This window comes from Amblyomma mixtum, chromosome 2 (genome assembly GCF_055824585.1).
Source record: "Amblyomma mixtum isolate Tamu chromosome 2, ASM5582458v1, whole genome shotgun sequence".
Taxonomy (NCBI): Eukaryota; Metazoa; Arthropoda; class Arachnida; order Ixodida; family Ixodidae; genus Amblyomma; species Amblyomma mixtum.
This window is the reverse complement of record NC_143013.1, coordinates 182,581,038-182,824,830: the sequence shown is the minus strand read 5'-3', so window position 1 is coordinate 182,824,830 and position 243,793 is coordinate 182,581,038. Positions and strand designations below refer to the sequence as shown.

General features: G+C 46.0%; 3 protein-coding genes across 4 annotated transcripts; 2 read left to right on the top strand and 1 right to left on the bottom strand.

Annotated features, from left to right (window-relative positions):
* Window positions 1-23,390: 23,390 nt before the first annotated feature.
* Window positions 23,391-124,020, top strand: LOC149361769 (monocarboxylate transporter 12-like). Of its 2 annotated transcripts, none has more exons than XM_089572808.1 (5): window positions 23,391-23,518; window positions 56,543-56,784; window positions 59,770-59,913; window positions 71,596-72,435; window positions 72,514-74,865. In XM_089572808.1, exons 2-5 carry the CDS (start codon window positions 56,556-56,558, stop codon window positions 72,705-72,707), a joined length of 1,407 nt encoding a protein of 468 aa, XP_089428934.1. In that variant the 5' UTR covers window positions 23,391-23,518; window positions 56,543-56,555; the 3' UTR covers window positions 72,708-74,865. The 2 variants fall into 2 exon arrangements, with proteins under 2 accessions (XP_089428934.1, XP_089428933.1); XM_089572807.1 differs by lacking the exons at window positions 23,391-23,518; window positions 56,543-56,784; window positions 71,596-72,435; window positions 72,514-74,865 and adding exons at window positions 101,728-101,969; window positions 112,626-112,769; window positions 122,418-123,290; window positions 123,392-124,020 and having other exon boundaries at window positions 59,779-59,913.
* Window positions 124,021-163,113: 39,093 nt separating this feature from the next.
* On the bottom strand, window positions 163,114-165,010 carry LOC149361768 (uncharacterized). Its single transcript, XM_089572809.1, has one exon. The coding sequence runs from the start codon at window positions 164,985-164,987 to the stop codon at window positions 163,683-163,685; it is 1,305 nt and encodes a 434-aa protein (XP_089428935.1). The 5' UTR covers window positions 164,988-165,010; the 3' UTR covers window positions 163,114-163,682.
* A 48,827-nt stretch (window positions 165,011-213,837) lies between these two features.
* LOC149361767 (monocarboxylate transporter 12-like) lies at window positions 213,838-222,916 on the top strand. Its single transcript, XM_089568149.1, has 4 exons — window positions 213,838-214,045; window positions 220,873-221,016; window positions 221,727-222,599; window positions 222,696-222,916. The coding sequence occupies exons 1-4, from the start codon at window positions 213,847-213,849 to the stop codon at window positions 222,914-222,916; spliced, it is 1,437 nt and encodes a 478-aa protein (XP_089424275.1). The 5' UTR covers window positions 213,838-213,846.
* Window positions 222,917-243,793: the final 20,877 nt, after the last annotated feature.

Sequence of the window (243,793 nt, the reverse complement as noted above, 5' to 3'; positions counted from 1 at the left end):
GAAATACCTTTCCTATTTTCAGCCAACACTCTTTCAATGAACCGTCCTCTCTTTGCTCTTTTTCTAACTCCTCCTTAGTAAACTGCATGGGACCGATGCTCAAAGCAGTATCTTCTCTACTTTCTTTTCCAGCCAATACCACTTTTCGGCCCTCGCCCTCGCCATTTTCGCAGGCAACCTTGTCTTTCACTATACCAGGGCGCAATTTAGCTGCGGGCCTTGATTTCTTTCAATTAATATCTGGATTTGACGGCTCACGGGCCTCTGGTATATTTCCAATTATGACATCGTACAACGAGGTCTCCATGCACTTCGCCAGGGCCGTCCCAGTGAAATAAGGGGAAGCGCTATAGACTTCTGCCTCGGGAACTTCCAAACTACTACCATCAATGAGGAACACCGTAGATCTCGAGCCGGTGAGAGCTGAGTCAGGAACTAGGGCCCTCCGCACAACCACCGTATTGCTCCCCGTGTCCCGTAAAACACGTACGGGTAGGCCACGGAGCTCTCCCTCTAAGAGGCATGTGTTGTGCGTCTGAAAGATTTTCCCGGACAAGCCCGACCACCACCTTATCCTCAGCTGGTTCAAGCATACCTGTCGTTGTGGACATCGCTTGAAGCGCAACACTCTCTGGCTGGATACACCATGACGGCTGGTTTTGATTTTCTTGCTTTCTTGAGCACAAATTTACTTCATGCCCTGTTTCCCGGCAATAAACGCAATAAAGCTGTTTTGGCTTTGAGCGACAGTCGGCAGCCTTATGTCCTAAACGATTACAAAGGAGGCACCTTACTGACTGTATATTTGATGGAGCATCCTGCTCTTTCGGAATGCCCATCTGGAACGGATCTTTGAACAAAGACAAGTTTCTTTGCCGCTGGGCCTCTAGAAAGTTGTCTGCTGCCGCAGCCATTTTGTCCAGCGTCTTGCATTCTCTTTCTCGCACGAAAATTTCTAGACGAGTATGGCAGTTCCTCACGAACTGTTCGACCACCACCAAGTCACGTAGATCATTGTACGTCGTGGCCGTTCCCGACATCTCGACCCATCGATCGAAAAGACTGAGCAAGCGCGCTGCGTATTGCTTGCCTGTTTCTTTATCTAGCGGCTTACTCTCACGAAACCTTTCGCGATAACCCTCTGCTGTGAACTGAAAATGTTGAAGCAGGGCTAGCTTTGCCTCATCGTAGTCCATTGAATCTGCTAGAGACAATCGACTGAACACACAGAGAGCCTCCTCAGTCAAAGACATACTGAGTGCTGTTGCCCATTTTTCTTTAGGCCAGCTGTACCCTTCTGCGATACGCTCAAAACGTTTAAGGTATGCGTCTAAGTCATCCCTGCGGTTGTCGAACGGCGGGATCAACTTGTGTGGGCTAACCGTTGCTGAGGGCCCCGGTGCAGGTTCTCGATTACCCCCACCAGCTTCTGCAAGCCTTAATTGGAGCTGCAATCTCCGCTATTCAGCCTCTGCTAGCGACTTTGCATGCTCGCGTTCGGCTTCACGTGCAGCGCGTTGGGCTTCTGCTTGGGCATTTTCGTGCTCGCGTTCTGCTGCAAGTGCAGCGCGTTCCTTCTCCTGCTCAGCGGAAACCCACGAACGCTGCTCGGAATCTCTCAACCCCATCTTTTCGCCTAATTTAACCAACTCCTTTAGCGTTGCCATCGTTTCTTTTTACAGACTAAAGAAAGGAAAGAGAAAAAAGAAACACGGCTTCGCCCTGTCGCGGACGCCAAATTGTCGCGAATCGGGTTGACGCGTCCCCGACTGGTGAAGGGGAGCGCTTTCACATGCAGGTTCGAAGAAAAGAACAATGAAATTAAACAAAACAAAACGAAGCGGTGTTTATATTTTAAAGGAAAGGAGCCAATAAAAGAAGCGAAAACACTAAGGAAAAGCACGCATAAAACACAACAGAAAAAAAGGAGAGAGTTCACCGAGTACAAGGCGTCCCAGGTGGTGCGGGAATGCCTTGCAGGTAGAGACGCGGGTTGGCGAGTTGCGATGTGTCGCTGGCGTTGCGTTCAGGGAGGCGGCGGTAGAGAGCCAGGAGATGAGGAACGGAGATGATACGGGAGACGCTGACGAACTCCTCTCAGCCGCCACCAAGAAATCGGCAGCTGCAGCAGGAAAACTGATGCCAGGTCCTGTCGACGGCGTTCCGCAAACATCGTAGGCTTGTGCAGCCTATCCAAGGAAGTCTTGGCTGCTGCCTCTTCCGACCTCGGAATGGACGCAGTAGGCCGGCGTCGTTGATTCAGGGAGGTCCACGGCAGCACAGACCCGAAGTGTGACGGCTGCCACCTCCACGCTTCAATGAGGCTTAATGGTCTTGCGTCGATGATCCAAGGACAGCCACTAGCATCTCGAACCCAACGTCCGACCGCTGCCACTTCCACGCTTGAACGACCAGACTTGCGCTAGGGTGTCTTCCTCAACACCTTGGTTTGTTGACACGTAGCTCTACGCTCCTCGTGCCTGCCTCGCGCACACCACTCGCACGCGCACAAGCGCAACGCGGGGCTGGCACGTACTGCGCTCCGCTGTCCTACGCACCACTGCCGACACGCCGCGTTCCAAAAAAAACCCCTTGACAGACAAGTGTGCACATCACATCCAGGCTCTCAGCGACCAATGCCATGAGTTTCACAGGCAAGCTTTCCTCAGCCATGCTAGCTGCCTGCTTTTGTACACCTGTATTCGAGCTGTTTCCGAGCGGTTTTAAAATATAATTCACTACAATGTTCAAGCATCAAGCACTAGATTCTTTTATTAATCTACAATCTATTCGGTACGTCGTCGCGGCCGCTAGGCCTTTTTGATGCAGGAATAAAATGCGCGTGATATAATCACCAAATAATTTCTGCTCTTTTCGTGCATCTTTTCAAGTGTACTAGTTTGCAGTGGCTCGCGGAAAGTGTTCCAAAGCTTTGATGCGTGGTGACGGAGTTTAAGTAATAAATAAAATGTCTCTCAATCAATAAACCCTCAATTGCTGCAAGTTTAATTCGTTTGTCTGGTCATTAATAGTATAGGAAAGAAATTAATAAGCATACCGTTGTATCAAACCATTTAGCAGGCAGCGCTTGCATATTTTCTTGCCTTTTACATGCTTCAATATAGCGCACGAGACTGCACTAACATTCCGCAGTCTGACATTTCCGCAGGGCATTGAAAGGCCTTTCGGCGCTCTATTTAAGCTTTTAGGATGAGGGCGAAATTTTACTTTTAATTTATGGCAAAGTGCGCCAAAATGCCCGTTATTTTCAGCCAACATACCCTGATGTGTAGTGCTGTACAGAGTACACATAATGCGCCCAATGAAGTTTCCTAGCCTGCGAGCCGTCATTTCAGGATGGACAGAAGGAATGTGTTACTGACCATCATGGTGGCACACAGCGTCGGGCTTTTCACTGGCTTGCAACGATCGTGGTATTCTATGCGATTTGACTGTGCTTGGCGATACTTTAACGTGTTAAATGCGTCTGGGTTGTCAGGTCAAAGATTTCCATGCAGGAACTCTGCCCATAGATGCAGTTGACTAGGTGAAGACATACGCACTTCTCACGATCACGCGCACTGTAGTGATCTCGTTTCACAAGATGCCGTCATTTCTCCAGAGCTGTCCGCGATGCGAGCAAGAAACATTAAGATCTCAATTAAGATTGGGGCTTTGCTTCCATCTCATTTTGCTGAATTCCAGACAATGTCGTCCTGCGCGTGATTAACCACTACTTTTTAGCGCGCTCCTTATTCTGTCACATATAATCAATTCAGGCCTCTTGAAGTGAGACCTTCACGTCCTGAATAGTGGTGCGGCTTCAAACGCATATATATCTGAGGTCTGGATCATGGCTATGGAATTTACAGAGTGAAAGTGATCATACAATTCCAAGAACTTCACGGCTAAATTGTATTGAAAGGCAGGGGATATCCTCTGACTGCCATACCGGGCAACAGCCCAACGCTGCTTTTTGTCATAACCATTCGTGGTTGCTTTCAAGACTTTCAACACCCAGAAATTTTCATAAGTTGCAGGGTGATGTAGAAAGGCGACAAGATGTTCTTGCCATATCATGCGCGATCCTTCTTTAATTCTAGTTGGAGTGTGGAAGCGTTAGGCTCACAGCTGACTAACGCGTCATTCAATATACAATGAAGGCTGTCAAAACGGCGCCCTCGCGGCTCAACACACGCTAGGATCTTGTATCACGTAGCAAAGTGTCTAGACATTTTTACTAGGAAATCAAATGGTAAAAATGAAGTAAAAGACGCTGACAATGCGAAAGCAGTGCTCAGACAGTGTTACCAGTGCCTGTGAGTGCGAAAAGTACCAACGAAGTCGAAACTATTTTATAGGGAAGTTACCGTTTCGATCTTGTGGGGCCACATATGAATCTGTCAATGATACCAGGCGATAAACATACAAGAAATGATAAGCTGAAGTAATTCCGTGCCTCACGGATTGTTACACAGGCCAGAGCAGGCATTCAGGCAATGCGGTGGGCAGTGCAATGAAAATATTGGGCCTCATTATCATTTTTTCAAGGGCCGTTTTCTTTCGTGGCTAAGGCCAACACCAGTTTCACACTTTATGTTGAGCTAGGATTACTCCCTACGCGGAATCTCGCTATTTTAAAAAGTCGATTTGAAACCCGAGTTTGAAACGTGGAAAGTTCCGCTCCATAGCGCTATTAGAGCCAGTTCTGCTGAAGGCTTTCCCGAACAACAATGGGCCATAGTTTTTTTAAGGGCGAATGGAGTCCGGCTAATTTTAGTCACTTTAAAAGGGCAATAAAATAAAGGGCTGCGTAGATAGATTACGCTGCGTTGTCATATCGCTAAAAGATAACCAGGTGGGATGTTTTCAACACATATACGCAGGAAGCGAGTTCATACCATCATGAAAGCTGAAAACGTTTTACGGATATGAAACACCTGAACGTGACTGAAATAAATGTTCTTGTTCTGCTTTGCTGCCGCAGGTTACAGCTGCCGCTGTCCTCTATGGCGCGAGAAATGCTGCAGCAGCCCTATTTTAAAGCAGGCTGATGCCCCTTACACTGCATGTGTCTACTGACAGGAAACCAAGCCAAAGACAGGTTGCAATGAATATGCGCTCTGTGCGGTCTGAAAAAATAAACGCTCGGTTAGAAACGAATGGATTCAGCAGACAACACGTGTAGAGGTGTGCAGGTAAGTCATCCTTCTCTAAAACAGTTCTATCCCCTATGGGTCTAAGCTCTATTGCTGTAGGTAAAAATCTTTCAACTGGTTCATTTTCAGTGATATTGTTTAGATTCCGTAATTCATATGCTCTCTGCTAAAAGACTGAGAGCAAAATGTTTAATGTGTAGAATGTTTTGGTGGGCCCTCATTCCAGCAACACGTTGCCTTTTGCCGCTGCTTTTGCTCGGCTCGCCAGCGGAAGCTGGTCTTCCGATTGTGAGCTGGACAGCGCCTTCTCCAATTCCTCAATTGTTCGATTATTGACTGTTGGTATAGCATGCCCATGTCGTATGGTATAAGTCAGCCACTTCAACGTAGAATGCGCACTGCGGATCGTACAAATTTGGAAACATATAGCTGAATTTGACGATATTTATATAAGTATTCGACTACAATTTCGTGAAAATAGCCGCATGCTCCCTGTTTAAATTTTTATGCGTTTCGGCGTATACTTTCTTCTTTAATCTCAAAGTTTAGAGTAAAGCACTATAGCCTAATAGCGGTTCTGAATAATTATGTTTCTTCGAATGTTTGGGGGCGCGGGGTAATAGCAAGCGGGCAGCGGCATGAGCCACTTCTTTTCCAACATACGCAGACTGTCCTGAAGTCGATATAATGTGGATTTGAAGTTTCTATCTTCTTTAGTTCTGAGTAATCAGTATGCGTGTTTACCAATCCTTCCTATGGTATAGTTGCGACATAGAGTCAGCGAGTCCATAATTATACACGAGAATTTCCTGGAAACCATCACCAAAGCAATCGCCGCTTCCTCAGCCTGGATGATTCCTTGGCATCGACTTGATGCGCCATTAACTAATTTCCCTCGCGCACTCATGCATGCTATCGTTCACATCCGGTTAACCGGTCCTGCCGCTTCTACGTAAATTGCCTCTTCCATGGCACCCCAAGTTCTCCTGATGACGCTCGCAATATCCTTTCTTCTTTGCTTATGCTATTCTGTGTGCATAATTATCAAAATACGCTGCGCCTCTATCTTATTTCTAAGCTGGTCTCCCAAGTCCTCTGTCTCCTCCGTAGATCAAACGAATGGAAGCCCTAGTCTAGTCTATCGAATGCGTCCCTCCCTGTCCTGCCTCCTAATAGCAGTCTTCTCTGCGATATCAAGAGGCCTTCAATACTTTCGTGTACAGTATTGTCAATGCCCATGTGAAGTAATCTTTCTGTTCCTGCGTTGACCGGGATTCGAAGTGCTCTTTAGATACTTTGCGTATTATGACGTCCAAATTGTTGCTACTTTTCTTGTATTTATGATCTGGCGCTGTATAAGCGATCCTGCTCAGAATAAATGCCTTTATCAACTTTATGGTTTCTTTTTCTTTTAGTCCACGCTTTCGGTTTGATACCCTACTAATCATTCTCGACAATTGATTAGTTGTTGCCTGCAATCGCCTGATCACTTTCACGTTGTTACCCTTGTCGTCTATTTACAGACCTTAAGATTTTTGCAAGTGGAACCTCTTGGATTTGCGCTCCCCCCCCCCCCCCCACCCCTCCCCAAATCTATAAGAAGGTAAGAGTCTCCTTTTTTTCTAATTATTAGTACCTCCGCTTTGTTGGGTACGCATTGGAGTCCACAGTTCATAGCGTATTGTTGCACGGTTTCCGCCGCATATTGTAGTCTTTCCTGCATGCTCTCAATCGACCCTCCGGAGGACCACATCTCAATGACGTGAGCATAGAGGCCGTGCTTGATACAGTCTATATTGTCCAGCCTACGTGGTAGTACTAACAGGGCAATGCTGAAGAGCAAAGCCCTTACCTCTTACCAAAGGCCTTACCAAAGGCATTACCTCTTGCAGCGTGCCCCTACTTCCCAGGCCCGTGAACTCCGGCTAATTTATTATAACTATACGTATATGCAATACCATTGCCGTCCAGAAAATTTTTGAGCGTGATATCATGTTTGACACTATCAAAGGCACTTTTGAGGTCTAATGTAAGACTTTACTTGGTCTGAGGCCCTCTAGGCTCGTCTATGATTTCTTCTTTAAGTGGTAAAATAACATCTTCAGTCGAGAGGTTTGGTCTGAACCAAAATATCGTTTTTGCGGTGAAGCCTTTTTACCCAATTTTCCGCAAATTCTGTGGTAATTTTTTTCTATCAACCTGCCGGTTCACGATATTAGCTATATTGCCGCGAAATCGTCGACACTAGTCTCCTTACCGGACATCGGAAAAAGCAGGACCTCTGGCGTCTTCCATTCCTCAGAAATTTTTTCTACCGACCAGCATTTCTTAAAAAACTCTGTGATAGCTTCTAAGAGCTGTTTTGTCCAATTCAGCCAGCATTTTGGTTTGCACCCGGTGGTCCTCCCCTTTCTCTCCTGCACTCCCTTACGCTCCTGCACTACCTGGTACGGCTCCGTAATGTTGAGCAACGTGCTCTTTTACCTCGCGAGCACTTCCAGTGTTCGGTTCCGCAATCAAGAAGCTGACTTCTCAATGTGGTCCGCCTTCAAATCACGCTTCGCGGACGTCTTCAGCTGCGCCACCCTGCGGAAGTTCCGGGTCGAACAACGTCTGCGTAGCCGCGCTCAAGAAAAGGGCGAATCTATCACAAGCCATACCGAAAAGATTGTTGACTTGTTCAAGCGTGTCAAGCCGTCCATGCCAGAGACGGGCAAGGTCAATAACATCCTGAATAGAATCGTCGATGATGCTTTTCGAATGCTCTTGGCCAAGAATATCCCCTCCGTTGCTGATGTCATCAGGTTATGCCAAAGATATATAATAAATTGCGGCAGCAACGTAATTCTACGGGCTGCTTCGACATCCCTGGTGAGACACTGACTGGGTTTGCACTTGACGCTCCTTGTGACCAGTCACAATTCCTGCTGCAGGTCAAACTCCCCATCCGAGAAGAATTCGCTCGCCAGCTGTCTCTTATGCCTCACGCCGTTTGTTCTGCTCCCAGCCCTGTACTGTCTCGCATGCCGACCATGCGCCAACTAATACACGATTAGGTCGCTGAAATCTCACCAACGAGAGATCAGCTTTCTTCTGCTACTGCACCACTGACCTATGCTGACCCCGTGACGCAGTAGCGTCGAATGTTCGCTCCGGTCACGTATCCCATCAGGCTTTTTTTCTCTCTAAGGATTCTCGATTGCACTACATTTTGTGTTAAAAAATTATTAGCAATTGCAAGGGCGATAAGGCACTTTGCGTGACTCGCTCGTCCCATGTCGTTCTAAAGGTGAATTGTCTATGAAGGAGGAGCACAAAATCACGGAATGTAAGCTCCACGGGAGGCCGCAGATCGAGGCCAGCGCTGTATTCCCGCCTTCTTTCCTCGGCGTGATTTTTCAGGTTTGCATTGAAGAATGAGGCTGTCCAGAAAATCATGCTGCGATAGTGGTGAAGCACACATCTTAAATTTGTGGTGTAATTTTCACTTGGAGCGCAGCACAAATGCTAATATATCGGGCCGGGAGATAAAGCGTTCAACCGACCGCCAACTTGCGCTGCAATGTAAGTAAAAGAAGTTGGTTGGTTCCTGCCTTATGCCTGTAAAACCTTGCGCCCTCGCTTACATTGTTATCAGTCCTGCCGACAGAAGAATAGTTTCAATGCAGATGGACGCACGCATGTGTTGCTGTGGATGCCGATGTTCTGAAGATATTTTTCTTTTTTTCCCGCGGCGACAAAGTACGCTCAAATCTGTTTTCCTCTTTTTAAGAGTAGCTTGCACGGAGCCATTCTGTCATCCCACACACGCAGAAATGGGACTGGTCATAGTCTAAATTATTCATTCTAAGTAATGCTTTGAACGGAACCGCCTCATTCTCGTGCTGTCCTATAGGAGACAATCAACAGTAATAGACAGCGCAAAAACCTTCTAGTCACTCCAGTGTTTGCAGAAAACAATTTATCTTGAGAATAAAACGCTAGCGTCTGCCAGGTGACACAGAAACGTGAATTGTAAGAGCAAGGTTATGTTTCTTTGCTGGGCGCAGTAAATGTACAGCTGAAAAGATCTTACCATTCAGACTGGGTCTCTCGCGCTTATTGGTTTATATCCAACTGCTAGTTGCCGGTTATGGCTTGCAACCAGATCAGTTGGTTATTTGTTGTGCTCAACTGACGCGATTCCTAATTTTGGTAAAATCTCGAGAAAAACCGTCATGTACCCGCTATTACGACTTTTCACGCTTGTACTGCTATTTTCTTTCAGTAGCTTTATGTACTGTTCTTATCAAGGCTTTCGATATGCTCGGTGTTTCGGAATGGTTTTAGCTACTGTTATGGTAAATGCTTTTATAGTTTTCTTTTCAGGCATATCGATTGAGCAATCAATATCTTTTTGGTGCGCCCGCCTTATGCACTTAGGTCTATTTCGAATGTGAATGCAATCATTTTTTGTCATTCTGGATGTACTAAGCCTAACTTTGCAGTACGTTAAAGCCATCCCTGACAAAGAAAGTTTATGGTAAGTGCAAAACCAGCGGAAAGGATGCGTTCACAAGCAGAAGTACACAGCACAACACTGCAAAAACAACTTAAATATTCTTTAATTGGTGAATATGCCAGGCACGACTGTCATGCAATAAGAATAACAAGACTTACATCTTCGTTGAATCTGCCTGCAGGAGAAGTATTCTCGGTTTTATTCATCACGGCGATGACCCAAGTTAACCCTTCTGTACCAGAAACTCACTTTTATAAAATAGGTTGTGCGCTCGGCGTCTCTCGCCGCTTTGGTGTTTGACGCGCACTGCGCTCATCCGGTATTATTCGAGCTTGATACACGCCTGCATGAAGTTGGTTTTGGCGAGATTAGCAGTGTTTTCTGTCTCTCTACTCATACAGGTCAAAACAGCTGCACAGAGTGGCATGTACACCCTCCCACTTTTTTAACCTGAACGCGCGAGCGTCGACTGCCCAGTGCAGCGGTGCCGAGGCGAAGCAGAGCGGAAATAGGGAGAGGGAACGAGCATGCGCGCTGATCATGCCGCTGTAGCTAGCGTCGTCTGCTTGGCTGTTCTGCTTCGTGCGAAGCAACCCCTGCGGAGCAAGTTTTGTGGCAGAGTTCTGCGATTTTGTTTCGTGTTCTGTCTGCTGTGGGTTTGTGGCTCCGGGCTGGTGGAAACGCGTAGCGTTCCAAGCACGACTCCAGGCCCTGGTCGCATTTGCCGGTAGCGCCTCGAGAGCGTTTGCTTTAGCGAAATTAACGCGGCTGTAGCGAGGATACCCTTCAGTAAGTTTTTCGTATGTAACGATTGCAACTGGTTTCTTGGGCATGCTAGGCTGTCTCCAAACGTATTGTCATTTCAGAATCACCCACGTTATAGGCAGCGGTTAAGAACAATTGCTCTCCGCTTCTTGGGGCGCCGATGCTTAACAGCCGATGATGGTCAGGGGTTGCTTCGCGCTAATCAGAATAGCCTAGCAGACGACCTTTAGTCCAGCAGCACGAATTGTGGGCGTGCCGTTGCCCTCGCTCGCTTTCTCCTCTCGTTCTTCTTCCGGCGCCGCAGCGCCGGGCAGTCGACGCTCGCGCGAACAGGTTAAAAAAGTGGGATGGTGTACACTTCCGTAGAGCTTTGAAAATTCCCGTATGAATGGATAAAAAATGACGTACACGGTGCTTCAGCCGCAAAAAGTCTCTGTTGGCATGTAGCGCAAGAGGCCTCGATGACGCCGAGAAGTATAGGATATTTTGAAACGATTTTCCTTTTTTAAAATTTATTTGCAGAATACCGCAAGCCAAAAAAGACCCAAGCAGGAGTGGGGAATCTGGAACTGCACCAATATTACACAATGCCAAATGCAGGGATCAGACATGTGATGAAAAAATAACGAAAAGGAGGAAATACAGAAAACAAATTGTGAATAATGAGCAAGAAATGTTAACAGTCAAAAGCTCGTTCAATTGCAGAGTGCACATTTTCAGATGAAAACGCATGAGTTGGCAGATTATTTTAATAGCATATAGTCCTAGGAAAGGGCCAATAACGCCGTCAGTTTATAAGCATGGTAATGCCCTGTGACTCAAGATTATAAAGGTGTAAATATGGTGAAGGGTTAAGACGGAACAGACCGTAACAGAATTTGAATAGGAATTTCAACCATGCTGGTTTTCTCAAGGCCTCTAAGGACTTGGTACTATTTGTTCTCATTGAGCCAGATTCTCATGGACATGTTTGCACCAGCGCTGGCTCTATTTTCGCAAGGGCCGAGAGTACATTTCTCTGATTACTTCAGAGAGGGGTTTAAAAATATATCACGGCACTCTATGAAAACAAGACGAATTTTGCTTCAGGTTTCTACATATGAATTTTAGACCCATTCCTTTCTTCACCTCTCCAGGTCCTCGATGACGCTTTAGAGCCAGTCCCCTGAGTTGCTTATGAAGACAATGTCGTCAACGAATCGTAGATTACTAAGGTGTTCTTCATTAACTGCTATTCCGAATTAGTGCTGATTGAAATCTGGGAATGCTGCAGGTAAACGCGTGGTAATAGTACTGGCGACATGGCCTTTCCCTACTGGTTTCTCTTCCTTACTAGGATTTGATTACTTTCTCTACACAGAACAATGATGTCTGCGCTGCAGTTAAACAGGGTCTTTCAGCTAATATCTGCAAGTTCTTAAAGATAGCCTTCTTTATTGTGAAGTCCGCTTTTTTCGGCACAGCTCTATCAGCTGTGCTGTGAGATGAATACTGCTGAAACAGGTTAGTCTTTATCTCTTTCTTCATTAGTTAGTTTCTTCATTTATTCGGAGCTTTTTATCAATATAGCAACTTATCGATATCAGCTCTTTCAAGCTCCACTTTATCACCATTCAAGTGCATGAAATGGCTGGAGAGAGCACGGACCACGTCTGCGAGTTCGCGTCACACAATGGCGCGCCTGCCACGTGCTTCTGCCCGCTTGCGGCTCCCACCGACCGCGGCGTAAAGACCACGTGACACCCCAATGCATGTCTCACTCTAGGTGTGCGTATATGTTCCGTGCGAAATTTCGATAGTCATCATCACTATCATCAGCCTCACTACACCCACTGCAGGGCAAAGGCCTCTCCCACGTTTCTCCAATTAACCCTGTCTTTTGCCAGTCGCGGCCACCGTATACCCGCAAACTTAATATCATACGCCCACCTAACTTTCTGCTGTCCCCTGCAACGTTTGCCTTCTCTTGGAATCCACTCCGTTACCCTTAAAGACCAGCGGTTATCTTGCCTTCGCGTTACATGCCGCTCCCAAGCCCACTTCTTCCTCTTGATTTCAACTAGGATGTCTTCAACCCGCGTTTGTTCCCTCACCCACTCCGCCCTCTTCCGTTCTCTCAACGTTACGCCTATCATTTTTCTTTCCATAGCTCACTGCGTTGTCCTTAACTTAAGGGTTTCCATTGTACTGCAGTACAAACAAGCCTAACACCTCGCTCTTGCGACTCTACTGCTTTCTAGTAATGTATGAAAGTATACAGGGAGCTTGAGGGAAGACTAAGTAATTCTCCAAAAAAGGTTTTTCGAGACAAAAATATGGCTTTTTCCGCATAGCGTCACCAAAGTTGGCGGGCACCAGACAACCTGTGAACGGTCCTAAGTAGTCAGCTCTTTAATTAAATATTAGTAATCATCTTCTTAAATGCTAGAGTTAGGCGTCAAGTTGAATTAGAGATTTGTAGCCGCTTATTAGTAATAGCCACATCAGTTTTGAGAATTTCGAAAACGTGATTTGCCTTGCCGCTCTTATAGGACAAAGTTTATCTTTTTTGACTTGTTGTCCCCAATAGAAAGTTTGCTTCGCCTGCATACTTTTGGAAGCGCATATATTTGGGCACAATGTAGCCAGCTTCCGTGTACGTCCTCGTCTTTTCGCGCTGCTCCCTCCAGCCCTTAAAAAGACAAATCTTTGGACCTCTATGTGAGTTAGTCTGGTCGCAAGTATGTAGTAAATAAACGGCGCTGTTTCAAGCTCCTAGTGCTGCATGAGAAGCGTGATAGTATCTCATGTCCAGAAGGCCTATATCTTACTACGAATGTTCCGAACGATTAGTACATACCTGTTTTCAGCAGGCTTACAACTGTCTTATTCGACATTCAACGTAGCGTAAGCTGCACAGAGAGTTCAGTTCACACCATTTCGTGCTCTACGGCAGGCAGCAAAGCGCGCAAAATGGAACCATGCGAAACATGAAAGCAAAAAAAAATGGTTATAACTTAGGCATTTCCCCTTTTGCAAAGCCTTCTATTTGTGTACACCGTTCGCAATACCGCACAGAAAAATCGGGTTGCGGCTCTAGAGATTCTGTTCTATATAACGGCACAAAATACTAGATTCCCAAGGAACTTTGCGCATATGGAGCTTGTCCACTGTACATGGAGCGAGTTTCCATGTTAACAACGACTAAATAGGTTAAAAAACGTTGGTCTTGAGAAAAACTGTCAATACTTTGAGACGTCCATATTAATGTGGCAGGCCTACATATGCTTGCTAAATCATCTTAACATCACTACAACCAATGAGATCCAATTTACTATCAGCTAATTCTACATACAGCACTGCAAGGATAGCTAAACAGCCTCCTCTGCGTCACAGGTTTCAGAGCCACCTTGGTCAGCTGATCAGCAGCCGCTGGGGACAGATGGCCCTGTCTTTACATGATGCGCTTATATAAGACGTGGTGAAGCACTACTACACCTGGATGGCCAGCTGTTGTTCTGATGCGAGGGTGCCTTGTTGTACTCTGCTCAGCGGTGCCACAACAGACCCCAGATCCTGTTATTCTGTTCCGAAAGTCGAATTATTAATGTTACAGCATTAAATGCTCCACTTACAGCAAACGTTGATGACCGTGGGTGTCCCGTGGAAGCAGGTGGCCCACTTGCCACGGTAAAAAGGGGGCAACCTCAACCCCGGGTTGTGGGTAGCCTGTTCATGATTCGACTTGGGAATGACATTCATGCATATAGTTCAATGCAACGCGTCATGTCCACAGACAGTCTCCCCAAGAGCTATCTGTGCAAATTTGAGGCTTAGAAGAGCTCGGGAAGAGCAGCCAGGTTCATTCAGGCCCCTTCGGGGGCTATGTTAGAAACAGCCACCTGAGAGAGGCAGTGGCGCTCCGCTTGACTGCAACAACACTGCGCCAGTACTGGCATCAGGACTCCCAGCGATCTATGAACCTGCAAAACAAAGGGAGTACTTGCTTTGGAGGGATCTTTATTGTAGTCTCTTTGTACTCTTACTACTAGCTTAAGCGTCATCCAAATTTTTCTATCCGATGGTGAATTGCGAACACTGGAATTCTAATCGTGATCCTGGCGGCCGCGACTTCTATACCTCTACACCATTGCTGCTATTGCTTGTACTCAACCACTAGCGCAATACGACCCCCCCCCCCTCCCTCATGGTTTGGCGGTCAGCTAGAAGCTTTCTGGTGAAGGGAGCCGCATGTGAAGGTTCTCGCGCTATTTACCCTTGCTCGAGCGTCTCCAGATAGGTAACAGAGAAGTCTGCGTGCTCCTCAGCGTCATTGATCGTCAAGAAATGTAGTATATATCATAAGGTGCGTAAGAAGAGAAATGACCACCAAAATGTTTGCACCTCATCTTGTGGCGTTCCAATGATAGTACTAAGGTCATTCGTATAATAGTACATAAATTACAAAACTTCCTCTGAGGATCTTTGTATTTTCTCCACATGAGAAATAGGACAGTGCCTTTTTCTTTTTTTACACATTTCCATTTGGCTAATTCATCACTTCAGCTTGTCGAAGTTCGACCAGCCTTGACGCACATACTAAATGCAAGTGCCATTGTTCGAATTATGTTCTGAGGTGACTCTCTAGTAGCGTGCGAGTTTGGCATATAGGAATGTACACTGCCTTCTCCGATCCTTGCCTCAGCTGAAGTGAAGGGCAAATACTCTGAATACAACATAGAACACATCCTCCTGATAAGCTTTACTAATACCCTTGTTCTGCACTAGTTTTAATAAAAGATAATCGGGCAGCGGCTATTTTTTTAAAACGCTGCCCATATTTAGGCGAGAAGAGCTGAAGGTTCTGGCTGTCCGCTGTATCACTAAAGGTCCTGATCTTCTAATGTTTATTAATACAGTCAAGAAACTTCTTGTTTTGTAATGCCAGCCAGTAAAATTGATTGAAGATTTGTTATTCTTTTCTTTTTCTTCTCATTCAAACTTTTTTCTTTTCTATATTTTATATTTTCTGCATTTTTCTGTATTTCTATATTCGTCCTATATTTATATTCATGTATAACTGCTGAACACCCCTGTACCACCTCCCCCCCCCCCTTATGTAATGTCCCTAACGAGACCTTTAGGGTTACTAATTGATGATGATGATGAAGAATATACAGCGCAGCGTCGATTACTGATTCCTCTAATTGCAAGCATTCTAACTGGAGACACTGGGCCTGTAAGAGTTAATCCTATAAGACGGGGACGAAATTTTTCTTGTAGTTTGTGGCTGAGTGCGCGAAATACCTTTTTTCTGGGAGCATGTCATGACGAATCGTACTGCACAAAATATGTATAATTCATGCACTGAAGCTTCGCAGCTTTCGAGTGAACATTAAGCGCTTAGCATTATTTCTTTCTCAAATGTATGAATGCCAACAAGCTGTGCTTAACAATGCCAAACATAGGTGTCGCAAACATTCCAGATCAGTGGAAATTTGGATCGGCAGGATTCGGCAAGCAAGTGCATTACAATGCGAGAACAAACTATGCACTTAAAACCACAAATCAATTCATCACTTTCTAATCAGCTTAGCTGCTGATATTTCGCTACGTAACGCACTCCTTGAAATCCCCCTACTGCCATCGATACTTGCGAGTGTTCTGAGTTTGCTGTTAGCAAAAGCCTTCATTACCGATCAAGTATGGCATGCAGCGACATGGCTCTTGTGTGGCTTGTAGTAATCAGCATATCCTCTGCGTTTTGGCTTTGGTTAGCGATACTTTAACGTGATAAATCCGCCGCTGTTCCCAGGTGAAATTATACCACGCAGACGCGTTCACCAATGATACAGTTGACTACATGGTGATATACGGGCTTGTTAGGATAACCCGGTCTGCAGCGCATTTTACTCTCGCGTTCTTTTCCGTACCGTGTTTCTGCGCCGTTTAACCCGCTTAGAAGTCACCTCAATTGGTCCAAATTGCGTGGTTTTTTGAGACCTGCCAAGCTTCGGGCTTTGCTGACAAATCAATTTGCGGGCTTTCGGACATTAATATTCCGCTCATCGGGATTGAATAGCTTTTAGCGCATCCATTACGGTGGGATGGACCATCAGTTCACGCCGCTTGCAGTAATTAGCCATAACATCGTGAGCACTTATGCGACCTTATATCCATATTTCCTCAATCTCTGGCTAAGAGCCAGGGCATTTAGAGCGTGAAAGTGATCAAAAAGTTACTAGAACCTTCACTGATGAAGTGTACTGAAATGGAGCTAAAATCTTGCGATTACCATATCGAAGAAAAGCGCAGCTATCCTGCCTCTGATATTCATTTTGGGTGGCCTTGAAGACTTTCAAAGCCAAAATTTTCACAGTTTCCAGGTTCGCTTGGAGTGGTAAGGTGACAACTTGCTCTTGGGATGCCATTGGTGCGTGGAGGTCGCCAAAGACGCGACAGCGGCCAGGTTTATGAAGGCGAGAACCCTGAATGGCTCATGCTCGTGGTGTGCGTCCGTGCGCTCTAACCGTGCAAACTGTGGCCTCTGCTCCGCGCAGCGGCCCAACCTCCTCCCCTCGTTAGTAACTGGTGCGCCGGTTGGGGGCGCAGCTGTGCATAGAAAACGTGACGTTACACAGTAGCGGTAGAATGAGCGCGCACGCGTAGGCGGTGGCAGCTGCGCCACCGCTCCTATGCCAGACGTCTCGTTGCAGTCGAGTGAGTGAGCCGCATGGCTCCAAGGCGGCCCAGTCATTCCGCGCCAAGCGGTTCGGGGAAGCGGCAGTAGGTTGAACACAAATCTTTAGCCAAGCAGACTTTAGAATTTGCAAAGTGTCCTCAGTAATTTTTCAGAGTGCTGCCTGTGAGGACATGGGGGCTGAGCGTCGGCGGAAGCGTCCGGCCGGGGCCGAGGTCCTGAGCATTCACTTTTGATGATGATGATGATGTGCTCAGGCTTAATTGCACATACCCACGGCGGGAGATTGGCCAGGGTACATAGCGGATACAAACGCACGCACCCTGGCCACTTTTTGCGCGTGCCTTCCGCTTCGTCTTCCTTGCGCGTGCTGAAACGGTGGCACTAGCCCCTTCACCTTTTTTTTATATCAACGAATTTCTTAACAAAACTGCTTATTTTTTTATTCCTGATTTCGATTATTAATGCAATTCCATCTTTAGAAAATATTTGGAGCAAGCACAAAATCAAATTAGCATATTGAAGTTTATTATTCCTCACAATACAGAAAAGCAACTTCCGGCTGGTAATGAGCGATAAAAATTAAAGAATGACCACCATCAGGCTAGCTTATAGTGAACGTCTTACCAGGAACTGCCAGAAAAGCAAACCGAGGGGCTTGCGTTGGGATGCTACTGACTCGATCTTCATCTACAGACGCGCGCTCGCAAAGCTCGCTTCTGAGCTGTCCTCTTCTGCATCGCAACAACTGATCAGCATAACGTCATCAATGTCGTCCTCGCTCCCTGAAACTATGTACACTTCGGTGTCTGAGTCACCATCGTATGAAAAAGATAACGACGAAAAAAAGCGTCTTTTCCGAGAAGACGGGCCAGGAATACACGCATCGCCTCTGCCGGATGCTATTTTTAAAACCCAGGTTGCCATACAAAAAAAAAAAACGTTTATGCGGTAGAAGAAAATGAAATGAACAGGTCAGTGCTGACATCTGTCGAGCAAAATGCCATCTAAGCCACACACGAGCGCTGATCGTCCGAAACGCTGAAGGGAAGAACCTATTCAGCGAGGACGAGCTACAGTCGTCCAAAACAGTTTGGGAACGGCTTGGCAAGGACGAGCGCAGCTCGTCCAAAACCGTTAAAGCAGAGGCGGCAGAGGTTGTTGACAGCGAGCAACGACGCCTATATACTCGCGCTTGTGAACAGGGGCTAGAGGTGATCTTGCTTTAATTGTGGTAGGGTTATATAAGCATTAGCCTTATGGCTGTCAATTGCCTCCCTCCAAATACAATAAATGGGCAAGAATGGCTGTGTCATTCACGCCACAACATAGAATGCTGGGGTACAGCTATGTTGCCTGCACATATTTTACTATAAAAGGAGATTCTGAGGTGGAATGAGGCCAAAGACGCCGAAAACGCGAGGGAACTGCGCAGTGTTACTGGTTAAAAAAACAGTGTTACTAGTTAAAAATGTTTAAAGAACTCGAAACGCCGGAGTTAACTGGTATTTAAGTTAATGGTTACGAATTAGTAGGGCCTCTTATGAATACTTTAAATCAGTCTAGGTAATCAATACAATATATATGAGATTCTACCCTGAGGTTATTGCGGGCCATATGGATCATGGTAAAGAACACGGCAGGCGTTCAAGCAATGTGGTTATGAAGGCGCAATCAAAACAATCGGCCTGGTTATCACTTTTCATGGCTTTATTGTCGTGCGGTATCACATCACCACCTTCACTCTTCACGAAGAGCCAGTTTTTCTCTCCACGCGGAATCACGCTATTTGCGAAGGTCCATATGAAATGCCAATTAGGTACGTCAACAAAGCCACAGGTTCTGATAACAGCAATAATAGCAATTACAGAGCGGCAAACAACGATAATGGCCTCTCCCGACAGATTTACCGGAAACGAAACACCTGGACGTGAATGAAATCCCGGTTCCTGCTCTCCTGTTGCCTGCTGCAAGTGTTTTTAACCTCATCGTTGCTGTCCTCTATGTACCAGAAATGCTGCAGCAGCCCCGTTCTGTAACGAGAGTGATTCCCTCTACATTGTCCATGCATATTGACATATAGCGGGTCATACACAGTTCGAAATGAATTGACATCCTTTGCGACGTTATACCAAGAGCTGTTGTCTCGAAACGGATAGAGTTACGAGGCAACACGCGTAGTGGTGCACACTTACAGGTGAATCATTCTTCTGTGAACACAATTCTGTCTTCGATGGGTACAAATTGCGTTTTTATAGGCAGAGAACTTTCAACTGTCGGTTTAGTGTTCACTCATTCATTTTTAGATTTTGCATCTCATATGCCCACCGCTAAGGGCGCAAAACATTTCTGCAGTGTTGTCTTTTTTGATTCACCATTATTTATAAAGATTACCTTTAATACAGCGTGGAACCTGTGTCCAATGTCGACGACAGCTTTCCCGAGGACACATAAAAGCAAACCCACCATGAGCCAATCAGTCTAAACACATGCTTTCGCACGTTTGCACCGTTTACTTACATTAAGTCTCTACCAAGTTTTTATTGCTTAGAAGTAATGACAGACGCTTTTAATCCACCCTAGTCGCTGTCATCATATGTGCCAATACCTTGAACATAGACTAGCGTGGAATAAAGCGTTGTTATGAGGCACTGATAAAATAGACGATAAAGACGATACTTTGACCGTTTATTAAAAGGTACGTTACAAGCGGAACCACTGATGCACTAAAATATAGCCCGGCTGGAAAGAATTAATGCTTTCATTGATGTCGGACGTATCACACTAACTGTCTGACGTGGCCAAAGTTGGTTTGCTACCAGGCTATCTTTTCATCCCTCAAGTGTTCCGCTTGAGAGATACTTACTACTGCAGTATCGAAAGTGGGCACTTTAAAATCTTTTGTCATAGCCTCAGTACCGTGTTTTATCTCGGTGAAGCGGGTGAGCAAGATACTGGAATTTTACGCAGAGGCTCAAAAGTGGCTGACCACATGTTGACGATCAATCCAGGATGAAAATTAAATATAAACTACTTTGTGTCGAAAAGGTAATAGCTTTAAAACAAAAATGAAGTGACGCATACTTCAACTAAGACTACTCAGCGGATAACATCAGCATTGTAATGTGGGAAGAGGGAACGTCGTTTTGGCCCGCGAGGTACTGACGTCAAATATTTTTTGCTTGTTAGCAGGCACGAGGCCATAGAATATTTGGTATACAGGGTGGCTGCTAGTTTTCCTAGCACAGCCTACCCGCCGCCGTCCTTCAACATATCTGCTGTTAACTGAGCTTCATCAGCTGCTCTTCCCCTTTGCAATGCTCCTAAGGCTTTCTTTGCTCCCTGTTTCGATACTGGTTGGCTGTCCCACTACTGCTCGCAAATGCGTCTCTCAATAACTATCTGATTACATTGACCACTGTATAGACAAGTGTAGAACGCTTCAGCTGCTTTAACTATCCTATCGATATTTCTAATTACAGTGCACTGTTTTTATCTTAACGCATTCGCCTGGTTTCTACTCATGCCTAGTTTCCTCTTCAATACTCTTATGCTCCCTCCCTTCATTAGATAATGCTTGATTCTGTCCATATGAAACTTTCTTATGTGGGTTGGGTTAGACGCTGCCATGTTTTGGCATTTGTTAATTACATTTCTCGTATCCTGACATAGCTTGCGAGTGTCCTGTCGAAGAATCCTACCACCAACTTCTGCTGCGTACTCAGTAACGATAGCTGTGAGATTATTGTTCCTTGTTTGAACATTACGGTCTTCTTTCCGAAGTTAAAATCGAATGTCAGTTCTGCAGCGATATTCTGAATTTGTTTACTTTCTCTTCTACCGCTAACTCGTTTCCTAGTTTCTTCGGTTCCATCTTCAAGGCTAAGCTAACTAGGGACCTTAGCATTCTGTGGTCGCTACAACGCACCTTTCCGTGGACCTCCACACACTGCATGCGCAATGCATTGCGGCCTCGAGCCTACCAGAAGCATAAAAGCGCACTAATTTTATCTTAATTGATAACAAACGGCTCGTCAAGGACTTCAAAAATTTTCGGACTGATCAGCTTGCTGTCGGTTGCCAAGAAGATATTTAGTGATGTAATCGCTAAAAGAGATAGGGAAAATCTAACACGTCAAACAACGAAATAATCAGGCAGGCTTTCGCAAGTAAAGGACACTAGACAATAGAGCATAATCACACTACCAATCAGGTGACAGAGAAATGCGCATAATATAACCGATCCCTATATACAGGATGTTTCACCTAAGACTTTACACAATTTTTAAGACTAGGTTTTTTGAGCTTGAAGGGCGCTTCTTTCGCCACAACATGGTAAGCAGTGTAGCACGTCAGAAACAGATACAACGGGCTAACTACCATGCTTATTACTAATAAAATATAGTTAACTTTTCAAAATATTACTGTTGGGCTCCTTAATTATTGAGAGGCGTGTAGCTTACCGTGAGTAACATCCATATCAGTATTTGAAATTTCGATAACGCTGTTACCTTCAGCCCTGGAGCCCAAAACTTTTGGCAATTTCGACGAGTTGCGTGCACTGAAGGGCTTGCTTTGCCTACAACCTTCTCGAAAGCGCATGCGTTTTGGCGCGATGCAGCGATAATTTGCTGGGCCACAGCGCCGAAGGTAACCGCATTTTCGAAATTATAAAAACTGATAAAGATATAACTTACGGGAGGTTACCCGCCTCTCAATATTTAAGGGGTCTAACACTAATGGTTGAAAAATTAACTATAAATTATTAGTTAACCAGCCAGCGAGTTAACCCGTCTTAGCTGTACTCTGATGTACTCCACCGCTAACAACGCTATGCCGAAAACAAGCGCCCTTGTAACGCAAAAACCCATTTTTAAAATTGCATTAAATCTTAGTTCAAACACCCTGTATTGCCTTAATTTATTACGAGAAAGCGTTTGACTGAGTCGAAAGAGTACACTCCCCCGCCTTTGTCACAATTATCCGAACTGCCCACAACAGCGTCCTTCGTAGCCGAGTCGCTCGGGGACCTCAAACTTTCTGAACCTAAACACTAAGCCAGCTGCAATACAGTTTCCGCTACCAAATTAGCTTTCTCGCTCAGCTTTCTCCCAATCAAGGCGACTCAGTTCATTAAGTTGTAGGTACTACTTATGTTAGAAAAACACGCAACATCCTTCGCGCTCTGTGCATAAATTTCCTTCGGCATTAATCGAACTTGAGCAAACACGATGTCGTCCGCAGCGCTTCATGGCATATACAATATATTCCTAACTGTGCCCAGTGAAAACACATACAGAAAATGGGCAGGTGGTGTATGCACAGAGGTCTCAGTGATAAATAATAAAATAATACCATTTCTCCAAGGTTTTGTTGATGTAGCACAGGAGCCTGCAAGCCTTTTCTGGTTATCTAGACTTCCAAATTAGAACGTCAAGTGCGGCCACAACATGACAGCCGCTGTTTGATTAAGACCTAGCGATACAACCGTCCCTTGGGGAAGCAACCAGTGCGCTGACGAGGAGCTTGTGCCATTCTTGAGCATCTTGAGGGACGTGTCGGTAGTCGATATGAAAAGTATAATGTACTGCGTAAAGCTTTTCCTGTTTTCTGTTTCGAGATGTTCGATTGCACTAGATCTTGTTATAAAAATCCTTCACGGATAAGCAGGGCGATCAGGCTTTTTGCGGGGCTGCTTATAATTAACCATTCATAATTACCCTAAATTTTTCTTCTGCTTATCAAGCGGAACGCGCGCTATGCACTGTAGATTAAATTGTAGGGAGCAGGATCACTGTAGGACGTAGATTAGAGCGTGCCCAGCACGAGCGCCTTTGCTTCTCTAGGTAACTTTCCAGCCACGCATAGAAGAATGAGAATTTTCACGAAAGCATGCTGCGAAATTGGTGAAGCTTCGATTTTATATGAGTGGGGCAATGTTAATGAGAGCTCAGCAGCAAGTCAATACATCTGTACTGATGATGGGCTGTGGAAACGACCGTCAATATCGCTGCATCGATGACTTCCTGCCCCTCGCCTCATGAGCTTTGCAACGTCACTTACGTTGACGTCAGTCCCGCTCACACCAGAATAGACTCACGCCATATAGTCGAAGGGCGCATGTGTTGTTGCGGATGTTGAATTGGGGAAGTTTTTTTTTATTTACTTTCCTGTGGCCATAAAGTGCGCGCAAATGCGTTTTTCTTTTTTAATACTTCGCTAGCAGTCATCCGCTTCATGCATCCCACGCAGAAATACTATACTTAATTCGCGAAAGGTCGACATTCTTTCTTGTTCTATAACAGACATACAGCCCTGTCAGGCAGCGCAAAAGTTTGCTAGTTACTTATAAGGCTGTCGAAAACAGTTCGGCGTGAGGAAGATCGTGAGAAGAAAAAGGCTAGCACAAGTAAGGTGAGTGCTAAACGTACTGGGTAAGAGCAATCTCATTTTCCTTTAGGCCACTGTAAAAGTAAAGCTGAAAAAGTGCTTGCCTTCCGGCCGCACTCAATTGCGCCCATTGGTTCATATCCAGCTCCTGTCCACTGCTTCTGGCTTTGAAAAGAAACAACTCGTTAATTCGTGTGCTAAACTGAAGTTGTACTAGTTTCGTTAATGCCTTAAAGTAATACGCCCTTAGGTACCTGCTACCAGAACTGTTAACGTTTCTACTGCTATTTCCTTTCAGTACCTTGCTGCACAACTGTTATTTGAAGTCTTTGCATGACCAATAGTGTTTTGGAAAGGTATTAAGTACTGGCATGATATATGCTGTATATACTTTTTTTCTGCAGGCGTATCCATAAGGTAGTCGATGTATTTATGAATGCGCCTTCCGAATGCATTTAGATTCCTTCTAAACGTGAATGCGATCTCTTTGTAATTTTCTGCATTTACAAAACCCAAGTTCGCTGAAACGTTAAAGTCGTGCCTCATGACGAAATTTTCTGGAATAGGCCCGATACTACTGACGATCTTGAAGGATAACGAGGCATAGTTATCGAATTTTTGCCGGCCTTCAAGAGATCTGCTGTTGGTTTTATTGATCATGGCGATGGCCGCAGTTTAATCACAGCACTAGAAATTCACTACTTATGAGAAACGGGTAGTGCGCTCCAAGTCTCTCGCCGATTTCTTGGTGGACATCCACCATTCTCGCCCAATTTTCTTCGACGATAGCCACGTTCTGCCGGTCTAGCCGCCATCTTTGCTTCATTTCTACGTTACCGAAGGTGCTGTTGTCATTATAGAAAAGGTTTTCAATCTCTCTACTCATACGGTTCCATGAAGCAGCAGATAGACTGCCGTTAAACATTTCGAAACTCGATTGGAACGAACGAAAAATAATGTAGACGGTGAATAAGCCGGAAGGAATTTCAAAGAACACAAAGCGCAAGACGCCCTGGTGATAATTAAGGAGTTAACGGCATTGCGAAATGATACTGTTTTTTGTTTGCACCAAGGCTGGTTCGACTTTCGCTCGGGGCGAGTTTGTGGCGAAGGTGTGTGTGTTTGTGTTTTTTTTTATAACCATTCATCGGAAATTTTCCGAACCTTTTGAAAAGTTTTGGCAGCTCCTTAATTTCCAGTCTCAGGTTCATCCCGCTATTTAGGGAAAGTGTTTGTTGTCGTGAGTGCAAAGAATCGGGGGTAAACTCACTTTGTGATCACACGCGTGCTATGCTTTAATGAACACGCTGAATCAGTGAACGATGGACGTGGCAAGATCCATCACTTCTTACAAGGCAAGTACCCGGGTTATTTCAATGGTCAGGGGTTTGAGAAAAGCTTGCAAAGGTATTGTGTTATTTTTTCGTGTCCGTGGTGCACCAAGAAGAAATAAATAAAACTAAACAAATAAAAAATGAAGTAAATAAGTTACTAAGGAATGGAGTCGTGAAGTCCGTTAGAGGAAAAATTATCACTAAAATGCTTGATCTAATCCTGCGACGTTGAAAAATATTATTAATGTCAGGGGTGCAGTATTAATTAAACCGGAAAACGCCCTCTCAGCCCATGTGTATTGGCACCGTATTATCTATACGACAGTAGCGATTTGTTGTGTATTTTTGGCAAACGGAAAGCACCGATTTCTAGTCACGTATTTTAAGCAATAGGAAGGCAGCGATTTCTTGCTATGTATTTTTATTTCGCTGACCAGCACTTAAGCATTTGGAAGTTCTGTCAGTTTTCCTCAGTTGCGAGAACATACACACTAATAGAGCATTGTAATTCTCAAAATATGCTTTGATGAGAATCACTAGTAACCCGCGAATTTTCCTTACCGGAAAGTTAATTTTTTTTACTCCTCCGATCCTTCATAACCTGCAATTCAGAACAAGCTTCCTTAATTCATGGTGGAAAACCTCCTCCCAAAAGCTTATTTAATATGGTCGTTCTCGAGGGATTTTTTGAAACGATAATTGGGCTGTAAGGAGCCTGTTAGATATCTTTAAGACGAATAGACTGCGTCCATTAGTGATCAAGAGTTCTGCACAGTACATACGTTTATCGAAAACTTGCCGTTCTCGCGCTCTTGCGCAGCCGTGGCGGCGGCTGAAATGCTAAGCGAGGAAAAGCAAAACTGTTCTTGGAATACGCTCGGCCGAAATAGAACGGCGAAAATAAAAAAAATACAACTGTTGCAGATAAAAGAATAAATTCATGCGACGACAAGCTATAACAGTAGCTGCTCGGGTTAAATCGCAATAAACTCACAAATAAATAAAATTGTGTATATATCGAACGATTTTAGCCTATAAAGGCCTACCCAACATTTTGCACAAGCCTGGCCTGAGTGGTAGGTTACATATTGCAAAACCAAGCTGACACATTCAGAGCAATTTTGAGTCGATATCCAGCAAGGATTTTTATTTACGCAACAACCCAGGTCAAAAGAACTTACAGAAAGCAATGTCAATGTGGAACCAGAAATGTTCTACGCAAATAAAAGCTTGTGGTTTGACTATACGTATATTGCAAATACTCGCATGCAGTAGAAACCGTGGAGTACTTGAGGCAGCTTAAATTACTTACTAAACTTTGATTTTGTGCAATGAAACACATTACAGTATATAGAACCTCCGAGTAATGTTTTTACCCCGTAGCTCTCTTGGCCTCGAAAAGAAGCTCTGGAGATTCCAATGACGCCTCTGGTAGCTCAGGCGGCCAAGGGCGAGATACGCTGCAGAATAACCCCATAAAGGCAAACTCGAGGTAGCAGCTGTGTTCCATCACAGTGTCTCGCTCATCTCCGCCATAGCAAAGACGTTATCGTTAAGGATGAAGGCAGTGGTGTCGTTGAAAGAATCGTCCAAACTATTCGCCAGGAAAAAAATATGGGTCTAATCTTCACTAAAAATACGTAGCTCTTGCCTCAGATACTGCGATGCCTAGTTTTCGTGCGCGTGGAGAGACGAGGATGCTGCGCAGAAACAGAGTGGGGCTGCAGGCATGGAGAGTGGCGGCAATCATTTGTGTGGCGATGGAAGGAACCAACCCTCCTCGGGGTACTAAGAACATGGCAAGCGCTTTTAACCAGCTACATGTATGATTGCGGCAGGTCTGCAGGTGGCAATACTGGCAATAGCCGGCCACTTTAACAACAGCACCACCGGGGCAAAAATAAGAAGGTTGTCGAGGGAGCGCGTAGAGTAAACACAAAATGGGGGTAACCGGTTTGGCGAAAAGGTCGCCGTATGCTTCAAGGGGCGAGACGGGACAACCACTTCTGCCCGTGTTATCCTAATGGCGTCGTCTTTAAAATGCAATGAAATCGATGCCGTTGAGGACGTCCCTGACTCGTTTCCCTTCAAACGAAGACTATTCCTTGTACACCCTTGAACACTGCTGAGGCCTTCACCTTGTAGCTGGGCGCCGCGCAAAGCCGTTTGTCGGCACTCAGCTTTCGCACGGCATGACGGATTAAGATGTCAGAAAAGGCGTGTTTAGAGGAAAGCCGATTGTTGAAACATGCTTTGTGGATTTTGTACCACAAGGTGGCCACATATTTTCGGTAAACAGTTGAGGGGGCATTTAACTACACCACATGTTCAGAATCCGCAGTCCCCCCGGCCTGCTCCTGATCTTCCGTCATTGCTTCTGGCCTCATACACTGAGCCTGTGTAGCCGACGGTTCACCATCATCACGTACATACTTCTATGGTCACCTTATCTAATTACGGAAATTTTGAATTACGCTAGGCACACATGGCGTTGTTTCTGGCAACATTCCAATCTGAGTCGTGGAGCTGTTCTACACGTCTCAATTCACAGAAGCGCACCTGCTCGTTTTCATCGTGCCCACCACCCCCATCGGCCATTTGACGTGGACAGTGTGTCTGTTACTTGCCATTGTCCAGCGTACCTGCCGCCTAGGCTATGCCACACTACCTACCAATCAGCTTTAGGCAGTGTCACGTGATCTCATGACATCACGCGCAGCGTCGAGCGATCAGTAAATTTCATGATAGCCGAAGCCGGATGCAGAAGAAAAAGCTCCCCCTGCGGCCATGAACGCTGGCGCAAGGAACCAAAGATCGGCATAGAAAAACACAAAAGAAAGAAGAAAATATAGCTGGTGCAGATAGCGATTGACGTGGCAGAGTATGCATATGCATTTGTGTTTCTCCTGCACGGAGCTCCCGCTTCATCGGGCTCATTCACGCCGTGCGGGTGGGTGGTATGATCCAATCTCTCAATCACTGTGTGCCACTGCATTCCATAATAAATTAAGTAGTCACAATGTGACATGCCGTGGACCCTCTCCACTGCCCCGAGACGCCACCTTTTGCCTTCCACCCTCTCTTCATCCTCACTTCGCTTACTCTGTAGTGTCCTCTGAAAGTAGATAGAGGATTTTCTTCTCGTACTTTGACACCTGCCAACCATTGCTTCGACAGAGTGTCAGATTTTTTCTCGCTCAAATGGTAGTCCATTGAAAGCGCATTACTCAGCTTCATGCGCCTGCATCACCGGTTGAGGGTGACCAGCCGCTCACCCACGGCCGCTCACTTTTTGTCAACGGGCCTGCTTTAGATGGCTGTCATTGGAGCAGGCCAGAAAAAACTACAAGCGTAGGCAAAGAGGTGGTTCACTAGATTCTGTTGGTGGTAAAGGTCAAACAACGGTTGCGCTGCGAAAATCTTGGGTGTTGGCTGAACAATTTTGGCATTGCAGCTCCAGAAAATTGGAACGCGATTTGTTTACATCGAAAAGTGTGCGGAAAAAAATTTGCAAAATCTCAATCCGAGCTTCGAGTTTTGCATGGGCCTCGCAATGCGCGCTAGCTATGCCCGCTGCCGAAAACAAAGCGGAAATGAGGTAAATCGTTGCAATTTCGAAAATTTCGAGATGGTTCCTATAGCCGCCTTTGCTTATAGGCTCTGAACATGATTGTGACAAAGAACTTCACTCAAAACCAACCAGAAAGCTGGGTCTTTTGCTTGAGTGCAACCGAAACACACTTGTATATCCGAGTAGACAGCGAAGGCCAGACGTGTAACGGACGCGGGTCAACGGCAGCATAGCGCCTCGGTACACTGAGGGTGTCCGGCAGCTGGGGCTTTTGTGCTGGCGGAGCGGAGCCACCTTATGCTGCTTGACGTTTGAGCTCACGCGCTGGAGTACAGCTCCTTCATTGACTCCATTGGACCGATCAAAAGCGCCGCAAGAGATTTGTACGTCAGTATCTGGATGTTCAATGATTCCTATATATGAGAACGTTTCTCTGCTAGAGAATCGCTTGTGCGTGCATACTAGCATATTAACTCGATAGCGGTAAAGGGCCTGTTAACGAGAAAATTAGGCGTGCGCGTTGCGAGGGAAAAATAGAGTGGCGTAAGGTGGTGTAGGTCACTTGACCTTGTGCCATCCCCACAACCTTTCCACCGAATAGCGAGCAAACTCACTGCCGTGGCATTGTCTGTTAAATTAGCGACTGATCGCCAGAGGTGTCTCGGTAAGAGCAACATGGGTCACACAAACTCCACCGATGGCAGCGCTAGGGTTCCCTGGGCAGTGGCGCATCCGTTAACCGCTGCACCATTGTGGAAGGAGCGGTATGAGGACTCCAAGCACCTATGAATGGAAAGTTAAGAATAACCAATTCCGCATATATGGACATTACCTCTTTAACGCTCTCACGTCACGTGCTCAAGGCAGAGCTCAGTGTCCCCTCATATTTTATTCTTGCGTTTATCTTTAAGAACAGGGCTACGCCTAGCATCTTTGCTCCTCCACAATAGCGTCCCTTATAGTCCACGTGTCGCGTAAGGGTATTTAATCTCATATTTCAGTGGTTAATGCGCTGGCATTATAACCCTTATGGCAAAAAATCGTCCCCCCTTCTCTCCGCCTCATGCCTAGGCGGCAGGAGGCAAAGTGTACGGAGGGAAATAGGTCTCATCACTATCAGCGGTCAGTGGGCCGGGAGAGAAAGTGGGATAGGAAAGGAAAAAAGAGAGTGGGATGCTGCGGGTAATAAAGTGTATAAGTAGAAATGGTGAAGGAAACTACGAAAGGAGATTGACGAACATGATCAAGCCACCCGATCGCACGGTCTGAACTAGTCTGCGGCTACTTCCTTCTGAGGAACAGCAATGCAATTTGTACTGTATCGCAAATAGTCCTTTGATCGGATAAATATGTTCTGGTATTTGCCCTTGTGAGAGCCACAGAATTTAAGAGGCGTTCTCGTATTTTGTTTCCCATGCTATATAATTGCCGTGCATATAATATATGTATTTTAATCACGCGAAAGGCAACGTATTGTTGTACAAGATGACGAAAAAGCTTCCTCGATCTATTTTTCGCTTCGCGATCAGTTTTTAACGATTCAAATGCGATATTTTAAATGACCCTCTGGGAAGTCATCAGTCTACCGTCATCTAGTCCGATAATTCCTGCAATGCCGCAGCGCTATAAACTTCACCATGTGGACTGGTATTATTAGAACAAGTGCCACTCTGGAAAATGAATTTTGCGACGATCTCAGAACAGGTCAAATTAGTGAAAAGTTTAGCGAATGCATAATAGCGGCTGGAACATTTGCTATGCCCCAAACAACAGGACTCCTAAAGAAGAAACACTAACTATGGTGGACACAAGAAAACATAATAGCGGCTGGAACATTTGCTACGCCACAAACAACAGGACTCCTACAGAAGAAACACTAACTATGGCGGACACAAGAAAACACAATAGCAAAAAAAGAAGCCGAAAAACAAACCTATGGCGCTCCCTTTCGGTATCCCGCTGCAGAGAACTCCCTTACCTTTTTTGAACGCTAAGGCCAGAGCGTGGTACGTTCGAAGCAATGCAGAGAAAACATTTTGGCAGAAATATGTGCCCTCAATAAACTGTTCAAAACATCAAAGAAAATGCGTGAAGACGTTTCCAAATTCACTGATGACCATACTCATTTCACATTGGCGCTGTTGACAACACCCGGTACACAAACATCGCTAGAAGAAGAGGCCAATATATTGGGAGAGCATTCTGCTGAAGTCTCAAGCTCGTTCAACTAAACAAACACTCTCCAGAAACACAAAGCAGTAAATGAAAAACAAAAACTTCCATCTGGAGCAGGTATGCATGAGGACTACAACCAGACTCTCACACTGAAGCAATTTAATAAGGTATTATCTTCTTGTAAAGGACAGCACCAGACCCAGACAATGTGCATTAGACTACGCTTGCCACTTTGTCTGAGGGTGTCGTAGAGGGACTGTTGAATTTCTTTAATAAAATATGGATGGCTGAAAATATACCCGATGAGAGGAAAAAAGGAGTCATAGTACCTTTTCTGAAACATGGAAAAACCTCAAACAAGCACTTGCAGTTACAGGCCAATAGCCCTCACCAGCTTCATTGCTAACTCTTTCGAAAGTGTAATAAGCATTACACTGACCTTCTTACTTGAATCCCGGAAACTATTAGACATACATCAATGTGGATTTAAAAAGCATGCTCGACCACTGACCAACTTGTCCGCCCAGAAAAAGCCACCCGGGAGGCATTTCTTCACAAGAAACACTGTGTCGGGGTCTTCTTCGACCTGCAGAAGGCCTATGATACCATATGGAAGTTCGGTACCCTCCGTGATCTAGCAGAGCTAGGTATCCGCCGCAGAAAGCTGAACCGTTTGAACGACTTTCTAGCTAACCGCACCTTCCGAATCTGCCTAGGAGCAACTCTGTCCTTGACTTTCACCCAAGAGAACGGTGTACCCCGAGGTTGTATTCTAACCACGACACTATTCTCAGTAAAAAAGAATTCCTTAACTAAAGTAATACCTAAGTTCATAATGTATTTGGTTTATGTGGAGCACCTACAGATAGCAATCACTTCCTCCAGCATATCTGCCTGTGAGAGTTAACTACAAATCACAGTAAATGAACAGTCTGCTTGGGCAGAGAGAAACGGATTAAGATTTTCTCCTAAAAAAACAGTAGCTGTTCTGTTCTCACTGTGACGACGCCTACAGGTCGACCTCAATCTATGCCTGAACCAAAGCGCACTACCGATAAAGAAGAACACATATTTTTAGGCGTCACTTGTGACAGCAGACTAACATTTTTACCATAAACTAACTACCATGAAAAACGAGCTTCTCAAGCTCTTAATGCTTTAAAAATGTTCTCAAGAAAACGGTGGTGGTCCGATAGAGCATGCCTTTTTAGAAATCTATCGCTGTTTGGTGCGCTACAAGTAGCATGGGTGCATTGTACATGGTTCAGCAGGAGCATCCTACTAGGAAGAATTTGACCCTGTTCACAACCTTGGTTTGCGCCTATCATCTGAAGCATATAGAACATCGTGTAGTAGCAGCCTTTACGATGAAAGTAATGAGCCCGCTTTAGAAGATCGATAAATCGCACTTGCATGCACATACGTCTTAAAAACCATCTCTCTTCGAAAGCATCTACGCCACCCATTGACACCAAGTGTCCATCTATAAGATTAATCAACAACAAATTGCATTTTATCAGGTTAATAATACTGTCCTTTGAAGCCAAATGCGAAGCGTTAACTGCACTAGAATCCACCATTTGCCATTTGCCACCATGGTGCTGTCTCCCCGCAGTACATGACTTCACAAAGGCACAATTGGACAAAAAGCACAATCCAAATGAAAGCATATTACACACATTCTTCCCAGTGCAAGAAAAATATGACACTTACGCAGAATTTTACACTGATGGCTCCAGAAAGAAACGCTCTTTGGATGCGCAGTAATTGAAGTGAAAAGAGAAAAAATGATACGACTGCCACTGTGCGCATCGATTTTTACTTCGAGTGTTACGCCATCTTCGCAGCTGTCGAAAAAAATAGTAAAATAGAACATCAAAAACAGCATCATCTACACCGATTGCCTCACTATGCTCAAAGGACTGCACTCCAGAAATGCTGCCGAACCTATAATAGCAAACATCCTATATAACATATTTGAAATCAGAAAACAAAAATGTAACATTATATTCTGTTGTGTGCCTAGCGATGCTGGAATTTTTGGTAATGAAAAACCAGATGCATGCGCTGCACAAGCTCGAAATGACGAAATAAATCAATTCAACGTACCGCACAGGGATTTTTACAAGTTAATGTGCATTAAACTGACAAGTAAGTGGCAGTATACATGGGAGGAACACACAAACAACAACCTGCACTATATAAACCCCATTTTAGAAGAGTGGAAATCATGCAGACATCAGAGATGTTTTACAGAAGTTATCTTATGTTGGCTACGCATCGGACACACAAACATTGCACACAACTTCCCACTGAGAAAATAAGGCGATTGTCTCTGCGAATTGTGTGGCGATGAACTCTGAGTAAACCACATTTTAATTTCAAAAAAGTATTTTAGAAAATTCTACATTAAATGCATCTACTTGCACCACACGTTGATTTTAGGTGATCAAGCGCTGATTGATTTTTCAAGCATTTTCAACTTTCTCAAAGAAGCTAGTATTTTAAACAAAATATAGATATCTCCTTTAACACAAACATTCTAGCCCTGTGTTTGGCGCTTTAATGTCTTTCTTGCTTTTGCGCCGTAAAACTCAGCATTACTAACTAGCTGGCTCTTCCGGCACAAATTAAGATTGCTAAGTATAAAAAACTGACATCAAGGGACTATCATGTCTGGCAGGCGAATAATTCTAAAATTCAAAAAGTCAAACTTCCGTCTGTTTATTATAAGACATTTTGCACCACTCCAGGCGGAATCACTGCGACTTAGCGGAAAAGAAAAGCCATTTGGTGTTTTCTTTGAACATTTAAATAAATATCAACTGCTTCAAAACTATGCTTGTCTCTGCTGGAGTTGAGGGCGCCAGTATTTTTACCAACATTACGCAACAATGGCATGACACCGCTTATAGCTTTGCTGTTATTTTTCCATTTTGCTCAGACCTGAGTCCGGGGCTATGCAAGCGAATTTCTTGAGTTGGTTTTAGACAAGCACAGGTTTCTTTAAGGCATGCAGGGTATGAGGGAGGTGACCACGCGGGCATTATTCAGATTTCCTTACTCGAAAAAGCTAGAAAGATGCGCCTTAAGAATTCCGACCTTGGCAGCACTTCAGAATCTCCTGTGTTTGTTAATGAACACCTGGGCCCTACTCTCAAGCTTCTTTTGGGAATGGCTGCTGCCAAAAAGCGTTCTTCTGGCTGGAAGTCTGTCTGGTGCCGCAACGGAAAAATTTTCGCTAGAAAGTCAGATGACTCTGACGCATTGGTCATCAAGCAGGAAAGCGATCTTGCAAAGATGCAGTGAAAGTGTCCCTGTATCAGCTAGGACTTGCAAAAAGGGGAAAAAAAGAAACAAACAATGAAGCAGAACATGGAAACTAACGTTCGTTGGAGCGGCGCTGTTAGGTCTAAAAACGTTTCCTGTCAGGACGTTGAACGCGTGATGGTACCACTAATTCACAAAAAATGGAACGGCATACGGTGGAAGTTTTCAGACTTCCACACAACAGATTGCAACAAAGCTAACGTGGCACCAACGATTACGCTTAGAGCGGAAACCAGAAACCCGCCTTCATCGCCCTTTTGTTACATGTACACTAGGTTTGCAGTTGATTTTGACAATGCACGTCTCTTTCTTTTGTGCCCGCGGGAGTTTGAAGTCCCTTTTTCTATACGCAGACCTTCAAAAGTTAAAGCACTGCCGATATTGCTTGCACAAAGCATTTTCAATGAGTCGTCATATGTTAACGCAGGTTTCTGCGTACATTTGTTATCGACCAGTCTGAATGTAAGCCTAATGCACCGCCTCCAGTATGAATGGTGCGCAACAACGCGAAGTTGTCTGTCCGCATATTTCAAGCGCTGGTCGTTTGATAACGTGTGGCTGACGTATAAATCTGTCTTAATTCTCTCACGACGGCTTCATGTATGAGCGGCTTAGTTCACGCGACGGAGCTGGACGGCTGTGCATTCGGTGATTCTCGACAGTGTTTGAACTGCATTCATTTTAATCTGCGATCTCGCAGGAACAAGGATGGCGCTCTTGAGGGTTTCTTTATCCAAGCCAATATTATATTTCATGTAGTGATGTTTTCAGACACCTAGTTTGACTGTGAAGAGGACGTGATTAAGCTATCTGGCTACAAATCTTACTTTGTTAATCGTGTAGGTAAACGTGGTGGCGGTGTATCGATGCTAATTTCTAACGAAATTGAGTGTGAAGTTCTTGATTAGTTCTGTTGTGCTTCTACTGACTTCGAAGTGCTTGTACTAAAATCGCGCAAATACTTATTGTGTAGTTGTCGTCCACCATGCGGTGACGTCTCCTCATTTTCCACTTTCATAGATTCTTTGCTAGAGTTTGTCAATGCTCAAAACCTCTACATTATATTGAGTGGAGATTTCAATATTAATATTTTGGCTGAGAATACGCCCAAAGATGAAATTTGAATCCCTTTTGAATAATCACTCATGCCAAAATGTGATAACGTCACCTACACGGCTAGCAGCTGGCTCCCAAACACTTCTTGATCTTTTTATAGTTAAAGGGAAACTGCATAGGTTTTAGAAATCAGCGAGCTTAAGAGGGTCGAATGTGTGAAACTTGGAGGTAAAGCATGCGAAGTCTTTTTGGGCTAGCACTTGAAATAGAGAAGTAATCACCTATTAAAATCCGGACACCCTTCAAGCTTCTCCGCAGCGCACAACGCCAAGTGGGAGGCGCATAATGATGTCATCGAAGGTATCGGTACATTTCCAACGCACAAATGCCTGCTTTGAAAGAAAAAAACCAACGCCACCGAAGGCGAACCCTGCCGAGAGTTGTTTGGCAGCGTCTAAAGCGTGAGCGCAGGATATGGCTGACGACAGCGGTAATTTGAAATCATACCTTCCGTGACGTCACGCTGAGGTTTTCTGCACTCCTCCAGTGCATTGAGGAGAAGCGCAAAATTCAATCGTCGATTACGTCACTATTTTAAGCGCTAGTGCAAAAACACTTGGCATGCTTTACGTACAGCTTACATAGATTTGAGTCCTTGAATATCGCGAAATTTTCAAAAAAGTGCTGCAGCTGCCCTTTAACTTCGAAACTTGTCCTATTAAATCTGGTATCATTAATTACTCTTTGAGTCATCACCTTCCGATATTTCTGTCAGTGTATCTCGGTTTTAAAATCAGTGCGAAATATGAGCTGCCTTCGCTCCGCTGGCAAATCAATTCGCGCACGTTATCTAGCTTTCGTGAATGCATTGCAGAAGTAAACTGGAATGACGTCCTCTCTGAATATAACCCAGACGTAGCTTATGACAGGTTCTTAAAAAAAAAATTATCTTTGTATAATTCCTGCTTTCCGCAAAAAAAGTTTTCATAGGTTAAAGAAAATCCGGAAACCGTGGGTAACGTAAGAACTGCTAAACCGCATTAAAAAGCGTGACCGGCTTTTCCAGAAATTTATCAAAAGCAAGTGCCCGGACGAGGCTGGAAGCCTTTAAGAGGTATAGAAATCAATCACCAAAGAAGTTCGTACTGCTAAGAATCGTTACCACTATAATCTTTTAGCTTCCTCGAATCAGCAATCAGGTCAGGTTTGGCGTAGGTTTCACCAAATTTTCGGCAAATCTCCGGAGACAATCACAAAGCTAGGTAATAATGGCGTAGAAATATCAGGGGAGAGATTAGCAAATATTTTCAATGACCACTTCCTTTCTGTGGTCTCAGTGTCGTCCGGCGGAGACTACTCAACTTTCATGAAACCTTCTTGCCCACAAGCTGTGTTTTTGGAGCCGGTCTCGGAAACTGAAATAATAACTACGTTTGCGAGCCTAAAAAACAGCACCTCCACTGACATAATGGGCCTTCAAGTGAAGCCTGTAAAACATGTAATTGAATTAGTTGCCCATACATTGGTGCATATATTGAACATCTGCCTCTCATCACGGGTGTTCCCGCGGAGTATGCAGTGTTCCAAGGTAACCGTAATATATAAAAAGGGCGACCGAAACAACCTTTCTAATTACCGTCCGATTTCAATACTTCCAGTTTTTTCGAAAGGACTTGAGAAAGTTATTCTCAAACGACTAACTTCTTTCACCGATCACTGTAACATCTTAGCTCCTGCGCAATATGGCTTCAGAAAAAATAGGTCCACGGAATTAGCGCTACTTATGCAAAAAGAAAGTATCCTGAAAAGTTTTGAAAACAAACACATGGTCCTTGGTGTCTTTCTTGACTTTACAAAAGCCTTTGACTATATTAGTCAGCGTATACTGATTGAAAAGTTGCAGTGTTATGGTATTCGCGGTGTAGCCCTTAAGTTAATTTCATCCTATCTTGAATACCGATCACAGTGTGTTGTGATAACAGGGCATTCTTCCACCGTAAAACCGGTTAAACCAGGCGTTCCGCAAGGAAGCATTCTAGGTCCTTTTCTATTTGTTTTATATATAAATGACATAGTAAACACTGACCCAACGGCCAAGTACATAATTTATGCAGACGATACAAGTTTATTCTTTTCCGGCTCTTCCGGTGCAGATTTTTCCCATCGTGCTAATCGTGCAGTTCATATAGTTAGCACCTGGGCAGCAAAAATGAGTTGAAGTTAAATATTGGAAAAACCAAGGCTGTTATGTTTCATCCAAAAAATAAACAGTATGTAATACCGCCAATTCTAATTGAGGGTACAGAGATAGAGGTTGTGCAAAGTTTCAAGTCGCTCGGTGTTATTTTTTCTGCAAATTTGTCCTGGGATCAGCACATAAATGACCTCATCAAAAAACATTCGAAAACTGTTGGTCTCATGCGGCGTCATTGTTTTACTTTTCCAAGAGCAGTTAATATTCTGATTTACAACTCTTTATTCTCATCCACGCTCAACTACTGCGCACTTGTGTGGGGAACCAGAAGCAAAAATAATATTAATGATCTTCAGTTGCTACAGAAACGTGCCATACGCATAATTTGTAAAGCACCCTATTTAAGCCATACGAAGGACATGCACAGGCAGCTGAACATTGTTAGTGTAGAATCTATGTACACCTATAGACTGTCTAAACAATATAGATTAGAAGAATCTAAAAATATAAATGCATTACAATTGCTGGCCGGACTGGAAAAGCACACTCCTACCTACCCAACGCGCAAGCCCGAACAATGGAATGTGAGTAAATGCCGTACGGGTTATGGAAATCAAATGTTGAAATTCCAACTACCGACAATGTTAAATGATTTCTCGAAGGACGAGAACACAGATATACAATCTATTTCATTGGAAAACCTACGAAAGAAATTTGTATGGAATTAGAATGTTAACATGCTGTTTTTATTCTTTGGAACCATTTGTTTTTTGCATTTTTTGTATCTCTATTTTTTACCAGATATATTTCAACTATCTTATACTGGAGTCTAGGTTCGTGCGAGCTTCTATATGTTATGTAATAATTTCATTACCTTATGTCTTATTGATGTATGCACAACTTGGACTGGCCTATGTTTCACTGTCACTTATTAGTCTGCTTTATGCACTTATATATATATATATATTTTTATGACTGCAGCAGTAGCTGCAGATTGCGTTCCCAAAGTCCAAATGCTGTGTTTTCTTTTTTTTCTCTTTTATTTTTACCATGCGCTGTCTCTGTTTGCCATGTATTGGGGTGCGGGCCTAGTCAAGCCTATGTCAGGCTTTTTGTCTGTACTCCAAACATCCCTGAGATGTTGAATAAAGATTGTATTGTATTTCCAGACTCGAGCTTAAGCGCCTACTTACTGCATGTACTATAATTTGTAATGGAAAATTGTAGAAGATTGAGTCGACGCAGAAGCATTTGAAGTACTCGTACGATGAAAGTGCTTCTTGCAGCGGGGGTTCGTATTCTTGATTTTTGCCTTGTCCAGCAGTATCAATAGCTGGATAAACAACACGGGCCTTTCTGTGATGACTGTTTTCGTCGAGAACAAGAACTTTTGGTCAAGTTGGTCTGCTTTTTGGGTGTTGAAAGCTCGATTGCATTCAAACCTCAGCGTGGCTGCGCAACAAATCGGTCCTGCATCCTCCTGCACTTTTCAATTTGCTGTCATGGGCGATAATTAACAGAGGTTTGCGTGGGGGTTAAGCTTTGTCTTTGGGTTGCTATTGTTTACTCTACGTGTGATGAACGCTGTTCTTCACCGGAAGCATCCACTCTCCAACGCGTGTTGTGGGACGCCCTTGAATCTTCTTCCTCTCTTGATGAAGGTGCTTGTGCTTAATGTAGACATCTTCGGAGGCAAAATTGGTCATTGTTCCATGCAATCATCAACAGCTTCACTATGCCTACTGGACCACAAACGCCGCTCCCATATCTCGACCACTGAATCCCCGCAACCTTCTTAATCTCATACGCCCACCCAACTTTTTCCGCCCCTGCTACGCTACCCTTCCCTTAGAATCCATTCGGTTACCCTTAAAGAAAATCGGTTATAAGTAAAAGGGAGTCTTAGGAGAGCTCAATCAATTTTTTTTTGTTAGAAAAATCTGATAGTTCGGCATTTCATAGGTGTGGTCCCGCTTTTCCGGCAGCGAAATATGAATTTATTTTTAAGTGATTTGGATTATAAGTTGAAAACGTTTTTCCTGCCGGTCTGATTCAAACTCGGGACTCTCTGATAACAATATAGGATAAAGTGACGTGAAAGATGAAGTAAACGCTGACTCCCTGATTTCTGGCAGCGGGCGGTACGGTATAGCAGCAGCCAAAATAAAAGCTACCGCCAGCCGCACGTTGAAGGCATGTACCGAGCGCCGCTATCATAGCTTTGTTTACGTTTACACCGGCGTCTTGGCAGCGTTATGATGTATCCTGTTCCCTAACCAGACAAGGAAGTTGTCGCACAGGACTCCGACCTGCGTTTCAGCGACTTCAGCCCCGCAGAGCGTGAGATGCTCTTGAGGGCTGAAGCGGCTGGAGTCGCCGGATCGGATATCAAGAATGTCCAAGCGCCGAGAAGCGCGCATTTTGGGCATCAAGTCAACAGCAGTCATCGCCGAGCCACCGTCACGACTGATCGGTACAGACTAGAATGTGCGGACTTTGTGAATTCTGTAATAGTTCACGTACATCATAATGCTGTCCAGCGTCTCCGTACGTCTACTAAAGCGAACACGCTGAGCGGTGCGTTAGGTAATATAAAGGCTCGTGCACCATTAACTAGCCATAGGCGTTTTCCTCTTGCAGTGAAATTTGTATTGCTGCTGCAGATCAGCGTACCTTCTCAGCTTTTTTTTTCTTTTTTGCATCGTGACTTCGCAGTTGTTTCAGGTGCTGTTGTGGACAGTGCTAAGTACTGTTGAACTCAAAGGAGCTCGAGTCTGTGTGCTGCCGTCAGATAGACTAGATCCTCGCGGGTCAGCTGGAGGGCGGCGTCACGGAGCACCCAGAATTCAGCCTTCTATGCTTCAACATCTCCGTATTGCGCGTTACTTACTTCGAGCTACACGCAAAGCGGGAAACTATGAGCGACAATATCTACAACAGAGGTTCTGTTCACGTTTGATGCTGCGCTAGGCAGAAACAAATGGTAGAACTCATCATTCCATGCCGTTCATTCCAGGATGTCGTTATTTTACTCTAGATCAGAGTGCAATTATATTTTATGCGCAAGCGTTTCAAGCTACATGCACTGCAAAAAAAAAGTTTTTTTTTTCCGGTGCATTGCACTCCGTATGAATAAGTCTTCAGCATATTGAGTTTTAACTACTATATCGCTTTATTCATCATAGGGTGTCATCTAACATGCATGCACGTGTGTATTATCATCACAGTACATGATTCACTAAGTGCCTTTGCTATTGATTCCGAGAAGTCATCGGTGCACACTATACCGACAGTTTCTTGGGTGGCTTTGGCGTTGCCTGGGAAGCAAAAATTTCTTCGTCTTTCTAGCCTGTGCTGTGGTGAAGATAAGACCGCCATTCCCGGCATACACACCGACAGTGTTCCGATACACTGTATATTAGGAGGCAAGTACAGCCGATTTCTCACGTTCTTGTTGCATGGGCTAAATTTCGTACCCCTAAAGGCAACATCAGAGATACGTAGTTCTCCTTGCATCTCAAGAGAGCTTTTTATTTGGTGGGTGGGTAGCCGTTAATTGTACCTATTTAGAGGCACCAAAGCAACTACACATCCCACAATATAGGTCAGCGGAACAGAGCGCCACTCACAGCTTCTTTATTTCACAGAAAATACGTGCATCTCCACAGTGACTGAGGTAGTCAATGAGATTAGCGAACATCGGGTGCTAGGGTTTTTCTCATTAACACCCAACCCAACTTTTAGAAATCCAGGCCTCTAAATATCTTCTGTAAACAGGCGGAGAAACATTGCTGGGATCGCGTCTCCTTGATTCACAAACGTGTATAATTATAATTATTATTATTATTATTAAAACGTTTATTATTAGCATAGGAGCACTATAGTAGCTGCGCCGCCGTTGTAAAAATCTTTCTAGACCATGATTACAAAATGCACATAAGTCTGCTTGAGTTACGACTGAGTCAAATGCTTTTAAGCGCTAAAAAGCCGACATTTACAAGATACAAGTAGTAACAGGTAGCTCAAATGCGACCGCGCTGTTTATTCTACAATGGGGCCGGCAGGTTACAGTGATTCAACTTGGAATCATTATTATTTGCGAAATATTTTAGCGCATCTAAATATGTGTAGCCGAAAGAATTTAGTCTAAAGTAGCAACATGAGGCTTGCTTGTACCTTTCCACGTGATTAGCGAAAAAAAATATACGTTTTTTTTTTCTCTTACACGGAGCAAGAGAGGACGTGGCGCCAGGTGCTGGTGACAGCAAAGCGTAAGCAGTTGCTGTATCCCTCTCCTACATACAAGCATACGTCGATTAGGTGATAGACCTCTAACCTATTGTTTCGTGGTGCCCAGCCGAAGAGTTAGACGCGTTGAAGGACAGGAGATATGAATCAATGACCCATGGTGTAACGCGACCGCTACTTTCCGCGCCGCTGCTAACTTCGTCTGGTTCATCGCAATACATTTATGAATATAAAGATGTCGGAATTACTACACATAAAACACGAGCTTCTCGCTCAATTTAGCGCTAGCGGGCTCTAAATCACGTGATTCCAATTAGAATCACTCAGCCCGAAAGGATTTACAGGATGAGGGCGAAATTTTACTTTTAATTTGTTGCTCACTATGCGAAATACCCTGATTTGTTGTGAAAGTACCTTTTCTGCATTTATCTGTTTATCTGTTTATTACAATACATTCAAGGGCCCATGGGGCGCTATAGAAGGGAGTTGAATAAAAAGTGAAATCATAATGCGTCAAAACGCGTGCAAAATGTGAAGTAACAAGATCAGATTAGGTAGCAAAAGAGATTAGTTAAACAAGCGTTTTTACGAGTTTTCTTAGGGCTTGTGAAAAGAATGCGATAATACGCCGGAGTTAAAAACCCAAAAATAAAAGCTTTTCTAAAATACCGTGATGTATCACAGTTGACAAGGATGTCCAGTGGCCTTACTTCAGGCAGAGCACAAAAGGCTGGAACACACAAACGCACAGCACCCTGCACAAAAACGCCGGAACACATACAAGCCTTCCTTGGTATACTATGTGCGATAGTGCTTTAATTGTGGTTTGAATAACTAAGCCCTAGGCTTATAGCTGTCAACCCATTCCTCAACCTAATATAAAAGGATCAAAAATAATGTGGTCATTGAACACCATAAGAGGGGATTTTGTGCCACCCAGCTAAGTTGCCTGGACATAATTTACTAGGAAATGAAACATGACACCACTGGTAAACTGAAGGAAAAGGCGCTCAAAAAGCTAGTGCACGGCTCGGACTGCGTTACCGGTGTCTACTAGTTGGCAGAAGTATCGGAAACGGCGGTACTAAGTGATAGCGAAGGTTGTAGTTACGAACTTTCGGCGCCTACAAAGAAGGCTCTAAATCAGACCACACGATAAATGTATAGGAAAATCTACACCATAATCATTCCGCGGCTTACGGACTCTTATACAGGATACAGCAGGCTTTCGCCCAATGCGGTACATTGAGGAGCAGGAATAACCGCAAACTTGACAGGACTGAAGATCGAGAAGAGGACAGGACGAGCGGTACCGCTCGTCCTGTCCTCTTCTCGATCTTCAGTCCTGTCAAGTTTGCGGTTATTCCTCCTCCCCAACATGTCTGACCAACTGGCCCAAAGCTTCCCCTTGCGGTACATTGAGACGCGACCCCAAGAATGGGCCTGACCATCACTTTTCACGCAGGCCGTTTCTTTCCAGCAGTATGGCATGACCAGCTTCGCACTTCACGTAGAGCTAGGAGTGCTTCTACTTGGAGTCACGCTGTTTTAGAAGGCACATTTTAAACGTGAAAGATCTCACTCCATAGAACCATAAAAGCCACATTTCGTGATCGTGTCACTGAACAGCACCAAAAACAATTTCTTATTGAGCGGCGAAAAGCGGTCACAACCTTCGCGAACAGCTTTAACGGAAAGGAAGCACCTGAACGTGAATGCAATCCGAAATCCTGCTCTGCTGCTGCGGCCGCATGTTTTTTTTTTAAATATTGTCGCTGCTCTCCTCTATGGTACTATAAATGCTGCAGCAGCCCATTTCTATAAGCACAATGATTTCCTTTTCACTGGATGTGCCTGCTGACAGGAAAGGACGTCGCTCGCCGTTGGCGATGAAATTGCGCCGCGTGGGTCGTGGCACGAAGAGCGCCGGGCTAGAAACGGTTCGAGTTAGACGACAACACGTGTAGGGGTGTAGAGGTAGAGGTACGGCATTCTTCTGTGAATATAAACCTGTCCTCTAGGGATCCAATTTGCTTTTTTCATGAGTTGAAATCTTTCAACTTACCTCTCTTCAGTGATTTTATTTTTTATGTTCTGCATGCGAAATATCCGCTGCTCAAGCAGAAAAAAAAGGAAAATCTATTGCTTTTCTTTTTGATGCAGTGATATTTATGAAACAGTGGCCTTCATACAGCCAGTAAAAAAGAAGACACTGCACCTCACTGTTTGCCACCTAAGCCGTTTGAGAAAATATCCTGTTTTGGGTATTAGATAAGCCTCCGGCTAATGTTTCAGTGTTTTCGAAGCATTATGTCACACAAAGAATGGGAAGAAATCAGGTGGCTTTTAAATTATTTTTCAGAACTTGATGGGCGAAGTTTTTTTTTTTTGCGAGGAATATAATCTTTTTTGTTATATGGCACCTGAGGGCCGCCATTTAGCCGCCGCAGTCTCTGTGGAACATGCCGGTGCCTTGCACATTGTGAAGCGTGGGATAAGGCATGGTAATTACGCACTTTTTATCCCTGAAAGCTCCCGCTTGAGAGATACTGCTCCACTGTGGATTTTAAAATTTTTGCCTCACAGCTTCAGAACTGTGCTTTATCCCGGTTACTTGTGAGTTTAAGATACTAGCATAACAAAAGCAGCTAAAAAGCGACATCCCATATGCGGAGCATCAACACAGAATAAAAATGATATATCAAAAACTTTGTTTAGTAATGCTAAATATAGCCATAAAAATGAACTGTCATGCACTTCCACTAATGGTATTCAACCCCTAACATCGGCATTCTAATCTGGGACGAAGAGGAACATCTGTTTGTGCCACGAGGCAATCCCGGCATAAATTTATTTATACATTTAGCAGGTACGATGCCTCCCACTCCCAAGGTTCTGCAGAATTATAGCCTTCGTGTTCTTTTACGTTTTCATAAAAATTGCGATAATATTCGCAGATGCAGCCTACGTGGCATCAGCTGCAGAACTCGCAAGGACACCTGCAAGCCTCGTGCGAAACGCGTAGCGCGGCATATAGTCACGCGCGAGCGCTATTGGAAACCTCAACCTCAGTATAGATCACGATACTCCAGCAAACCTTTTGAGATAGTCTGCACAGAAAATCAAGATCACTAGATTTCTGAATAAGCAGAATTAGTCTCTGCTTTCTATATGTTTTTTTTTTCGGAAAGTGCTTTGGCTAAACGTCATAGACAGCGCTAATCTAGAAACGAGGATAAGCATACGTAATTCACGGAGAAACTCTCTGATATGTGAAGAGAATTGCAGAGATTTTAAGAAAATGTGCAGAAGGAGATCGAAAAGCAAGGCATAATCGCTGGACGCAGTAAAAACTGAGAAACTTAGCCGCCGCGGTGGATATGTGGTTATGTTGCTCGGATGCCGGCCCGAAAGGCGAGGGTTGGATCGCAGCCGCAGCATTCACATTTCCATTGAGGCGAAGTACTGGAGGTCTGTGTACTGTGTGATGTCGGTACACGTTAAAGAGCCCTAATTTGTCGAAATTATACGGAGCACTCCACAAAGGCTTCTTCTATACTCTGAGTCACTTTGGCACTTCAAATTTCTTAAATCTGAACACTATGAAAAGTGCTATAAAGTTTCCTCGGCCGAATTGGATATCTCTCTAGGCTTCCTGCATATCGATGCGACTGAGTTCATTAAGGCATAGCTGCTTCTTATGGCACAAAAATACGCATCCTTTGCCCGATGCGGACAAATTTTCTTCGACATTAATCGAGCGAAGAAAACACAATGTCGCCCACAGCGCTGGAAAGCTTATACAATAAAACCTATATAAACACGAATAAAAAACACGCAGCGAATTGGCACGCTGTGGATGGATATAAGCGTCAGAAACCAATAATATAACAGTAACATTTTGCTATGATTTTGTTGATGTGGAACATTAGCAAAATGATCACCTCATAATCATCATCATCATCGGCTGCCCCGTTATGAATATCGGGGTTCACGCTATGCATTTTCGGAAAATCATGGCATGAAATTAGTGAAGCATAGGTTTTCAAACGGTGGTGCAATTTTTACGCAGAGCGCAGCAGGCGTGCGGTTATATGTAGTCGGATGATTAGGCGTACATTCCACCGTCAGCCTGCGCTGGAATGTAGACAAAAAAAAAAGCATCGGCGGATTCCTGCCTTATGCCTCTAAAACCTTGACACCGCCTACTCAGAGCAGAATACTTTCACGCCAGATGGAAGGACGGATGTGTTGCTGCGGATGTTGAAGTTTTGTTGTTTTATTTTTTGAGGTTTACTCAGTCGCCAAAGAGTACGGGCAAATACGTTTCCTGTTTTTTAAAAGTACTTCACAAAGAGGGATCATTCGGAAAGAGCACACAGATAGAAATAGCACCGTTCATTAGAGGAATCGCTTCATTTTCAGGCTCTTCTGTAAGAGACATAAAACGCTAGTAAATAGCGCAGAATCCTTGTAGTTACTTTGGTGGTTCTCGAAACCAATTTATCGTGAGAAGAAAAAGGTTAGCAACAACAAGGGAAGGAAGAAACGAGAAAAGTAAGAGCAGTGCAGTCTTCCTTTATCGAACTACTTGAGATGTAGAACTGAGAAAAATCGCCTTCCTAGCTGTCTCCTTTGCGCCGATTAGTTTCCATCTGTCTGCTAGGTACTGGTTCTGGCTTTCGAAGAGACCACTGGTAATTTATTCCGGTAAGCTATAGTATTGCCTTTTTTTGTTCACGACGTGGGCTAATGCCTCGTTAGAAGCCCGCTAACACAACATTTCACGTTGGCTCTCATATTTGCGTCCATTAGCTGGCTGCGATATTCTTATTTTAGTAGTTTTCGAGACCCTTCGTGTTTTGAAGAGGTATAAGTGCTGGCATGATAACTCTTAAATATAATTTTCATTCAGGAAGCACATCCATAAGGTATTGAATATACTTTTAGGTGCACCTGCCAATTGCATTTAGATTTATTTTGAATGCGAATGCGGTCTTTTTCTACTATTGTGGATGTACTTAACACAGTTTTGATGAAACGTTAAAGTCCTTCCTCATAACTAAATTTTCTGGAATATGCCGGGCCCGACTCATGTGAAGTTAGGATAACAAGACATATATATCAAAGTTGTGACTGCGTGGAAGAGGTTTGGCTTCGAAATTATTGTTCACAGCGATGGTCTTAGTTCACTCAATGGTACTAAAAACTCGTTACTTTAAACTAAACAGGCTGCTGTAACCAGCCGGAGGGACGACGCTTACAGCAGCATGGTCAGTCCAAGAATGAACCACTGTTTATTGAAGGCACAGCTTTTATAGGCACGACGCTTGCCGGCGTTCCGGGCCAGCCGAGTGGGACGCGCGCCGGCGTTCTGGGCAAGCCGAGCGGGACGCGCGCCGGCGTTCTGGGCGAGCCGAGCGGGACGCGTGCCGGCGTTCTGGGCGAGCCGAGCGGGACGCTGTAACCTACTGCGCATTACTGTTGCGCATCGGCACGATGCAATAACTGATGCGCGGCACTGATACGAACACGACACGTGTCCGTTACAGCTGCTAAACAGGCTGCGCGGTCGGTTGCCTGTCGCCGCGCTGCTGCTTGACACTCATAGCTGTTCGATTTTCTTCGGCCTTGGCCATCGATTCAGTCGCCTTGCCGGCCTTGTCTGCTTCATGCGCGTGTAAGTGAGGCTGTTGTTGGCGACATAGAGAAGGCTTTTATATGTCTACTCATACTGCGCTACAGAGGCGCAGCTGTACTGCCGTCGAGCATTTAAAATGAAACAAAATGAAATGAAATCTTTATTTGCCATCATATACAGATGGTGGGATTGTAGAAAAAAAGCTGTCCTTGGACAACTTGACGGGTCCACAAAGAACAGAAAACAACAGCGGTACTCACTGCCACAAATCCAAAAGAAAACAGCAAGGCTAGATAACATTTCATAGGAACCAAATACATCTGCCGGAGGTCCTTGCAGGTTGGCGTGAAGAGGTCAACACGGACCGAATTATAATATTTCAAAAGCGTTGGTATTGTGTACCTAAGGCACTGTTTCCCGTAACTTGAAGGTGACATCGGTACTGACCAATCATCGAAGTGTCTTGTAAGGTAATTTGGAGTTCTGTCCTGTAATTGGGATAGGTTACGTATATCGATGATATTCCTGTGTATTTGTTGTTTATATACATGGCTTAAGCGATATCTATAGAGACTGTGAGCTGGAATTAGAGCAGAGTTGCTAAACAAAGTTGAGGTGGAAGCAGTAGAAGAAGCATTATATGGGTGTCGGAGATACTTTTTCTGTAAAAGGTGGATGTGTTCTATATTAGTGGATGTTGTTTTTCCCCATACTAGTTCACAATAGCTCAAGTGTGACTGAAATAGTGAATGATAAAGCAAACGTTTGATGCGTGCGGGAAGGATATACCTTAAACGACCTATTACACCAGTTATTTGACTTATTTTGCTTAGAACATGCTTCACGTGATTATCCCAGGACATATTTGAGAAAAAGGTGACACCCAGACATTTGGAATTCTCGACTAAATCGATGCATCGTGAGTTTATCATAATATCTTGAAGCGGAGGTATGTGCTTGTTTTTCGGCCTGAATATAATCGCTTTTGTTTTAGAAGGGTATATGCTTGGGCTTGTTGGTTCATAACTGCAAGGTGAAAAACGTAGCGCAAAGAGACGACGACACAGAAAGACGAACAACACACGGCGCTAACTTCCAACAATGGTTTATTTCAGAAAGAAAGGTGGTTTTATAACGACATCACGACCAACACGCCGTCAAACCATGAGCTAGCAAAGCGTATCAGCCAGATATGCGAGCTCTTTCGCCATCAATGATACAGAGGGGGTACTAACACAATCATCTTTCAAAAGTGATATCCATTCCGCTTCTATGATTTCTCGTGTCAATCGGTTATTGTGCACTTTTAAGACCATGCATTGTTCAAGAAGCGGTATGCAGTGACACGACCGGCAATGGGCTGACAACCCTTTTCCACGCATATCATCTACGTCACGCCCATGCTCTCGAAGCCTATCATTCAGGCATCTGCCAGTTTGCCCTACATACTGCTTGCCACAGGAAAGAGGAATTTGATAAATGACATTTTCAATACAATTGACAAACTTTTTCCTATGTTTTTTCGTACAACCAACACCCTTTTTAGATTTTTTGAAATGTTTCGTACACAGATGACTCAACTTCTTAGGCGCCGAAAAAACCACTCTAGCTCCCGAACGTTGCACTATTTTTTTGAGATCATGGGAAAACTTATGAAAATAAGGAATGACGGCAACTTTTTCTTTCTTACTCATGGCTTCCTGGTTATCCTGGCCTTTTTTATTGCAGACTTTTTTCAAAACACCTTCCGCCACAGACACTAGGACATGGGAAGGGTATCCAGCATTCTCAAGCCTCTTGCACTGCTGAGAAAAACTTTCATGCATGAGGTGCGGGCAAGACTTCTTCAGAGAACTAAAAAATGAAAGGCTGGCAATAGATCTTTTTACGAGCTTAGAATGGGCTGAATGAAAAGGTAACAATGGTTTTTCGCCGCGAGGTTTGAACATCCAGCACGTCCGGTCATGATGCATTGTAATGCTGATGTCAAGGAATTGGATAACCCTGTTTTCAGGTAGTTCGAAAGTTAGTTCAAGAGGACTAAAATGGTTACGAAAAAGGGTGAGAACATTAAGAACGTCAGAACATTAGGTACGTTGACGACTTTCTGATTGTTCTTAACAGTAATGACAGTTCCTTTAAGGATGACGTTCTTAATGTTCTCACCCTTTTTCGTAACCATTTTAGTCAGAACATTAGGTACGTTGACGACTTTCTGATTGTTCTTAACAGTAATGACAGTTCCTTTAAGGATGACGTTCTTAATGTTCTCACCCTTTTTCGTAACCATTTTAGTCCTCTTGAACTAACGTTCGAACTACCTGAAAACAGGGTTATCCAATTCCTTGACATCAGCATTACAATGCATCATGACCGGACGTGCTGGATGTTCAAACCTCGCGGCGAAAAACCATTGTTACCTTTTCATTCAGCCCATTCTAAGCTCGTAAAAAGATCTATTGCCAGCCTTTCATTTTTTAATTCTCTGAAGAAGTCTTGCCCGCACCTCATGCATGAAAGTTTTTCTCAGCAGTGCAAGAGGCTTGAGAATGCTGGATACCCTTCCCATGTCCTAGTGTCTGTGGCGGAAGGTGTTTTGAAAAAAGTCTGCAATAAAAAAGGCCAGGATAACCAGGAAGCCATGAGTAAGAAAGAAAAAGTTGCCGTCATTCCTTATTTTCACAAGTTTTCCCATAATCTCAAAAAAATAGTGCAACGTTCGGGAGCTAGAGTGGTTTTTTCGGCGCCTAAGAAGTTGAGTCATCTGTGTACGAAACATTTCAAAAAATCTAAAAAGGGTGTTGGTTGTACGAAAAAACATAGGAAAAAGTTTGTCAATTGTATTTAAAATGTCATTTATCAAATTCCTCTTTCCTGTGGCAAGCAGTATGTAGGGCAAACTGGCAGATGCCTGAATGATAGGCTTCGAGAGCATGGACGTGACGTAGATGATATGCGTGGAAAAGGGTTGTCAGCCCATTGCCGGTCGTGTCACTGCATACCGCTTCTTGAACAATGCATGGTCTTAAATGTGCACAATAACCGATTGACACGAGAAATCATAGAAGCGGAATGGATATCACTTTTGAAAGATGATTGTGTTAGTACCCCCTCTGTATCATTGATGGCGAAAGACCTCGCATATCTGGCTGATACGCTTTGCTAGCTCATGGTTTGACGGCGTGTTGGTCGTGATGTCGTTATAAAACCACCTTTCTTTCTGAAATAAACCATTGTTGGAAGTTAGCGCCGTGTGTTGTCCGTCTTTCTGTGTCCTCGTCTCTTTGCGCTACGTTTTTCACCTTGCGCTTTTGTTTTGCTTTCATTTATCTTCATTGCATTTACTCTCGATAATTCCTCTAAGGATTTCACTGCACTGTTACATTGTTCAACAAGAAGATTAATAAATTTGCCAGCAAAAAAAATACTATCGTCATCTGAATAAATCTTGCTTTACGGTTAATAGTGACGACATCATTCAGATAGAGATTAAAAAGTAAAGGTCCTAAAATACGTCCCTGTGGCACTCCACAATTGACAGCTTTAGCCTTCGATGTAAAGGTACCTACTTTCCCAACTTGAGTTCGGTTGGATAGGTAGGATTTCATAAGTGGATTTCATAAATCACTGTAAAAACACACGGCAATTGCGTAGACGGTGATACAGCCGTAATGTGTGCGCAAGAACACGTAGCGCAAGCAGCGCCAGTGAAAACCAAGGAGTCCAAGGAATTGTGAAATGATAGTTTGTTTTTTTCGTGCCGGCACTGGAGCGGGTTTCGCTTGGAACGAGAGCATGGCTAATGTTTTTTTTTTAATGCGAAGGCACTTTTACGACGGATCTACCTCGAGCAAGATGTTGGGATGTTTTTATCTTGTGGTGTTTGTATGCTTGTTTTCTTTTTGGGTTTGTGCCAACTGAATGTAATACGTCAAAAGAAATCAAATGAATATCGACGACTCGGAGTCCGACACAGGAGTGACAAGGTAACCTTTACAGGCCGCCTCGGGTGAGCACTGGCTCATCACCGCACCCGACTGGTGTCCAATCACGCCTTAATCACAAGTGTGCGAAATACAAAAAAACAGCAGCACGCTCGCGCGTTGTGCATCGCATATTGTCCTCTTCGTCCAGCAATGCTGCTATAAAACTAATGCTTGCACTTTGAGCTATGGGGGGGGGGGGGGGGGGGGTAATGACAGAGGAATGTGGGCTGCATGCGTTGGCGTCGACAACTTTGTGGCAGAAACACGGCACTAGAAAAATACGTGTTGGCATTGCAACTTTGCTGCAGAAACGCGGCTCTGGAGCACAGACCGCCGGTGTGCATGAGGAGAATTGTTACTGATGATTAAAAAATTGAAGACGCGCATAACTCGATCCCTGAGTCAGTGGAAAACTGAATCCCGCTGACCGGTATGTAGCGATGGAGTTCACCTGCGAAAAAAAAAGGGATTTTGCTTAATATTTCATGCTTAGCAATGACAAACTGCCAGCTAGAAACCTTTATACTAATACTTTCGGAAACCTTTGAAAAGCTTCGGCATCATGTCCGGCCTCAGTTCCAGGCTCTGGTTTACCACGATTTCGAGAGAGTGCTCACTCGAGTTCACCAGGAATTTGCGGCAACTTATTTTATGCTCACAAGCGTGGTACGTTTTCTTAAACCCATTGAAAATTGGCACTATGACAGTAAAGCAATTACGATTACACTTGCAATAACTGCGTTGTTTCAAGTGCCGGATGTGTGACCAGAACTTGCAGATCTACCACGCCGTGCTTAGCTGTCCGTGATGAATTATGAAGAAGTAAATGGGTATATAAACAAATAAAACTGCAATAAAGGTTGCTAAATAAACTAGTTATTCCTCAACGAATAAACCAGTTATTCGTCAAGGAATGAACAAGGTATCATAAGGTGCGTAAGGGGAGGTGTGACCACTGAAATGTTTGCATCTCATCTTGCGGCGTTGCAATAATACTACATAGTACCAAGGTCAAAGGCATATTACGCTTTCAAGTACAAAATGCCTTCTCAGCCTGCGTGTACTGGCTACGTATTAGCAATAGGGTAGTGGCGGTTACTTTTTATATATTTCTTTGCCCATATCAGGACTTAGGCGTGGCGACGTTCGAGCTACGAGAACACACATAATAATTTCAGGATGTAATGCTCAAACTATGCTCTGGGTTGACTAACTAGTAACCCGGAATTTTCTTTTTAGGCAACAGCATTTTCTCCTTCGATCCTTGCATTAGCTGCAGTGCAGCACTTACCCATGAGTTCAGCGTACAACCCCTCCTGCTAAAGAGTTGTTTTATATATTTAGTCTCTACGAATTTTATTGAAAGCTCATCGGGCAGTTACTACTTCCTTAAATAACTGACCATATTGTATAAAGGAGAGGGAAAGGTTTTGACTGTCTGCTGTATCACGGATGCTTCTGATGCTCTAGTGTTTTTATAGAAAGTCAAGAAATTTCTTGCTTTGTCACAGGAGTCAGTTAAATATCTTGACGAAGAACAAAGAGCGACGAATACTGATTATAAATTGTACGCAGCATACGTGTTTATCGCAAACCTCCCGTTTGTTTTCGCGCTTTTGTGAAGCCGTGGGGAAGCAGAAATGCAAATCCAGGAAATACATTGTCGCAATAATTTGTGCCTGTTTACAGTGCGGCAAACTAAATACAATACAAGTTATCCCGACACTTAGGCATTCATACGACGAGAAGCTAAAAATGCAGTAGCTAAGGCTATATCGCAATAAACTCACACAGAAATAATTTAATGCATACAAAATAATAATTTAGCCTAAAGGGCGTGCGACCAGCCGTATAACACAAGCCACGCGACTCATTGTTTACCGAAAGAACTTGACGCGAACAGAAATCATTTGGAGTCTATGTCTAGCCAGAAGATGTATTTACGCAATTTATTAGTTAAGTAGAATTCACAGGAAGCGATGCTAAAATGCACTCACTGATGTTCAACTAAAGGTGAATTTTTGACTTTTAACTACACGTGTAATAGAAATATTCGCAAGCAGTGGAAGCCGTTCTGTGCATGGGGTGCGTAAAATTACTTACTAAAATCAATATTTGCTCTACGAAAGAAATTAAAGCATATTACCTCTTAAAGCAATGTTTTCACCGCGCAGTTTTCTTGCCTTTAAAACCAAGCTTCGGAGACTCCATTCTTATGTGATGAAAAGACCACAGTGAAGTAGAATTTCAATTCTGGGCACCTAATACGTGTGCTACATGGGTACTTTCGAATTACACCTTAGTCTAATGGTGTTCGAAATTTGGAATGTCAATCGGACTCGACGGACTCCTGCGGTGCTACACAACGCTTTCGAGGCGCGTCCGAAAGCTTCAGCTCGTATTAAATGCACAACCACGACGACGGCGCTGACTGCGTTTACAACACTACAAAATCGACAAGATGACGGTGAACAGCTGCCTCTGATTGTAGTGTGACATGCTTTTAGGCTAACGACACCGACGAATCCACCAGCGGACGGTGAGCCTTCATAACATCGGCATGTCGGTGGCTGGCCGAAAACAACGCGACGGTGGGCGTTAATATATTTGCCCTAGTGCCTTATCCGTATTGAAATAAGCGATACGAACGGCAATGTTTCACATCTGCACACTTCGACACTCACCAGCGATAAGCGCTTAACAAACTCTTAAATGTTATTTGACGACTACTTGCTTCGCTTCCGCGACGACTAGGTCTCGTGTGTTCGTAGGTTTCGGTCTGTGGTTTCGGCGGTTGTGAAGAGCGAACTCACAAGTTTCGCGTATGATAATGGCCAGCGAGTGTAGTTTTGACAATAGTTACCTGAAAATGAACACTCCTTACAACGCAGGACGCGGATACGATGAACAGGAAGCGCCGATGAGACCCAGACTGCCGAGCAGAGCTGTACGGCCGGCAGCACTCGTCGCCGTCGCTAGCGTGTGGACAAAGAGCTGGGCCTTTTGAGTTAACGCGGGCGGTCACCAAGCGCACTTCTGAATAAAGCAGTATAAAATCAAGTACCGGTCACTTCGGAGGAAGCAGGTACAATTATTCAGAAGCGCCGGTCCCACGCGATTCCAAATACTTGGCTGTCAAGTGCATCGCAGGCGACCGATCCCACCGGCGCTTCCCACAGAATATTGCACTGCGTAAAGAACCACGAGTACAACGGGCACCAAAAAGAAGAGCTTATTTAACAAATGTAAAATCCATATTGCATTTTATGCTATGCAAAATAACACGAGCTGTTCATACGCAGCGACGTAAACGGTATTAGTGCAATCGTCTTCATTGGCGCACTCCTGGGAACATCTCGCGCTCACGCTGTAAACGTACACTGGTGTGCTATTATCTTCTAGAACTCACTCACACACTACACGAGGCAATTCTAAATAAACTGCAGAAAAACAATGATGGTCGTTTTGCGTAGTTGTACCAATTCAGAATTAGGTGGGCTAGCATTTCGGTTGTTTGTTCGGGTGGTGGGCAGTACGCCCAGCGCCCGGCGGGCAGGCGAGCAGCCCGCCACACAACCGGCTTCAGACCGACAAACAGACGAATACAAAATGACTACATACGAGGAATGGCCACTACAAGTGCTAGCGCAATAAAAGGCAAGCTGCGGGTATCGAAATAAACACCCACAGAGCCGAAAGCAGTCTCGCGGTTGTGGGCACGGCGAAGGGACGGCGGCGGCGACGGCTATTGGTCGGTTCTGGCTGTGTTCGCGTTTCGAAGGAGTTCGAAAATAGGAAATGTCTACACGGAGCTCCGCTGACACGAATGCAATGTGAACTGAATTCTGTTGAAAAACATCGTGTAGCAGCGTAATTTCGGCTTTGGAGTCGAATGACATTCTGTTTTAAGGCATTCGAAACGCCTGTGTTGCTGGGGTATAAGTTTGAATAGTTGATTGGGCAGAAGTGCCCCCTGTATGTCCTCCTTAGTAAATGCCTACAAGGTTTTTAGAAAGATAATAGCTAATAGGGTCAGGACAACCTTACACTTCAATCAACCAATTGATGAGGCAGGCCTTCGTAGAGAATTCTCGACAATAGAGCCTATTCACGCTATCAGTAAGGTGATAGAGAAATGGCCAGAATATAACCAGCCCCTAAATATAGCGTTCACTGAATACAAGAAAGCGTTTCACTCAGTGGAAACCTCAGCAATCATGTAGGAATTGCGGAATCGGGATAAACAAGAGTGTTATATGAAAATAGTGGAAGATATTTATCACGACTGCACAGCTAGCATAGTTCTCCCTAAAGTGAGCAACAAAATTCCAATCATTAAAGCTGTCTGGAAGGGAGGAACGATCTCGCCTATGCTATTCATCGCCTGTTTACAGGAGATATTCGGCGGCGTGAAATGGGAACAGTGGGGGAGAAGAGTTAATGAAGAATACCTAAGTAGTTTGAGATTCGCTGATGACTATGCCTTGCTAAGTCCCTCAGTACACGAACTGCAAAGCATGATCAATGAGTTAGACAGGCAGAGCAGAGCGGTGGGGCTAAAAATTAACATGCAGAAAACCAAAGTAATATTCAACAGCCTAGCAAGGCAACAGCGGTTCGCAATTGGTGGCGAGGTGCTGGAAGTAGCAAGAGAATATATCTATTTAGGGCAGGTAATGACCGCTGATCGGGATCATGAGAGGGAAATAACTAGAAGAGTATGAATGGGTCGGAGCGCTTATAACAGGTTCTCTCAGATCATGAATAACAGTTTATGAATATCTCCGTAGAGAAAAGTTTACAACAGCTGTATCTTACCGGTACTCACCTATGGGGCAGAAAAGTGGCGGCTAACAAAGAAGGTTCAGCTCAAGTTAAAGACAAAGCAGCGAGCTATTAAAAGAAAAATGATAGGTGTAACGTTAAGAGATCTGAAGCGGGCGGAGGGGGTGAGGGAGCAAACGCGGCTTAATGACACCCTATTCGAAATCAAGAGGAAGAAATAGGCTTGACCAGGACATGTAATGCGAAGGAAATATAACCGCTGGTCTTTAAGGGCAACGGAGTGAATTCCAAGAGAAGGCAAGCGTAGAAGGGGCGGCAGAAAGTTAGGTGGGCGGATGAGATCCGGAAGTTTGCTGGGATACGGTCGCCGCAACTGTCGAAGGACAGGGTTAATAGAGACACATGGGAGAATTTTTTTCCCTGCAGTGGTCGAAGTCAGGATGATGATGAAGAAGCGCGGAATATACTTGCGCACGTTGCTTTTCGTGAATGGTGGTATTTCGAAGCTGCCCCATTTGCTTTTAGACTAGAAGGGGAGAAAGAGTTCATACTGCAATCTGTTAGAGACAGGCTTGCAAAAGAGAGCATGAGTGGTATCTAACAAATGACCCCAGCACGTCCCTTTCAGAGAAAGTTCGCAAATTATTTGTCCCGGTTACCACAAACACGTCTTTGTCTTCTCTTTCTGGTGCTTCGAATATTTATATTCTTATGTGTTTTTTTTTCAGGGAACCTAGAAAAATGAAGCGATCTGACTTCGAAATAGCAGCTGCACCTTCCACTCGTCAACGCACAACAGTGGACAACTGCTGGGGCGTGCCCATTTCCGCAGCTTTGTCTGCGTTTCTGCTCGTCATGGCCAGTTCGTCCTATGGATACTTCTACGTGCTCTTCATGAAGAAGTACACAATCAGCCACCAGCAAGCGGCATGGCCTTCGAGTGCATTGGTGATCGCTGGAAGCTGTACATGTGAGGCATTTTTCTACTATTTAGACCTCTGGAAACACTCTCAAATGAGCCATCGAGGTCGCGAAGACAATCTGAATGCAACTTCATTTCAACCTGAACAAGTCAGATAGCTGTTACAGAGACGGGATATATACGCTGTTAGACGCGTTATGGAGACGGGATATGTATATACCGCCATGCAGCCAGGTCGCGCAGCCAAAGTATTTGGCTCAACGTCCCTTTTACGGATGCTGCACATCGTATCATTGCTTTAATTTCCAACAAAAGTTGTCGCTGAGTAAACTGCTCTCTTGCAAGAGAGCAGAAGACGAATTCGAATTGTGGTGGTCCCGTGATTGAGAGAGCTCAAATTTGTGGCCCTGCCTACGGAGAAAAGGCGTGATCGAAGGTGGAGCAAAAGGAACGTTTAAAGACCAAAGAAAGGGTGTTGATAGTGCTGATGATTTGAGTCCTCCCAATGGCCTTGGCTTACGAGAGCGCCAGTTCGATTAGCTCTCTGTCGCTCTCCAAGGTGACGCTGGTCACTTCTATTTGACTAGGGGAGTTTGGCGCTATCTTTTTGGCGTCGTTGAATAAAACATTCTATCAGTCTAGAGAGAGGTCGGAAATTACGCTGGCACCAAGCTAGTGACCTGCACGGCTGAAGCCTCGAACTGTTCTGTTGTCATAGCGTAACAAGGAACGGTCTACCTTCCTCATCATAATCATCATCATCAGCCTGACTACAACCACTGCAGGACGTGGTCATGCATGGACGTGAACTGCGACCGAGAAGCAGTTCTGCAGCCAGGTAAATCGCGGTGATGGTTTGAGCACCAGCGAGCGCCTCCTGAATCTGGAACAGGACGCATATTTCTAGACGGAGCACAAAGATTGTGCAGTGCTCAAGAAAAAGAGCATTATGAGGAAGAACTAGATAGAGAGGAGGGGGTCGACGCCTCTATGAGCAAAACAAAAACACCTTGAACGGAGGAAATGAAAAAATTCAGGGGGCACTTTGACTGTCTAAAGTGCGTAGAGGCGAAAGCGTTATCCGCCCCACTTTCAGTGCTTCTGTGGCACTGGTGGCGTCACATGTAATTGAGTACTAATTACTAAGTGATGACAAATCACTAATTAATGGTTAATTACTGATTGATGCCTGAATACTAATTAACTGCTAATTAAGCTTAAGCTTAAGCTTCGCCTTTAGGAGTGGAACGCGACAGCGTGTTGTAGCGCTGCCAGGGAGTCCACGGAACGCCACCACCCGTTCGGCGCGATGCGTTGCCGTTTCAACGCAACGGTTTTTGAGGAAAGGAAATGGCGCAGTAAATCTCTGTCATCTCGGTGGACACCTGAACCGCACCGTAGAGGAACGGAGGAAGTGGGAGTGAAAGAAGAAACACGAAGATGGCCCGTAATGAAGAAAATGAAAATTGTATTTGAGGAAAGAAAATTACGCAGTAACTGTCTCACATATCTCGGTGGACAGCCGTCAAAATTCAGGGGGGGGGGGCACTTTTTTGACCTAATCTGTGGTCACTGATGTGTGGTTAAGATGTTAAGCTTCGCCTCTAAGAGTGGAACGCGAGAGCGTCTTGCAACGCTGCCAGGGAGTCCATAGAACGCCATCGCCCATTCGGTTCTACGCCTCGCTCGGCGGTAAATTGGTTTTTGAGGAAAGGAAATGTATTTCTCTCTCATATCTCGGTGGACACCTAAACCTCGCCGGTAGGGAAGGCAGGAGGATGGCAGTGAGCGAAGACACCGTATTCACTAGACGTGCCTTTGTTCATTCCAAGCCATCGAGCTGGCATGGCGGAGTCCAGCGACCATTCCAACTCCGCCATGCCAGCTCGATGGCTTGGAATGAACAGGGGGGAGTGCTGTAGCCATGTAAATAGCCATGTAAATAGTCACATATGTTGTAATGCACTGTATTCGCACGCCTTTGAAGGCAATAAAGAAAAAAAAAAGCTGGCATGGCGGAGTGGATAGCATGCTCGTCTCGCACTCCGAAGACCGGGGTTCGATTCCCGAGCTCGACCAATTTCTTACTAGGTTTTATTTATTTATATGGCCTGACTAGAGAAGTTAATTAGGCTAATTGGGTAACTAAGCAATTAACTAAGCTCAGTCCCACTTACTTGGAGAATCACTATATGGTCCCTTCAATTGGTTGCATGGTTACTAGCCAAAGTACAATTGGCCCCGTTTGAAATTGGCGCAATGTGACGTCACGACCGTTTCGACCAACTGAAAAGCATGACATTCTCTGTCGACAACTGCTGCTTACAACGATGAGACATTAAAGGCTTTCGCCTTAATAGAACAATTGGCAACATCTGTTGGCTAACTACGAACAACGTGTCCTCGAAGAATTTTTCACTTCGTTTACTGTAATGCGTCGTCGCATCCCTCACAGGGTCGGCAGCCTTTACTCTGAAGTCGTGCACATAGACAGAGCTGTGGCCTTTGCCGGTGCTCTAAATACGAAGTGAGTGCAACAATCCCAGTATTTGGAGTTGAGCGAGAAAAAATGCAAATTTCCGATGCAGCTTCAACGTTAGTTTGCATTCAGCTGAGTATTAGTAGAGTGTACGATAAACTACCTAACATATACACATTCGGAGGAATTGCGTAGCTCGGGAACTGAAGCTCATTTTTTTTACTGCTACAATGGTAAAATAACAATGTAAAAGACATTGCATGCACTGCCTTAAAAAATGCAATACAAGCGTTTTAGCGAAAAAAGTTACCAGATAAAAATGCTTTAGTTCTATCGCTAACTCCCGCATCCTGTTATTAACCCTGAATGATTGCTATAAGGTCAGCACTAAATACTGATACAAAAGATATACTTCTCAGCATAATATTCACATTCTGGCTGGTAATGTGCTGCTATTCTTGCTCTGCCTGATATTTGAGGTTGCCGCCTTTATATGCAGTCCGCTAATAGAGCCGACGAAGACTAATTGGATCACTCTTTCCGCATCATTGCAGGCCTCGTCATCAGTCAGATACAGTATAAGGTGTCATTGTACCACATCAGTTTGGCAGGGGGTTTCCTGGCTTCGATTGGTATCGTGGCATCCTCCTTCGCGCCGAACATCATCTGGATGACGTTGACGTTTGGCGTGCTCTACGGTAAGAACATCTTTATGATGGAAGTCTTCTTTGTCTGCAAGCGGGGCTAAAAAACTGCTGTTATTACAATGCCGTCTAGGACAATCTTTTGCATTCAGTCATAATCCTGGCTGGGCAGGCCTGAGCGTCGTGTGTGTGTATTGATTGCATATCGCTAAAACTGCCACGTAACCTTGTAAGACAATTTGCAGACAATTGCAGGCTCTACTTCCCAAATATTTAACGCTATAGAACCCCGCCACAGAAGCTGCTAAGTCGTATTCCTGGCCTCGCCTTCTCTGTACTCCAAAAGACATAACATTTACCTCTGGACGTGTAAACGCTCCTTTTGTCACAGATACTTGTAGAATTATAAGCCTATTTCACTCCCTGCAGCAATGCCGATTTTATTCAGTTCAAGAAGAACTCTAGTTTGGGCTAGTTGGTTCATGATTCAACAGGAAAACGGCGCAAAAGACGTGGACAAAAGAGACAAACACAATAGCACCCGCGCCAACTTGCAACTGAATTTTATTTCGCACCAAACCCGCCTTTATGTAGGCCTAACATCCGTGTAATCACGGATGTTAGAGCTAGGGAGATTACAGGGAGGTTAGGGCGTGTTGGCCTACATAAAGCCGGGTTAGGTGCGAAATAAAATTCAATTGCAAGTTGGCGCTGGTCCTTTTGTGTTTGTCTCTTTTGTCCACGTCTTTTGCGCCGTTTTCCTGTTGAATTATTCAGTTCTCCAACCCTAAAGGTCTGAACACTGTGTTCACGTAATTTTGACTAAGTTTCCACGTAGCTTCCAGGCATTGAAAAAGTTCTGTCCAAGATATAGGTTTAGCAGATTCAAACAATATACAGTTAAGTTCGCAACCAAACGTGTGGTTAACTTTAACCTTGTTTCTTTTCGCTTCCTTTCTAAATAGTTTGAAAACCCGCGAGTGCAGGTTCGTTTGCTGTGAAATTAGTAGACCAATCCACGTGCCTAGTACCTGGCTGTTCTTAGTGCGCGCTTAGTGCTACTGAGTGCTTGCTCAGTACACGTGCTTAGCACTGAGAAATTAATCTAATCTCATCGGGTTAATTTGAGCAAGGGGAGCTGCTTCTGTGCAAATGGCGGTAAATGCTTTTACGTTCACATATCAGATGCTTGCCCTCCATTCGTTTTAATTCACACACTCGGCAAACTATTTACAATGGCGTGTACGCCCCTTTGTTGTAGCTATTTAGTTTCGCGTTTGCACCACGTGCAAACTTACAAGGTGCATCAGCGTCCAAACAGTCTCTTCTTCCACTCAGTGGCTTCGCAGAGACGACACAGGTCGTGCATGTTTTCTCCACTGAGCTGGGCTGGCTAAATTTGTTGGTCTCTTTGGAAACGTGCCTATTTGCTCGTAGCAGGAGTGCTTTTGCTCGCAGCACCCACACCGCCTGTCAGATGCGCGGTGAAGACAGAGAATCGGTGCGGCGTAGCTGCTCCGGTAGAAGAGGATTTCACAGTGGCAAAGGCATATGCTCCTTTGTCCTCAAAGCCAGAAAATTCCTTTCTGGCGGGAATCTTGCATTTTTTGTTTTATAGATAGCATTTCTCTTGCCGGCATAAAGTAGGTGTGCCGACACGTGCGCGTACAGGAAATGTCGTGAGCTTCTAATAGAGACTGCGTACATCATCTTCTCACAATGTTAAGCAACATCTTGAGGGGTGATGAGCCTACCCTATATCTCATGAAACATCTTCCTCAGTTTTGAGTAGAGAATCGCTTTGTTCATGATAGGGAAACCCTGGTGATGCAGTAAACTTTGGCTATGATTCCCACTTATTCCCACCTTATCGGCAATACTGACGCCACTGGGACAATATAATCACAACTCAGAGAAGTATCTAAGGTCTGGAAAACTGGAAAAATCTGAAATTCTCACAAAATCTGGAAAACTTCAGCGGCTAGCAGCGGCTTTTTGGCACAAAAATGAAACGTTTGAGTGTAAACCTCGCAATATTTTTATTTCATTTTCACAGCACTTTCCTTAGCCGAAACCTGATACAGATACATAAAACAATGTATTTTGCTGATTCAATAGTTTTGAACAAGTCTTAATGCAAAAATCATTTACTTCTTTCAACACCAAGCACTTGCTCAGATGGTGTCTCCAAACCAAATAAACAAAACATAGTCGCTGAGCCCAGCAGGTGTTCACATGCAGATTCTATCTTTAAGTTAGTGCTGTTTTACAGCACGAAATTTGTACTACGCGCATCTTGACACGTGTAACAATCCTTGTTTAGCATCAATTTGCTCAGAACGTGATGCACGGAGTAGAATCAAAGAAGAATTTAAGGGGGCGTAGAGGCCCGTCGTCACTGTGCGCTGCCGATTTGTGCGGCCCATCTGGCTTACGATGGCCACGCTATTTCTAGAATTGCGGCTTGGACTTGCCGGTCTTGATGCAGCACTGCTCCTGCCTAAATTTTCGTTCTTACTCGTAGTTTCGCGCTGCATCTGTACATTCTTTAATGCATCGAATTATGCAGTCAAGCCCAGTCATGTCCGCATTTTGTTCGGCATCATCGTTTCGAGCCACATTCTCTAATCACACTATTTCACCGGTTTTGGCTTAGCGCTGCTTCTTAACCCAAAAACCCAAGAATGGTTCCATTCTGTCCATGCCCACTTGCCCCTGTTACTGTATTTTGCACCTAACCAACAAAGTAACAAATCCGCCGCCGTGGCTCATTGGTTATGGCACTCGGCTGCTGACTCAGAAGACGCAGGTTCGATCCCGACTGCGGCGGTCGAATTTCGATGGAGGCGAAATTCTAGAGGCCCGAGTACTGTGCGATGTCAGTGCACGTTAAGATCCCCAGATGGTCGTAATTTCCGGAGTCCTTCACTACGGCATCTCTCATAGCCTGGGTCACTTTGGGACGTTGAACCCTATAAACATAAGCAAGCCAAACCAACAGATTAACCCTAATCCAAAGCTCTGCTACCTCAGGTTTGTTCCCTCAGCCTCTCTGCTCTCTTCCTGTTTCGGTGTTACACACATTATTTCGTTTACACAGGCCACTGTGTTGTCCCGAGTTCAAGATCAACCCTTTTCTTCAGCCTAAATGCTTCTGCCACATAAGGGGGAATAGACAGAACGGAGCTGATATATACTTTCCTTTAGAGGAATGCAGGTAATTCCGATTTTGAAAACTATTTTGAAAAATTAGTGGCAGCGTTCTCTGAAACACCTCGTATAGGTGTATACCGGTTGTTTCACCTTTGTTCGCCGCGGTGGCTCAGTGATTATGGCACTCTGCTGCTGACCCGAAAGACGCGGGTTCGATCCCGGCCGCGGTGGTCTGAATTCGATGGGCGCGAAATTTCAGAGGGCCGTGAATTGTGCAATGTCACTGCACGTTAAAGAAACCCCAGTTGGTCGAAATTTCCGGCACCCTTCACTACGACGTCCCTCATAGCCTGAGTTGCTTCGAGATCTTAAACCCGATCAAACCAAACCTTCCTATTAATTATTACAGAGTACGACCGAAAGTGCACATGCCATTCTTATTCGGGGAATTATTTCAGTCGCATGGTGCGGATCTGAGGTCGCAATCTGCCCTGATGAGTAGTACTCTCTTATTACTTGAAATCATTTCGGCCAGTTATAAAATGTTGTTGCCCTCCGAGATGCTCGAACATTGTCAGAAACCAGGAATAGGGCAGCCGCAGATGTAGAGGAGGACGTTCCGGCGGCCGAGTTTAATTCCAAAACCTTATCCACACCTGAGCGTTCCACACACCACCGAGTCGGGTGCGTTGCTGTCGCGGCTGAGCGCGGAAGTAGCACGCGTCAGGAGCGTGGAATATCCCCCCGCCTCCCCATCCTCACCACTGTGAAATAAAACATTGCCCCATTGCGAAACAGAGTACGTTCAAAAGAAGCATAAACGCAAAAAAAAGAAACGGAAATCAGACAAGAAAATTAAAGGCGAAGTTTAGACATACACACTTCATGAAGATGGGAAGCCGGCAGAAAAATTACACAACAGAACAACATGCCGAAAGCACGAGAGCAGTTTAAAATACAGTGTAAAGAGCACATTAGTCATGTGAAAGGTACGGTTAGAAGCCTTCCACATCCACAATATCAGTTCTTGGTCGCCGATGGCCAATGACCACAATTTCTTTAGAAGCGACTTCATAATCACGTTGCCGACTTGCCGGCTAGCTTAATACGGTCCAAAATAGACGTGCAGAAATTATTGTTGCAACCCTTTTTTGGCGAGCACAGGCCCTCGCCCATAGGCGAGAACCTGCTTTATAGGCCAATTTTCTGTGGCGGAGGTTATAATGCCGGGAGGCAGTGTTTCACTGCGTTTTGACGTGCAAGCGTACAAACTCATGGGTTTGTCCGTATTGTTCTACGGAAAAGTATGCGTAGAGTGCGACATGGTTCTCAGCGCACAGGAGCATTGTGTCCGGCATGAACTGCACTTGTCTTTCAGAGACAGGACGGAACAGGGTAAAGCTGGTCATTTCCTGAGGTCATATCCTTCCTATACGCGAAGTAGCCGTGCGCGGAAATCCGGTCCCACATTTTGTGTTACATATTGACGTACCTGGAAACCAAATCCTTCAGCATCTTGTTCAGGCGTTCGGTAAGCCCATTTGCCCTGGGATGGTAGGCTGTGGTTGTTTGATTTGCTGTGTGCGTCAGCTTCAAGTTGTGGTTGTATTGTGGTTGGTGCAGTAAAAGAGTGGCAGACAGCTTACCGTGTCAAAGCACAATCGGGCACTTTATGAACTGCGCAATTTCAAGCACCATGCCTTGAGGGAGAGCCTGTGTTTCGGAGTAATGCGCTAAGTAGTGCGTCGCGACTACAAGCCACATGTTGCCCGCCGAGGATAAATGAAGTGGTCCGAGGGGGTTCATGCCTACTTCCTAAATCGGTGTTTGTGGGGGGGGGGGGGGGTGTTCTCGGTGGACTGCAAAAAGCAAGATGCTGTCAGGGGTGGTGTCTTCGTGCGCTTGTATTCCCGGCAGCTCCTGACGTAACGCTTTATGCACGAGGCCAGTTTGGGTCAATAATGAGATGTCTGGTAGATTGGTTCATCGTCGCAGCGTGTAGAATCTCATCGCGGAGGGCGGCTGGTATTTTGCCACTGCCGGTGGAGATTTCTTCTACAGCACGCCTCCCTGGAAGCAAAGGGATGGTAGCCCGTGAGCCATGTAATTGGGTATCGTTGTGTGTCGACTGTACAGATCTGTAATAAGCTTGAACTCCTCTCCGGCAAATTGCTTATAAATAATGTCGGAAGACGTAGCTTTACCAAGAAAGATTTGTCGTTTTGCCCTGTCTTGAGGAGATTGTGCGGGTGCGAGCGACAGGCTGTCAGTGTCGGTGTGCCGGCGACCAGTCTTAAAAACGATGACAAAGTGGAATTGTAGTAGTGGCAAGGCCCAAGGTGTTAGTCGTCCGCTTCGGTCACTTAAGCTGCTTAACCAACACAACAAGTGTAATCAGGTATCACCTGGACCTGTCTGCCGTGCAGGTAGGGGTATAATGTAGTTGAAGTCCATACTTCCGCGAAGCATTCTTTTTCTATTGTGGCATAGTCACATTCAGCGCACGAAAGCGAGCTTCTGGCATAGGCGATCCCTTTTTTACGCTGTTCAGAAGCTCAACAAGAACCCCTGAAAGGACGACATTCCTCGCGTCCTTATTAGGTGTTGCCATGATCGTCGAAATGCACCAGTACGGGCGGAGACTGTAGCCGACATCGTAGGTCTTCAAAAGCGGTTTGCTGTTCAATGTCCCAACAAACTGCTTCAGCATCTCAATCAAGCGCGCCTGAGAATTGGCAAGCTTGGTAAAGTTTTTGAGGAAACGTCGGTTGTACGCGCAAAAGGTGAGAAATCCTCACACCCCTTTTTTATCAGAGGGAGCACGAAAGTCCGCAACTGCAGCAATTATCTCAGGGTTAGGTGAAATTCCCTTGGCGCAGATGCCGTGCCCTGGGAACATCAATACACGCAAAAAATGGCATTTTTGTGGTTTGAGGGAGAGATTACTTGACCGGACAGGACTGGAGGGAGATATCTGCTGACCTGGCGTGCTCCCGATGTGGATCTCTCCCTGCACATCTCGTCGACTGTCCCGGTAAAAAACCGGTTGCTCTGCATGCGCTGCGACTACCGGGGATAGCTTTACGAGGGAATGCAAGGGAATTGCCGAGGACGGCGCAGCAAGTCAGCAAACGTCGACGGTTGTTCAGGAGCTGGTACTGGCATTGGTTCGACCGGGGGACGGAGGCCCTAAGCCCCTGCTAAACTTCCTCTCAAAAGACGCTGATTAGGGCATCGGGATCCACTTTAAAATCCTCGTCAAGTTTCTACAGTTCCTCGCTAACCAAAGAACAGACACGGTCATGAAGGGAGCTCGCAGCGTCCTCGAAGGTAATATCTGGAGGGCAAATAATGGAAACTGGTTCCAACTGCGGGTGGTAAGAATTTTAGGCGAAACACTCCTTTGCTTCTACAGACCTGATCTAACACCGAATACGTGCGCCAAGTTAATTATTAAGGCACTGCCATCAGTGAATCGGAGATTAAAAGAGTATTCCCCATTACATTTACTCTAAACCATTACCAATTCACCCAGCTATCTACCTATTTCCAACACACGGTGAGTGGCAGCGTGGTGATACAATATTTCTTCCTGGTTCCTACTTTAGGACTTTCATATGCTAGAGTATGGCCGCTTTGTTTTGCACGTATAGTTCGGCTTCGCTCGCACTTGTAGTGCATCAAATGCAGATTCCGTTTGCCAATTTTATGACGTAGTAGATTCTATAGTAAATGTAAAACAGTCGCTATCCAAGTCAAAGCAAAAATGACGGTTAAAACTCGTACGGGTTCCTTGCTCACAATATGCCGAAGAATAATTTGATTTCGGCCATCATACCATCCGCACCAATGGCATTTAAGAATTATACAGTGTGGGAACAGCACCCAACCAGCTTTAAAATATGTATTTTGTGGTTCATCATTTTATTGGGAATCATTTCATTCATTCTTTGTTTTCAACGTAATCACTTGATTAGGTTGCTAAACTTTCAACTTAGAAAACACTCCAAATATATTTTACATGAACGAAAGCTATTCAAGCGCAATACGTAGGATTCCAAAGTCATATCTGAAAAACAGCACTTTATTCGATACATGGCAAGTGAGGACACATAATGCTTGGTTTGGTTTATTGGGGTTTAACGTCCCAAAGCAACTCAGGCTATGAGAGACGCTGTAGTGAAGGGCTCCGGAAATTTCGACCACGAGGGGTTCTTTAAAGTGCACTGACATCGCACAGTACACGGGCCTCTAAAATTTCGCCCTCATCGAAATTCAGCCGCTGCGGCCGGGATCGAACCCGCGTCTTTCGGGTCAGCAGCCGAGCGCTTTAACCACTGAGCCACCGCGGCGGGGTGGACACATAATGCATCAAATAGGACAATAAATGTGAATCTAGCGCGAGAAATAGGCCAGTTGTAGCATTAGTTTGCGATGCATTGTCAGGTAAGATTGCACACTTAACTACTCTCATGCGATAGTGGAATTCGATGATACATTGGAAAGTCGCGCATAAGAAGAAGGGAAAATTATGGAGCGGTAAAACAAATACCACGTAGATCAGCTAAAAGGGGCATAATACCTAAGATGTGCATTTCAAAGACGATACAATAAAAATATTTCACAGGCAGCCTAGTTGAAAGGCGGCAGTGAGGGAAAAAAAGGTGAAGGCCCTGAAAGAGGTTTTAAACGAGATACAAAAGATGGAATGCATAGAGAGTCGCTAGTTCTGTGCGGTTATCTACAAAACCCCCGTAGATATAGGCTAAAGTGACCGACGTCCTGCTCAAGATAGCGGCTTTACTCGTGAGTGCGAAAAACTAGTGCATAAATGTTCTTTCTCGTACTCGGGTTCGACTGCAGGTCTAGCGTGTGCCCTGTGAGGTCTGTACGGACGATTTTACTTTTTTCTGCCGCTTATTAGGCCTGGATCCAGTAAGCAAATGGCGCACTTAGGTCACTTCGTGCTAACCGGTTCCTTAATCGAAATCTTTTGCGGTCAACACCAACAGTCATACCATGCCTTCATACAAGTTTGACGTGAGATGCTGCTCCTGCTCACTATCTGCTGCGCCGCCCACTTCAGCGCTGCAGGCATTGTAGACTCACGTCGAGGGCTCGAGTAATGTGCCACCGCATTCCGCGATCGACTCTGTCCTCTTCGCCCCATTATGTCGGAAAGGACTCCTCATCTTAATCATAACGTTCAACGGTAGCTGTGCCGGCTGTGGCGTATAGCATTTTTCCGCGCGGTTTTAATTATTATGCGCAGCATCATCCTTCTGACATTTGCGACCACTTAACTCAGGAATGTGTGATGTTTTGTGTTAAATGGTGTAGCGTACGTGCAGCTACCTTCACTATCATGTGTTGCGTGGAAACCTATGCGCATGCGATTGATGATCAGTCCTTGAAAATTGAAGTCATCTGGAGGAGAAGATGGGAGGCGGCGAATAAGCTACAAAATGAGCTACAGAACCCACTGAATTCCACTCCAGTCCCTCCGAGGACACATAATAAACGCACCTCTGGACAAGAAACTGCAATAGCGCCCTGCCCGCCAGCGAATTTAATGTCAGTTCGGACGAATCACATTAGCCTGCGTTGACATCTTTGTTAGTGTTGTTGTGACTTCATTACAGATGCATTGCTATCTGCAAGTGTTTCCGCTGAGGATTCTCCGAGGAGAGGCTCAGCTACAAGCTCAGATTTGGCGGATAGCTTTGCGCTGCTGAAGTTTAAACCAATGGTCACGTCTGTTCGGCGCTCCGTGTTTCGTCTGCGCTAGCCTACGGCTGAAATACCGCAACAGCTGCGCTCAAAGCTTGCTTTACCAAGAAGCGTGACTGTCAGACATTTTTGTCCGCAACAGTTTCCTCCATTGCCTCTAACATTCTGGGGAAATCTCACCGAGACATGCATAGTGCACTAATCAATGGTGAACACCCCTTACCATTGCGAAAATTTCAATATGCTGCTCAATGCCAGACTGAGGTCAGATTTGATTAAAACGACTATTCTCGCCGATCTAGCTGTCCTAATTCCGCTTTAGGTGCTCCAATTCACGAGAGGTTGTGTTCCAATTCATAAGGTATTTCGCTCTGTGAATCCAACTAATCACTCCAGTCTGCTCTTCCTAGTACTTCTGGCATACTCGGGAATAGCCTGGTCGTGTGCCTGCATATTTCTTTCTTATAGAATTTGTATAGTGTGCGGTATTTTTACCTTTAATATTTTCAATGTCACGTGTTCATCAGATATTTCGTTTGCAGGATTTAATCTGCAGCTCTTAGTACACCGAATGACATTACGATAACGTCTATTTAAAACTACTTTAACCCCTTCACAGAGCTGTGTCTCTATGGTTTCCGCTGAGCGAGGGCGCTCATGCCTGCAGCTTTTGTTCGAATTTCGTCTCCTGGTTAACGAGCGTACAAAGGCAATGCTGCTGCCAGACAGTTTCACGCATCAAGCATTTTCATCTTTTTCTCTGTGAAATTTCCTGAACGGAACTTACGTAAGTTATTGAGCATATTTCCGAGGGCGTGCCCGCTGTATTCAATTCGTTGCGAGATTGGAGGCTCTGCCTCCTGCTTCAGGCAATGTCCCAAAGGCGTTCTAAGCGTTCCACGGCGTCTCTATGACAACGTGTCCTACTTGATGGCCACGCGGTCTGCACCAGGCATGAGGTACGGGCTGCATTAATGGCAGTTAGTGATATAATTCGAGGGTGAATCCCACCCGATGTCGCGACGGTAGCGCTAGGCATATGTGCATGGCCGCGTTGTGTCTCTCACCGTAACTTATGCAGTGCTTCCCCTTCTTCTATTGTTCGCCTCGTTTTTCTTTTCCGTGACCTCCTCCGCTAACCTTTTCCGGGGTTACTATCTGCTACTCTTCGTATCAATTGCTTTGGTTGTCCTCACCTACTTGGAGTAGGCGCAATGGTGCGGTCATGCCGACATCCAGCCACGCAGCCCTTTGGAGTGCCTCTTATACAGCTTTGGTTGTTCATTCATTCATTCATTCATTCATTCATTCATTCATTCATTCATTCATTCATTCATTCATTCATTCATTCATTCATTCATTCATTCATTCATTCATTCATTCATTCATTCATTTTTCACAGAAACCGGTACAGTGTATACGCTTATATATATATTTAATTTTCCTGTGTGTATAGCCGAGGCAAAAGGCATATTCAAACGCCTGACGGGGCCTTGGAATCTTTATTGCACACATGCCTCAGACAACGGCGCGACGATCAAAATTAATACTGCACTGATGGGGAGAAAAAGCAAGAAAGCATAAAAGGAAGCAAAAGCAATAATGTTGGGTTGCACTGACTAAGTACAATATTAAACGATGGACACGCACTAACAAAAGCAAAATGACATAAATATAAAGATACACACAAGTGGTCTGCCAATTACTATTACAATAACACTACAATAACACTATGAAGAGCAACACTAATACAATAACACTATGAAGATGGGTAGCATGGGTAGCATGATTTCAAATATGAATGCACAGCGTAGGTGCGCACTACACACAGGCAGACAGATTCATTTCCTATGCATACTGTACACTGAGAAGGAGGTGTTTCACCCGTTTATATAACCCAGATGATGAATTTGACTCGGATAGGGCGTCGACTAGCTGAGGGTATGTATTGAGCAGTTCGGGAATTTGATGGCCAGTTAACTGTGTCGCATACGATGTTCGAGCTCTGTTTTTGACACATTTGCCTTCACGTAAATTATAAGCATAGTTCTGGCGTCTATAGGATTCGAGAAATATTGAATCAACAGATCTGACACCGTGATACACCTCCATAGCGACGCTGGACCGAAACTTGTAGAAAACTGTAAATATCTTATATTTCTGAAAAATAGGTGCGGTGTGTTCATATCTTGGTTTATTTGCGATTATTCTTATAGCCTGCTTTTGTACCACGTGTAGTCTTTCAAGATTGGTTCTCGTTGTAGTTCCCCATACTGATATGCAATAGTATAGGCGACAGTAAATTAACGCGTAGTACAACGGGCGTTTAAACCAGGTAGGTATCAGACTTCAGTTGATTCAACATGCCAGTTATTTTAGAAATCTCTATACTTAACTGCATTATGTGTCGATTCCAGCTAAAATATTCATCAAAAAATACTCTGAGAAATTTCTCCACGCTCAAGTGTTTCAGCGGTTTCCCTTGAAAAACAGCGGTTTCCCTTGATCGAGACATAAGCAAACTTGTTTTTTGCACGAAAAAGAATGTAGTTTGTTTCTTCAATATTTAAGTTCAACTCATTGCAACAGAGCCAGGACGACAGGTCTTGCAGCCAGGTATTTGCTTGGGTCATTAGGCTGGTTATGCTACTTCCTTTAAAGAAGACGTTCGTATCATCTGCGTATAAGAAAATGTCCAATGTTCCAGGTATATTTACAATGTCGTTAATATAGACTAATATTAGGATTGGCCCTAAGATCGAACATTGTGGGACACCACACTTGATGATTCCCAGTCCTTCCTAACATGTAACGTGTAAGCTGACACACTTGCCCTTTGTTATTCTCTTTCAGGAGTTGGAATTGGAACCGCCCTGCTAGGTCTTTCGCTGTATATCCTTGTTTACTTCGAGAAGTACAGCGGCACGGCATTCGCCATCATGTGGGTATTCAGGGCTGCGTCCGGAATGGCTGCTACACCGCTCCTGTGGTACTTGACAGCCAACTATGGGGTGGAAGGATGCCTGCTCATAACAGGCGGCCTCATGATGCACGTGTTGCCATTAGTTATGTTTATCAAGTCACCTCGTCCTTTCTGCCTTTCGATGAGAAGACTTCAAAAGAAGGGATACAAACCTTCCCACGCTACGCTGCAGCCGCCGCCAGACTTGACCACACCTTCGATCTCTCTGTGCACTGAAATGAAGAAAACTACAAGTGCCATGGCCGACGCACTTGCGAGTTTCAAGAAGATTCCCTTCTACCCGCTAGTTTTCTACAGCATAACTTCCGAATACATATTCATTACTTTCACGGCGACTGTAGTGGCCTACGCTGGAGACAAAGGGTACAAGCTAGAGAGCGGGAAGCAGATTCTAGTCTACAATGCCATGGGACTTCTTGTTGGTCGCGTTGTCATCCCTTTTGCTTGCGACAAGATTGTCCATAGTCGCTGTCCAGTTGCTGTCGCAAGCTTTGTGGCTGCGGCTGCTTGCTTTCTCTCGTTGCCGCATGTATCAACGTTCAACGGCCTGGCCGCCATGGCCATCGTGATGGGAGTCGGTCAGGGTTATATTTTGTGCATCAAGTCTGTGATCATCTCTGACTACATGGGTGCCACAGGGCTGAGTTTCTGCGCCGGCATAGGAGGATTGCTATCAATTCCGCTTTGGCTATCCGGACCTTCCATAATTGGTGAGTATTTCGGGATGGCCTAAACGGCGAAAGGAAATATGGTTTCTAGCACTGACACGGCGTTATTTTTCCATGCAGGCTTTTTCCGAGACACAAACGGATCGTACGACCACTTATACTACTTGCTTGCAGCACTCAGCGGTGTCACTGCCGTGCAACTGGCCTTTATTATCTGGTGGGACAATAGAAAACGGACTATTCTGCGACAACAGAGACTTTACATAGCCGCCACCTCGGAAATGGAGGATTTGCAAGGGACAAGCCCAGCTTGATTACACAAACGGTGCTCTCAATCGTATACGGGTCGGAACTGTAAAGCGAGTTAGAATTGTCACCTGAGCGCTGTGTACGATGATGGCTTAGTGCTGGCGGCAAACATATTTATACTATGAAACTGCGAGGCTTTCAGCACAAGTTGTGCAAAAGTCATGTGCCCCCATGACTTACGCTTTGCTGCAAGGTAGCCAAGTGATAAGAGTCAGGGTGCCATGGATAAAAATACAGGTCCAGAAGGAAAACTCTACCCTATAATTGCTGCGAATGCGCTATCTCAGAGGATGGTGCGCTGAACTACAGTTCATTTGAAAAGATTGCTTCCGGTGACACGCAGGAAAAAAAATGGAGACATATATCTGTTGAACGTGGAATCCTCCGTGCGACAACCATTACTTGTAAAAAGGACATAGATTGTGGGAAGAGTTCACTTGAGCATAGCCTAAGTGACTCACTTTAATGAAGTTTATATGAAGCTTATTTCTCGGTAAAAATCAGTTTATTAAGCCCCAATTGTTTGCTGCCATATTTAAGCCATCGAGCGCCTATTAAGATTTTGGCTGGAACAACTATCCCTCAGCGCTGACTAAAATCTAAGCGCAGGCGAATGATCTAAAAGACAAAACAAGTTTGAAAACCTACATGAAAGTGCTTGAAAATATTACAGAGTTAGGCCTGCCCTTTTAGCGCTCAAATCAGTGAAAGCTTTGTAACTTTGGTTTAGCCACATATATGCATTCTGCCTTGTAGCGACCCTCACCTTGCGCATTCCTTAGCCATTTTCACAACTTTCTCCCTCCACTGCAGTCATCTCCTGGGTTCATCACGTGGCAGGCAGCTTCCGGTGGTGCAATCCTCGGCTCTCGGCATAGTCTCTAAAACACAAGGCAACCCGTCGCCACCCACCCTTTCTCTTTTGTCCCCCTTGCACTTTACTGCTCCATCTCTGCTCTAAAAGTGGACAGAAGCTTTCCTCTTTCCATTTTTCTCCAGCCATTTTCGGTCACAGGGCGACGGTTCACAGGGGCCAATTAAATTTGCGTGTACACAAATGATTTGTTTTAAATGAAAATAGTTCACTAAGTGAATAATTCCTTATGGCTCACACTGTAGATTCCATGGCAGAATGCGGGGCTGCATGGCATCATCAAAGCTGTAGCAGCTTTCGGTATAAATTTGCGGTAAAAAGTGTGCGATGAAAGGAAGACAAAAAAATTAAAAGATGGCCTTACCTACCCTTAGGCATTCAAAGCTGGAGCATTAGAGATTCCTCTCTCCTGAGTACTCCTGTCTGAGAGATCCATAGATCGCTGGGTGTCATCGTACCAGATTTGGCACAGTGGTGCAGCGGCTAATTTAGGCGCCGCCGACCCAGCAAGTGGCTGCTTCAAATACAGACACCGGTGGGCTTCCCAGACCCACGTTACTTTTCCAGAGCTCCAGTGAGGCACTTTTCTGCACAGGTGCTTCCTCCAGCTGTTGTCAGTCGGTTGATCACCGAGCTGTTACGTTGTGCCATATCACGCTTGCGTTTTCACGCTCCCAGCGGTTAAACTTGCATCGCGGTTAAAGCAGCAACGTTTCACGCGCACAAACTCCGCTTCGGCCAGTTCATTTTTTGCTGTGTCGTTACTGAGTCGTTATTAGTAATCTGTAATTTTGCGGAGGCATTCGAAGCACTCTAAAATTTCGGTGAATCATTTTTATCAGTTTTTATTTTTTCTGAGCCACTCTTAGTCTAGCCTCTGACTGTTCCCTTCGGAAGAAAGCTGGCAGCGGCGTTATCGGCATTAATTTTTTGTTCTTTTCGAGCTGATAGAAGTCCTTTTTCAGTCAAAATAGCCTCTTCGTCGATTGAAAAAGGTAGCATAAAAATACCAAAATTAACGGTGTTCTGAGGGTTGCTTTATTGACTTCTGCCCTTATTGTGGGGCCGACAGTGAAAAAGTCGTTTCAATGCTCGATTTATAATGAGAGCGGTTTTGATGTGGTCTGAATAAAGGTCCTCCAAGCTTCGCCTGGAATGCAAAGCTCTCGAAGTGCAGTGCAAGACTTTTCACTGTATTTTCGCTCTTATACCCGGTTTTGCGTTCTTTCAGTCTCTTAATAACTAAATGTCACTTTTTGCACAGTAAATGTTCTTCTTCATGATGGCGATATTTTATACAGATGCGTGCCTTAACTGAAAGCAGCGTGCCGTTGTCTTTTACTCTGCACTAGCGGTCAGAGTGTTGTTCTTTTTATTGATTACTCTTTTTACGAGAGCCGATACTTTATATCACTGTGCTGTACACAGTACCGCTTTGCAAACTTTTTTAGAGTTTTGAAAAATTTGTCACGTAGGTAATGGCTCCCTCTTGACAGAGTTCCCTTTTTTCAGATGTTTGGCTTTTGCAAGAGTAAACCGCACATGAAAATGTTTTTAGTCAAAAACGCTTTGGCTGAGTCGCGAAGCGAGAAACCGTGGACGACGTTTCCCCTTCTTACTAAAGAAAAACATACTGCAGCCATGCGGACAGAGCGTATTGGGAATCTTTGTAAAAACCACACTCCAGAAAGAGTAATTTTGTCGAGAAAGAGCCGAAGTTTCAAGGATCTTTATTTCTTGATCAAGTGAAATACCAGACAGAGGTAATGCAACTTAACCAACATGCCTGAACAGTAATCAATAGGAGGCATCAAATATTTACTGTAGACTGAATAAGAACATGCTGAATAAGAGAAGCTGACTGAAATGGCCGCAGCAGTAAAGTTCCTCAGAGGCGAAGCTCTGCAACAGATTCTAACGCAAGCAACGAAATCTTTGCTGTCTGTGTTAGGGTTTCTACAAGTGGAAGGTATACAAACCAGTTAAACGAAATTTTTAAACTATAAGATGAAACAAACAACGCTCGAAGTCAAGCAGAAAAGCAGTGAAAGGACCGCTATCTGGACGTATGAGCCAATGCAACCGAAAAGATCCAGGATTAGAAATTGAGTCTTTTTCCTAGGAACCCGGTACTGCAGCTTCTACGCTTTTGCCTAGGAGGCAACTATGTTTCGGAGCTCATATTAGTGGATGTGCATACGGCACGCACTGTCGCCATTCAATTTTTCGGGAGGCCGGTTATCGGCAAAAAAAAACTTTTTTGCAGCTCTGCTTCGCCACCCAGTACTGTGATATCTTTACCACCGCAATGTGCATGCGCGTCCACATATAATCCAAAACAATTCAGGCGAGTGCATTACGTGACTGCGCAAAACGCTTCCTCAGACACTATCGGCCAGTAAACATTTTATCGCGATAGTGCTTGTATTACAGTATTCGGGCGTTTTCATCAATGGAGAAACCAACAGGACGCATAGACCTTCTTAATTATTAGACTTTATACACTACCGAGTTATTAAGCTAAGCAACATTCTAGACTTTGTGTAATTTTTTTTTCTGTTCAGGTGACGTTTAGTAACGTGTTATACGATTAGAAAAGAAAAATAACATGGATTTTTGTCCAGTGCCTGCCCTTTTAAATGCGTTTCTAGCTGCAGTTGATAATCAGACCAAAAGCGCTTCCAATGACATAAACGCATTGAAGTGTTTTCCTGCGCGTTTTCCTGGAAGCAATGAAAGGTCCCTTGCATGATTGCTGTATGACTGCTTTTGTGAAATTGAACAAGCCCGAAAAAAGTATCTTTTTCTACTGCCAAGGTGCCTACGGTAGTCGGTTGTAATGGTGGTACTGAAGTGCACTCGAGATTAGCATTACAATGGGCTCTCAGAGAATCCTCCGCCTGAGGTGCCTGGTATCTCTCGTTGGAAACAAACATATTGCACAACGGCACTTACTACTTTTTATCTTTAACGCTGATAAAAATGATTGTCATTTGTAAAATAAACAGTGAATGAACACTCTTGAAACAGAAGTATTTCATAAAGCAGGGGGATTCCGAATATGTGATGACTGTAAGATTTTGGTAGTGCTCCTCCGTCTTGCGAAAGAAATACCAAAGGAAAACTAGAACTTGCAGCAACTAATCAACTGAAAAATTTCGTGTTTTTACGTGACTTGCATCTCAAGATTTTCGATACGGACAGGTACAGACTTGGCTGGCGTAATAGCTATTTGTCCACACTACGCAATGTAAGGGGACACCTACGGAACCTCGCGCGTTGTAAGACCGGTGCGTGACTGCTCAGGGTTGCGTCAGGCATTAGTCGTTATTCTGCCTTCCAATATGTGCAACACCGCGACTGCTCTCTCTGTTACCCAATTCCACATGCGCGTTGCGGCAAAGCATGAATCTAGCCCATGGTTTTCGGCTGTATTCTTGAGATGTCATTTATCATTGATGCCACATTGTGGTAGAATGGTTTCAGCCGCTCCGTTTCTGACCTTAGGGTTAGGTACAGGAAGAAAGAGTTCAGCCTAAATTCAGGACAACGCAGCGAGCTTCGGAAAAAAATATAGGCATGACGTTCAGAGACCGTAAGCGGGCGCAGTGGGGGAGGCAACAAAAACTGGTTAACCCATACTAGTCAAAATCAAGAGGAAGAAATGGGCTTTGGCAGGGCATGTAATGCGAAGGGAAGATAACATCTGGCCCTTAAGGGTAATGGAGTGGATTCCAAGAGAAGGCAAGAGTAGCAATGGGCGGCAGAAAGTTCGGTCGGTGGATGCGATTAAGAAGTTTGCGTTGCTACAGTGGCCGTAGCTGGCAGGACATGGGACAATTTGCCCTGCAGTGGGCACAATCAGGCTGATCACGATGATGAGTTCTTCGCGGTGGAATTCTCGTTCCTCTAAGGGCCCATCGTTTATCTACTCTCCACATGGCCTGTCTGCGCATGTGCGTTTTTTTCTTCTTAATCCCAGTTAGAATGCCATTAACTAGGTTTTGGTCTTTAACAAACTTAATTTCCTCACTTAACTTGTTTAAATTAAATTCACGAAAGCCGAAGGAATGCACTGCATTATAAAGAACGAGACGTCTGCTGTTTTGCAAACTTCGACAGAAACTGCGTCTACGTGCCTTCCCACCTTCCACTTCTTCCCGCTTTTGCTGGACACCGAGTGAAGAGTGCAGCTTCAGTGAGTTCAGAAAAGATGAACGGGGAGAGCGGTGTGGCGAGGAAGCATTTTATAGACCTATTTTTGTACCGCCAAGGCAAGGAACAGAAATAAAATATATGCGCTGCTTGCTGAGCTTGTTCGCGGTCGGAAGAGAAAAATGGATAGTGGCCGCCGGCTCTGCGACAATATTCTTCCTCAATGCTCAGCCATCTGTGTTCCGGTCATTTTTGGTTAGAATATCTTTGTTTACACTACTGCTTGACAAACTAATGTTTTCACAACACGATATAATGGGTGAGTTCGTTTATAATACGGTGAAACAGCGGAGCGGCTGAAAGACAAATAAAAGACGCACTACAGCGCTATGTTACGCCGTTTTCTTGTTCTTGTGCCGTTGCACTGTTTCACCCTCATGACTTCCACGCGAGCCTGCTTTACAGCAGCTGTACTCTTAGGCAAGGTGCCTTCTTGGTCGTATCTTATCGCACTTACCAGGGGTGCGACTCTGATTGGCACTGAGATGCACTCATCTTCTTTCGGCTCAAGGAGGCCGCTTACGATAGATACACCGGCAGTTGCTGATTTCTCACAGGAGTGTTGTGGCCCATCGCCGGCGTCGTCTTGGTTTCTGGTCAATCGTAAGTTTCATTAGCTTCTAACGTTACTTCTAATAACAAAGAGCAACAACCATGAGCCAGCTTTGTATCAGCCTAACCCATCCAAAGCCAAGCATGTTTTCGTATCCCAGTGTCATCTCCCAGTTTTTGCGTTAGGGTCAGGTAAGCTCCATGGGTGGCCTTTCACTAAGCCGTCTGCAAATAGTGTTAGTAGACTCTGCTCATTGCCTGCTATTCTTCCTAAACCAAAGAGGGGGAGAGGGATGTTCATCTACAGAAGCGTGAGGTGTCGGCCCGATCTACATTCCCCAGATTGCTATGCTGCTGCTTGCTTAGGGGGTAAGTTACCGGATGATCCGCATGGGTTTGTTTACACATCACTACAACTATTCCTTTCCTGAATACAGTGGTTGCGCCTATACTGTCTCTATAATCTTTGTCATAGTGAATCCCATTTACCCATCGATACAAATCTTTCTCCAGGAAGCAAAAGATAAGATGAAGAAAGTGCTCATACATTGCAGTCTTGAAGACAATAATGGGAATGGCTCGTCATGCTGTTGCACATCCTTTCTCTATGACTTTTTCCCAACTGCGAGCATTACGCTGCTTTTGGCTTTGCGAGGTTATAGCGTTCGAGAGAGTATCAGATTGTACGTTTTGTGTGTATGGGTTCGTGCGTGCGTGTGTGCGTGTGGCGCGACGATGAAATCAACGAGCAGAGCTGCTGCCGTCCCAAGAAATGGTGCTTGAATGATCACTAAAGGCACGCTGAGGATAAACTGAACCCAGCCTACACCCCAGTAGCACAGGTATTTCGGTCAATACTGCAAACGTATTGCAAAGGCTGGTCTAACGAAGGGCCAGAGTGCAACCATCAATTTGCAATATTGGGCTGATTATCTGTGCAGCTTGGACATAGATGAGTCAACACGCTCTAATCACAAACATACCACTCTTGCCCAAAACGGAGATATTATAATCTAAAAAATACAAGAAAAAATAAACGTATCGCCATCTGCAGCCGATTAACGCAAGTAAAGTGCTTTCATCGAGGCCAATTTTTCGGCGTAGAAACCGGAAGCTTCGCTTGACAACCATTCGCCTCAAATAGTTCGTAGCCAGTCCTTTTCATCATTTTCAGAAAGGACGTCAAGAGTTAGAACCTGCTGCCAAGATTTTCAAATTCAATTTTCCGAAGGTATATTCACTCTTCACTTGCGGACGAAACTTCACATACCATGAAGAACCAATATTTAATGAGAAAAGTTTTGAGTTCAGTTGTCCTCAATATTGCCAAAGACACTGACTGCCGCAAGTGTCTGAATCGGGAGCTCTTGGTGTGCCAGACACTTCAAAATAGGTCTCCCTATCGCCGCCATACAGCACCCTTGACATCGTGGTTCATTATCTCTAGGCACTCGGAGAGATGTCAGCAACGGGGGACCGCAATGTGCGCGCGTGTGTGTGTGTGTTTAATCGCCATCACCAAACATCAGAACAAGCACCTTTAGTTCCCTTGGCTACGAATAGGTGGCGCATGCTCTCACATAAAAAAATAGAGAGCTGGCGTGATGCAAAAAAAAAACAGAGTTCAGATTCGACCTCTTGTCCACGTGGTTCGCAAGCACCCTCTTGAGGCCACTTGGCCACAGATCATATTTTTCTTCGACGTGGCATTTTTTTTCTGCTTATGCAACGTTGTATGTACTTCAACTATGTGCAGACCATCAGAAAAATATTGCGAAATCAAGAAGAAACAACAAACCAAGGCTTGCAAAAAAGCAATGCAGTTGTCATCACCAAGAGTAAGGCGACTTCGGTTTTAATTCGGTCTGAGCATAGGCGGCTTTCTCTTGCTGGAAAATCATTCTACGGAAATGGTCTGTTGCAGAAACAACACATCTACAATGTAGGGCTATCATGCAATTTTTGCGGAAGCTCTGAACATGCAATTAAACAGATTATATTTAAGCGTTCATCAAAAGAATGCAGTGCCACGAGATATCGTACTGAGTACGGTGCGAAATGGCCTTTTTTTTCAATGTCCGTCATCTGATATCTCAGAAGTGTCTCCTTGCAATAGATGAAAAAATGCTCAATTACTTCTGGAGCATACCAAACGCTGTAATTCATCGTAGATACGAAAATGCGCTATTTCTCTGAACATGTTTTAAATGGCAATGTCTTGGTGCGTAGCCCATAGGAAAATCTTTGTAGACACGGCGAGAGTGGCACTTTACGTACTTTTTTGAGTTAAGTACCGGTACACCAAAATACACAGGGCGGTATACAGGCGGAGGGCGGGGCATACAAATTAAATCCATACAAAACGTTTTTTTCTGAACTGAAGAAAGGATCTCAGGGGAAAATCTAGAATGTAGCAAAAGAGGAGCCAAATAAACCTCATGCATGTAAGCTCCACATAGATACGGATGGTCGAAAACATTGAAAGCCGCAATGAGGTTTTGGTAAAACATGAGCTAAATTCTCTTGTAAGAATCACGTACTATTGGGTGTATAGTGCTGCGGAAAACGTTGCAATGTTAAACTATCTCTGGGACATTAAGAAGCACTAAACCAATGCAGCCACCGTTTAAAGACCGGAAAAAGTTACCATGCTTGATAGATTGAAAAGAGGAATGCCACACAAGTAGCGAAAGCTCAAGGAGAATGGTGTCTATAAATTTATGCTCTAATAATAATTGGAAGTACATAATAATTTAAGTGGCGAGAATAAGATAACAGGCGATCGCCCTACCAAAACTCTAGAGAGCTTGGGAGACCTCGGAGCAATAATGTGCACTGTGCTTATAGTATGTCAAAGGGACGCCTAGATACTTTGGGTGACCTACTTGTCAATTCCACAGAAACATATATAGCAGGTGTCGATGGCCACAGACCAAACCACTGAGAGCAAATCTTAGAACAATTAACCCGAGCTGCTTACATTGAATAAATGTCCTCTTCAACGAATCAACTCACTGATACTTGGCTTATCAGCCAAGAAAAACTCGAAGACAGATGCATAACCTTACACCTTCAATTAGTGACCTATTGTAATAAAACTGTTGACAGCTCGACTGTTTATTACACTTCTGCAAAGCGGCTCCAAGTAGAGTACGAAGAGCACCGGGAAGAGTGGGCAACCTTGTTTCACAGAGCACTGAGTGCGGACTGGTGGTGAGAGCCGGCCGTTTAAAATCATGTACGTGGAACAATTTCTCTGAGAAAGGCGTATCCCTCTAGAAAGAATTGAACAAGACTGACGTGGTTTAAAACAGAAAAAAAGCAGTAAATGGCACATTTGATCAGATGCCTTTGCCAATCTCCAGCAGTGCTCATTGCTCATTATAGACACTTGAATACTGGCACACCGTATGTGCTAAATGTAGATTAGGCCGTATTCACCATCCCCTCAAGAGGCATGTGTAATGAGGTTTTAAAGGAGATATTACAACGTAAAAAAGATAATAAAAATACATATATCGCCATCCGCAGCCAACTGCGCAAGTAATCTGCTTTTGTCAACGCCAATTTTCTGGCGCGGGAAAAGGAAGCTTCGCTACAGTGCCATTAGCCTCAAACAGTTCGTAGCCAGTCCTTTTGATTATTTTCAGAAAAGACATCAAGAGTTATAACCTAAAAATTTTCAAATTCAATTTCCCTGAGGTATACCACTTTCCGCTGCCGGACGAACCTCCATATGCCCCAAAGAATCAATTTTGAATGAAAAAAAAAATTTAAGTTCATTGCCTCATTGCCCTGTTTGAAAAACGGAGTTGAAGAATATTTCCAAAGACATTGACTGCCTCAAGTGTCTGAATCAGGAGCTCTTGGTGTGCCAGACACTTCAAAATAGGTCTCCCTATCGCCGCCATACAGCACCCTTGACATCGTCGTTGATTATCTCTAGGCACTCGTCGAGAAGTGAGCAAGGCGGGACCGGAGTGGATGTGTGTGTGGTGTGGTGTATGTGCGTGCGTGGGCGCGTGTGTGAGTGTGTGCGTGTGTGCATGTGTGTGTGTGTGTGCGCGTGCCTGTGCGTGTGTGTGCTTGTGTGTGTGCGCGCGTGTGTGCGCGTGCGCGTGCGTGTGTGCGTGTGCGTGCGCGTGCGCATGTGCGTGCGTGGGTGTATATTCGTGCCTGTTCGCGTGTGTGAGTGTGGGCGTGTGTGCGTGGGTGTGTGCGTGCGTGCGTGAGTGCGTGGGCGGGTGGGTGGGTGTCCATGTGCCTGTGTGTGTGTTCAATAGCAATTCCCAAGAGTTCAGGACAAGCACCTCTACCAGCCTTGGTTGCAAACAAGTTGGCGCATGCTCTCACATCAAAAAAGAAAAGCTGGCATAATGGAAAGAAAACTAAGAGTTCATATTCGACCACCTGCCCACGCGGTTCACAAGCACCGTTTTGAAACCACTCGGCTACAGAGCACTTTATTCTTCGATACGGTATGTTTTTATGCCTATGCAACGTTGAATGTAAGTCAACTATGTGCAGACCATTAGGAAATAATGCCAAATTAACAAGAAGCAAGAAAAAAACTAAGAAAAAAGTAATGCAGTTGTCATCACCAAGAGTGAGGCGACTGCTGTTTTAATTCGGTCTGGGTATAGGTTACCATTTGCTGGACAATCTTTTTGCAGAAACAACACATTTACAATGTAGGCCCATCTTGAAAGTGTTTCAGAAGCTCTGGACTACAAATAAAAATGTCTTGTCAAAGGGTTCTTCAAAAGAATGCAGTGGCACGACATATCGCACTGAGTACGGTGCGAAATGGCCTTTTTTTCAATGTCCGTTGCTTGATATCTCAGAAGTGCATCTTTGCAATAGATGAAAAAATGCTCTATTCTTTCTAGAGCATCACAAAGGGTGTAATTTATCATAGATACGAAAATGCGCTATCTCTCAAAACATGTAGGGCAATCTTTCGGTGCATGACATATATAAAGATGCCCTTAGACAGGGTTACAGGGACACTTAGCGCACTTTCTTTAGTTATGTCCCGGTACACCAAAATACACAGGGCGGTATACAGGCGCAGGGTGGGGCATACAAATTAAATCCATACAAAACGGTTTTTTTCTGAACTGAAAATAGGATCTCGGGGTAAAACTAGAATGTAGGGAACGAGGAGCCAAATAAACCTCATGGATATAAGCTGCACATAGATACAGATCGTCGAAAACAATGGAAGCCGCCATGAGGTTCTGGTAAAACCTGAGCTAAATTGTCTTTGAAGAATCACGTACTAATTAGTGTGCGGCGCTGCGGAAAACGTTGCAATGTTAAACTATCCCTAGGACCTGATATAGTTACCATGCTTCACAGATTGAAAAGAGGAATCTTACAAAAGTTGCGTAAGCTCTGTAAAAGTGGTGTATATAAACATGAGGATCCATAGCACAAAAAAGTGAAGGGACACAACACAAGCTTGTGTTTTGTCCCTTCAATTTAGTGCGCTATGGATCCTCATTTTGACTACCCACTAGCCCGAACCCTGACCGTTATATGGTGTATATTTACTTAAGCGCTAATAATAATTTGGAGCGCATCACAATGTTAATGGCGAGAATAAGATAAAAGTTGATGGCCCTACCAGAACTCGAGAGACCTTGGGGGACAAAACTCTGAGGACAGAGCTGGTGAGCTGGCACGCGGTTTTTCCAATAATGTGCACTATGCTTACAGTCTCTCAATGGGACGCCAAAATGTTTTGGGTGCCCTATATGTCAATTCCACACTTACATATTTAGCAGGTCTTGATCCGCACACACCAAACCACAGATAGCAACTCTTTGAACGGTTAGCCCGAGCACCTTACATTGAATAAATGTCCTCTTTTCAACGCTTAAGCTCATTGATTCTTGGCTTAGCCTTAGCGAAGAAAAACTCGATGACAGGTGAATAATCTTACACCTTCAATTAGTGATCGATTGTAAGAAAACTGATGACAGCTCGACTGTTTATTACACTTCTGTAAAGCGGCTCCAAGCGGAGTACGAAGAGCACCGGGAAGAATGGGCAACCTTGTTTCACAGAGGAGTGAGTGCGGACTGCTTGTGAGAGCCGGCCGTTTGAAATCATGTACGTGGAACAGTTTCTCTAAGAAAGGCGTATCGCTATAGAAAGAATTGAACAAGATTGACGTGCTATAAAAGAGAAAAAAGCAATGAATGGTACCTTTGATAACATGCCTTTGCCAATTTGCAGCAGTGCTCACTGCTCATGAGCACTTCAGTACTGCCATACAGTATGTGCTACATGTAGATTAGGCCGCATTCAGCGTCCCCTCAAGATGCACGTCTGATGAGGTGCAATCAAAGTCGTTGAGGGTAACGGACTTGACACCAAGAGAAGGCAAGCTGAGCCTGGGGCAGCCGATATTTGTGTGGGCGGACGAGGTTATTAAGTTGGCAGGAATGAGGTGGCAGCGGCCGGTACGGTACATTGTTAATGGATAGATACGGGAAAGGCTTTTGTGTGGCAGCGGGCGCAGGGATGCTCAGAACATGCTTTCGAGCAAGTTGGTCCTACGTGCTTCAAGCAATCGGCGCCGAGACAAGGAACAATACGGACAACACAAATAATGCGCACTAATAACTGACAGCTTATTTCGTGTTACACGAATAAATAGCTTCGGCGAAGCGGTCAGCATGAAGGAAAGGGTTGCATAATCATGCACAGCACGTGAGGACATACGGTATACCGCGGGTGTTCATGCGCTTAACCATAAATAGATCAAATCCTTTGCCGATAACGAAACTGAGTGCTTACTATTAAAGTTTCCAGACGCGTTCTGTAGTTATTTCGTTTTCTGCTTTTGACATTACACAGGTGATCTTGAAGTCGTGTTGACATCCATGTTTTTTTTTCAGTAAATGCTTATATGGCCCGAAACTCGATTTTCTGTCTCATCCCCAATAGCACACCCAATCAGCCCAATATTGCAATTGTATTCGTAAAGGCGGGTCCTACAAAGAACCAGAGTGAAACCAAACGATTTCCAAATATGGGCGGATTACCTGTGCTGCTTGGAATATTGATTCAAGTAAAATCGATCATTTACACATCTCTCTGTCTGCCCAGCGTGTGTGCAACTATAATAAGGTAGAATGCAGTATACTACCTTCTTATTACAGTTAACGTGCCTCTGGGGACATCTCTTTTCAGATATCAGCTTTCGTCGTTCGAAGTTTACTTTCGGGGACTTAATTCTGAGACATTTCGGAGGAAGAAAAACACTAGTCTAGAAAAGTGCGGTGAGGGACTAGTTGGTACGACATTATGAGAACAAAAAATAAGTGCGCAAAAGGACGGGACAAGAGAAAGAGAACCGCACGGGACAAACGAGGTTTGTCCCGTGTGCTTCTCTTTCTCTTGTCCCGTCCTTTTGCGCACTTATTTTTTGTTCTCATAACTAATAGCAGTCCTCGCTTGCATTTTATTGCGAAAGCAATACTAGTTGCACTTTCAGCCCGTCGCGTAGCGAGGCTGATAGCTACCATATTAGCATATTCGATTGGATTGGGTTTGATTGTATTGTATTGTATTGTATTGGATTGGATTAGATTGTATGACCGATGCATCACCACAAGTCTAACCACAAGCACCACCACCAGGTACACTACCAGCTGAACCATGGCGTAGCTACGGATATTGCTTTCGCAATTACCGGGCTTACCCAAGCTAAGCCACAGCCAATTTTCTTTTCAGATTGCAGGCACAGAATGAGTACAGAGAATCACAGCATACTTCGTTCTAGGAGTACTTTGAAGCCGATGCAGGCTTCTTGGATTCCAAAGCTTTATGACCATTTTCTTTAGATAAGGTGACTTCTTGAGGATAACCTGTCTCTCTGAGAAAACAGATCTCTCACGGGAAATTGTTTTGCAGTAGTTGCTTTTATAACTTATTTAGGCATTCGTTAGAGAATAGCCAACAACGAATCTCTTCATTTCGCCGTGGGTTTAATAAAACGGCAAGACAAAACGGCTAGATCGACAAGGGTATTGTATTTAACAAGAAATGAACTGCCAGTTTTAGTGTTCCTTACATGTGTGTTTTCTGTGCCATTGTTTGATTTTGCGCTGTTTTGCTTGAATAAAATAGTCAATCTCTGGAACATGAATCAAAGTATAAATTTGCGATATGCAGCAAATTTGCGAGGACTTAAGAGAAAATAATATAACGAAGAGTAGAACGCATGCTACGTCTGTAGGCCTTTAAATGGATCTTTTTCTCTATAATCATGATTTGGTGTGAAAAATTCAGGTAAATTCAGTTCAGGTAAATGACCGTTGTAAAAATCAAGCATTCCTACTGCTCTGAAAAATTTGGTGTTTTAGAGGGGATAAAACAGGCTTAGCTTTCTAGTAAAACTTTCATGAGAGGTCATCAGGTACTGGGCTTTCGAAAGCTGCAGTCAGTCAATTCCATCTTTAGTTCACCCACAATTAAGCACGGTTGTTGCCGTGCACTCAAGGTTAGAAAGCTGCAAATTCACAGACACTAAGCGAGCAGCATGAACATCTCCGGCACGGCTCACGCGGCACCTAAAATATATTTGCACACTCGGTAACTATTGCATCCGTACTTGTGACCAGGGCGCTAGCCCTGTGCTGCTCAGAGCCTCGCTTGGCAGGCACGCGGCGACACTCATCATGCAAGGCCAGCTAGTTGGGTCCTGAGAGTGCGAACCTCGACTGCTTCGGAATCGCACGCGAGCCGCCCGAAACTGTTCTGCATAGATTTTATGAATGTGACAGTCTAGAGTAGCGATTTCCTCAGTGTACAGGTCGAGCCTGCCATTCAAGTTAGTGCAAGTTATAGAGAGTCTGAAGTAACCGTTTCTACTCACCATATTGAAGGTAAAATCTAATGGAACAGATATCAGTAACAGTGCCACGAACCTCTGGCGTAAACATCTTCGAAGCTGCAATTAATGAGACACTGATGGTAAAGTAAGATTCCAAAGCTGTTCTCATCCGCTGCTGAAAGTCCTCCTCGTTAGGAACGAAGACTTAAGCTCCCACAGTGCCTACTGAGGCTGAAACTTAGAGCAGGCACAATCTCTTATCCGTGTATTACTGAAGTCATGACAAATAAAAGAAACAGGCATGACAACGCAAGAAATGAGCCGTTTAGGGATATCTCCAGAGAGGCAAATACGATCAAGACGTGACTATGAGGCTTCCCTACTTATGTGAAGGTGGATGACAATCCTGCGTCAATTAAACGCGAGTTTTCAGTAGTAGCTCAATGAATGCCATGGGTCTTATCTCCGTTTTGGGGTGGCTCTTTACGGTCGTGTGAGTGGCACAAGCAGTTAGCCACCCGTTGAATAACATACACCTATCACACCTGAGAAGTGTTGTAATTTCATAGAAAAATTACTCGTTGCATCTGACTATTTCAAGTATATAGGTTGAATAATCTTCACTATTTGCCATGCAGCCAGAAGTAATGGCGCATCAGGTGCCCATCTGTGTGAAGATGGTACATAAAGTAAGAAACACAGCGACTCTTTATGAAAGCAATCCGCCGAAAGTCCCAACGAGTGTGACAAACAATGAAATTACTTATTAAGGACAGCGGTGCCACTTATATATACAATTCACTTTCTATATAAGCCACTTAAACACCAAATATGTCTAGACAACTACCCGAAATTAATGGACGCCGCTGCACCTTTCCGCGGTCACCAGAGAGAGAGGGAAACAGGACAGAAAGGCAAGGAGGTTAACCAGGCGATGCCCTGCAGATTACCCTACACGTGGAGAGCCGAACAAAGGGGAAAAAAGAAAAAGAGCAGCAACAAAATGAGGTTTTCAAGTGCCCATCGACCACTATGACAAGGGGACAGAGGGCGCCCACCTAAAGCTTATAGTTTATAGACGGGAACACAACCCTGATTCCTAAAATAACCTCAGGAGCGCTTTTGCGGCTTTCCTTTGTGAGGAAGGTTGTGTCCAAGGCCCTATAATCTCCGATTCTCTTAGAGGACGAGAGTACAAGCGGTGGAGAGTAGCAGCCACGAAAGCGCGCTCGCTCAAAACGAGGACAGTCTCAGAGTAGGCGTCCAATCGTTTCATCGCAACCGCACTGTTCACACGCTGGAGAGTTTGCGATTGCAAGTAGATTGAAATACGCGTCTGTGAACGCCGCTCCCAGCCATAGGCTGCACAACAGGGTAGTTTCACAGCGGGGAAGGCCGAATGGTATTCGAAGTTGAAGCAAGGGGTCGAAATGGTGCGAGCGGGGTGTCCAACCTGCAGGAGTAGACCATGACAGTACAGTCACTTTGAGAGCGAGCAGTTTAAGGTGCCTTGCTGCGTCAGCTCTTGTTAGTGGTATGCAGGAAATGTTGGTTGTGTCGTGAGCCGACCGAGCAGCACCATTATCTAAGGCGTTGCCAACACTACCACTATGGCCTGGTACCCACTGGAAGACAATTTCGTGAGCCTGTTCTACTGCCTGGTGGTGCTGATGCCATACCTCCGCTAAAAGTTGCTCATGGTCATAATGACTCAAGGCAGATTAATGACACTGTATGGCAGGTTTAGAATCACAGAAAACAGCCCACTTTTGAGGTGATTGTTGACAGATGCACTCTATCACCGCAAGAAGTGCGATCAATTCTGCTCCCGTAGAGGTAATCCGATGCGAAATTTGTTGGTGAATTTTTGTTTGTCTTGCTCGAACGACCTCGCCACAAGCAGCACTAGTAGAGGTGACCGAGTCATCCGTATAGACCTGCGTACGTTCCGATAATACAAAGTGTAGCATGGGCAGTGTCCGTTGCTTAAGGGCTGGCGTTGATAAATTTGATTCCTCCGCTATTCCCGGAAGAGCTAGGCGCACACATGGGAGCCGCAGACACCACATTCGAGAGGGAGGTCGTGCTGCCGGGATGAACAGTTTTGGGATGGGCGACTTTTGCCTTGCTATAACCTTTGCAAATGCATAATGGGGTCTCTGCAGAGACATAGGCCCTAGGAGAGTGTAGCATGGGCAGTGTCCGTTGCTTAAGGGCTGGCGTTAATAAATTTGATTCCTCCGCTATTCCCGGAAGAGCTAGGCGCACACATGGGAGCCGCAGACACCACATTCGAGAGGGAGGTCGTGCTGCCGGGATGAACAGTTTTGGGATGGGCGACTGTTGCCTTGCTATAACCTTTGCAAATGCATAATGGGGTCTCTGCAGAGACATAGGCCCTAGGAGAGTGTAGCATGGGCAGTGTCCGTTGCTTAAGGGCTGGCGTTGATAAATTTGATTCCTCCGCTATTCCCGGAAGAGCTAGGCGCACACATGGGAGCCGCAGACACCACATTCGAGAGAGAGGTCGTGCTGCCGGGATGAACAGTTTTGGGATGGGCGACTGTTGCCTTGCTCTAACCTTTGCAAATGCATAATGGGGTCTCTGCAGAGACATAGGCCCTAGGAGAGTGTAGCATGGGCAGTGTCCGTTGCTTAAGGGCTGGCGTTGATAAATTTGATTCCTCCGCTATTCCCGGAAGAGCTAGGCGCACACATGGGAGCCGCAGACACCACATTGGAGAGGGAGGTCGTGCTGCCGGGATGAACAGTTTTGGGATGGGCGACTGTTGCCTTGCTATAACCTTTGCAAATGCATAATGGGGTCTCTGCAGAGACATAGGCCCTAGGTGATGCTGTGGAATCCTTGAAATATGATGTACGCGCATTCCCAAAGCGTCTAGGGCAACATACATGGAAATCGGATAGTCTTTAGCGAGTGCAATACTTCCTTGTGTTGATGCGCTCCGAGGGAGACCCAGGCTTGTGCGATGTGCCTGACCCTGCACTGTCTGGAGGGCACGCAAATGAGCCTTGAACGCTTTTGAATGTATGGGTGTACTCTAGCACAAGATTTCCAGGAATAGTGCTCTGTACAGCTTCATTATGAACTGGGCTGACCAGTCCCGTGATTTTTCGCCTAAAAATGGGAGTAAGTGAGTAATAGGTGTGAGCTTTTTATGTTAGCAGCTATGTCTGATTAGATGTTAGCTGCTATGTCTGGGGGAAGGCTATTCAAGTTTGTGGTGGCTTGGAAGAAAAATTGATAGGCGCTTAACGTAGTTAAACCGAGTACACCTGCGAAAACGGGTGTTCATTCTTCAATTGTAGGGGGCATTTAACTCCGCCTTAGGGGTGGGACTTGATATTTTTAGTGGGTTAATGCCCATGGATGCTGAATTGGTAATTCCTGCTTAAGATTCATAGATGGCGGCGAGTCCTCATATACCACTACCAGGGCAGTGGCGCAGCGCTTAAGCGATGCGCCACTTCACTGGCAGGTGGCTGTTTCTATCCCAGCCGCCCGTCCGGATTTTGCGTCCAATGTTTCTCTTCCCGAGCAACATCTCGCGCAGATGGCACGACGCTCGTCCGAACTTACACGAGCTTACCCGAGTAACTGGTGTAGGCTCGGGTAGTAACTCGGGTTGCTAGGCAATGGCACAAGATCGTACGTGTTGTTTTTGCCAATACGCTTGTGGTTAAGCATTTGGTTTAGCTCGTGCCATCTCCCTGGCCGGCGCGACGACGTCATGAGCTGCGAAACCCAACGACTGTACGAGGGTGGAGCCGTATGGGCGTGTAGGCGACAGGCGGAAGCGGCGCGGGGCATCTGTTGGAGCGCAGCTGAAGCGGTTGCTAGGCAGCGGCGAAGCAAGGTCGTTTGGTAGGCGCACCGCCAGAAGCATACGCGACGAGCCGAGCTGGGCTCTAGTAGTGTTGCTTTCGCAACAAAACGAAGCATTGAATGTAGTGGTTCGAGATCGTGAGCACGCAACTTGAGGCTGATGGCTAGTGCGTTCGGATATGCGGGATGCTGCTGTCAAGTATGGTGCTTCATTGAAATATGAAAATAAAAACTTGGGGTACAAGGACTTGATGTCAATGCGGCGTCTACTAGAGAACGTTGACAGGCCGGATTTTGATTTTAACGATAAAACTCTGCCGTCATAATAGCACAGAGAGTGAATAAATTAATAGTGCGATTTTGAACATATTTTAAGCTTTCCAAAAAGATATGATTGAAACAGGTTCCAAACAAGCAATTTCGGCGTAGCAAGTGTCTTGTACGCAAGTAGTTTGACGTGTGAAGAGGCGTTTCATAAATGACGTTTCAGAACGCGAAATGTTTTATAAGATCCCAAGATGATATTGGTAACATGTGTGTGCCAAGACAGATCGTAAGGAGCTGCACCTTGGTACTTATATTCCATTTCATTTCATTTATTTACCCTAAGGGCCCTTTCGAGCATTACACAGGGGGGGAATACAACTGCTCAACATTGGTTATACATGAACATAAGCAAAAACGCACTTATAACGTAACCATAGAATATATAAAAGGAATAAATGTAGGAAGAAATAAACTAATTTGGAACCTGTGTATTTATGGAATAGATATATAGATTTTAATGATTACACAAGGCTATAACAAAATTAGCCCTGTACACGAAGGAAAAAAAACGACATAAGTAGTCTAAAACAATCAATAACAACAAAGAAATCAAAACAGCCTAACATTAGATACGTTAGATGATTGGACAAGCTCTGGTGGCGTGTAAGCGATAGTTTAAGGGAAGAGAAAAGAGCTGTGATGGTGAGAGAAGGACATGCATTTATGTTTAGTGATGGTTAGGGTCATTATCCATTTGCTTCACCATTCTAGAACACTGCTCCTGTGCGAAGGATTAACTCAGAAGCATGCTACATTTCCAGGCCATACTTGCACTTTGTACATCCGCATCCCAGTTGGCATCAGGGAGTGAATGCCAGGTTGGCAATCAGCAGCCTGTGTGGCACATCCGCTGGTGGCATCTTGATTTTCTGCAGTGCAGGGATTCAGCTCCGTAGACACACAACAGTCCTTTTCTTTCTTCGGCTCAAGCAGAGAGCAGGCATACGCGCAAAGAGTGTCATCATTGACGCGGTGTATTACTGGTGTTCTGCCAGTCATTGACGGTCAACGTCTCCGAAGCCTTCAGACTATACAGGGCGTCTTGGAAATCATGGCTTCGATAGGGACAAACCAACTTCACAAGCTGGCAGTGAGGGGAGAACAGTACAATAGGTAATTGTTGCACCAGACAGCACAGCAGTACGTTGAACTTGGGCAGATAAATTGATTTGAGTGCAGAATACTTGACCCTTAGGAAAGCCGCCTTCGTTTCCTCATCGGCCACAGAGCAACTGATAAGCATGAGAGAACATGCTGGCTTTTAATCCAGCTGTAAGGCGTAAGATGACTGTGCTCTAAAAAGGTCAATTTCGAAACTTTTAGCGCGAAAAATTTGAGGTGCTGATGTGAAAACTCCAGTTTCACCTTTATTGTCGCTGAGCTTGAGCAAAAAAATCCACAAAATAATGCAGAAACTTAAATATGTCATACCAAATGGACGAGCGATGGCTGTTTTTGCTGCTACTATAATTTGGGTATTTCTGACGTGTCTCTGGCTAATCAAGGTGCTTGCAGACATGTTTTCAATGCACGTGGGCGTGGAACATGAGACCTGGGACGGTGCCCTGCCCTGCGTAACGTTCACATATAATACAACCGTACAGGAAACCACCAACACGTCACCTTTAGCCTCATTTAAGAACGTAGGTGAGGACAACACTCGATGCCATGCTGGCTCATGTCGGCGACCACCCAAATGAACGATGTTGCATCCTTCTTACAACACGCCGAAGCTGCACGCCAATTCGCCCGGCTTCACATTCAGGGCCAACACGGCCAGGACGCGCAACGCTACAACCTTAGCAGGCGGCTTGTTGAATACCTCCCAGGTGATCTTGTCTGGCTTTGGTCTCCAATCCGACAATGCGGACTAAGTTAAAAGCTCTTGCGCCGCTATTTCGGTCCATACCAAATTGTCCGACACCTTGGAGCCCTGAATTATGAAGTAGTTCCTCTCGAGACTCAACCATTTCGACGCCACCAGCGCCCCGAGGTGGTTCACGTGTTTCGCCCGAAGGCGTACTACGCAAGGACACCCTAACTCTTCTCTAGACCCCCTGCTTTCGTTTCACCAACTATAATCATAATTTACCCTAAAATAAGTATAATTTGCATCTGCATCTGGGCATAACCTCGTGTTTGTTCTCTGTTCCTATTTTTCGGTGCCGCTCGCCTAACCGCAGTTGGAACACAGCAGAGCTTTTGAACGCGCAGTTAATATGCGAGATTTTTCCATAAATTTTTTCAAGGTACTAAACTTTCAAAATATCCATTTGCATTCCAAAGAAATAACCATCAAATGGCTTCGTGCAACTCACAAGGGAGCAACTCATGAGTATAATCGAAACTCGTGGGTTATATTTTTCAGATACTGAACTTTAGACAAGAACGCTTTATAAACTCTGGGCTCTGAAGGCATTCTTACGAGCTTTTGCCTTCCAGTTTTATTCCTATCAAAATTTCTGGACGAAAAAATGCCTTCTATTTTTAAAATTCGAGTCCGGGCAGAAATCAGATCGTTCAAATTCTTTGTTCCACAATTATCTTTCATTAGAGTCTTTTTGTTGTTCATAAAAAGTAAAGCACCATCAGCAATTTATCATTTGCGGGACATTATCTGCGCTATATTTGCTGATAATTTTAGAGTAATTTAGAAGTCGCAAGTCGTTCCAAGAAACCTCTTCCCAAATCCGACATTTCTTTTATTTTCGTCTATTAAGGCGAAAGCCTGTAGTGCTTCATCATTGTCGACAGAAGGCTGTCAGCAGAGGTGTCACGCTTTTGACGGATGTCCACCGAGATATGTGAAACAGTTACTGCGTAATTTCTTTTCCCCAAATACAATTTTCATTTTCTTCATTGTGGCCCCTCTTTCTCTTGCTTCTTTCACTCTCACTTCCTCCCTTCCTGTACGGTGCGGTTCAGGTGTCCACCGAGATGACAGATTTGCTGCGCCATTTCTTTTCCTGAAAAAACACTGCGTTCAAAGAGCAAGGCATCGCGCCGAAAGGGTGGTGGCGTTCCGTGGACTCCCTTGCAGCGCTACAACACGCTGTCGAGTTCCACTTCTAAATTCGACGCTTAAGCGTCATTAATTAATTAATTAGCAGTTAATTAGCATTTAGTCTTTAGTCAGTAATTAGCTATTGCTTAGTAATTAGTCATTAATTATGTGTGACGACATCCAGTGGTGACGTCACCAGTGCCACATAGGCACTCAAAGTGGTGCTGAAAAAGCTTTCGCCTCTACGCACTTTAGGCAGTCAAACTGCTCCCTAAATTTTTTACAATGTGTTCATAGTCCACTTTGTCATCACCATTTTGCAACACATCCTCATTCGTGTTACACCTCGATGCCTTTCAGCACTGCGAAGACATTCATATAGTATAACAGGAACCATGTTAACCGCACTATAACTTTGCAATAAGGCCAGTTGTTGTGGCTAGCGCCACATGAAACAAAGCCAGTAAGGCGTCCGGTAAGTTATTTTGTTGTGATCACTATCAAAAATTTACTTATCAAATATAATCCTCGGTTAATCTTTCTTCAGCCTGCAAACCGGCATGGTTTCTAGCCCGGCTGGGACCCTACATTCAGGCCCAAGATCACTCCGTTTGATTTGGCGAAGCTGTTGGGGAAATAAAGACAAAAATGTGAGGTGCACAGGCTCCGCCTTAAGAGTATGAACCGATAACTTAATGGTTTAATTGCTATATATTCACAGTCATTTTCTACATTCATAGATCTCTGGGAGTGCTCATATTCCTCCTTGCACAGTGGTGCAGAGGTTGAGTGATAGGATGCGCAGGCAGGTACTCCCAGAGGTCGGCCTTGTGTGGCCCAGGTTGCTCTGCCCGAGCGACCAATCATTAATTTAACTACCACCTGTCATGGTGGGCAGCTTTCTCACTCTCTAGTGGGCAGGCTGTAGCCGTAAGGTCACGTGGTCGAGATGGCCCAGCTGCCTCCTAGTTTGCCTTCTTGGCACCACCTGCCCGAGTCATGCTCGTGATTTTTCGCTCACATAGCCGACAACGCGGGCGACGGATATTTTGTGTAGAGGGGACGTTAACGCCATTTCTGTAACAATTCAAGCAATAGATCGCAGGCAAATTGTTTATCTCAAGTCTTCCCAAATGCGACGCCCTCCCTCGGCGGAGCGCAGTCAGCAGGCCTGCAAAAGGCACGGGCAATGCTGGATACATCTCTGCAGCACTGGGTTGTCGCCTCCGTCTGTCCACTCCGTCGGGCGTCGCAAGGTCAACTTTCATTCCTGGGTGCGCGGCCTGCGCAGCCACCGAAGCCTTCAGGCGAAAAAAAAGTGCCGCCCACGAGACGACGCGGGCGCCTCTTCATTTCCTCCGTGGACATTGAGAGCGGGCAGGGAGAGCTATGGTCGCGGGTGGCGACGAGTCAGGGAGTTAAGTGGACCCCCCTCGAGCGTTAAAAAAGGATAGAAGTCACCAACAATGCAATGACAACGACGCTGCAAAAAATTTTAACACATGCGGCAGTTTTCGTGAACTGGCAAAGTAGGATTTATTCGATTTATAGTTTATGGAAGAAATCGCGTTTAACCACAATTTTAAAGCGATTGCGCTGAAGGTTTCGTTACCAAGAAAATCTGACGTCGGCCCGGTGAGCAAAAAGGAAGATGACGTAGGCTGGCCCAGGTTGCCACCCGCTGGAGAAGGAACCAAGGTGGGCCACCTAGGTGACATGACCGTGTAGCGTCATCACAATCTGCCCACCGGATTCTGAGCAAACTGACCACCATGGCAGCTAGCTCTTACACCAATGATTACTCTCAAGAGGCTGTTCCGCAAGCGCATTTTGCGTCACTAGACGCGGACATCACGGACACGGAAGTGATGGCTGCGACGGGGAGACTTCGGACGTCTTCGGCAGTGGGGCCAGACGGAGTAACTAACAAAATCCTCAGAAATCTAGATGACGACTCGGTCCAGACTCTAAGAGGCTATATGAACGAGTGCCGGAAAGAAGAGAGCCCCCTGCCGCCATGGAAAGATGCAAAACTCACTTTCACACCGAAACCCGGCAAGGAGATGAACATCGAGAACCTTCGACCTATCTCCCTCAGGTCATCCCTTGGTAAGCTCATGGAGAACGCGTTCGTCCCGCGTTTGCTGAACTATGTAGAGATCCATCGCCTTTATACCGCACACAATGATCGGATTTAGGCAGCGCCTGTCCTCGCAGGACGTAATTCTACAACTCTCTCGGGAAATCGTAGACCCGGGAAACGGCCACGGTACGCGGGCCATGATGCGTTTGGATTTGAAGAAGGTGTTCGGTAACGTCTCGCAAGGAGCTATACTCGCCAACCTCTCAAAACTCAACGTAGGGCGACACACGTACGAGTACAAAAGAAATTTTTTATCTAACAGGACAGCGCAGCTAACTATAGGGGAACCTAAGTCGGAAAACATACCATGAGGAAATAATGGTACCCAGCAGTGGTTTTTATCACCCTTTTTATTCAACACCGCGCTGATCAGGCATCCTGGGAAGCGTTACGGCATGACATACCCTATATGCTGGTGATGTCACGATTCGGATAAACCATGGATCAGATGGGCTGTTCTAGACAGCCCTCCAAGGGGCGGTGGTGGTCGCAGACGCCCAAACCCGTTAGGCAGGACTAGAATGTTCTCCACAAAAATCGTAGCTGCTGGTCATCCGTAATATGGGATGGGCCTGCAAAACCAAGCCGAATATGATACAACTGACAATGAACGGAAACGAAATTCCGGAAGTACAAACGATAAGGGTGCTTTGAATGCCCATGCAAACCAACAGATGCAACAAGGTAACGCTGGACGGGTTGACGACCTCCGTCCAGCTGACTATAAGGCTCATTAAGCGCGTGGCGACTCGGCGACAAGGCATGAGAGCCCGACACATGTCGGCTCGTTCAGGCTTTCGTCGCCATTCAGCCTGTGTACGCCATCCCTTACCTGGATCTCAAGAGTGCAGAGCGGAAAAAGCTGAACTTCCTGATAAGGCAGGAGTGCAAGGCGGCTCTCGGCCTCCCCAGAAACACGTCCACCGCCAGACTTCTGTCTCTTGGGGCCCATAACACCCTCGAAGAGCTGATTGAGACACAACTTAGTCGCAAGAGTAGCGGCTCTTGTAGACAGATACGGGGCTCTACTGTTTCAGAAGCTTAGGTATAGAGGGCGAGGACCCTTGAGGGCACGTAATTTTGCCGACAGAGATGCGCGAACGCATTCGGGTCAAACCTGTTCCCAAGAACATGCAAGTGAGCCGTCAAGAAAACCGGAGGAGGGCCAGGGTGAAGACGTAGAGCAAAAAGTATCTAGGGGCCGATAGTGCCATGTATGTCGATGCGGCACATTATAACATTGGTCAAATGTTTAGGGGAATCCCCCAAGGTGGAGTAGATTTGTAATAAGGGAGTAATTACTCATTGGCATCCACCCGAGCGCAGCCATACGGCTACAAAGGAAAGCTATACAGCTTTCTCAGAAACTTCGTAGTTAAAGAAAAATTCCTCCTGGTCCGGGGTTCGAACCCAGGACCACCGCTACACCGGAGCAGTCGCTCTACCAATTGAGCTAACCAGGACGGCAAGCTTATGGTAGGGCGAGATCGAATTGATCAATAACTCGAAGTGGGAACAGTGTTGGTCAAATTTTTAGGGGAATCCCCCAAGGTGCAGTAGATTTGTAATAAGGGAGTAATTACTCATTGGCAACCACCCGAGCGCAGCCATACGGCTACAAAGGAAAGCTATACAGCTTTCTCAGAAACTTCGTAGTTAAAGAAAAATTCGTCCTGGTCGTCGAATTTTTCTTTAACTACGAAGTTTCTGAGAAAGCTGTATAGCTTTCCTTTGTAGCCGTATGGCTGCGCTCGGGTGGATGCCAATGAGTAAGTACTCCCTTATTACAAATCTACTCCACCTTGGGGGATTCCCCTAAACATTTGACCAACACTGTTCCCACTTCGAGTTATTGATCAATTCGATCTCGCCCTACCATAAGCTTGCTGTCCTGGTTAGCTCAATTGGTAGAGCGACTGCTCCGGTGTAGCGGTGGTCCTGGGTTCGAACCCCGGACCAGGACGAATTTTTCTTTAACTACGAAGTTTCTGAGAAAGCTGTATAGCTTTCCTTTGTAGGCGTATGGCTGCGCTCGGGTGGATGCCAATGAGTAATTACTCCCTTATTACATTATAACATTACAGGCAAAGACACTTTCGCTGTCAGCGCGGTCATTACCTCCCGCAGGGTAGCGGCTGCGGTGGTCACGCACCAAGTGGAAGACGCCGAAGAGGCTGCAGTAGCTTTAGGAACCTTTCAGGAAGGCAGCATCGCAATTCTCAGTGATTTTAAAACGGCCCTTCGCAACATCGCGAGGGGGCATATCGCTGCCACTGCATACAAACCTCATCGTACTAGGCCAAACTACAGGAAGGAAGTGGATCTGGCGTGGGCCCAGCCCACGCATGTGTTCCAGGGAACGAGGCCGGTCACCACTATGCTCGAGGTTTTGTCAGCCGAGCCTGTGAGGGGGCTTCGGACCCTGATGTCGCAAGGGGTGAGGCGCAAATTACATACCAGGCCATAACCAACTATTACAGGCCGCTTAGAGCGGTCAGCCTCGAACAGGCTGCCACGTGGAGGAGGCTGTAAACGCGGTCGCAGCCAAACCCCTGGACATATTCAAATATCTTTCCCGTTTTGGTAAATCATACGCAGCTGTGCGGCGAGCCTGCCACCTTGGAAGACATAATCTGGGACTGCACGGAGGATCCGCCTCCGGAAGATCTAGTTACATCTCCCCTGCTTAAAAAATGGGAAGCTGTTCTCGCTTGCCCGGAGCCGGATGTTCAGTCCAGGGCCACGGCGAGAGTGCAGGAGGCCGCCGAAAGTCAAACTGCCGGCCACCTCGAGCGGATAAGAACCCAAGATCGCCGACCTCTTACTGACAATAAAGTTTCCTCTCTCTCTCTTGGGTCCCAGAAGCCCCGCCGCTGGCGGCGCTTGCAATCCCAAGGCAGTGGCGCATACCTTAACCGTTGCAGTTTTGCGGATAAAATGGGGGTGTGAGGTCTCCCCTGTACATATGACTGTAAAGTTGAGAATGACCAGTTACGCATATATAAGGACTAACCAATTCTAAACCATATCCTAAAGCAGCATCTTAAGTGTCGCTCCAATTTTTTACTATCTTCGAGAGGCAAGATACCAGAAGAAGCGGATTTTAACGGGAAGTTCTTTTGTGTACAGGAGAGCGCCTTAGTATGATTATTAACACTTCCATCTGACTGTACTATTTTTAGATAACGTCTTGTGTAGTCGACGTTTCTCAAAGGCGCGCAAGGTTGTTGGAGAGCTTCCCCTGTTGAGGGCGGAAAAATTATTCTTAGAACTAGACAGCTTTCGGTCAATATCTTTTATCAAGATATGCAAATAGGTGTTCAGAACTGGAAAGAACCGGCGTTGGTATGAGTTCTGTGTGTAAAGACATTTCAAATTGTTGCAGCTTTTCGAATGAAAGATTCAACGTTTGACAATTTGTACTCTTGAAAAAAAACACAATTTGTGTTGTTCTGTTGAAGTCCTTTCGTTTTTGCAATTATAGGCAAGTATACAAGAAATGACACAGCTGGAGAAAGGCATTAGCTTAACATCTTAAGTAGCAGATACAGATATCCGCCGTCTGGCTCTAAGGAGATTATATAATTTGCCATTGAAGCTAAAATATGAAGTGACAGTGAAGAGCACTTTGAATTGTTTTCGTTGATAAAAACAGGAGCCCCTAATGAAGTGGTTCAGCGTACATTCCACTGGATCAAAATTTAGTTTATTGGCGAAGTAATGGCCTGAGTAATTCACCTATCAGTGCACGTTAACACGTGTATTCGAGCCTTGTTCTGGAAGTGATTGCGTGTGTGAACTCCTAATTACGCTAACATAAAATTACCGCTTTTCTTACCGAAGAATTGCTTTAATTTTTCTGACGAAGAAACTGTCCTTCCCTTCGTCTACCTTTGGCGGGAGCTAGCCTATTTGTGTAAAACAGTGTACAAAGATACCAACAGAAACTATGAACAACAGCTTAGATGTCAAGCTAGAATCAACTTTGCCCTCCGAACGTTATGTTGATAATAAGATGATAATTAGCCATCGGCATTCACCCAAGCGAAGCCGTACGGCTACAAAGGAAAGCTATGCAGCATTTTCAGAAACTGCGCAGTTTGTAGCTTCGTAACTTTTTCTTCAACCACTACCTTTTTGAGAAAGCTCTACAGCTTTCATTGGCAGCCGTGTGGCGGCAGTTGGCTGGATGTCAATGAGCAATTACTCGCTTATTAAAAACCCACTCCCTCTTGGGGGATTCCTCTAAACATTTGACGAGTTACATTGAAAACATAAAAACTTGCGATTTAACAAAATAATTTAATCCTTAAGTCGCTCTAACGATACGAAAAAACCAAATATCCTATAGCGTATACAACTTAAGAACACAGCGGCTTTGACTCGTCAAAGGACCGCCTTCCAGGCAACGATGTCGGCCAATTCTCATGACCCTGCTAGTGCGACAAAGCAGGGAGAGGCAGATGAAAGGGGAGAAACCACCCTTTATGGTCGGCTATAGAGTCCTCTATCTATGGTGGCGCCCTTCTCTGCATTGTCACGATAGCAGGGTTAGGACAATTGGCCCACGCCACTGGCTGCAAGCTGGTCCGTTGACGAGGAAAAGCCTCTGTGTTCTTGAATTGCATCCAACTACAGCTACGAACATTATTTTCGAAGCAGCGCACAAACACTTTGCGAAATAAGGTAGGAGGCATGTCAAAAATGCATGGGGCATTCTATAACCATGCATGCAATTCTCTTGCAAAAGCTTGGGTGCGCTTCGTTACAAGCAATTCACAGGTGTGTTCTTATTTTCGCAGAGTACATCATTTTTTCATTAGCGATTAAATCAAACTGCACACTTACTTTAGTGCAGCAAGCCCATAACGCCCTCCATTTGATTCTACATTTTTAATTAAGCACTCTCACGATATGTCGCCATGAATTTACATTTTTAAAAGCCACAGTCTCCTCCATTCATTTCGGTCGTACCGTCGATAACTTGCAATTAGTAAGCGTACTTTTATTTTTAAGATCATTTAATTTTTTCTGTTCTAGTTTTAAACGCGTTCTTCTAAAGGTAACCCTCACGAGCTCGAAATGCGCATCATCGTGTCAATTTAATATTGTTGCTTTAGCATGTGTGCTGTGCTACACACAAAATACCACTTTTTTACAGTGTGCTTCAACCTTCTTGTAGCCTCCGTGCAACTTTGTTTCACTTTTTTTGCAGGTAAAGGAAAATTTAGCAAAGTACCCAGGCCTCATCAGCTACCATGGATGCTGCAAAGCGACGAGCGCTATCGGACCGCTGCTGGGGTGTGCCCTTTGCAGTGGCATTGTCGGCTTTCTTGTTGGTCATGGTGAGCTCTTGCGTTGGCTACATGACCGTACTCTTTAAGGAAAAGTATCTCATCAACCACGAACAGGCCTCCTGGGTCACCATGACTACGGTCATCTCGCAGTGCATCGCGGGTAAGTCGCCTATCAGGACAGAGTAACACACTCACCTAAGCTGTGCCAATCTCCTAATGTAGTCTCTAGTGCGTTTCGGTTGCTATCAGCTATGCTTCTGCTGGGTGTTCACGAGTACAAGTGTGCGCTGAGAACGTGTTCAGTGAGGTCGGAATGAAATCCAAACAGCACCGGTTAACGACTTCTTTGCCCGCGCAATTTCCACGGCCGCCTACAGCTATCCTGATTAATGTTTCTGGGTAGACGGTCTCCCAAAGTGCAGTCACGAAGTGGCTGTAAGGGATGTCTCGCCGCAAAATTAGAAAAGCGCGCCTTATGTCTGCCCACATTTCATTTGGGCGTGAGTATGTTTCTTCACAGTTCGGCAAGCTTCCAAGATTTTCTTTTTCTTCAGCGTGATCACGTGGCAGAGAAACCTGTATCTGTACCCTAACTCGTAAATACGTCATCTTCGTCACGCGCCTGTATCGTATAACGGCACTAGCAAATGATCGACAGTGACCACTGCTAATCTGCATGCGTCTTGCGACTCGGCCCTCACATGCATAACTCTCTCTGCAAATAGTGCGCGAAGTTGAGCGGTGCACTGTAAATTCTACGTCTCTCTTACTTCCTCGGAGGAGGAAACCTTCAGCGAAAGGAATATGTAGCGAGAGTGAACACCCTTCGCACTATATATTTCAGCTTACAAATGCAACAACATGCCTAGATATTTACGATGCAGGAGTATTGCGCACGTTCGCCTCCTTTGCATTGCCTTGAATGAAGAGGCGGCTTGCCGCACAACAGAACCGCCACCTGGGCTTCCTTGTTTACTTTGGGCAACAACGTCAGTTTGAGAAACACAAGAGCTTCGTATAAATTAAGCAAGCGGACAAGGCATGGGCACGACAGACAATTTGTATAACCATGAACGTTATGATGGCTTTGTAAGAGCGAAGAGCTAGAGCGCCAACTGTCGTGCAGAAGAGGACGTTTAGCAACCAGTCCAAGGAACAGCGTCAACGGCTCACAGTACCCGCTGACGAGCCGCGGATCCAAACTAGGCGGTCATCATCGAGACGTCACCTTCGACATCATCAGTCTTCTATACAGTTCAGTTCAGTTCAGTTCAGTGCATTTATTTCAGTCATATACAATGGCTGAGGAGAAAGGAAAAAAAGGAAAAAAAGCCGCACACGCGGCTTGACAAAGCTCCCATCTCCCGTGGCGGCTTGGCACGGCGATGACAGACAGCAGTAAAACAATAACAAGATAATGCATGAAATAACAAATATGTACAATATCTTCATAACAGATCACCAGAATAGTCTCGGTACTGTTACACACACGCAAATGATAGTTTAATCACAGCACATGGACACTTTGTTTATTTTACAGTTGGATATGATTCATTCTTTTGTAAGAACATATTTCTGACAGCGTTATATGAAACGGAAAGAATGGATTGATTAGTGAAAGCGTTACTATTAAGGAATGATGGCAACACATACCTGAGAGTTTGAAAACCGTAATTTGTGCGTGGGCAAGGTACATACCAATATTCGTAGTGTCTTGTGTTGTGAACAGCGGTATTTTCCCGTAGATTCGCAAGGTCAGCAAAAAATGTGGTGTCACTATGTACCTGAGATTTGTACTGCTGAATTACACGGTACTGATGAATAACCCTTGCATCCATAATGCGGTATTTTGCAAATAGAGCACTCGTATGTGCTAAGTATGTGGCACCCGCAATTGCTCTGACTGCATTTTTTTGTAATGTCAAAACCTTCTGAATATTAGTTTGCGTCGTTGTACCCCAGACCAAGTGGCAATATTTAACATGAGAATCAAAGAGGGCATGGTAAATAACAAGTTTTGTCCTAGTAGGTATCATGCACTTTAACCTTCTGAGTATGCCGACAACGCGAGCTAGCTTACTCTCCATTTGCTCGATGTGGTAGTCCCATAGCATAAATTCATTGAAGTGAACGCCAAGTGTTTTTACAACATTAGTTATTTCTATCATATTACCACCCAATACTAAATCTGTATGTACAGCCCATTTGACATTTTTAGCTCTAAAAAATATCGCCTTTGTTTTCCGTGTGTTTATTAGTAGGGAATTTTTTTCAGACCATGAGTTAAGTTTGCCCAACACGCTGTTAGCCTTTTCTACTATATCATTCGCGTTGGTGCCAGACAGAAATAAAGTAGTGTCGTCAGCGTAAATTACGTATTCTGTTTCGGAGTCAATCTGTACTAAGTCATTAATATATACATTAAATAATAAGGGACCAAGGATACTTCCTTGAGGTACACCATGCTTTATTTTATTATAAGTAGAGCGATGATTATCTATAGAAACGTACTGATATCGGTCAGTTAAATAGCTGGTGATAAGAGATAATGCCTTGTTCCGGACACCGTATGCAGAAAGTTTAAGAAGAAGAGTTTCGTGATGAATCCTATCAAAGGCTTTGGAGAAGTCTATGTATATTCCAAGGGTTATTTGTTTACATTCAATGTTATTTAAGATTATTTCTTTTTGCTTCAGGAGAGCCATTTCAGTAGAGGACTTAGGTCTAAATCCAAACTGTCTTGGAGTTATCACGTTGTATTTTTCAAGAAAATTGGAAAGTCGTAAATGTAATGTTTTTTCCAAGCCCTTAGAAAAAATAGGCAATATAGACACTGGTCTATAATTACCAAGATCGTTTTTCGAACCACCTTTATAAAGAACAACTACTTTTGCTATTTTCATGTCCGAAGGGAAAATGCCGGTAGTCAAAGACAAGTTATAAATATAAGTTAAAATTGGGCAGATAATGTCCAAGACGTACATAACAGGTTTCATTTTCAGTCCAAAAGCATCTTCACTGTTTGTATTGTTCATGCCTTTATGTATATTAAGCACCTCATTTTCGTCACAACATGTTATAAAAATACTGTTACTTGTATGATTCGTAATGTAGTCCAATGCCATATTATTGTGTTCACTATCAACAAGTCCACTGAAATAGCTATTAAACTTATTTGCGAGTGCGAGTCCGCTATAACTAATGCCTTCCATTGTAATACTTTCAAATGTATTTGTAGAGTTAGGGTTCAAGACTCGATTCAACCTATTCCAAACTTTCTTTTGATCAGTCAAGCCAGCGAACATGTTAAGGTGATATGCATTCCTCGCTTTTCTTAAAGTTAAGTTCAGGTTGTTTCGGTACCTCTTGAATGTTGCCCACGATTCTGGACTGCGACTTTGTAAGAACTTCTGATAGAGGGAATTTTTCCTGGCAATCATTCGAAGAATATGCGAGGTAATCCAGGGTTTACGAGCTCGTTTTGGTTTCTTTACATCTTTGTACGGAAAACTGTTATGATATATAGAAGCGAATATCTTCAGAAAACAACTAAACGCTATGTCAGCAGTCAATGCAGCAAAAACTGGTTCCCAATTGACGTTCATTATTTTGCTTCGAAATGTTTCTAACGTAGTTGAGGTGATCTGCTGTATTTTTACATTTGTTTGTTTACAGTTTGATTTTAATACAGGCACACTATTACATACGATGTAAACAGGCAGGTGGTCACTAATAGCATAATTAATAACCCCGGTTGAGAGCACATTTGTTGCGTTATTTGTAATCAGCAAATCAAGAAGTGTTGCTGTAGTGGGTGTTATGCGTGTAGGCAATGCCACAACGTTTACAAGACAGTATGATTCCATTAGTAATGATAGTCGTGACCTTCTGGGTGTATTTTCATGCATATCGACATTGAAATCACCACCTATATATACAGTGTAATTATATTCAGTGGCAAATTGAAAAACATGCTCCATATAGTGAAAAAAGTTCTCAACACAACCATTCGGGGGGCGATACACAACAGTGAAGAGGTTCTTATTGCTACAAACTGAGAGCACCTCATAATCAGGTGTAACCGAAGTAATCTCATCAACCCTTTCACACTGAACACTATCAAGCACAAACAAAGAAACGCCTCCACCTCTTCTGCTTGTTCTGTTTAGGAAGTAAGACTGATAGTTGAGCAGCTCAGGACAATCAACTTTGTCTTTGACCCATGTCTCAGTAAGCATTACCACAGAGAACATGAATTTAAACTGTTCAAGGAATGCACGTAAAATGTCATGTTTATCACGAACAGACTGAATATTCAAACATAGCACTGAAAAATGGTTAGACTGGCCCTGAACCTCATTATTAATATCATTAGGAGAGAGGTAAGTATCACCCATATAGAAGGAACTAACTACAACCAAGAGCAGTGACTCACTGCAACAGCTTCCTCAAATCGTCATCGCATCGAATCACGTGTGCCAGTTCCCCGTTCGCCTTTCGTACAAGCACTTTGTTGTTCCGGTGCCAGGCATACTTGTAGGCATTCGCATCAGCCAATTTCTTCGCGGAATCGAGAAGCGTTCTGTTCAACCGAGTCAGGTTTTCCACGATTGAGACCTCAGAGTCAGACGTTCTGAGTGATTTGCCTTTCAAAAACCATTGATCTCTGAGCTTCTGGGTAGTGAAACGAACTAGCACACCTGGAACTTTGCCTTGTTTGGCGGGAAGCCTGTGTACGGCATCCACATCGCCTTCGCACAGCTCAGGAAGCTCAATTGAGTGGGCCACATCATTCACTTTTTCAAGCAAATTCTCACCATCTGACTCCGAAATGCCGTGGAGTACCAAATTTTGCCGTCTACTCCTCCACTCCAAATCGTTCACAGTGACCTTCAGATGATTCACTTCCTTACTGTTACTACAACTTTCAAGGACAACAACTCGCTTTCGAAGTTCCTTAATCTCTGCCTCTTGTCTAGCCATTGTTTTTAACACTTCATCATATTTCTCTGACATCATATTGATCGACTTGTCAATATTGTCAACTTTTTCTGGAAGATGTTCAAGTTTCTCAAGTCTCGCAAGGATAGCACTGAGAATGACGGGTATATTGACTTCGTCTCCCTCCTTGCCGCCTCCCGCCCCTCTGAGGCGTGACGAATAGCATGTGCCACATTTTCAGACCTCGAAAAAAGCCTCAGCCTTTCCCTTCGCAGCAGCTTCAGACACCCCAGAGCATTTTCCTAGGTGGAACAAGTTGCTACATTCAGAGCATTCCATTACACGGCCTTTGGCTGGAATTGCTTTCGAACATGCCGCACATACTTTATCGCGGCCAGCCATGTCTTATCTAACACGGGCCAACAAGTCAAAAAGGCACAGCACAAAGCAAGACACTTTCGGCAGCGGTGGCAGCAGGGTAAGACCAAGACTGAAAATGAAAGGCGAAAGCACCAACCTGCAACCAGTTGTACGGAGCAATTAGGCTGCGAACCGCTGTCTGCCACCACCGCCGAAGTGACGAGCAGTGGGCATGACAGGAGCGGCACAAATCATTCCGGTGATAGCAGCCTGGTGACGCTAGCAGCGGTAGTTGCTTCAGGAAACGAAATGCCGTGCATCCACAGCCGGTCAGTTCAAAGAAGGTTACTGCAGGTCCCACAGTCTTGGGAATTCCAAGCGAAGGAGAAATCCGTCGCGCAGACTGCAACCTGCAACCAGTTGTACGGAGCAATTAGGCTGCGAACCGCTGTTTGCCACCACCGCAGCCGAAGTGGGGAAAGGTGGGGACCTCAGATGACAGCCTTAAACACCGTGAAGCCAGAGCCCCAGACTGTGCTACCGGTTCATTCCTCCGCTTGGCCCTACCACGGCTTGCTACTGTTCGCATTCGGCGTTTGGACGTACGCTGCCTACTGGCGCCGTACACCCTGCCTTCATCCCCCACCAACCCATCATGCACCCATCGTGTCAGGTGAGCTCCTAATAAGCGCCTAGCCCTTCGACGGCTTCCGAATTTTTCGACGTGCTGCGTCAAAACCCCGCCCTGCGTTGCAGTTAGCCACTTCGCTATCAAGAATGTGTCCAGCCGCCTCCTGTAATACCATTATGCCAGCCGCAAGCTTCCACCCTGTCTCTTAGACCGTGTGTGGTTTCCGCCACCGGATCAGACCTGTGCTTAGACTTCTAGGACAGCCTGGCTGAATACTTCGATTGGTGCTCCCGCGGTCCTCTTGCGCACCCAGCCCGGTACCTACGTGTTCGCTGAGCGGCAGCCTACACTTCTCTTCCCCCCACCGGGAGCAACACTGTCCGTGGTTTGGCAAGTGCAACGCGTGGACGCTTCGACCTCCTGCCAATATTTTTTACTGGGTGCATCCTTTTCAACCGCGCTTTCAACCTGCCGTGCTCCAATCGCCTTCTCAAGCGACGCCTCACGCCTGATGCACTGCACGAATTCACCATTCAGGACTCGGTAGCCTAACCCCATGCTTTCAGCCTGGGTGATGATCCTGCCATTTTCATGGGCCGGCACCCGGCCAATGGTAGGTGTGCTGTGGCCCCCACAGTGCTCATGAGCAACTCTACCCTCCTTGTACACAGTCCGTTACCTCGTACCAAGAACAGTTCCCATTTCCTGTCGCTACTTTCCTTCACCTATATCTGCACCCTTCCAACGTAAACGAAAACAGTGGAGTTCGGTTTATAACACTTATGTCGTCTCGGGGCTCGATCGCCTTGCCTATGCCTGCGCCCTGCTGGCACTTGCCTCACTTTGCATCACGACCTTCCTCCCTCTGGTATGGTGCATCTACAAGAAGGAATATTTCATTGCCGCGACGAGGGATCCATCCGTCTCCACCAGCCGCCATTCACCTCAGCTTGTCCTGCGTGCACGGAACGATTTTTCACCGTTTCTATGCCTACGCGCCAGTGCTGTTGACCTCACTGCAAGGGAAGCTTGCGTCTTTACCTTCTCGCCCCCATCGCGCCTGCAACCTTCAAGTCTGCCCAACCTGTGCCGTTGCTACGCCACATCGCAGCCCCAGCGAACCGCAGTTCGCAGGCTCTTCTCACGGTTCACTCCTCTACCTGCGCTGAAGGTGTTCAACGGCCTTCGCTCCGCAGATTCTGCACAGAACAGGCTACCTTCTTCGCCGTCCTCCAGTGCTCTTTTCTGATGAGATTTTGAAATTTATTCAGAAGTGTTTACAAAAAAATAATGTGCAGAAGGAGCCTCCAGAGTGCCTTACTCTGTCGGGGCCTCCTGTTGCCTGGAAATAAGCCGATAGTCCGACGCAGCTAGACGGTGTTGTGTGTGCGTGTGGCTGACGGCAGCAGGAAGAGTGGGCCGCGCCCGACGCAGGCATGGGGGGCCGACGAAATGTTCGTGGAAGGCGATGGGGATTCGCTGGCCGAAGTACCAGTCAAAGAGACAGGGCCCTCGCCGAGCGGTACCTCAGTCCTCAATAGCTCGCGAGGTCTCACGGGAGTGTGCGAGGAAGGCTGAGCTGAAGCCACTGTCTGACAGGTGCTTGCAGCCGTATTTGTGTCCTTTGTCCAAATATGGGGCGCAGTGTTGGCAGCGAGGTGGTGGTTCGAAGGGTCATAAAAACGGGAAAATGCTTGCTCCAGTCCATTGAGCAGGTGGTCGTCCGGAGATGGAAGTTCGAGCTAGCAAAAGATGTTGGCGGGCAGCTTCCACTTCGCGAGGAGGAACCGCCAAATCTCGGACGACACTCCGTTGACGTATAGCTTGGCCTACGCTTGCGCTAACCACGAGATGGGGCTCTGCAGGCGTAATAGCCACAGCTGTACTCGGAAAGCGTCATGGGGTGTGATCTGGAGTCACTCATATTCCGGTAGGTCCATGACGAGCAGGCACACGAAGGTACAGCTGCCGTGCGCCGGTTGTCATTGCTTTCTTAAGTCGCCAACTATGAGGCGCGCAAAGGAACCAGACGCCGTGCGGTCGCATTTATTTGAGAGCGCCTCAGACTGTAGTTTTGACTGCCGGGCCAGCAAGACTCCCCGCTCAAGGTTATTTGTTCTCTTAGCGCGTGCCGCTGCAGGGCGCTTCAAGGTGGCTATACAACTTCAGGAAGCAGCGCCTACATGCATTCAATGTTTTAATTAGTGGCTGGAAACAATCAATTTCTTAATGAAAAACCTAAGCCGACCAAATACAAACCTTAAAAATTTCTCTAGGACGCGTGGACCAGGCATCGGGTAAAGTATAAGATGTAGAAAACGCGCTGTTGCCCAAGGGGTTCACCTGGATTAAGCCATGAAAACGACAAAATTTAACCTGAATTTTGAAAACGTGAAATGACACGCGGCTTTTAAACTTGGACGCAATAATCAGAAAAATAATAAAAACACATTAAATATTTATAGTGCACTTGAAGCCTTTCCTGTTACCTTGAGTGCCTATTGACTGATCACTTTCAGACCGAACGAACTGAAACATGCAGCTCCCACGGCCCATCTGACCGGGAGATATTACTCACAGAGCGGAAATTTTCGCTAAACCTGGCCCCGTATTCAGGCGGCTCCCCCTATTCTGCCCAGTCACGTAGCTGGTTCTCCCCTGCTGGACTTGGGCATTTAATGATGCTTAATGTTCAAAGCAGCCCATCAGGTTTGCGTGTATATTTGAAGCTTGTATAAGTGAAAAATGAACGCTCGTTTCCGGGCCACTCAACAACTCCACCTTTCCTGAAACAGCCCAGCTACAGGCCACCGAGACGTACGCCGCATGAGCACAGGTATCGTGTGCTTCTTTCGTTTGGAAGCCAAAGTGACAGTGCTCCATTTTATTGCTTAGATATGCGGCATGTAGCTGTGAAGTGATATGCATTTGTTTTTCAACAGAAAAGCAAGAAAAACAGCGATTAAAACATCACTACTACACCAGCAGCATTAACTAGCAACACCCACCTCCCCTATCTATCGCCCCTGGCATATGTTTAATATAGTTTCCCAGCTAGCTGAAATTCCCGACCTGCATCATATATTTTACGCCGACGACATCACTCTCTGATGTTCGTCCGGCTCTCCCGGTCACGTACAGGACACCCTGCGACGTGGCCTAGATCTCATCGACTCCTTTCTCACCACTGCTGGCCTCTCTCCTGCTCCTGAAAAATCCGAGCTCCTTCTCCTCAAGCATTCCTCATACCAGCGCTCACACAACCACTTCGTCTCTCTCCACCTTTCTGGCTCTCCCATTCCTGTCGTCACGCAGTGCAAAGTTCTTGGCTTTCCTTTGCATGCAGCCAAGAACGTGCAAGCCCTCCACCACGCTGTCACCACCTGCCACTCCGTAACTCACCTCCTGCGGCGCGTGGTCACTCGGCGCTCAGGTCTCCACAAGGCTAATGCGTGCGGAGTTGCCCACGCGCTGGCCCTCAACAAGGTCTTGTACTTTGCACCCTACGTTTCCTTCGATCAGACTCAACTTAACTCTCTTGAGACTGCCCTTGTGGGCCTCTACAAGGCAGCTCTCAACCTCCCTATCACTACCTCTACCGCAAAGATCTTTGAAACAGGCCTCTTTCATCCTCTCCGTTCTCTGCTCTCTCTCCATCATGACTCGCAGCTTGCCCGGCTTTCCCTTACCCGTCAGGGTCAGTGGTTACTGACTCAAGCGGGTTTCTCGCCCATTCCCTGCGCCCCGTTTACCTCTCCTATTCCCACCCCGGCTCCCAATCTTCGGATCCTCCCCCTTCCGTCCAACATGTCCCCCGTTCTGCACGCCGGCCGTCGTCATGCAGCCGCACAGCACCATTCCCCTCTCTTTATACCCAGGGTGTAGCTTACACGGATGCCTCCTTCGTGGCTCCTCGAGGTTCCTGCGGCTCCGCCCTGTATCACCCCCACCTCCCCGCTCCTGAAACTCACACCAGCGCGCCGTTTCTACGCCCTCCGGATGCATTTTCCCTCGAGGTCCTCGCCATTTCGCGTGCCCTCCAGTCATTTGCCGTCCTTCGCTCTCTTCAAGAGTACACAGTCTATTCAGACTCACAAGCCGCTATACAGCACATACAGAAACGACCCTAACCCCTTCTCTTCAACAGGAGGTCGAACGAGTGGTCTCCGCATTGCAGCCTTCCATCGTTTTCCTCCGCTGGGTCCCTGGGCATTCGGGATTGACGGCAATGAGCTGGCTCATCAGCTCGCCCGTGAGACACTTTTCCGGGCACCGTTGATCCCCTGGCCCGAGCCCTCGGAGGACGGTGGGAGACTCACCCTTCGCCGCACCATAAAAGAGGTCTACCTCGAGCTCCGCCTCGACAAACGCCTTTACCCTCCCCCTCATCCATCACTCACAGTGCCGGAGGCTCGCCTTCTTCGGCACGTTCAAATGAAAGCAGTCATCACCCCGTCTCGCCTCTTTCTCTATCGCTATCGATCGGACCCTTCCTGTCCCAACTGCCCCTGTATCTATGCGGACCTTTCCCATTGCCTCTTCTATTGCCCGGCTGCTCAGCAGTCGGGTTCCTACCCCCCACGTTCTTTATCCATCACCACCTGGCTCGACTGGCTTGGCGCTGAAGGGGAGGAAGAACAGCGACTTCTGGTCGCTCAGGCGGTCGACATGGTCGGCCTGTAAATATTGGCCGAATAAACGTCTTCTACTACTACTACTACTAATATAGTTATTCCTGTTTTACAAGACGGCCGAACAAGGCGGCCCCTATTCGTCAGTGATGAGTAGGAGCTAGGCAGCATTACGTTTTTTTGTTGTTCTATGTGGCCGGAAGTACTGTGAAATTGCGGGGAATTCGATGTCTAACTATGCGTGCCTTTGCAGGTCTGGTTGTCACCCAGATGCAGAGCAAGTTATCCGTCTATCATATCAGCCTCATAGGAGGTTTCTTGGCTTCTACCGGCCTTGTGGCTTCTGCTTTCGCGCCCAGCATTGCCTGGATGACATTTACATTTGGCGTGATATACGGTGAGTTCACGTGTGCTGTATGGTGCATCTTTCAGCTGTTTTCGCTTAACATAGTGCAAGGTATTGCATAATCAGGAGTGTTCAATGTCAGCTGTGATGAAAAATATTTCTTGGCTCATTCAGGTACCTTGTAAAAGCCATAACAAGTTTCTTTAGCATTTTATGTTCGGGTGAGGTTTCTTGTTATGTTTTGAAGTTAATAGCCTAAGCGATCTCTAGTGTTACTTCTGGCTTTCCAGGTTAAGATTTTTATTCATTCATGCTTCCAGCCACACCAGGTTGCTAATGAAGACTACCGGGGGGCACTTTTTTACAAGGTCTACCCTGATTCTCCTCTTTTACCTTATGTTGCTATTGTCGTCACTCTTGACACTATGAGCCTTCTTCAATGGACTGATACAAATGACATGCCTTGGTCACCTGGTTTAAGACGTTTGTCGGTAAAATTTTTATTTTTCTCGCACTGTATTTTGCTTACGTAGACGAAAATATTGTTTAGCTATCAAGTAATCACACACCACAAGTTCTATCCACCTGTGGTCATGACGTGATAATACTGATAGTTTGCTTTAATCTTCTTAATTTTGAAAGCAAATGCCTGAGGAGTTCTCGTTTTCGATATCAGCTTCCTTCCAGAATTGAGGACGTAAAAGTTACATCTTAAATACTGTGCATCTTGTTTGAAATTATTTAGCGCCAAAATTAACTATTTAGTGTAAACGTGAGTCCAAAACTGCAGAGCACAATTGGGAGGGCTTTCGCTAGCGAAATATTGAAAAAACAGATCATTTATTGCAAGTCTAAAAGGCCTTTTCGGACCTCCGCAGAAAAGGCTGTCAATTGGGGCTCTTTGTTTCTTCATTTCTCCTCCCAATAAAATAGAAGGCTCCACCCCAGAGATCACCTCGTTAACAAAAAGCATGACGAAATTAGAAGGCGCCGACCAAAAGAAAAGATGAGATGACGTTTCGGCTCCCCCACGGGAGCCTTGTTCACAATGAGGCAGAACGTAGCTGCGTTGTCCATTTTATACACGGCGCAAAACCGAACCCAGGCACCTGGCGTAGATTGGGGCAAGTTTGCGTCATTCCAATTAAGCGTATGCGCTGTCGTCTGAATAATCAGCGATTCCAGATAGAGCCGTGATATCTAGTCCTTTTCTTTTTCGATCACACGTGCCTCTGCCCAGTCTATGTTGTGTTTGGCGGATACTCTGTGCTCGGCAAGCGCATTTTGATCTGCGCGCCGGTTTTCGATGTCATTCTTGTGATCACGCAGTCTCCGCTCAAAGTCACCCAACTCGGCAATGTACACAGACGGGAAGTCCGCACATGGGATCGAATAAATAACACCTGGGAACTTTTCCTTCTTCAATTTATCTTTGACGTGCACAAGCTGACTCCTCAGCTTTCGAGCGGGTACATGCGCGGTCTTTACATCCTATGACCGTAATATGCGCGCCAAAGGTTCGCTCATGCCAGGGACATAGGGAATCGCGGCTCGTTTCTGGGTTGCGGGATTTGCATGCAGCCTGGGACGTTCTAATTTATGCTGTACAGAATCCATGACGTGTACAGGATAGCCACATATGGACAAGTCTCGCCGTACACGTACCTTTTCGATGAAGTCATGGGTGTAGCGTAGGTGTGTAGGGCTCCTGCCGACGAGAGGGGAGATAACTCTGTGCACTAGCATACAACACTACACTAGCATATACACTAGCAAATTCACTAGCATACAACTGCATGCAAACTTCCAAGCTGGCCTTCGTTCGCGACAAGCTGAGCTTGCTCACGAGAACAAGTTGGAGAGGCTTAGGCTGTGTCGGGGAAATAGTTCTTCGGATGTCCCCAAAGCGTTTGTGCGCAACCTTTCCTCCTACCAGCCGAACAAGGCGGAAATGTCTGTCTTGAGCCTGGGCTTGAATTTCAACACAGGTGCCGCCCCCGACGCCAGGAAGGTTATATGTGCTGCAGAGAATGCTTTAAACCAGGTTGAAGCGTCGCGTCGAGAAGAAGCCCGCACACGCGTGGTGAGCGTCCTTTCCAAGCTACGCTTGCATTCATCGATCTCTCCCCTTACGCGCCAAAAAAATGAAGCTATTACAAGCCTCCGCGCTAATCCAGATATTGTGATACCTCCGACGGACGAGGGGAATGCCGCTGTGCTTCTAGATAAGGGCGACTACAAAAAGAAAATGCTGGCCGTCTTGGAGGACGGTAGCACTTACGCTCGTCTCGCTCGAAATCCGACGGCCAAGGTGCAGAGAGAACTACAGAAATTGCTGGCCGATGTCTTTCCAATGGTGCCCCCGCAGCACAGGTCGCTGTACTACTACATCTTGTGCCAGAATGGGTCAGCGTCGGCGATCTACGGCCTACCAAAGATTCACAAGCCTGACGTCCCTTTGCGCCCCACAGTAGATTTCACGCGTTCTCCGCTTCAGAATCTGTCCAAGTTTCTGCACATAGTTATCTCCCCTCTCGTCGGCAGGAGCCTTACACACCTACGCAACACCCATGACTTCATCGAAAAGGTTAAAAACCTTGAAATCAACGCCGAAGAAATCATGGTTTCATTCGACGTAAAGTCACTCTTCACGAGTGTGCCGATTGACCTTGCCGTGGAAGTATGCACAGCCGCCCTTGAATCAGACCGATCAGTGCCAGAAAGAACACCGATAGATGTGCATGACTTCATCCGCCTTCTCAGATTCTGCCTGTCAAACACGTACTTCACTTTCGAGGGTGTCCCGTTCAGGCAGATTCATGGAGCCGCCATGGGTGCATTAATTTCCGTGACGGTCGCCAATTGACCATGGAAGAAATCGAAGGCCGCGCCCTTGCGTCTTTCACGCCTGCCCCGAACGTGTTCCTGAGGTACGTGGATGACTGTTTTTGCATGCTGAAGAAAGGTGGATTACATTACTTTGCTATTCACCTTAACAACTTGGAACCTATCATACAGTTCACCGTTGATATTCGTTTTTAGATATTCTCGTTTCTTGACAGTCCTCACGTCTAAATTTAACTGTTTACAGGAAACCCACGCACACCGGCCGTTATCTCCATTTTAAGTCCGTTCACCCTGATTGCCAGAAACGTTCTGTGGTGTCTTCGCTCCTCCGACGAAAAGAGGTGTGTTCCAGAGGAGAAGACCGGATTGCTGAAGATGTACGTGTACGGCGAGACTTGTCTACCTGTGGCTATCCTGTACACGTCATGGAATTCTGTACAGCGTCAATTGGAACGTCTCAGGCTGCAGGCAAATCCCGCAACCCAGAAACGAGCCGCGATTCACTATGTCCCTGGCATCAGCGAACCTTTGGCGCGCATATTACGGTCATACGATGTAAAGACCGCGCATGTACCCGCTCGAAAGCTGAGGAGTCAGCTTGTGCGCGTCAAAGATAAACTGAAGAAGTAAAAGTTCCCAGGTGTTATTTATTCGATCCCATGTGCGGAATGCCCGTCTGTGTACACTGGCGAGTCTGCTGACTTTGAGCGGAGACTGCGTGATGACGAGAATGACGTCAAAAACCGGCGTGCAGATCAAAATGCGTTTGCCGAGCACTCAGTATCCGCCAAACACAACATAGACTGGGCAGAGGCACGTGTGATCGAAAAAGAAAAGGACAAGATATCACGGCTCTATCTGGAATCGCTGATTATTCAGACGACAGCGCTTACGCTTAATCGGAATGACGGAAACTTGCCCCCAATCTGCGCCAGGTGCCTGGGTTCGCTCTTGCGCCGTGTATAAAATGGACAACGCAGCTACGTTCTGCCTCATTGTGAACAAGGCTCCCGTGGGGGAGCCGGAACGTCATCTCATCTTTTCTTTTGGTCGGCGCCTTCTAATTTCGTCATGTACCATCCCGACCAGACGGGTTTCCGTCAAACACTAGACTTCTAACAAAAAGTAGCTTGGGTTGCGGCTGTCCAATCTGCCAGTGTTACCGGAAATCACTTTTTCCGCATACTTGATCCTTCAAGGACAATCCGTTAGGCTCGCATTTAACTTGTCTCGGTGGCAAATACTCCCGGACTGTTTTTCAAAATAAAACGCGTATAATGTGTGGGCGCTGCAATTAACTTGAAATACGGACCGACTGAAATACATGTATTGACTTTGCTTGTAAATACATGTATACGAAGGAGTAGACAAAGATGTTGCAATAATTTAGTTACTAGGCTTACGACCTGTAATAATCATCCGAAAAAACCTACTGAATTTTCATGCACTACCAACGCGTTTAAAAACTAGCTTATTTTGCCACCGAGACGCCGATAAGTGAGTTGAATGCTCTCATAGCCAGTACAGTAGGATGCCGGCCAGTCAGTCAAGGTGCAACATGCTCAAAATTTAAGCAAGATACTCTTAACAAAGTTGTGACATTATCCGCAAGTAACTGCATGCGTCTTTCCCTCCCCGTTAATACTCTGCGTAGATTTCGTTCTGTGCTGAAGTGATCGAGCATGCTTGGTGTCTGTTCTCCCTCGTGAAAAAATCTTTATGGGGCAATAGCCTTACGCAGGCTTCGCCATACAGGTCTCTAGCAATTTGTATACTATTGATAATTTACGCGTGACAAATGTATACTTTCTACGAACTTTGGGATTTTTTTGCTATTTCTGTAACTGTACGACAATTGTGTTTAAGATATGGGGGAAGTTATGCATCATACGGCTTTCTACACTAGGACTGGCATATGGGCATCAATGTAAACCTTTTTGTGCGCATTGTTATCAATACCGCGTTTTATCTTCTGTTCTAAATTCGGCTGCTTCCTTTCGTTCCTCTCTGCCACCCTGGCTGTTTTTTTTTTCATTTGCCTTCCGTATTGGTCAAAATGGGGATCAAGATTTTTTTCATTGCCTGCTGCATTGGCAATAGTTTTGCTGCAATTCTTTTGAGGCAAATTTAATAATTTCAATGCTTTATTCTGTGGGGATACGCCTCGCTTCAACCCTTTTAGGGTTTGTTTCCCCAGGGTGCCCTTTCTAGTTACCTCAACAAGAGAGCGACACGAGCGCCACGGAGGTCGTGATGGCTGAGCGCGCGCGTAGGAGACAGCTCTCTCTTGGGCTCGGGAACTCGACGCGCGCGGACGTCCCGGCGCGGATTTTCCGCTCGCCGTCACAGGGGCGCGGCCTCGTGAGGGAACGTCTCCCACATGTTGTTCCGTTCGGGACAAGATGCACGAATATCTCTCCAACCCCAGCGTGAGAAAACGTTCACTCGTAACATTGCTGCTGCGTCGGACGATCTCGATTCCTTAGCGTAATTCGTTCCTAACTGGTGTTATTGCTGTTGCAGCAATTGTTGCTCTTAATTGTGTCAGACAGAGTATCGTTCATTTGTTCTCCCTAAGAGGAATGCCCGCCGTGGTCGGCATGCGCTTGGTAGAGCTCGAGGTTACGGGGTGGGGTCGGCGGTTTTTCAACTTTGCCAACCGCAATTAAGCGGGGAAATCAATTTTATCTCACTATTACAAACCCAGAAATTTCTCGTATTTAAATTGTATCTTGTAATTATTTTTCTTGCTGTCCATTTTGTTCCTGCCATTCTCGCACTGCCCTTTCCTCCCCGTGACCTAAGACTAAGGCTGGCAACGCCTTGTAAGTAAAGAAACACGTCTTGTCCTTTCCGATGCAACACCTTGCACATACGAAGCTACCAGCGCTGCAACAGTACTGTGTTGGCTAGTAAGGCAACTGTTTCTAACATGGTGACATCGTTGCCCCTTCTTGAAGCTTCTTCTTCCACCGTCATTATCTTCAAGTCTAGAAGCATTCTTAAAAGGTAGAAAATGTTTGAGCGCAAAAAAAGTCTCGAGCCTTAATTATCGATTTAAAGTAACATATGAAGCAAATAAACCTTTTACCGAAATATTTAGGTAAGATGCTCCTCAACGCAATCGCCATTGGCTACGCGCTGACGACAGCTACCTGTGGATGATTTATTCGCACATCTTCCATACGCGCCTCGCATAACGCGCGGTTAAGGGTAGTGAAGAAACGTGTTCCTACGGGGTGGCATGTGACCCGATGAGAAAACCGCTGGTATAGGAGCAGTAATGCGCTCAACGGGCTGCAATGTGCGCCGATTCTCTTAGCTTCCCTTGGAGCAGAGGCACCTGCACTGATAATTTGCGGCCGCAGTCCGCAGTCAAAGAAATACCTGTTTTTCGTAAGCAGACGCATAATTCTTTTAAAAAAATAGCTTTCACACCTGTCACGGTTCGAATATTTTGCATTCTGACCGCACAAGCACGCGCTGTCCTATCAATGAAACGTCGCTCGCCGCCTTGGATGACCGCGCAAAGGAGTTGTGTCCAATGTTTTGTTGCTTCCTTCGGCGAATTAAACAGCCGTTTCATCTCACCATGCACACTTTGCACCAACTGGAAGTTCAACGGGCGTATCGAGGGCCCTCGTGCCCGAATCTATACATGGTATCACTAGGCCCTACAGTGCTCTCTATAGGTACCAATCTATCTGGCGTGGTCAGCATTAACTTCGAATGTTACTATGTAATGAAACTCTGGGATCAGAAACCACCGCTGGGATTACCATTTGGGCGGTCGCTTATGCGGCGTAAATTTTAAATATGGCGCGCAATCTGAGCGGATACATAAGGAAGCGCGCCTCGAACCGGGAAGGCCGGTTTCAGCGAGGCGAACGCCAAATACATATCAAACTCAGGCGCCTTTTCCAGGTACTCTCATAGCAGCCCAGAATAAAGTACGCAAAGACGCCACTCCTGCCAGTGTTGCCTCCCGTGCAAGCCTGATGCGTACGGCCACATGAACCGCTCTCGCCGCGGGTGGTCGTCAGATCACATTTCTTCTACCGTGAATCCGGCGTCAGCCGCTAGCTTGCCTTCTGCTAAAAAAAAAAAAAAATTGGAGGGACACTTCAGCTCCTCTTTAAGTTATGACGCCGTAGCATAATGGGTTATTTACCAAATATGCAGAAGGTTCTCCTCTATTTTATGTTCATAGACCACTGGAAGTCCTCATTATCCTCCTGGCACAGTGGCACAGCGGTAAAGCGATTCGGCACGGCCCTGCGATGGCAGGTGCTCCTAGTGGTGGTCATTGTGCGACCCTGGCTGCTCATCCCGGGCGACGAACCCATAATTTGAGGCGCCGCTATAGAATTACCAGAGCATAAGGGGCCAGCGGCCTCGTCAAGTGGTCTTCATGACAGCTTTTGCTGAAGGCCTCCAGCATCCTGTGTTGTTGTGCGTGGTGCAAGTAAACATTATTATTCTTACTTAAAGTTAGGTTCCACCAGCCATGGTGGTCAGTTTGATCACTATCCGACGCGCAGGTTGTGATCACGCCGCAGGTGACGTCACATAGGTGGCCCACCCGCCTCCTAGGGCGCTTCACTAGGAGGCCAGGCCAATCACAGGAGCGGGAAAGCGAAAAACACAGGAGTATTCCGGCCACACGAGACGATAGAGGTGGCCTCTTATATATATGAATAGTAGTAACGAGGACCCAGTATGAGAGCGGTTCTAGGCGGATTTTGAAGGAAATGAGTCTTGTCGTGAAGCTGGAACTCCTCCAACCGAATAGAGCAGGCAGGTGTCACCGTCAGGTAGCTTTTAGTGAAACGTGCAGCATGCACACAACTTCACTGGTAAAAAGCGAAAAAGGAAATTTTTCTTCCATTTATTTAAATAGTTGTCACCAAGGGAGGCGCCGGCTTTTCGCACGTGTATGTTTTGTACCGCAATTTGTAATACAAACATATATATTTCGATTTCGAATACATCAAAACAACTCATTTTCTTCAGCACTCGGCGTGAATTTTCATCAGATAATTCATCTCGAAGTGTCAAGATTCCTTTCAGAATATTTTCTAAAAAAAGTTCCCTCAGATCATGCCGATAAAAATCTTTAGCAAATCTGCAACACGCAACCGTGGTACATAATCTTTACTGCAACACAGCACAAAAAGGCTAGATAAACTTGATTTCCCTTTTGAGCTGCCAAATGGGATAGATCCCAAAAAATTGATGACTTCCAACAAGACTGATAACACTTTATGGTCTTTTTGCACAACCTCTAGAATTAAACACAGCCCTCATCAGGGCCTGTATTCCGAGTTTATTTTTTAACTTTTCAGTTTCGAAGCAGTCATTTTTCACCTGTATTTTTGTGCTCACCCGACCGGTCGAAACGCCAAAATAGGATGAAATAGGTCTTATGCGCCAAGAACTTTCGAGGAAACCGGATGGTGACGTTACACACATACCCTACACTCGCCTAGGAGATGCTCAGGACCCCAATGAGGTCAATAGCCAACATTGCAGAGCGCGTCTCAAACGGAGCCTCTGGCCTCAGAGTGAACTCGTCGGTGTTGCTCCGTTTTCGCCACGTGAACTTGCTATAAATTGTAGAAAGGTATTTCGCTTCGTCTTATCTTGCCTTTAACAAAACGCATGGGCAATAAATTCGGCCTCCTTTTGTTTGGTTGGACGAATCAGTACCTACTCGGAATAACGAGCACCGATTTGCTTCAAAAATGGTTAACAGTATGAAAACCAGATGACAACACCCACCGGAGTTACACTTGGGTCTCCTTTTTCGTAAGTTCAGTGATCTCATACTGAGTGTAATATGCCGAAAAATGCTTCTGCGCACTTTATGCACGCGTGTATTCGCTATTCGATGCTCCATCTTGAAGATTGTGTGCACTGCTTGTACCATGAACTCGCTCACCATCTTGATGGTAAAAAAGATTTAACTGCGCGAAAGGGTTCGGACAAGGAAGACACATTCACGACACTTAGAAGCGCAGACTGACTGGCCAGCGACGCGTTCGACATGCGTAATGTGCTTTTCGCCATCACTTACAGTTCTCGATAGCCGCGGCGCTGGGGCTCTGCATTTAACTCGCGAGTTAGCACACAAGTTGTTCGCGAGCGTGAGTTTGCATGCGTACACTTGGCGCCATGGCCACAAGAAGATAACTTCGCATGAGAATCCTTCCAACTCATACATGAAGATGAACACAGGAAGAAGTTTTTTTTTTTTTGCTAGCTCGTCCCTGAGTCCTAACTGCGGCATCTCACGGTTGTTACAGTGACTGCATAAAAAAAAGAAAACGCCAGTTTCCCTGTGCACAACCGTCTGATCACAGCAGTAATTTACATTTAGCGATGTTGCAGACGCAAGTCTTCACTATGTCTTGCCGGTTCATCACCGCAGCGAGCGGTCATTGTGCAGCGTGTAGGTGCGCACAACAAATTTTCCTCTCCGCTGGTCTTTCCCCTACAGATAGATGTAAAACGCTGCATTCTTCAAACAAGCTGCAGTTTATTTTTATTTGCCATCGACGATCGGCGGCTACTGTGTCCAATCACAGAAAAATGTTTTGCAGGAAACGATATTAACTTGCTAAAACCACGCTTCGTTCGTGGGCTCTTTTACAGGGAACGACTCAAACTTTGGTGTTCTATTCCCTCCAGCTTTCAAACAGCATCGTAGAGTATCGCGATAACGTGTTTCCTCCGAACAGTTAACAGAAATTTTGTTCACAAGGGGACAATTACTAGTATGTTGCATCTGGTTGGTACTATAGACAAACCCTTAACGCATATGGCTGACGCTTTTTGTTCCTTATATTTCAGGTACCGGCTTAGGTGTTTCCTTACTGGGCCTCTGCTTGTACCTGCTGCTCTACTTCGACGAGTACCGCGGGACGGCCACTGCTATCATGTGGACTTTCAGAGCTACGTCCGGGATGGCCGGCACAAGACTACTGTGGAAACTCACCGCGGTTTATGGAATGCAAGGCTGTCTCCTCATAGCTGGAGGGCTAGTGTCCCACACTGTACCCCTCATCATGCTAATAAGACACCCTCGACCCTGTAGGGTTCCATTATCAAGCTTGACAGCACGTGTGACTAAACTTTGCAGAATCTCGAACAAACAAGTTGTTGACATTAATACCAGAGAGGAGACAAATGATTCGCACTACAGCAAGCAGCGCCGCCATTCTGGTGACTGCGTGGGGCAGCCGACCAGTATTGCGCAGGTTGCGCTAGAGAGCTTTAAATCCTTGCCCTTCTATGTGTTAGTGCTCTACTCACTCGTCTCCGAGTATGTGTTCGTGACATTCTCAATAACCATCGTTGCCTATACTGTTGACAAAGGATGGACGCTTGATCACGGTAACCAGATTGTGATCTACAATGCGGTTGGTCTCCTCTTTGGACGACTGGTGGTGCCTTTTGCTTCCGACAAGATCCACCATAGCCGCTGCCCCATGGCTGTCGCTGCCTTCTTGACCGCCGCCGTCTGTTTCCTGCTTTTGCCCCTAGTGACGAACTTCGGCGAGCTCGTTGCCCTAACGACTATATTGGGGTTAGCCCAAGGGTACATCCTGTGTATTAAGACTGTTCTGATGGGGGACTACATGGAAGTGATTAAGGTTAGCTTCTGCTGTGGAGTGGCCGGCCTGACAACTATTCCTGTGTGGCTTTGCGGACCAGCAATCATTGGTGAGTCCACTATGATTTTTGCTCTTTTTCACTACTGCGTCAAAAAAGAAGGTTGACGCTCAGCGAGATAATGCTCTTGCTCCTTTTGTTTTCTTTCGCAGGCTTCTTCCGCGACACGAAGGGGTCATATAATTATCTCTACGTGGTCTTCTCCGTATTATGCATACTCATCGCGACGATGTTAGCGGTTCTTGCTTGCAGGGACAGAGCTCGGCGAAGACGTCTTTTCCTGAATGAAGCGAAAGAAAGGATAGCCATGAGTACACTCAATACTCAAAACATGGAGAATGCCGTGAAGTGATAGTATGGAAGAGTTTCTGGCAAAATAATTCTTACCGTCATGGGTTTACTGGCGGTGTCTCATCGTCTAGGTGAAAGAGGTCGCTTATTCACCGAATTACTCTCAGGGAGAAAGTATAAGTGGATGACACAGCGGATTGAATAAAATTTTCTCTTACGATCAGCGCAGAACATACAATAAATTATGCCGGCTGATATTTTTTTGTTTTTCTTGGGATAAAGTTCGCAGAATTGTACCGCCTCGACAAAATTCTGTATAATTTCTGTATAAAATTCTAAATTACCCGCTCAAGTAATTTAATGAAGAAAAATAATTAGGTGCTACTACAACCAATAATGTTAGCTGGAATAAGCATATAACAAATATATGCACGACATCCTTTCGGAAACTTTGCTTGCTTACAGATAAATTAAAAGCTGACCCGTGAAGTTTTACTTTTAGGCCACACATCTATCATTAGATCCAAACATGAGTACGCGTGGACCATCTGGTACCCTTACACAAAACATAACATCGATGTGTTGGAAACGATCAGTCAAAAGCTGTGCGGCTGATCTTTAATAAATATCATTCGACTGACCCTCCAACCGCTCTGATGTCAATACAAAATATACAGACATTCCAAACAAGAAGAAAAAAATCTAAGATTTAAATTTATTTTCATTACTCGAAAATAAACTCTGCATGTGCCCTGATTAATTAATAAGCCGATAACAACGCGACTAAGAAGACATCATAAGGCTGAATCACTAACATAGTACAACAGCGCTAGAATCAATGCTTTCAAATACTCATTTTGTAGCGAAAGCTACACTAGGCTAGCAGAAATGCATATCGCGGTGCCTGCCAAAGGCAGGGTTGCCAGATTGGGCTATTAATAGCCAAATTGGGCTACTTGTTGTCCGAGTTGGCGTCATAAATTTTGTTTTGGCTATGTGGCTACTTTTGGGCTACATCTTTTTCATGGGTGAAAAAAAAAGTTAAAGTAGTTATAATGTGCTCTGTTAGAATTATACAGTGACAGAAATAAAAGGCATGCTGGAATCAAAATGCACGCTATAGAAGGTTAAAGAAATTGAGCGCGTCTGCTACAAAATGACAATTTGTAAACGCTGTGTTCGAGAAAACTTGTATTTCAGGCGGTCAAGGATCATGGCCTTTCGATTTCTTTTATAAAGAGTTGACACTACGTGAAAGTTGCCCCCGCGGAAACACTTCACAGCCTATATATTCCACTTAATCCACGCCACCCGCGCGCGGGCCATTGAATATAGACTGTTGCCGTCTGCACAAGTGAGCCTTCTCCCATTGACGGTGCACCTCGGGTGGCCATGACAACCATGGTACCAGAATCGAGAGAAAACATTAAGAGAACTTAAGCCTCCCTACGTGGTTTTTTGTTTGTTGTTTTGTTTATGGGGTTTAACGCACCAAAGCGACTAAGGCTATGAGAGACGCCGTAGTGGAGGGCTCCGGAAATTTCGACCGCCTGGGGTTCTTTAACATGCACTGACATCGCACAGTACACGGGCCTCTAGAATTTCTCCTCCAAAGAAATTCAACCGCCGCGGCCGGGATCGAACCCGCGTCTTTCGGGTCAGCAGGCGAGCACCATAACCACTGAGCCACCGCGGCGCTCCCTACGTGGTGCGAATGCGTAAGCATTAAATGCTACTATTTCGCTTCTGTTGCCTGGTTTCGTGATCCTCACGTGTTAACCGTTAACCATAGACGTGGCCTCGTGGTTTGGGCGTCCGCTTCGGCTGCGGTAGGTGGCTGTTCGGAAACCCACTGCCAGGCATGTTCTTTTCTTGTATTGTTCATTCTGGTTCTGCGGACACATTCTGCTCAAGATGAGGCAAGTAATGCTTACGCATTAATAAGGTCTTTTTCAGTTTCTTCCTATTCTCGTGCTGGACACAGCAAGCGCGCCACTCGCAAGAGCCTACTCTTTTTCTGCAGCCTCAAGCGGCACACGTGCAGCCCTCGAGATTCATTGCAAGCGACGCGAGAGCGCCGTGTCAGTTGCGTAATCTGCGTGCACTCATGCGGAGCCGTGGAGCCATCCTTCGGCGCGGAACGCACTGTAACTAACGAAGGCGGCTGAAGTTAGTGGCATGACATGGCAGTAGATCCGTCGCTACGAGAACTTTCAGAATGGGCAAGTGGGCGATGTACATCCGGAACTACAAAAAGAAATGGGAAAAGGAGCCGGAATTGAAGGGTAATTGTTTTTCTCATTATTGTGAAGGTGCTGTTAGACTGAAGATAAAATCGACATAGATTATCATCTAATGGCATATATCCTTGATTTATTCTGAGCTCATGCATATCGTAGAATGTAGCTTCAAGAAGGCGCATGCTCGATGCTATGAGGTGACGCTCTCAGTGAGAACCTTCCTCTTAAAGCATGCAATTGAAAGTGAGGCTGCGTATGTATACAGTAAGGTATTTTCACTGTCGACGTGTCTAATCTGCGCACGAACATTTAAAAGGTGAAATATTCCTAAACTAGATATAGCGCCGCCGTTCTTTTCCGCGTGCAAACTGGCTGGCGTCACCCGCCTCAGGTGATATGGCCTACTGCCGCGCCTGCAAAGTGGAACTGCGGCCCCATCTTTAGGACCTGGTTAGCGCACCTGTTAGCCGCACTGGTTAGCGCGCATGACGGATGCGAAACGTAACAACGGAAAGAACACGCCGTGCGCACCCCCTCAGACATCATCTGCGGGAAAGAAATCTAATATGTAAATATTCTTGCCGAAAATTAATTCAATATGCTTAAGAAATGTCGTCAAAAAAGCAAATTTTTTTGGCTACTTTTGGGCTACGCAAAAATTTCGGTGTTGGCTACGTTTGGGCTACTACGGAGGCCAATTTGGCTACCTGAGGTCGGAGCCATCTGGCAACCCTGGCCAAAGGCCACTACTGCGCATGCGCCGTTACAAAGCCAACCAGTACCATGCCAACCATGGCGCCACATCCGTTGCGCCGCACTGCGCATTCGTAGAGTTGCGTCGCGCAGCTGGGGTATAAGCCGCAAACGATGGGCTCGCACCTCAGACGCGCATCATGGAAGAAGCAGAGCGGCCGTGCTCTTCACGGCAGCAGTACAGGCGGCGTGAAATTGCCCTCCGATCTAAAAGTCGTCGCATGGTACAAGGACGGTCGACAGCGTGGACCCGAAAGGCTAAGCGGGGGGCCGAGACGCACGAAGAACGACAAGAACGTATCGCGAAGAGAAGCCGCGAAGTTGCTGAAAGACAACGACGGCGCGTTGCCACCGAAATGTCAGTGGAGAAAGCTGTTTTCGCTACGTATATCCTTGCCCAGCTGAGCTAAGTCACTGCTATTTCTTTTGTTCGCAGAATAACTCCACCGAACGAAATCCCTCCGGAGGTACCAAACAGAATCAGTGCCATTGAGAAAATCCCTTATTTAGAGTTTCTGAGTTGGTGTTTGTTTTTCTTTACTGTGTTTTATTACCCATATCTTAGTTTTATGCGATGTAATGTGCTGTGCTTCTTTCTATGTTATTTTGCCCCTCCTGCTTGGACCCATTTTAGGGCCTGCACTATTCTGTAAATAAATAAATAAATGTACTCCAGATATATATCCCTACATTGAAACAAAACTGAAAAAACTACAGTGAATGTTTACTACGTTCCAATCGGAGCGAAGGCGCGGATTTGTGCAACGTAGAAGACGGTGGGCGGGCAGTGCCGCGGTACGGAGTAGATCGATCTTTAATTACTCGGAATACGTGCCCAAAGTTAAATCATTAGGTTGGCAACAAAAGGTAATTCATTAGCTTGGCACCACTTTACCTTCTTTGGGCTCTCCTCACTGAACCCTGGTCAATCCCCCGTCGTGGGTATGTGCGATGCCACCAAGGCAACAACAACAACGCGGAAGTTGATGAAGCGAGTGGTGCAATTTAACACGTGTATTGACTGCGTGGATAGCCTAGTAGTCTCACTGAGCGGCCCTTAAAGAAGATTGGTTCCCGCAGCCCCAGGATTGACTTCGGGTCATGTATATTGATTCAATTTCTTTTTCTCTTTTTCATGGTTTGACCTCTGAGCTCCAGGTGAAATTTACATGGTCCGCGATTGCAGCCCGAGGTCCCGTAGTGAAGCTTTCGCTTCAAAACTCATTTGCCATAAGTACTTTTTTCAAGCTTGTCTCGTATTTTAGTCTCGCTTCGTGTTGCATCCTGGTCCATTTGTCGTTGTTTCTCAGTCATCTCCTCTTACAGTGTTAATTTTCTTAATGCGCAGGACGCGACTTCATGTAAGTAGAAAAACTTGTCGGGTGATTTGTTCTTCATTCCGTCACAGTGTGGACGCTTCAGGCGATCGATCATTGTGATAATTGGGGCGAGTAGCGTTGATTAGAACAGTGCAAAAGATGGAAACAAGGATACTGGGAGCAATTATCGTGCCAGCCGATAACTTGTTACACTCAGCATGGTGGCCATCAAAATCACCACTTGCAAACATAAAAGAATTCATGTGTTTCTTTAAATCTGTACCTTGTCGTTATTTAAAAGTTAAGCCCATTTCGGCGACCTGGTCGTCTTTTTAGGAGCCACTCACACAATGGCGAGGAGAAAGTACGCCAGAAAGGCAGACTATTTTCGGTGGAGGATGGGCACCATTAAGTAGCCCATGAATGTGTCCAATTATCGCCACAATTAATACTGATACTCCTTAACAGTCGTCTCGGGTTTAGGAAGAAAGATATGAAGATGCAATCTCGATGTCATTGAGCACAGAGCCAATGTTCTCAAACCACGGTGATGACCGTTGAACGGCTATTGTTGATAGCCTTTATTACTTTAGTAGCGATGCATCATACGTCCCTGGATAGCACCTAAGTAGAAGCCACTGCACTATTTGTTAGTTTTTGCCCAAGAAAAAAAAACACACAGCGCAGCCGCACTGTCAGAGTCAGGGCAGTATAGCCTCACGCCGCCTTCATAGTTGTTGAGTAGGGCGCGCACTAGACGTACATCATGTGACCAGTCAGTGCACCCAATTCGTGACCTTGTACAGTTTTCGTCCTCACTGGGTAGGGGGCGTGAGCGTGAGACCCCACCACACGCTTCGTAACGCCTCTTGAACGGTACACGCTGGCGGAAGGAGAGAGCCCACAGACATGCGGTGTTTTCAACACAAAGTGGAACTCCTCAGGGCGCTGAGCGATGACATCCCCAAGTCTGTATACCAACAAAATTCAAAGACCAAGCTTGAGAAAATTTACGCGACTGTGTGCAAGCGGGAAACATAGGTAGGGCAGATCGCCAGTCGGACTTGCGGATACTTCAATCCAGCGATTAATAGCACATTTCGAGGAAGGAGCGACTTTAAATTGCCAAAGCCACTGATAGCGCCCGTCTGTGTACGGGATGCAAGCAGTTGCAAGGAAACCAAGTACATAATAGCAGACTTATAATGAGAGGACTCCTGTTCCTTACAATGTGAGGATAGCTTAGAAAAGGAGATAAATAGCAGAGATTTAAAAAAACCACATTTTTTGCGCTGGCATCGCCGAATTTAGACATTTTCTCAAGAGCTTTAAAGCTCTCAGCTTTTGCGCATAGTAGTGATGTATGTTTGCGGATGTTTGCGACGGGCCCGTGCAAGTGGTCTTGTTGAGTTCTGGGCGTGGTGTGTACGTTGGCCGTCATTCAGCGGATGGCATACGCATTGTGGGTAGTTGTAAAGCATGGTTCGTAGCAAAATATAACAAAGATAAACTTTATTCCTATTGATCTTTCAGTGTTGGTGCCTTTTTTGAAATGCAAAGCGCTGTTGGCGGTGGGTTAGGACTCCCTGTACTTGAACATTTAGAAGCAGAGTACGTCCGTCGTCTTCATCTTAAATTTTCCCTGGTGGTTGTGCAGATAAGGTCACAGAAGCTAGCACAGCGTCTTTTCACATTCCTTCGTTTTACAGGAGTCGTGTCTTCAACAACGGAGCGAAAGCGTTCCCATTAGAGAGTTTTAGCTGAGCGGGTTTACTGTCCGCTCCGCTCGCAGTTCCCAGCGGAGCCACAGCGGAGCGTCGCACAAGAGTAGAGTTTAAGCGCAACGTCTTCCCCGTCCGCTCAAGCGAGGCGACTCGTTGCGCCTCCTAGTGGTGAAAACTGGACTTGCCAGAAAATGGTTATAAGTAAGCCTCCCTGATATATGCGTGAATAAATAAATGATAGCTGTTTACGTTTGCTGTATGCTTTCTGGTAACAACAGTGATTTGGTTTTAGCAGTGAAGCTTTCGTATTACAAAAAAATTTAAATGTCTGCCACTGCGAGAGCCAAGCCAAGACCACGCAAGTCACTCCTCGCAGCGTGCGCGTGTACGCATTTGTAGCGTTGTCTAGCGTGTGCTTTCATCCTCTACGCGTGCGAGCGTCGATCGTGATCGAGTTACGTTCGCAAGTTATCCGACACCGCCTGCAATCTGTTCGCCATGCCAAAAAGTATCCGGCAAGACCCGCGCTGGCGGCCGCCATGTTGAATGTTTACGTTTGGTTCGGCTAGCGCGAGCCCAGAAGGCTTTGCGCGAGGCCCGCTCGTCGGCCCGCTCCGGACTCCGCTTGGCTCGCGCGGGAGCGGGGCGTAGGAGCCGTTCCGCTCGCGCGCTCCCGCCTGAGCGCTTCGCGCATGCGCAGTAGCGCTCCCGCTAGCTCGCTGAGCGGAGCGAACGCACAAACCCGCTCAGCTAAAACTCTCTATTGATGCGGCGTATCGGAAGCTAGGGACTTGTCGTTCCCGATCTGTTGTGATCCTGAAAGATTCCAAATCCATCCTTCCATGCTAAGAGAGCGGGTTCTCTGCTGATGCTTTATATAACACTTAGCTTTCTTGTGCCTTATCAGTTAGGTTACTTTTGACCGACCCTGCATGTAATGAGAAGTCAAGATGGTCAGTAAGAATAAAGGAATGAGTTCCAAAATTTACATACGCAGCGAATGGCACTATTGAAATAGTTAGGAAGATGAGATTTAGCATTTTGAGGAGTTTCTCTAGCCGCAGGTGGTGAGGCCAGAATTTTTCGTAGGGATACAGAATTAGCCTTTTCCTACAGCGGATGTGTCCGATCATGATGTTGTGAACTGAATCACCAAAATATTCACGTACATGGTCCAAACATGCAAAAAATGATGCTTTCCGGTCTAGCTTGAGATAGACAGTTGCATGTTCGTAACTTTTCAGCCAAAGAAATCTGAATCTTTGAACAGCAAATCAAGGGTCCCGTGCCCTTCGTTCCTTGAACGTCAAACAGTTGTATGTGCTCTTAATGGGAAGGACACTATCATTTCCATCTGAAATTGGAATTCCTGGATAGAGAAAGGATATCGCTGCGTTTCCAATGGCGCTTTTCCTACTGTCACAGACGCAGCTTCCATGGAGAGCCGTTGGGCAAATGGCGAAATCATTGTTTTATGCGTTATTAGTCCAGCGAAGGGAAACTTTCCTGTGCGATATTCTAAAGTTAAAGCACTGAAAAACAAAATCGCTCTGGAGCAGCCGACTGTAAACCCGAAACGATACGACACCAGGTTCCAGTGTGGTTATGCCAGAATGCGCTTCGTCGAGAAGGTTTATAAAACATTTACATCCTCCCAGTACTAACTGTTACTGATGCATCCATTGCCGTCAAGGTAGCACTGCCTGGTGCAGCACTGACTGCACACCCCAAGCTGCAACAGAACCAGAGGTCACGACAAACATGTCCTGCACTGCAGTTAAAACCAGCGAAGAGTGGAATGCGCCTGTAACCTTGCCCACTGTCATTTCAAAACGCACGTGTCTAAGACTCGGTGTTGTGCGTAGCAACGTTCTTAGACAGTTTAAGTTTCTCAGCTTCCTACACCCGTGGCTCACTCGCGTGCCTACCGTGGACGTCGCTGGAACTAACGGCGCTGCTGCCGCGCTTTTTACGTGTCTGGACCGTCGTCTGGAACACCTCCATAAAGACGGCCAGCCCCGCGCTCAGGCCAAGGTAAATTCATTTTTTACGGCGTGACGATGCAAGCGTATGATTCAGTTGGTACATGGACAAGACACCACGTTGGTTAAAGAGCACAAGGGCGCATACACTCAGGTTAGGACGGCCCACATGACACTAGACGAGGCGCGCTTCACCCTTTGAAGTGTTGTGTGTTTCATGCCATCCAAGACGTTTAGTTTTTCAGGGTTCTGTTCGCAGGTTATAGCACTTAACACCAATCGTATGCAATGACAGAACTATTTCAGTTTGGACAGTAGAGCACTGTCACGCCACATACTGATGACATGAACGCCAGGAATAGGAGGTGTGCCAGTGCTCTTTGAGTTCCACGGTCTGTAACTTCTGGGACTACTGCCGTCAGTGTCAGGACCTACTCTTTTTTCTACCACGCGGCCGGTGTCTGCGATGAGCAGTTTCCGATTTCGCCATCTGTTCATCAAGATTTGCCGAACACATGCACAGATATTTAGGCCCACTCTTCCGTCAGCATTCTACCAAGGTCGGTGACAGTGTCTGCAGCTTTCGTTGACAATAGCCTTTCGTTGACCTCATTGACAATAGCCTTCAGAATTATTAGACTACATTCGGGTAGTATTCGAGTATAAAACGCCGCACACCTTCCATCTTCATCGTATATAGTGTTATATATAGCATTATATCCCCAGTCCATAAAGGGAAGCGTCGCACTCTCCAGCTCACCAATCGTCAGCGCAGACGTATTACTGGTCTCACTCGAGCAGGAAATTGGCACCAGCTCATTCGAACGAGTGCGAACGAAGAGCTCTCTTGAAGACGTCGACGTAGTATACGTACCTTCGAAGCTACCTCTGGGCTAATAAGCCTGCATGAACGCGCACGTTTTGCGCTACCTTCGGCTGCATTGCACGTGTTTTGGTTTTGATATTCTCTTCGCAAGAGAGGAAAAGAGTCCCGGGAAGGCACCGTGCAATGCGGAGTTCCCACTAGGAATTCGCATCTATGGCCCGTTTACAATGTGCTTGTATTCGCTGCTTATATTCTCGTCCTCAGCATGACGCTCACATACGTTAGGCGCACGAGACAGCTGCTCTTGCAACACACTATCAGCTGACACCTATTAAAGAGACTGTCATCGCGAGGTGGTGTGAAAAAAATGATCGGTGCTGTCATTTCTGTTCCCACTTGCGAAGCCAGGCGCAAAGCGTGATACCAAGTATAACAATCGCGTGAAGTCCCCAACTTCACGGATTTCACCACAAAGAGGGTGTCGCAATCACTACGAGTACCATTCACGCAAAAAAAGGAGCTTGAAAATGCCACTACAGCCTGTCGCAACTGCCGAGAGCGATACTTCTGCGAGAGCAGACGATGTAGAAAAGCTCGACTGGAGCGCCCCTACCTGCGACCGCCACTTTAGCCACCTCTGAAGCGGAGCTGCGAAAAAAACTGTGTAAGAGCGTTGACGCGTAGTATGTCGATGATTACGAATTTTTGCGGCGTAAGGACACTTCAGCCAAAGAGTTCCATGGCATGAGGTGTTCAGTGCCTATAGGAGATGGGGTGAAAGAGCGATTATACAAGCATTTCATCCCAGTATTTTGAAGCCAGGCCACTGGAACACTTGCGCTTGTTACGCCACCGGTGCGTACGCGGCGGCTAAAGGACTTGAACGCTGCACCACCCCACGTGAGGCGGATGTTCAAACCAGTTGGTCACCCTAGCAGTTCGATGTAGTGTGTATGCTCACGAGTCTCGAACAATGTACAACACTGCACTCCAGTTCAAACAATTACTCGGGGTCTTAACCTGATTATCATCAGCTTAAGTAAGCCCATATTTTTCCTATACTTTTCCATATAACCCTTTCCTGTGCCAGCTCAAACTAATATATCCTCCCAAACTGCCTGATCTACTCTAAGCCGTACCCTGCAACGCTCGGCTTCCCCTTCTTAGAATCTGGTTCGTAGTATTTAACTACCATCGTTTATTTTTCCTTCGCATTACAAGTACCCTCCGTATCCGTCTCTAATTTTTGATTGCGGCTATGACATCAATATCTCGCGTTTTTTTTCCTTCTTCGTTGTTCTCTCTGTCCTTCTCTTAAACATACAAATTATTTTCCTTTTCATAGCTCGCTACGCTTTGCTGAATTTAATATGGGCCCTTTTCGTTGGATTCCAGGTTCCTGCCACAGATCAGTGCCGATACTATTCAGATTTTGTATAGGTTTCTCTTTTGCTATACTGATAAATTGCCATTCCTGACCAGAGAAGAGATGCAAACGCACTTCCGTAAACCCTTATGCTCCTTGTTAGTTTACTATCATGGTCCTGATGAGCGGTCATCATATTAGTCAAGTAAACGTAAACCACTCCCCCTTCTACCGCCTCGCTAAGTATTGTGAGCGATTCCTCTGCGCGGGGACGCACAGGCAGTCACTCGAGGCAGGTCTTTGTACAAAACGGTTTATTCTCACGTGGCAGGTCGGTCGTCGTTGGGGCAGCGGGGTCAGGTGTCGGGAGAACTGGTCCAAGAGCGAGAGAGAGAGCGGGCCTTCCCGGTCGTGCCTTATGAAGGCTTTCTCCTAGCCTCGCTCCCCCCGCCCCACCACTCGGGAAGAAGGGGTCCGAGACTACCCGCGGTGAGCGGCGCGAGATTTGACCTGCCTGCGAGCAGACCCTACATCTCCCCCCCCCCTCAAACGTCCGTCCCGGGGTCCGCCAGTAGGCGTTCGATGACCTCCGGGTCCGGGTCCGTAGAGTCGTCGCAGGGGGGAGGGGTGCTCGCCGGGGGGCCGCTCACCACTAGCTGGATGGGCTGCTCACGAGCCGCCTGGGGGAGCGAGGCGCCTGGCTCCACTGGGGGCCCGGCCGGCAGCGCCCTCCAAAGCTCCTCGGCCGCCGGGGACAGCAGGTCTGGGTGGCTGGACTGGAGGATGCGGAGGGCCGCCTCCTCCGGGCTGACCCTCTGCAGTGGCACAGCGGGGAAAGGTGCTGCAGTCGCCGTTATGCCAGGTATGCAACGCACCGGCCTCATGGCGGAGCCGGTGCACGACAAGTGTGCCGCAGACCGAGCACAGGCCGGCCCGCTCCTCGTCGTTTTACAAGCGGCCGATGGCTCCTGGACCGCCTGGGTTGCGGCTGCTCGGCGGCCGAAGCGCCGGCTGGGTGCTGAGGGGTGCCCTGCGCTTGATGATCCCTGGCGCCCTTGCGTTGGCCTGCACCACTGGGAGGTGCTCTCCAGTGGTTAGGCACGTGGTTTGGCTGGCGGTGGGGGCCACCGCGGCCGTGGAACCTGCGCCACTCGCGCGGCTCCTGCCGCCAGCCGGGTGGCGCGCCTTGATGGCGGCCACCGTTCGACGGTGGTCTGCCTTGCCTTCTGGAGTCCGAGCCACGGGCGTCGGTCCGCTGGAGCTTCCTAGAAGACATACTGAGAGGGCGAGAGCACTGCGAGTGATTATTAATCGAGAGACACGGGTGCTACCTGGTCCTCAGGTTGTAGCGTCGGTTGCGAACCGCACCGCTACCTGCTCGTCCTCCCGGGGGTGAGATCGCCGCATCGCGCTGATTTTTCACCGCTTCGCAGCCATCGTCCTTGCGACGGTGGAAAGCCTTCAAATCAGCGACATGCACCGGACCGGCGGTTTCGCCGTTTGTCAACAACCGCAGCTGGTAGGTGAGCGGCGTAGTCCGTGCCGTAACTTCGTACGGCCCAGCCCACTTGTGCGCTAGCGACGCGGCGAAACCGCGCGCTGCGTTACTAAGTGGGTGCGTTCTCTTGAGTACTAAGTCGCCCGTGTTGAAAACGACATGACGGCGACCTTTGTTGTACTGATCTGCCTGCTCCATGCGCGCGACATCGAGGTTTTCGCGGGCTGCTCGCTGCGCTGCCTCCAGGCGCTCCCGGAGCCTTGCCGCGTACTGCGAAAGCGGAGGGGGCGCAGGCCCCGCCGCGTCGAGTAAGGCATTCTCTAGCGGAAAAGCGATCTCTGTCCCAAAATTCAAGTAAGCGGGTGTAATACCCACTGACCTGTTCACGGTTGTCCTTGTAGCGAACGCCAGTTCGGACAGCCGCGCGTCCCAATCTCTGTGCTGCTCGGTCGTCGCGACCAGCATGCTCTTCAGATTTCGATTCACCCGCTCGGTTATGTTGCTCTGAGCGTGGTAAGGACTCGTTCTCCTGTGGCGGATTTGAAGCGCCCGACAAGAGTCTACAAAGACTTTGCTTGTGAAATAAGAAGCATTGTCTGTAATCAGGTCGGAAGGGAAACCGAAACGAGTGAAAGTCTCCAACAGTTTTTCCCAAATTCGTTCCGGCACAAGCTTCCTAAGGGGGAAAACCTCAACCCATTTGGAATAGTGGTCCGTTATTACCAGGATGAATTGGTTTCCGCGCGCGGACCGAGGGAGGGGTCCCATGATATCGCACGCGACCACTTGCCACGGGTAGTTGCTAACTACCGCCTTCATCATGCCAGCGGGCTTGCCCGCCCGAGGCTTGGCTACCTGGCATACCGGGCAGGTACGGGCGTATCCCAGCACATCCTTTCTCATGCCTGGCCAGGTCGCGACACGGCATAACTTGTCGTAAGTCTTACTGCCGCTGCCATGGCCTGCCAGCGCTGAGTCATGGAAGTACTGCAGGAACCGTTTCCGCAACCTTCTCGGGACCACGACTCGGAAAGGGGATGCTATCGCCTCTTCCTCGTCAAGTTGGGGAATATAGCGGAGCAGCAAGCCATCATCGCCCAGCAGATACGCGTCGTACTTGCCCTCAGCGTTCCCGGTGCAAGCTGCGCTGCTCGCAAGCTCCTTCAGCACCCGCTGGCAAAGACCGTCTGCTTTCTGGGCCTCGATCAGCTCTTCTCTACTGACCGCTACTCACCAAGACAGATTTCTTTCTGCCTCGCTCCTAGGCAGGCGAGCGGTCGCCGCCACGAGCTGCTGTGTTTCCCTTCCGTCACAGCACCGTGCGGGACCTTTGTCCGTCTCCTCTCTCTCCAAACCGGGCGCGACACTCCCGTCCGCCCTCTCCTCCTCTCCAACAGCGATGACGCCGCTTTTTACAAAGCTGGGCTGCGCCTCTGAAACGGTTCCGCCAGCATTCCACGGTGCGCGCGATAAAGCATCGGCCACCTTGTTCAAGCTGCCCCGGCGGTACAAGATGGCGTACGCGTAACGTTGCAACGTCAGCGCCCATCTCGCGAGTCTGCCTGCGGGGTTCTTGAGCCTCTTTAACCAAGACAATGCCTGATGATCTGTCTGCACGGTGAAGACCGCTCCGTCTAGGTACGTACATGTCGAACTTCGACAATGCGAACATGATCGCCAGGCATTCCTTTTCGGTCACGGAGTAATTCCGCTCCGCCGATGTGAGCGTGCGACTAGCGAACGCGACAGGGCGCAGTTTGCCCTCGTGTTCCTGTAACAAAACAGCTCCAACACCGTAGTCACTAGCGTCTGTCTGCAAGACAAACTGCTTGTTCAGGTCGGGGAGGCGCAGACTAGCGGTATTCGCTATCGCGGGAGCCAAGGCAACAAATGCGTCACTCTGTTTCTTGCCCCAGACCCACTTCGAGCCTTTACGCAACAGCAGGTTCAGCGGCCTTGCAAGCTCCGAACAGCGCGGGATGAATTGCCTGTAGAACGCAACCATCCCCAAAAACCTCTGCAAGCTTTTCACATCCATGGGGCAGGGGTAGTTCAGAATTGCCTGCAGTTTGTCATCATTCGGCCTCAGTGTGCCATCATCCACGACAAAGCCCAAGAGGTTCACTCTCTTCGATGCCAACTGCACTTTCTTTGGATTAAAGGTTAGACCGGCACGTCTCATTCTATCGAGAACGGAATTCAGGTGAATGAGGTGCTCCTCGAACGACTGTGAGAATATCACAACGTCGTCGAGGTACAACATGGCGTAGTTGAACCTTGCATCGCCCAGCACGATGTCCATCAGTCGCATGAACGTGCTCGGGGCGTTAGACAAACCAAACGGGAGTCGAGTAAATTCGAAGAGCCCGCGGTGGCAGGTGAATGCGGTTTTCTCAATGTCACCTTCGGCCACCTCAATCTGCAGGTACCCTCTGCTTGCATCTAGGACTGTGAAGAGCCTCGAGTTCCCTAACGCGTACATCACAGCCTCGATCGACTGAAAAGGGTACGCCACAGTAGGCGTCAGTGAGTTGAGCTTACGATAATCAACACACAGCCTGACCGATCCATCTTTCTTCGGTGCTAGAACCACTGGTGACGCCCAGGGACTTTGTGAGGGTCTCACCGCACCGGTGTCAATCATCTCGTCAAGGGCACAGTCGAGAAGATGCCTCTTATGCGCACTTAACGGCCTCGGGTTACACCTGAAAGGGCGCGTATCACCCGTCTGAATCTCGTGCTGAAGCAGGTCGGTTCTGGCCGGTTTCTCCGTGAAGCAATCCGAAAACGGGAGTAAAGTTTCCGCGAGCCTTCGGCGCTGACTACTGGGTCCTGAGAAAGACGCAATAATCGCTTCTAACGGGCCACCGTCTCTCAGCATCTCGAGGGAGCTCCCCTGCCTTTCTGTCGCACAGGTGTGGACACCCACCTTTTGTGCAGGACAGCCGGGCAAGGATGCGCTTTCGAAGGGAATGAGGGGGGCGAGCTGGCTGTAACGATAGCCATTCTCCCCCATGTCGAGCACAATGCCTTCGCTCGAGAGGAAATCCCTTCCCAGAATTACTGGTATCGACAAGCCAGGCAGATAGACGAAGCGATGTCTCCGCTTTCTGCCGTCAAAGCGCATCGTAAGACGCACTGCTCCCTTTGCCTTTGCCGCCCCAGCTGCTAATCTTAACGGGGTTTCGGCCGGTCTGACACGGATGTTACCTATCCGGCAGGCCTCGTACACCTCGTCACCGACCAGTGACAGCGTTGAGCCCGTGTCTACGAGTGCAGAGTAGCATTGACCCGCTAACTGCACTAGCATAAAAGGGCTTGACCGCGGAACGACTCCCTGAGCTCTACAGGCGAGCGGGACAAAGGCCTCCCCGTCGCCGGCGCGGGAGTTCTTTTCCTGACTAGCGCCTTGACAACCATGAAATTCTCCCGCTGACGGTGAAAGGCCGGTGCCACCAGACATCACCGCCAGCGCCTGGCGTTTCCCTGCATACGCCTAGCTTGGCACTCGCGTGCCATGTGGCCGGGCTGGTTGCAATTCCAGCAAAGCCGGTCGTTCATCCGCAGCGTGGACGGAGGACCCCTCGTTCCACGAAGCGGTTCGGGACGACTCTCCCCTTTCTCCGCGCCTTCCTGACGCTCGCTCGGCGCGCGGCTTGTGAGGCCGGCACGACGCCGCTGCTCGAATGCGTACGGGGCCAGCGCGCGAGGGACAACAGGGGGTTCCGCCTGCCTTTCCACGGCCATTACCTCGGCGCGCCGAGCCCTCATCGCGCATTCTCGGCCTCCATCCCATGCGCATCCCGGTTCCAGCAATTCGGCCGGCGTGGGGGGCGGCTGGTAGCGCAGTTCGGCCAGTAAATCCGCCTGCACGGTCTTGGCCTCCTGCGCTAGGGCCTCGAGGTTTCTAGAACTGCGGCCCCGCAGATAGGGCTTGAAGCGTGGATGGCACTGCCTGATCACACGCGCAACCTGATCTCGGTCGGTTGCCGTCGGATCTGCCCTCTTGTACAGCTCTTGCATTGCGAGTACGTACTCGAGGAGGCTTTCCTCTGGGTGTTGGGTGCGCAACGCGAGCTCCTCCAGCATCCGGCGCTCATAATCAGGCGGCAAGAACTCGGCGCGGAAACGGTCTTTGAAGTCCGCCATCGACTGGAAAGTCGGCTGGCAGCGCCTCCATCGCGCCGCGCTCTCGACGAGTGCTACAGGCAGGACCCGCCCTAGCATTACGTCATCTGGGGCGCCCAGAGCCGTCTGGTAGTCCTCGAGTTGTTGTAAAAACTCGTGGACTGATTTCGCGTCCGTGTACCCGGAAAAGGAGGGGACCTCCATATTTATCCGCGGGCGCGATGCTGTCGCTGATGCTACTGATGCTGCGGCCTGGTTGGCGCCAGCCACCGAACCGAGCTGACGGGCTAATGCGGCAAACATCTCAGTCACCTGCCCTATTACGGACGCCGCGTCGGCCCTCTCACTACCGGCTGCCCCGCCATCCAAAGCCGTGGCTGAAACATCCTTTCTGGGAGGCATAGTTCGCGCCAACTGTCCGGCCGCACCGGCTAACTGCTCATGGCAACAAGAACATTCACATACACAACACTCTATCTACAAACACGCGGAAATACACAACAGAAAACGCCCGAAAACTACATAAATAACACAAAACCCCTAACAAATTTACAACACTCACAAGTCGCTACCCCGCGAACATTCCGCCTGACCTGCTCCTTAACCCTATCGGTCCGGCGTGGCCCCGAACAAAGAGGGCCTGCCACGAGTCTGGCTGCACGTCCCAAAATCGGCAGAGAAATCGTCCACAAGGTGTTAATTAAAGCCGCACGCTGGGCGCCATTATTTGTGGGCGATTCCTCTGCGCGGGGACGCACAGGCAGTCACTCGAGGCAGGTCTTTGTACAAAACGGTTTATTCTCACATGGCAGGTCGGTCGTCGTTGGGGCAGCGGGGTCAGGTGTCGGGAGAGCTGGTCCAAGAGCGAGAGAGAGAGCGGGCCTTCCCGGTCGTGCCTTATGAAGGCTTTCTCCTAGCCTCGCTCCCCCCGCCCCACCACTCGGGAAGAAGGGGTCCGAGGCTACCCGCGGTGAGCGGCGCGAGATTTGACCTGCCCGCGAGCAGACCCTACAGTATCAAACTCTACAGTTCTCTTGCGAGACTGTTGAACATTATTTTTCTGAATATTTTTTAACACCGGACTATTGCCGGTCTTGATCACCGATCATGCTGTATAACTAGTCCACCGAGGTACTGAGCAAGGCAACGTTATCTGCCTATCGCAGACCCCGAAGGGGCTCTGCACGAACCATTATCTACAGTTCTTCCCAATCCAGATCTCTAGATACGGTATCTAAACGCCCGTTGAACAGTAATGGGGAGATTGCGGCTTTCTGTCTTCTTTCTTTAGATTTAATTATTTTGCTACGGAGGACTATGGTGGCCATAAAACCGCTATAGATATCTGACTGTACTTTTACGCAATAGCGTTGCAATTCGTGCGGTCGACAACCGGGTGCCGTCACCTATGGTTGAGAGGAAGGCCTCCGAAACGACACGGGTATATTCACAGACGTTTCAAACGAAAAAAATGAGCTCATCGGCATTGGGGTCCACACTCCTAAGGCCTCTGCGTGCCAGGCAGGCATGCAACGATTACGCCACAGAGAGTCTTTTGTTCAAGCGTATTGGAGGGACACAAATTGAACGCTCTGTTGTGTGTATGAAACTAAGGTGTGTTGGAGATGTGCATGTATATTAAATAAAAACAAAATCTAATTATGTAATTAGGCGTCTACTCTTAAGGCGAAGCTTAAGCGTCTTCCTAATTTTTATTACACCTCTTCTATACCTTGGTTCCAGAATTACTTGGATTGTAGGCGTTTCCACTGAATCAAACACTTTCTCGCAATATAGGAAGGCTTTATATAAGGGGTCGGCCATATTCTGTACGTTTCTCTATTACTTAATTCAAGGTCTGAATATGGTGTACTGCCAAGTAGCCTCACGAAAGGCAGCCTGGTTCTTCGATGGGTTGCAGTGTAAAGTTACTCCGAATCGGATAGCGATTACCTGAGTAAATACCTTGAAGGCAATGTACAGTAACCTGATCTGTCTGCAGTTTTTAAAGTCCTAGACGTCCGCTTTCTTAAGACAGCGGACGTCTAAAGAAAGCGGTAATGAAAGCCTTCGCTCAAAGAAACTAAACGATTGAAGTTAAGAGTTTTGTGCACATACGGTGGCCAGTGTTTCTAGCACAATCTCCCCACCATCCTTGATTAAGTCTGGCCTAAAAAAGCCAAGCTCGCGCTGTTTAACAATCAACAACGTCAGCATATGCAAACTGGACAACATCATACAGTCAGCTTCATGTCTGAACGCGTCTTTGTGCCACGTTATACATGTTGGGTCCTTCATATTCCGGTAAAACCCAATTTTGTCCAATTTTTGCACTCAGAGCTGTCTGAAGAATTGGATTCAATGCGATTTGACTCCAAAAACGTTGATGGAAGTTCGTTTTTCACTTCACAAAGATGAGGACACAGTAAAAAAAAAAAAAAACTCGCGGGAATAATAGCCGGGACTGCATGGGAGACCCTTCTGCAAAGCACAAAAAAAACGATCGAACTAAAAGCAGTCCGACGGGCTGAGGATGCCGCCAGGAGTCGAGAGCTTCCGGCCTGTACCTACGCTAACCCCCTGAACCATGGTGCCCTGCCGTGCGGTTTAGGCGCGGTCTATTCTATTGGACAAATAAAGTTCACTCTCTCTCTATGTGCATATATAGTTCTTATTTCGGAGGAATTCCTTCGGTCAGCTAGGGATTTTAAACCTATTTTAACGCTAGGTTTTATGACGCTGATGTTTGAGGATAAGTTTGAAAACTGGGATTTAAAATCGGGAACACGAAACAAGGCTACCGACAAGACGTCCAATTGGATTCACTGCATAAAACGCTTCCAAAAGCTAGCGACACTCTGAGTTGAGGAACTTTTGCGTTTAAAATCTTGGTTGTCATGTTGAATTTTGGTACTGCACAAAAAATGGAGCCTGGTACTGCAGAAATGCCGGAGTGCTGCGTAGATTTTGTAAGACACCTTATTAAATATCTGTAATTGAACATAAAAAAAATTGTAATTTGGCAAACAGTTGTTTTGCAGAAAACAGGATTTCACTGCTTTTACCAAAAAATGAGCAAAAAATAGGACTGCTTATCCCTAGCATAAAAACGATGTTCTATTACTCTGTCTTCTGCTGCTGCAAAAAAATATGGCCGCCTGACAGACCTCGAACTAGAGATATTTTTTTTTAAATAAGTCGATTTTCAACCGAATTTTAGCTCGAAAATTAACGCCCAGTTTTTATCCCCCGAATTAGAGAACAAATTTTTTAAAAAACGAAGAGCTTTGTATATATATACCGCCGTTTTGCATTCCCCAACGGAACGCATCGAAGTAGCCATCAAATATGAACTACTCTCTAAACAGGGTTCTTCTTGAGGGGCTTCTGCATGCCTCCTCAGCAAGACAGGGCGCTAACTTTCTGCCGCGTCTCCAATTCCCCCTCCAACAATACACATGTCTCGCTGCACAAACTGGTGCTACGGATTCACACACCCTCCTCCTCACTTTGATGCCTTGCACTAGGCAATGAAACCTGCCCCTGTTTCAGTAACGTCGTCGAGATCCCGACTTCTTCCATTGGCTAATCTCTATACATTCAAGGAGCTCCTTGTGCCTGTAAGTACGCTGATCCTCCAGGAAACCTTGGAGCGTGCTCCTCAAACACGGTGGTTTTTGCAATAAGCTATTTATTACAAGGTGAATCTCCTCCCCCGTCTTTTGTTTCTTTTGTCCCCGCAGTGATGTCAGCGTGTTTCAAAGGTATTCGCATTAGTGATGGTGGGTAAACTGAAGACCGTCTACAAAGGTCGCACTGAAATCTAGAAGTGTCATATTGCAGAAAAACCGCACTAATGAGTAACATGCTCGACAGTTTGCGGGGTGACGATGCAGCACGGGACGAAAACCTTGAGATCAGAAAGAAGGACGGGTTCAAGCGGATCGAAGGGACGCGTGACCAGGCTCTTTTTTGTAAACGTTTATAGTCGTTTGTTGAATCTAAACGTTACCTTTATTCTCTGTAATCGCTGAAAACCATAAAAGCTTACACTAGAGACAACAAAACCAACTGACTGTCAGTGCAGTTCTGTCTAACCATCTCGCCCTTCGTGCTTGCTTACTGTGTACATCACTATAAAGTTCAGCTAGGACGATCAGAAAACGTCTACATTTATATGGCCATTCAGAATGGTATATGGCAACGAAGATTTCACTTCCTCCAAACGCACGGGTATGATGCAAGGAATAATTGCGTCACCGTATTATCTTCGTGAAGCATCCAAATCTATAAAAAAAACTGTGTGCAGGACTCGCCCGTGAACATAAGGGATTCGTCTTACGAAACCTGCATTTCCGGCGCTCATTAGAGCAAAGTTCTCAAAGCAGCATGTGTGTCTGTGTATGCGCAGTCCATTATATTCAAACAGAGCTTTAAGCCTTCCGGAGAGGCCTTCTCGTAGCGGCATAGAAACACAACCCGAAAGTTTAGGAATCCTCTTACACTCGCGTAACAATGAAATTCAAAAGAATGACAACAGAAAACCTGATTGTAGGTCTGGTGACAACTAAAGCACCATGAAGCGAAAAGCAAAGGAAAAAATAATTCATCACCGACTACTTCTTCTTTGAGGCGAATGTATGAAACTAATTATATGAAGACCAGCATATTCTGATTTCAAGACACGGACATTAAACTAATTCAATCCTCCAGGAAAATAATATTGCCTTTCGTTCCAAAAATGTAATAAAATGAAGAATGATGGCGCATTCGAGGGAAAGAACTCAGGGTCAGGCATATGTAAAAGTAGTTAAAAGACAGCGTGAATATCCGCCAAACACCGGATATCGGGTACCCCAGTTATTTTCACACGCAGGCGTAAAGATTACAGTGCGTTCTCTTCTCAAGCGATATTCACAAAGAACACCTTTGCCGAGCCATAGCTCCGTGATGTCTCATACGTCACTGGCCAGCCGGCTCTCGCTGCAATCCTTCAGCGAACCCATTCTAACGACAATATTTAATAATACCCGGTCAATGTAAAGTAACCTTGTCATTTATTTTAAAGCCGCGATCATTCAGGCTGGCGGAATCGTTCATTGGAGAGAACTGAAATATTGCTTCCGCGTGATTTTACCTCCATGCGCACGCTAGCCAGTTAAGCAGTATCGCGTAGAACGTTTCGAAGGTCGTTCTGACACAAGCGTTCATGGTTTCTTTTAAATGGTCATTGCCTGAAGTCTGTCTGTTTTAACAACGGAAGCTTGTTAAAACTGAAAAAACGAAGGGACACAAAGCAGTCAGGACAAACGGTGAATTTAAGAAATATAATTAGCATTTGTATGGTTATGCAAGATAATAAGTTGAAGTTCTGTCCAATGCCATATTCACAGCCGGACTTTATATACTTCTTCGAAACAGCTAGCAATCAAACTACTCAAATTATGACGATAAATTGCCCTACTGCTAGCGCGACTAATACAAGCTGGGTAGTTAGCGAGATGGCTGACAAAATGATCGCACTCTGCATACCGAATTTGGTGATGAATTCTTTGATGATGATGGCCACTGCGTGGTTAAGTGTTAAATGAAAAGAATGCATTATACTTTGTTCGGACGCAGCATTTGATGGCTCAGTGCATTATTCATTTATTTCATTCTATTTCTGCCTGCTTTTTGAACATAGTAAAGTGTACTTATGGGTATAATCGCATTTGTACTGCACTGTGGGCTGAACATAAGATCGCTGCACCTGTTTCGTAATGATTCGACAGCGTTGGATCCTCTCGTGCACGATGAAGTCACCAGCAAGCATGCTGCACGACCGAAACCGGTGAGAGAGGGTATTTTTTTAGAGGCTTTCCGAGATGTATACTGCTGTCTTCACGCGGCGCCTCGATGCGGCGAAAGCAACACGAGCTGCTTTGCAGCGGCTGCGTGCACGTTGGTAGCCACCTGATAAGGATCTATCCAGGGCGGTGTCTCTCTGAGGCACAGCGCCGACGCTGAAGGTATCCTTGGGGAAGGATTAAGACAACAAAGGCTGTAATATAAATCCCACAACCGTAACCCTTTCCAGACAATGCTTTGAAAACATTAGCAGCATAGCACCATGCAGGGGAGAGCCCAGCTTCGTGCGATGACACAGATCACCTATTAAAAGGTCTCGCTCCCGTTGCCGCATCACTATTTTGATGAGAGTATACCTCAATGGCATGGCCAAGAATAGAACATGCTGCAAAAGGCTGTGATGTCGGCGTCTCCAAGGCTCCCATCACAAATGTATTAGGCTACAGCGGCAATCCTTCCGCCTTAGAACGTAATGACACCACTGTAATGGACACCACTGTAATGGAGAAATTTAAAAGATTTCAATCTGCACTTCCTGCCAGAAGGGGACCGTTGCGATGGTTTCGGATATACAGGAAAGGTGAGGTGGCGTGAATGAACTAAAAGAGGGCGTAATCAGTCATATTGTCACGTAGTGCTGAGTGTAGTACGACGAACAAGAAAACAGCGAGAGTGGCTCCTAAACTAAACTGTTTAATTTGGTCGACTTGCGCTCGCAAAGAACTGAATCACTCGGCTGCGGCGTAGCAACAAGCGTGCTGGGCGGTCGTCAAAGAGAATGGACCCCACTCTCGGCCGTGCTATTTTTAAAGCTGATAACGATATTTCGAGATAAAGCCTCGAAAGTTACTAGAACACTCTGGAACAACGTACAGCCGGCTCCGCCTGGATGCGATCAATCGAGATAAATCTAGGCGCGTCTTGCATCCCAAACAAAGCGAAAAAGCAGCGCGCCGGCAGCTCTGAAGAATGAACAAAACACTACAAACATTCTTGGCATTACTCCCCTCCCAAAGAAGCATCGACCCGATGCTTTAGTACACATTGCGGCCACAAACAATTAAAACGGATTATGTAAAAATAAACAGCAAGGGTGTAAACACAATGCGCTTTAGCGCGCATAATAGGGCTTTAGACGGATGACATGGACAACATCAGGTCGTACGCCGCGTCGCTGGGATGCGCTCATTTCGTCAGGGACGACTCCATACACCAGTTCACCTAGCCGAAGAAGAACCTTGTACGGGCCGAAATAGCGGCACAAAAGTTTTCACTCAATCCGCAGCGGCAAATCGACGTCCAAACCCAGACTCGGTCTCCTGGACTGTATGCCGCGTTGTTCTTCGTAGGTTGTAGCGCCTGGCGTCGGTCCGCTGCTGTTCTATGATCCGTAATCTGCCAAGCTTTCGGGCTTCTGCTCGTTGAAGGTAGGAGGCGATGTCGACGTTATCTTCTTTGGTAACATTGTACAGGCTGGCGTCTAGCGTCGTCGTGGTCTCCCTGCAATTAACGAGCCTAAAAGGCGTCATCTGGGCAGTCTCCTGCACTGCGGTGTTGTAAGCGAAGACGATGTAAGAGAGGATAATGTCCCAGGTCTTGTGTTCGGCTTCGATATACGTGGCGAGCATATTGGCGATGGTTTTGGTCAGGCGCTTGGTCAGGCCGTTGGTCTGCGGATGGTATCCAGTTGTCCTCCGGTGGCTGGTTTGGCTGTAGCGCATGATGGCCTGCGTCAGCGTCGCCGTGAATGCTGCCCCTCAGTCCATGATGAGCACATCGGGGGCGCCGTGTCTCAAAAGAATGCACTCCACAAAACATTGGGCGACTTCTGCTGCTGTTCCATTCGGTAGCGTTCTTGCCTCGGCGTAGCGGGTCAGGTAGTCGGTCGCTCTAATGATCGACTTATTTCCAGACGTTGACTTCGGTAAAGGGCCAAGCAAGTCCATGCCAATCTGCTGAAAGGGCTTTGAGGGGGGCTCAATGAGATTCAGAAATCCTGCTGGTCGGGTTGGAGGGGTCTTCCCTCACAATTTCGGCAAGTTTTCACATAATGTGCAACATCGGTAGACAGTCGTGGCCAGTAATACTTGTCTTTAATGCGGCGGAGGGTGCAAGAAAACCCGAGATGTCCAGCTGTGGGCTCGTCGTGTCAAGCCTGAAGAAGTTCTCAGCGCAGACTTGCAGGTACAACAAAGCGGTAGGCTGTTTTGTTCGCTGTAAAGTTCTTCACGAGGACATAATTCTGTAAACAGAACGAAGACAATCCTCTCTTCAACGAGGCGTGGGGTGATGAAACCTTGCCTTCTAAGTACTCGATAAGGCGTCCTCATCGTCGTCCGGCGGCGGTGCATCTACAGGGGCCCGTGACAGCCAGTCGGCGTCAGAGTGCTTGCGTCCGGAGTTGTAAACGACGGTGATGTAAAACTCCTGGAGGCGCAGGCTCCGTTGAGCGAGGCGGCCGCAGGGGTCCTTGAAACTGCAAAGCCGGCACAGCGCATGGTGATCGCTGACCACCTTGAATGGTCGTCCGCACATGTAGAGGCGGAATTTCGACGTAGCCCAGAATATGGCAAGGCACTCCTTCTCGGTTGTCGAATAATTAGCCTCGGCTTTGGACAAGGAATGGCTAGCGTTTGCGATGACTTTCTCCACTCCGACAGTTTTCTGAACGAGGACAGCGCTTAGGCCCGCACTACCTGCGTAGGTATGATTTTCAGTCTCGGCGTTCTCATGAAAGTGTGCGAGGATCGGTGGAGACTGTAAACGACGCTGATGTTCCTTGAAGGCTTCCACTTTCAGCGCTTCCCATTTAAATGGCATGTCTTCCTCTGTCAGGTGGGTCAGTGGCTCGGCGATGAGCGAAAAGTTTTTGACAAATCGTGGGTAATACACGCACTTTGAGGAATCTTCGCAGGGCTTTCTTATCGGCCGGTGGCGGAAACATTGCGATAGCAGCTTTTTTCTGGCGGTCTGGGCGTACTCCGTCCTTGGTAACGTGGTGGCCTAGAAAAAGGAGCTCCTCCTAGGCAAAGTGGTTAGGCTGGATGATTTCATTGCGTCTAGTACTGTTAAAAGCCTTTCTAGGTCCTCCTCAAAGTTCGAGGTGAAGACAACGACGTTCTAAATATACCAGACATATCTACCACTTCAGGCCTGCCAGCACTGTACCTATTACTCGCTGAAATGTCGCAGCTGCGGAACAGAGACCAAACGGCATCACCTTAACTCAAAGAGGCCTTCTGGAGTGATGAGCGTCTTCTCGCGATCTCTTTCATCGACTATAGGCGAATCTTGGAGGGTCTTGCGTCCCAAAGAAAACGATAAAGCGGTTTGCCGGCTCCTTTGAAGTATGAACAAACACTACAAACATTCGCGGTCACATGATCGAGGTTGCCCTCACACTGTTTGTTCTCAGAGATGCGCTTCTGGAAAAAAAAATCGGTGTTCTGTCTTCGCGCTGGGGAGGTAGGAAACAAGGAGTATGTGTGCGACTTCTAGGTTGTCTACCGCAGAGAGAGGTTTACGTACGAACTCCGCTGCTCGTGCCTACACAAAGCTTTGGTGTTGTTTTTACAGCGAAACCCTCATATTTCTTATCAGCCAACGAATCCCGGAGTCTGCCATCCAGGAAAAGTGGTACGAAAACCTTCAGTGATGTCACTAGCAAAGAAGAAAATTATTTCCTCAGCTGTAGAACTGATCCAAGGATCTTCAGATCGCTAGGCCAGCACGCAACCAACAGTCCAGAAAGTCGTGTTGCTTCATGACGAAGAAAGGTGAACCTAGTACATGATCTGGCTCACAACTGTATACTAATGAATGGGTGCGTCCTAAGAAAGGAAAAAAAAAGAAATGAAAAATGAATGTATTGGCCTTCAAAGCACGGAAGCATTTTCAGGTGTTTTCTGTTAATTTTGTCGTTTAAAAAATTTTGCTCCACGAAGATTATATCCTGCGGTTACAGTATTCGACCCACCGCAGGTGCAACCTAGGAAAGGAAGGAATAAAAGAAATAAAAAATGAATGCTTTGGCCTTCAAAGCACGCAAGCATTTTCAATGGTACTCTGGTATTTTGGTTGTTTCAAAAATTTTCCTGAACAGTGTTTATATCGCGCGGAGACAGTATTCGGCCCACCGCAGGTGCGTCCTATAAAGGAACTAAAAAAATAAAAAAGATTCATGCGTGGCCTTCGAAGTGCGGAAGCATTTACAAGTGTCCTCTGTTAATTTTGTTGTTTCAAAAATTTTCCTCAACAGAGTTTACATTGCGCTGTGACAGTATTCGGCCCACCGCCCATTTACAGGCGAACGAAGTATGCAAGAAACAAGTTATAGAATTGGCAAAAAACAAGTTATGGTTAGAAAGCACGCAGTTATTTACAAATCTAGGAGCGGTAATCGATATTCGGCAGCAGAGCACACTCCTGCAATCGATCGTTACCGAAATGTTTATGTAGAACTATTCAGCTCAATACTGCGTGCTTAATATTTCTGTCTTTTACTTTCGCTGAAACAGAAGCCTTTCTTTCTGAAGGCGCACCGGTGACACAATTTTTGCTCCTTATTTTTACCTGTATATATATATATATATAGGTTGCGAGACCATACAGTACTTGACTGCTTGCAAGAGTATATTGCGAAGTATACGCTTCGTTAAAGGAAACATATTTATTCCACTCGACGTTTCGATCGGAAGACCGATCTTCTTCAGGAGTGAAGATCGGTCTTCCGATCGAAACGTTGAGTCGAATAAATATGTTTCCTTTAACGAAGCGTACACTTCGCCATATATACCGCCTGTTCCGTATTTATCTGTCCGTGTTAGAAAAAATTCTCCTGCGCAAACTAGTGGAATATATGTGCTCAAACGCCAACTACAAGGTAGCTTATGATGGTCTTCGTTTTTCGATATGTAATTTAACATCTAAACTTGCCTGCATTTTCAGGAATCGGCGAAAAACTGCATTGGGCTGCGGCAGAACTTTTCGTCCAGGCGAGCAAAGAAGCCAGTTTGACAGGTTGCGCCATCTGGCGAGCGGTGAGGCAACCGATGTCACGGCTTGGGGCGCGAATGCGCATCTCGCGCGGTTTCTTCGGATGTGCGTGTCGTATGCTCCTTGAAATTAACACCGCCCGCCAGATGGCGCAGTCTGTCACACTGGCTTCTTTGCTCGCCTGGACGAAAAGTTCTGCCGCAGCTGAATGCAGTTTTTCGCCGATTCCTGAAAATGCAGGCAATTTTAAATGTTAAATTACTTATCGAAAGACGAAGACCATCATAAGGTACCTTGTAGTCGGCGTTTTGAGCCCATATAGTTCAGTAGTTTGCGCAGCGGAATTTTTCGTAACAGGGACAGATAAATACGGAACACGCCGTATATATATATATATATATATATATAAGAGAAGGGGTATGAGGGGCTCGTTATAAATATGACAGAAGCCAACAGCCAGAGAAACCAAGGGGCTCAGGGGATTTATTTTTTTTTAATTATTTATTTATTTGTGGTGTGATCAATTTAGAATATTACTGAATATGTTATCGCTTAATGCTAATAGATTAGAAAAGCAGAAGAAAAAACAACCACATGCCGCCGGTGGGATCCGAACCCACGACCTTCGAAGAGCACCGGACGCGTAATTCGGAGGTCGTGGGTTCGGATCCCACCGGCGGCATGTGGTTGTTTTTCTTCTGCTTTTCTAATCAATTAGGATTAAGCGATAACATATTCAGTAATATTCTAAATTGATCACACCACAAATAAATAAATAATTAAAAAAAATCCCCTGTGCCCCTTGGTTTCTGTGACTGTTGGCTTCTGTCATATATATATATATATATATATATATATATATATATATATATATATATATATATATATATATATATATATATAGAAGAAGGGGTCACAACTTTGCAATTATCTTCATTTGATACCAACAGTTTCGAACGGAGGACCGTCCTTCCTCAGGGTATACACACGAAAGACCACAATTTCTCATTTTCTAGGCACCGTACGCAAAAGGGAGAGGTGAAATCACTCTCTCCCTCCCGTTAGAGGAAAGGGACGCAAAGTCGGTATAAGACGCAAGTGCTCCAGTCCATTTAAGGGGAAGAGGGTGAGAGTTGCGAAGGACAGGGAAGGGGAGAAAACATTTATACATGAAAATATAAAAATAAAGGAAGCAAAAGTAACATTGAAAAATAAAAAATAAAAATAAATATAGGAAGGCAACGGCGGAGGATTGGGTAACAAAGCTATAGAAATAGATAGGGAGGGAACTAGGTGCTTCTCAGAAGGCGCCAGCAAAAATGTTTGGAGAGACGCTCCCTTCGATGTGGGTGGTGAACCCACCAGAATGAACAAAAACAATAGTCTAACAAGGAAAGTACAAAGCAAAACCACAAAGAAAACAAAAAACGAAACACAAAAAGAAATAAGAAGAAAGAAACAAGCGCACGTATGCATATGTACAGTACATTACGTCACAGAACGGACCGCTCCCCAGCGGTGCAGTTGTTTTGGACCGTTGTAACGTGAGTTACGAGTCAGCCACAACATTTAGAGCTGTTTAAGACAAGCCCGTGATCGGCACGGCGGAAGCGCGGCGCCGCGGTCGAGGGAGGCAGGGCGGCCGGCCAGACGCCGTGCGGGAACCCGATCCCGCAGCCGAGTGCCGCGGCGTCCGTCCCACAGTAGGCCATTCCCTTCGTGCTTTTCGTCGCGAAGACATTCGAGTACAGACTGCTTCTTCAAAAGAAGGGGCCGAAAGGACGGGTGAGAAGGATCCTAAAGCGTAAATACGTTTAGAAAATAAAAAATAAGAAAAATAAGAATGGGGACGTGGGACCCCGGAGAGTGCAGGCTTATTTCTTGGCTGCTGATTGATTAATAAAAGATAAAGTCACCAGAAATTGAAAAACGTAACAAGTAACAAGATTGAATTTACGACGTTTCGGCTGGAGGACCAGCCTTTTTCGAGTGCATTACAGTATTCGAAACAAGCAGCTTTTATAACATCCTCTTTTTACTATTTTTCCTGTACCTCGCGGATGCTTATGTGCGAAATTAAGAAACGCTTCTTTTAAGTGAACATTTATTGGAGTCAACGTTTCGGACACAGCCTATCCTTGAAAAAGGACAGGCTCTGTCCGAAACGTCCAGTCCCAATAAATGTTCAGTTAAAAGAAGCGTTTCTTAATTTCGCATCTTATTTCTAGCAACCAAGTACTTTTATCTAATTGTGCTATATATATATATATATATATATATATATATCAGCGGTGGGTAGCCGGCGTGTTGACTAAGAGCTAACAAGGCCTTCTAACAAAACAGCTGTGTGTCCCCTATATATATATATATATATATATATATATATATATATATATATATATATATATATATATATATATATATATATATATATATATATATATATATATATCAGCGGTGGGTAGCCGGCGTGTTGACCAAGAGCTAACAAGGCCTTCTAACAAAACAGCTGTGTGTCCCCTGCATGTCAGAGCCAAAAATATGCACTCTCACAGCGCTTTCTCCATGCTCTCCAAGCCTGCTGCTTCCAACGTGTCGGCTTGTGTGCGGCATCGAGTATGCTACCGATCTATGGCATGTGGCAAACCTCAGTAGGCCTTACAGCTGCAGGAGAAGGCACATAGCTTGCCTATGCCATAAAACAAAGCTAAAAAATCCCAGGATTTGACTTAAATCTTCTTAAGGGCGGAAATGCGAAAGCTTTTCCCTGTCCTCTCTATCTCCCTTCATTTTTTCTTTTATGAAGGTTATTTTTGCTCTCTTTTAATTACATTTGTTTTTAGATTTGTTCATTGGTATGTGTGAGCTTTGTTTTTATCTTTTTATTTACAGACTTTCTTCTTTTTTCAATTATACTTTTTGATTTTGTTTTTATTAATGACTCATTATTGATAGTTAATTAGTGAATAATTAACCATCGTAATGTTTAGCCAATCTATGGATTGTTAGGATTGTTATGTGGCTAGTATTGGAATGGCTATGGTTCCGCATTGTCGGACGACCACCACTGATGGGCCAAGAAATGCTTTCGCAATGGTACCACATGACTCGCCAACCTTTCTTGAAATCTTTTTTTAGGGATTGGAAAAGGGAAGTGCAGCACGCTCTCTGTTCTTGCGACTTTCGCATCTTCATTTTCGCCTTCCGTGCACCCTTCGTTTTACAGAAACCCTTGACGACATGAAGATTTAATGCGACGTGAGGCCCCTTCATTACGATGTGCTTTGACTTGTCCGCCACATGTCTAGACCCGGTGTTAAAAGCGCCTTTACCAAAGCCTCCTCAGCGCGGAAAAACCTCATTTGAATTCACAAACGAATTTTGCAATGTTTCCTGCCAATAACGATGCTATTCAACCAATGTTGCAGTCCCTTAATTTGAACCGCGGCGCACCTAGCATTGGCGCTTATCTTTTTCGCCCCACAGCATCGACGTCATCAACTAAACGCCTAGAACGCCACGTCAGGTGTTTGACAGCTATAGCAAGAATTCCCACAGCGCGAACCTTGAGCGTAGACACACAGAATGGGACAACACATCTGTGGACGATACGAGGACGCCACGCAGCGCCAAGCCAAAGCGTCAACTTTGAAACGACAGCCAGGACGCATTGGAACACGACTACCAATCTCCATCCGCACGGTTAGTGGTCAGATGCTCACCGATATTTCACGAATTATTGAGTGCCGCCCCTCCCTTGCTTTTAACCAAGCACATGCTTAAAGACAGCACAAACTGCACTTCTATCGACTAGTATAGCGGCTTCGAATCCACCAGAACAGCTTTTAACGATGCTCCGGACGCTTCGATGTTTTGGTACGCATGTGTCTGCGCGATTGGCTTCGATAAAGCGTGTCTTATGAGGCTTATTTCAAAGACGAAAGCACCAGTCATTCCGCTGTTCAGTGAGCTCTGGATCCGGTTTCTTCACTGTGGACGCAGCACTGAGGGTTTTTGGAGAGGCGCACAGGCAGGCCCCATTGGCTACATTTGTCATCACTCGCGTTAAGTCTACTAAGGACGAAGCCTGTTTGAAACGTTGGAGCTTATTCCGGTTTTGCTCCTACTGTGGCCGTTCATTGGCACTACGCGATTTGGTTTATTTCATGCAGCTTTAGTAGCAAGTATCCATCGTTTTTTGTTATGTTCTTACAATATCTGTAACTGGTACATTATTCTCCGCCCAATTCCCAATACCCAGAGTCTATAAAGGGGCCTATGGTGTCATGTATAGAAGTTTTCACGGCAAATAATACCATTTTTTTTCTATAGCTTAAGTAGCGGCTGATGGTAAATGTTTCGTAATTCAGATTCCTTTCGTCATAGCCATTTTCGTGCCTTCCAGATCTAGGAATTCTTTCGCCATATGACGACAAATAATGTACAGAAGCAGTAACACTTCCTAGTTACAGCACTTAGGTATTCGTCGTTTATTCTGAACAATGCAAAACCTGGATATATCGGTAATGGGGCTGCCACTATAAAATTTACCTTTAAGGAGTTTTAATCATCGATATTTGTCGATAAGTAGTCGGCTGTCCGCTATCATGTTGCATTAAGTGCCCGTGCCCAGCTTATCACTTTCCATATTTCAACTTATTGGTATAAAATTTGCAGAATTATGTTGGGAGCGACAACTTACCACACAGGTGTTTGATCATTCGGTCGAGCCAGTGTAAATTATATCTAATTACAAACTTCGATTACGCCAGTTGAACAGATATGCTATTGATCACTACCGTCTGTTTTTCCACCATGCCATGTGGGTATTTCAAACTTCTATTTTCTTTAAACCATGATGTAAACCGCAATGTTCATATCATGTTATAAGTACAGGTTTTGCAGATGCTTTGTTTTGAGGCTGTTATAAACTGCAGAAACAAACTTTATGTACACAAGTAAAAAAAGCCTAAAACAAGGCTTCCTCTTGCAAAAACCACCTCGAGAGCCACTTAGGAGCAGTGGGAGACTCTGCTGTGCAGCGACCGCTGTGAAGACCAACAAGGTCTGGTACAGCGAGCTCAACAGGCGGCAGTGGCCAGCGGAGCCCTGGATTGAGGGCAGGCGCCTTACAAGGCAACGAGTTAATCACCAAATGCGACGAACAGCCCGCGAAGCCAGGACGGGACTCCAGTGACTTCGCTGATTAATGCTACAGATGGGATTGGTTTTCTTAAAGATGCAAGATGAGAGGCTTGAGACAGCGGTCAGCACGAAACTAGGAAAGAAGTCCCTGCATAGGTTTACATTTCTCATCACATCATGCAATATTCGGAGCGCATCACGCACTGCGGCACGGTACGTTATGATTCAAGAAAGGCGTTCTGCTATTTCGATCAGGACCTTAGCTCAAGACCGTCCTTCGTGCTTCGAACAACTACTGTAGTAGGACGCAGGTTAAGCCGCGTCACGAAGTTCTGATAGTCGCTGCCCAACGGTACGGAACTCCTAAGTCGATACCTGAATTCCCTACCCCTGAGAAGCAACGCCGTGGGCGACTGTTCCTTACGTAGATGCATGGAATTCTTCACTGTTGTGAATTTTACAGTCGTCCTTCTTTAGATGAGCGTAGTAAACTTCAATTTAATTTCGTGCTTTTTTGAATGAAATTAGGAAGTTTGCGGCGTTAAGGGTGCCACAGCTAGCAGAGGATAGAGTATGGAGAGATATGGGAGAGGCATTTGCCCTGCAGTGGCCGTACTTAGGCTCACGATGATGGTGACTGAGACGTGGCAGCTACGAATGTTGTTGAAGAAAACGTTTTGATAAAAAAGTGTTGATGCGTTATGCCGCATTCGCAGAATACAAGGGCGGTCTCGAGAAGCGTGCCAAATACCGTTATGCATTTCCCGTCCTATTAACAAACGAATTTAATTCGCCCACCTGGCGATCATCACGTGTTTCGCATACGCGTTGAATTTGTAATAGGCACTATTGGTCCCGTGACCATCTTCGGTCTTGTTCTGCCGCCCCACTTCACATACTCTCCACAGCGCATCCCACTCACTTTTGTCGGCAGAGGGACGGCATGTGAGCCTTGCGTCGCCTGATAATGTCGGGAGAAAACAACCGCGGCCGCCCGTCTTGTCAGAAAGTTGTGAATTAAGGCAGAGCCATCACACTATTTGCGGCACTGGGGCCGAGGAAGCGAGAGCGCAGCTGCTGTACCGGATGGCGTTCACAAGGTCACGCATGTAGCGGCGACACAGGAAAAATAACAACGCTGCGCTGAGGGAAGACAAAACGAGCGAAATTGTGCGCGGGGAAGCTTTTCTTTATTTTTCTTGCTTCGCGCATGCTCTCTTTGCCAGAGAGTTCGGCACGTTGCTCTGACAAAATAGAAGAAAGTCAGCTCTTTGGAAATTGAGCAGCCTTTATTTTCTCGTTAATTCGGTCATGTGCAGTTTGTGGTTGCGCACAGATTTGAAGGTGTTGATTCTGACACCCGTTTGGTCGAGGCATTGAGCTAACATCTACAGGTATAAACTGCTTTTAGCAGTTGGTACACATCACTTTGAACATTAAACAGTTCAGCGGTATCATATATAAATATGCTTGTTTTGCATCAGAAATGCATTCATCACTGTCACTTTATAGAAGGCGTTCCACTGAACCCTGCCACCAGCCATTTTCCCAACAAGGCCTTCACAGCGCTCAAAACGAGCGATGAGGCTCTGCTGCAGTGCTTCTTGTGTGTGTGCTTCTTTCTCCTCGGGCACGGTACGACCTAACTGGGCATGACATTGAGGTATGAAGCCGAGAAGCAGTGGTCGGGTGACGTCTCTAATATCTCCACCGCCTCCGGCCACTGACAGTTCACCCACTAGCAGTGTTACTGTCGGACCAAAGGCGATGTTACTCACTCCACTTGTAACGCTGAACATGCTCTCCTCCAACAAGATAGGCCATAAACGATAATAAATAAGCGATGGAAGAGAACACCATGATCAAAAATGAAAAAACAACTGTGAAATTGTAAAATTATGTGTCTTTGCCAGGAACCGTTGAAAAAAAAAATAAAAAAAAAGTTTGACCAAAAGTTATATAAGTGGAAAAGTAGAATTGGGTGAACAATAATGACGACGATGAAGACAAAGAATTGCCATTCTGTGTACTCGTCGCAGATGGAAGAAGATGCTGACGACGATGTGGAATGCACAGCGCGAAAGTGGGCTGAGGTTTAACCCGGGGCGTCCTTGCTGCTTGCCTCGGTACAAACCCACAAACATCGAAAGATACTTGGCATAAGCTGGCAACCATTGCAGCGTCTTTTTCGGGGTTTACCCTTCGGAATAGTGCCTTCGAAATAATGCAAAAAACATGCGGCCTAGCCATGTATTAAGTATTTGTTGCTGTCGCCAGCGGCGCATTCTTTATAAACTAGGCACTGCTGAATTCTTACGTTATGAAACACAGTTATATCAGCTTCGAGTTGACATTACGCGCCATTTTTCATCGTTTTATATTTTTATTTTGATCAAATATTGGATTGCGTTTCATTTAAAACTAGCCACCGACTAGCTCCTTAACCGGCGTCCTGTTGGGAAGTGATAGGAGAGTTTTTCTTTATCCGTTAATGCAAAGACCGTTTTAGAGCAGGCTACATACTCTAAACTAAGATATTCATTTTTTTTTGTATACAATTTTAACTCTTTGTAAACTAAAAAAGTAAGCCAGCTCCCTAGAGAAGCAGGCGTTTTTAGAACTGTATTCAGTGATGCGAGATTCCAAGCGAGCCGAAATTAGTGCCTGTTTGCTCTTGTAGACAATTAGCCATGCTCTATCTATGCCATAGGCCACCAATTTCACGTTCCTGCGCAAAAGTGGAGCTTTTTTGTTTTTAACCTGGCCATGCCTCCGGGATCATTGATGGCCCGTGCAGTGGCTATATAGCAAACCGCTTACATGTGCATGTTACCGATATGTTAAGACGAACATTTTACCTCTCTGAAGGCTCAGGGAAACAGCAATGCGATTTGGACAACATTACAACGCTCTGCTACTGACCATCTGGCTGGTAGCATCTCAAACGCACCGAATACATGCATTACTCAACGTTTGTGCGCACGCACGAAAAAAAAGGAATGCGAATGCCTACTGTGCAATACAGAACAAAACTAATTTTTATGTTTGTGTCGAACTTGAAGGAGTACCGGATCACCCATCTAAAAAATGCCCTCATAAAAATAAACAACACCAATATTACGCGTTTTTCTTATACCTGACGAATAAACGTAAACAAATGTTGGTGAAATGTCGCAATACGCATTCCTTCGGTATACACGTAAATACAAATCAGGTAGATGCTGCTCATTCTTCTCGCTGATTCTGCTTGCCTTGATTAGAGTCGCTGTTCAGTGGGGGAAAAATAACCTGTACAAGCTGTTTGAGCACTGAGAAAAATGTGCACAACTGCAAGCCATGTTTGTTTAGAAATAAGGGAATGCATTTAAAAAAAAAAGCAAACGGGTGAATACAGAAGGTAGATTGCCTCTTCATCTTACGCGCCGCTGTATCACTACAGGTGTTGTTTGGAGCAGCTGCACTGCTCCCTCGAAGGTAGGCCTTGTTTTATACTCTCTTATACGGAAATCTGTTAAATACTATTAGGCTTCCGTACTCTCCTAGCGCACTTCCTCTTTCTCTATTTATGGGTAGCACGATTAGCAAGCTTGTTTGCTGTTTATCAGTGAGGCGATTTTATTTTAATTATTAATTTAATTATGAGGTTATTTCAATTATAAAAAATAACATTGAATCACTCACAGCGAGCACCTGAAAATGAATGCGCTTTATAATCATTTAATACCAATTAGGAGGCATGATGCTGATCAAAGAAAAAAAAACAAGGCGATGCTTAGAGCAAAACATAAAAATTTCCCGAAGTACTACTGACAGCCATGGCCAAACATGAACATCCCAGGTGGTATATATGTGTGAGGGCACAAATGTGTTCAAACAGCTGGCTGCTAGAGCAACACAGGCAGTGTCATGGCAGCTAGGAAATCAAAGCCAGATCTTGTCATCTGCATACCGTGACTGAGCGGATGGGCTGTAATGTACTTTTGAACGACAAGGTAGTCATGTCATGCACGTGTACACCGCAAAGGCTCGAGCCATTCGTGATGCCGACGCACCCCGTCATATTGAAGAGAAGCCAGAGCAGATCTAATTATCCTGCTGTCATGTAGTGTATTGATCTAATTCCCCTGGAGCTTCAAGTGACACCAGTCATAACAACGTCACATGAACATTTTCAGTTACGGCGCGCGACTGTAGAGGAATCTCAATAGAATTAAGAGAAAGGAAAACAGAAAACTTATAACTTATGGTTTGGTTTGGTTTATGGGGTTTAACGCCCCAAAGCGACTAAGGCTATGAGAGACGCCGTATTGGAGGGCTCCGGAAATTTCGACCACCTGGGGTTCTTTAACGTGCACTGACATCGCACAGTACATGGGCCTCTAGAATTTCTCCTCCAAAGAAATTCTAGCCGCCGCGGCCGGGATCGAACCCGCGACTTATAACTTATAACGTAGCATACATGATTGCACTGTCTCGGGCAAAAATTCGGAGCGAACTAACCAACACGGAGAGCCACCATTTAAAGGAAACAAAAAACAAAACAACGCTGACGCCACCTAACATTCTGGGTTCGCTGCTGGGCTTGCCTTCTCATAGAATCCACTCTCTTACCCTTATGGACCAGCGGTTTTCTTACCTTCGAATTCATGTCCTGCCCAAGCCCGTTTCTTCCTCATTTCTACTAGGATGTCATTAATCTGCGTTTGTGTCGTCACCCACTCTGCCCGCTTCTGGTCTCTTACCGTTACACTTATCATTTTTCTTTCCTTAGCTGGCTGCGTTGTCCTTAAGCTGAACCCTTTTTGTTAGCCTCCACGTTTCTGCCCATAAGTGAGTACCAATTAGATACAACTGTTGTATACTTTTCTCTTGAAGGATGTTGGCAAACTGCCATTCACGATGTGAGAGGACCTGCCATATGCGCACCACCCCGTTCTAATTCTTCCAGTTACTTTCCTCCCATGACCCGGATCAGCGGCCGCTACCTGCCCTAAGTAGACGTATTCCCGTACCATGTCCAGCACCTCGCTTACAATTGTAAACTGCTGCTCCCTTGCGAGAATGTTAAACATTGCTTTCGTTTGCTACATGTTAAATTTAAGGCCTACTGTTCTGCTGTGCCCGTCTAACACATTAATAATTATGTGCAGCTCATCTCCTGAGTGACTTAGCAAGGCAGTGTCATCTGCAAATCGCAAATTACTTAGGTATTCTTCGTTAAATATTATTTATTTATTTATTTATTTCGTGTACCCTCAGGGCGAGAGGCATTATAGAGGGGAGTGGTTACAAAAATTTCAGAAAAAAAATGTACAGTGCAGCAAACTAATAAGTAATACAAAAATGATTGCTCCTAGTTATACATTATTAGCTGTTGGGTTCTTAGTGTGCTGGTTAATAGTATATAATACACAAAATACAGCGCAGCAATACAGTGAAAAACAAACAAACAAAACGCTCGTACAAAAAAACAACAACAAGAATATAGAATTAAAAAAAAAAGATGATGCTCCTACTTATACAAAATTTTCTAATGCTGTTTTGAAGCGTTGGTTGTCAGTAATGGTAGCGGTAGATGCAGGAAGGTGATTGCACTCAGCAGCTGTGCGCGGAAGAAATGACTGAAACATGGCATTGGTTTTGCAAAATGGAATTCCGACTTTGTTATTGTGATCTAGCCTTGATGAAATGTATTGGGGAGGGGAGATCAGTTCGTGGCGAAGTGAAGGATGATAAAATATCTTGTGAAAAAGTGAGAGTCTAAGGGCTTTACGGCGAGATGCTAACGATGGCAGGCTGAGATTTAATTTTATTGCAGAGATGCTGGCAGTTCGGTTATAATTACATACAATAAAACGAGCAGAATTATTCTGGACCATTTCTAATGAGTGAATTAGGTTTTGTTGAAAGGGATCCCACACTGCTGCAGCATACTCTAGCTTTGAGCGGACCAGTGTCTTATATAGAAGTAGTTTTAGGGAAGAAGGTGCCTTAGAGAAATTACGTTTTAGATATCCCAGGATGCGATTAGCATTATTAATTACGTAAGAAGTGTGAATGGACCAAGTGAGGTTGCTAGTAATATGGATACCAAGATATTTGTAAGAAGAAACAGGATCTAGAGGGACATTACTAAGGTGATAGGAAGGTAGCTGGCCGGAAGTTCTTGACACACGCAGAAATTTACATTTTTTGATGTTTAATTCCATTGACCATGATTGGCACCAAATACAGATAGCGTTAAGGTCTGCTTGAAGAGAAGATATGCCATCGTCGCAAATTATTTCCCTGTAGATGACGCAATCATCTGCGAATAAATGAATGTTAGAGGAAACACAAGAGGGTAGATCATTACTGTAAATTAAAAAAAGTAGACGACCAAGTACCGACCCTTGAGGTACGCCGGACTGTACTTTACTTGGCTGCGAGGTTGAGTCATTAGCAGAAACAAATTGTGAACGGTTAAAAAGAAAGCATTCGATCCAAGCAAGCAGTTTGGGATCAATGTTAAGTTGATGTAACTTAAACATTAGAAGGTTATGGCATACTTTATCAAATGCTTTCGAAAAATCTAGAAATATACAGTCGGCAAGTGAACAGCGGTCAAGGATGACGTTTAGCTGATGCGTGAATGATACTAGATGTGTTTCACATGAATAAGTCTTGCGGAAGCCATGTTGCGATGGTGAGAAAAATGAACTAGATTCGAGAAAGCTAGCTAGATTTGAGGCAAGGACATGTTCTAGAATTTGACATGGGATGCAAGTGAGCGAGATAGGCCGGTAGTTAAAAGGACAATGCTTGTCACCTGATTTATGGAGTGGGATCACCTTCCCTACCTTCCATTCAGCCGGCAAAGAACTTTTTTCGAGCGACTGCTGGAATATCTTTGTTAGAAAAATGGAAGAATAACAGCTCGTGTTTTTCAGAAATTTCGCGTTGATTAAATCGTGCCCAGGAGCGGAAGATGTTTTTAGAGATGAAATTATTGATTCGACGCCTTCTGCTTCAATGGTTATGGGAAACATTGCTGGATAAACATTGTTGTGCGTAGATTGGAGCGTAATATTGGTAGTTGAAGAAAAGTTGCGCAGGAAAACTTCGTTAAGTACAGACGCACATTCGTTAGCTGGAATAACATTGGAAGAGCTGTCAATCAAGGTTATCATGTCATCCGCTTTGGGGTTAATCACACGCCAGAATTTTTTTATGTCGGTTTTAAGCATTGATGGCAAGGTATTATGAAGAAAGTTATTCTTTGCTTGTTTAAGCGCGGTTAAATACTCATGGGCTGCCAGTTTGTTTTTAGTCCACCGTGTTATGCTAACAGAACCTTTCGAAGATTTGTAGAGACGCTTTTTTTTATTAGACAAGCGCTTGAGACAGGTGCTGTACCATGGAGCGTTATGGTTACAGACAAGGGTGCGAAGTGGGATGTATTTGTTAATTCAGCAATTTTGGAAGAAAACATATTCCAGTTAGACTGAACACTACGGCAGTCAAAGTCTTGTAGAAAGACGTCAAGGAAGACTGATAATTCAGTATTAATGGCTTCAAAATTAGCTTTTGCATAATTTCGAAACGGTCTGAATTTTTTAACGGTTTTTGGTCGCAAGATATTCAAGTTGAAGGAAAGGGCCGAATGGTCGCTCAAGCCGGGTAAGTACGTGATGTCGGAAACAAGATCAGGTTGCGCTGTTAATACAAGGTCCAGTGTGTTTGCGACAGATTCCATAATTCTTGTAGGCGGCGTAACAAGTTGTGAAAACGAAAAAACAGAGCACATTTCTAAGAACTCATTGGCTAATGAAGAAAAAGGCTGTAAGGTTGGAGATCCAGTGTTCCATACTATATTTGGTAGGTTAAAATCGCCAAGCAGAAATAAAGGTAACGTGGGATAACGGCATGTAACGATGTTAATGATATCATGTACCTCATTTACGAAGTTAGATGAATGGTTTGGGGGGCGGTAACAAACACCAATGATTATCTTCTGGTGGTTTAGTTCAACGATGGCCCAAACCATTTCTAAGTCAGTAGATACATGAATACACTGGGATGCAAAATCTTTCGAAATGGCTAAGAGCACGCCGCCTCCCTGTCGCATTGTTCGGTCACAACGATAGAGTGAAAAACGATGAGCGGTCTGAAAAAGTTCGTGATCTTGAACCTGTGAATGCAGCCACGTTTCTGTAAATACTAAAATATCGGTATTGCAAGTATCTAAGACAGAAGTTAAGGAAGCGCGTTTATTCATGATGCTACGAATATTAGTAAAAAAAACTGATACGTGGGACGCGTCTTGTCCACTTCCCCTCGCGCTTTCCTAACTTGGGACGTGTTCACAATCAACATGCTCGCCGCTATCTCGTGGTTCGTACGCGGCATTTTCGCTGATGGTGTCTGTTGCCGGGTCATAGACGAACTGTTTTTTATTCATGATTAGTTTAGTGTATCTTAACTGGAAAGGACATGGTTGGGGCTGGCTTTTAGCGTACTCAATGAGTTTTTTTCGGGCATGGCGTGTGGCGGGCGAAAAATCTTCGGAAATAGAGACATCATTTTCTTTTAGCTTTGCTCGCGCGGAAAGTACTTTGTCTTTTGTTTTCGTGCTGGCGAACTTGACAACAATTGGGCGACACTTATCGGGCGTGTAGCGACCTATGCGATGGGCGCGTTCTATTGCTGTGTCGGGTAGGCTGTCGATTGCTTCGGCTAGTGCTGTCCTTACGTTCGACTCTGACTGTTTCCATGATTCGCGAGAATCAGGGATTCCATGAAAAATTAAATTATTGCGTCGAGATCTATCCTTAAGTTCGTCAACACGCAGTTTTAAAGAGTCGAGCCGATTTGTCTGGACTTGTGCTGACACTTGAATTCCAGCAATGTCATCATCGAGATGGTCTAATACCTTTGTTTTTTCTTCAAGATTGTCTAACCTCGTCTGGATTGCCTCAATTTTGGTCTCGATGTTCTTTTGACCAACCTTAATTGCCTTAACGTCGCTAACCAACTCGGCCTGGCCCTTAGCGGATTCTACAGATCGTGCCTGGAGGTCCTTTAATAGCCGAAAAAGAACTTCCATCTGCTCCGAAGGATTGGCGGGCAAATGTTGCAGTTCAAGTAATGCTTCAGTATTACGCGTGGTGGGCCCCGGATTAGTCTCTATATCACCGGAGCGCAGTATGAGCATCGCCATTGAGAAACAATCGCAGACAATTTCACAAAGCACTTGTTGGCACGGGAGCAATAGCAAGAACGGGTCGTCACTTTTCTTAGCATAAAGCGAAACGTTTTTACACACCTGCGAAGGGTAAAGATGCACTGCATGAGCCATGGTGTTCCAAATGCTGCTTCCGTGCCAACTAAACGGACTGTCGCTCAGACAGCCGCTTAAATTGCCAGTGCGATGTGACGTCAGAGTCGACGATGAAGGTACGTAGAAAGCCGGGCGCATTAACTCTAGTGGATCCAGGTGAAGATAGTTGAAGGGCTGCTGGTAGAATGCGTCATCGCTTGATTGTAGCAGCGGTGTGGAAATGTCATCCGCCGAGTATGCTCGGGGCGGACACAGCAGTAGCAAGAACGCGAAGATCGTCTGCGAAGGGTAAAGATGCACTGCATGAGCCATGGTGTTCCAAATGCTGCTTCCGTGCCAACTCAACAGTTTCCCAACAGTTCCCAATCTAGGCCTCAAAACACCTCCTGTAAACAGGCGGTGAATGGCGTTGGCGAGACCGCGTTTCCCTGTCCGCCACCCTTCCTGATTGGAATTTTATTGTTGTCTTTATGAAGCCGTTGTAGACATCTTCCAGTATTTCCACGTAGGACTCTTCTACACCCTGATTCCGCAATGCCTGCATGACTGATGAGGTGTCAACTTAATCAAAAGTTTTCTCGTAATCAATGAACGCTATATATAGGGGTTGGTTATATTGTGCGCATCTATCTATAACTTGATTGATGACGTGAATATGGTCTATTGTCGAGTATCCTTTACGAAAGCCTGCCTGATCATGTGGCTACTTGAAGTCTAAGGTTCTCCTCAGGCAACACACAGTAAGCTGAACAGTTTGTAATCTTTCAAGCCCTTGACGTCTCCTTTCTTATCAATAACTGGTTTGTTCCTAGAAGGTTGTGGCCATGTACGCCACCAGGGTTGCCAAATCTTGCTCTCGGAGGGAGTGCGTCGTCAGTTCCGGTCACTGAGATCAGGCCCCACCCCAGGCCTGGTGCGAACAACAGGAGGAACATTGTACGCCACTTGGCTAGTCCACAATCTGTGTACAAAAGGTACCGCCCACTGGTCCCACTTGAACTCCTTACACTGGATATAGCAGGGAAACGAATATATGTATAGCATACACGGGGGGTCGCGATGTTGATTTGCGACCGATTGGGTGACGTGTTATCGTGCCATGGTGTGGTGCCTTTTGATGGTCGTGGTTCACCACTTGTTTTCGTCACGTGGTATGTATCCACTGTTGCTATGCGTGGATGCCATTGCGGCCGCAGTTCTATACGAATGACCTTGTTTATCATATTAACGCGATATTGAGTGATGCGAGTATTAGAGCTACCGCTCTAAAATTGTTCCCCTAGTAGGCTTTCGTGCACTCTGCGTTGCATATTTTTTAGCATGTTTTGTCACACGAATATGATTTCAGCAAAAATGCCTTTTGAAAACACATAGCTCTAGATAAGGTGGGTACAAAGCGATGAATAATTACTGTAAGACTGAAGTCAGACATTTGAAGGACCAACAACGGGATACTGATAGGGCAGGCTCTTTTTCTGTTCCAAGCAGAGGTCGGAGAATGGGTAACTCCAGAAGAACAAGTGACAATCAGGAATTGATTGGGAAGTGTCCCTTCCTCTGTTCTTTTTGTAGATATTAATGAGTACACTAAACTGAAACACTCTTTGCTAACTTGATGGTGCGTAACTCTTTTGAACGACAACTCAGCACAACAAAAAAATGTTCACATACCATACACAAACAAAAACGCGCTTATAAGTGAGTAGCCCTGGAGAAGATACATCAAAAAAGTATGTTCGATACCAATACCCAACATCCTGAAAATCTGTATTTCCGATACCGATACAAGATGATCATCATCATTATGTACTTAGCATGGTAAAAAATCGTTCCCAAATCAAACAAAAACAATCACGCGCTTTTATGTGAGCAGGGCTTGACACGATACTCAAAAAAAGTATATTTGATAGCGATACCCGGTACCATAAAATTATATTTCCGATACCTATACTAGATACCGAACCCAAATTGATTCAGAATACGTATACTCGATACTATATCAACCACACTGCTATACACCACAGAAATCACCCATATTAATAAGACAGGAAATATGATTTGCTAATTAAGAATTTTCTACTTGGTTTCTGGAATATTTAGTCCATTTTATATGCTAAACTGTATTTAAAAATGTGTTAACGAATCCGGTCCCACCGGTTTCTTTAAACCCCAATTTCTTTAAAATCCACTGTCGGCGCAGCTCTTTCATTGAAAACATTAGCCATAAAATGAAGCGGTCCTGATGTTGAAATGATTAGTTCCATGCGAAGCCTTGCAAAAATCTTTTTTTTTTTAAATGCAATGTTCTTGATGACAACCAGTCTCAGAGCACTTGACAACTTACGAAAAACTTGAAACTGGCCCTCAGGCTCACCGCTGTTACTGCAGTATTTAACGGTTGTGACCCCTTACTCTGGGATAAAAGGCGCCAGCTCCGTGCACTTCGAAAAACCGAATTTTCATTTTCCCGTATGTTTAACAGAGGTTTGAAGTTGAACATTCGTTCTTAAATGCTACAGTGAAAACAAAAAAAATTACGAAATTCGCAAAATGTTATGCGGGAAAAAATATTTGCTAATCGCTGTTATTTCATTTTCTCTACCTAACGGCGGTCAGTAATGCCATTTCCTCAAACCGCCGGTCGGAAAGGACGCTTCGATGCGGCTGTTCTTTAAGCAAAACAGATGAAAAAAAGCCTGTGTATACAGGAGCACACCAGCACGCAGCCGCGTTGTATTTTAAGACGATGCCTTTCATCAATGGATAAGAGTGGAGCACACACACCTTGATAAGAGGATGCGCCAGCGGCAGTTCAGAAACTCAAGTTTCACTACTACGCTTCAGAACTACGCTTTGAAGTTGCGCTGCTTCTTAAAACCGACCCCAGCTTTCTTAGCGCTAAGTTTTGATTGTGAGGCAGCTGCGGAATTTTATAAGATAAAACTCGTAGCATATTGGTGGGAATTGACTGAATGATCGATGCCGAGCAAAATTTTCTTTTTAAAATATGTTGTGATTTGCAGCGAGCATTATTACTGCCTGAAAAAAACGAACGGGCTGCGTTTTTGATTATAATTTTTTTCTTTTGGTCGGCATTGTTTACTTTTCAATAGTTATCAGGCAGCTCTAGAATACTGCGAATTATTCTCATGAGCATGGTGATTGGATTCTTCTGATGCTCTGATTTGTAGCAAAATCGTGCTTCAAAGCTTGTCTTGCGCTAATACGTAGTAGTAATGACTGGAAAGAACAACAACGGCGTGAGTTTCTGACAATACATAGCAGAAAACTAAAACGTTGCTAGGAGGAATCTGCGGATATATTGATTTATTATGGTGCAGTCTTGCTGTTTACACACCATTTAGGTTCATAAACAACTTCCTGCTGAAAAAAAATTCAAAGACTGCCTCGTCAGCGACAGTAGATGTAAGCATGACATGCACTGCAGGAAATTTGTGGCATAATCTAGGGCGGCACATGTATGCTCACAACCGCATGCGAGTTCTGGGGAGCGTCCTTCATTAGCCGCTTTTATTTCCATTGCCTTTTATTTACGAGCGACCGGGCATCTGGCTTTCTAGGCCGTTTCTTGTGTATGACGACGCGCGCAACCAGCGCGCGCCATTTGCCGAAGAAGAGGGGATGGTGCCAGCACGTGCGACACAGAACGCTGCGACATTTACCGCGGCTGGACGCCGCCGTAAGGGCTTCTGCCGACCACCACATCGAAAAGGAAATTAGAGCTGCATGCTCGCCTCGCTGATAGCTGGCGCCTCAGGACTTGTGTCCTAGGGTTCGCGTGCATTCCGTAATGGCGGCAACTCAAGCGAGGCGGTCGCCTAACTTATCAAGTACATTACATACTCAGCACGCAACTCGCAATAAACGTCCCGCAAGCGCTGCAAAGGGGAGTCCACATTACCGAATAGGATCTCTTGCGTCAGATTTCACAACGTATGGCGTCAACTACTACCCACGATCTAGAACAACGGATAGCTGAGTTCCAAGCCGATGTTAGCAATCACACCCAGGAAATCTCCGAAGTGTCGGAATCATAGAAATCGACGGCCATTTACTACACGTGCAGCACTCACGTAACGGTCTCCACAGCTGCTGGCTACGCTAAAAATACAATCGCCTACTTAAGCTCCGAAACACCCAGCTTGACCAGGAAATAAGCATTCTGAGTTTTTTGCGCAAAAGACACGACACAAAAGAAACGAGGTAGTATTGACGGAACATTTGCTTAAATACAGCAGCTTCTCTTATCAAACAAGAAGAAGGAAAGAAGAAACTTCGCATACATACATATCAGATCAGCACAGATCCCATCATCGCACGAGTGAATGCATGCTTCGAGCTCTAATTCTGCGCAAGAAAACTGATTTATTTTTTTAAGAGCAAAATTGAAGGATTGGTGACACACGAATTACCCGATTTTTCTATCTCATTAGCCTCAATTATCTCTCTTTCAAGTTGTGTCTTGCACCAGCGTAGTACTGACGTTTTTTCGAGCGCGGGAGTGCGGGAGAATATGGTCAATCATTTTGCTACCTGACTTGTTCCTGATATCTCTTGCGTGCTCCCTCAGCCTTTCATTAAGGCACCTCCCAGTTTGGCCAATATAGTGCTTATCACAGGCAAGCGGTATCGAGTACACAACGCTGTTTTTACAGGCCACGAATCGCTTCTGGTGCCGCTTCGAACAAGCGACGGCCGCATCCTCCACATTCACTCTCTTGCAAATCCTGGGGAGTTTTTCTGGAGCGTTAAAAACCACTCTAACACCAGCCCTAACACCGATCTTCTTAATATTATGGGAGATTCCGTGAATATACGGAATAACCACCACTTTCTTCCGGTCAGTTTGATCGGGTATGCTCGCAGGAAATAAGCACCATGGCCACTGATTTAACCAAGCATCTGTGGGATCAACTGTACGACCGCATACACGGCCGCCTTGGGAAAGAGAAAACATTGCTCCTGCAGCGCCATCTCATCGATCCAGACGAAACAAAAGCCGAACAGTGGTGTAACACGGCGTGCCTAAATCACCAACACGGAAGCGACCCAGATGCTTTGCTGGCTGAACTACAGTCCCGTTACTTCGGCGACGAAACGTCTACATCAGCGCCAGCCTACATCGGTGAGGTAAACGAGGAGCTCAACACCTCGGTCTTGGAGGTGGTGGTGAGAGCCGCACTCCAAAGACTCAAAACCACATCAGCACCAGGTACGAATGGGGAGGGTTGGGTTACGGACAAAAACCTCCGCAACGAGCATGAAAATTCCATCCAGGCCCTCACAGTTTCTAAACCAATGCTGGCAGGCTGGGAGTATCCCAGAGAAAGCGAAACCCACCACGCTAGTATTCGTCGCCAAACCGGGCAAACAGCCCCATACCGAACACCTACGACCCATTTCACAAACCCCCTCGGGGGGGGGGGGGGGGGGCAAACTTATGGAACACGTCATCCTTTACGGCCCGCAGGTTTATATGGAGGACGGCCACTTCCTACCGCACACCAAGATCAATTTTCAGTTCGGGCTATCCATTGATGACATCCTGCTCCAGCTGAAATCTGCCCCCCCCCCCCCCCACCCACCCACCCCACGCCCTGCCCCCAGACACAAATGCAGACCAAAGCTATCTTGGGCCTCCACTTTACCAAAGCGTTTGACGTTTCCGTCTCGGCATTCTCAGAATCTCCAACATCTGAATGCCGGCCCCCTAATGTGTGCCTACATCCAAGACTTCCTGACTAACCGGACTGCACTTCGCGTGCGAGAGCACCAATCTCAACCAATTCACGTGGGTAGAAAAGGCACACCTGTAGTAGCTGTCCTCATCGCATTATTCTTCACTGTGGCGCTCTCCGTCCTACTGGAAGGACTAAACACGATCCCCGGCCTCAAACACAGCGTTTACGCCATCGATATCACGGTTGCAGCTGATGCTGACTGTGGAGGGGCACTTGGAGATATCCTCCAGGCAGGCATCAGCATCGTCCATCATTACATTGCCCCACACAGGCTCTCCTGCTCGCCCACAGGGGCGCATACATAGTTATCCGCACTCCCCGTCTGTGTTACCCCCGTCCCCCACCCTCACCCCGATCGACTCACCAGCCGCATCTATCTCGAATAAATTCAAGTCATTTATTTTCAATACGAGGTTGAAGCCCCCAGGCCAAAAAGTGGTTTTACTACAGCTTGAAAAGTGCCTGAACGCCCCAAGTGAATGACAATCCACTTAGCGAGACGGCCACGATTATTGTATGGGGAATGTTTATCGAATACAACTGCCGCAATGGCAACCCAATCCATAGGCTCAAGTGAGCCACTCAGCTAACCACCCGTCTCACACACCGCATGTCAAACTGTCACGCTGGCAAGGAGGAAGCAAACTGCTTTCGACTCGTGCAAGCCTTCATTCTAAGCCACATCAGCAGCGGACCGCATGTTAAAGAAACCCAGGTGATCGAAATTTCCGGAGCCCTTCACTACGGCGTCTCTCATAGCCTTAGTTTCTTTGGGACGTTAAACCCCAATAAACCAAACCATATAATATCACACGTCATCGACCGAGGCAAAGGTAACCGCACACTCCGCGGAGGGGGCTGGGGGAGACGGGGCTATAAAGGCGTATTAGGACTCCTTCAAAGCACCTCTATGAAGGAGCCTCTAGCGCTATAGCCATCGCAGCGCGACCAATATATGATCAAATCCCACCTCTGTTGTCAATATGCACGGCTTGCTACTACCCCGCACAAACAGAAACATCTTCCAAGAGCTTAGCATTCACCGCGAAGGAAAGACAGCTGAAAACCACTCTTGTGCGGTCCAACCGATATCGCATTCACGTGCCCCCAATTCCTAGTGGTATAAACCCTGATTTACACGTGGAATGACTAACAAGACGCCGAGGCGGAAAATGTGGAGGCAGAGGATCACGCTATCTACCCTAATATGATAGTGGTGGTGAGTGACCTGAACTGCACACAACGTGCAATCCACAGAGAGGTGGCCGAGGAGACAGCCATGGCACTTGCCCTCTCTTCCACCACCGCCACCACTATTACAAGTTACTCCAAACGCGCCGTCCAAAACTACGCCTGCTGCGTTTTTTTTTTGCCCCTGTGCAGCGATTCCTAATACACAGCTAGTTTCCATTATGTTAGTCTCATTTGGGTCCCGGCTCACTCCCTCCTACGCGGCAGCACTTCCGCCCACAACGCTGCCCGTGATTAGCCTACCGGGCATAGGCAGGACGACATGGCGAGGGTGCCCACAAGGATATGTTCTCGAACAACACAAAATATTACAAACCTACCGATGGCCCGCCGGAGGTACCCGGTGGGATATAGGACGCAGGAACATGCCAGGCGCCACCGGCAGACCAACCCATATCCACACACCATTCTGTATCGCAACCCCTACTCTAGAGTATAAGCTTCGCAATGAACGCGCCATCCTTACCCACCTACAGTAGGCATATTCACAAATATCAACCCCACCCGGAAACATCCAGACCATGGAGCAGTGGGAGGCTGTGCTGCGCATACCTAGCCCTAACGTTCAATGGGGGGTAGTGGCCTGGGCCGCGGAGGCCGCCGGGGTTCAAGGACTGCCGGCCGTGTTATTCACCATCCTTCCTACTTTCATTGCTAATAATAAATCCCTGGTGAATGAATAAATCAATCAATTAATCAAGTGCCAACAAGGACTGCGCTTGCGCCTCTCGGGTTGCAGGGCGAAACTGCGGCTCCGTCATGCCGTGCGATAGCGTCACCCGCCATTGCAACACATACCTGTTGCTGACGCATGCGCTACTAGCACGGCAACATGAAATAGCCGTGAAAGGATGCTTTTTCTATCAAAACTATGCGCCTTTCTCCATGTCCTTTATATCACTGACTATGCAGAAACAAACCTATCCAAGCCAAGCCTAGCTGCCAAGCGACGAACCTATATGAAGAAATACGACTGACTTGAACGGCCCTTTTGGCATATGCTCCTGCTTGTGCCGTTATTTCTGTCCGCTACCACCTGAGCGACCGCCCCCGGCCCACTGTCCGACTCACAAATACCTTCTAACCTCCTCGCACCCTTCATTTTATTAGTAGCGATTTTTTTTAATTTATACGATGAACTAAAATCCATTTGCGATAAATCGATGCTTTCATATTTCCCAAGTGATACCTATACCAGTGCACAAAATGTGTCGAAAGATTGTATCGAAGTTCTTTGAAAGCATAGCGCAAAAAAAGACACGGACGACTCAGATGTGGACGGGACATACACGTATCTCCGATATAGCAGAAGCTCGGTTTGGGCTAGTTGGTAACAGTTCTTTGAAAACAGACTGCAAGAAAGACACGGACGACACAGAAGTGGACGGATCAGCTCCTGTCTCGTCCATGCCTGTGTCGTCCGTGTCTTTTCTGCACTATGTTTTCGAAGAACTGTTACCATCTAGCCCAAACTAAGCTTCTTTTGTATCGGAGATAAGTGTATCTTCGATACTGCCCATGGCGTTGACCGCAATAAATCTGGCTCCAGGGCGGTTCTACATGCTCCCAAATGTACACAAAGAAAACATTCCTGGTTGGCCGATAATTTCTAGCATCGGCACACTGACAGAACCAATCTCAACCTATAATGATTGTCTCATCAAACACATCCCTCAAAAACACACATCGTACATACGTGATACCAGTCACTTCTTAAGAGAATTATCTCAATTCACTGATTCATAAGGCGCTCTATTAGTTACGCTTAACGTGGTTTCGCTGTACACTAACATCCCGCATGATGACGGAATCCGAGCTCTGGTCACGTCCTATGAAGAATACAAAGCTCGAGGCTCGCCTAGCCAAAGCACCAAAGCGGCATTTACAAATTTCGCCCTCAAATTCAACTCATTCGAATTCAACAACTCTTATCTACAAACGAATGGTACAGATATGGGCACAAAAATGGCACCAAATTATGCCGACATATTCATGCATAGCATTGAATCCATTTTCTTCATTCATATTCGATAAAACCGGTTTTCTAGAAACGCTTCCTAGGTGATATATTTATGATATGGACAGAAAGCGAGGAACAACTCACCCAATCTATTACCTTCTTCAACAACGTACACCCAAACATTAGCTTCACCAACACGTACTCCGCCAATCAGATTAGCTTTCTGGACGTCTTAATTCGAATAGAGGAGGGTACCTTAATCACCAGTAAGTACAGAAAACCAACTGACCGGCAGCAGTACCTTCATTTCAATAGCTGTCACCCACGCCACTGCAAAACTTCAATTCCACACTTCTAGGCCATCAGGTTCAAGCGAATCTGCTCAATTTCGGAGGACTTTGCAAAAAATTCTGATGGTAGGCGGCCGGTTCTGCAAAATACACGCTATCCGCTCTATATTATTGACGACGCCATTAGAAAGGCTGACACAATGAATCGTAATGAATTCTTTAATGAGCCTGGGTCAGCAACCCCTAACGACCAGCGCTCCAGTCTCATCTTAAATTTAGCAAGTAACCTTCTAACAACAAAATCTTAAGAAAACACCTCAACATCACCGAGCAAACTGATCGGGTCTCCAAACTTTTCACAACAGTTCAGCGGAATACGTAATGGCGAACAAAAAAATTGTAAAATTGTGTAGTCCACTCTGCTATCCGTAGACGAAAGGCTGCAGGCTGCCTACCTTGCAGAAAGAATCGGTGTCAAGTTAGCAAGCACATGCAGACAACAACGCTAGTTGAAAGCACACATGTCAACTTGAAACACTCCTTTCGTGGAAATCTGAACTGTGACAACAGCAACGTTGTGTACATGCTCGAGTGTGGCAGGTGTCAAATGCAATACATTGGTCAAACCGAGAATTCATTCCGAATTAGAATTAATAACCATCGTGCTGACGCGAAATGTCTTCCTGACCTCCCTCTGTCTAAGGACCTCAGCGAAAAAAATCACGACTGCGGAAAGCTGAGGGTTACACTATTACAGAGCGTTTTTCGCAGCTCCCGTGAGCGGGAACAACGGGAGTCATACATTATTTTTAAATTTAACGCACTGCAGGCCGGGATAAATGAAAACCCCGGCATCCTGTCCGCCCTTCAGACATCAGAGACTTGATGAAATTCCGCCCCCACATCGCGGCGCCAGCACTTCCCCTCAAAAAATACCATTAACCTTAATTCCTCGAAGCGACAGCCTCCATACGCATAAGAAAGCCACCTGCCTTCGACGCCTCAGGTCATGCCAAATTACGTGCCTGCACGTGACGGTTTTCGCCTTTTCTTTCCTCCTTTTCAAATCAAATCAAATCAAATCTTTATTTACATCATCCAGATGTTAGGGGCGCAGACAAAAAAGCTCTCACTTGAGCTTGATTGCGCGGCTGCGCCCCCGTACAAGGTTTCACCTGAACGTGGCCTTCGCGGCTTTTTTTCGTGTATACTTTTCTGCCCCGATTTAAACCCCCATTCTCCCCCCTCTTTTCCCCTTTTAGCCGCCGCGGTGGCTAAGTGGCTATGGTGCTCGGCTGCTGACCCAAAAGACGCGGGTTCGATCCCGGCCGCGGCGGCTAGAATTTCTTTGGAGGAGAAATTCTTGAGGCCCGTGTACTGTGCGATGTCAGTGCACGTTAAAGAACCCCAGGTGGTCGAAATTTCCGGAGCCCTTCACTACGGCGTCTCTCATAGCCTTAGTCGCTTTGGGACGTTAAACCCCACAAAACCAAAACCAAAACCAAACCTTTTCCCCTTTTACTTGCTTCTCCCTTTTTAAACCCATGTGCAATTCCTGCATACTCAGTCCTGATGAAGGCCAGCTTCTGGCCGAAACATCGACCAAATCAATGTTGCGATATGAAGCGATGTTCCTCCTTTTATATATATATATATATATATATATATATATATATATATATATATATAGCAGACAAGCGAAGGGGAATAATGGGCTCGTTATACATATGAGAAAAGCCAACAGCCACAGAAACCGTGGGAGCACAGGGGATATTTTTGTAATATTTATCTACTTTGTGGTGTGGATCAATGGAGGATATCACTGAATATTTTATTGTTTAAATATAATGGCTTAGAAAAGCAGAAGGAAAAACAACCACATGCCGCTGGTGGGAACCAAACCCACGACCTCCGAGGTCGGAGGTTGTGGGTTCGGTTCCCACCGGTGCCGCGTGAAAGAGGTGAAAGAGGGAGGTGGGCCTGGGCGGGCACGCAACAAGTTCGGCAGAAATAAAGCGTGGGGGTGGTTAACAAAAAAGTTAACAAAAGAAAGGAAGTGTCTGCCAAATGTGTGCGTCTGTATCGTTTCTAGCCGCGTCTGTGTGGCCCCGCGTGACTCCAGAAGGTAGCACGAGGACGCACAGGTTGCGGCTGCGCTAAGTGTCTCCACATGGTTGCACATGAACCCCTAAAACCTGATGAGGTTCGCATATGAGGATCACATGTAAAGGCTCCTTTACAGGAGAGGGAAAAAAACTAAAAATAATAATGAAGACAAAAAATTGCATTGCGATGGCCGAAAGAAACAAAAAATGAACACACACACACGCAGAGGTGACATGGACACACGGAATACACACAAAATCGTGTCCCTGTTGCAGCATTTTTTTACCACCGGATATGTTGGGAATTGCATAGAATCCCGCAAATGAAGATAAAGACAGCGCCAGAGTGTTAAAAAATGTACCAGAAAGACAAACTTCATCCCAGGCAACACCGCTTAGCAACAACACAACAACAATTTTAGAATAAATAGAAACGGCACGCGAATACAGGCGCACAAAAAATCAAAATGCAGTTCAAGAGTGTGAAAAAATGTCCCAAGAAACACAGTTTACCCAAACGCAGCGATCGGCAACAACAAAACGATAATAATGCGATGAATACATAAGAGTGACGTAAGTCGCACAAACCACGTAGGTGACACGTTAACCGCACAAACCTGATGAGGTTCACACACGAGAGCTTCATGGAAAGACTTGTTTACCAGACTAAAAAAGTCGAGACAGCTGTAGTGCACACACAGTGAGGTAATTACCGAACACACGGATATGTCACTGCTGTAGTAGTTAGCTGCAGAATATATTCGGAACAAGCATAGCGGCATTTGAATAAATTGAGACAGCACAAAAGTGTTAAATATTGTCCTGAACAAAGAAATTCTCACCCCAAGGAACAGTGCTCAGCAACAACAAAACAATAATAATAAGATAAATACAAATGAAAAGCGCAAGCAGAGGTGCGCTCAAATAAATTAAAAGAGAACAAGTGTATTAAAACCGTCTAAAAACAGAAATTTTACCTCAAGGAAGACTCATCAGCAAAAACACAACAATAAATAGGATAAATACAAATGATAGACGAGCGTCAAGGAATCAAAGAGTATTTAACAACAACAAAGAGAACTTCAGTGCTCGTTGATAGATGAAAGTTAAATGATGTTATAATGCAGTCATTGTAGTTGCAGTAGATTTAAAAGAGAGCCGTGTGGGCGCAAAATACCTAAAAAACAAACTCATTTGAGGGAAATTTGGCCTGAAAGGCAGGGGAGTTTGCCAGCGCTCTCAATATTTCAATCAGACAAGGTATTAAACATAATTATTAAATATGACTTACAGGCTTCATTGTCGTAAGGTGTCTTGAAGTCAGATTTCAGTGTAGTGGCCTTGAAGCTTTCAAATGGATGGCCTTTTGTGGTTACGTGTCTTGAAAGAGGGAGGTCTGGCAGTGATTGTATGTGCGCTCTGTGGTTATTCTCAATCGGAAATGAGTTTTACGGTTTCCAAATATAGCTAGCAGGGAACACCCGCACTCAACAAGGTAGACTACGTTGCTGGTGGTACAATTGATGCCTCCTTGAATTTTGAATCATAAAAGCGACGCTGTGTTGCGCAGCTTTGTCAACACATTCATATTTGGACATAGCTTACAGCGCAGTTTATTGCTAGATGTACATGCTGACACTACAATTTTCTAGTTTTGAAGAGATTACTGCATCTGCGATGTTTTTTTGGCCTCTTACATACGAGACGACGGTGTTCAGGAATCAAGGGCTTCATTTTTCATACTACAGGAGGCTGTTATGATGCTTTTTGAGAATAGCATTAATATTCCGTGCTGATGACGAATAGGTTGTTATCAAATTAGTTGCGAAATTTGATTGCTCAGGCTTTGTATGATTTAGGATGGCAGGCGGTTTTGTTCTGAAGCTTTCTTTAACACGTTATCGATAATGAGCTTCGCATAGCGCAGTCGGACCAAATCCTTGCAGAGTGTCTCAGAGCTAGAAGGAAGACTTCTTCACGGAAGCAGATTCGTTTAGATCTTAGAGCCTGGCTGCATGATATTCCTTTCTTGCAATGTTTTACGTACCTACTATCACAATGATATAACTGGTGCTTGTCTGTGGGTTGCCTAAATACCGAGATGACAAGCTGGTTTTGCGCTGTGTGAAGTGTGACGTCCCAAAAGCTTAACATAAAAGAGGAGTAGGTATTATAAAAAGATTCTGGTATGAGCATTATCATAAGTGAGCGATGAATTTGAGTAGGTCGTCTTCACCATAGCACCATGTAAGAAGTAGGTCATCGGTGAAACTCCTAAAAAAGGGGGAACTGAAGCAGCACCTCTCTTGGAATTTGGTTTCTAGAATCCCCATAAATTAATTTGCATAATTTGTGCCTATTTTATTGCTCATTGATGTTCCTCTATCTTGGAATTAGTGCTCGCCACCAAGTTCAACGTATTGATTTCCAGCACCATTTCCAGTTGGAAATGCAGTAGTGTTTCAACGGTCATGCCGCCAATTATTATTTCGAAATGGAAATCTTTGTAAGCGCTAAAGTCTGCCATGATATCATTCGAGTAGGGTATGTTGGTGCATACGGACAGGACATCAAGGGTACGGAGTATGCTGTATTCTGGAATGAAGTGATTAATAATGTCAGAAAAAAGTTAGTTGTATCTGTTGAAACAGGAAAAAGCACGTGTTCATTGCATATACTGTGCGGTTGTAAGCCCCTGTTTGGGTGGAACCTTTGATTTCTCATGTACAGCTTTTCTAAAAAGACTACAGCCCGAAACGTTTGTGGCTAAGGCGTGTACTGGGCCTCTATTAGCATGCAAGGATGTATTAGAATGCAAGAATGCAAGGACGAATGTTTTCCACCCTTTTAAGATACTTAGAGCGCTGGGAATGCACGCAGGTACACACAGGATGATTGAGAATAAAACCCTTTGGGCTCTTTACTTTCAATAAAGGCAGAACTTATCGTCCGAATCTTTGCGTTTTTATTCCAGTCACTCCTCTTAGTACCTTAAAATACTGTACGTAGGCACGATGTGCCAGTTTTAAGCATGGCTCCACAAAAGCTATCAAGTTTATGTCCAAAAGTAAATGATGTGGCGGGTCCTCAGAGCATCCCTATGCACCATCAAGCCCCAGAAAAAAAGCTTAGAATGTGAGACGGCTATTGTTTGCAGCAAACCGCTTTCATGCGATTTGAGGCATGTAGTACAACCAGATCGTTCCAGCAACAAAAGGTTATGTGAGCATACAAACAACTGCCGTTCTGTCATTCACCCAGACAAGTCGGCCACACACTGCAAACATTGCGAAAAAAGAAATGCTTTTTTTTTTTGCTAAAGAGCCGCAATTCAACATGACATACGCAGTGACACGCATGTCACTTTTAGGCATTTTTTTTCAGAAATAGGAGCGGGGTAGAAACGCGTAAATTTGGTACGCATCGTGTGAGTGACTTTCATGTGAGGCGACACAATTTTCTTTCAGTTCGCGTCCAAAGCCGGTTTACCTGTATAGGTATATTGAAAACGGAGGACGGTGTTATTTGGCTGAGCTGTAGATAAGATTTAAACTCAGCTATAGTGCGGTTCATCCACAAAATAATCGACGTTTGCTAGCAGTAATGTGTTTTTCAGCGGTGTGCATGTTTACAATGTTTTCAAGTTCAATCATTCGTTCTGTTAATTTTGTCAAAAGCCGCCGCAGGGGCCCAGTTGTTATGGCACTCGAGTGCTGTCACGAAAGACGCGGTTTTGATCCCACCCGCGGCAGGCGAAATTTGATGGACGCAAAATTCTAGAGGCTCGTGTACTTTTCGATGTGAGCACGCGTCAAAGAACCCCTGGTGCTCGAAATTTCCGGAGCCCTTCGCTACGGCGCTCTTCATAGCCTTAGTCGCTTTAAGACATTAAATCTGCCCCGTGCCCCCAAAAAACAAAAAACGAGCTTCGCCAAACTGCACCGGACATTGACAGAAATAAACGTGGATATGCGGATGGCATTTTGAAAGGAAAGACGTGTTTGCTATAAACATTTCATTTGATGGCCGAATTTGATTATAATATCACAGTTGCATCGGCCGTGTTTAATCATGTTCAGTAATGAAAAAATACTGTGAGAGCGCCGTTTAATAGGGATGACTGTTGTTAACCGCCAATAGGACAGCTATGCCAAAGCTGTGTTTCTATGTTTTTGCTATTCTGACGATTCAAATGCTCTTGATAGTTGGGTATTTCTACACATGTGCTTGTCAAGCTTTATAAGTTAAGCAGTGATAACATTCAGTTACTTATATTTCTTACCAGCATTATATTGTAATAGCAATCGCTCTAAATGTGGGGGCTGTTTGGCGCTTTTCAACTGCTTATAGAAATTATTTTGCTTTTCAGTCGAAGACAGTTTGATAAAACATTTTCCTCTTAAGGAGCAATCGATTTATGATCGAATTTTGACAGGAAGCTTCAATAGTTGTAATCTCCACGCATACCGTGATTGGCATTTTAGATTTTTTTTGCAAACCCTTTCTTCCTGAAATGACGGCATACCAAGAAACCAAACACCTCTGTAAAGCTATAATCTTGAAAGCATATTCTAAAGGGCTTCATACGCATTGCAATTTTTGCTGTCGATGTTGCAAAGAGGGCAATAAAAAACTGATTTGTGAATGTATATGGGCAAATTCATTTAAGTAGTCCTTCGCATCCAACTAAGATTAGTGTGTGATAACTCTTTCGTTCCAGATTCCCCATAAAATAAAAAACAAAGGGCCATTCCTACGGGCTTTAAAAGTTATCAGCGATTGCTATATTTTTTTCTTTGAAGAACGTGAACGCAATTTATGGATGTCAATTCTCTTAAACTAGAAAACCGGCATTCCATGCGCGAGGCAGCGGCGCCGGGTACTAGCTAGAATCTAAACAAACCAGAGACAGGTAACTCGGACCGTCGTAAAGCGTTAACAAAATTTTTGGGTCTCTTAAGCAAGACCTACCGAACTACAGACCTGCAGCGTGCGCCAATTTCGTTAGCTTATTGGCCGTTGAGGGCGCTCGGTTGACCTGTTCGTCTGCTGTCATCATCATCATCGTTTGCCAATTTGAGCAAAATATTTAATACATTTGTATCGTCTTCTTGTGCTATCTTAACAGCAACGATAAAAATATCCACAATAACGACTTTTTTCGCTCTGGATGAGTATAAAAAACGTCTTTCTTTTTACCCGCTTTCTTTTCGTCCGCACCACCGTTACCACCGTGCCTAGCATAGATAAATGGATGTTAATGATTACGTGGACAAACGACAAAACTGCCTTGTTTGAAATAAAAAGATGGAGGAGGCCATATTCTCAACAGGTATATATTAGCGCCACGCTGCCCGTAGTGTTTCTGTCCTAGCGGCAAAAGGCCTGAACTAGAACATGCGCGCTGGAGCATTGCCAAATGCGCAGGTCTGTAGTTCAGTAGGTCTTGCTCTTAAGCTCCCCCTTTGTCGGTATGACGCGATAGCGTAGATAGATCTTGTCAACATTTTCTCTTATGCACGCAGACAAGGACGCCGTTCTCGTTTTATGCGAAAGACCACATGACATACGTATAAAGTCCGCTTAACGAAGCCGTTTACGAACGTGTACTACTGTAATAAACAGCTCTTTGCACATTTCTCGCTGCTTGAAGCGCACTTGAAGTAATCGAAGAAGTCCGCACATCTTCACCGCAGTTTTGTACAACTAACCTGCTTCGCCAAATACTGTGCACGCCAAGGAGGAAGAAAACATCATACGTCAAAGATCCGGTTCAACGCCTAGAAATCTTATCTCGTATAGCGTCAAGGGTAAGTCTTTCTTTGTTGTCCACCGGAATACGCCCCAGAAGAGCAGCGCATCCCAGTAATTCATAAAGACGTGGTCGACTGACTCTATTTTGTGGCCCATTAAACATTCAGCTCCCGAATTTAAAAAAAAACAATCCTTTTTTCCTACCGGCAACGTGCCCGTGGGGAACTTTAAGAAAAATGTTTTCACACCCGGTGGCGCCAAAATTTTCCTCACTCTCTTTAAAACAATTCCTCTTTGGCCTCTACTATACATAGAGGGGTAGATTGGATCTGGAAAGACACATTCATGCAAATCTTTTAGAAACCAGTACCGCGCGGAATTTGAAAGGTATTCGAATCTGAAGCGAACATTAAAAAACCGGAATGGAAAAATCGCTTCCATCAGAAACGCACTTGCACTGTTATCGCAACCACTCTGCAATAGAAACAGCATAACTTGGCGAAGCCGAAGAAAGCCTTATTTCAAGGTGTTAGTTTGTTGAATCAATCGCGTTCCTGAAAACGACTTTCAGTGTCCGCTGTGAGCGAAACGCTTGACCTGTCCAGATCTTGAGACTGGACTGTCGAGCTTAATCTGTTACCTTATGTTGTAAACTGCCGAAACAATTTATAACAGGGAAAAGGGCCTGCTTAGCGTAGGTTTAGCGTGTGTGACTCTGAACCAAAAGGTCAGGGTTTCAATTCTCGAACATTTGCCCCAATTATCTTTTCAACCCAATCATTTTATTTTAGACATTGACAAATCCCGACGACAATTCAGTCATGCTGCGACCTTATAATCACCAGTTCTCTGATGTTTTAAACAGTATCATCTGCATAGATTCATGTGTAACGGCGCGACCCTCATGGCCCAGAATCATGTCCCTGTAAGCCGCGGCTTAATTTGCGAATTCACCTAGAAAATTGGAACACAAGGCGGGCTAAGTTTGCGTGCTCATTCTATTTGGGCAGGCAAATCTGAGACAGTGAATGCTGTACTTAGCCCAAGCTTTCGTTGCCTAACGTCACTCTTAACCAGGCACACGGAGCACAGCGAGTCATCCAGTGTCACAATGTTACGGCGATGTTCTCCACGCTGATGCCACACAAACTAGCCTCTTCTTGCAAAACACACAAACTATGACACGCAATTGCACGGCATTTTTTGTGGTCCATAGCGTCCTTGCAGATATTAGACAATGCTTTGTATTGTTAAGGCCATCCAGGAGGCGATCGTAGCCACACTTGTTACAAAGCTTGCTAATGCAGCCATTGCCGGAGCAGCGGCGGCAGTGTCTGGCTGAGGTGAAGGTCGTGAGCGTTCTGCTCTGCGCGAGCTCACCGCTTCGTCGTCCTTAGCAGCGGCGCCACAGGTGCCGCTGTGGGCAATATGTCTTGGTTGGCAAGTCGGGAAGATGTGCCGGATCTGCACCTGCTGAAACATACCGTGTCTCTGAGTGAGCGAGAGGCAGTATAGGTACGGGGCTCATGTTAGGAAAAGAGCGCGACCACCGACGACATAGCGCGCGCCACCGGCGAGGAAAGACATGACTGCTACGCAAGAGGACGCCAGCTTGGGTCCGAAGGCTCGGCTCGTAAGATTTTCCGCGCGTTGATTGTGCCCACAGGATCGGGAGAGGATGAAAGAGCCACAGAAGGCGTGGCGATAACTGGAATGCCTTGGTCGGAGACGCTGTGGAGGAGGGGCGGGGAGGCGGCCAAGGACTTTTGAGACAGGCCCGACGGAGGCTTTAAGGACGTGAGTAGGCCAGGTGCGGTGCCGGACGCTGGCAGTGAAGGTGGGTCTGCCAAGTCGTAGAGCGGCATCGGGCAGTAGGAGGCGAGGTAGCCAGCCGGAATGGCCATGCGCAGCTCGTCGTAGGGACGGCAGCCCAAGGCAGCGCAGGCGGGCTTGCGTGGAAGGTGGGGTGGGAAAACGTCGCAAAGGACTGCGTGTTTGAATGGCTGGATGGTGATGCCGTTCAGGTACAGCGCAGCCTCCAGCTGAGCGAACCACCACACATCGACGCCGTGTGGCCGCAATGACGGAAGCGGAGTATGTTGAAGGCCGGGGTCTGCTAGCGCGAGCGTTCTGCTCGGCGTGAGCCCAGAGCTCGTCTTCCTTTGTGGTGGCGCTAAGCTTTAAGCTGTGGGCAACTTAACGGCACGATGCTGACGCCAAAGGAGTGAAGGAATTTGCGAGATCTATTATTTATTGGCCGACGGCGAAGGGCAATATTAACTCGGTAACGTTAAGGGTCTCGTTCTACGGAGAACCACTCATACTCGTCTTGGCTGCTGTGTGCGGCAAAAAGGATATGTCTGTTGGATCGCGACATCACAGGGGAGGCGATCGACGAATACTTGGTTGAAACATTACTAAACGGTGATTTGAGGGTAGCAACATGGCTCAAATGTAATTAAACACATCTGAGTGTTGAAAGTGATTAATTCGCATATAAAACAAATTTGGCGCATTGTCCGTGCCTGCCTGGGAAAGAGGAGCCGCTGTCAGGACCTATTCACGATATCGCGTCATACGCTTAAAGACAGAGCTTTTGTGGCGCCCAGATTTTTTCAACGCTCGACGATAGTCTGAGCGACGTGCCTCTCGTTTCTAATATCTGAATATATGCGAATTTCTGAAAATTATTTTGCGAGGTTACTTCGGCTTCAATTCACCGAACTGTATTCAAGCCTCTCTGGGGGTGTTCTCTTCGGCAAAGTTCTGCTAGAGCACTTGATTTTGTGCGACGTGCTGCATTCAGACATTAAATAATGTCAGCGGAGCACCTGCAGCGTTGTCGAGTGCTTTCAGTGACTGTCCTTCGTATGTAGGTATTGCAACGCTAGCTGGGCGTGGAATATGTTAGTCCGATACACTGCGTTCTGCTCCCACGCTAGCGCACACTCAACTAGATATGCACCGCCTGTTCAGCATTTATCTGTCCGTGTTAGAAAAAATTGTGCTGCGAAAACTACAGGACTATATGGGCTCAAACGCCGACTACAAGGTAGCTTATGATGATCTTCGCCTTTCGATAAGTAATTTAACATCTAAACTTGCCTGCATTTTCAAGAATCGGCGAAAAACAGCATTCGGCTGCTGCAGAACTTTTCGTCCAGGCGAGCAAAGAAGCCAGTTTGACGGGCTGCGCCGTCTGGCGAGCGGTGAGGCAACCGATGTCACGGCTTGGGGCGGGAATGCGCACCTCGCGCGGTTTCATCGAATGTGCGTGTCGTCTCCTCCTTGAAATTAATACGATCGCAAAGAGACATCATTCTTCTTTCTAAAAATAACCAAGAACAATGTTTAAAATAACATCCAACACACTAATGAACGGGAGCCGGTCACTTCTGTTTTCCATCTTGTTTTCAATGCCGTCTGTTTTCGATGGTTCGGTCCGGACGTTACGGGAGCTTCGTTTTAGCCCTGTGGTTTGTGGTCGTGTCCGTGACACTGGTTGCCTCAACGCTCGCCAGATGGCGCAGCCTGTCAAACTGGCTTCGTTGCTCGCCTGGACGTAAAGTTCTGCCGCAGCCGAATGCAGTTTTTTGCCGATTCCTGAAAATGCAGGCAAGTTTCGATATAAAATCACTTATCGAAAAACGAAGACCATTATAAGCTACCTTGTAGTCGGCGTTTGAGCCCATATAGTTAAGTAGATTGCGCAGAAGAATTTTTCGTAACAGGGACAGATGAATAGCTAGGAGTGTGCGAATATTCAAAATTTTCGAATATAATTCGAATATTAGATTTTTGCTATTCGTATTCGATTCGAAATCTAAGTATTCGTGTTGTTTCGATTATTCGATCCCATGCGAATATTCGTATTTAGCCGAATATTTTATTGCGAGCACCGGCGTACATTTCGGTGCGCAAGTCCAATCGACACAGATATAACAACATGGCGACGTCCAGAGCCATGCGTAATGTTGGGCCATGCCGTAGGTGACTGTGCTTGTGAGCTTATTTGTGGCTATACCTGCGAAGCTGGTATAGTCAAGCTGTGCTCGAAGTACCTCGCAATACCTGCCACTTCAGTGCCAAGAGAGAGGGAATTACCTGTCTCTGGAAAAGTCGTTTCAGCTAGAAGGGAACGACTCCTGCCTGAGCATGTAGTTTTCCTTCACAACAACCTTTAATGTTCATCCCAGCAACGCGCTTTTACGCTGATGGCATGCTAGATTCAATCAGTGCTTTGTGCTAGCCATTTTCTGCGAAAATTCCACTCTTCTAAGAATAATGTTCTAGATTTCGATACTTTCTGTGCAGCCACACACACCTTTTGTGTTCATTTACTTATTGATAGTTGAGCTGTGATGTTCTTGGATGCTCAAATAAATGTTTTGCAGTGCTTAAATGCGTCTTTCCTTGATTATTCGATATTCTATTCGATATTCGGAAGAAAGTATTCGTATTCGATTCGTATTCGATTAGTATTCGAAAAATTTGATATTCGCACACCCCTAATTAATACGGAACTCGCGGTACAGGTCCCGAGCAGATGTAGGTTCACTTTTGCTCCTGTTCACATCTTTCCCTAATAGGACCAGAGGGCAGTCAAGAATTTGCGGACATGGAAGAATTGAAAACCTGAACACGCAGCACGCGAAAGTCAATATGCTGCCGGGCAATACATGTCGCGGATTTATAAGAAGTAGCTGCGCAACGGTGCAATTGAGAAACTGCATGAAAAACGAAAAAAAATCGCCTGACGATGAGGAAAGGACGAAGAAATACATGGACGAGCGCTAGCTCTCAATTTAATATTTATTCCTGAGAAAAAAGGTATAAAATAATACCATGAAAAAATGAAGAAAACAAGAAGAGTAAAAGAATCAATCACCAAACAAAAATTCGCCAACCAGCAGAGGACAAAAAAAAACTCAACAGAAGCCACACAGCTGAGTTAGTTCACTTATAGCCCAAATGAAAACGCGAAAACTTAAATTCTCTATCAATAAACGCCACCGAAGGTTTACTGACACAGATTTCTTGACACATGCGCCTCTGAAAGGCTTCCGTCTGTTCACGGACTGATTTCTCTGGGTTCCTGAAAAGAATCGCCACTGTTGAAAACAAAGCTGTGCTTTTTTTTCTTTTTATATCTGCTACGGATTACAGATTACTAAGCGAGTCACCGTCTAGCAATCTGCTTTGTTCTCCTAACCTCTGGTTGATACATCGGGCGGTTTGTCCTATGTTCCTGGCATCACATGACAACGGCAACTTATGGGATACACCGGCCCCGCAAGTGACGAATGGGACTTTGTACTATCGGCCGGAAAATAAAATGGACCACCGCTCAGTGTAGCGGAGCGGCTGCGGGGCCGCACAGGGGCGCTGTTATCTCGCGCCGCTCGCTGGCAGCCAGAGTGCCCCGAGTGACGACAAACTTCGGCCTCGCCCTCGCGCGGGGGCTTGTCGCGCTTGATAAATATCTAGTGTTGCGTTCAGCTGCTCTGCTGTTGACGGTCCCGACGAAGGGGAGCGCGCATCGCCTATTCATCGAGCACATCGGGCTGTGGCAGATCTGTTGGACAGCCGCAGTCCGTCAAACCACGGCTGTGTGAAAAAAGAGTCGGAGTTTTGTTTAAACAAACATGAAACATTAAACATTAAAATACAGTTTTAAACATTGTTGCCGGTCCGCCCTGTAATATGTGTTGGTCGTTCCATCCCAGGTCTAAAAATTAATTTCTCGACTACTACTCTGATCACTCCAAGGCTATTAAAACGGTATTGCAACTTCGTGTATTATAGCTGCGATCACGAAATTCTCTCTCAACTCATTAAAAAAATTCAAGATAACTTACGTGCGGTAACGCGTAAGCATTTAGATGGATGCATGGAAAAATAGGAGCGTCCCCTTTGAAACGGGATAGTGACAGTTGCCGCCATACTCGGCTTTTTTGTTTTTGTTTATCTGTGTTGTAAATTGATATTATAATTCGCCGTTCTCTTTCAATACGGTTTCCTGTTGCCTCTAACCTTATGTCACCTCTCCGCTTTAAAGGTACCAGTCTTCCAATCGCTTTTTGCTAGCTTCCATCGCAGATTTATTTACGTGACCATTGCTATCTCTAAACCGTCCGGCGTCAGAAAGAGTGACTGTGCCTGCGTCGACGTCCGAATGAATACCATCAGATTTGAGCATGAGGTATTAAATAGTTTCTACAAGTCTAGCGCACACAGTCCATGTGTCATCTTCGTTAAATTTCTTTTTGCAGCTGCGCGTTCTAAGACACCCTGACCTAACTTCAACGAGTAGGGCACTACCTCTTGAATTATCCCAGAACAATACTTTGCTGATCTGCCTTTTCCAGTATCGACATAGTTTTGCACTACGTTACTTTTCTATTGACTTAATCAAAGTTTTCCTTGCCGCTTTTTCAACCTGCCATTAATTGTTCTGCGCTTCTCTATCCTCGTGTCCTGCATGCTTACTGGCTAGTTTCCTAGTTTTTTTCTGCCATTCAGAATCAAAGCTATTACTGTATATTATTTCAATTCCTTAGCTGCCTACCTGTTACCTCCCAGTTTTCTCAGGGGTTCTTCATATGGTATATTACTTTGAGCTTCCCTTGCTTCGAAAGGTGCTAAGCCCACGTTCCCTAGTATGGCTCTCCAACAGCTCTCTCAGTTACTTCTAATCTGGACTGAACTTCTGCCCTTAAGCACAGTACCGCATTCTCCAAAGTAGGCCCCGGCACCATGATTACTTTCCAAATCCATCTCAGTACTTCAGATTTGTTGTACCCTCACAATGCTCTATTTTTCATTACCCCGGCATCTCTTCGCCCTTTTGCCCTAAAAGACTGTTCGTGCTTCTTTGGGTATATGTGCCTTTCGTTTAAACACATCCCGAGATATTTGTATTCGGGCCACTCTGGGTATTTCATAGACTTGTATTGTAATTCTTACTTGCTTTATGGTGCCATCTGCCGTTCCAACGTCGTACAATGCGAGAAGGGTGCCAGTAGGGGCAAGTAAGGGCGCTACGACACGCCAAGTAAGAAGTAAATATACCGGAAACGCACTTTTGTAGCGGATAAATTGAGACATCTGTAATTTATTTGCTCATAATTCTCATGTAAGCTTCTAAGACAACTGTGTATTCATTAGATGCGTCTTTATTCAGCAGCAAACGTCGAACCCTTGTGGCGCCTTGATGGGTAAGGTCGAGGCACCACAGCGGTTCGACATTTGCTGCGGAATAAACGCTTGGGTTCGCGCCAAGAGGGCTTTTGTGTCATTGTCGGTTAACTGCACCGTGTGTGACAAAGCAGAGAGGATCGATCATTGCTTTCTGTGGTGCCGTGATGTAGGGTTTTTCTGGGACATAGTGCAGCGGACAATACAAAATGACATTGAGATCTCACCTTAGAGTGTAAGGCTCTTGCCTGTCCTGAAAGAATCCGGGATTCCATGCAATCTGTTAATGATGATTGGACTTTTTATTCTATGGAAGAGTCGCATGATGGATCGACACGCAGAACCACCTCGTTCACATACGTCTCTTTTGAGGTTAAGGAACTCAACAGATTGCTGGATGGGGGCTCACTTCAAAATCTGCAAAAGCATTGCCACACGTGTTGGATCAATGTCACAAATAAAAAGAAAAACCACACTTTTGCTTGCGAACGTGATGATTCTTTTCAGGCACCGAGAGCAATTAGTACGTGAACAGATGGAAGCCTTCCAGATGCGCATGTGCCAGGAAACCTGTTGCAGTGAACCTTCGGTGTCGTTGACTAAGAGAATTAGTTTTTAGCTTCTGCATTGGGTTATCTGAAATAACTTAGCTGTGTGACTTATGTTCCTTTTTGACCACCTGCTGGTTAGAGAATTTTCCTGAGACAATTGCTGCTTTGCTCTTAATTTTGTCTTTGTTTAGTCTTTCCAAAGATTCATATTAATACCTACAATTTCAGGAATAAAGCTGTAGTTGAGAGTTAATGCTCGTCCTTGTAGTTTTTGCAGTGCCAACGACATCAGATGCTTTCTTTCCTCATGCGTATTTACCAATTCGCCCAACTTTCTCATCTAATAATGAAATTATGTGATTTCATAAACGCGGTCCCAAGAATAGAATTTCAGCACATTTCACAGTATGCTCGCCTATTAGAGCGCACTTCGGGCTTTCAACTCAGAGTTCCTGCGAAATACTAAACATACAACTACGACCTCTGATAAATAAAGCGGAAACAAAGATAAAAACCCCACACGCACAACGGTTGACAGCCGGAGAGCCGGGGAGGAAGTGGAGAGCGGCGAAGGCTGCGCATTAGCTTTCATTCTACTTTTCTGAGTGACATTAAACCTGGCAACCTCGAACAAAGCAGGTGCGCTATATTAGCTGGCACTGTTCGGCCCAGGCTTCATAGCTGGATTTCGCAGCTGGAGTTCTCGATCATTGCTTTGTCCTGCAGCGGCTGGCCAATTTTTTTCGTGGCTCGCAGGTTCGTATCGTTTTCCTGCATGTAATATTTAACTTCTTCTGCTGCAGATATTCAATTCTATAATCTGCGAAGCCGACATTACATTGGCATAAACAGTAACGTGAACACCTCTCATTGATTTCAGTTGTAGGAGCACTCGTCAACCGCAAAACGTTTGACTTCTTTTGTAATGTTAGCCACTGTTCTGCTGGAGAAAAGAAAAACGCGTGCCGATGAGGAGGGATGCAGCGGTGGCCAATAGGTGGCGCATCCTTCTGATTGCAAGATATCCATGGTTCCATGGTCTATGGCCTTCAGCCTCAAGAGACGGTGTCGCAACTGAAAAAGGTGGCGGTGACGCCAGTGATGCATAGGAGCGCACTAAGAATACTTTGAACCGGACAGGCCGTCAATAAACTGATCTCGGTAATGTTTAAAACTCAAACCTCATCCATTGAGGGTAGCCTAGCAGAGCTTCTCAAGGGGCCAGCTGGAATGGCATGGGGCTTAGCGAGGTTAGGAGGACAGATGAAGCATTTACGGTGTTAAAGAGCCGACCTTTACTATGCTACGGTGGTTTAGCGGACAGAATTTAGTTGCATGTATGCTTCCTGATCAATGCTGGTATTACTGATTATTTATTTATTTATTTATTTATTTCGCATACCCTCAATCGCCGAAGCATTGCAGAGGGGAGTGGGTTACAAAAAGCAAACAACAGAACATGAAAACGGCAGGTATATAGTACAAAATACAAAATAAATCATACAGCGTGAAAGGCTAAACAAAGCGAGAAAACGAACATAATTGCACTAGAAAAGTAAATCGAAAAGCAACACAAGACATGAATAACAATACAACAACAACAACAAAAAAACGGCAGAAAGGAAAAAAAAGCACTAATAAACTCCTAGGTGACATCACAAAAATGATTGGACAATGCTTGCCTGAAAAGAGTGTGGTCTGATATGGATGCGATCTCAGCGGGAAGGTGGTTCCAGTCTTTAGATGTGTTTGGCAAGAATGAATAATACAAGGTGTTAGTGCGGCAATTAGGAAGAGCAACCTTGTTGCGATGGTCGAAACGTGAGGAGCGGTAGCTAGGCGACATAATGAATTCACTATGTAGAGACTCATGGTAGAAAATTTTATGAAACAAGCAAATTCGAAACATTTTACGGCGCAAAGACAGACACGGCAAACCGACATTAGACCTCATTAACGTTATGCTGGCTGTTCGGTTATAGTTAGAAAGTGCAAATCGAATAGCATTATTCTGCACCATTTCAACAGCATGAGATAAAGTGTTGTGATTAGAATCCCAGATGGAGGCAGCATATTCGAGTTCGGGTCGGATGAGGGTTTTATAAAGAAGAAGCTTTAATGAAGTAGGGGCTTTACTGAAATTACGTCTTAAGTATCCTGAGGTGCGATTGGCGTTGCTAATAATATGGTCAGTGTGAGCTTTCTAGTTTAACGTGGAAGAAATGGTTAGGCCAAGGTATTTATATGAAGGCACGGACTGAAGTGGAGTGTTGTAAAGTGTGTACACCGAGGTACATTCACCTTGTCGAGAGACACGCATTATTTTACATTTGTTAATGTTTAGTTCCATGCGCCATTTTCTGCACCAAAGAGCAATGTTACTTAAATCGGACTGAAGAATTAGTATGTCATCATCATTACGAATCTCGCGATAAATGACACAGTCGTCAGCGTATAAGTGCATGCAAGAAGAGACGCAGCTTGGCAAGTCGTTAATGTATATTAGAAATAAAAGTGGCCCTAAAACGGAGCCTTGGGGCACGCCTGATGTTACTTCGGTTAAGAAAGAATTACAATCGTTAATACAGACGTACTGGGAGCGATTAATCAGAAAATGCTCAAGCCAGTTTAGTACCACAGGATCAAGATTCAGAGCAGACAGTTTAGTCATTAAGAGCTTATGATGTACTTTATCAAAGGCATTGCAAAAGTCCAGAAATATGCAGTCTGCCTGGGAATTCCGATCAAGTATGCTGTGTAATAAATGCGTGAAATGAAGAAGCTGAGTTTCGCATGAGACGGAAGGGCGAAAGCCATGTTGAACAGATGTAAAAAAGGAATTGGAGTGCAAAAAATGATAGATATGGGAATATAATATGTGCTCCAATAATTTACACGGAATACTGGTTAGTGATATGGGTCGATAATTTAAAGGGGATGATTTGCTACCTGATTTATGAAGAGGAACCACCTTCCCGACTTTCCAGTACATCGGCAGAATCCCTTGGTCGAGCGACTGCTGGAATAGTTTAGCAAGAAATAGAGACGAGTACATTTTGGTTTGTTTCAAGAACTTAGAATTGATGCCATCACTGCCACACGAGGAGGAAACTTTTAATGAATCAATTAAATTTACAATTCCAGCAGGATCAACGACAATGGGAGGCATCGGAGGAAAATTATATTGTAAAGTAGTTTCAAGCGTACTTCCAGTTTATAAAGAAAAGTTCTTGGAAAACACATTATTCAATGTACAGGCACACTCAGATGACGACAGGGGTTCACCGTCGTCATTGTTAAGCAAAATTGCACTATTGTCGCGTGAATTAACAATATTCAAAATTTTCCCGGACTGTTTCTTAACATTGAAGGAAGAGTGTTATTAAAGAAAAAGTCTTTAGCGTCACGCACCGCTTTCAGGTAATGAACTTCAGCCATCCAGTACGCTTCCCAGCGATCGGCACTGTTCAGACGCTTTGCGGAACGGAAAAGTCTTTTTTTTTTTGTTGGAAAGGCGTCTGAGTGTGTTCGTGTACCATGGAGCATTTGAGTTAGACCGCATATGTTTTAATGTTACATGTGCACTCGTGAGTTCCTTTATTTTATTGCAAAAGAGGTCCCAGTTTTCTTGGACACTTCGCTGGTCGAATTCTGCAAGATACGAGTCCAAATAAATGGCCAGCTTAAAGTTTATAGCATCAAAATTTACTTTTTTGTAATCACGAATTCGTTTCACCACTGAACTACCACGTTGGATGGAAATGGTGAGGTCGAAATGAAGCAGTGAGTGATCGCTCAAGCCAGGTAAGTAGGTGATAGGAGATACGAAACCCGGGTGTGTACAAAGTATTAAATCCAGCGTATTACTTGACTGTGCATTGTATCTTGTGGGGCACGTTACAACTTGTGTTAGATGAAAAGCCGAACAGAAATCTAGGAAATCTTGGCACTGTGAAGACGTTGATTTGAGACGGGGATAAGGACCAGACCAGATGATATTAGGAAAATTAAAATCCCCGAGAAGAACAATGGGGGCTGAGGGATAACGAGAAACCACTGAATTGATGGCGTCATAAAGATTATCAACAAAAGAAGCTGGAGCGTTCGGGGGACGGTAGCAGCAATCAAGGATTATTCGCATGCTTTTGACGGTGATAGAGACCGAGACTATTTCCAAATCACAGATAGTAAAGATTGGAAAAGAGGGAATTTCGTTTGATACGGCTATCAGTGTGCCACCGCTGTGTCGAGAGTGTCGATCGCCGCGGTATACACTGTATTTCATTGGTCCCTGGAAAATTTCCGCGCTAGAAACCTTTGCGCTGAGCCACGTCTGTCAGAACAACGATGTCAGCGTCACTTGCGCATACAACAGAGTTTAGTTCATCGCGTTTGCTCATGACGCTACGAATGTTTGTGAAGATAACTGGGATGCATGAAATAGTAGAAAGCCCACAAGTACCGCTTATTAATTGTTAGGATTTATCAAGTTGCGTCCCAGTACTTGGTGATGATGCGCTAGAGTGTGAGCGAGTGTTGGCAGCGGGCCCATGGGCGCTCTGGTGGGCGTCAGCAGGATCTCTAGCTGTCTGTGCGTGCACGGTGTCACTTTCGCGGTCATAAACATAGGAAGTTTTAAAACATTCATAACATAAAAACATTCTACAGCATTAACGAAAACATGACAATTATCGTAATTAAGTCTATTAAAAAAAAAGACGAAGCGAAGGCTGCAGATTCCTATGCTGCTTTATACAGTCACAACAATACGATACCGGAAACGTCCCATGAAGACGTTGAACCGTTAATGTGTACAGTAAAAAGGCAGTAAACAGTATTGATAGGAGCCTTCAGTTGCAAGTTAGGCACATGCAGGAAGGAGGATAGGCAGCTGGGGCTATGGTGTGGGTTCTAGGAATAAAAAGCCCCGGCTAGTAGTACAGTTCTCGGAACAAACCAGTTCATGGGCATTGAATTTATTTTTTCATAACCGTCAGAACACGAAGTGTACTTTCAAGACAGTCAAAGCCGAGATTAAAAATGCACTATACTTTATATTATGCGCGCAGCCTAACAGTATGCGAAATGTGCAGGTGCTCGGCAGAATGTGACGTAGTTGCTATAGTTCAGTGAAGGCTCTCATTAGCCTAGATATGATGCAGTGCAGGAAACTAACAAGGAACAAGTGGACCAACTGCTTAGCGCTAAGAAGAAAAGTTAACGAGTTCAGGATCTATCTTCACAACAAATATTCCTCTTCAAGACAAGACAGGGACTTTAGTGATGCAGCGATTAATGATAGTTTCTTAAATATCGGTATGGATTGCTCAGTAAAACTTGAGAATATAGCAGCTGCGCAGTATACTGGGAAAAGTAATTTCAAGTAGAAAGATCTTAATAAGAAACGCCAAGGCATGAACGCCTCTAACCCTGAATCTAGAATAGAACTAACTGCCAGAGCTGTCAAAGGTAAAGTTAAGCTTAAGGGCACCGACATACAGAAGTATATTACAGTGAGATTTCAGCATGCTCTTAAAAACATCAGTTGCCTGAAAGCGCTGAAGAGGAAACAGCAGTGTTAAAAAATAGTTTGGTTTATTGGGGTTTAACGTCCCAAAGCGACTCAGGCTATAAGGTACGGCGTAGTGCAGGGCTCCGGAAATTTAGACCACCAGGGGTTCTTTAACGTGCACTGACATTGCACAGTACACGGGCATCTAGAATTTCGCCCGCATCCAAATTCAGCCGCCGCAGCCGGGATCGCACCCGCGTCTTTCGGGTCAGCAGCCGAGTGCCGTAACCACTGAGCCACCGCGGCGGGGCTGTCAAAAAATAAGATGTACGAACTGAGACACGAAGAGCAATGTGATTGTGGCATGCCTGTAGCAAAATCGTGGTTTGAGCTAGTTGGTACATCTTCAAAATTTCACCAGCGCTGCGACGAGGAACAAAGACAGAGAATGAAGGACAAGCACAAGCGCTACTAACAACTGAATGTTTATTTGAAAAAACACAGATTATATGCACACAACTGACAACCCAAAGCACCTGCGCTTCCCGCAAAAAGCATGCAAAAGAAAGTTACGAATCTAGATACAAATTTCACACTCATGTATGTTTACAGATGGTCCAAGGTGTGTAATAAAAAGCATGCTTTCCACTGCTTAACAGGGCTAAGATTAAATTTAGACATCAAGATCAGCTGACTAGGGAGTTGTGTGAAGCCTATCACATTCACCAGAACAGCGACACGTGCGTTAGCACACCATCTGTAAACATACATGAGTGTGAAATTTTGTAACTAGATTCGTAACTTTCTTTTGCGTGCTTTTTGCGGGAAGCGCAGGCGCTTTGGGTTGTCAGTTGTGTGCATATAATCTGTGTTTTTTTCAAATAAACTTTCAGTTGTTAGCAGCGCTTGTCCTTGTCCTTCCTTCTCTTTCTTTGTTCCTCGTGGCAGCGCTGGTGAAGTTTTGGCATGTGTGTGTGGCATAAGAAATCAGCCTTTGATATCAGTAAACCAAAGCACTGTGCTAGCGTCGGGTTAAGCTACTGAGCAATAAACCATAACCGCAACATCAATCGGGTGACACAGAAGGCTAAATAAATGGAGCAGTAGAGTGCAGGGGAGCTTGAGCGTAGACCGACTCACCCATCAGCGTGCTCTCTTGAAGTAAATTTTTTTCCGGCAGGGGGATTTCTTTTGTGTTTATCCACCCCTTCAGTCCTCCGCGTCCATTTTTTTTCGCACAGTTATTTCCTTAATAGCGTACGACTGGCTCGTCCAAAAGCCGACTGTCTTAAGGCGAACTTAGTGGTGCGCAGATTATAAACAGCCCCACTATACTGTATACTGTATAACTTTATTACGAAGAGTAATAGACAGAACTTAATAGAAATTTTCTTAGTAATATTCGATTTTTTGATGACACCACATCTGTAAGAAGGTCTGGAGGTGAATTGCAAAGTGTGATCAACGACATAGACAGGGAAAGCAGAACGAAGGCTCTAAGTGTTAATATGACGGAACCTAAATTTACCTTAAACTGTTTCGGATTGGCAGAAGAAATTACGATAGGTAGTGAATGATTGGAATTTGTCAGCAAATACTTGTATTTAGAGAAAATTGTAACTGCTTACCCGGACTACGACAGTGAAATAGCTGGAAAAATTACAATAAAGTCCAGTGCACTTCGCAAACAATCTACCGTTACGTACAGTGCCTTACCAGCGTTACGTACAGTGCCTTACCAGTCATAGCGCAAACATCTAAGAGAACTGGAGAAGACAGTCTGAAAATTCCTTCTTCTACACAGCACAAATAGACGTGCGCTTTACCGGAGTTTCTCAGACAGCCTCTCAGCATTTTGCCGCCTTGTCAAAAGGATATATACCATCACGTAGTGGTGACTGCAGTGTGGAGAGCACGACGACGGCGACAATGGCTGCTGAACAAAACGCTTTATTTGCGCTGACTTGTGCCCGCAAATAACTGGATGCGTCGGTGGCAGCGTAGCAAAAAGAGTGCTCAGTGGTTGTCCAACCGAAAGCCCGCTGCTCTCGGCCATGCTCTCTTTAAAGCTGATAGCGAGCCACCGAGATAGAGCACAGAAAGTTACTAGAACATTCCGGAACAATGCAGAATTGGCTCTGCCTGGACGCGATCAATCTAGGTAAATCTAGGCGCGTCTTGCAACACAAAAAAGCCACAAAACAGCGCTCCGCCAGCTTTGAAGAATGAACAAACACTACAAAGATTCGCGGCATTACTCCCTTCTGAAAGAAGCATCAACCTGATGCTTTAAAGCATAAGGCGACTACAGAGAATTAAAAACAAATTGCGGAAAATTATACACTGAGTGTGGAAACACAGCGTCCTTTAGCGGGCATAATGGTGGCTTTAGACAACTTCTGGTCGTACGTGGCGTCGCTGGGATGCAGTTATTTGATGAGAGACGGCTCCATAGTAAACTTTACGTAGCCAACGAGGAACCTTGTACTAGCCCAAATAGCGGCGAAAGAGCTATTCACTCAATCCGCAACGGCGAATGGGCGTCCAAACCCAGACTTGGTCTCCTGGCTTGTATTCCGCATTGCGTCTTCGTGGGTTGTAGCGTCTAGCGTCTGTCCACTGCTGGCCTTTGATCCGTAATCGGGCAAGCCTTCGGGCTTCTACGCGTTGAAGGTAGGCGAGGCCGTCGGCGTTATCTTCTTCGGTACATTGGGCAAGATGGCGTCTAGCGTGGTTGTGGTCTCCCTGCCATGGACGAGCCTAAAAGGCGTCATCTGCGTGGTCTCCTGCACTGTGGTGTAAGGAAAGCCGACGATGTAAGCCAGGATGGCGCCCAAGGTCTTGTGTTCGGCATCGACATAAATGACGAGCATATCGGTGACGGTTTTGTTCAGGCGCGCGGTCAGTCCGTTGGTCTGCGGATGGTAGGCAGTTGTTCTCCGGTGAATGGTTTGGCTGTAACGCAGGATAGTTTGCGTTTCTTCCCCGGTGAATGCTGTTCCTCTGTGCGTGATGAGCACAACGGGGGCGCCATGTCGCAGAAGAATGTTCTCCACGAAAAATTTTGCGTTGCGGGTCAGGTAGTGACGTTGACTTCGAGAAAGCGCCAAGCAAGTCCTTGCCGATCTGCTTAAGGGACTTGGGGGGAAGGGGGGGGGTCAATTGTGTTCAGAAATTCTGCTGGTGGGGTAGGAGGGCCATTTTGTCGCTGACAGTTTGGCAGGTTTTCACATAATGTGTGACATCGGCACACAGTCTGGGCCAGTAATATCTGTCTTGAATGCGGCGGAGGGTGCGAGAAAACCTAATATGTCCAGCTCTCGGCTCGTCGTGTGAAGCCTAAAGAATTTCGCGCGGACTTGCAGGCACAACAAAGAAGTAGGCTGTTTTGCTCACTGCAAAGTTCTTCGCGAGGACATCATTCTGTACACAGAACGAGGACAATCCTCGCTTGAACGTGGCGGGGGCAGAAACCTTGCCTTCCAAGTACTTGAGGCGTTTTAGGCCGGGGTCCGAGAGTTCCTGCTGTGCAAAAGAGCTGGAGCTGGTGGGTCCCAGTAAGGCGTCCTCATCGTCGTCCGGCGGCGGTGAATCTACAGAGGTTCGTGACAGGCAACCGGCGTGAGAGTGCTTGCATTCGGACTTGGTAATGACGGTGACGTCAAGCTCCTGGAGGCGGAGGCACCATCGAGCGAGGAGATCGGAGTGGTCCTTCAAACTGGTAAGCCCCCACAGTTGGTGGTGATCGCCGACCAACTTGAACGGTCGTCCGCACAGGTAGGGAAGGAATTTCGGCGTAGCCCGTATGATAGCAAGGCACTCCTTTTCAGTAGTCGAATAATTAGCCTGTGGCTTGGACTGGGAAAGGATGATGTATGCGATTACCTTCTCCACTCCGTCAGTTTTCTGAGCGAAGACAGCGCCAAGGTCCACGCTACTTAGTCGGTTTAAATTATAATCTCGGCGTTTTCTTCGAAGTCGGCAAGGATTGGTGGGGACTTTAAACGATGCTGAAGCTTCCACTTGCGGCGCTTTTCCTTTAAATGGCACATCAGCCTTTGTCAGGCGGGTCAGCGGCTGGGCTAGGCGCGAAAAGTTCTTGAGAAATTCTCGGTAATACGCACGCAGTCCGAGGAATCTACGCACAGTTCTTACCAACCGGCGATGGAAACATTGTGATAGAATGAAGGTCTGTACGTACTCCCTGCTTGCTAGCAATGTGGCCTAGAAACAGCAGGTCTTGATAGGCAAAGTTGCAGTTTTATGCTTTCAAAGTTAGGCAGGACTTTTTGATTGCATCTAGTACTGTTCTAAGCCTTTTTAGGTGCTCTTCATAGTACGAGGTGAAGACAACGCCGTCTTCAAAGCATACCATACAAATCTGTCACTTCTGGCCTGCCAGCACTATATCCATTACTCGCTGAAATGTTTCTGGTGCGGAGCAGCGACCGAACGGCATCACCTTGAACTTGAAGAGGTCATCTGGAGTGATGAATGTGGTCTTCTCGCGATTTTTTTTCGCGGACCTCAATTTGCCAGTAGCCATCTCGAGGTCCATTGAGGAGGAGTACTTAGCGTTTGAGAGCCGGACCAGTGTGTCGTCGTTGTGGGAAGGGTGACGTTGATCAAGCGGTGGTAATCAACGAGGAATCGAAGTCCGCCGCCTTTCCCACTAGAACAACCGGTGCCGCCCAGGGGCTCTTTGAAGCTTGGGTGACGTCGTCGCAAAGCGGACTTGCAGGCTTCCACTTGGTGGAGGATGGCTTGTCGTTCTCACGGCGACACTGGGTAGAAGCTTTGGCGGATAGTTCGGGCATGCGGGTAGGTTATAATGCGATGGTTGGCAATTGGCGTTGGTCGGACCTTCGGCGATCACGAGAAGCACTCGCTGTAGCTTCGAAATATACTGCGGATCTGTTCTTGTGTGTTCCGGGATAGGGCAGGGTTGATGTCGAACGTGGGCGAGTTGTTTTTTTTTAGGCGAATCTTCTACGGATGGGTCGAAGAGGGGGAAGAAATTTCGTACGTAAGATATTTCGTCGAAGAAAGCAATCTTCGTTCCTCTGTTAACGTGCCGGTATTCTTCGCTGAATTTTGTCAGCAGCACTTCAGCTTGGCCATTGCGGACACGTTTAATACCTCTTGCGATGTCGATTACTGGTTATAGAAGCAACTGCATGTTTCTGTCGATGGTAGCTTTAGTGTTATTGGCTTCTGTGGCACCTACGGTGATGATGACGCTTGAGCGGGGCCGGACGCTCACTTGTTCCTCCAGGACACTCAGGGCAACGAGATATATTCCTGAGTTCTAATGGCTGGGATGTCCTCGTTCGTTAAAAACAACGTGATCAGCTTGGATCGCAGCTCAATGATAGCCTGATGCTCATTAAGGAAATCCGTGCCCAAGATCACTTCGCGGGAACATTTCCCTACTATTACGAAGTTCGCGGGATAGGTATGCCCCATGAGAGTCGCTCGTACTGTGCATCGTCCTGGTTGCCTCCTGTGGTGCGAATTTGTGGGCCGTCCCAAGCGGTCATTACTTTCCTGAGCTGTGCAGCGAATGTTCCATTCATCACTGAACAATCGACTCCTCTGTAGACTATAGGGGTAACTTTCCGGCCGTCGATAACCACTTCTGAGTCGGATGTCTTGGCTCTGGCTTTGCACGTCGTCCTCGATGTTGGGTCACAACGGCGAGAGTTTTGTTATCTAGGATATATAAGACTTCTCAGGAAGCTATGCGTTGCTCTGTAACTTACTGATAATCAAGAACATCGGTCCGGCACATTGTGTGCCGAAGATCCGCCGAATCCATGACGCGAAGCGGGGCCACTCAGAAATGGTGGCTTCATAGCTCAGGAACCACGTCTCGGCCGAATCACTTAAACAGGACAGGTTAATGAGAATTATAAAATCGCCCCAGTCATTGAAAGTGCTTATTCGGTCATACTACTGAAGCCAGTTATCCGTTTCATTGCCGCTGAAACCCACGAGAAAGGAGGGCCGCATTGGCGGGCGCTCACCGACCAAGTAGGCTGGCCCGAGGGATCTGTGACAGTGGCTGCATTGGATGTCTGGCTACCGAAGGAAGTATTACAGCCTAGAGGAAGCACGGCAGTGGTGGCATATGCAGGACCGGCGAAGAGCACAGGGCGATGCTTCATCGAGGAGCATAGTCCCACCAGTGGGCGACCGGAACGGAGCTCCAAGGGGAGCACTGAGTGGATGCGGGGATCATTAGGCACCATCCCTGTTTACGAAGCAATGACGGGAGCAGGCTTGCAGTAATGCAGTATATAGGAATATTATTGTTCTACAAGGAAGAAGATTACAGAAGTTGATGAATTTTCAGCTCAACCTGAAGTTCACCCACAGTGCTTACGATATACGAGGTCTGTTAGAAAAGTATCCGACTTTAATTTTCTTTGCGAACACCTGATGGATATGAAACAAGCGCGCTTGCACCAGCCGACCTTGAACCTTCGTGCGCATGCACGAATTTTTTCCGGCCTGCTGATAGCGTCAGTCGCTGGGACGCAGCGTTTGAGTGAGGCAGTGCGCAGTGCTCTCGTCGGTTTTTTATTCCAAGGGAAATGGCGCAGTGACAGCAGCAGCGCTACTGCATCAAATTTTTCCAGAACCTGGACGACAGTCAAGCGGAAACCACTCGGAATATTCTGTACGGTTTTCGGTGAAGATGCTATGAGCAGCACACAAATTAAACAGTGGTAGAATTGGTTTAAAGATGGTCGCACATCGGTGGAGAGCGAGCCACGCTCCGGTCGGCCATCAACATGCCGAAATGACCAGGTCATTGCCGAAGTGAAAGCTGTGGCGATGCGGGACCGTCTTGTGACTATCCGAGAAACTGAGGAAGAGGTGGACGTCAGCAATTTTTCTGCACATTCCATTATCACCGAAGATTTGGCCATGGAGAGAGTTGCGGCGAAATTCGTGCCGAAGCTGCTCACGGTGGAGTAAAAGCAGCTTCGTGTTGAAGTGTCACAGGACATGCTAGATTCCACAAACAGTGACCCGACTTCATCAACACCATAATCACTGGTTACGAGTCTTGGGTGCACGGGTACGACCCGGAAACCAAATCCCAGTCCTCACAGTAGCAGCATTCCATGTCACCAAAACCAAACAAGGCCCACCAAGTGCGCAGCAATGTCAAAGTGATGCTGACAGCTTTCTGTGACTTCCTATGTGTGGCACATTTCGAGTACGCACCCCACAGGGTCAAACAATGACCAAAGAGTACTACAGGGATGTCCCCCGTCGCCTACGTGGTACTATGCGGCACAAGAGACCGGAGTTGAGATCACCAGGAAATTAGCGCATCCATCACGACAATGCTCCTGCACATTCCTCGCGCTTGATTCAGACTTTTTTGGCGAAAAACCAGACTCGTGTAGTTCAACAGACTCCTTACTCTCCTGATATGACCTCCTGCGACTTCTGGCTATTTCCCAAATTCAAGAGGACATTGAAAGGAGCGCGAGTTCAGACAAGAGAGGACATTATGGCTGCAACGACAGCTGAGCTAAACTTCATTCCGAAAGGGGCCTTTTCGGAATACTTCCAACAATGGCAGCACCGCTGGGAGAAGTGTGTGGAGCCCCAAGGAGACTACTTCGAAGGTTATTAGGTTTCCAACGCTCCAGTTATGCCAGTTTTTTTTTCTTCGGCCAAAGGTCGGATACTTTTCTAACAGACCTCGTAGACCTGTCATTCGCCGACGCCCGATCTTCTGTTCTCCGCACGTTCAAAGGTGCAGTTCACCCAGTAACGAATTCTCCTACTTGCTCGTCTCTAATCAATTTAACAGTTTTGATCTCCAAAAGATCTCAGATTGGAACCTAAAAGTTGTGCCTTACTTTAAGTAAGGCGCAACCCCAGAGAATGGTAATTGATTTCTATGCAGAGTTTGTTGCTGATTTAGGACAAAAAAGGTTTGGTTTATTAGGGTTTAACGTCCCGAAGCAACTCAGGCTATGAGGAACGCCGAAGTGAAGGGCTCCGGAAATGTCGACCACCTGGGGTTCTTTAACGTGCACTGACATCGCACAGCACACGGGCCTCTAGAATTTCGCCTTCATCGAAATTGAGCTGCCTTGGCTGGGATCCAACCCGCGTATTTCGGGTCAGCAGCCGAGCGCAGTAACCACTCAGCCACCGCGGCGGGGTCAGGACAAAAAAGACGCGTAAAAATGACTTTAAGTGAGTGCTTTAAATCGCGATTCTGGCTAGAAAACACATCGGACTCGACCACCAGTGAATACAGAAAGGTAGAAACAAAAGGTCATTTGCGCACTGTGAATAATAAGGTAAAATCAATCTCTAGAAAAAAGTATCAAGAAAAGATGAAAACCGTTTTCTCGAGCGTTCGAATACAAACCACAAATTAATTGCGCCAGTGGAGCATTTTTTTTTCATATAAAGCAAAACTGCCACCAGAAATTGTTAGCTGATTAAACGAGGTTATACCAAGTGCGAATTAGGAATGCTCGCACTTCAGTTATCCATTCTTGTACGGTTTCTGTTCGCGGGTCGGTTTAAGAGGGCAATTGCGATAGCGGTTTGGTCTGGATCCACTGAGCACGGATGAAGGTTGATGAAGGCGAAGACTTCAAGAGCACAGCGTCAGACAGTGAAAGTTAAACACGCGGGGTGTTTGGCTGCAATGATGACGAAGTGGTCTAGGACCGTGACCAGAGCAGCTGATCTGTTCGCGCCATCGCGGTTTCGAAACAACTCGCTACCATGTGGTTTTACGATGCATTCTTTTGTATGCATAGCCATGAAGCGTTCTTACTGGCAGCTTTCCCAAAACCTCGTGGTCTTCAGGCAGAAAAACATCGGCGAAGTCTCAGATTAGGAACTAGTGCTAGTACACCAAAAAGAAAAACCAGAACATACTCACACCTCAAATCACCGCATTGGATAAAACGAGCTCGCTGACCCACGAACTTCATCACCACAGAAAACAGAAAATGCTAGAAGGCACAGCCATGCACCAAACAGAATAGACAGCTGGCAGTTCCTTCCAGCGCAGCTCCACATGTCACACCAAAGATCACTGCGCCTGGAGCATAAGACTTCGACGATCGCAGCGATTCGGCATGTCGATCCATTATAAGACAGTTGAACAGACAGGAAGATCCCATCAACACAGCTCGATCACAAGCCACTACGCAGCTGCCCCCAACATGCAACAACCTAATACTTCATGATGTTATTTAAATGTCCTCCTTAAGTGTTCGTTGTAATATGTCCCCGACGAACATAGCATCACGGCATACAATAAAACAATGATGGCAAACCATCATGCATTGCAGAAAATCTCCCTGGCGTGGAGCCGTGTCTTGAGAGGTAGCGTGCATCAGTGATATTTGAAAATAACCTTTTTGCAGCAGAATAATTTAATTCACTTGATACGCCTTAAAACACTGACGGCAAGAGAAACCAAATACGGCTGCCAATACAACGGTATAAAGAACAAGGACTCAGTGACACCTCGAGTCGTCTGCCTTCTCAGAGAATTATACACACAATCTAAATAAAAGTGCACAGTAAAGAAAGTGCAGGTGTTAGCAACTTCTATAAAAGAATCCGCATTATGTCCCTCTAGAGCCTGCCCAGTCGGTGCGAAAAAGTCAGGGAAGTGAGCACTACGCCCCGTAATGAGCCCAGCTAACAAAACAGAGTGGTTTGCCAATTTTAATAGAAGAAAACCCGACTCGTGTTCTAATAAAGGGAATAATTCATATTAGACGAAGCTGTAAAAGAAGAAACAAGTTGTCACCACTCATGGGTTTCTATTGAAGGCCCCGCCCCACATGAAGGATACGAACATTCTACGCATTACCTTAACCTTCTTCCTAACACTATGCCGGACTTGCAGGATAATGGCAAATTTTGCAAACATGTAGATGTCGCCGACTTATGCTCGAGCTAAGACTGAAGTTCCCAGCCCATCAAAGGCTGTGTTTGTCGTTTCAGAGACGAGATTTGTGAAGTATATAACTCTACACTCTTGTGTGCATGGTGAAGAGAAACCCTTAAGTTCTGATGGGCGGCGCAGTCCCATCATATGCCATAGAAATTACTTGCCTGATAGTCCACCAACCTAACCAAAAGCATTAGGATTCATATAAAATAAGCACCGCACCTGATACCTTGAAAAATGTACTGTCAAATGTGAAGCGTCAAGTGCAATCTTTTTGTCACAACAAACGAGAGTGACGTCATCAGCACAGGCTACAAGAATCATTTAAAATTGAAACAGGAAGAAATGGCGGATATGTGCTTTGTAAATATTACTCAGCCGAAGGTGCTCAAATTACAGAGAAAACCACGAAGGCATCGACGAACATCCCTGTCCAAAAGTTGATTTCAGCGGTATAGGTTTGGTTAGGCCGTGGCTAACAGTTAGCATTGTGTAAGAGCCCTTACAGTCGTTACAGCCCAGCCCAAACTCCCCAAACACCGCAAACACAAACTTGTCGCGAACTTTATCAGCCGTTTTCGCAAGGTCAATCTGAATAAAAGCTACTTGGCCGGTCTATTCTGGATTTTCTGTAGTACTGAACGTGAAATATGGATATGGGTTTGAATACTGCGGGTTCTGATACGACATACCTGCTGCTAGCTTAATTCCATGCAACTAGCGGCAGATGGTACCAAAGAACCTTACAAAAAATGTAATCTTCATTACCAAGAAAAATTGGACAATGCCCTCAACAGTTTTCAACCGATTAGTTAGTATCTGTGCATTTAATAATTCGTATTAAATTCCCGGAATGCAAAGTAGGAGGGAAAAAAGCAATAAAGGTTTTAATTTTGCTCTTACCCATCCTCACAAACATGCTCGTATTTCCGCGCATGCGCAGGACAGAAGCTGGCGCATGAGAATGCTTAGCAGATTATAATAGATCATGTTCACTGCTTACTAGTGACTGCCTAGCGAACACCAGTAACTATAGCAGCATGTTTCTCACAAAACTCCGTAAACCAAGAACGGCAGAGCAGGGTTGGTAACGGTTCGCACTATTTTTGTTTCTCCTCGTCCTCCGTCTCTGTTGTCATGCGCCACGGTCTTCTTAAGTGGAAAACAGCGACGCACAACAGAAGACCAATAAAAAATAAAGCAAAACACCACTTCCTCCTTTAGCAATATTGTAACGTGGCGGCCAGCCGAAGAATGAGGCGTGATGAACGATGGAGGAGATGATTTTAATGGCCGCTGGCCTAGTGCGAGCGCTCCGTCCCGTCCCGTCTCGCGCCACTGCCAGCTTCGTCTTAGTCACATTACCCGGGGCCTCCGAGCGATCGTCCCGATCGGTGACGAACAGACGCACGAAATGGCGATGGTCTTGAGTGGAGGGTTGAACACTATATACAAGATGGTGCAGTGCTGGCTGCCACAGGGGATGAGATGATCGAAAGATGAGTCCCGGTCCACGAAGCATCCGGGCCGGAGGGTGCCAGGAGCTGACGGCCGAGGTCCGTGGACGCAACGTACGGCAGGGGCAGGGGGGGGGGGGGGGGCGGTGTCTTCACGTGTGGGTCTTGGGTCTTGGGTCGGTCGGGTCTCGGGTCGGTCGGGTCTTGGGTCGTCGTGTCTTGTGGTCCGGGCGGGGGACAAGGCTGGGGTGAGCGGCCAGGTCTGTTCAGGTCGGGCGGGCTGGGGCATGGACGGGCGGCGCGGACCAGGCACTCAAGGCCGACGTCCACGGCAGGCGCAGGACACCGAAGCTCCGGGACCAGGATGGCGATGAAGAGACCCCTGCACCTCACATCAAATGTAACGTGGCGGCCAGCCGAAGAATGAGGCGTGATGAACGATGGAGAAGAAATGAGTTTAATGACCGCTGGCCTAGCGCGAGCGCTCCGTCCCGTCCCGCGCCACTGCCAGCTTCGTCTTCGTCACAATATGATGATATGAAAACTAGATTTTTTATGTCAAGCGGGCTGGAGGCCAGGTAACATGAGACCAATTTTGAAGTATGATAGTCTGCTAAACTCCTCAGGAACAAGCACAGCATGTTACGTCTCAATTTAATGTTTATTGCGAGAGTAATCGATCGAACACGTAAAATTTCAGGTAATCGCCGTCTTCCTTTTGTTTGAGTGCAACAAACGTTTCTTTGGCGGAACTTAGGTCAACAGGAGCAGCCGCAAAAACACCCCGAAAGAGGTGAGGATAATCATGGTGTCTGTCTCGCCGATTGCAACGCGTCTAAGTGAACGCCCATTTTCTTCTTCACAATGAAAATGGAGGCATTCCGGCGATTCATGTGAACGACAGCACAACAGGGTAGTATCACTCCTTGAGGCGCTGGACATGGACATTCAAGAGGCATAGACTTGCGGACGGTGTGAGTGGCTCAGTGAATTAGTTTACTGGACACGTGCGCTCCTTGACGTGGTAGGGGTCTTGGTATTTGCAAAGAAGTTTCTTCTAGGTGCTGGTAGTACTGGATAGTACCCACAGGTACCAGAGTGAGCCAGACGAGAAAGGCGAAAATCGTTGTCATCCTGTGGTTTTTGGCGCCCGTGAGGTTCTGTTGTGAGTGAACGTGGCATCTGGCTGCAATCTGCTACGTTGGGCAGCTAGAGGCATGTTTGTACGCTTAGATGCGGTAGAATGATACAGGAGAACTGTGCTAATGGGAAATGCTGGATGCCGGCCGTAAAGCAGGAGGAAGAGCGAAAAACGTGCTCTGAATTGCGTAGTAGTGTTGTAGGCGTGCATATTATACTGCAGAAAGAGTTCTAAGATCATGTGGTGCGCAGCGACATGCAAGGACAGCATTTCACCCGGGGGGGATTCAGTACGTCGGCTGACTGTTTATTTCAAGATAGTAGGCGGTCCAAGTCCGATGTATTATAATGCACTCGGCGAGCTGCCATTTCTTGACGTCGGAAAGAAAGGCGCGTTCTATGTTCCACATCAATTCACGTGCACCACCATGTCACAAAATGAAGCGCCGTAAAGAGAAGGACGCCATAAGAATGGCTATAACAGCCGGCAGCGCAGCGGTTTCCGCATACGTCGTCACGCGGTCAACGACAACAATAATCCCGCGGTTGTCAGCAGCAGTGTACGGAAGTAGGCCATAAAAATAAATTTCAACGTGGTCGAAGGGTAAATCTTTGCGCAGGGTAATGGCTGGAACTTGGCAGCTGCACGAAAAGGTTGCTGTTTGCGGCGTTGGCAGCGAATGCGCTTGCACTTTACGGACGGCAGAGTTGCACACACTGCGCCAGTATACGAGACGGATGCCAGAGCACGTCATGAATACTTCCGTGTGACCGCATTGCGGGTCGGCTTGGAAGGATGCGGAGATTTGGAAAAGCATATGCCGTGGTATGTTGAGGAGGTACTTTTCTGTATCGGAGTTACAGTTACGCTGACTAAGAATTTTATCGCGAATATCAAAATATGAAGCTGCGCTGTTAAGGGCGCGGACTGCTGGACCCACGTATGGACGGGATACAAAGTCAGCAAGAGACAATCCATGGATACTCAAACTTCTCGGAAAGCAAGTCATTTGTGGTGAGCGGCGGCGCAGCGAGTTAGAGGGCGGAAAGGCAATAGTGGGGAGCAGGACATCGGCATCTTGGTGCTTGTGGCCCAATTGTTGGACGATGCGTATGATATATTCTTCTAGGCGGAGAGCCCACCGAGAGAGGTGGCTCGATTGCCCTTTTAACGAAGAAAGCAAACCACAGGCATGAAGGTCCGTGAGCAAGTCAAACACATTGACGCATAGGTAACGGCGATACCTGCCGAGTGCTGAGAGGATGTCCAAAAACCCTTTTTTTCCCGTCACGCAGTGGTTGTACTCGGCTTTAAAAAGGGTTCAGTTGGCGTAAGAAAGTACACATCTGTTGCATCCAGGTTTGCGCTGCCGAACACCGCAGCCGGGCCAATACCACTGCCGTTTTGTGTACTTCGGTTGGTTCTTGAGGGACGAAATGGCGAAGGATGGGTGGCGCAGTGAACAGAGCGCGCAAGTTGTTGTAGGCGCCGTCACGTGCTCGCGACCAACGCAAGAAATCCACCTTGCTCCCGGCGGGCCGAGTTGAAGTAGCAACATTGTGAATAAACAGCCCAAAATAGGAACAGAGTTTTAGGCTGCTGCGCTGCAGGTTTCGGAAAGCTAGTGCTAGAGCGAAATACAGTGGCTTGTAGGGTGCGCACCTTCTTTCTCCACAACATGGCCAAAAGTTGTCAATTAACGAGCTGAAAAAGGTCAGGAATGCGGTTTTAGAGCCATATTCTGCTGCCTTCGGGAGATGTCAGTATCCAGAACTTAAATGGAGCGTTCAGAAGACTTTCGACCGCAACAGGCAATCCAGAGTATAATCGAAATGGGGCAGAAAGCGCAAGTCTGCAAGTGTGACCTTATTAAGCGGCGTTGATAAACAGAAACGAGTGGAGCCATATTTATTCCTGACGTGTACTATCAATGATTCCCATGGGCTGTTAAAAGTCTAAATCGCGCCGCTGTGAGCGTGGAGTCAACCTGATGATCGCTGACGTGGATTCATGAAGGCCTGCCGTGTCAATGAGATGAGCCACAGTGGATGTGCTCCTCAAAGCGAGTTGGTGAGAACCGAAGGAGGAGTCAAAGTGATGAGGTTGAGCAAGCATTTAAGTTTGCTCAGGTACAGTTAGAGTGGCGTAGAAATAACGAAATGAAACGTCTGTTTGCAAAGTGTCAACCACGGGCAAAGCAGTGCTGGGGGCGTGTACGTCGACTGAGCGCGAATCGTCAAGCTCTCCAGATTTTAGACTTGAACCACTAAGCTGGACGGTGTCAAGACATTCACCGCGTCGCACAGCGAGAAGATCTGAAAAGGGATTGATTACAAAAAAGGCTTTACGGCAAGCTGATGAGCTGAGCACGGCGTATGGTAGGAGGAGACACTTTCTGTGCAGATATATCGGCAGTACTATATGAAGTATATTACCGTAGAGAAAATGTCACAAACGATGGGCACTTGCTGAAAAGAGCCCGCAAGAAAGCCAGTGCCTTCGAAAAGACGCCCTTGGACGAAGACGCAAAAAGGGCAGCGGCCGCCTGGCAATGGCTAAGCGCGAAGACCCTCGTTATGGCGCAACAAGGAGTCGCAATCCAAGACGATGCCATGGGAAGACGTTAGCAAAGTGGTGAATTGAGTGGCATACAAGGTGTACTCAGTACCAACTCGAACAGTTCACGTCTCTAACTGCTGCGCGCTTGCCATGCACAACGAAAATCCAGAATGGTGCCGTCAGTTCTGGCGAGAAGCAGCAAAAGGTTTCTGTCCTAACAGAACCTGCAGCATCGATTTCTACGGGCACCTGAACAGAAACACCTCTACAGAAACTATGATCACATTGCTGGGAGGACACTCAGGCCTTTCACATTTGGCTGGTGGCGCAGTCCTCGCCTCAAGAACTGGGACATCTAGTTTTCCTAGTGTGGGAGAGTTGGATGCAGGCGCGGCGCATGAGTGGAAGGGATTGGCGACTCGGGTAAAGTTACCGGTGGGTGGAGAAGGTGGCGAAGAAACAGGCATATGCGTGGCGAGTCGGCAGGCGCAGAGTACTGAGTTTTAGGAGCGTATAAAAACTAGGAGCGTATATAAAAAGAAGCGTACTGGGGATGATCGAATTGTAAAATGGTTGGTCAGGCATCAAGGAATACCACCCTTCCGACGATGGCCGATGCGATTTGAAACGTAATAATGTGGTAATATCAATTTATTCATAAGAATGGGGACGTCATTGCAAAATCTCTGCAGTAGGCAAAGCCGTAATATCCTCCTACGTAGTAAGAGCAGGGGTAATGATAAGCGTGATTTCATGGCACTTACGCTGAAGTTGCGATGGTAATTTGAAAGAATGAAACGACCCGCCCTGTTCTGGACAGATTCAAGTTGATAAACGAGCACCTGTTGACTGGGTTCCTAGAGAGATGCAGCATATTCCAGTTTAGTACGAAATATCGACTTGTAAAGAAGTAATTTCACAGGACTACAAGAAAAACAAAAATTCCAGCGAATGGAGCCCAGCATGCGATTAACGTTCTTGGTTAGGTAGTGTTCATGAGTCATTTAAGAGAGATTAAAATAAATAGGCCTCGATACTTGTAGCAGAATACAGATTCTTTGTTAATATAATTAACGTTATATTGCAACAGATATTGTGAATGAAGATCAGGTGAACGAAGATGAGGTGAATGAAGTGTCTCGGTGGTACTCGTGTTCAGGGTTTGGGTGCACTGTGCACTGTTCCTGGGTCACTCTTGTGCCGCTCTCGTCTTGGGCAACGTTACTATACGAAGACAGTGTAGTATTGCGACAAAAAACATCATGTACTTATATTTCTTAGGCTTTAGTTCTATGCTCCATAAGTCAAAGCAGCCAAAATGTGGTAAATATCGGGATGAAGTATAGCCACATCGCAGGCATTGTTAATTTCGCAGTATATGACGCATTAATCTACAAAAATGTTAATGAGAATAAGGTATCACGTAAGTCTTTAATATAGGTGAAAAAATGTAAAATACCCAGCATAGAACCTTGCGGCAGACCTCATTTAACTGCAGAAGTGAGGAGCACGTATTGTTTACTGTGATAAATTGTGAATGAGCCGTGGGAAAAGAATGCAAACACGGAATAATTTTTGTATCCAGATTAAGTTTACTTAGGTTTCATAAAAGCAGTTGATGAGAAATCGTGTAAACCGTTTTAAAATCAGATGCTTTACGAGGAATATACTATACACAATGCAACCACGGTGCAATCATGCGTAACCGATAAAACATGAGTTTTGCAGGAAAATTTCTTATTCACGTTGATCATCTATGAAAAAGGCATTTCGCTTTAGGAATGATCCAAACTCGAGTAAATGACTTGCTCCATGGTTTTACTTGGAATAACCTCTTTCATGATCAAGGAAAACAATTGCTTACTGTTACTGGTTAAAAAAGACGGTAATGTTGTATTGAAAACTGAATATTTGGCGGTCATGAGCTTTATTTCAGTAGCCGCGGCCTGATAAGCATTCCAATGTTCTTGGGAACGCTTTAGTTGTGCCAAGCGGAAAATGCGTTTTTTTTTCTTCTTACCGAGTATTTTAACGCTAGAGTCAGCCATATTGATTACCGGTTAGACGTGAAGACTAAGCGCTGAACGTATTTGCCGGTGGAGATCGAAATTTTTTGATCAAATAAATTTTAGTTCGTATTAACTGAGTGGTCGGGAAAGCTGGCTAAGTGATCACCTAAAAATCCGACGGCTCACGTTAATAGCATAGGAATGGCGTTTTTATAGACACGGATACATTTATTGTCTTTCTTCTGCTCAGCCACGATAGAGGTACAAGAGAAATGAAGCAGTAAGTGATCACACCAACCCTTGTAGGCTTGATGTGGGCTGTGTTGGAAGTAGTAGACGTAATTGGTGTTGCCTGTATTGCAAGCTGGGAGAAGTTGTAATCACTAAAAAATTTAAAAATTACTTGCCTTCACAGGAAAAATGTTCACATGGGAATGTACATTGCACCACACAACATTATGAAAATTAAAGTCGACCAGTAAAATGATATGATTATTCGAGCAGCGGGCTAAACATATGGATGACGTCATGAAGTTCATTGGTAAAGATGGGTGAAAAGGACGCAGGAACACAGCAAACGCCCCTCATCAATTTCGCGGAGAATGTGTGAAATTGAACTAACACAACTCCTCAAGCGTTTGTAAAATGGATTGGAAAAGACAAAAAGCATCAGAGATAACTGTAAACACGCCACCACCGCACCGAGCACCCTTGTCGCACCGCTAAATGTTGAAGCGGCTTTTACAGTCACTCAGTTTACTGCTATAAATCTTCACAGACAGCTACGTTTCCGTAAGACATCTGCCGCCGCGGTGTCTCAGTGGTAATGGCGCCTGGCTGCTGTCCCGAAAGGCGCGGGTTCGATCTCGGCCACGGCGGTAGAATATCTATGGAGGCTAGATTCTACAGGCCCGTGCACTGTGTGATGTCAGTACACGTTAAAGAACAGCAGGTGCTTGAAATTCCAGAGCCCTTCACTACGCCGTTCCTGATAGCCCGATTCGCTTTGGGACGCTAAACCCGCAGAACCTGTAAGACATATAATGTCGGGCTCGCAAGCTTCGATATCATACCGAAGATTGCGTTTTGGATGTATGCTTTGTATATTTATGAATAAAAGGGAAGCTCTGTTAATAACCGGGAACTTTAATTCACTCTTAATCAAGGAAGAAGCAGAGCGGATTTGTAAGCCGCATCGCCGTGCTTTTCTCACGCCCACTAGAGGCGCCGGGGTTCCAGCAACTCTTCATATAGGCAGCAGCAGGTGACGCTCCCGTCGATGCGGGTGTTTCATGTAATGCAAGGATAGCTGTGAAAGTGTGTCCGTCAGGCCGCCATCCGGATCCTCTTGCGTCGTTGCAATAACGGGGAAACTTGGTGGCGTCACTAGCACATGAGAATAGTGATACGGTGCTGATGCGAGCCCATGCCGTAACCTGGACGAAGAAGCAGAGCGTATTAGTAATGCGGATGGTCGTGCTAAGCACATTCTACCACCTTGTGTTTTTGGCATTAAACCCTTAGCTGTCTATGCGCCACTAAACACCATATCGTATTAATTGCCTCGTGTGCTATCCTCGCCTTGCTCCATCTGTGTTGGTTGACTGTGTCATATTACAGGGCGAGGCGACCAGCAAAACACGCCGGTGTCGCGCCTCATCCGCTGCTATGGATGCTGCGAAGCGAGCCTCCCTATTGGACCGCTGCTGGGGCTTGCCCTTCGCCGTGGCATTCTCAGCTCTTTTGTTGGTTTTGGTGAGCTCCTGCACCGGCTACATAACAGTGCTCTTCAAGGACAAGTACCTGGTCAACCACGAACAGGCCTCCTGGGTCTCCATCACAATGGTGATTGCGCAGAGCATCGCTGGTAAGTTGTCTTTACGAGTATTTGGACCTACAGAGGTACAGACCCGCCCCACTGCATCGCGCAGCTAAAACCTGCCGAGAATGTCTGCCCTGTATTAAGGCCTATATATTCGTAGCTGAATTTTTTGTTTATTCCTTCCCATGCTTTCACACATAAATGCACCCTCTTCCGAGGTCACTGATTGCGGGGCCGCACAGAAAAGACTGCACTTGGAGGATGGGGTTATGCAACGTTCAACTGAAAAGGAGAGGAGAAAGGAAGGGATGAACTACCATGCAAAGCGCCGTTGTCTTCTCTACACGTGGGGAAGAAAGCCAATGTCCAGCTTTCGTGGTCATCAGTAACGTCCGCGATCTCGTGGCCGCCAGTGGCGAAGACTCTGTAACTGAATAGGGATAATGTAAATGATGTTTTGAGAATTTTAGGGAGTCCCGAGAGATTCTGCAGATACATTCTGATCACAATGGTCGATTCTTCTTCATGGCTGCAAAGTCTGGCCAATAAAATAATCCGTGCTCTCGCGCCAGCTACTTCCGAAGTCCATACAAAATAAACGGGATGCCCCGCGTATCAAAAATTCTTGCGATGATTCTGTGCGTTCAAAGCCACACGTCACATGGTGGCGGCCGTGCAAACTAGAAACGTTCGTTCAGATTTCCAGGGTATGAAAGCCGGTGAACTTCAAACTGAAATTTTTATTTCCGCAGGGAAATCCTTATGCAGAACCACATATCTGTGAATATAGGAACAAAAATCTTTTTCACGCACTTATAAATATGGCATCACATTGTCTATGGTCCGCTCACACCAGAAACTGGAGTTCTTTACGCAAAAATACACTTCAAGGCCCGCCTGCAAGATTTCGCGCTAATGAGCTATGTCCCCAGGTTTCTTGTCGTTACCCTGAATTTGGGGCAAGAGCTTAGAGCTGCCTCGGCTGCCACAATGCGGCGCACAGCTTTTGAACATTTAAAAGGGCTAGCGTCATCCGTGACGTAAAGAATGATCAAGTCGCCTGCCATTGAAGCGCTATTGGTTGCTAGTCTTACCGGTACAGGTTGGTCGCCGTCCCAGATATTATAGATATGCTTCAGTTTCCGAACTCTCGAGCCCGAGCCGGGCGCGACTTCCCCCGAGGCAGTGAGAGGGCGCAGCAGTCGAAAGATGCGCCACCACTAACGTCGCGCAGTGCGAGTGGCTGCAGGCATCTCGCTGGATACAGTCGTAGGATTTTGTGCTGCCCATCCGGTTTTTGCTGTTTGCTTCCTGGTCACGTCCTTCCATTCATGGCTTCTTAATGGCCGATCGTTCTCTTTTGTGGCTTTATATCAGTCGAATGGAATTTTCCAATCTGTGATGTCAATGAACGGCACTGCAAGGCTGTCGGCCACTGCTACATCTGACTCCCTTATTTTATGAGTTTCATGAGTGATTTTGTCGCTGTTCGCGGCTCAGTTCGTGGACTCCGAAAGTACACAATACGAAATACGTCGTCCGACGTAGCGAGCGTTTTCCTTGGGGCCACAGGGTGCCGCAGGAGGTGCCTTACGCATTATGCTGCTGACATCATAAAGTGGTACGAAGGAGGATAATCCCTCGTGAGCAGCAACGTACGGCCGAAAACCAGGGCATTCAGCATAGTTCAAAAAGAACTTCGCCGGTATAGGGCAAGCACACTCGCCAGAGCGACTCCGGCAATGTCTGATTTTGTGCCTATGATTCGAGCGATCGTTCCCTCTGGAGAAGCATAGAAGTGTGACAAGCGACTAAACTTGTATTAACAAAGCATGTGCTTCCGCGAGAAAAGCGTGCAACCAGCTTATGTGTGGTCGTCGAGATTATGCGTGCATATCTGACCAGCCGACTTCAGTTGGGCAGAACGCACATCCTGAATATTTTCCGCATAAGATCCGCAGGAAGCAATTCAGAAATGCAGATATCGCAACAACCACAGCAGAGTTGATCACAAGGGTCCATCGTCTTCGGTCATGTTTACTGCGTACAGGATCCACAAACACGCCGTGTGTCGTTTCCTGAGCATTCTGCGCTCAGTTTTTCACTCAGATGCTCTGTTGAAAGACGATAGGGTGCGACTGCTGTCCGCACACTGTACACGTGCGTTACATCGAGACGCAGTCAAACGCGGAGCAACGGAGTGCATGTGTGTTCCAGTAGCCGGTAGCGCAAATGGCCGACGTCACTTCATCTGAAAAGCGAAATCGCTGTCATCTAGCGGGCTACCAGAGCTTTGGAAATCGAATAGACAAAAGGATGGGCCGATCATGCTACCTTGTCTTAACGACAGACCTCTTAAACATTTGTTCACATGTATATTTATACGCGTTGCGAGGCGACGTGGCGATCTTACTGTCGCTAAAAATTATTGCTCTACCGCAACGGTAGTAAAATGACGCATGTGCAAATAGGGTGAAGGTTATGCTTCCCGCAAGACAAATGCAACTATTAAACGAGACGTGGTAGGCAAGTATCACATTTAATGTGATGACTAGTGCATTCAGCCTCTTCCTTCACCACAGGAAATGTTTTCAGCTCATTTGAAACAGAAGATAAATTTTACGGTTATTCGGAAAGGACATCTTGGTGGAAGAAAGGAAAACTATACGGACGTCCGCACGGTGGCCAGTTATCTTCAGATGACTTCAGTGTTTCTGGATATACAAGACTACTGTGACCTTTTGCTTTAGCTTTGTTTAGTTGTTGTCCTGGACTGTTCATCCTTATCATGTCTTCTTTAGCGTTACAATGTTCACGTTTCTGATAGAGGTAATCGGCAACCGAAACAACAACTTGTTTGCGAAGCCTCGCTGCGTCGTGGTGCAATACATGTCTGGAAAACATTTTGCTAATGAATTGGATGCAGAGCTTGCCAGAGCTGTCTGCTAAGTAAGAACTGTCTGCTTCTTCTGAACCGTTTTAGGTGTTCGGAGCCTAAGGCGTAGTAGGCTTATGAGGCTTCGAATGCAATAGCCACGAAGAACAAGAAAGGAGCATTCAAATGTTTTCCCTGCTAAGACAAATAAGATGTAATCCTTCTTGCATCAAACAGCCTGTTAACTGAGAGCTTGACAAATGAGCGCGCCATCAGCTTTTGAAAAGGTAACTTTATCAGCGTTAGCAAAGAGGCGACCCATTACTTGCTACTCCTCACACTTTATTCATTTTCTACAATCTAACATGAATATATCGGATAGGGTATCTTCTATTTATGGTAAAGGTTTTCAAAAACCTTTGCCGCAGATGACCTGTTTTGGCGGACAGAGGCAGTTAAGGCTATTACTTCAGCGCCACAATACTCCAGAAAACTTTAGTGTCAACGTTCGTGGTTTTCAAGAATTATTATACATTTATCTTAGTTCAAATTTCCCGAGCTTTGGTAAGAGCACTTCTTTTTTTGAAAAAAAATAGGGCGTTGGCATAGGGGCCTACGCTGCTCTGTCTTTGAGCGAATTGTTTGTATCTCAATCCTACAACCCACTCTCACGGCATGCGGGATGATCGGCCATTTTAAAACTTTTCTGTTAGTCGATGAATTTTAATTCATGGAGGCTGGTTCATGTATAGCACTGACGCAATTGTAAGAAAAATTTATAAGCGTTTTATTGAACTTTTACTCCTCCAGGCTTCAAGCATGAGCGTTCTGGGACAAGCAATGTCCGAGAACACTTGTTGGCTAATTAAGCCTACGTCGTATGATCATGTCTTGATTATAAGCTCCCTACACTCTAAAGTGAAAGTACAAAAAAGAGAATAAGCTGTCCTCAAGCGCACTTCCTATGAAGGGTTTGTTTGGTTTATGGGGTTTAACGTCCCAAAGCGACTCAGGCTATGAGGGACGCCGTAGTGAAGGGCTCCGGAAATTTCGACCACCTGGGGTTCTTTAACGGGCACTGACATCGCACAGTACACGGGCCTCTAGAATTTCTCCCCCAAAGAAATTCAACCACCGCGGCCGGGATCGAACCCGCGTCTTTCGGGTCAGCAGCCGAGCACCATAACCACTGTGCCACCGCGGCGGCCCCTTCCTATGAAGGAGAGTGCGCTATAAGACAGCTTACTGCTTTTTTACTCGCATATAGGCATATTCGTGTTTGGAGTGTACATGTAAACGGTTACACATTTAGTGTTTTGCTAACGCTTTTGGAAACTCCAATCTGCATTAAGCCGCCGCGGTGGCTCAGCGGTTACGGTGCTCGGCTGCTGTCCCGAAAGACGCGGGTTCGATCCCGGCCGCGGCGGCTAGAATTTCTTTGGAGGAGAAATTCTAGAGGCCCGTGTACTGTGCGATGTCAGTGCACGTTAAAGAACCCCAGGTGGTCCAAATTTCCGGAGCCCTCCACTACGGCGTCTCTCATAGCCTTAGTCGCTTTGGGACGTTAAACCCCAGTAACCAACCAACCAACCAATCTGCATTATCTGGATGAAATTGTTTTAAAGGAAGTCACGAATTTTGAGTCAACAACGCTTCGAAAGCAAGCTCTTGCCGTCACAGATAATACTCGTCTGGACACGTAAGCGAGACACGTGTGTAAACGAAAATGCAAAACTCGCTAAAAGCAAGATAAAAGCGGAAAAAAATTAGCAGGAAGGACGCCACTAGAAAAGCTTGTATTCACTCAAGCTATCATTTCACCTGAACGAAGATTGCCTCCCGCGTAAATTTCCGCGCAGTTTTTACAGCCCCTCAAAAGCTGTCGACATATTCTAAACAAATCTAAGACGTTGCGAAAAAGCAGCCAGATTCACCAGTGATCACAAGAAGTACGTTGCTTTGTGTGAAGGCATTCCCTATATGTTGCATCATTCGTGTTGGTAGTGTTAAATGGGCCGAACCTGAAGATCGGTTTGGTACGTTTGAGGAACGCAAGGACAATTGGCCCTTTCAATTACAGGGGCACTATCCCCTGCAGCTGTTGTGAATTTAGTTATGAGTCACGTTTCTGCTGTCGGCAACTTTATAAAAACAAACTCATCTGCCTACCAGAAAGCTGTAGATCTGGGTGAGACTCAGCAAAATGTCTGGGTATATAAGTAAAGCCTCCTTTACATTCTTGTATAATTAACTGCAACTTCTGATGTAAGCAACGCATAGATGAATAGGACCAAAACTTTTTCTTCCATTTTTTCTTGAGTTTTGTGGGTGCGTTTGTACCTGCCTTCACAAACATATCTTTCACATAAAAGTTTCCGCGTGACACCGTTTCCTCTATTCGGCCGCCGCTTAGATTGCGTTGGGATGAAAGAAGTCTCCGTTATGCAGTACGAAATTGCACAAACTTCCTCTTAAGCTACGTGAGCACTATGACCGCAAGGGCAAACACTGAAGCTTTCCTACTTCCTCATGCGCATACCAATCACATTTTGGGCTAACCTGCGCGGAAGTCTCTTTTGGTGACAGCTGCGCCAGAATCAGAAGTGGGAAGGTAAAGTGTCGAGGCCAAGTTCATTCACCCGGAGGCAGTACAGTGCACGTAACAAACTTGCATTGCATTGTGACTGCGTCAACAAGCGATCAGTTTGCCTATCGAAAAAGGGGATCAAGTAAGCAGAAGGCGATAGATTATCTTTCGAAGGAATGCCTGTTCTTCAGGATAAATTTGCGGTTTGTCAAATAAATTTTTCAGTAGTGAGTGCAGCATCGTCCTAGTCTCTATGTTTCTTCAACATCCTTGTTCACTCGCTGCCGCTTCATGAAACGATCATGAACCAGCTAGCTCGCCAATTCTCCTTTTAACCTTAGTAGCGCAACCATTTTCAATTGTTAGGTTGCAGCCTTTAACTTTGCGTGATTAAGGAAAGTAACGTCACAAATAGAGTCGTCGTGTGTAGTCTTTAGTTTGTATGGCTGAGTAACATTTCATTCAAATGCTTTTCTTTTTGCGATAACCCGTATGCGGCTTGGTTACCGAGTGGACTGAGCGTCTGGCTCGTACGGATGACATGCGGCATTCGTTTTCAGAGGCACCGAGATTGCTCTGGCCGGTTACTCTCTCCGTGGGGAAAGGTAATGAAAAAATGAGCCGTTGAGCCGACCGCAGCAGTACTAAACGCGTTAAGCACAAACGTCTTTGACAAAGCTGCTCTTGCGTCACTAAAATCAAATAATAATCAAGTCCTTGTTAGTGCGTCCTCTGGGCCTATGTAGAATGGCGGGTGCTGGACCTATAACGGCAGCGAGACTTAACGAAAAAAGCCAGCTCCATGGACCGCTTTCGCTTTTTCTCCAGGGCGATGGCGGATCCGTCGCGCTCAGATATAGCAAGCCGATTACTTGCGCCAAACCCGAGGTAAACTCTTCCCGCAAGCCCAGTACAGATTCCGAAGTAGGGACTACCGCACGTAGCGTATGCAACGCACGTGAGAACATCAGTGACAGTGACGGTCAAGCGATGCGAAACCTCCTCGTCGCTCGAACTAAGTAGGCTAGATTGCGGAGGGCAAGCTCCTCTACTGATTTCATCGTCCGATATGTGGAAATGCAGAAAGTTGAGTGTTATTCAATGCATTTGAGAACCAGCAATCAAGCATAAATGTCTCATCGCATGTGATTCGGCGCACGTTAATTCTTCTATGCTTATGATGGCTCCTAGTTGTAGCATAATGTGCTTGCATTCAAGTGTGCGTATGTGTTGAGAAGAACGTCAATCTGGGCTAAATGGGGCATTATTTGAGCCAGAAATGGTGTCACTCAGTCTTTATTGTGTACGTCTTGCTGTAGCGCTATTACCATTTCTGTCTCAAACAGTGCGTATGTGTGTCAAGAATTTCCGGCCGAAGTGGTTGCTTACGTAATCTACGCTTCTCCGCAGGCCTCCTTGTCACCCAGATGCAGCACAAGATATCCGTTTACAACATCAGTCTTATTGGAGGCCTATTGGCTTGCACTGGTCTCGTGGCGTCCGCATTCGTCCCCAACATTGCCTGGATGACATTCACACTCGGCGTAATGTACGGTAAGTTGAGCCTTGCCCTTGGAGCTTTTTCCTGTGGCTATTCTGATCAGGCCGACTAAAAGCTACGCCTATCAAATGAGGGGGTTGCCCCACAAAGTTCATAATATTCCCTATCTGATTTGCAAGAAAACGTTTTGCACAACCGAATGATCTGGTTAAGGGAAGCCACTGACCGCACCCCACAATAGGATGTACCATTATTTTCAAGCAGGCTGTCCTTGAAGACGAAAGACCAGAGAAGAGTAATCTTGAAAAGCTTGTTGTGGAGTGCGTTATTTGCGTTAGTTCTAATGAAACTGCGCGCTGTTAAGTGACCAAGCAATTGGGGAAGTCCTCAAGAACTGGCGTGCCATTATTGAAATGTATGGTTAATTTCATGCCCCTTCAGGAAAGCAAATATACATGGTAGTAAATACAAACTTAAAGATACAGTTAGCCGGTAAGGGAATGCAACACACAAACGTGTTACATTGCCTCTGACAATTAGCAGAGCATGTTTTTTGCACGAAATGAACACTCTGCGCCCTGGAAACAATTCTATTCCCAGCTGGCATCAGATAAAAATGTGGCTTATAAAAATCTGAAAATATGTACACAAATCATATATTTTCGCATTTCTAACAATAAGTAAAATCATGCATTGAATGATGCAACTGTTAGAGATTTAGCCCAATGCACTGGGTTGACAGTTTCCGTTTTCAACTGTGCAGGGACCGGCATAGGCGTGGCCCTGCTGAGCCTGTGCTTGTATCTGCTGTTGTACTTCGACAAATATCGAGGGACGGCTACATCTATTATGTGGGTGCTCAGAGCCACATCAAGCATGGTTGCCACTCGGCTGCTGTGGAAACTCACATCGATTTATGGAATTCAAGGCTGCCTTCTCATAACTGGAGGGATAGTGTTGCATGTTGTACCCCTCATCATGTTAATTATGCACCCTCAACCATGTAGGGTTCCCTTCTCAAACCTCGCAGCAAAAGCTAGTAAACTTTGCTCAGGTTCACATAAAAATGATGATATTGGTGCTAAACAGGAAAGGACACATCATTCGCTGCGCAAGGACCAGGCCCGACACTGTGCGGACTACAAAGAGAAACCTATTAGCACTGCAAAGATGGCTCTCCAGAGCTTCAAGTCCCTACCCTTCTACGTGCTGGTCCTGTACTCGCTCATCTCTGAGTACGTCTTCATAACCTTCTCAATAACCATAGTGGCCTACACAGTGGACAAGGGATGGACAGTTGAAAGGGGCAATCAGATTGTGATCTACAATGCCGCTGGTTGCCTCGTTGGTAGAATCGTCGGGCCATTTGTGACAGACAAGATCCGCCACAGCCGCTGCCCCATGGCTGTCGCTGCCTTCTTGGCCGCCGCCGGCTGTTTTCTCCTCCTGCCTTTTGTGACGACATTTGGCGGCGTTAGTGCGCTAACGATCATCTTGGGCGTGTCTCAAGGGTACATCTTGTGCATAAAGACTGTCCTAATTGCGGACTACATGGCGGTGGTGAGGGTTAGTTTCTGCTGCGGAGTGGCCGGTCTGACAACTATTCCTGTGTGGTTTTGCGGACCATCCATAATTGGTAAGTACTAGTTTAATTTTTTGTTTCCTTGTAAGTAAAAGTCAAGGAGATTATATATTGAAAGAGATCTTCATTTTTATTTTTTTTTCTTTCCAGGCTTCTTTCGCGACAAGAACGGCTCGTATAATTTGCTCTATGTGGTCTTCTCCGTGCTATGCGTCCTCATCGCGGCGATGTTGACAGTCCTCACCTGGAGGGACAGAGCTCGGCGAAGACGGTATAAAAGAAAAGTCGGAATCTTAAATGATGAGCACGAAATAGCACTGATCAATACTCCAATCATAGTTTCTTCGGTCAAGGACTGTGTCAAGGGCTAACTACCAAAATCTTCAACATAAAGAACAATTACGTCACCGGGAGCGTTGGTGCTGATTTCCTGCCGAGACCAAATAGGTGCTTTACCTATTTGATTTGGTTTGGTTTATGGGGTTTAACGTCCCAATGCGACTAAGGCTATGAGAGACGCCGTAGTGGAGGGCTCCGGAAATTTCGACCCCCTGTGGTTCTTTAACGTGCACTGACATCGCACAGTACACGAGCCTTTAGAATTTCTCCTCCAAAGAAATTCAACCGCCGCGGCCGGGATCGAACCCGCGTCTTTCGGGTCAGCAGACGAGCATCATAACCACTCAGCCACCGCGGCGGCTTGCTTTACCTATTTAGCGAAGGAAATGTTGATGTAGACAGGAAGTCGCAAGGCAGTTGTTACGACGTCAGCGTCAAGAGAAATAGTGAAATAAAATAAGCACTCTCATTGCCCGCAAATCTGAGAGTTAGTAGCTTCCTGAGCAGTAATATCCCGTAATAGCACTAAGAGCGGACGAACGACAAGCACTTGTAGATTCCTTCGCCCTACAAAAATCACAAGCTTTATGCTAAACAACAACGTAAACATATTGTACACAGGTTTGCGCGCAAAAAACTAATTCTAGACAGGTCCATAACCGCCCTGTCATTTTGAGGGAGCCAGAAAAAACTCCGCTAACACCGCCATAAGCTGACAGCAAGGTAGTTGATATTTCGAAATAGCTGAATTATAATAACATGCACATTTTCAAACGTCTATCACAGTTTGCCCGAGTAATAATAATTTCAGCGAAGATGAACTTCAACAAGCTCCGAGCTCATGGTCGCCTGACTTTGAACAAAGACGAGAACAAGGTTTGTACGTTAAATTTAGTAGCAGAAGAAATCATAGAAAAACAAAAAAGCGGAAAAGCAAATAAATCTTTACTCGAAAGACCAGGTAATTCGAAACCAGTTAGCTTCTAGAGCCGACATAGTCATTAAGCGGCAGCATAGTGAAAGGCTACTTGAAGCCGGTTAGCTTCTAGATCATGGCTACAACACGAGGAACGAAATGCAGAAGAAAAGAAAACGCGGGAGCAAAACACAGCGCTGCGCTGTGTCACGACTATCAATACTATCTACTGGTAATACTACTGTGAGTACTATCGACTGCTCGTGTATAAACGCATCTGTTGTCCAAAAAATAGAACCAGGTAGAAGTTTTCGCACTTCCCAATTGTTATGCCCCTTTTATTCCTCCGCTTTATACGCAAATACTGTCACGCAGTGGGGACTGCAGTCCGGACAGCAAGAATACCGCAAAAATTGCTTCTAAAGAAAACAAATTATTTGGGCTTACTTGAGCCCGCAGTGGACTGGATCACTTGGTGCACAATTCAAAGCTGATAGCGATTTGTGAGATAAAGGGTGTAAAGTTACCAGAAAACTCTGCAGCAACGTAGAATTGGTTCTGCCTGGATGCCATCAATCGCTATTAATCTGGTCGCGTCTTGCCTCAGAAATAAGGTGATAAAATGGCGAGCCGGCAGCTTTAAAGAATGAAGAAACACTACAAATATTCGCGGCAATCTTTTCCATTAATGCAAAATGAGCCAACGCGTCGAAACGAGACAGCATCTCTAGAACGCAAATCGAACAGACCGACAGCAATAGTTAGATTTCGCTAGTCATAATGTGCGACATTGTAACCAAAGCACATTTGTAGGTCAAGCAATGCACCCTAAAAGATTATTTACCGACGGTGGTGAATATTAAAGATGTCTCAAGTGTTTGACCTTATAGTTGCCAATGCTTCGAAATTCTAACATACGAAACGAAATGTTTATCTCTCCCTAAATTACATCCGTATTCTAGAACTTTTTTTTCGTATACTGTACAATGACTGTGGAAAACATCGCATCTATATTATTCATTATTGGCTCAATCAAATTCCAAATTGTTACTGGAAAACTGCCACATTGTTGGCGTTGTTATCGCTTAGTGTTTGTGGAGCTTTTTTGCAGATAAAAACAACGTTAAAAAGAAGAAAATAGAAAAAAAAACGACAATTAGCTATTCTTTGAAAAAAAATGATATATCAGTGTCTTTCACTGACAGTGAGTTTTGTGCAAATGTTAATTTTTTGAAACACTGATTATTGTTGAAGACTAGTAAGGAGGATGGTGAAGCGACTCCATCTTCCCTACAAAAACTAGCTTTAATTTCTAGTCTCCTGATTTTATCTACATGGTGGTCTGCTAGGGTGGCCACATCGTCAATTGGTGTGTGCTGGATTTTGTGTCTTTGTCGCGAGAACGGTGGGTAACTTCATATAAAATGTAGATCAGCATTACAGTGTTGCAGCCAGCGGAGGCACCTATTCTGCTCATGGTGCGTCCTCTCTAGAAAGACATTACTTGTAAAGTACGTACGGGGTGTACGCTGCGTTTGCAAATAACACTGTTTAAGATCTCTTGTGCCCGAGTGAGCTGTCCCGTAGTGTCAATCACTGGCGCTCGTGTTCCTTCCGATAACGGACGCCAGCTGTCTGCTCTCATTTTTATGCGAACGTAGTGCTAAGTGCTCTGCCGGGGGAGTCTTCATTGATCAGCTTTTGGTAGTGATTTTGATCTGCTGGGTTCGGCAGGAAGTTGGGGTGCCGATCAAGCACCGCAGCACTGCTTGCCATCATAACATGCGGTAGTAAGAGAGGCCTCCTTCGAGTAGTTCTAAAGAGGTCGGTCGACTTACGACGCGCAGCTCTGAAGGCTTTGAAGACGGCCATCTAGACGTTGCCTCTGCATATACACCCGAACCCTCCTCTTAATTCCCTGACAACGGCCGAGAGCCATCCTCCCTTGCAATAAATGCTTTATTCCTTCCTTCATCTACATGCTTCAATACTCTGCCTGTCAGAAAGGATATATCGGAGAAATAGGAAAATCATTGAGCGCTAGACTGAATGGCCGCCGTGATGGCGCTGGAAAGGGCGTACAAAGGTAGTTTCTGAATATTTTAATCATCTTCGAATATCAGGTTCATATGGTAGCAAATGCAGACAGAAATTTCTAATCCACACATTTAAAATCTGAAAAATCAGCTGGGATCAACATCTCATAGACTCATAGAACAATATAATCTCTCAGGTATGTTCGGGCTCTGATATAGTTCTTTAATGAATCCTTCCGCCGGCTCAGTGCAAACCACACGGCTACACCCTTCCCTGTCGTTCATCTCTTTACACTTTCTTTTACACATACAGTGCATTCTTTCGCCACCAGTTTAACTCCTTTCGGTGACAGCCCGACCGCGCCGACGCTGTCGTACAATGTTGCACACTCAATAGCGTATTCGACATCGTCGTCATTTATGGTTAACGCACTGCAACGCGCTCTTGTGACGTGGCGAAAGTTTTTGGTATGTGCAACACGGTTACAATGGACATAAGAAATCAGACATAGTCTACGCGTTATGCGATTTCAAGAGCGATCCTCAAAATCAGCAGTATACCTTGTGCTTGGCGCATGATGGCCTTAGCTGCCTATGTCCCATTAAACCTAACACAACACAACAAGCTTCATCAGTGATCATGTCTGTTCTGTAAGTTATATTTCGATTCCAAGGTTGTTGGTACGTGTCTGTCAGCACCACTTTGTTTCATGTAAGCATGTTAGACGTGACCCAAGGCTAGCGTGTAGACGCGTAAGTATTACATGCCATGCCTAGGATGTGAAATGTTCTTTTGACTGACATGCGTAATCGCACAAACCTCGTGAACGGTGCAAGAACCCGAAATAAACTCATTGTTTAATAGCGGCAACAGCAGCAGCAGCTTGAGTCATCGTACAGAGTGGTGGCAGAGCAAATATTGTAACGTGGCGGCCAGCCGAAGAATGAGGCGTGGTGAACGATGGAGAAGAGATGATTTAATGGTCGCTGGCCTAGCGCGAGCGCTCCGTCCCGCGCCACTGCCAGCTTCGTCTTCGTCACACTACCCGGGGCCACCGAGCGATCGTCCAGATCGGTGACGAACAGACGCGCGAAATGGCGATGGTCTTGAGTGAAGGGTTGAACAGTATGTAGAAGATGGTGCAGTGCTGGCTGCCACGATGAGAAAGATGAGAGAATGAGTCCCGGTCCACGAAGCATCCGGGCCGTAGGGTGCCAGAGGCTTAAGTGCGCGTTCACAACTTCGAGCCCCAGACGCCACGCGACAAAGATTCGTTCCGCACCCCGGCCGCGCGTCTCCAACAGCCGCGTCTCCTGAGCAGAACTTTACGGCCGCGCGTCTCCACGCTTCTCGAAACGTTATATTGTCTTGCTGCTCCATTTTAAAATTTTGAGCCCTGGATGTAGTTTCTGACATTGCTCGTCCATGTCCTATAGCAAAAGCTGTGGCAACTATCAGCTCCGCATTATCTTCCTCCTCGAACTCGAGTGTAGCTTCTGTTTTGTCCTCATCCACCCCGTGTGTAGAACTCAGCTCTTCTGGCACGGCACACAAACTTAGGACCCGCTGACTAGTTTTAGCAGTTTTCACAGCTGTAGACTTCGGAACACGCATTAGATCAGCGTCCGCTACCTGGAGAACCACCTCTTCCTGTTTTACTTCATCGGAGCATGCGCCCCTAGAAGCTGATTGAATTGTTTCTCCTGTTAGCGTTATTTCGGTCCCGGAATCCACACAGGTTTCAGTACCCTGATCTCTGGTATGCAAGTCGCCGCATGCCTGGTCCTCCGCCTTATCTGATTGACTGATCTTATTAGCAATCATCTTCGATTGAGAAAGTAGCTTGTCCGGCACCAGCATCTCCACATGGGTTGCTAGTTTGCACACTTCTCTCCTCACAGCCGGAATATTTTGTTCTCGCTTCGAGTTCGGACACTCAGTCATTAAATGCCCAAATTTCATGCAGTGAAAACATTGAACTTCAGCAAATAACACCTCGCTATCAGCTTTGGCTCCCTGTCTTCATTTCAACTGCATTTGTGCAAGCTTGGTCTTTTCCAGCTCAATTTGGAGCTTTAACTTTTCAATTTCACACAATTGAACCTTATGCTCCTTCTACAAGCGACACTTGTGTCATATTTCCTAGTGCCTGTTCAGTAGCTGGCACATGCTCTGCTGACGCAGATTGCCTGTTAGGTTCTAGACCATTCCCTGCGGCGTCCATCACTGTATCAGTCATTGCATCTACCTATAGCTTACAATCACTACACAGACATGGAAACTTCTGAGAAAGCAGAAAGGTGTCCTACCTCTCGCGATGCTCCGTCGTCCGCACTGCTGTCGCACTCGGCGTGATGACAGCGGGCTCCCGGGAAGGTTGACGCACACGGGTGCGTCCCACAGCAGCTCACTGCCTTGGAACTCGCTTCGCTTGGTCGCCTGGTTCTTGCTCTGAACCTTTCGATGTGGACGCCTGGTTCCTTTCATCAGCTTGCTGTCTCAAACCCTCGACGACTTCTCTTCGCCCGGCTCCTTCAGCTCCTCGCTGACTTGAGCTTCCGGCGTCCTCTCGAACTCGACCTGCGTTCTTGAAGCGTCTCGACGTCTGTTCCTCGACGCATCTTCGCGTTTTCTCCTTTAGAACGAGTTACTCTGTAACTTTTTCACCGACTTGTTCTTCCCACCTTCCAACCAACGCCTCGAGTAGAAAGACGTTGCGATCCTATGTCGACTGCGCCAGCTGCGATCCTGTGTCGACTGCGCCAGTTGAGATCCTGTCTCGACTGCGCCAGATGAATTTCCCCTTCAGTTGGAGATGTGAGGAAACACTTGATGATGATGAATTGATGGTTCAGACTCGCAAATAATCCCGTTACTCGATGGCGTGACAAGAAGGTTAACTGTTTATTAACACATGAATAAACGAGAAGAAACAAGCAAGGAGAAAACAATTTACAACATGACTGAACCGTTGATTACACGAAATCAGCCCCACTTAACCGGGAGCGTTCCCTTTTAAGCCTTCTGTCTCCGCCCTTGGCGGGGACAGTAACCAATCATGAAACAGGCGACACTTCTCCCCAATCGACGCCCAGGCAAAAGACAACAAAGCCTCCATCAGCCAATCAAATACCTAGGAAATGAGAGGTTCCGAGCACGCGCACAAAAAGCACTGAACTTGCCTCTTCCGAACCTCCGCCTTCCTCTTCGTTTCCCCTCCCGCACACGTGCATACGAGACGTACCTATGCCAGGGGAACAATCACCGAAGGCTCCTTATCCAATAAAAAAAAGGAAAGCTGTCGCTGAGGGGTCCAGCCTCCAGTGGCAACAAACACGACAACTGCAGGCGTTAAACCTGCAGTGTAGAAAGCTTCGTGCTAGAAAGTATCTGTGCTGGGGAGGCAAACCGGAGAGACAACAAGCATTCTGGCGACGGCGCCGCCAGCAACAACAGCAGCCACCGATTTGCGTCGTGCCGTGCGTCCGCGATGCGTCCGTCGTGCGTCCGCGGTTCCATGCACTCTGATGGAGGCTTGATGGCACCGCAGCAAGTTCAGCGAACTTAACAACGGTTCTACAATTAATCAGTTTCCTTCTTTAAGATGCTATCACAGATGTCGTGAGATGTGTCAATGGCACATAAATGGAATAAGCGCATCTTCAATCAAGGAAAAAATTAGGTTATATTTAGTGAGACGGGAAGCAATGACAAGTACAGCGACCACGTACGTTAACCTGCTGAAATGTTTGATAGATGTATAGACACAGAATCAAATTGAGAACAATTACCTTCAACGATGAAACATTTGCAATCTGAAAAAAAAAACGTGTGCCATTCACCGCCAGTTCAAGTTTCCAGAAGTTCATCTTTAAGAAGAGACAAACTTCAGTGGTGCTGGAAAGTGTATGGTCATGATTTAAACACTCTTGCCTTGTTTTGATCTGCAGGTCATCGCTCTTTTCTCATGGCGCATGCTCAGGCACAATTCTATTCTGAAATAAATTTGCGGCGCAAGAAAAGATTGCAGGAGGGTAGGCATCAGTCAAAGAGCTAGGACCTGATTTTGAGATCATTTCTGTTCAGTTGAAGTGCTCCAGTGCCCTGTCATTCTACACGTCACTGTTTGGCGTAATTTTGAAACACAAGGTAACGTTCCAGCTGAAAATTACTAAAGTGTCATGGAGTGAGCTAGCCTGCAGCCATAATTACCGCCACTTCCACATTGTCAAATGGCCCATAGACAAGCTGTAATTAGCCTTCAGTAACCTATTTGTCATCATGCAGTCCAAAAACTATTCAAACGCACCGAAGCTTAGCACCTGATCTAGCCCCAAAAGTGCAACGAAGCGCCGAAAAATAGTCAACGACAATTTGACAGGCTAACTAAGGTTTTGTGACATTTAAAATTCCAATTATGAAATTATTCTTCACTGTGAAGGTTCGTCTATTAAGGCGAAAGCCTTTAATGTCTCATCGTTGTAAGCAGCAGTTGTCGACAGAGAATGTCACGCTTTTCAGTTGGTCGAAACGGTCGTGACGTCACAGTGCGCCAATTTCAAACGGGGCCAATTGTACTTTGGCTAGTAACCATGCAACCAATTGAAGGGACCATATAGTGATGCTCCAAGTAAGTGGGACTGAGCTTAGTTAATTGCTTAATTACACAATTAGCCTAATTAATTTCTCTAGTCAGGCCATATAAATAAATAAAACCTAGTAAGAAATTGGTCGAGCTCGGGAATCGAACCCCGGTCTTCGGAGTGCGAGACGAGCATGCTATCCACTCCGACATGCCAGCTCTTTCATGGTATTTATTTACATGGTTTTGTATACAAAGCATATATATACATATGTGTGTGTGCATATACACACACAAAAACAACTATTTACAGAGCCCCTAGGTAGGCGCTAGGTGGCAGAAACATAATAGTAACATATTATAACTAAAAGGCCGGTAAAGATATACAGCGCATCAGGAGAGGAAACCAATCCGGTACAAAGTCCGATTTTTGTAAATGTCCGTTACCTGCAGCAACATTCGGCATTCCAAACCATCGAGCTGGCATGGCGGAATTCTGTTGTTTCGCCCAGAATTCCGCCATGCCAGCTCGATGGTTTGGAATGAACAAAGGCACGTCTAGTGAATACGGCGTCTTCGCTCACTGCCATTCTCCTCCCTACCCTTCCGGCGAGGTTTAGGTGTCCACCGAGATATGAGAGACAGATACATTTCATTTCCTCAAAAACCAATGTTCCAACGAGTAAGGCGTATTTGTCCGCGTTTCAGATTGGTCCAAATTGTCGTGACGTCAACGCGCGCTAATTTGGACGGGTGTCCACCGAAATATGTGAGACAGTTACTGCGCAACTTCCTTTCCTCAAATACAATTTTCGACTAGTGTCTACTGAGATATGTGAGACAGTTAATGCGTAATTTCCTTTCCTCAAATACAATTTTCATTTCCTTCATTACGGCCCCTCTTTCTTCTTTCACTCACACTTCCTTCCTTCCTGTACGGTGCGGCTCAGGTGTCCACCGAGATGACAGAGAATTACAGTCCCATTTCCTTTCCTCAAAAAGCGTTGCGTTCAAAGGGCAACGCATCGCGCCGAACGGGTGGCGGCGTTCCTTGGACTCCGTGGCAGCGCTACAACACGCTGTCGCGTTCCACTCCTAAAGGCGAAGCTTAAGCGTCATTAGTTGGCAGTTAATTAATGCACCAACAAAATGTGCAGTGAACAATCGCGTAGCAGAATGCAACTCTCAGGCTTTCGCCTTTCACCACTTTAGCCGCTAAAGTTCCTCGTAATTTTTTCCTATAGATATATTTAATTTTCACTGATGCATGGTGCAAGAGTTGCCGTAGTGGATGAAACACCCAACTGAAGTTTAGCTATTGCTAAAACGATAGAAGATACAACAAGTTAGATAATAATAGACAACTTTTCGCAGTTCCTTCCCAGGCGCTGTGAGTGCTACGTCACCTATGTTCACCCATAACTTCCCCAGGTAACCTGCAGAACCTCCGTTACTTTCAAAACACGCACGCTTTCTGCCATGCTACGTGACAAGCAGAAGATCTGCCTTCCGTTGATTTTAAACTCGAAATCAAAGCCACCACAACGGATGATGCGATCGTAGCGATCCCTCGAGGCGTAAGAGGAGATGTAAAACTAATTGTTAATATTTACCCTAGCGCACTGAGTATGAATCTCGCACCATATAACATGCCTACGAAGTACCATAAAATGCGTAGTACAAATGCAATAATACATTCGTTTCCTCACTTATTTGCATAGATAATGCAATCAGTAGAACGATAATGAAAAAGTCCACACCAACAGTGTGATCACGTGTATCGTATTTTGTCGACCACCCGCGAACCACAGGAAGCGACTCCAAAGTGGTGATTAAGTCAGAGTTAGCCCAGCCAACCTCAATGGAACTGGAGCATTGCCGAGGGAGGTGTTTTATTCCTTGATATCACTGGGCTATACTCTCCGGGTCGTGCCAGTGACATTGCCAGCCGCGGTGTCGGCGTTGGCTTAGGATCGCAGCTAAAAAAAAGCATAGAATCGACATTCGCAGATTGTCAACCATGTGAAGTCGGCTTTTAGTGTGACCGCGACTTAATTAAGTGATCGCCAAACGTAAGCAGCCCATCAAGGTTGCGCGCTGCTTCGGTGGTGACGATAGCCCTGCGCGCACTTTGTTTCGAGATCATGATGAAAATTTTGCGTAAACGCGCCGACTCGATCCCGATATTACATGCCCCATACTGATAACGGCGATGTTCTACCGCAAGATTAATGTGACATCTGCAACGATGCAACAGTCTGTCAGCGCAAATGCATTCTTTTAGTATTCACAACCGCGCTGCTTTTCGAGTATGGACATCACGAATTAAGGGCCAAAAAACAAAATTTGTACTTAACAAAGCTGCGGTGTATCATGTAGACGGATCTAACCAGTACAGGCCTTAGCGAGAAGAAAAAAAAGGTTATAAGGAACCCTTGTGGAAACGAGGCTTGTTTTGGTGCATCCTGTTACGCGCAACGGATGGCCAGTTTTTAGTTATTAGACCGCCTCGACACAGGATTTCATGCATCCTTGAGCAATGTGTTACTCGCGTACTCAAAACTGTCTAATGTCGTCACATCCTGCATATCTTTCACTGAGCTTAAACTTTCAACGCGCTTCAAAAATTTATGAACATCAGACGGGCGTGAGACACGAAACAATTTTTAGTAGCTGATTATCGAGTCCTGTCCTCCCATCGAGACATTGTTCTTGCTGGTATGCGTCTTGCTGGTATTCGAACGTCTCAGTATCAAATGTTCTGGAATGTGTGAAGCGCAACAGTGTGCTCTTTCGTGAAAACGCGGATGCTCCCTCACTGTCCGGATATGATAAGGTGTTATAATTTTAAGAGGTTTAAAGACCCATAGCAACTCAAGCTGTGAAGGACGCCGTAGTGGAGGGCTCCGGATAACTTCGACCAGGCGGGGTTTTTTAACGTCTACTCACGGGCGTCTAGCACTTAGCCTCCATCGAAATGCGACCACCACCACTGAGATCGAATCTGCGTCATTCGGTCTACCAGCCGAGCATTGCAACCACTGAGCCACAGCGGCGGCTCTTCGCCAGAATTTTTCCAAACAAATTCTAGTGTGAATCGCTGCCGACATTCGCTGTTTAGTTCAGTTCAGTTCAGTTTCAGTTTCAGTTTATTTTCCTTAAAGGCCCCCTTGTATCGGAGCTAATACATAAGGGGCGGGATTTTAATGAAATGAGCAAACAAAACAGCGAATATTATTTAGTACTGAAGGTGATCGGTTACATGTTCTTGAAAAATAGAAAATGAAGTGATGTCGACAATCTCACGGGCTAGGCCGTTCCAGTACGTTGGTGCTCGAAAGAAAAATGAAGCAGAAAAGGTGGCAGTATGCGATGCCGGCAGGGCAACTTGTAGGGGATGAATAGTGCGGCGAGACTTGCGTGCTCAAGCTGTGATATATGGTGACCGCTTGAGGGAAGGATGAAATAATTTGTGATAAAGGGCACGACTTGCAATGCGACGACGGAATGAAAGGGGCGTTTGACCTGATAATGCTTTCAATAAAGAAATGCTGACGTCTTATGAGTATGAAGAGTGGATTTATCCAGTGGCACGATTCTGGACATCTACTAATGCATTAATTAAGTAAGTTTATTGCGGGCTCCTAATGGCAGGTGCATATTATAAATTTGGTCTGATAAGCGATTTATATGCGAGCAATTTTACGTGTAGAGGGGCAAGGCGGAGATAGCGCTTGAGAAAACCGAGTATTTTATTCGATGCTGAAATTATGTTGTCAATATGGGTGCGCCAAGATAAATCACAAGATAAGGTGACTCCTAGATACATATAAGATGATACACCATCTACATTGTGTTCTCGATTTCAACCTTTCTGCCGCAGAGGTGTCCAAGTCGTTTCAGCATCCGCCTCATATGCGAGAAATGCAGGGTTCGATCCTCAAAGCCGCCAGCTAACCCTGGTGATTCAATGCGTACAAGCTTTTACCAGCCTCGCGCTCGGCTTCTTTAGGGTTAAATGCTCAGGAAATGGGTCTTTGGACCCACCTTGAGCAGAAGAGACATTCTTGTACCATTGCGATCTTTGGCCGCAGATGTCCTTGCTCCATAAAAATTTGTAATAATGATTTCAATCACTGATGCCAGTTTTCTCGATTTCTGAAAGCACTTGATAAGCTACCACACAAGAGCACACTTTCCCATTGGAATTTGCGCTTTAACAAGTTAAAACGGAAGGAATAATTCCTGGCTAATGGCTCGCAATTTGTTGCTAATAATCAGAATTCCAATCCCTTGCCATCAACGTTAGGCGCCCCTTCATGTTCTGTACTTTATCTGCGTCTTTTTTAACTGAGTAATTATAACTTACTGGCCAATGCTGATTGCAATATTCCACGTCTCCGATGAGAACATTGTTTATTAACCCTGGCTGCGTTACCAAGACGTGCTCTTTTGGCCACGATGATCAGTAGTTCACGTAACCGCATACACTTACAGCTGTGACGCGAAAAAGTGACGACAAAATATTTTGGTATAAGCATCTGGCGTCGACCAATCCAAAAAAGGCCCCGTTGTTTGCATGGAGCTTCGGATGTCCGTTTTCGCGGGGTAACACAAGCCCTGATAGGTGCGGAGGGCATGTTGACAGAGCCGATAACGCATGCTCGCTGATAGCTAACACGGTTCAAGCTTGCCGCCCTGTACGCGATAGACGTACGTTCGCCAAAGAGACCAGACGCGTGTAACCCTGGTTGTGTTTCGTTAGTCTGCTTACAACATTATTGTTCTTTTTCCACTCCTTCAATGTTTCGAACGGATGTCGGTCAACTTCAGAAGCACTGAAATACGCGCTGTAAATGAAGGTGGGTATCATAAAAGGAAATCAACGGTCGGCTCATAATGTGTGATCTTACGTTTGTTGCAAATAAAATAACAAAAAATAATTCCCACTATTTTTTATGAAGGCCCTCATATTCTGCCTTAAGCGAGACATTTCACAGCTGATGTCAAATACGCGTTGCAGAAAATGATAGTTGTGCAGGTAAAATTAATGATCTCTACTGTAATACATGACGTCAAGCGGAGTTCGCTGTAGTTCGTTTCTGTAACCGTCAGTTTATTAACACTGATGCAATAAACACCAAGTGCACCGAAGTTCTGAACCTTTTCCACAATAACACACATCCCCGACTGACTATCGAAGTATCACACTGTAGCTTCGGGACAAGCACAAACGCGGGAGAAGGAATACCCGAAATTATATGGAAAATAGAGGAGGTCGACAGCCACAACACTGTGCGTTCTTCAGATAGACGAACCTTAGCGTGGGTGGCGAGCAGCTACTGCGACTGCACAGTGCGCACTAGAGTTGTACGTCCATGCGACTGCGATGGGTCGGTCGCTGCTACGACGGTGCGCCGCCTCTACACGATAAAGCTTCATTGCTGCGCATACGCAATCACGTTGACGTACGCCATACCACGTACTACCTGCTATGCACACTAGCCAGCTATGTACGCGTTCGCATCTGCACGTGCACAGCCGGTTCCGGTTATTAGCGCTAAATTTTTGAGCTAAACTACAACTTTCTGTCACTAGCAAATAGTGCATGCAGCAACTATGCGGCCTTAATTCCATCTCTACGACAGTACTCCAAGTCAGATCCATGGGCTCACAGGCTCATGACATTTGCTTCGTCCGCCTAATCCGGTTGACCTGTATCCTGCGCATGTCCGAAATAAACTTCAACCCCTGCGAGCATTTAGAAGTGGAACCATTCGTTTACTACCGCGAAGTAACTTGGTGTTGGCGCAGGGCAGCAGTAGTATAAATTGCAAAGGCTTGCTACTCTATATCTAGTTGAGGGCAACAACCACTATGATCTGTCGCTGTAATAAGCGCTAGAGATCAGTAACCGGGTTGCAACCTGCACCTTAGCACTGCTCACCTATGGGGCAGAAACGTGGGATATAATGAAAAGGGGTCGAAAAGAGTTAAGGACAGTGCAGCGAGCCATTGGAACGAAGATGATGGGTGTTGATGTGGCGTTAAGAGATGCGAAGACGGAAGAGTGGGTCTGGAGGCATACGCGGGTTAATGACATCCAAATCGAAATCATGAGAAAGAAATGGACTTGGGCAAGGCATGTAATGCGAACGTAAGGAAAACGATGGTCCTTAAGGGTAGCGCACCGGATTCCAAGAGAAGGCAAGCGTTGCAGGGGGAGGCAGAAAGTTAGGTGGGTGGACGAGATTAAGAAGTTTGCGCGTATTGGGTGGCCACAGCTCGCACAGGACAGAGTAATAGGAGAGATATGGGAGAGGCCTTAGCCCTGGAGTGGACGTAGTCAGGCTGGTGATGAAGATCACGATTATGGTGGTGGTGATGATAATCATGCACAATAATTTCCTCTCACTTGACCACGCTGTATCAAACAGATACAGCGATGTGTTAATGAGCTATTAAAAGAACGCGAGCACAATTACGTTTGGAAGGCGACGGTGGCATGGTAAAATTTTACTCCACTACTCCAGCATGCAGCCAAAAATAAAATATTTTTGAATTGTTATACAGATGACTGTTATCGCACAGTATTTGTGTGCGGACTTTTGGTGGCGCTCCACCCTAGAGGAATTTATTCATGAGGATAGATATCCACTGAAGCTTCTGTTCACATCTCTCGGCGACCACAGATCTTTTCAGATGAGCACATTTCAGTGCGCTAACATTACGACCTTCCCTCAAAGATTTCACCACTGTCTGTCGGGCGACACGGGTGGCCTCTCTCTGTGTGGCAACACGCGCTGCTCCACAAAAGCAACGTGGGAGTCACAAGCCCCTCCCACCCACCCCATCCTTCCCCGATCCCCCCCCCCCCCCACCCCCATTCGTAACACCTGCGTATCGCTTAACCACTACTCCACAGCGCTAGAAATGGTCTCAGGATTCCCAGCAATATATCAATGTAAAGAAGTGAATGACATTTACCGCTTATATGGACTTTAATCCATCAGAGCTTTCGCGTAATACTTTTAAGGCGGAGCTTAAATGTGCCCTCCAGTTTTAGTGTGCTAGTATTAAAGCGCCCACTCACCGATTTCTTCGGTCTTCGTCTGAAGCCTGTTTGACCTTGAAAACCGAGTATCTAATCAAAGCCGGAACCAAAGTGCTAGAGCATCGAATTCGGATTTGTCCTAACAACTGTAATTCTACTCCTATTTTTTTCGTCTAGTTATTCTCGCTCGCTTTTTTTCAATAAAAATTCATTTCTAGTAGCTATGGCTTGTGATGCTCAGGCCACGGACGCGGCATCCTATCCAAACAGTGCCGGCCGCCTTTCGATTCCAATAGAAATAAAGACTGAAGGCAAAAACGACGAAGAAGTAGAGAACATATTGGTCGTGGGACTGTGCCCCCCCCCCCTCCTCTTAAGCATAGTAGCCCTGGGGAAACTGGAAAACTTAGTACATTGGGCGACGTGCGTGATCAGGCGCATCGCCTAGAGACAAGGCATGAGTGAGCACGACCTGCGCAATCTCCTTCAATCCTCCGTCATCGGCAAAATTGCGTATGCCTTCCCATATTTCTATATTAAGAAGGCAGAAGACCTAGAGACTGAAACCAAATACGGCCTACCTAAATTCAGAGCCAATGAGAAACTCCTCGTCCGGCGAGTGCCTAATACTTTTTCTGAACTTAAAGAAGCCCACCGAAGCACACAGAAAGCTCGGCTCTCCAGCACCCTGGCGGGGAGAATCATCCTGGATAGACTGGGCGTCCAGGGGGAACCTTTGGCGAACCATCCAGACCCCGTCCCTAGTTATAACCGAGAAAATATTCGAATTAAAATTCTACCCAAGGACATGAACCCACAAATTTAGCATGATCGGCGGCAGAAGGAAGAAGCCAGAGGTACGCATCGACACTTGCAGAGACTCAAAGACGTCATCTACATCGATGTAGCCAACTTCCAGGGCAGCACCCACAGATTCTCCATATGCAGAGTATCGCATCCTCGAGACTCTGATCCGGCCTCCCTACTCATGGCCATTATGGTATCCACCAAAAATGTGGAAACCGCGGACGACCCCGCAGCTGACCCCGCAGCTGTGCTGCCATTTCATTTACGGACGCTACAGCCATCGTTAGCGATTCCAAATACTCCATCAGCAGCTCTGCCATAGGTCGCATCTCACTCACGGCCAGAAATATGGCCTGTAAAACGTTGACGTTACATTTCCCCTCCGAGATAATGACCTGATGTGGGTCCCGGCGCACACCGGAAAGAGGCCTCCCACGTAAAAGGTCGAGTTATGGCCGGCTGAGCAGTGGATGATCTGAACCAGCAGTCATACGGCCAAGCGCTAACCTCCTGCCATGGCCACACAACCCATTAAAAAGTTGCACGAAGGCAATTACTGCCGCCGCATTACTGCCTCTGGAGGTAGCAGCAGGTGTCGTGAAGAAGACTTGAAACGGACTTCTTCACCAACCCAAATGTCTGCTAGCAAATGTTTGCTAAAAAATCTAGCTCATACTTCCGCTTTTGAGGCGAAAAAGCTGTTTTTGAATACACAGTCGAGGACTGTAAAACCCATCCTCCACCAAAAAATCTCATGACTGGTCCCTCACGGGATGCGGAGCTTTCAGTAAAGGCCACAGACGACCAAGATACTCAAGTCCAGACCGTTGAATCGACCTACGAAGTCCGAGAACTGCATGATCTGGACATCACTTACTGACTACCACCCTACTATTTGGTTCAAAAAAGTTTTTACGAACTCACTCACTCGATGGGGGCCACATTCAGAAACGGCCGTAATGTGTGCGGCGACAGTGCAGGGTAAAATAAATCTGGTTGTCGCAATCTAGACAAATCATTCCACTATGCGTCGCTAGCAGCCTATGCGGCCCTTTGTGACGTTAAACCCGACATATCATACCACACCGTGCCATACCAAGCACTGCCTTACACTTGTAACAATGCCGTGCAATACAGCACTAAACCATGCCAGAATAAAAAGGACCCCGAACCTTACATCCACCAGGTTCAGGGAAATGACGCGAGGTTCTTGCACTGCTTTCTCTGTTTTTTTTCTACTTGCTGAAAAATAACGCCATGCACCGCTAGATGTCAGTGCTGTTGCAAGTGGTTAAGAAAAAAAAAACATGTAGCTTCTGCGCCGAACGCGAGAGCACGACAGGTGATGCAGAAACAAATCGGGGTTTAACCAAAATGTTGCGTGCGAAGCTTTCTAATGCAACACATGCCTCTCAAGCTAAGAGTGTTCGCGCAGCGAAGAAAACCGAAAAATTTTGTGATAGAAGAAGCTGAGAACGCACGACCTAAAAGCACCTGGAGAGGCAAGCAGGCAATCACATGTGGCGATGTTAGGCTAGATGGTGCATGGTAATCGTAAGCAACACAACCATAAATGTACGACAGGCCCAGGCCTCTGACTCGGCAAAGGTGTGCGTATCTGTTCACATATGATTGCATTGTTCACACTCATCTCGCAGTTAAAGAGGCAGGTGGTCATCCTATCTCCTTGGAATCTTCGCGCGTAATACCCACGGGTTACGCTTGAACATAAGATTCGTTTGCTTTTCCAGAGGTGGAAAAAAGACGAAAAGTGACGCCGACACTAAAAAGGTTTGGAAATAATCCAATGTTTTCTGCCTTTGCCACAGTTCACGCGCTGCCTTGATGATGTGCAAAGTGTTATCCAGGACACCTGAAGCTGAATTTACTTACGTTTGTCTCGTAATTACACAGCGTTGCTTGTTGAAAAACAAAACCTTCGAGCCTTGAAATTGTTATGCTTACAGATGGCAGATCACAGAACTTCACGAAAATATTCTGGTAACAACCATAACGTTTGGAAATTTGGGCGAAGAATGCAGAAGCAGACCATTAGTTCAAAGCTAGCTCAGGACAAAGAACTCATAAAGGCGGAAATTTGATCGCACCGTAGTTCGCCACCAATCACGTTAGCCGGGTCGTGCTTTTCTACTGTGAAAGATACGCCTTTCTAGGTTGCGCACAAGAAAGTTGAATGCGGTTGAAATGGATTACACTTTACACGCGTTGTTTATTTTAAGGGATTGGATAAGCGTTATTTATCACAGAATTTGATGGAAACGCCTGCACGAAATTCAGGATGTTTTACCTGCGGCTTTCAACAATTTTAAATAATAGGCGTTTTGAGTTAGTAGATCTGACTACACCTAAGTGCATCTGAATACATGCATCTGAATAGTGCATCTGAATACAACTAAGAAGTTCAAAATAGTATGTTGATTAATAAATATTGAATAGGTAATATTTTACAACCACTGTTTGGCTCCTTAGTTACTGAGAGGCGTGTTTCCAGCCGTAAGTAATATGAATATCAGCTCTTAGCATTTAAAACGCATTTATCCTTAGCGCTGTGGCCGAGCGCTAAGCGCTGTTTCCTATATCGCAGCAAAATACATGCGCTTTCGAGAGGTTTGTAGGCGAAGCAGCCTCTCCAGTGCATATAACTCGTCGAAACAGCCTACATTTGTTGGGCCACACCACCGAGTCTAAACGGGTTTTCGAAATTCTAAAAACTGATATGGATTATACTTGTGGTGGACTCCACGCCTCGGAATAATTAAGTAGCCGATCGTCACACCTTAACAATTGCACAATCCAGTATTAGTTAACCAGCTTGCTAGTTAGGACGACTTAGCTGTGCTCTGATGTACTACACTACTGACAATGCCACATCGAAAAAATCGCGCTTCAAACTCAAAAATCATATTTTTTTAAATTTTTGTGAAGTCTTAGGTGAAACACGCTCTATAGCTGGGTTGATTCCTAAGGCAGACAATTTAAGGATGAATTAATTTCTATATATTAGGCGAATTTGAACGGCTACCTGCACAGGCTACCTGCCAAGTGGGAGCGCAATTCGTATGTTTCTAAGAAGAACCAATAAAATATGTTACAACCCGCGCGGTGGCTCAGTGGTTATGGCGCTCGGCTGCCGACAGAAAAGACGCGGGTTTGATCTCGGCCGCGCCTGTCGAATATCGGTGGAGGCGAAATTCGAGAGTCCGGTGTACTGTGCCATATCAGTCGACAATAAGGAACCCCAGGTGGTGGAAATTATCGGAGCCCTTCGCTACGGCGTCCCTCATAGACTGAGTCGCCTTGGGAGGTTAAACCAGCATTCACACAAAATATGCTACCGCATGTGCGAAGCCGCGAAATACCAGTCAGATGTCCATTCGAGCATTTTTACGGAAGGCCGCCGCTGTGGCTCAGTGATAATGGCGCTCGGCTGCTTGCCGAAATGCCGCTGGTTCAAACCCAACTGCGGCGGTCGAATATCGATAGAGGCGATAATCTAGACGCACGTGTACTATGCGATGTCAGTGCACGATAAAGAGCACCAGATGGTCGAGATTGCAGGACCCCTCGTCCACAGCGTCCGTGATAGGCTGCGCTGATTTTCGGCTTAAATCCCTCATAGGAAACCATTTTTACGTCACCATTCCAGAAAAAGTATACCTGTGAGTTTAGGAGAGAAGTAAGGGAGGGGCGCTTTAGCTTATTACAGAATTTTTGTTTTCAGTACCGCATAGTCTCTATGCTTTTGCTTATACAGAAAGAAGAAGACGCGTATTTTTTTGTGGCATGCTTGCATGAGTTCGTTCTACGGGCTTTCGAATAGGCTCCATTTTTTTCGCTTATTCAGTAGGCTTGATTATACGCAGAACAGTGCAGGAGAAATAGAGCACTGGGTTGTTGTCCTTGTTTGGGCTCCATGATCCACGCGTCATCCATAGCCACTTTTTTATCGCTTTTTTCTCTTATCGACTAATCATGCTGCACTGCTTACAACAGGCGGTTTCATTTATAGCCAATAGCTACAAAATTGTTATTTCAACGAGATAGCGTTAAACGCCCCGCTCTCTAGCAAATCCTGTCTCGGCGTTTTCAGCGTTGTGAGCGAAAAATCTCGAGCATCGCTCTCGCTTGTGGTGCGCAGAGAGCAACAAAGGATTGGATTGGAAAACATTTATTCCGTCAAAAATGCAGATGCAGACGATCCGCGCTAGATTGCCACCAAACCATGGCTGCCGGCGACCTGAGCGGCCCACTCGGTGGCCAAGGCTTGAATGCCCGGCTCCGAGCTGACCAGCACGGCCTCCCATCGCTCAACAGCAGGAATTCGTACTAGATCCTCCGGTGGAGGTTCTTCTTTACATTGCCATAGTATGTGGTCATACGTGGCTGTTTCGCCACAGAACCTGCACTCGGGGATATAGTCATCCGGGTACATTTTTGATAATAGGGAATAGGGGGTAAGAAAAGACCTCGTTTGGAGTCTCCTCCAGGTGGTCTCTTGCGCCTTATCCAACGTTTTGTCAGGTGGTGGAAATTTGTGTCTTTCCAATTTGTAATGAGTTGTAATATCATGAAAAGATGCCAGCGCCTCCTTGGAGTAATCCACGGATACGGACGACCCACCGACTCGGTTGACGAAACCTCGAGCCATGTTGTGGGCCGCCTCGTTTCCCGGATTCTCCGAGTGAAGAACGTGGGCCACCTATGTCACCTGACCTCGCGCTGAACCTGACCACCGGATACCGTTGCAGGTGGCAGTTAAATTAATGATTGTTCGCTCGGGAAGAGCAACCTGGGTCACACAAGGCCACCGCTGGGAGCACCAGCCATCGCAGGGCAGTTGCGCATTGCTTAACCGCGGTACTACCGCGCCAGGAGGGATGTAAGGACTCCCAGTGATATACGAATGTAAATTAGAAAATGTCCTTCTGCTTATATGGAATCAACCCATTACGCTATCGCGTCATAACCTTAAGGCACAGCTTAAGCGTCCCCGGTAGTTTTTTTTTCGGTGGCCGGTGTTTTTGCGCAATTATTTTGCGGGCTGTTGGGCAAGAGGAGAAGAAATCCAAGCAACATGTTCTTCAGCCCTTTTTCTATGGCAGGCGAGGTTTCCTCAGACTACATAGATTAAGAACACCTCAACTAAAGTCTTCGTGGCAGCGCGCCTGTTCTCATGCAGGGAAAACACTTGTAGGGTCCCCACAAACAAAAAACAAGCGCTACAAAAAACAAATCCACTAAAGTTGCAAGCCCTGGATACCTTCCGCGCAATGAATTTCGGAGCATTGTGCAAATCGCATGATTAGCGGCAGTATGGTTGTAATGCAATAAACAGGGAACGGAATAAAGAGATTGCCGTTTTTAGCGACTAGTGCATATGGTACAGGCGTGAGAGATCCTCACGGGCAAATGTTACCAGGCTTGCGCTAATTAAAGAAGGTTTGTCACCAGTAAAAAGCGTGATATGAACGTCTAGCCCGCATTTTTCTTTT

Excerpts from the sequence above, each read along its gene's own strand:
- LOC149361769 (XM_089572807.1), top strand. The coding sequence starts at position 101,771 with ATGGATGCTGCAAAGCGACGAGCGCTATCGGACCGCTGCTGGGGTGTG. Across the intron at positions 101,970-112,625 it reads CATCTCGCAGTGCATCGCGG|GTCTGGTTGTCACCCAGATG; the intron begins GTAAGTCGCCTA and ends GTGCCTTTGCAG. Across the intron at positions 123,291-123,391 it reads TTGCGGACCAGCAATCATTG|GCTTCTTCCGCGACACGAAG; the intron begins GTGAGTCCACTA and ends TTTCTTTCGCAG.
- LOC149361767 (XM_089568149.1), top strand. The coding sequence starts at position 213,847 with ATGGATGCTGCGAAGCGAGCCTCCCTATTGGACCGCTGCTGGGGCTTG. Across the intron at positions 214,046-220,872 it reads GATTGCGCAGAGCATCGCTG|GCCTCCTTGTCACCCAGATG; the intron begins GTAAGTTGTCTT and ends GCTTCTCCGCAG. Across the intron at positions 221,017-221,726 it reads CACACTCGGCGTAATGTACG|GGACCGGCATAGGCGTGGCC; the intron begins GTAAGTTGAGCC and ends TCAACTGTGCAG.
- LOC149361768 (XM_089572809.1), bottom strand. The coding sequence starts at position 164,987 with ATGGCTCATGCAGTGCATCTTTACCCTTCGCAGACGATCTTCGCGTTC.